The sequence below is a fragment of the Meleagris gallopavo genome, chromosome 3, assembly GCF_905368555.1.
Source record: "Meleagris gallopavo chromosome 3, MGAL_WU_HG_1.1, whole genome shotgun sequence".
NCBI lineage: Eukaryota > Metazoa > Chordata > Aves > Galliformes > Phasianidae > Meleagris > Meleagris gallopavo.
In genome coordinates this window covers 39,924,830-40,155,052 of record NC_139406.1, presented here as the reverse complement: position 1 = coordinate 40,155,052, position 230,223 = coordinate 39,924,830, and the positions used below count along the sequence as shown (strand labels likewise).

Here is a 230,223-nt window from a genome sequence, read left to right as displayed (position 1 = left end):
GTATCTGAATATCTCCTAGGCCCGTGTATGCACACAACAGTGAATTTCTGAAAAGAACTGGTAAAATATAGACTCTTCTTTAAAGTAAATAATTCCACCTAGCATTTGTCATTTAGCTTTTAAAATATTCTAAGTGTTTGTTTCCATGGGTTCTTTTTTGAAGCTTTTCTTATTCAGTCCAGACAGAATATTTTAAGTGTTTGTAAAACTCTGCTCTTCTGATTTGTGCTATAAATTATGTAAAGCAACAAATTTTCTTTAATTTTGTTTTGTACTGCTCAAGGTACTCTGTATTTCATTTAACAAAATTATTTAAAGAGAAACAACAGCACGTTACATACATCTTCCCAGAGACTTATGGGAAAGACATAGAACTTACATAAGCCTCCTCTAATGAGTTACAATGTATGCAAAATATTTTTACTACTTGTTTGTATTTTATTTTTGAAAGGCTTCTATCTACCTAATTTTCATGTGTTGGCTTCTGCTGAATCTTGATTTCTGCAAAAATGATCGCAGTTAAACTATGCACACATACAAAATGCAGTAACTGTCAAAAGTTTTGCATTGTTACAAAGGACAATCCAGATGCCAAAGCAATGGAACATACTCTACTGAGGTAGCATCAGCCAAACTTAGCTGGCAGATGGCTTCACATTTGCTTCTCCTGCTGTTCCTTTTACTGCCATATTCTCTGTTTCTTTCCTTGATACAACTTTGTTCTTAAAAACTAGCTACCATCCATTTAACCGTTCTGTTCTATGCAAAATTTTAATTACATTTTAATAAATGCATGAAATAAAAGAGTAATTAAAGAAAAAAAAATCTGTCTCTCTATACTATAGGAATTACAGTTAACTCACCTGTGAACCAAATATGTGTATATTATCAAACTCTAAACTCAGAAGTTGTGTTGATTTTTTAAAAACAGGACTCATGCATGTGTTGTAGTTCACACACCATCTCATGGAAACTTTATATCTGAGAAACAAAAATCAAATTCTAAAATGAAGAAGAAGAAAATTATAAACTTCAAAGTTTTCATACAACTGCAATTAAAATAATCATCTTTTTCCCTTTTCAAGAACATTCTCATTTATAGCAAGGAGTAAAATTTCTAAACCAATTGATTTACTTTTGTCCAGCATTTTAGAGTGAAACTATACATACCTGATACTTCCATTACTAATGTTCCTGAGCTCATACTTTGCCACTTACAATGAAAAGTGAAAAAACACGGGTTTGGATTTCACAACTAAAATTTCATAATCAATTTATCCCATGGTAGGAGTGGCTAAGGCAGACCCAGTGATGGAACAAATCCATATATAGATTAAATGATTCTGAGTCTACCTCAATCTTCAAACAGCTAAACACTAGGATTTGCAAATATTATTAACCAAAAGTCACTGTATGATGCTTAACAATACAACAAGATGGTAGAGTCATGTGCTCTACCATCTGTGCCACTCCTGCTAGCAGAGGTTTTGCATCTTTGAAAACCTGTAAGGAGAATGTCATGAATTACAGATGGCTTTTCTAAACATTCTATTTTAATTTTATCTTTATTCTCTAAAAAATAATAATAATAAAAAAAAAATTATATGACCTAGATTATCATGAACCTAAAATGGTGCATCTTATCTACATCCATAAGCCAGCAGTGTGCCCTTGTAGCCAAGAAAACCACTGGTATCCTGCAGTGCATCAAGAAGACTGTGGCCAGCAGGATGAGGGACATTATCCTCTCCCTCTAGTCAGCCCTGGTGAGGCCATATCTGGAAGACAGTGTCCAGTTCTAGAACTTCTAGAACTCTTAGAGAGAACACTGGAGGGCTACTAAGATGATGAAGGAACTGAAGCATCGCTCATATAATGAACAAAGAGAAGAGAAGGCTCTGGGTGGATCTGATCCATGTGTATAAGTATCTGAAGAGAGGGTGTCAAGAGGATGGGGCCAGGCTCTTTTCAGTGGTACCCTAAAATAAGAAAAGAAGCAATGGTCACAAACTGGAAGACAGGAGGTTCCAATTGAACGTGAAGGTGACAGAACACTGGAGCAAGTTGCCCAGAAAGTTGTGGAGTCTTCTTCCTTGGGGCTATTCAAAAGCCATCTGGACATAATCAGGGGTATTGTACTCCAGAGGACACTGCTTGAGCAGGGAGGTTGGACCTGGCATCCCTTCCCATCTCAGCCTTTCTGTGATTCTGTGGTTCCCTAATTCTCAGTCTGTCAGCAAAATCATAGCACGATACAAAGGAAAGGTAAGATAGCTATATGTAGCAAATGGTGTCCTCAAATTGGAATGTTAAAATGTAAAAAATATAAATAAATGAAGCCTTTCAGAAGCATAGAGATACAGCATGTGAAAAAAGTAAGCAATTGGCATCCTCTTTTAAAACAGAGAGCTTGAAAGAGCAGATTGCACTATCATAAGGGCCACATCACAAAAAGTGAGAAAATAAAGTAAAATTCAGGGGAGAATTTGGCACACAAATGGGAAAAGCAAGTGAGAAAGCTCTCCAGAGTTGAGAAAAGTTGTTGCCGTGATAATGGTATGACTTGGATTCACTACAACAGTTGTCAAATATGTGCTGATTCACTTTAGCTCATGAAGTGCTTGAAAAGGGCCTGGTAAAGTGGATTATACTACTGGCACAAGAACTTGAGAAAAGCAGTCTGAATTACGTACTTAGATAAATAAACACAATGTGGTCATTTGCCAAGGCCGGTACCAGCTTGTTATGTTAGCTCAATGCATTTGTAACATAGACTTCTGGTCATCCTCAGAATTTTGACTTTTCAGTATAGCACGTGAGTTCTGGGGCCTGAAAAGTTGAGAGGCATTGAGAGTTTTGTCATTTATTTTATAAATTTTTTAATATAAAATTATATTTTGTTATTATTTTATAAATATAAAATATTTATTTTTATAAATTGTTTTGTCAATATTTTATAAAATGGTGACTATTCTGCCAAGGCTTCTGCTAGTATCGTTCTTGTAAATAGCTGACACAAAACGTGTAATTTCAAAACACAGAAAAAAACACCAACTGCAGTAAATAAAATGGTTCATCCCGCAGAAGGCTTTTTCAGTGTTTTTCCATTTCAGTGGGAAATGAATTCAATGACTATACTAAAGAAGAAAAAAAACATGAATGAGAAAGCATAATAAGTCCTAAGAACACTGGGTTGGCTGCAAACATTTCTATGCTTTTATAAGACTCTACAGTCTTTATGTCATTAGATAGGTGCTACATATAAAATAATGTTTCTATATTACTCGACACATTATTATAATGTTGGCTGTAATTTGCTTTCAAATGCACTTGTAATGCTGGTGAGGAAGCCTGGACTCCTACAAACTGCTATTTGACAGATTTTCAAATAATACCATGTTATAACAGAGTATTTGTATGCGTAGGCTAAAGTTGCTGTCCAAATTTGTTTTGGAAGACTGAAGAAAAACTCTGGACGTCACGCCTGAAGTAAATTGACAGTGAATGCCAGCGACACAGTCAGAAGAACATTATTAGCCTCATCCACTAGCTAGGACAGCCACTACTTCTTGGCAAGGAATACCAACCTTGCACTGTAAGAGACTTTCTTGAAGAGCAAAACGGACACAATCAACCTGAAACAAAGCTCTCTCACTCATGGGAGAAATTGACTATCAGAAGGAGGATGAATGGTCCTTGTGCAGAGTTGAACAGCTGCTGGAGCTGGCTGATGTGATGAAGGCTGAGTTCCAGGAAAACCCTCTGGGACACAGATTTCACAAAAAAAAAAAAAAAAAAAAAAAAAGAACAGGGCATGGGCACATTTCTGAGGCCTAAATCCCATTTGTTCCTTCCAGAGGTCCTGCAGGTTTCCAGCTTCACAACAATGTGAAGGTTAATGAAGAAGGTCACTGCTGAATGATACAGAGGGAGGTAGCTCTGCAAAAGAAGGTGAACCAGAAGCTCAGTGACACAGCATGGCCAGCAGAACAAAAGCCTCTCTTGAGGAGGCACTTTACGAAGCTTCCCACAGCTCCTTCTCACATACTGGGTGCCTTCATGACTGTCTCTGATTCAAGGTTACAGCTGCAGCATCTCTGAGATCTTGAGCATAGGAAGGAAACCTCCTTTGGTGATGGTAGGGAGGCTGCACAGGGAGCTCACAGAAAAAAATGTAACAGACAATCAGGACAGTTAGAATCTGTTGATGTACACAGACTCATGTACACTTATTCCCATAGATATCCCTTAGCCTGACTCTCAGCTTAAGCTTTTTCCTAAAGTACACAAAATAGACAGTATGACAAAAGATCAAATGCTCCTACTTCAGGTTCTATATCAAACATAACAGTAATATAACCAATAGTACTGAACAAAAGTTCAAAACAAAAACATTTGCTTTTCATACTACATTATGTAGTCATCAGAGTCAGAAATTCTACTTTGAAGGATCTATTAAGATTTCTACAATTCACAGTATCATAAAACCATCACGTCATTTATGCTAACTGATACATTTATCTCCCATTCATAGCTATAGTTTTTCACCAAAATATCCCATTCATATCAAATGTACAGAAATCTCAATACAGTAAATACTAGGGCTATCTTTCTTTGAAATACTAAACATTGAATAAACCATTGAGCAGATGTTCTCATTTGTTCCACGGTACTTTACTAGTCTAAAGCTACATGGGGATAGAAATTAGTTGATTAAGGCAGCTGTGAGTCTCCCAGCAACAGAGGGATCATAACACAGAGAACAATGCATCTATCTCCTCCTTACAACAGATGCATGGGTGATACTGCAACTATAACAGAGACTGTAAGCACTGCCATCAAGCTAGCTGCTGAATGATCCCTTGCAGAAGCTGCCAGCTGGGATGAACTACAGCAACTAAAACCTAAAATATCCTAATAACACTGCAGATGTGCTGTAAGAATTGGAGGATTTCAATTTTTTGGTCCTAATTAAATATTTTCAGAATAAAAACAACATTCAGTATTTCTCAGATTTTTTTTTTCTTATCTGTAACAATTTGAAAACAAAAACAGTGTATATTTTAATGCATTTGGACAATCGTTTAATTAGTATTATTATTATTTTTGCTGAGAATGGCATGAAGGAAGGGAGGAAGGGAAGGGAAGGGAAGGGAAAGGAAGGGAAGGGAAGGAAGGGAAGGGAAGGAGGGAAGGGAAGGGAAGGGAAGGAGGTAAATGGGCATTATAGATGAAAGGGTGACATCATATCGCCTAACCTAAGCATCCAAGTTAATATAAGCCAATTTGCAGCAAAAAGTTCCTGCCTGGTGCCAAGGGCAGTGTCCCCACCCCATTGTACTATAACGACAGTAGAGATATGAATAAACATCTGTCTTGGTGTCTTACCTACTCCTTTTGCAATCTCAACCACTCATTTCCTTTCTTTACACATAGCAGCATTTGTCAGCATGCCAAGATAGAACTTAGAGAAGGGCTGTGGAAGCAAGTCTGATCAGTACTTTCCTCAGAGGAAAAAGAAATTTAAAGGAGCAAAATTATTGTAAGGAGAGCTAGAGATTTCCTGTTAAAAGCGGTGTGTTTGTAAACTGACATTTAGAAGATCTGTCAAATACAGAATGCAGTGAATCTGCTTGATCTCAGCATACTTTGCTAACCTTGTGTTAAAATCAGATTTATACTTTTTTTGTTAATGGGTAAACTGCATGACTAAATGCTGTGTATTTACTAGTTGGAGTCACTTCCTAGTGTTAGCATATATACTTAAATGAAACCAATTTATAGTACCATAAAAGAGACAAATACAAATTGCATGTGGCTCCTGCAAAATGCAGTACTTAAACCTCCGTTCTCCTGTGCCACAAGGCAGAGACCATTTCCAGATCTCCCAGGTGTGTCCCTACACCCTCCAGCAACTTTGTTAGCAGCCCTCTGCTGCCAGTCTCTCAGTCTGCACTGCCTAGTCCCTCTCTAGCAAATACCATTTAACCTAACAAAACACTTCTTGCATATCGTCAGGGAATGTGAAACATTTATTATTTTAAGTATGTGCTTTAAACATGTCATTTTTTCACTGTTTTCCTTCTCCATCCCAGTCATTCCTGCTGTCATGTCATTCTGTCTCCTCTCTTTCCTGGACCTTTAAGTTTCATTGCTCTCCCATCACCCTCTCTCCATGTTCTGCGAAGCCTCTTTGCTTGGAAGTAGTGTAAGTAGCTGCTTTCCCTCTTTTGTAGCTCAATAACAGTTACGCCAATCTCTGTCCATTTTCACAAGGTATGCTGGGATTAATAATTATTTGTTGCCATTCCACCATATTACTCTGTCTCTGATTTTATGGAAAAAGGTAAACTTTGACTGGAATATAAAAATTACAGTATTGCATACTTTTTTAGGTGTATCAATTCTATTTTAGTCCATTAACTCCAAAATATGTTTTTACACAACTTAATGTCTGTGCAAAATATTCTATGGAAGTGTGCCTTAAAGTCTATATTATTCTTAGGCTGAAATTAATTGTAAACCAAGGATGAACAAGGTAAATGTGGAGACAATTTTTATAGGATTGAACATAGATTTTGCCTACATAAATGGAGAGACAAAATTGAGGCGGTAGGTTGCTTGTCACTCTTTCCTTTCCTCCATAATTCCACCTTCACCTTCTGCACATTACACTCAAAACAGGAGATGCAGCTGTTGCTAATCATCTGTTTGATGACTCAGATCAGCTACCAGTCTCTTCTCACTGGTATTTATATTCCAACTTGATTTATGACATGTCCATAAAATGGAAATACAGCTTGTACCTACCAATGTCTATGAACTTGCCTGAGATAGGAATGTTGACTTCAGTACTGTCTTGCTCTTAGGGCAGGGAGGGAATTTTGGCACAGCTTTTGTTCTGGGTTGTCAGGGAGTTCCCAGTGGTTTAGTTACCAGATCACTGCACACAATGCTTTCTTGACATAATTGCATAAATTTAATCTATTCCAAAATATAAATCTTTGTTTTGTTGTTGCTGGCTTTGTTTTCCTTTGTTTTGTTTTTCCCAGTTTTACAGCAAAATGGTGCGTATAAGAAGTACTGACTTCAGATTTTTTTTCTTCAAAAGCAGCTAGAGTAAGCAATTAATCCTGACAAGTGTTGTACAGGTTAAGTGGTTTGTGTGACTCAGGAATTACTGTGAGTGACAGACTCTTAACATGCTGAAATCATCTTCCCTTACTGGAGTGTGAGTTCAAGGCATGGCATATGCAGTGTTTCCAGCTGGTGAATGCATATCTTTGTAGGATTTCTCAACGGTATGCTGACTGGACACAGCATGATCTAGTCTTCTGTGTGAAGAACTGATAGGGAAATATCATATCTATTCAAGCAACCGCAAACAATTGCTTCTATAACTGCAGGCAGAGGGGAAGAACCTAGAAAGTATTCATGGAAATATATCTTTCATAATATACTATTTTAACACACTGTGAAGCTAACAATGAATCCAAGTACAAAGAGATGCCCAGCTGATTACAGGCAGAGACCTTAGTGAATGCACAATAGTGAATGCAATACTCAGCAGTGCATGATCATTACATGATACATACTCATTCACAGTATCTAGTGTGCATCTACTCTAGAATTATGGATCAGAGATATGCCTTTAAAACTAACATCTCAAATTTCAGTTATGAACTTTGATTTACTTTGCCAAGTGATATTGGTACACATGAACAATTATTTTGGGTGAAATGACCTGGAAGACTGTCTCCATGAACTGACACGTTCTCTTGAACTGCATATTCTTGGAATAATTGTTTCTCTGTGTGAATTTTTCTTCTTTACATATTCTCTTCTATTCAGTTTCACTGTCTGGTTACACAGACAATTTTTGGAGCCAAGGGGAAAGGTAGTGGGCAGAAAGAAATATCTATATAGACTGTATTCAGTAAAGCTTCTTCAGTACTGAATGAGATGAGTGTACTCCTTAGAAGGCTGCTTCTATGTCCTACTATACTAGTAGAGGCCTACTTTGAACATGAAGAATGCAAAGCATGGACTCTTCTATACTTAAAATAATCAGAATTGCATGAACGAGTTTCAGTAGAATGTCTCATTTTATGATAAATTTTAAACTTACTGTTATGTGTAGTTTCCATTTCTCACAATTAAGTAGTATTTTTTCCAGTAATGGATGACTGCACTTTTTATCAGCAGAAGAAGAACCCTGTAAAAGTTCAAAGATGGACACAGATATGCCTAGATTAAGGTTTCAAATGACATAGCCTTTCACAAAAATATCATTTCTTAAATATTTTGAAGATTGTATGATTAAAGATTGCTTTTACTGTGATCTTTTTCCTTTATTTAAAACAAATTATTTCAAATATTATCTAAGTGACTCATTCTCACTCAAATAAATATTTGCAAATGCTTTCTGCTCTCAGTTGCCCTAAACATTTTATTAGAGAAAGCATTCGGTTTATTCTGACTACCTCACTGCACATAGAAAATCTTAGAAGAACGTTCCAAGAATTTATATTCAACACAATAGAACAGTTATATACGTTTAAATTTATGTATTCATATTTACAATATTTTACATATTTACAGTGTCCTCTTTGATGGAGAGTTGGACTTTATCTTTCTTATTTAGTTTTATAAAGAGGTGTCTTACAACATTCAGCTGTAAGCCAAGAAAGTGGGTCTAACTAAGAGGAATGCTTAAGTAGATATTATGGTTGTAAACATACTTATTAGACTCTCCAAAACACGGAGCAGGAGCTAACAACCAAATGATCATGAATGGAAGGATTAACTAATTTCATAGGTAACCTGCAGGAAAAAAAATAAAAATAAAAAAGCTCTAATTTTGAATAATAGAAACATAAAATGCTTTGGGTTGGAAGGGACCATAAAGATCATCTAGTTCCAGCCCCTCTGCCATGAACATTTCCAGCCACTAAATCAGGCAGTAGATCAGGCTGTCCAGATCCCCATCCAACCTGGTCTCGAACATCTCCAGAGATGGGGCATTCTCTCGGCAGCCTGTTCCAGCACCTCACCACTCTCTCAATGAAAAATATCTTCCTAATATCTAATCTAAATCTCACTCTTTTAGTTTAAAATTGTTCCCTCATGTCAAATGAGAAGGTTTATTAAAGTTGCAGGTATTCTTAGACAACAAAAGAGATCAATTGCTTGCTAAACTTCAGGTTTGTGTGTCTTTTGACCAAATTCAATTCAAAAATAAATAATGGAGGATTACGGTGGGATCGTTTTAGTGACAACTGTGTTTGTGTAGCTGAATTCCTTTCCTTGTTTTTTTTTGCTGTTGTAGATTCTGACAAACTGTAGGAGTAGGTGTTGGCTATAACATTTAAATGGAGCAGTTTACACTGCAATTTCAGAACCAGTTTAATATGACATAAGCCATCTCAAGCATCAGAGAGACATCCCACCACTTCCTCATTCCTGGGTGCTTATTTCTCCACCCATAACTGCAGGCACATGCAGTCATATAGCTGTGCAACAAACCACCTCAAGGAAGTGATCTGAGATATATTCACCTAGGTGAAAAAAAAACCAGCAACCCACTTCAAACTTCCATCTGTTCAACTTCTCATTTTTTGAGAGGGGTTGGGGAGAGAAGGGGTTCTTTTGTTTTCTTTTTGACAGCACAAGAAAGCATTTTGGGCATGCAAAAAGCTTTCAAGAATTTGAAGTAGTATTGCTACCTTAAATGAATTCAAATTAATACCGAAGAATGACATAATCGCTCAGTTGATTCTGCATATTTCAAAGAGATATTATCTAAAATGAGTACAAAGGTGCTCAAAACAAAGAGAAAATAACATGGTTTAAAAAAAACCAATAACATTTGATTTTTTTAAAAAAGGTCATACAGACTATTTGCAATATGAAAGCAGTAAAATACATCACCTTATATATCTATAATAAATAAAGAAATAAATAAAAGCAGAGCAGCTGGGAATCTGTAAAGATTTATATAGATAAAAAGTTAATTAGCTGTGAGATTTTGCAATCCAACTTCTGTTTTCAGCATAAATGAGGAAACAGAATCAGGTATCTTCTGTCATAGGAACTTTTCTTTGCGTTTGTGTGTGTGTGTGTGTGTGTGTATGTTTTCTCTGGAATGAAGGTGAATTTCACAGTGAGTTTAAGCTGTTAAAGTGAGACGTTGACAAAAATGTGCAGAGCTGCACTCCAAGGGCTTAATACTGGAGGCATAGCAGTTCCATACTAATCTGATCTGATTTTAACTCACTAGACCTTACAGGCATATTTCTGGGCATGTCTCACTCCGACCATGTCTGGGCATTGTAAGCACTGGCTTGTGTGAAAACCAGGTCAAGATCTGCAAGCTAAGTGTTCTTCAGCACAATTGTTATTGAGGGTGTCTTCATCTTCTTATGAAGTGGAGGTGCAGTTTTCCTTTAAGGGAGAAGAGATTATGTTAGCTCTCTCAGTCCTCAGCCTATTGGTTAGCTCATCCTCACAGGAAATGGAAATATCCTCTTCCACGAGAATGATACTGCACTTCAACATGGATTGTTTTGTATAGCATAACTTCACCTCTTAATTTGAAATTCTGACACTGGACTGAAAGAGATGCATGAGCTATGAAGTAGCAATGAGGAAGTCTAAGTAATCAAATGTTTAGGGAATTATACAGGAACAGAGGAGCTCCACTGTTTTGTCTCCATCCTAAAACTTTTTTATACATTTTAGTAGGTACTAATATCAGGGTACAGGGTAAAATATAGAGATAGTGCTGAGGACACTGAGAACACAATGCTTCCTCCAATGTAGCCTTATACAGGCATGTCCAACCTGTGGCGTGCAGGCTGCACACGGCTCAGCATAGCTTGCAATGTGGCCCACTCCCTGCCATCATGCTGGCAGCTGGTGCGCACACATCACTCAGCAACAATCAAACATTAGTGCACTATAAACTCTATCTAGGCTGGAAACAGGACGAGAGTGAACAGCGCAGTGCTGATTCAGTGGAAATTATTTTTGCATTTGGATACAGTGGCTGAACACAGTCCTGTGAATAGCAAAAAACTGAATCTTCCCACGGATATCCCATTACATGTTTTTGCCATGTGACAAATGGCAGCAGGGGGGCAGTCTGACAAAATGGCATCTGACACAGAAGTGTGTATGAAGCAAAGATGTGTCACTGAATTCCTCTGTGTGGAAAAATTGCACCCGTTGACATTCATCAACGCTTGCTCGAATATTGATGGAGGACAAACTGTGGATGTGAGCACACTGAGACAGTGGGTGGTACGTTTCAGCAGTGGCAACAGCAACAGCGGGTTGACTGAGGAATCAAACCCTATAACCACAAAGTAGTTATAAAGCAGGTATGTTTTAATCAGTGCTGCGCAGACACCGAGTGCAAGGGGGATCGCTTCTCCTAACTTGCACACCGTCAGAAAAAATCATGCTACAGAAATAGGCCAAACTAAAACATAATCAATAGTTTTCCCAGAATTTGGATACGTATTCATTACACCCCTGAGAGTTCGTTAGCATGCAGACCCTTCCCTCTTGCGTGCACAGTGGGTCATGGGATGAAGATTTGTCGTCTTCCTTGTGAAGGCTTCTGACCTTTCTCCCTGTAAACTTCTGACCTTTCAGTGGGGCATCCCCCCAAACTCTTTTCTTCTTGCCCTGTGAACATCTAATCACCTCCCTGCCATATGTCCTCGGGCTATTCTCAAACTCTTATCTTTATGGCCTTTATCCCCCTCACTATCCCAGACCCAGTGTCTGCCATCCCTTATTTTCTAACAAGCTCTACATTTTTACTTCTATAAACTAGTTCTAACTATCCCCCTTCACCCCCCTTATTCTCAGTCACTGTGAAGCCTTTTTGCCTTTTTACTTTCACTTACGGGGTCCTTCTCACCTTTTAGGGTCATCTCCACTGTTGCAGGCTTTTATAGGCATGGCATGTAGGCTCCTATTCATTGCTGACAAAAATGCAGAGCTGAGGGTGGGGATTTGTTGCAAAATGATGTTTTGTAGCTGAGAATTTGCTCTTATCAAAGTGTTACTGTACTCGTATCTGCTGTAGTTTCCATGGAAACAAATAGGAGGCATTACTTTTGGAAATACCAACAAGTATATGGCCCATGACAATTCCTCTTCACTCAGTGAGGCCCAGGCAAACTAAAAGGTCAGACATCTGTGATTTACACAATAAAATCGTAGTGTATCTCAGGCAGTATCACATACATTCCCCCATAATTTGTTCTTCTAGTCAGTATTTCCTAATTTGGTGTACTGAGTTTGACAGGATAATCCTGAAACAAGTGATTTCCACAGTCCACTGGGAGGTAAACTGTATTACTGTTTAGTGTATTTGCTTCCATTTGAGGAATTAGAGCACTAAAATTCATTATTGATGCAGTCTGTCTCAGAAGTATCTGTCCTTATTTTAGCCAGTTTCTATAAATTATCAGTACTGTACAAGAAGGGGCCTAAATTACTAGATCATATTCAATAATAAGCATCATTATAGTAATAATAATAAAGGTAGTAATTAATTCATAGTTGAAAAGCTTAATCATTATTATAAATTTCTGGAGGGAAAAAAAACTCTTTAAGAAATCATGCCTCCGAAGAAAATAAATATTTTTCAACTAGAGTTGCTTGTTATGCAAGTATCGATCCCTTCAAGTTTAAATTAAGTTATTATATCTTTAGTCCATTCTTTCAAAACTTCTACTACACCTATTTTTAGTTTCAGGCACGTTGGCTTTCTCAGTATTTATTATAAGCAAGACTCTACTTGATATCTTTTTTTCACAGGCACATGCTAAAGTTGAAAACTTATTGGAGTTAGAAATGCTAACATCTTGTTAGCAACGCTCTATGTTATCCCAGTTTTCCAGGAATCTGTCAGTAATTAGTATATTTCTGTGTCAATAAATCATTTGTATTTTCATTCTGAAAGTAAATTCCAGCCCAGAGAGACTGTAATAAATACTTATTATGTACATGGTATATTGCTAATGACAAAGATGATACATTTCTAGAGAAAAAAAAAAAAAGATATATTGTGAAAGCCTTGCTGAAATGTAGGTAATGAATATTGCATTTTGAATACCACTCTTCAGGTGTTCAGACATTATTTTTAGGCTTTATACTCCCTTCATACACACTGGACTCATCCTCCATAGTTCCACAGATTTCTTTCTGCTTCACCAAGTCCAGCAAGACTTGGAACACTGACACCTGCACAAGCCATACCAAACTGTGGATTATTTGTGAAAGAAGGACATGTAACACGTTTTTTGGTGTCACACAATGTCAGGTCTGAAATAAAAACATCGACAAAGAAAAATTTGGCAAAATGCTCTCAAGGAGAAAACTGGAGGAATTAAAATTTTCAATTGAAGTCATTGTGCTTGTCAGAGTCTTGTGAGAGAGATGTGTTTGGAGACAGGGGTGACAGAACGGCAGCAGGGCAGAGATCTCACCAGCATAGGACTGCCCACGAGCAAGGGGAGCAGAGCAGGATTCAGAAGGGTAATGGGGATCACACATTGACAGGGATGACTGGGAAGGGGCTCATGGACAGAGGGTGGGCTGAGCTTAGACTGAGACATCAGCCTGCGTATTATGGTTAGGATGAGGAATAGGATTAGGAGGTTCAGGAGTACATGCCATGTAGCTCAGGTGATGCCAAGGATGAGAGCTGCAGAATGAGGAATGTGGTGGGAGGGTGAGTTGCATACAGGAATGTTACTACTGCTTCAGTTTTTAGACGTATAAATTATTAGATAGCATTTCCAGAGTAAAAGATCAGCTACCAAAGCAATTACAAAAGATCATACACCAAATATTACTGTATATACACTGTACAAGTTAAAATTTCTTAGAGGTTTAATAAGGAGAATTATTCACACAATCTTATACACAATTGCAACAAACTCCCAGTCTCACTGGTGGGCTAACAAGCTACAGGCACCATTTCCAGGAAGGATGAATCTTGCAGACTGTTAAATGGGAGGAGGGTGGAGGGAGGAGAAAGGCAGACTGGGAGGGTGCAGAAACTGCAGAGCTCTGCAGGTCTATGGAGCTGTGCTTTGGGAAGGGGGAGCACAAGGAGCAAAGAGGGGGGATAGGTAGAAAAGGGTAGAAAAGGGCAGATTACATGTGAGATGGGGCTGCTCTATGCACTTTTGTAGCTGAGCCTTTTCCCATCTTCCTATATTTTCTCATTAAATCTTTTCTGAACTCTCGGTGTATTCACTCTCTCCCGTATGTATGCTTGCTACGATGATTACGTGCCAGTGCTGCATGGGAGTGCGCCCAGGTACAAGAACTGCTCGTCTCAAGGACAGAGCTTCAGGTGAAGGTGGCAGGGAGCATCAGGGATTTAGAGGAGGATGTTGACTGGTGGAACTGTACTCCCCTCCCTGTCCACTTCACTCTCCCAGGTGCCTGCCTTTCTGCAACAGGTACAGGCTCTGGAACTTGTTAGACAGTCAAGTGATGGTGTGGATGAAGGTCCATCCAGGTTGGAGGGTTTGTCATTGTGGAGAGAAACTGTGTATGGCCAAAGCTGAATTAGAGTTGGGGCTGGCCTGTACTGTGGGAGACAACAAAAAGAGCATCTTTAAATATGATTGCAGCAAAAGGAGGGATGGAGATAACATTGGTCCATTACTTAATGAGGATGATCATCTCAAAAATAGGGACACAAACAAAGTAGTAATAGTCCAAGGTGGACCCCCAGCTGCTGCACAGAGCTGTCCTGGGCCAGAGTAGCTGAAGGTGACCACACCCCTGACATCATTTCATAAATATTGTATTGCAGTGTCTCAAAATTTTTTAAGACAAAAATAAATATCTTGTTATTGTCTTCAAACTTCCTTGAACTTCTGAGTTAGAAGAAACACTTTCTATTTTATTCTAGCAGAACAAAAGTATAATTTTTATGTTGCCATTTTTCTCTTTAGAAATTACTTAATCAAATTTTGTGCCCTAAAAATTCTCAATACAACGCGTTTTTATAGCAGATTATATGTATTTTAAACAAAACCAAATCTTTATGTTCTTCTAATCCAACATTATGAACCACTTACTAATGTTCTTTCTCTTTTCTCTACTAATGTCTGAGGCATTAAAAGAAAGAACTGTGGTTTAGAATTAAAATGTTCTTATTTCATTTCCTCTTTTATTGTTTAGATATAGCATTCACATCTTATTTACAAGGTTTTTATTGAGTCATGTGGTGAAGAGTAACATTATATCATGTAAGAGCCAGTCAAATAATTAAGCAGGTGCTGTATTTTAAATGCACCTTTCAGTCCAGATGAGAGATGAAAATAGTGCTTGCTGTCTTTCTGAAACATTAGTTTAGTTAAGTGCACTTAGCATAGATATATAAGACAGGTATCCTGATTTGTAATAGCAACTCAAATCCAAATAGTTTTTTTTCCTAGATCTCATTATCTTTTAATCAAACACAACACTGAGACAAATAATGAGGCAGTATTCAGAGCCCTCATTAAGGAAGAGTTCATTTTCTCGGAATAATATTAAGGATTTATTAGCTACAGCTTACACTTTAATAGTTTCTGACAAAACTATTGTGTTCACATAAAGGCTTGGCAAAAGCATTTTAGCATTTGCAATACAAATTAAGTTTGCCTCTTCAATTTTTCAATTAATACAAAGCAGTCTATTTGTGCTAAGTATAGACTGTCAAATTTGGGGTTATTCCTACTTGTGTCCTAAGATGGAGAGCAATATTTTATGTTACTTTCATTAGTACTATCAGCAGCATTGTTCTACTTCATTTAAATCATTTGAATTTGTTCTACTGAAACAACAAATAGCCAGGAGAAATAAAAGAAGTTAGATAATTGGCACTCCATATTACCAAGATACTTCTACTACATCAGCTTAAACACAGATTTCCAAGTAATTTAAAGTAATTATCCATAAAATTTTTCTGTGCTCTACATAGAGTTACCACAATAAGAGTGTATGTTCATCCTTTAACTGTGGCAGAAACAGGACCCTTGGAGATGAATGAACCTGATGACAATCTGTACATGACTGAGACTATTCTACACTGACTGAATGACTGTAGACTGCTACTGTGAGGGATTTTTATACATATTTAACAGTTTTCTACTGAATTTTACATTTTATGCAGATGGAGATACTTTTAGATGTAAAAACAATTTCATTCTGAAAGACAATACCCAACAGATATTTTTCACAATGCTTTTCCCATCCACTTTATAGAATTTAGTCAGCTAAGATTGGAAAGCTAAATATTACGTCTAAAGACGACTGAAAAGAGGTTCATTCTTACAAACTAAATCTTCTAGTAGACATCCTCTTCACAGAATCATGTACTAGGGGACCCAGAATTGGGCACAGTGCTCCAGCTGCGACCTCAACAATATTGAGTGGAAGATCTTCGTACTTTGACGAATGCAGCCAAGAATGCCATTAACATTCTTAGTGGGAAAGCCATGCTGCTTACACCTGTTCATGATGGTGTCAATTTTGCCATCTTCATAACAGGATAAGTGACAGTTTCGTCATTTCAGAGTTGCCATGGCTTATAAGGAAGATGTTCAATAGGTAAACCAATCCATAGTGAGAGATTTGGACAATCTCCCTTCTGTATCTTCAAATCTCCCTTCTGTATCTTCATTTGTATTATATGAATTTCTCAGTTATTTCATACTACAAGGTTGAATAAACAAAAACCTGATCTTTTTTCCTAAAAAAAAAAAAAAAAGTAAATTATATAAGCTCACTTCTCACCCTTCTCGGGAATGTGTTTTATGGGAATTATAGAAAAAATTTCACAACCAGTAACTACAGGAAGTGTTGAACAAGAAAGTCAGAGATTATGACTCTTTTTTTTTTTTTTTTTTTAAAGTATTTTTACATAATAAAGTAGTACCTAATGGCTAGGAGTTTCCCCCCTCAATCACACCCTACATCAAGAACATGATGCGACATTGAAATGGAGTGTGTTGCTGACCCAGATTAGGAATCAACAAGTGCTGGCAGCTAGCCAGAACAGTATGGATTCACCTGTCTAGAGAGAGACAAGAAGAAAACATTTAGCAAACCAGCATGCGTAACAAATCTACGCTATGGGGATTATGCATCTCTCTCAGAGGAAAAGTAGCATCCATTCTTTCGAGAATCAGCAGAACAAGGCTAAAATTTTCTTTTAAAGTACAATAGTCATGAAGCGTTTGGAACATCTCCATCAAGAAGCTGTTTCCTACTCAATTCTTTTCTTACTGAAGATGACTGTGTCCTTCATCCCTAGAAATGCTCTCCCAAGACAGACAGGCAGAAGTTTCCTGTCAGTCTGACTGTCCATTTTGTAAAGATGAAGAGAAAAAATAACACCCTTCTATTACAGCTGAAAAAAAAAAACCAAAAACAGGGAAAGTGAATCCTTTAACATGTTGATAAACCAATTGGTTGTGCATACAATTCCTAGAATTTGGGTGTCTTAGAACTGAGCTTGCACTTCACATTATAGGTAAATATTAAACAATAAATAAAATGCAAATAATAAAATCCACTTCAAAATTTTATGATTCTGCTTCTGTTATTCATATTCTGAACACAGCAGTGGATAGCTGGTTTCTGAGCCTTGATTTGGCTTAAAGACCACTATAGGATCAATCTAGACATCTTCAGATTTATAAAAAAATGGTAAAGATTCTTCAGAGTTTGGATCTTTCCAGGATTAAGCTGAATACATAAAAATCAGAATAGCTATTTTGGGCATTTAATGCCCAGTTTTTGCATTGTGTATTGGATAACCCTTCTGCATCTCATTCGTACTTTATCTATAGTATTTGAGTCAATTGTACCTAGTTTTATGAAGTTTCTCTATAAAGTTGTTATAGATCATAGCACAGTGAAGCCTGTTTATCATTCCTGCTGTACTGGGATTGTCCTTGGCAAATGGCCTCCATCAGTGATGCAGAAATGTGTGTGTTAGTATTCTGCTAATGTTCAGTTGGGACCCCTAATGACTCATGCTATTTTATAATCAACTGAGATCACCTAAAGGAAAGAAACAAGATCATTACAAAAACCTCAGCATTCTCTCTGTTATAATGTGTGTGCTCTGAAGGCAGAATTCCCTATTAGAGATTGAAATGTCTGCTGAAAGCTGCTGCAGTGATTTTGATGATGTTTGCATCTGAGCAGCTTCTACCTATTCTAATTGTTCCACCTCCATGGAAAAGGAATAAGGCCAAAAAAGGTCAAAATGAAATTAGAAGATAAGCAAAAATTAGAAGATGAAAAGGCTACATTTAGCTGAACCAGAATTATAGAGTATTTGTAGGTCAGGGTTAATATCCTCTGTCTGAGCTATAGACTCAGAGACTGCTGTGGATGATGGATTGGGTTTACTGGCGTATTTTAATATATCGAAGCAGCAAGAATTCATGGTAATATTTATCTCAAACATCAACATTTATATATTTCTAATTAGTCTAAAGTTAACATGAAATACTGTCATAACTTGAATAAAATTTTAGGATTTAATATTCAGAAAAAGTAATCAGAGAACACCAGAATCACAGAAGAGATTTTCTGAAAGGAAATGGTGCATAGTGATAACATTTCTTTACACAGTAAAGGTCTTCCTTTCTTTCCAGATAACTCCTAGCTTTCTAGATATTATTTAATCTTACTAATTTTTGTAAGTGATTCATACTTACAAGTGAATGTTCTTTATTCAAACCAAGTAGCCTTGGTAGAACACTTGTACTAAATATGCGTCTTAGGGACATGGGTAATTTAGGTATGTGATGGCTGGAAGTGAGTATATGCAAAAGTACAAATTGCTCAAAGAGCCAATGCAATCTACTGAGAGCCATCAAATCCAACTTTTCTCAAGGAAAGAGAACAGGAAAAAAAAAAAAAAAAAAAAAAGATTAGTTGAAAAGTTTGTTAGGTGTGGCTAGTTAGCATAACTCAAAGAAGTAGATAAAAAATCCAAATGAATGTGGTAGCAAACTATATTACTATAAAAAAGCAACAGAATTGCAATGAAGGTTTCAGCTATATACGTACACCGGATTTGATCCTTGGGTTTGGAACAGTTTTCAGTTCTGCATAGGTCTCCTTTGCACAACTTATTCCCATGTTAGTCACAGAACCAGATAATTATCCAATTCAAATTAGCATAAATGTGCATTTATAACATAACATAGCTTGCCATTTAAAACCAAAGAATTCAAAAGCTTTAAGAAGGAAGAATATGCAAAGATGTGGAAGTAATTCCTCCCATTTGAGACATCAAAAGAAGCAAAGAACTTGGATGCCTGTGAAGTGTTTCAGTAGGATTCCCTTCTAATATAAGGGAAAGTCTTCAAAGATTCATAGACTTTTCCTTATGAAAACATTTCTCCATATGCAATATAAAAATATAGAGCTTTGGAAATTCAAATATAATGGAAATGTACTGCAAATGACATGAAATTGCTGCTTAACAAAAAGAAAATTAAAAAACTTTCTTTTGCATTTTGAATATTCTCACATCTTTTCCTCATCAACATCTTTCATTCATACATTTTTATACACTTCATGGCATATATATTCTAAAAGATTTTGTTTGCTTTTAGTACTAAGCAAAATGAATATAGTGTTTCCCTAATTTAATCTTCTTGTCTGATACAATATGTCAAGTTTGATTTATGTCTATAACTAGTGCTCAGTAGGAAATTCGTTCATTGAGTTATAAATTTCAATATTTTTCTTGCAAGTAATGGAATATATAAAAATAAATCACATTTCACTCAGGCATTTTATGGTTTGTCACCAGCAAATGTCAAAAAAGGCAGAAACGTTAAGCATTTGAAGTTTGAAACAGTTAACTTACAGCTAAATCTTCATAACTTCTCATCTTAAAAAAGAAAGAATAAAAAGATTTGTAAAAGTCTAATGAACTGTTAGGATTGAAAACTGAAAATTATCAAACTCTAGATGTACAAGCCTACTATAATTTTGCACAAAAATAAATTCCAGTACTCCTTAAACAGAGATAAGGCAATTACAGTGATGTGTAGGAAATAGCATTTTTTCATCTACAATGGCCTAAAAACAAGTGAATAAATTTTGCTCAAGGATTTAAATAAAACATGTCTGAATTGAGTTTAAAATTAGAAATGTTTTCCTGAATATTTGAAAACTATTCTTACTGTATTCAATATCTGAGGATGGTAGCTATCATGCTTCCTGTTCGCTAGAGCTTTACCTACCAGATTGCATTGCAGAAGTTATTGGTATATAGTTTTTGGTATATTTTGTTTGTTTTTTTCTTTCCCTGAATCAAATGTAGCAGTGAAACTGACTTTCCTAGGAGACTAAAGCCTATTACTAACACACTGTAGATAATTTTCTAAGTATTAGAATCATTTTGAACTTTGAAGGATTTCTGTTATCTTCTGTGGCTCTAGTTATAGTGAACTTGCTATATTTTCAAAAACAATGTGGTTTGGCATATATGGCAAAAAGGATTGGGGAGTAAAGTTTATAAACATTAAAGACTCAAATGACATTGAAAGGTTGGGAATAAATCTTTGGAATTCCTGGCATGTGGATTCATGCTCCTTCTTATAAATAAGAAAAATAAGAATCGTAGAATCACAGAGTTGCTCAGGTTGGAAAAAGACCTTAAAGGTCATTGAAACATGACTAGGAAAACAGATGTGAAATGGTATTCCATAATGATGTAACTGCAAATTACTATCAGCGTGAAAAACCAAATTCTTTCACCTTGTTTTGTTCAGTTTGGCACTACTGTGGATGACAAGTTTTGCAAATCATGAAAGCAAAGGGAAAATCTAAAAGCTGAAAGCTTTACTGAATAAGGCTGTTTTCTTTTTCTTTTTCTTTTCTTTTTTTTCTTTTTGTTTGTTTGTTTTGTTTTTTTTCTCTAAATACCAGAATGAGTGTTTAAGGTAAAATAAGAATTTCTTTTAACTTTATTTTGTAGCCTTGATTTCGGACTTGACATGAAGAAAAAGGGACACAGAGTGGAAAGAAGATTTCACACTGAAGTTGATCTGGAGAAATTTTCCCCCAAGTCTGAAAAGATATAACTAGAAAACAACAACAAAACAAAAAGCAACCAAACACCAAGAAGACAATTACATTTTTTTTTCTTTCTAATTTCTATTTTTATTGTCAGGCAAATGTATTATCAGCAAATGAAATTGTGTAAAAAACAAGTCACAGGACTGTGACCACTGCACTACAGTTTCCAGGCAAAGACCTCTACCATACTCAGAATTATTAAGTAATTGACACAGCTAATACATTCATAGCTAGCATTTGACACCACGTCTGTTCAAAATTCCCATAGCTCAATCTCATCACAAAGCATAGGTGTGTGAACTACAGTGGTATTACTGAGATACTATTGCTACATTACTGAAAATTCTACAGCACCAGCAAAATTATTTTACCAGAAGAACCCACTAACGCTTGCTACTAAAAATAATGGAGCAATAGAGGAAAACAATGGAGGGATGGGAGATGTGTCAGCAAACCCAAAGGTCTTGTGAGGCACAGACAAAGGAAAGGTAAAATCTGGGGACAGTTCTTTTATGACAGTATGTTATTTTGATTCTAGAAAAAGTGGGAGAAGGTTAGCATTGAAATCATACCAATTAACCAAAGAAGTTCTAATACATTTTCTTTCATCTAATTGTTCATTTGGGAGGTCTGGATGTTGGAAAGAAAGGATGCCTTCTTCTCTAATTTCGGTCTGTCAACAAAAGTTCCCCAGCTGTATTGAATAATGAAAGCACAGGCTTGAAATTAGAGAATTTCCTGTGAGCTTAAATGCTGCAATATATAAGAGACAAATTTGAGATCTGCTGTGCAAAAAACAGCTGTGAAAGCCAGTAAATTGGCATTAGACATTCATTGAGCTTTTCTACTCTGGCCTTTCTTCCTGATATTGAACTAGTAATATATATAGAATAGTAATACCAGATCTATTATAATTGCCCTTTTTTTTCTTTTCTCGAGCACTTAGGTTGATTTGCTATAATTTAGTTGTTTCATTACCTCCACAGTTCTCATTACCTCAAAACTGAGGAAATTTGAGTGCATGCAGAACTGACCTCAGTCAAGACAATATCAGGACTGGAGGGCCAAGGGATGTTGGGCAGGTGGCTCTGCAACCATTGCTGTGATAGCAAAACTAAAGAAAGTGCATCTTATGCAGGGAGACAGATTTGCTAAGAGGGATGTAGCCTGGGGAGATCTGAGAAATACACAGTGCAGGAAATCAAGAAGAGAGAGTGAAAGCAGATCATTTATAAAAGAGCCTGACTGAGCAATCTAGTCCAATTACCTGCAGTGTGCTACTGTTGTCACTAAGGTTTCAGGGAGAGCACGTTCATTTGTCAGTTCTACCGGACCATATCTCAAGGCAAATGGACATTGCATCAAATGTGCCTCTTGGCTGTTGGCTAGCAACCTGCTTTCCAACACATCTCAACTGCATGGATTAATATTCGGAATTGTGCAGGCAGCTCTTCATCATCCTTTTTCTAACCTTTTGTCAAAGCATCTGTGTGCAGGCTATAGTTCACTTGCTTTGGTTCTTCCCTAACAGGTTGCTCTCAATTACAGATATTTGCGTTTGAAGTAAGAGAGAGTGTTCCTATTGGGGCTCCAAGGGGTATGGGCCCTGGAGCGGGTCAGAGCACTGCCAGTTGGGCGCGAGGTGGAACGCGGAAGGGTGGCATAGGCAGAGGGAGAGGTAGAGCAGGGCAGGGTATTGTAGGCTGAGCGGGACAAAGTGTTGAAGGATCGAGACAAGGAGCTATAGGGAGGGCCTGAGAGTGTGTTGTATGAGCCGCGGGAGAAGGGGATGTAGCTTGAGTGCCCCGTGAGATTCCATGTTGAGCGGGAAGTTGGAGGCCACACGGACAGGGAGCCTGAGCGGGTGGTGGTGGTAGTGGTGGTGTTACAGGAAGGTCCCCACTGAGGGCCACAGACAGAGCGAGAACCCGGCGTGCAAACAACCCGGGAGATGGAGTGAGAGGTAGGGTTGCAGAGGGAGCGGGCAGTGGCAGCTGCCAGAGGCTGAGGAGTTGGGGGGGATGTGTAACAGGTGGCCGATGAGTCTTCAGGACAAGGGGTTGGTGAGCTTGCAGAGCGGACTCCTGTAACTCCCACTGAGATGGAAGCAGGGGAGCACAGTGAGTGGGCTGCTGGGGGTCCCACAGGACGGGAGGCTGGGGAGCACAGTGAGTGGGCTGCTGGGGGTCCCACAGGGCGGGGGGCTGGGGAGCCTGCCAGGTGCAGCCCTGCAGGTGTAGAGCTACGTGGAGCACGGGGCGGTGGGGAAGCTGCAGGGCAAGGGGCTGGGGAGCACACAGCGTGGGCTACTGGGGTAGTCAGGGGCTGGGGTGGTAGGGTGGCCATAGAGCCACAGAGAGGCTGGGCAATGGGAGAGGGTGCAGAGCCACAAACAACATGAGAGAGGGAGGCAGCAGGCACTGTAATGGCTGCTGGCAGTGACATGGAACTGCTGACAGCATGGGCAACTGGAGAGCACACAGGGTGTGATGGCAGCTGGGTGGGAATCCCCTGGGTTGCTGTGGTAGGACTAGAGCCGGCCATGAAGTGGGTCAACAGGGCACTCACCGCATTGTTTGCTGGGACAGAGACAGAATAAGGCATGGCCCCCCCTCCGCCTCCAGGCTGGTGTGTAGGAGCAGACCCCGTCTCAAACACCACATGAGGCATAGGGGGGCCTGCAGGGTTGGATGTTGTGACAGGCATGGAGCTGTACACAGTTGGAGGCATCTGGGTACATGTAGCAGGAGGCACAGTCTCACATATAACACGAAAGCCAGGATCACATCCAGGGTCAAACATAGCATTGAAGTTTGGGTTGAAGCCTGGATTGCCGATGGAGTTGCATAAGGGATGGCCTGCAGGAAGGTACACAAAGTCGAACACAGGTGGTCCCCCAGGATTGCAGTTTGGGTTGCACACAGGGATACATATGTATTCACATGTGGAGTTGAGCCCAGGGTCCCCTGCAGGGGCCACCCCAGAGCTATTAACAGGCAGGGATCCATTCTCACAGACCGGCAGTGATCCATTCTGGTTCACAGGCAGGGAGCTGTTCTGCCCCACGTGGTTACACACTTCAGCCTTGGCACATCCTTTGCAGTAGGCAAACTTGTGGCATCCAAGGTTGGCTAGGAGCCGGTGGCTGCCCAGCCTGTATGGTGTGAACTCCACGATGGTCCGTGCCTGCTGATTGGAAGCCAGCGTTCCCAAACTGCACCAACAGAAGGGAAAGAATTAGGGTCCTAGAAAGGTCAGAGACCTGAAGTGCTTAAAGATAATCTCACATTATTAGCTCTGGTTTGCTATGACCAGTTTGCTCTTCTTGCCTTGCTCCCCAAAAATCTTTCTGATTAGAGCAGTAGCCATTTCCTTCTGTCTCAAAAAGGGATTGGTTACTTCTACCCATGGAAAACTCCCATAGTCAGTTCTGGAGTTGTAAGCGCATTCATGATACTCTCTGTGAATATGTAAGTTCCTTTAATTCTTCAAAAACATAGTATCCTTCTACCTCAAAGATGTATTTGCTTCTTCCCTTTTCCAGTCATCTAAACTGGATCAGGGAGCTCTGTGGCATTGAGTTCATTATCATTCACTGAGAAGAATTTCTAATTGCTTCCCCTTGAAACTAGTCACACTTCTGTCAGTTGTCCTTGTGATGAAGAAGAGCAATGCATATTAATGAACAGCTCCTCTTCCTAGGACGTTAGAGCATACTGGAAATTTGCAGTTTCCTGTGATTACTGTCTTGTGAGCTTAGAATGCACATTACTATTTTTCACTGTCTTTTTCTAATTGTTTACATATATGATACGAGTTCATGAATATTTAGAGGAGTTCTTTGTAAACTCAGTGGTAAAAAGGCTGGAGTACATAGCTAAAATTGCTTATGAAGAAAACAGTGCATTCTCCTTCAAATAGAAATTTTTAACTTGCACAGATTAAACTGTAGTTAAAATGAAGCAGCACTATATATTACTAACTCTAAATACTCCATTCATTTCAAGAGGAGAGAGTTTTCTAATGGAATCTCAAAGTAGTAAAGAGCATATAGTCCTGTTCAGGTCCTACACACAAAAAATGTAAGAACTGTCATCTTCCTCAAAAATCTGCTGATCTAGCAGACCTCAGTCAACTCTTAATATTACCCCTGTTTAAATAATTGATGATCTTACTCAATGGTCATTGGCTCTTTGAATAAACCGCAGCCTTCTAAAGTCATTATGCAGTTCTTCATATCTTCCTGGAGAGGATTGCAGAAGGAGATCTCTGCTGTACATGGTACTTTCAGCCTGGGATGGCTCAATAGCTAGTTAAAAGAAAAAAATATATATATAGATATAGATATATAGGTATATACATCCTAAAAAAAATTAGCATGAAGTTAAATAAATGAGAGCAAAAGCAGAGATTATTCCCCCTTCTTTCTCTAGGCTTCACTCTAAGTTACTATAAAATCACAATGATCCTGCTAAAAAAACAAAAGAACCAAGAAATTTCCAAATTTCTCTGCATTATATCTAGAAAGTGGACAATAAAAATTCCTAATAGTTCCTTAGATCACAAAGCTCGTAATTAAAGCTCTTTACCTTAACAATAACAGGTGGCCTGTTGATCACAATATCCCTGCTCACCATCAGAACTTCTCCACACTCTGGATCTGAGACAGCAACCACTTTCATAATGTTGTGATCATTGAGGTAAGGTCCATATTGACTATACGATATACACAGTGGAATTTTTTTCACTGCAGGAAAAGATTATTATTATTATTATTAATTTGTCTAATATTTGTACTTTTCTTACTCATAAAGTTTAACAATAACTATTTGACAATAGTTTAATTAAAAACTGAGTTGTCGCAGCATTTTTGAAATCAGACAAATTTTCCTGGCTTAGGATGATACACTGCTGCTTTCATCATATAGCTGCACTCTTTTTAATTATTATAACTATACTAGTGCAGTTACAAGGAAATGTTTATTTATTTAAATTTTGGAACTTTAATTCCAATGTAATTCTTAAAGCAGTGATTGCAATATAGGCAAATTAGAGGTTGATAAAGGAGAATATGAATATCAGGAACAACACTTCTTATAGTGATAAGTGATAAGTGATTGAGTAAAGGGGTCTTTCTTCGTTGTGAAAAAGAAGAGATAACTGTTGAAACAACTGCTTATGCTGTGACATGACTTTGCACTCCCCAGCATCCAATGTGTCTGGAAATAATCAATTCAGTGCTCAAATTGCATGTTTTACTCTGGCTAATATCTTCTGGACAAAGGAAATCTATAAATCATAGAATGCCTTGGGTTGGAATGGACCTCAAATATTGTCAAGATCCAAGTCCCTGCTTATGATAAACCTATTATAAACACAACAACTTCATTTTTGTGTTGAATATATAATCTAGATTTGAACTTAAAATTTTTTTAAATGATCATCAGTATCTTTAAACCTTGAGAAATTAGGCAAGGACTACAATTAGCCTGTTACTCTGTATGTAGTAGTGATTCACAATTGATTGCTCTAAGACAGTTTGCCTGTCAGTATTTAATAGCATATTAATTTCATTTTTACCAGCATTTAGAAGTCTCCACTAACCCTCAAAAGAAGCTATCTGTCTCCAGAAAAGAAGAGAGGACAGAAGAACAGTAGACAAATCCACCTTCTTACCTTCCCTTGGACCTAATGCAACAGTCACACTATCTTTCCAAAACTGATCCATTGGGCAACCATTGTATGTTATTATCTGTGCACACAAATTAAACTTCAGGTTTTTGGGTTCACTACGCAAATTTTCAAGCAACCATTGCAGTTGGACATCTTCACCATACATTGGGCAGTTAGCCATCTTCAGCCTTGTGTTAATACCACTATCACTCAAAAATGGGTTTTTCAGAGATGATAACTCTCTGTCTATATGAGAGTTGGAAGCATTGCAGTACCCTGGGTGAATTCTTCTGTAAGCTCGATAATAGGCTTCTTTGCTTTTCATAGAACCTGTTGACGGAGATATATGATAATGAGTCTACTGGAAGTCATATCTGCCTAAACAATAAATATAATTAAATTTATTCCTCTTCTTTCCTGAAACATAATGTAGTAGTCTGGCACAGAAAAAAATGCAACAGGAAATGGAACCACAAAATACAGTACTCTGAGTTCACAGAAGAATTGAAGGCCTCCGAAAGTAATGCCTCCTGTTTCATGATGTTAGCTCACAATGTCAGAGATTGATGTTGTGGTATGGAAGTAGAGGTTGAACCTTACCATCAGTATCCTGTTATATTTTGTTGCCATGGGACAAATGGCAGCTGAAGGGCAGTCCAACAAAATGGAATCTGACATGGAAGTGCGTATGAAGCAAAGCTGTGTCATTGAATTCCTCAATTTTGGAAAAAATGGCACCCGTTGACATTTAGTGTTTGTGGAGACCAAACAGTGGATATGTGTACAGTGAGGTGGTGGGGGCATGTTTCAACAGTGGCAGCAGCAGTACGAAGTTCCAACCACATTCCAGACAGCCATGCATATTTTTACAAGTATGGCATGCACAGTCTTGTTCATTAATGGTGAAAATGCATAGCTAATGGTGTTGAATGTGTTGAAAAGTAGAGTTCTGTAGCTGAGGACTTGCTCTCTCAAAAAGTGTTAGTGTGCTCTTTGTATCTATCTGTTGTAGTTTCCATGAAATTAAATAGAAGGCATTACTTTTGGAATGGCCTACATAAATATTTCAGAAAAAAAGTCATAAAATGTATTGTACTTTCATTCACTACATTTCAAAATGACAATATAAATTTTGAAATGCAAAACTCAAAGGTTATCTCTTTGTAAGTGCTACAGTAAGTATGAAATGCTACCATCTCCCTCAAACATGAAATACACCATTCCAATAAAGACATTGTCAAGTGTGGTTTCTTGCTCCTTTCTCATAAAAGAGAACTTGTGCTTTTACAATCATATCTGCTCTACATTCCTGTGAGCAATTTTGCTGGTTGAACTCTTCCCTACAATTGGAAAATGAAAATCAGTAATCCGTGGACCAAAAGTAATAACAGTAGGATACCGTTATACGTGAATTTAGCATGGGCGTAATTCCTGATAGAGGTAGTGCAAGAGGCAACAAGGAATAAATTAATCCTAATTTTAAAAGAATTTAAGTCTTTTAGATTATCTAAAATCCGCTAATATTCAAAACTAGAATACAGGTGAGACCAAAACATGTGCACAAGAACAATGGGATTAAAAGGAAGCAACTGCTATTTGTTTTGTTTTATTCATCTAAATATGTGTAGATATTGTATGAAGAGAAAGACATCTTCTGCTTTCTCAATATGTTAATAAATAAATAAATTTTTTTAGATAGCTCTAGTCACACAGTGCACAGTACAAATTTCATTGGTAATTTTGATTAGCATTATAAATATCCTCTAACTCCATCAATGACATTTCATCATACCTAGCTCATACTTGTAATTCCCAGTGATGTCTTCAAATTGCTCGCTGCCAACACTCTTGGTGATTAGTTGTTGTCCACATGGCCAAGTGTCACAGAAAACTTTTGTTTTTTTGGCATTGTTTTGAGAAAGCCATCCAGCATAGTTTGAGTTCAGCCGAGAAAACATGTAATGACCATCATAGTCCAAGTCCAGGTCTCCTTCTCTGATGCTTCGAACCCAAGTAGGGCCACTGCAAGCTGAGCCTAAGCCAGCAAATAATAATGTTATAACAGGATGTAACTTGAGTTGTACAGAAACTCAGAAACATAAGCCGATGAAAAGCTGACAATTATAGCAGTTATTTCAGTTACCTCTGCCTGTTTCCAAAGGTGTTGGATCCAGACACTGCCAATCACCACAGCATTGATTTAGATCTCTACGAGCCATCCAAGATTCATTCCAGCAGTGGTACCGCCTATAGAATGTAGGAACATAGGATTAAAATCATCGCTAGGGTCATTATTTTCAATGCTTTGTTATGGCGGAAAACCATATCAGAGAGAATCTTCTAAGCAAATTAATAGTTCTGCCTTAGCACTATTAATGACATCAGGGGGCAGGAGTTATTTGCTTTTCTTTATATACCTAAGAATGAAAATCTGTACCAAGAACCTGCAGATCTGCTTGCAAAACAAGTTTTTTATAGCCCTTTTCTTTTTTTCTTTTCTTTCTTCTTTTTATAATGTATCAGCACAGTTCTTTTGTTTAAATAGTCTATTTTCCTATTGTTTTCTACCTGATTCTTTAGAGAAAAAGCACATACTGTCCTAGTCTTTTTAATAGATTAACAAAGAACAAATCCTTAAGATTTAACTGCTACAATGGAATCCTCACTACTTTGGCATTTCGGTTTGATCTTATCTTTTTCAGATGGGAAAGGTCAAAAAAGAAAAAACCCATTGAAAGTTCTTACGGATGAAACTTAGATACAAGCAAAATTCTAGTGCAGTTAAAACTATGAACATGCAGGCCAAGGGTGAAAAGAAATACTGTTGAGCTGAATTATAATGTAGTTACATGAACATAAATCAAAACATTAACAAGAATGAAGCAATCCACAATAAGAAACCTCAGAAAGACAACTTAAATCTCAACTAAGTGATTGTGACTAACGATAGCAATTTCCATTTCATGATCTACTTTGTATTTTTACAGCTAAGAGAGATGGCTTCTTGTTTCAACTGAAAGTATAAGCAGGTAGTATCAATTCTCAGAAGCGTGCCTCTTCAGTAATTGTATGCTTTTGAAATGCATTAATAGGAAATGATCAGCTATGCTACATCAAAGAAATAGATACTCCGAACTGCTAGATTTATACTAGTCTTTCTATCATTTAGTTTTTGACAAAACCAAAGGAGCTTATTATTTATTTCTTACTTACCATAGCTTGTCCTTGCCACACAGGTTTTTTCCTGTACAGTCAAAAATTTCATTGATACCAAGAGGATTCTCATTTGAGCATGGAAAACAGAAGTTCGTGACAACACGGCTTGGAATTCCCAAACACCTCATCACTATAAGGAAAAAAGTCTTCATAAGTCATAAATAGTAATGTCCTTTACTTATTTTATAAATGATTCTCCCATATTCTACTTTGCCATCATATATGGCAATGTATATTAGGTAATATTTGATGTAGTGATTCTGTTTTCAAAACTTTTTTAAGTGACTGAAAAGTAATTTTAAAACAGCCTACTGGAAAGGAATGGCTCGTTACTCTTCCAGATTTATAAAACAAACAAACAAACAAAAAACAAAAACTGCTGTAAATTCAGAAATAATTTGAGATCCTGCATTAATAAAACACTAGTAAAAATGTCCATACCTATGACAGAGTGTACTGTTTATAGATTTGCTTGTAGAGCATCAGCCTAATTTTCTTCATTGCGGAAACAGGTTCAATAAGCAAATAGTGTCATGTTTTAATTTTTTTTTTCATCTTTATCGTATAGCTTACTGTTGCCTCCTCATTTGTAGCATAAAAAGACTGTAGCTTACTGCTTTTATGTTTTGTAGGAGGCAGTGATAGAGATCTTGTTCATAATTTGTGTTTTTAGTCATCCCTCAAGCCTCTTTGAAGGATAAATTTTTGCTTCCATGAAGCTGCATTTGCTCCATGTTTTAATAAAAGATGCAGTAGTGAGAGTTACTTTGCATAAGGGTCCAAGAAAAGATCTGATCTTCACAGCATATAGGAAAGCAGCAGGTTTATAATAAACACTATGAAGGCAGACTTTCCATATCAAAGGAAGATAAAATACTCAATTTCATTTCTAGTAAAACATTTATGAGTAATATGCTTGCGGTAGTTTTTGGGATCAGAGTTTTCTGATCCAGTTTTCTTTCTCCCACTTTGGATAGATAGGTAAAAGCAGGCTGAAATATACCTGTGCACATTACTGAAGCAAGAGACCCACAGTACCCGTATCTGACAGGTCTGCATCTACCGTTGTACCACTGCTGAAGAATAGGGACACTTCCATTCCAGGAAAATGGTTTTGTTCCCTTCAGGTAATCATTGTTTTCTGGAATCTTCATGATACTGTTAGTGGTATGGCTGCTTATCTAGAGAGAGAAAAGAAAAGAAGTCTTTTCAAGTACTGGACCATCTCTTCACACTCTAAGCATCTCACAGAAATATTGAAGATCAATGTTACAAGTTAATTTTTCCTGTGCATCTAAGCACAAAAAAAAAAAAAAAAAAAAAAAAAAAAGGATTTTCCTTGCTGTGTTAGATTATAGTGCAATTTATCTTTCTATTAAAAAATGCAGTGCGATCATATCTACTAAGAGGCCTTGCACTGCTAGTTCTTACCATGTGGTTTACCACCATGCTGACATGCACAGGGTCATTGCGCCAACAATGGTCTCGATCAGAACCATGATGATAACTTGCACCCATGTCTAAAATCTTTAAGCAGATGTCCAGAATCCCATCTTCAAACTGCCAAAAGAGAAGTTAAGATAGACATGATACTCTAACATACCTTTTCAGGTGTATTTCTGGTCAGTACTGCAGTTTTTGTCTTCTCCTCTCCACTATCATCTTCTAAAATCAAATCTTTGAAGGAATTTCAAATATAATCTCTTTTAAAAATCATACTAGTTTTGCTTATTTTTAATTAATGGAATCATTTTTCATTCACATGCACAATTTTGCCTACAGCAACAATGTGCACACAATATAGCATATATATCTGAAAAAATATAGATAACATTTCATTTGTACATATGTGGATGGCTGCTTCTGAACAAATCTTAAAAATGTACCTGTCCAAAGTGCCATGGTCTAGAGGTAATATGCTTATGAACTCCTTCATACAGTATGCCATGTTCGTTGAGAATATATTCTTCTCTTTGGGCCTGATTGTCCAGGTATACAGGGTCGTCTGGAAAAAATGCGAGGTCTATCAGATTATAGGTACTTCTTTAGCTCTTCTATATCTATTTCACTGGAAGTTCTTTCTTTTCCTATTTGTTTTAAACATATATTTTAAATCCTGCTAAATCCATTTTTATTTACTTCTTTATTTTCCCTTTATTAGGTCTCACTCTTCTGTGATACACCCAAAATTTACAGACTTGTACATTTTCTTCATACTAAGCAGTTCTAGGAGTAAAGCACTGTGCAATTAGAGTTGGGTATGTAATTCTGATCAAATCAATGGACAATATAAATATTTGCCATGTCATTATTTTGGCAAGGTTCTACAAATTCTGCAGTTTGTTGCCACTCAGACCGGACTTAAAGAATTTCATTCATATCTGTATTGTATTGTTGTGTGGTGATATCTCAGATTTCAGAGAATTACGGAGTAGGTGGGATTGCAAAGGATCTCTGGAAATTATCTGGACCAACTCTCTGCTTAACAAGGGACAGGTAGAGCTGGTTACCTAAAACTATGTCCAGATGGCTTTTGAATGTTTCCACGGAGGGAGACTTTACAACCTCTCTGGGCAACCTATGTCAATACTTCAGTAACCTGCACAGTAAAACGTGTTTCCTGGTGGAACTTCTTTAGTTTTAGTTTGTACACATTGCCTCTTTTCCTGCCAAGCTATTGTAAAAGTGGAGAAAACAAAATTATACTACATCTCTGCTGCCACTAAGAAGCTAAATCAAAACACTGGCTTGAGACAACTTTGAGCATTCAGGAGGAAAAAAAAAAAAAACAACAACACAGAAAAGTAAATTGCTCTCTGTTTCATATGCTTTCTGTGACTCTATCCTTTATTCACCACTTAAGTAATTCATATTTTCAGCATTTTCACTCAGCACTAGCATTTTTCTTAAAACTACCTCAATATCACAGAATTTCTCACCTGCACACCAAGGGTTAAAAAGGACATAAAAATCTCCAAGACATCGCTGGTATGTGTGACCACAAGAAGTGATTTGAATGTTGAGAATGTAACGGCCAAGACAGGCATTGGAGGGAGGAAACACACTGATGTTGATGCATTTTGGCTGATGAGTTTTGTAGGAAGCACTCCAGCAGGTTTGATCTAAACATCTACCCATTGGGAAGGTACATTTTGTCTCATTTGACTCACAGGGTCTGAGGCCTTTTCAGGAAAATAAAAACAACTTCAATCAGGGTAAACAAAGCACATGTAAAAGACAAATAATTTGTTTAGCAATCATTTACAATGCAAAACTCCCAAACATGGATTTCTTTTTCACTTGTCGCTTTCTTATAGAGTGAGAAAACTTTACACGGAAGCACTGCCAGAGCTAGAGGGCAGTTGGCTGTTCACATAGAAGGTGAATGAGAAGATAGTATTTATCACTGAAGACTATGGTAAATAGAACATAGCAGAAAACTACTGAGAAAACCTGCGTAGATTTTGGAAGTGACTACCTGTCTCCACAGTGAAAGTAGCCTGATCCACGGAGTCATCCCATTCCCGATTATGGAAACTTGCAAAGAAGTTGAAGGCTTGCCCTCTCCTTATTATCTGTCTGTCAGTTCCGAAGAAATGGGTGTTATGAATTTGGCAGTTGGAAGGACAGTTCAGGTCAACATCTCCAAGTTCAATGACTGCAAGATGGAGGAAGAAACATAAAGGAAAAAATGACAAGTGAGGTGATCTGATGATGACCTCATCACAGGATGAGGTTCAAGATTGCGTGAAACAGGAGATAAAGATGAAAGAGATAATAGCTTTGATAAAAACCAACCCCCCCCCCCCCAAAAAAAAAAAAACAAAACAGTAAAGAGTCTGTTCATATTGCAAAACTATATAATAAGATACACATTCATAAAAGTGTCCTTAGAAGTTCACTGCTTCTTTTGCTTGCAGGTAGAAACTTGTATAATGCTTTGATTTATAAAGCTGTGCTACAAGTTTCACTTCTTTTCTATAGCACCTATGCGCTTTATAAATAACTAATGTCAAAGGACACTTTTTGTATCTCTGCTCAAAAGATTGGTTTTGTATCGTAATAGTCTCACTAAATGACAATATCCCACCTTCTAAAATAGAATTTATATTATATTTCAACCACAGCTAAACAGCAAACTTTTTTTGCATGACATCAATTGAGAGTTGGCATTTATACAAATAATAAAATAATAAAGTGAATAAATGAAAATCAGAAATGCATGTGTTTGAAAGATTAAATGGCACTCCAAATAAATTATGAAAAAATATGAATAAATATCACCCCCAAGTTTCAAATAATATTGAATGAGCATGCATATGTATATGTATCTATCTATATTTCACTGAATCATAAGAAGTTTGGATACACTCATCTTATTACCCAAATCGAGACATCTTTGAGGAAATGAATGGAGAAGGAGATATTAGCAAATTATGGTTTTTAAAAATTACTGACAGCCTATCTCAAATGCTAAGATTGTCTTGACAAAAATCTTGTATCATCCATCCCAGGCATCCTGTCTAGATATCAGTCATTTCCTAGGGGTAATTATGATCTGGTGCCAGAAGGATGAGAGGCAACATTCATTTTTACTTATTTACATAGAACAAGTGATTTTCAAAAATGCTTCAGTCTAATTGGAGACAAGGGGAGCCAAAAATTCTCAGCAGTTTTGAAAATTTTGAGTTCAATGAACTACAAAGACTTGGATGCTATTTTAAATCTTAAAGGTAAAGTTTTGTCTGCTGAAGTTGCAGAACAACCAAACTAACTTCTCTAGGTAAATTGGCACTAAGTTGAACACTCATTTTTGCCACATGGAATCAAGGGTTTATTCACATACAAGAAGACTTAAGGCTAAGCCCATGGGACATGGATACTTCTAACACAATCCAGTGGGATTTATCAGCATCACATCCCGAAGTAAATCATAATTGAAATAAATTAGAGAAGGAAGGTCTGGTGGAGAAAAAAAACAATTTCTTTCCTTGAAACAAAATCATTAAATATTTCATTTATTGAAATATTGACTGAAATACTGACTTTGATACTGAATTGGTCACTTAGCTCTTCAGCAAAGATCAACAGAAAGAGCAACGTAGGCATTACCAAAGTGAAAGCACACACACTATTCAAACTAAATGAAAAAAAAAACAAACCACCCGCTCCAAAAAACCCCAAACAACAACAACAACAAAAAAAACACCCACAGGGAAACGGATTGCGTCATTGTGGTGCATAAGTGCATCATATCTGCTGAACAAGAAAGAGTAACAGAATCACTGAAAATCTTGTATTTTAATGAGAGTTGTCTCATTAGCAAAGTGTTCTGGATGAACAGAAAAGATTAGAACTGCTTACAGCACACATGACAAATTCCTGTGGTCATGAATGCTGACTGGAAGAACCTAATAGATCCTCACCTATCCTCCAGAGGATTTTATAAAATGAGACAACTACATTTCATTGAGTCATGAATCCAGCTAAACTGGAACATCAGGGAGCTGAAATATTACACGTTTCCCAAGGATGTTGTCTAAAGTCAGCCCACAGGTTACTTATCTGAGTTAATTATCACAAATGGATCACAAAGACAGCAAAGACAGCTCAGAGAAAATACTAAAGGCTAATCAGTTTCATATCTTGGTTAGGTTTTCGTTCTATGATAGAAAACCTACCCTTAGTACCAGTCATCCAGTACTCTCTATCAATTCACATTTGGCATTAATTCCAGAAACTGTACTTCAGGTAAACTTTGTGAAATAGTTGATCCTAGCACAAGATCAGTGGAAACTAGAACTTTGTATTTTATGCTGGAAGTAAAATATACCATTTTTCATCCTCAGAGATGGCTGTTTCACTAGTTTTTCTCCATAATTTTCCTTTTTTTTTTTTTTAAATAGATTTTCTATTTTAGGAAAAAGGGCTTTTTGTTTGTTTCTTTTTTTTCTTTTTTTTCTTCTTCTTTTCCCAGCAGTTGCTCTTTTTCTGAGTTCTCAAATAAAAAAGTCTAAACCATAGAAATATTTTCTTGGCTTGATTCCATAGCAGCAGTAGGTAACCTTTTATTATATACCCACACCTGACTATTTAATAATTTCCATTCTCAGTCCTGAGCCAAGTGATAGTAAAGTTTTGAAGCACTCACCTTCCATTTTCCTTCTACATGTACTGGTATGTGAAGCACAGCAGTGACAGAGGTACCTGCTCCTCAGCAAGAAGCACTGAAAAGTCCGTCTGATCTCCTCTGCGAACCAACCTAATTTCCTCTCAGTAACATTTATATTCACAACTAAAAGGCTGTCACACTTATTGCATCAACAAAATACCAGTTTACAAAGAGGCCCCACCCATGTGTCTACTGATGCTCATAAATGATTCATTTTCACTTCCAGCATTATTAGGGAGAGTCTTGTGGCTGAAGGAAAGGAGAGATCTTGGTACTTCACCTGTAGAATGGAACTCTCAACATGTCACAACTCGGACTGTCTCAAAAATATTTCAAGACCAGAGTGATTCTAAATACATTTCAGCACAAGCCGTAATTTTTAGCCATTCACAATTGCCATAAGTCTCAGCACTTAATGGCCAGACACCTTCATACACCCACAGGAAAACAGTGAAGAACATTGGGCTCAAGCTGAATTTAAACTCTCTTTATTAAACCTCTAGTGGACATTTTTATAAACAAAAAACACAGCTTCCAGAAAGTCTGGGTACTCTATTCTACCTCTAAGTGGAGATCACAGTATAATAAACGGTTGCAAACTTTTCAAGTGAACTGTAAAAGAAACAGAGGAACTGCATTAAATGTTTTTGAAATGGACATTAAAGTGTAATCTAAAAGCTACAAAATTTATTTATACTTTGTGCATATTTATGTGAAAGCACACAGACAGTTTCTCAGCTTGTTCCTTTACTCCTTCCTTCCCCAAAAGTTCTGAAAAGCATCTGAAGTTTTCCAAGAGCTTCTGTGAACAGAAAACATTTACATATTTTGATACAAAGTAAATTGTTTTATTTACATCCCAGACATATTTAATACAAGAATACAAAACAAGACTGTTCTTTCTGCTTACTCAGTGATGAGGACATCAGGAGAGATGGATTTAAATTTCCTCTACTAAAACAAGAATGAGCATTTGTAACAATTGTTTCTTATCCTTCTTATGTCTTTCACTCTGAAAATTAAATAGATGAGATACTACTAAAATCCCTCCCAATTAAGTTATGCTAATTTGGATTTAAAAAAAAAAAAAAAAAAAAAAAAAAGAACAATTAGTTGATAGGAAAATGACAGAATGACTGAAGTTTGATGATTTGGATAACTGCCTGGATTCTAGTCAGTTCCTTAAGAATGAAACAGCCTAACTTACCATGAAACAACTTAGTAAGCATAAATTAAGCTCACGGATAGTGAGATAATTTCATAGAAACTACAGCAAAGAATCTGTGAACTAGATTGTTCTGGACAGGAGTTGTTGAAATTATTATGATGGATTCATTAATAAGTGAATATAATAGTCAATGTTCTCATATTTGAGATGTGTAAATGCTTGGCTATTTCTTTGGCAGCTATGAAAATATATGAGAATTCTTAATATTTATTTCATTAATCATGAAAAAGTACATATCTCAAAACTGTTAAAATGATACCAAATGTCTTTTTCTTAATATTTGTCATTTGACAAAAGAACAACACTATTCCATAAGAAATTATTTAGTTATATTAGAACATGATATAGATGTAAACACATAATCAATTTTAAATCAACCTGTAAAATAGGAATAGAAGTTGTCCAGTCCCGCACTGAGGATCTACTTTAAAATATATAACTATACTATGGTCTATTTACCAGGAAAACTGATCCTGATGCATCTTTTCAGATGACAAAATGATAGTCCCATGCCTATAGGTAGAAAATGTCCAAAGCAGGTTACAGTTTCCAAAAATATATTAAAATCCCCTCAAATACCTCTAGTAGTTCAATTGCCTGCCTAAATTTTTTTTTGGTAAATGAAAGCCTGTGACAAATAAAAGAAAACAAATAAGCTTCACTAAGTTGTTGCACCTGTAGGTTCAAAGAGATTTAATTAAGAGTTTAAAACAATAAAACACTGAATCAGAAGCTGAACACTTTCTGTATGGACATGAGTCACTAACTGTAGTAAGTATGCTTGCTTGGATCCTTGAAGCTGCTTTGGTGCCTATCTGTCTCTGAAGAATTGCTGTACAGATACCCAGCCCAATATCAGTCTCCCAGATGTCCAGGCTTCTGCCTACCTGCACTTGCAAAGGCATCCAATTGCTACTGCCAGCTCACAGCTATCAAACTGGTTGGTCTTCTCACTCAAGTCTGAGTCCCAAGTGCCTAGAGTAAGAATCTTTAACAAGGTAAAAAATCATAGCATACTAGCCATCTAGGTGCTCTCAGTCTGTTTTTATCCCTCTTGCCTTCCAAACCTTGCATCAAATGAGTTGGAGTGAGATCACTGAGGCAACAGGGCCACTGACCTAAAGAAAGGGCTGCGGAAGACTGAACGCTAACAGGAAATAGTGATATGCATTACAGAAAGGTTTTGCCACCCATCTTATGGCCTCTCTAAATAGCTGATGTGCCCTAATTGCTGACTTCTCAGGGAGCTGAGTCTCCTTCCCAACAGAAACAGCTTCCCTCCCTGCCCAGCAGCAAGGAGCAATAAGCTAATGCCAACAGTCCATTAGTCCCAGGACGGTATGCTTTTTCTCTTTGCTTCCATGTCTTTCCCTTCATGCAAACTGTCCTCTCCACATCACTACAATTTCTTATTATACATCCAACAGCCTTCTGAAAAGCACAAAGAAGCCTGTAGGCTCAATGCAGGCCTGGAAATTCTACAGATTAATAGAACATTAATGAGGTTTTAGTCTAAATAGCTTAATTTCAGGAAGTGGCTATTAAATTTCTTTAAACATCTGGGCTCTGTACAAGTATCTATAAATTTATGGTTTTGAGAGGATTTCTTAATACATGGAGTAATTGCTACTTACCATAGAATGGTCTGTACTTGTCTTTTGTAATAGTTTCAAAAATATTTGACATGCATTATGGTAGAATGACATGCTGAGCATTGAAAAAGTCAAGTGGTGTGCCTGCTACGGCTCAGGAATCATCATTGCTTTCAATTACCGATTATGCCACTAGGAAAGAGCAAGAATTGAAGAAGAGGGCATTGCAATCACAGAAGGATCACCTGTGAACAGCATTGATGCAGTCTCACAGCATCATTAATATATTTGAACACAAGAGTGAAGTCACAGCAATCGAGTTTCTAAGACATTCTTTCAAGAAAAAGGAATACAAAATGACAGCTGAACAGGGGATAAAGGGAAGAATCAGAATACATGCAAAATGTGATTAAAGTGTTTTGGTGAAAGTGTCATCCAGTGGGATACTGAGGTAACTACAGTGGTTAAAAGATATTTTAGCTACTCAGCCTAGGGACATGTCAGTACACAGCCCTACAGTTCACTCTACTGCACTAGCCTTATAATTGTGTTCATTTGATTACCTTATTTATGTGTCCACCTAATTAATAATGGAGTTCACTTTAAACTTACACTTAATAAACTTACACTTTTTCAGAAATAAGTGACAGAAAAAAGTGTTACCTGTGAAGTAGGAATATTTGAAGAAGTAATTAACTGGCAACAGTATTTGCTGCCAAAACTTCGGGAATATTTGAGAAAGGGATTAGGGAGAAAAAAATTGTATGCCATAAGGTAACCCTAAAATAAGCATAAATTTGTTAGGAATTCACATAGAGTACATCTGATCTTTAGAAGCTTCATATTGCAAGGGCAGTAATCTGTCAAGAACATGAGTTCTATAACAGCACATACCCATAAGTTTCTTAAAAATCATGTATCAATTTGTGATGGGAATCCCTTTCATTAAAGAGTCTGAAAGCACTGGCTGCTACTCTGTTGAGTATGAACAAGTATTACAACACTCTATTTATAGATGAATAGGAGTAAGAAATGTTTCAAATGAAGCCCTATGTGAATCCGATGTGTTTTAAGATGCACGCAGCAGCATTGTCTTTCTAAAAGCTAAAGGAAATTAGTAGCATTAAATAATTATAGGTGGTTTCTGAAATAACAAAACCGCCAGTCCTCATGTGGAGAAACCAAGAACAAGGCAGCTCCCACCTGAGCTGGTTTGCAGGAATTCCTCACTATGAGAAAGACATCGAGACCCTGGAGCATGTCCAAAGAAAGGAATAAAAGCTGTGAAGGGTCTGGAAAACAAGTCTTATGAGGAGTGGCTAAGGGAACTGAAATTGATCAGTCTAGAGAAGAGGAGGCACAGGGGAGATGTTATTGTCCTCTACAACAACCTGAAAGGAGGTTGTGACGAGGTGGGGGTTGGCCTCTTCCCCAGGTAAAGGTGATAGAATGAGAGGGAATTGCCTCGAGTTTGTGACAGGGAAGGTTAAGGCTGTGTTTAGGGAAAATTTCAGAAAGAGTGGTGAGGCTCTGGAATAGGCTGCCTGGGGAAGTGGTGGAGTCATTATCCCTGGAGATGTTCAAGAAACGCGTAGATGTGGCATTGAGTGACATCATTTAGTGGGCAATATTGGTGATAGGTGGACAGCTGGACTAGATGATCATCACAGTCTTTTCCAGCCTGTATGATACTATGACCTGCCTTGCATTGTGTTGGAGATGTTTGCTCTCTTCCATCTTAGCCTTATCCTGGACTTATGTTGATTGTCAGCCAGTTCCTTTTCTTCATGTGATAGGATGTTTCTGCCCAGTATCCACAATGTTGTTGTGTAGCGCATGCATCTACAATGTTGAGTACATGCAGAACATAGAAAGGTCAAGCAATTAGAAGGTACATTTAATAAGAGGAAGAAACAACATCATTTGTGTTTAAGACATCATGTCATCATATTTAAAACAGAGCCAAGCTAAAATACCACTCTGAGTCATACCACAGACCTGATTTCTCTCCTTAACCTTCACTCTGTAGTACTTCCACAGTTGTTTTTGTTTTTGTTTTTTTTAATTGGTTCTTTTAATACATACTTTAATAACATTAGCAATGGTGACTGGTTTAACTTCATAGAAAAAACTGTGAACATTGCACAAACTTAAACAAGTTTCAACAGAAAGAAAAATTTAGTTCACCTATTAAAAAAATCATAAGCTAAAACTGGAATTTATAATTCAGTTATTTGTCAGGTTGAGTACACTGAGCACTGTAAGCTCACTATCAAATGAGTTTTTTCACAACTGTGTTAAAAAGGGAAGTGGAATAAGAGAGTAGTACTGCAAATTCCAAACCCAACTCACTGCACAGTAATTTTCCCACACAGAGAAACCTAAAAATCACAGGCCTGTGATTTTCTAATTGCCAAGCGATGAAGGAGATATGGATCTTTTACCTGGACAAGCAATGCTAAGTGGAAAAAGATTCAGTTTGAACAGTGCAAATGCAAAGAATGAAACAGAGAGGAACATTCACTGAATTGGATCATGGGAGGTTTTGTATTATCCTGGGGAACATAAGTTGGCTCCTATTCTGCTTCTTAATTTGTCTTCAAATTTTAATGAAATCTTCTTGCTGTATAAAAAATGCATTTTGTCCTGTAATGATTTTTCCTGGATTTTCCTTTAAAGTTTCTTTATGTAAGACCTAGAGCTCAGGATCCCAAAGCACAGGACAGAAGAAGAAGAAAAAAAAAAAAAAGAAAGAAAAAGGAAATATTTACAATAAAACGATCTTTCCTTTTCACTTGGAGACTGTCTAATTTTAAAAACAGAAGCGAGATATTCTGGCTCTAACAACCCGAGCTCAGTAACTGTCTTACATGGTATTTTCAGGATTTCTAGGATTTCCCATGAATTATTCATTGTGAGGTTTAAAAAAAGCAGTTCTTTTCTGTTTTATTTTAAGCACCTGAGAGTGAAAGAACCAAGAGTTAAAATTAACAGGAAGAAATTCTTAAAATTCTTTGTCCAATTTTAAATATCTATACAGTATATCTTTCACATTTACAAAATATGGTCTATATAGAAGATATGCAAACATATATAGAAGGTTTACAAAGGGTAAGGAAGACCCCATGGATAGGAGATGCAAACCCAAATTATTTTATTTTATATATATACATATATATATATACGTACATTTAAATCAGACACACTCTTTCTTCAAAGAGAAATATTACTCTTTTCTCGTAGGCTCCAGTACTACAAAGATATTTTTGGGGGACGGTGGGTGCTGCAAAGATAAAAATATATTTCAGATTGTTTGCAGCTAGTGATTTCTCTACTCATTCAGGAGATAATAGACAGAGTGTTTGGGTGGACGAACTAATTCATTTGCTGGTCTGTCACGCAGTGGTGTGGCTTTAATGACATTTGCATGAGCTTTCAGAGACTTCACAATGGTGGAGGATTAGGAACAGGTTTTAGTGAACTATGAAACTTCCTTTGCAGGAGTAGAAGTACAGAGCAAGGCATAGAATGAAAGGTGCTGGAGCAGGACATGGACTGGTTGAGGTGACGGCAGGCAAGGTGTAAGCCGAAGATAACTGCCGCGCTCAGATGATGGAACTGTCTTTGTGGATCGGTTTTGTACATGTAACAGGCTCCATTCCACTTTTTCTTTCTCATCCAGCACAAATTCTGTTCTTTTAATGTATTTTTGCCACTAGTTCATTACCATGTCGCAAGGAACTCTGCTCAAACACTAATGGCAGTGTTGGAAAGATGGTCAAAAACAATCCAGAGCCAGCTTACAGACAGTTGCTGTCTTCACTATATGTTTCCAGCTCCTGTAAAAAGCACATTGTACATACCTCAATATGAGAATTATACAGCAAATAATTCCAACTTCTTTACAAACACAGCTGTACAACCACAGGTATAAATGCCAACACTTTTGTTTGAAGGCTTCCATCTCCATTCACAGAGATTCCAGAGCCAAAAGGCTTTCTTTCCTTCAATAAACAAACAAGCAAATAAATAAAGTCTTGATTTTGTTTGAGATCTCTACCTTTTGGTAAGATGACCCTTGATGTGCTATTTAATACCTTAACACAGAGCACCTACTATTATCTGATTTTTAAGAAGATAGTTCCATACTATTTTATCTTTTCTCCAATCTGTTTTTATACACATTTCAGTTTATACCTATAAAGACTTACTAAGCAAAATAATCCTTGACATATTCTTTAAAAGCTATACGTGTTACTGTTTTCAGCATTTCATAAAAAGATACCATAACAAATGGAATTACCTTAGCTCAGCTTAGAATCAGAAGCAATATACATAGGAAAGCTGTAGTAGATGTAGTGCAAGTGTTTTGGCAAAGCACTGTTTAGTTACCCTTGGTTCAGCTTCAATTCATACTATCAAAGCATGTAGAAATTTGAAAAGCTGATAGTTGGTTTGGGGGTTTTGCATTTATTTATCAGGATGCAGTAGATAATGTCATTATGCTCACTAGAAGGAATTTTAGACTAAAGTAAGGTGCCTGCTTACAAAGGCCATGCTTTGATTTGTCTTGAAAATTGGCATAGGACTGTATCCTTTTATCCACAATCACCAGTGATTTGGATATGACTGTCTGAGTAGTTTCCCATTGCATTTACACAACTTTTTCACCTGAGTAAAAAATCGTAATACTGAATTGTTCATTTATGAAATTATATTCAGCAGAAAGTAAGAGAGATGGTCTGCTTTCCTATACTTTTATAGTTATTTTAATAAATTTCTAAGTGCACGTCTCCCAAATTTCAAATGTTACAGACAGATAAATTCAGCTCAAAGCTTTCATGCAAGCACTTTATCAGAACAGTGAAAAATACTTCAATAACGCAGTAAGAGAAAAAAAAAAAGTGGAATGACAACTTAATTGCATCATGAAAATAAGCATCTACACACCCATATTTCAAGCAGCACCTTCCAGTTTTTCTGGTCTAAATAGCACTGTACTTTAAGGACTCACAAAAATGCTTTGGGCTAGTTTTTTACATACAAGTGTGGATTCTCTACTTGTTAAAGTTACAGCAGCTATCGACTTGGTTTGCTGTCTTTTCAGCTAACCAGCTGTCTTCAGTAATATCTTTGTCTAATGTTCCTCTTTCAATATACTTTTTTTTTTTTTTAAACTTCAAGTTTCTCAGTTTCTGTAAAAGGAAAATAAATATTCATGAGATCCAACACAAATAATTTTGCTCTCCTTAGAAATCAGTAAGAATATCAAGTCTATTCTTTGCTGGTTTCTCATATAATGCGTTAGAGAACGCCATGCTAACATCTTTTACAATAATCCAAAATGAGTCCTTTTTTCATAAGAACACATCCAGCTGAGCTGTAATTACAGTGAAATGTGCTGTCATCTTTCCAAAGAATAGTAATTAAGGATATGAGCCTGGATGTCTTGTATGCTTATGGAAACATTTTTTCCTTTACAGCTAATGATCATCCAAAGAGAAAAATCATTAAAAGGAAAATGGCAAAGGGTGTGGATAGAGACTGTCATCAGCCTTGTACACCAGTTCCAAACTCAGTCTTCTTCCTTCTTAAGAGAAAACGTGAGGAAGAAAAAGTTAAATTTATTCATGCTTCTTTGGGGAAGAAAATGAATTCATCTAATTTATCTTGTATTTTATTATTGGTATTATCTAAGGACAAATCATTCATGTTCCTCTCCCTTTTTTGATTGAGAAAAACATCTCTGAATTAGACTGTCCTTTTCACATGGAGCAAATAGAGTCGAAGATTTCCTTCATAACAAAAGTAGCCATGTGTCATAATAATTTAAATCAACACCTAAGAGCCCTGGCATGTAAGTACCTATCTCTGGAACTAAAAATCATAACCAGCTTCCTTTTTCTCTAACCAGGTCATTTTTTAATACTTGTATGCTAGTGAGAACTAATTGCAAGAAGAATGAGAAAGATTCTCTGGCTTTTATCACTACTCCACTACACTGGAAAAGGAGACTACTGTTTAATTAAAATAAGAAAAGATATTTCCTTCTTTTTAAATATTTTGGCCAATTTTTATTTTATTATTATTATTATTTTTTAGAATGAATAGAGATGAGAAATCAGTTTAAAGTGATTCCTCTTACAAGCATTTGTTTTTCTTCCTGAAAGCAATAATATAGTTCTGGCTTTGCATTTGTTAACCAATACAGTGTAGGAAGAAAACCACAGGCAAGTTAAGACACAAAGCAACACATATTTCCATCAACCTCACCATGATGAAGCAGGTTCGTACGTATCACTGTACTGCTCACTTTGAAGAAATTCCAAAGGTGAGATGCCTGAAACTCATGATATAAGAACTCTAAAATTGATAGGACTCCACAGCAATATAATTTAAACAACAGCCCAGTAAAATTCTATAAAAAGATACAACACAAGATTAGAATAATAATGTGTCAAGGCATTATGCAAGATTTGTGAACACCTTATAGCTTGCATTAAGTTCTACAAGCAAGCTAATAACAGCTCACGGCTTAATCCCATAACAATAACCAGTTATATATTTTTTTAACTGTTTGATGTTTAGCAAAGAAAACTAATTACAAGGGTATTCTATTTTAGCTGTGTGCAGTAGCAAACACTTTATAAAAGCCTCATGCACAGAAAGGAGATGTGGTCCTCTGAGAGAGGTGCTAAATTTTTGCTATCTAAAATTCGTCATTTACCATGGTCAACAGAGCATTCCTGTAGAGCAGGTCCTACATTTACACAAAAATTCCATTTGCCTTTATCAGGACATCAAAGGGCTTCCAATCTCAAAAAACACTGGGGCAGATCTGGATTTGAGAACTGGTTTGTCACTATGACAGCATTTAAAAAATTATAATATACTTTATTTCTATGGACAAACACATCATATATTATATATGTTATACTAGGACAAATACATACTTTACCAGTCTTTTCCTATACTGAATGAATGTTAAACTCCCAGTGCCCTTTTCACTCCTTTGTGTATGTAACAAAGCTGCAATAGATTTTCCACACTGAAAAACAGATTTATTAAATCTTTTAATTAAGTAAACTCAACATATCCCTGAAATACTGCCTATATACCTTACTAAAATATGTTCTTTGCATAATTTTCCTGTATACTTTCAATCCCTAATTAACACTTCAGCAAAACCATAATGAAGTTATGCATCAGTCACTTGGTTTGGATTCTTGTAATCTGCCAAATGTTAGATAATGTGCCCTAGTGTTTATATATATATATATTTTTTTAATTATACCATGAAAAATCTGCATTTAAATCTGTATTCTGCTACTGTATTATCCTTTGAAAAAATATCTGTTATGACAACTTACCAACAAATTACAAAACACACAAAAGTTTGAATATTTCTGGCATGTTATGAACTTCATTTTCTGAAACACTCAGCTGACACTCTTTCAAATTTGTTTTCATAGATATATTCAGAAATTCTTGGAGTAATAAGACTTAAAATGACTACACAGAAGATAAAAATAGCATTCTTCCTCACCACACATTATTAACCTGAGTTTTCCTTCCTGCACTTTGGAAAAGAGAAATTTCAAGAGACTGAGCAGTCAATTTATTGATTATCAATATGCAATGCTAATTAGATTGTAAACTAGAATCTAAATTTAATCTCTCTTTCTCTTTTTTTCTTTTTAAATACAACGCTGAACTTAAATGTGAATCTAAACAACTAGAATAAAAATTCCCTTTTTAAAAAAGCTGTGATACAATAATAAGTCCTCATTATAATCAGAATAGAAAAAAATGTACCCTAGTAAGGTATATAGGGCACATTGTTGAACCTTGTGGACTTCCTTGTCCACTATGATTACTACACATTTAGATAGCAGAAGCTGAGAATGATCATAACACAGAAAATATTCAAGAAACCAACACAGAGATAAGCATTAAAAGAAAAAAATATAAATAAAACCTTTCAATATTTCAAACGCTTATGTTATCTTTCCAGTAGGTGTTATAAGTAAGTCATACACTGGTCATTACCCGACTGCTATATGTTTACTAACTTCAGCTAAGTAGAAAAATATTGAATCTAATAGTTATTTAAATATAGTTCACCTTGTTTTACTGCCTCCATTCAAAATAGATGGTTGAAGAGTATTCCAGTATGGAGACAAATAATGTGTTCATGGAAGGGCCACAATAGGAAAAGAAATGCATGAAGTTACAGGTAGTCAAACTCTCTGGAAGAAATAATGATTGGTTTGTGATTTCTTTTTTCTTTCTTCTTTTTTTTCTTTTTGTTTTGGAAATGGAATCTCTTCAACATACTGCAAGTCCACTTGGAATGCCAGAGCAGAAAAATTTTTAAGCAAAATTACCATTCAGGTAAGTATTACAGTCACTGCCTGTCTGCGGTAACATGTTATTTTGGGTTACTCAAGCAACCGCTCAGGATGATAATCAGAATATATTAGAAAATTTGTTAATAAAGATCATATTAATAAACTGCTGCAGACAACCTGGCTCTACAACTATTACATTGGATTAAACCTCTGTCAGTTAAACACAGCACACATCCAACTACAATAGAACTGTTTGCTCCATTGGAAAGGACCTTCAAAGATTATCTAGTCCCACTATCTGACCATGTCAGGGCTAGCCAAAAGTTAAAGCACATTATTGAGCACATTATCCAAAAGCCTGAACACTGACAGGCGTGGGGCAACAACTACCTCTCTAGGAAGCCCGTTCCAGTGTTTGATCATTCCTACTGCAAAGAATTTTTTTTTCCTAACATAATCTCTTTTGATTTGTAGGGCTGTTTTCTCTCAAATGTGTTTTAAAATTTTACACTGCATAGCCTAATTATTTTCAAATATAAAGCGTTGAAACCCACTTCTGAGTTTTACTAATCCGTAGCGAATGCTGTCACAAAACACTTTCTACCCCACTGAGTAGTGGGGCTCAAGAGGAGAATGTATTAGAACATTCACAAGGAGAAAGCATTAAAGGCAGAGACTTAAAAGCATTTTTTTGAAAATTCTTTTGAAAAACACTACGGTTTTTTTCCCATCAAATTATTTCTAAATCTGTAATTATATTTCAGAGACTTCCAGTGGACTTGCTCCAGAAGGATTGGATTAGGCTGTTAATTATTAAGAACTCACATTAACATACTGAGTTATACTCGAGACTTGGCGTTTACTAATATTACCATATTAACAGAGAAGCACTGCTGGAAAGTTAAGACTTGAAATCCTAATTAAATTCAATAGTCTGTTTTCCTAAGGAATGGTCCAGAGCTGTCTTAGTTGCTATTTAAAAATGTATAATGTTAACTTCAGAGATATTCTTTTAATTTTCTGTGGACCAGACCACCCATGGTATTTTCAATCTATTTGTCAGGGAATACAATTTACATTTTCCCTATTAATCCTCTTAATAATTGAGTCACATGCTAATGAAAACTTGAAACACACAGGAAATTGATAGTTACAATATTTTTCCCTTTTTATTCACCCGGGTGATTATTCTCCTTATCTCAGATAATTGAAAGAATGGATAATTAAACAATTTTCAAATATTGCCCTGATGAATTAATATATGAAACAAAAAAAGATATAAATATTGAAGAAGCATGTTATCATTGTTGCTTAATAACAAGACCTGCACAATCTGTAGTGTATATGAAATTTTATTTAATTGGCGATGAATTTATTTCTAAGTTATACATTGTCTAAAATCACACAGTGATAGTCACATAGTGATACATACACAGAGCCTATAAATTTATAAATTATTGTTTATTTAATTATTATTTACCATTACACAATGAGTTACTCTAAAACAGGGCTGAACAACCTGGCAACCATTGAGATCCAAAAGCAACAAAACATAAGTGCATTGTCCTAAAATTCTGTTTCTTACAGCTGTGTTTTAGAGGAAGAGGGTATTTTTCTTTAGCAATCTGTAGATCAGCTTCTGTTAAGTTTAAGTATTACCTTGGTCTTCCATATCTGGAGACCATGTTTCAAATATTTAAATGAACTACAGCTAATCAGACATCAGTCTTGGTCTTGAGGAACAGGTAAATACAATTTTCTTTCTGAGAGAACTGAGTTGTGGCACAGACTAAACTTCATTATTTTGTTTACATTAAATTAACCATTTAATCTCATTGCAGCAGACATACACACTAATTGGAAATTATGTGAACCAGCAGTCCTAATGTCTAAGTTTAAATTATCACAGCCAGACTAACTCCTATTTTGTGATGTTTAGGGCTTGAATTATACAAGAGAGATTTTGCAGAATCAATTTTTTTTGCTGTTCCATTTCTGTAGGTGAACAGAAATTTAGAAATTAGTTGGATAACACAATGCTATTGACAAACAAACAATTCCCCAAAATTTGTCTTGCAAGACATAGCAAACTTTGTAGAAAGCTTTGAGGAATCTGTAAGGATGTTATAGTTCTGCCCAAGTATAAAACATGAATTAATTGGAAGTTATTCTCATGAACATTACATAAGCATTGGCCACATGTAAAAGAGGCAAGAAGAGTTATTTCCATTATGAAAATTGCCTGCATAGCTATCAGTTGTACAGGCCCATTACTTTGTTTTTAGTTGATGTTTACTTCAGCACAACATGGGAAGGAGAAAGGTGTTTCAACAAATATACCTTGGATTGGAGTTCCAATTGTGGCATTCTGGATAGGTAAGAATATTATTTTATTTTCATTTTAAAATGGTTTTGCCAGGAGAGCAAGTATATGAACTTCAATAGTAACCACTGTTTGCCACAGACATTGTGCAGTTACATCAAAATGACTCACTTAGAGATTGCATTCATATCTACTTTCTCTTAAGAACAGATTATAAGGAAGAAATAAAAGCTCTCTGAAAGAAATCGGTGTTTTTTTCAGTCTGAAAAATGCATTCCTTGCATCAATATATGTATTTATATAATTTATGTATTTATAATTAACTTACTGGACATCAATTGCTGATCCAAAGATTAACTATGTGAACAACAGGAGTAGCACATCAGTTTGTATCCATGGTATTTTAATGATAAAGATTAATACTTGGTTAGGAGGAAGGAAGTAATTTGCACAGCATGTTTATCATCTGAGGTCAAAACAGAATTAATCAGCAGCTGCTTATCTGTATAGTCTGCACTGAAAGAGTCTTAAAGTCTTCATTAAATGCAGTAAAAATTCAAAAGAAGAATATTTTAAATTTATAGCTTTCTACATATAGAGCTAAAATTTGACAACTCCCCAAAGGCAAGGCTCAATGAAAAATATTTTACGTACTGCATGTAAATGCAGTAAAATAAGCTATGTGTAATAAGCCTTATCCTTATTTTAATAAAATGTCTCATTAATTCCATCTTCACCAATCCAAACTAATGCACAAACCTGTGTAAGGTACCAGAATACTGAGTACAATCATTCACTGATAGAGCAACATCATTATAAAGTGATGTGTCCTTAAAGGTCATGTAGTAGACCAAATGAAGATTGTTTCTTCATCATCTGATATTTTGTATGCATTTCTGACTGCTGATGTGTAGAGAAGGAAATAAAATCAAAACCTTAGAAAATGACAAAATTGTTAGACAGTACAATGCAAAAGAAAGAGAAAATGACAAGGAGTTACTGGAGCAGGTCCAGAGGAGGGCAATGAAAACTACCAGAGGGCTAGTGCACCTTCTTTACGCAGACAAGATGAGAAAGCTGGGGCTCTTCAGTCTGGAGAAGGCTTTGAGGAGACCTTATAGTGGCCTTCCAGTACCTGAAGGGGGCCTACAGGAAAGCTGAGGAGGGATATTTTATACTGAGAGGTAGCAACAGGATGAGGGGAAATGTCTTTAAACTGGAAGACAGTAGACTTAGACTAAATATTAGGGAGAAATTCTTTACTGTGAGGGTAGTGAGACACTGGAACAGATTGCCCAGTGAAGTTGTGAGTTCCCCTCCGTGGATGCATTTGAGACCAGGCTGGATGGGGCTTTGAGCAACCTGGTGTACTGGGAGGTGTCCCTGCCTATAGGATGGGATTGGAACTAGATGATCTTAAAGATCCTTCCAACCCAAACCATTCTATGATTCTGCGATTCTATGAAAATTAGAATAAAAAGAAGGGAAATCAACGAGGATAAATTAATAGACACAATAGGCAAATGAATAGTTGAAGGAAAGTGTTTTCACCCAAAACAACTGGCAGAGGCTGTCACTTAGTTCATCACCACATATCTCTGGCCACTGATGGATAATGGTATGTTTTGATTTTCTGTCAAGTTACTAGGAACATAATGTCTTTAGTATCCTATGCTTCTCTAAGGTTACAGCAACCACAATGTTCTGGTCTAACCTGGGAAAAGTACTTCCAAAGCAAAACATTGTAAATATTTCAGATCTTTATTTCACTCTTTTATGCACCAGTTCTTATACCTATCCACCTCACAAAGCTCTTAGATTTTCACTTAGAAAGTTTCACCAAAAACTGTTCTCTCTTTATGTATACGAGACCATTTCTCTTGCAAAAGTTCAAGTCTGAAAATTCTATTATTTTTATATTGCAACTCTTAGTTTTTAAGTTATTTGCATAGGTAGCCATGCACAAATGGGAAAGATTGCTGTGCCTAGCCTCAGACATTCAGCAGTCCATGGGCTTAAATGTGCTTGCAAAACTATAAAGCAGAACTTGTCTACAAATGTAAAACCCAATGAGTCATCCTGTCGCTATGACAGTGACTGCCCATGGTTACACCCTGCAAAGTGTGTCCTTCCCATTTAATGTTGTTCTACTCTGCGTAAGATGCATTCTGCTGAATATGGCAGGGCTCATATTTTTACGCTTCCATTTTAACCGTCCCCTGGCAAGCAGAGACATACTGTTGCAGCACTGAGAGGAACTGTGAAATACCAACTGTGAAATACCAAACTGCAAACTGCATAGTCCTTTCTGTAGAGACTCAGACTCAGCCAAATCACCTTTTTTTTTTTTTTTTTTTTTTGGATGGAGTAATCAAAGGATGAAATTAATACCTAAGTCAAGAAATCCAGTTTGTCATGAAAAATGCCTAAGGAGTTTCCCACTCTTTTAGCTGCTTCCAAATCCATGATGCTGTCTCATACCCTACCATGCTGTTGTATCCAAGCAGCTATACTCACCCGGATCGGTTCCTTTACCCATGTACAGCATGACATTTAGAGCAACTTGTATGGCCCTAATTTGAAAGGCAGCGTACAAAGGCAGGAGGACAGTAACTCCTGAGGCCAGCACTGTCATTAAAGTTGCTGTATAATGAAACTACAGCCTAAGTAACTTGCCTAAAACTGCACTCCAAGTCAAAAGAAAATGACCAGAAACTGAGCTTAATGCTTCATGGCATGTCTACACTCTAATTTAAGCGTGACAGGGCAAGTTTACTGCCCAAAGACAAGCCAGCATCTGTGATCATGAGCTCACTGTCCCCAAAGCAGAGTGACCTTGTCCTCACATCAGCTGAGCTTGTACAGGCCTGAACAACAGGCAGAAACATCATACAGGCTTTTGTGCCTGCACGTCTTCATAGCTCATATGTTCTTCTTCTCCTTATGATACATCATCACAGCAACACAATGATTACTGCAATGGTTTTTATTTTTTTAAAATATCAATTTCCTTACATCTTCAGTCATTACAATTGAAATCAGAAATTTAAATCAGTCATTAAAGCTACCCAGAGCAGCATATGGCCTACGTGTCAAAGATCAGGCTCCTGAAATCTCTGGCTCACTGTGCTCAATATCCAACACTTTCTGAAGACCACTGGGGCTACCAGTGCCCCTTTGGTGGAGGCTAAGGAAGTCCCTGCAGAAGCTCCAGGTTCTGAGGAATGACAAAGGACACAAATCAAGTGTTGGAGCCCAGGCTCACACAAAGGATCTGCACTGGGGCACTTCCTTCTGCCCTTTCACTATTAAGGAAACATTTCACTGTTTTTTTCCAACATAGTGCACAATATCCTGATACAGGTTCAGGCTTATAAACATTCTTCTAAGAAGACTAGCATGATGTAGTATTTGAATGTAGATGTTACAAGTTTTATTATTTTATTTCACCTGTTACTATCTCTTTCCCCGTCCCTGCAGTACCTTAATATGAGGAGTATTCTTACTTTCAATAATCAGTTAGCCCTCACTGGGAGCTTCATTCCCCTGAGCCTTGCTGCACATTTCTAGGCAATGTCACACCTTTTGAACATCACAGTTATAGATGTCAGTATGAAAAGTTTTCTCCATCTCACAATCACTATTTACAAAACTGAAAAAAGGCTCATAATTTGTTCCCTGGTATTATCTTAGGATTAAGCTGCAGACAATCATTTTCCATTAGGCAACAATTTGATTATTTTTCTATACATGGCTTGAGCGCAAAGCTAGACAAGCAAATGGAGATCTTATTCCTAGCACATATAAGCATTTACATTTCTGATAATAGTTGTATCAGCAAATTGTTTCTTCACTATCTAAAGCAAATGCACTGTTATGATCCATTGAATAAATACTGTTTCTGCACCAGGCTTGAATTCCAGGAGCTCACAGGAAACAAACTTAACACAGCTTCATTGAACATGTTGACAACCTTGATCTTGAAACCCAACTAAATTTTGACAAAGCATGATGCAAAGTGTAAATATATAACTATACTATACTCAGGCCAAGATGCGTATCCGCATTTAAAACCTATTTTAAAAATCTAGCATTACACTCAACCTGCTAAAAATCCTTTTATTTTAAAGCATAACAACATGATACAAGAAGATCTCAGCTACTTAAATATATATGTTTCAAACTGCAGCACAACTATCTGTCAGAGACATTCACCACAGAAAAACACTTGCTTACCTTTTGGAAAATAATTCCTCTTCTCCTTCAGCACCCATTGATAAGCTCATCATGCTACTTACTTCATGAAATAACACCCAGGACCAGGCACATTTTGAAAAGTTAATAACGCAACGTGCTGCCTTATCTCTAGCAATCTGTGACGCTTGGGATGTGATTAAAGTGTTTTGGGATTTCATAAATGAGGCAAAGAATTAAAATATATATATTTTTTTTGTTGTTGATTGTTTTAATACATACTTTTAAAAGGCTGAGGGAGAAAGGTGAGATATGAGTTACAGTATTGTTATCTCAAAGATTAACTCACACAATATATTTATCTTCACATAAATCACAGTTCTGCATGACAGCATAGCATAATTTATAGTTTTCAATACTGAAACTCAGACATAGATATTAATGGTAAATCTGCTGAAGGCAATTAGTCTCTTTTCACTAGCTCAGGTGAAACTAATGAATTGCCAGGGACTTGTCTGGATGAACACATATTTCTTCCAATTTCTACATAACCAAGGAATATTCCACAATGTAAATCTTGTAGTGATTACAAAGAAGAAAGCTAAAGTTACCTTAATGTCAGGATATTCAGATTCTCTTAGTCTTTTTGTATTATTCTATCTAAAAACTGCTGTCAGTCATTAAAAAAATGATTTAATGGTAAAAAATAAAAAATAAAAATTCTTTGGAGTAGTTCTGTCGATACTGAAGTCAGATTCCTTTCTTTATCCTAAGGTTTTAAGCCACTTCCACAGGTTATTTACTTATTTAAATGCTGAATCACTTAAGTCTTTAGTCTGTCAACAGTACATTGTCTGCTTTGGATTAGAAGTCAACATCAACTGTGCAAGTAACAAGAATAAAATTGCAGCAAGCTTTTAAGGTGAAAATGCATATCTCACATTATTGATTAAGTCCCTGATTCCTGAAATCATTCAGACTACAAGTTGCCAACTTTGCCAATATTTAATTATACTCTAATTCACCATTCTTTTAAATTAGAAGTGTAGCAACTTAACACAAAACAGAGGAGCTGTTTTTTTTTTATCTCAAAGAACACAAAGCTACAAATTATTGCGAATGACTTGCAGTGTGTGTTTCTGTGGACAAACAGCACAAACATCCCCTAATAATTGTGACTGAGTTGTAATGCTACCCCCTATGTCAAGCCAAATTGATCCAGCCAAAAGTTTACTTTGTAGATAAAAACAGAATGAAAATGCCAAAATTTGACTATGAAAAGTAAGCAGAGATATAAGATTTCTTTTTAAAAGACCTAAATGTTGATTAGCTAGGCAGACAATATATGTTGAATTTACCTCAGCTATATCAAAACAAGTTATGGATATGAGAATAAGTGGATCCTGCTCCATTCCCACTTCTCCTGTCCATGCTTTTTTATCCACTTCATAATCAGCCCTCAAAGTTCAATCTCTTAATGCACTATAAAACTGCCCACTGGTTTGGTCAGGACAATTATTAATCCAGCCAAAGATTATGTCAACTAGCAATAAAGACAGCTGCGTACCAGAAGTGATGCAGTGAAAGTGAAGTGGCACGCTCAGAAAGGAACATTGTATGTCAGTAAAATTTGCTGACAAGTCACACGCTAATTCCATGAAGTCACATTCTCTCTTCTTCTCTTATGAGAACCTATACATAAATCCAGTCAGAAAACATTATTCCTATCACTAATCATAATCTTTAAGGTTTACTCATCCCTCTTCAAAGGATCTTGAAAATATTTTAGGTTTTGTTCGTAAAAGACACAATCCTCCATTCAAAAAGGCTCTGTGTAAAATAGCTTTATTTATTCTACAACTGCAAACACTTCTATGCACCTTGGCTTATGAGCAGAATGAAGTCTGCTAGAAACAGAACCTTTCACATCAGCTGCTAAATGGTGCTCTATGTCAGAAAATCAAAATACAGGTTAGTATGAGTAATCCTTTAAAATGGTTACAATTTCAGAAACCAGAGGAAGATAATTGTTTTGGGAATACTTATGCCGCCTAGGCAGACTACAGAAACCTTTCAATTTAAGAGTTCAACAAAGCATTCAACACAAGACTGTCAAAACTGTCTCCACTGGTTATACCAATACAACATGCAGCAGTTTCAACGTGATTCAGTATATTCCAAGATGACAACAGAAAAGCAGAGAAGCAGAAAGCTGCTGCATTTCCTGAAAAGATTTGAGAACCAGAACCACTGACTCTCAGCACAGTACAACCTGAAACATCTGTAGTCTTGCTAGATATCAAGAAAGCTTTAGAGAAGCACATTTTGTTTCTGGACCCTTTTCAATAATGAGCTTTTGATTGTCACTAGATTGCTCCGCCCTTCCACCCATCCAAGCAGGGCTTCTACAAACGCGCTGACAAAAGAGAAATGGGTAAATTAATTCTGGACCAAAACAGAGCAAGATAAACCTTTTCCTTAAACATTTCATGAGAATGAAGCACTTCTGTGCAGTCTTTGACACAGTGGATCAATCAAAATATAGTCACACCATCCTTTAAGCACTGAGCACCACACCGTGGAAAGTTCCTGTTAAGACAGCTCAAAAACCAAAGCAGTAAGACAGTGCACATGGCCAAATGTCAACACTACTCAAAATTAAGTTCTTACAGAAGGAAAAGTATTATAGAACAATTTACCTCAAGTTGTCTTTGCTACAGTAACTGCTGTAGAAATTTGCAAGTATGCTAATGGAATGTGTTGGTATTTAAAATTCCTTTTTTCAGAAATGTATTTGTCTTACTCAGTGAGTATCCCAGCAGTATAAAGAAATGTTTCACTCCTAAAACTGGAAAACTTTTTAAAAATATTGAAGAGGCATCAGCTTTTTCAAAAGGTGCCATCTACAGTTCTGAACTGAGTTACTCAGGCTTAATACACGCTTACAACAAAAGCTGCAGGAAATGCTGCCTCCTACAGAACACACAGCACCTCAACACACCATAAATTAAACAAAGTAGACAAGTACTATTATGTGTTTTTATTATAGAAAAACAAAAGGCTTACACTTGAATTCAAAAAGCAGCATTATTTCATGAATTCAAAAGAGGTTATGACAGTGAAGTTGCTTTAAGAAACCTTGAGAGATTTGAGAAAAGAGAATAAAATGGCAGATTCTCATCTGACAACAATCTAAATTATTTGCATGACCACAGTAAGTTTCTGTAATTGCATATCACTTCCTACACTCAGTTTGCGATTCGTATGCTCTTCTTTTCCCTGTGCCTTGTTGAACATAGCTGAGAAAAGGATTTGGTGAAAAGAGCAGTACATTTCAAGCTTGATTTTCAATAGCTCAGTACACATCAGATTGATATTACAATTCAGAAGTGACTCAGGTACATTTTCTTCTTCAGCAGTTGAATGTTACAGTTGTATCAGAACCCAGTGTGAGGTGTTTCTTACACAGCATTTATCATTTTCAGCTTTGTATCACAGAAGATTTCTCAGCAAGATACAGGGCTAGTATTTGGTTGTAAACACAAAAAATAACCACAGAAATGAAGAGTCACAAATGAAGCAGTTCTTTGCGCAATGCAGCAGATTCATGGGGTTTCTTTTTACTTTTGTTGGTCAGGTTTTTGGCTGGTTTCTTAATTACACACTACAGACTGAAGGGTGGTCTTCCACTGATCAATCCACCTTTTAGTCAAAAGCTGCATGTCCCCAGTAAAAGCCAAAATTAAACACACAATTGATTTGTATTTGAAATCTCATGGCAACAGACAAATCAAGAAAACATCTTACTATATCAATAGTCCTACATTTTTATTACCACCACTGACTTATGTTGAATTCCAAAGGAACTTATAACCTTGTCCTTGAGTGATTATTGTTTTAAAATGCAACTCAACAGCTCTAAATTATATTAAAGACGACTAAATACATTTTTAAGCATCTCACTCTTCACATATATGCTAAAAATATACCTCAATGTATCCTGCATATTGAAAAAAACAAAACAGACATTAAGAAAGCAAGGTAACTTACTATTTACAACCAGCTCAAATATGATGCAAACATAATGAAAAAAAGGGAAAAAAAGCAATTCACAAAGGAAAAAGGAGAAAACAAAAAGCAAAAAAAAAAAAGCATTTCTGACACCTGTTATTCAGAATTATACAAACTCATCTTTTCTTCTTGTTCTGAAAGAAAAAAGGGTTGGCTAAAAATCAGGGTTTTTTTCTGAAAAATAATTCCTAACTTTAGACCGTGTTTGTTACACTGATAACAGTCATCTACTTATTGTATCCTGCATTGTAACATGAAAACAGTTGATACCAAGCTACTTAAACAGAAGAATCAAATTTTCTTCCTACAACAAAAGGGATGCAATTCATTCTCCATAGTTATGTTTTACGTTATCATCAGTTGCTCCAACACAAAACTTGACTATTTAAGTTTACCAATGTCTTAATTTAAAATGCCTTAACTTAGAGTTATAGCACAGTTATTTCTTATGTGATCTAGCTGCCTTACACAGAGGACTTCATCTGTATTATATTGTAATATTACTTTAAAAGAGGAAAAAAAAAAAAAACAACAAACAGCATGAATACCAAGATAAGGAACAACAGAAGATCTGTTTGTATGGTACTCTTCATAGCATCAGTGCCAAAGGCCTTGGAGATTTTAACCTTGGACACAAACTAGTCATTTTCACAGGACTGTATTAGAAGTGACTTTTATGACTAAACAGATAAAAATGCATTATACTGGTCAATCTGTATGAAAGTTAATATTACGCTTCGTTAACTCTCTAGGTAACAGTCTCAAACAATAATATCAACACCAACCACCTCAAAGACTTGTAACAATCTAAATTAAACATTGTAAACATGTTTACATCAGTCAAAAAGCTTGTCATGTGGGATTTTGGCAAAATAGAGTGCTTGTGTCATCATTTATCAAGTTGTACTATAGTTTCAGAAAACTTTTATTACAAATGATCATTTGTAATAAAAGTTCATGTAAGCATAAAACAATTTAACACGTAACCTTGTTTGAAAAGTTTTAAAATGTAGTTCTCCAATCATTTTTAGCTGCAAACATACTGTATATCGGAGATATTCTTGACTGCCAGTAATTACATTAGTACATAATAAAACAGTCCTCTGGTTTATAACAATTTACATTTAATTTGATAACAAAAAAATATTTTTTTCCAAAATAATGTGCAACAATACAACATGTGAGTTCCTGGAAAAACCGTAACATGTCTTTAACCATCAAGGTTCTGAAAGAATTTACAGATCTCTCGAATTTTCTTTGTATACAGCCTTAATTTTGAGTGTTCGGTTGGGCTGTATTATTATGAGTTCATCAGGTATACTAAGGTCAAATAACATTATCTCATTGTTCTAGGAACAAACAATAAAAAACCTCCGCAAAAGTACCTGCAAGTTCCTTCATATTCCTTTGATAATCATTAAAGACAATTGAGAGAGCATCCCAATTTCAGCTCTTTTTCCTGTCAATATCTGAGAAAAATTAAACACATGCAAGCCAAAACTACCATAACGCAGACACAAAAAGGTCCTTTCATGAAGATCATCAATAAATGACTACCTTCAATAAATAAGTCTATTTGGAAATTCTAGAGATTTTTTGTTCAACACATTAGTCTTTTTTCTTTTCTAGTAGGTCTTTCTGTTTAAGCTCTCCATCTGAAAGTTCTGCATATTTTCCGTTCTTTTCCTCCTCTTTCTCCTCCTCACTGCCATCATCTGTGAGCTCCCGATCGCTGTTTTCCTTTTTAACTGCCTCGTGTTCATCTACACCTCCATCTGTATCAGCTGTGCAGATTCCGTAACACATTATGCTGATGACACCCAGGGGTAACCCAAAGAGAAAGCATCCCAGAAGTGGCGAACTCTTGAACACTGACTGTTGGAACACAGATTTGAAGTAAAAAAACACTTCCACTGAACATACACAATTACTGCATTACTTATTACTCTGCATATTTATTTACTAAGATCTGAACTGAGTCAGTTTTCTTAAGAAGGGCAAAGCAGTCATTTTAGCCATTCCTACTGTAAGCTCGTTTAAAAAAAAAGTCTTAGGTTATTACTACAATAGGATGATTAATGTTAACATACTAGCTACAAATTTTATCCATTGTCTGAAGTTTGAGAAACCATTGTGCTAATAATATTAAAATAACATTTTAAAACAACCAGCTTAAACTCTCATTTGTGTCTCATTCTCAAAAATGAGTTTGAGTCATCATAAGGGATCTGGAGAAGCCACCTGTTATTAGACCTATTAAAGAGAAGCTTGAAAGACTTTATTGCACAAGAGGAAGGACTTCTGGTTTCAGAAACTGATGCATGAATGCTGCATGCTGACAGAAGTTTGGAAGCCACATAAAGAAACAAGCAAACGTGAATTCAAGTTCACAGCAAAGATTTTTTTGTTCGTGCATGACGAGCAGAAAAAAAAAATATGTATTTCTGCCCAACAAAATGCCGGTAAGTATGGCTAACTCCAGGAAGAATGACAAAATATTTGTTTTAAAACCACACCAAGTATAGTATTTAAATCTCTTTATGCCCTAAATAAGGGTTAAGAAAAACATTTTTAATTCTTTCTGTTCTATCCCTTAAAACGTACATCAGATATTAATACAGAATGGAAGTGAAAAAAATAAACTCTGTATGCTGAATATTTAGCACACTAGAAAATGTTATTAGAGACTTTCATCAAGAAGTTAATTAGGCTTAAACCTAATGCATATGTGTGAATGAGCATATATATGAACAGATTTATATAAAATATTTCTAAAATCTATAAAAACTTATGCATCCTGATTGTTAAGGTTACCATCTGTATGGAAATTGCTAGGTCATGATCTGAACTGATGACTGAGCACTAGGTGACAAGTCATGTCTAAGCCAGTGAGCTCAGGTGCAAGCAATGCATGTGAGCAACCAGAACTGGTGGACCCAGGGTCCTTACCCTCATTTATGGATTAGCAGCTGAGGGAGAAGCATCTCTATTCCGAAATGATGCTCTTGAGATGTCACCAGTCTCTAGAAAGGATGAGCATCCTTGTTCTAAATAGCTTTTTAAACTAAATCTTAACAAATACCTTCATAAGTGTGCTCCTGTCCTAGTAGAAGACATTATCATTGCCTTCCATTCCTCCACACTATCTAATTTACAAAATATAAAACTTACCACAACAGTAGACTTGGCATCATAGACTATTCTCTTGATTCGCTGCAGAACTCCGTCACCACCTTGTGCCTGAAATTTCAAATGGAATCATGTCAAAACTGCTGACACTTTTCAGTTATGATTCCAAAAGTTCATTCTTCAGACCTTGAAATCCCCTTGAAAGCCCCTTTAGAAGGAAATGAAAAGTAATTATTCTTGCATCTCACAATACCCAGGCACTCCAACTTTTCTAGCATGGACAAATATATCAATAGTCTCAAGAAAAGCTTTCCCACAGCTATTTTAAGCAAATGGCTAACAGTGAACTGGTACTCTTAAACACTTCTTACTATAGAGAAACATTAAGAAAAACTAACAATTGTCCCAGTGTAACCATTATAAAATTGAAGAGAACTTCTGAACCTTCTTTTCTAAGTTGATTGATATCTATTTATGGATAAAAACAGAAGCAGTTAGAAAAATCTAGAAAGTAACAGAAAGATACACAGGAGTAATGAAAAATAGTCTGATATTGCTGGCCACAAGCTATCTGCGTTACTACCTGAATTAGCAGAGTTTCCAACACACTAGATGAATCTGAAGCTAATTTGTGTGTTGAATAAGGCCAATCTTCACCTGCCTCATAATGCCAGAGAAATAAATAGGATGAGAATCTACATTTTGGAGAAAATCAATTGACCAGAATGTGATCCTGACCAAGTTCTCTTAAAGTGCAAATTACAGAGATGAAGGACTCAAAGAAGGTTACCAAGACCATACAGAATAACAAGGTGATTATTCCAACACCTTCAAAATAACGGAGGTAGGGATTGTCATGTTTCTCAGAAATTTTACTGTGGTTCGGAAACCTTACATTCTATTACTAGTTTATCATTGTACTTTAAAGACTGCCAATTTCTTGGGTCTGAACATATCTGCAGTAATGCCATTTTATGTCTACAGACATCATTTAGCTTCAATGAAGTCCCACTCTGTATTCGCTCCGTCATGTACATATAAAAGATGTGAATTCAAACAGGCTTTTAATCATTCTAGCTAAAATACTGTAAACAAAACATACAAAGACACAAGTGATAGTACAAGAAAAAACACACGGCATCACAAATCCATTACTCAAGTTAAAAACCAGACAAACTAATTTAATCTGTTATATTTAAACAAAACTAAACAGATGCTAATAAAAACATAATTTAGAACTTTCAAGTGCAATTAAAAGTATTAAAGAATTGAGAACTGAAGAAAAAAACACAACTAAAGGATTTATTTGGAATGTCCCTTGCCTTGTGTTCAGATACTTAGCCAGTAAAGTCATTGACAGCAAGCAAATCCACCCATATTGTGTTGTATATCAATCTGTCAGACTAAATAAACCACAGTATCCTTGTGACTGAAACAGTCTACAGCCTTACTTGTTATTACTATTCAGCATCTTAAAACTGTTGGCATAATGTGATGCGAGATTCAACTAATCCAGTAAGTATTCAATGTAAAGTGAACTGGACATAGGTGTCTTCCAGAAGGCAGCAGCATGATGTCAGCACTGCCTTCTTTCACTGAGAGGCCACCTTGCCCTGTGAGCACAAATGAGAGCCCTGATACAGTCTTTTCCTTATTCCATAACATAGCCTTTTGCTCAACTTACAGTCCACTGAGGGTAGAAGCAAACCTCAGCTTGCTTTGCTAACATGAAAAAAAAAAACAACAATTGTCCAAGCCATTAACTGTGGGTGAATTGATTAGGTTTGTTAAAAAGTCATTAAGAGCAGTTAGAGAAGAGCAAGCTTGTGTCTGAAATATGCAAAGGAAGCATACCACTACTCTGAATCAGAACATATCATTCATGAAGCTGCTAGATTTATTTAGTCGTTGCCCCCCCCCCCCCCCCAAAAAAAAAAAGCATAGAGCCAAATTACATTCACCAGAAAAAATTTAAAGGAAACTAGGAAGAGAATTAAAAGCTCTCAATTTATCAGTGACAACAGTAAAAGAAATATCAAGATAACTTAATAAGCTTTATACAATAAAACTACATTTGCTTGCTTTAGAGGGTTCTGCAGTCAGAAATCTGAGCAAAGGAAAATCCTGAACTCAGAATCATACATATATAGACGGTGTCCAAGATAAGACGACAGAAAAGAAGATAAAGCATATGACATGAGATTCAGAGCAACCTTTTTTTCCCTACTTCAACATCTTATAAACACCAACAATATATTTGAAGTCACTATGAAGACTTACTTCAGCCGTACCATCCAAGATATTGTTAATAAACTGAACCATATCTTCTGTGTTCTCAATGTGCCTATCTGGTAGAAAATACTGCTGATTGGAGGTATTCAAAACAACGATAGTAGGAATTGTCAAGTCACTGGAAACATAAAAAAGTTTAGATGTTAAAAAAAATAAATACTGTCTACATCATTGCAATTTAAATGACTTCTACATTATTTAATGACATTCTACATCATTAATCTTCTCCATGTGCACTGCAAATACCAGTTCCTTAAATAAAAGAAGGAAGAAGAAAGAGAATCACTGTAATAGTATAAGCTTGTTTCTCACTAATATTTTTTTTTCTCGTCTGTGTTAGTGAAGCTACTGAAACTTACTGTATTTTACATATCCATAGTGATTGCAAATTAAGTACCTTGTGACTTTCCTATTAGAGAGAGATCTCAGACAGTGGCCTTGCATTACAAATGCAGTAGTGGCACAACACACAGTGCACAAACACAAAACTATAAACCAAGAATTCAATCCCAGTTGATCAGCTCTAATCAATCAACCTTTGCCTATTAAGTTAAAAGAACACAGTATACTTTTTTTTTTTAAACATACCTTTTAGATAGAGCAAACAAGCTAGAGTTTTTAAACCATTACTACTCATTAGCTGATGTTCAAATGTATAATCACTACTAAGTAACACAACCAAAAAAATAGATTGGAAATCATCTCCAGAGATAATACAGTAAAATCTACTTTTCCAAGTAGTACTAAATTCAAACTCAGCTCAGGTTTAAGAAAAAACATATACTATACAAGCATATTTTTCAACAAACAAGATGATGCAAACTTCATTTTTCTATATTATCACTCTTGTCTAGCAGTGACTCACTCTATTTCTAATCCAAGTAATATTGATACTTCAGTCTTCACTGTGGCTATTATAATCCATAATCTCTGTAATCAATTGTATAAAAATACTTAGCATTTACTCAAGATTCTAATTTTCCTTCACATCAAAGAAATTATTGTACATTTTCTGACACAGTAATCTTTAATATTTATCCATGAAAATGCTAGGCTCCTAGAAAACTCTAGGATTTAAGGCTCAGACAATATTCCTAGAATTCAAGTTTAAAGCACGATGCACCTCAGAAAACATAAGATCTACTAGAGATAACAAAATAATTTCATCTTTCTGAATGTACTAAAAAAAAACCAAACAACAGCTTTGTCAACAGTGAAAGCTTGTAACAGGATTTTCTAAATAGTTTTCCCCTACACATTTTTATTCTCTATTTATTAGGAATAATTGAGTAATGTAAGTAAGGAATCAATCAAATCAAGTGCTTGATCACAACTTATCAACTTCTGCCAAAATATGTCACTCTGGACATACTCAAAATAAGTTTCACTATTTGGTTATGGAAAAGAAATTGATACTAAGCAGTGTAAACCACTTCCCACCCATAACGGAAAAATAAAGCACCAAAAACAGTGAAACATATTTAACAGTTAGGTAATTAAATTCTTGGAGTTGTCTGAAAAACAACCAAAAATTAAACTTGATATATAAAATTTATATGCTATCCTGGAATTTATAAAGTCACACGCTTAATTGGGTTATTACAGGAGCTGAGAAATAAAGATGTACAGACACCTTCAGTTGATGTTACAATGTTCTTCTATATCTCACCTTCTACAAATATGTATATGTATTATACTGAATATTTCAGTGAAATACATAATATACTGCTTTCTTCTTTTGTGCACACTTCTAAGTACTATCATTTTTTTTAAAACTCAACAGAAGCATTCTCTTCCATTGCTGAAGACAGAGATAAATGACACTAACTATTAGTGGAATTACATGGTCTATTATCAGATCTGGAGGCTGGTGACCCTGCCTGTGGCAGGGGCATTGGAACTTATTGATCCTTGGGGTCCCTTCCAACCCAAGCCATTCTATGATTCTACATCTAAGTCTGCAAGAGTATTTCTAATAGGGACAACTGGTAGAATTATTTTGTCCTTTGTCAAGAAAGGGTATTTGTTGTTATGCACATCTGGAAGAATAAAACATTCCGTAATAGATTTCTCCTGTTTCAAGTGGCTTTTTCTACCTGTTTTCACTTGCTGCCACCTAGTGGAAAATTGAAGGCCTGATAATATTATTTTACTCAAAATATTCAGGCAATCATGTAAACAGAAAATACTTCTCTTCAGTGTATTTTGCTGATTTCCAGTTATACTGGAAATGCATGTTTCATTTAGGAAATAAACTAAAAGTCTGCAAATAGTTCAACAGCAGCTTTTCATACACAACAAATGATAAATTTAGGCATTTTGTAGATTAAGTTAAATAATCCAACTGAACAGATCTAACAATTATTACCAGATCACTACTGCTGTAAACGACACTTGTTCTTCCCCTTCATTTTATTTGCCCCAGGGAATTCATCTACCTCCCTAGCTTCTGTGCACATCAATTCCAGTGCTCAGCAGAGTGTGCTGAGTTAAAATACAGTTAGGTCTCCTACCCTCCTAAACAGAAAAATGAAGCGAATTTATGCAGATAAACTGAAAAATCCACACAGGAAAGGAAATAATGAAAAGTGGAAGGTCTCATTATTTGGCAACCAGAAAGCACTGAATCAATAATCACACTATTTTACTCCAACTGATAGATGTTTTCAAATTACTTGTATTCAGGTACTAAACCAAATCTAGAGGCATTCCACAGAAATATTAACTAGTACTTCTGAAGTCCTCATGATTCTCCTAGAACTTTTAGTGGCACAGTTTTAAATTAGAGCATTTGCACATCTATCTTGTTTTCTTACTCTTGACCTTGTAGACATCTTGTGGCCTTAGATCTAGCACCCACAAGAGCTACAAGACCAGACAGATATAAGACAGACACTGTGGAAGATGGATACTGCAGACTACTGCAGATGCTCATGGTGTGTGCTTCAATCAACAAGAAAGGAACTCAGAATACTCCTTCAGTAGAAAGCTGGCATATTTATTCCTGTTGTGCCCTTCCTTCAGGCCAGACAAGAACAAGTCAACAGTAAACACAAAGCAACTGAACTCCCTAGTGACAGATCTTTGCAAAACAAAGAGAAACATTAAGCATTTTGTTAGGTTACTTATATATTTCAAAAGGTATTAAGTACATACCCCACAAGCAGATAGCATCTTTTACACATTTCATGCTGCTTGTCTACAGATACATGAATCTCTGCATTTCAACTCTACAAATCCATGGTGAAAACACAAATTCATTATGTCTGCTAAGTGATACTTCAATGCCAGCTTCTAAAATGGTAATAGATACCTGTCTCTGTTTTCAGGAACATCTCTTACACAATCACTGGCAAATACTGTACTTAATTCTTCAACTGCTTTTCAGAAATTAAGGGCACATAAAGCAAGATCGACTTCAACAAGCTTCAGTTTTGAAAATGCCCTAGTAAGAATAAAATATGCCTCTCCAGAAATAAAATAAAGAAAAAAAGCATGGCTAGAGATCATAAATTTTTAACAGGAAACATAAAACTTCTGATTTTGATAGCATCCTGTAAATTTAACAACAATAACAGAGAAGAAAACACAACGTACAGTTCTAATAGAGTACTTTATTAAGTAAACCTAAAAGATCAACTCTGTCAATCAGCACTACCAGTAAGACAAACCTCTAAAATTAAATTATGTAGCTTTAATTTAACAAATGATACTATATTTCTGAGGACAGTGTTTTTTGTTTTTTTTTTTTAATTCACAAAAGGCAGGAATTCTTCAGATGACTGTCTTAAGTTAAATACAATAGCAACAACTACAAGAGAAAAAAAGAATACTGAAATGCTGACACACTAGGGGGAAGGGATGCCATCCAGAGGGACCTGGACAAGCTTGAGAGGTGGGCCCAAGCCAACCTCATTAAGCTCAACAAGGCCAAGTGCAAGCTCCTGCATCTGGGTTGGGACAATCCTAAGCACAGATACATGCTGGGCACAGAATGGCTTAACAGCAGTCCTGAGGAGAAGGATTTGGGAGTGCTGACTGATAGAAGATACAACATGAGCCAACAATGCAGCACTTGCTGCCCAGAAGGCCAATGGCATCCTGGGTTGCATCAGAAGTGTGACCAGCAGGCCGAGCGAAGTGATTCTGCCACTCCACTCTGCTTTTGTGAGACATCACCTGAAGTACAGCGTCCAGTTCTGGAGCCTCCAACACAAGGACTTGGAGTTGTTGGAGCAGATCCAGAAGAGGGCCACAACATTGATCAGAGGACTAGAGCATGTGCCCTATGAGGGACAGGCTGAGAGAGCTGGGGCTCTTCAGACTGGAGAAGGCTCTGAGGAGACCTTATAGCAGGCTTCCAGTACCTGAAGGGGGCCTACAGGAAAGCTGGGGAGGGACTTCTTAGAAGACCAGGAAGAGATTAAACTGGAAGAGAGTAGATTTAGACTAGATATCAAGAAGAAATTCTTAACTATTCAGGTTGTGAGATACTAGAACAAGTTGCCCAGTGAGGTTGTGGATGCTCCCACCCTGAAAGCATTGAAGGCCAGGCTGAATGGGCCTTTGAGCAACCTGGTGTAGTGAGAGGTGTCCCTGCATATAGCAGGGGGATAAGTACTAGATGATCTTAAAGGTCTCTTCCAACCCAAACCATTCTATGATTCTATGAAATATGTACTTACTCCATTAATAAGCTATTGATGTAATCATTTCCATCCATATGGCCGAACTGGAAATCCCTGTAAGAAATGCAATGAAAAACATTATTAAAAAACAAACAAAAAAAGGAGTAGAGTCTCAGCATTAAAATAAGTTTGTCCTAAATATTTTTCTTGTAACTGAAGTACACAATCAGCATTATAATGCAAAAAAAAAAAAAAAGCAATGCTGCAGCACAATCAGCTATGCAAAACACACTCAGTTAATGAAACAGTCAACTTATGTCAGTGTATGGTTAAAAAAAATACTATACCATTTCTCAAGTAGAAAAAAGAAAAGTAACTGCTGCCTTAGAAAGGTTAATGCAGAAGTCCATTTAATCTATTGTAGAAATGTGTGCACACCTGTGAAAGTGATCCCGATAATCTCTTGCAACTTCCTGAATAATAGATTTCAGTCTGCAGAGGGAAAAAAAAAGCAAAAAACAATCTGTCAATCCAAGATATACTTTGTCTAAATTTAAACATTTAGATTTCCCCAATAAGTAGCAAATAGCATCCCATAAGCAATAATATTTGCCTACTCAATCAACAAGACACCAATTTGTTCATCTTCCTTGATTTTAAAGGTCGAAAGGCTATCTAGCATACAGTGTCAATACGAGAAAAGGACTGCTTTGCTTCTTCTATTATCATCTGAAATTGAAGAAAATCCAAAGATGACTCATCAAAACAGTATACACACTACTTGGACAATATTTTCTTAGCTTACATATACAATCATATATGTAACAAAAAAGTCTTGTCCTTTCAGTCTCTAGCAAATTCTGACTCACATTAAGAAAGGGTATTTTCAACTAAGTTCTGCACCCAATTAGTAGCTATGCATCACTAAGTTCATTTTAATGCAGCTGACCTGAAGAACAGCCTTTTGTTTGAAATCAATTTATCTCAAAATCATCTGAACTTAAGTACTCTCTTCCATGCTAGAAAAGTGAGGGTATTTGAGCTCCCAAAATTTTAAGAAGGTGACACAATAGCTTAAAGAACTATGCAGTCACTGTTCATGTGATCTAATTGAAAGTCTCCTTTTAAAACTGTATGGACTTAAACAGGGCTATAAACAAAGTCATAATGACATCACAATCTAGAGAATGTAATATTAAGTTAAAACTTTTCATTTAGTCTAAAATTTCTGAATTTTTAAGAAATTTCCAGAAAGTGTCAAGATTTTATAAGTCAATGAATTAGTTTTCCACAATACTACCACATTTCTCCATGTCATCAGTACTCAACTCTGTACCTGGTATGTTCCACTGAAGAGTTTTTGTCATCAATGACTGCAATAGCCACAAGTTTTCCTAAAAAAAGGAATACAGTACTTGAAGCCATTTAAAAATAAATTGCATTTTCAGACAGAATATATGCCAATATCTGGAAATTTTTTTAACAACACTTCAGTAAATACCTTTTTAAAATATAACATTACTTTCACAAACATGTGAGAACCCAGGCATTCTGTATCTTCAGAACCTCAAAGAAACAATGCAGCATCGAGTATAAATTTGTTTTTAAATAGGAGGTAGATTATAAGTTATCCTGACCTGGAAAAAGAAATCAACACAGTATATCCATGGCTTCTTAAATATACATACTCTAAAAGAATACTGAAGTTACTTGGATGTTTGTCTTCATTTGTCTTCCAAGAAATTTCACCAAACACAAAAGTATTCTGGGACAGGTCCATTTCAGTAGACGTTCATCTCCCTACCTCACCATATCTACTCTAAAGATACTTGAGTAGCTATTATCCGAGAAACTTATATAACATACTTACCTGAATAAGTTCATCCATATCTGACATTTCAAAATCTGTTTATAAAATTCTGATGGTTTTTCAAGAATTTATGATTTTGGAAAACCTAAATCATTGTTCAATTAAAAGCCTTGCTTAGTTTTTGTGAATACTACAAAATTAGACACACTTTATGCTGTTAATAAGAGTCTAGCGCAGGCTTTGGATGAAGGACATATAAAACGTCTCCTGTTTTTGAAGTAGGTTGGATATCATCACTCTTAATTTTCAGATCAAGTAAAATTTTGTTTGTTTGTTTTGTTTCGTAAGAAGTATCCTTTCTTACTCCTCTTAGCTTTTTCTTAATGTTTAAGTTTAATTTTAGAGATGAATGTTCAAACATAGCAGCATCTCACCTGTATCTCCAAGTTCGTACAATGTAAAACCATCTACAGTAAGATAACCTTGAAATCTTTCTCGATTTATCCAGGATGACAAATCACCATCTTCATACTCTAAAAATACAAAAAATGCTGAAAGTTATATAACATTGTGTGAAAGAGAAAATGCCACTTTTTTCCCCCCCATTTTTTTGGGGGGGCAACATGAGGAAACAGAATTACTAACATGTCAAGCAGTACCTCGCTCTCATTCCTGAAACATTAGTATATATTTTGAACAGTAAAAGTCATCTATCAGAAATGAAAATTCTCGTTCATTGTATCTGGATTTCCCCAAAGCTTATGTTACCTTGCTGAAGAGGTGTCACATTTTCTTCTACTTGCTGATTTGAACAGTGAGTGAAGGAGAATATTTAAGTGCTTTGGTGCAGGCAAAACAATACTAATGGAAGCTGCATCTCAGTGATTAACACAAAGTAAACTTCCTTAACCTCAACATTAGTACTGATAAAGACAATTCCTCCAATGACGTATTTTATTCCGTAAGTAATACGGAATAAACTTTTCTCCATGCTGTCATGAAAGAGCTGTTATTTATCACAAAATTATTGGTGCACTTCCCACTCCTCCATCTTGCCTTGAAATAAGTAACCCCACCAGCTCTAGTTTCTCCACATTTGCTTTCAGAATCTTCTTTTAAAGTAATGTACACTTTTACTTACCATCATACACAAAGTAAGTTCCATCTTTGAATACGACAACAGCAGGTAGTTCAGGCAAGGTCAGATACTAAAAGAAAGGTATCCTTCAGTTAATCCATAAAAAATCGGAAGCTTTTTTTAAACAAACATCTCTGAAGTGTGGAAAAATACTCCACAGGGAAAATATTCAAGTACATTTAAACACATTTCTGCCTACATTTTTAAAAATAAGCATTCCATCTTCTGCAATATTAACAAGTAAGAAAACATAAACCTATTCTCAACAGGTAAGCCTCATAAAATATAAACCAAACAGCATTTTTAACATGTATCTAAAGTACCATCAGAAAGTTTTACTAAAATTTAACATGAACTTTAAATAGGTCATAACTTGAGAGTATCATCAAGCTTGCACTATTCTGTTTTCAATTTGTGCTGTTGTCAGCATACCTGCCATACAGAAACTTTTACTGAATGGACAGTCAATAATACAGAAGACTTAAAGAGTATTATATTGATAACATGCCCCTCTAAATCAGGGCCATTTTCTGTGTTCAAGCTGACGGAAATACAGACAATCCAGCAGACAAGCCTGCAAACACCCCTCATATGAACATACAGAACAATGAACACATACATCACCATCCTGACCATGCTATTAGCATTAATTTGGTCAGCAACATACTCAAAAATATACAAGGTATAAAAATCTTGTAAAGATAAAGTTAACAATCACAGTCAATTCAATAAAACGCAACAAAAAGCACTGCATCTACTCCTTTCTGTTAGCTATCATTCTAAGTTAAAATTTTAGAATTTAGAATTGTAGAATAGAACCTGTGATTAATAAAAGACGACCATATTTTTAGTCCTGATGATGAAGATGATGTTGAATCATTTCTCTAATTTATTTATGGTTTGGGGAAACGTAAGAACAGTATAATGAGTACTTCTCCAAGTAACATGCCTTCTGTAATCATTCGGTGTTATCTCAGAAAGAAATGCAAAATCAGTAGCTTTCTAATGTAACAGTTCATACACATGATCAAGAAGATGATGAATTCTAGATAATGCTTTATTCTCTTATTCACCACAAGCATAGCTTAGCATTTTTAAAGATCAAATCAGCCGATGTCCACCTCATGGCTTACAACATACACCTAAAGCTTGAAACAAGATTAGTTAAGACGACAAAACAAAGCTGAACAGTTAATATCACATCTCATCATGACAAGCCTCATTACAAGTAGCAACTAGTCACTTTGTAACATTTTTGCTATTCTGGAAAGAAACAGTGTACAGTCACTACTTCAGTTACAATGATGTAACATTTGTGGCAAATTACATTCCGTAGAAAGAACAATTCACTGCTTACATCATAAAAGGAGTTCCAATCTTTTACATTCTTGGTCAGTAGCAGCTAAACTGTAAACCAATATTCATATGGAAATAATTTTTGATAAAAGGCTCCTGGAAATCTAACAATATCCTATCATAATGAAGTCAATTCTACTTCTCATCATTTTTGAATATGTAGATATCTAAAAAAAATAAGTATATATACTAGTTCTCACACTGCTAATCCTAAACGAACTTCAAGGTCATATTGTTGTCAGACACAGCAGCCTCAGCTCCTATTTGGAGATAACTAGAAATGAAAAGGGCTACTGATCACAGAACATCAGGGATTGGAAGGCACCCTGAAAGACCATCTAGTCCAATCCCCTTGCCAGAGCAGGAACATCTAGATCAGGTCACACAGGAATGCAGCCAGACAGGTTTTGAATGTCTCTAGAGAAGGGGACTCCACAACCTCTCTGGGCAGCCATGTTCCAGTGTTCTGTCACCCTCACTATAAAGAAGTTTTTTTTTCATATTTATGTGGAACCTCCTGTGTCCCAGCTTGCACCCATTGGCCCTTGTTCTATCACTGAATGTCAGTAAGGAGAGCCTGGCTCCATCCTCATTACATTTACCCTTTACATATTTATAAACATTAATGAGGTCATCCTCAGTCTCCTCCAAACTAAGAGACCCAGCTCCTTCTGCCTTTCCTCGTAAGAAGATGTCACTTCAACAGTTAAGCAACAGTAGTTAGAAACTTTTCATCTTTTCGATTAAATGCAAATGACTTTCTATCATATAACATCTCTCCCACACCCAAGAGAGAGTACAGCAGGATTCTGCATTTTATCAACATGATTTAATCGGTTTATTAATATTACTGAGCAAGTCATTTTGTTAACACAAAGCATGTAGACTCAAAAATTTTACAGTGAAGTTACTCGAAACCTATTCAGACAGGTGTAGTGCAGGAATCCATCCACCAAAACAACAAAAAAACATTTTTATGGACATAGGAACTGAACAGCTTACCTCAGGGAGCATATCTTCTGAGGCAGAAAAAAAGTATGTATAAACAATTAGTTCTGAAGCAACTTCAATGTATTTTTCCTGCAAAAATACAAACAATTTTTTTTTTTTTTAATGGTTCAGCCTCTAGGATGCTTTAAAGTTCTGCAACATACCTTATCTTCAAAAGATTCATCAGGAAATAGGGTTAGGATACAAGATTATAAAATCACTTCCAGACTTTGAACTTTCTAGAAGTTATTTTACAGTACGTCTGTGGAGAGTCAAAAGAAATAACTTTTTAAATAAATTTAATCTAGTTTCAAACCTTTAAAGGAGATTCCCCACCAACATATACAAAAAATACACGATGCCTCTTTCGCACATGCTCAAACATATGCTGGCTAGGAAGTGGCCTGATAAGAGGTCTGGAAAAAAAAGAAAGAAGATAAAGAAAAACCTTAGTTTCTGCAATCTGCCAAATCACAAGTAGAAATCCCCAAGAAAATGCCATACAGGTAGTTTTGTTTCCGAAATTCCTCAATCCAAATTTATCCAGTTTTTCAATTTTCTATCAGAAAAAGAAAATAAAAATCCTGTTTCTCAAAATAAACTATATTCCCTAAATAATACACTTACATTTTAGATTAGCATCTTAGAACAAAATGTTGCTATAATGTTAGTATCCAAGCCACTTACCAGCTGTACAATCATTTGAGAGAAAAATTTCTGAATTGAAGTACAGCAGGTAGATGATGTGGTTTCAGAAATATTCTTTAAAAATTTTAGTAAGCTATTCACTAACACTCCTACAGTACAGAATTATAATACTAATTATATGAAATTGTTGATACGTCTATATGAATATCACTTAATTGTATCTAAGGATGAAAGGAAGAAGCATCACTTCTTTTCTACTCAAAGATTTGGAGGCCATGGGCCACCAGAAGGAAAGAAGATATTACGAACACCAGAAAATGTTCTGTAGAAATAATTTCCTCACGTTGCTAACTGCCACAGTTTTGCTGATGCACAAGCATATATTTTACAGATTAAGGAAACTTGAAGTATTAAACAGATTCTGTCTTCGTAACGATGTCCATATATTAATCCACATTTATGTCAGTATTTTTGTCTATAGCTACTATGAATTTCATTTGTCAACAGTTTCCACAACTTTGAAAAGCCCTAGATCTTGCATGATAAAGAATTACAAGTGCGACTAGTCGATTCCTATTTGTCTTCTCCATGTCACTCACCACCAAGCTCACAGGCAACCACATGCGAACTGCGTATATAATTTTTAAAGTCAAAGTATTTTTATTATCATTTTTTAACCAGTTGCATTTTTGGCCCAGCGCAAAATACTATGGAAATATTAAGTCAGAAGCAGTCTCAAAGAAATGTATACTTACCCTGCTACTCTATTAGCGAATTCAATTATATCATCTTTGGTCCTAGGTCCTCTATAGTTGTATGCCAAGTCACCTTTTAAGCTGGATAAATGGGAAAGGCAAGAAAAAACAACAAGGAGGAAAGAATTAGCTCACATTAAGAAGCCACAGATTCTGAAGAATAAAATTAAAATCAACTAAGTTTTATCCACATATGCAGAATTACTCAAACTTTTACTAGTCACTTGTTAGCAAACGATAATCAAAATTATTTTTAAAACAGTCATCAACAAGCAATTAGCAAAAACAGAAAAAAATCAGTAACGCAATACAGTGTAGTTATGGAGCAAAAACCTATTTATACAGTATCTAATAATAACATCTAAAAACAATTACCATTTTGTAATGTTTTTCTTTTCTAGTGTGCAGCAATCATAAATACAGAAGTTGCTAGGAATATTTGCTTATAGACTCAAAACAGCTAAAACAAATCCAATATGTCTTTTTTCTACTTTTTAGTAATTAAGTACCAAATGATTTGCAAAACTTTCTAAATGTATGCATTAAAGATTCCATAAATTGCTTGTCAATTTATTGTACCTTCCCAACACACGTGTATTTCATTAAGGTTTACTACATCGTAACAGGTTTCCTTTGAATCCGACTAAGTTTAAGAAGCCCATGCAAATAAAGTAATCATAAAACAGCTTTCTATGCCTCTATATGCCAATAAATTTATTATCCCTAACAATTAATATGCTCAATATTTGAATCATTTTTGAGAAATGCAATTTAAAAATTTAATATATATACTGAATCTTATACTTAAACAAGTATAAGCTGTGAACAACCCCTATATAACCAGTTAAAAGCGATCAACATTACTATTTAATATGACTTTGTATTGGACTATGTGCTATATACCTTAAGAGTGAGTATGTATGATACCATTACAGCTTGGATTTTTTTTTTTCTTTCCTTAAATAAATGTTAACCTCCATAAATTTTTCAGTTAGCGATGCAAGAACAAAAGCTACACATGCATCCATTGTCAAACAACTCCTCTCACACTTTAACCTAAACAGTAACCCAATAACCATTGCTGTCATTCACATAAGATTTTCAGGAAAATCACTGAAGAGAAGGGCAACTGAAAATAAGAAAGCAAAATTAATAGCTTAGAGAAGTCAATGAAAGACTTAGGTATGTAGTTACCGCCTGGATCACTCTTAAGACTTTAGATCAGTTGGTACATGAAATTCCTTTCTGTATTTCATATAAATGCATACACACACTTTTAAAGTTGCATATAAAACAGCAGTGAAATGAATTCCAAAATTACTACACTTTTTTTTTTTTTTAAACAATTCAGATAATGTTTTCTGTTTGCTTTGTTGTTTTCTAAAATGGAAAACTGCCTTCTGCACTTATCAAATAAATGTTGGGAAAGATCAAGTTCAAAATAATTCAGTGAGAAACATCAACTTACAGCTTAATTGTTGGATAGCCTCGCACTCCGAATTCAGATGCAATACCTGAAATATATGCATTAATGCCAAACTGAACCAAGTCTTGTTCACTCACCCACCTTAAGGTTTAAGTAGTTTCCTATTCAAGGCACATAAATAAATGCAGAGGCTCCTGAATTAGATGCCAAAAGTAAAATGGCATGAAAATCCTCTAAATATAAACGTTCGGCCAATTTTCACTACAAGGTATTATGCATTTAATGTGAATCATACATAGAACCAGCTGGAAATATTTGAGGTAAGAATTAAGCATCACGGACGTAGGGTCTGTAAACATCCATCCCACCCTGCCTCACATTTGCTCAAAAGGTTGTATCTTGATATTTGGAACATCCTTCACAGTTGTGAATGTAGCAACTGACACCTTAACAATACCTTCAATTCAGTGTTTTCCAGAAGTTAAAATAAATACTCCTTAAAGAAAAGAAGAAAAATCTAGAATAAGTCTAAACTTTTGATAATGTCTCTGCAGTCCCCTGACAGGGTGGGGAAGAAAAGAAGAGCTAAAAATGCACCAAAACATTTTAATACATGAACATTCTTAAGCTACCAACCACATGCCACAGTAGCACATGTAGGAGGACTGAGTGCAAGGCTCTGAATAAAAGCTTAGAATGTATGACTCTAAAATTGTCTGTTGAGGTCAACATGAGTTATACAGAGCTGTCAGTAAAACTAGCAGCTCACTTACTAGCATCTTGCTCAGAGCAGACTGATCTAAGAAACACGTGGTCTACGCTCACTTCATTTTGATCCTTTCCTCTTATATTTATTTTATTAAAAACTAGAATCCATTAAGACGTGTATTAATATGTTCAATCACAAGGACTATCACTAGACAGTTTATTTCTTCTCGCAGAACTCTATAGTGCATTCAAGGAAACTGCAGAATAGGCAGGTTGTTTTTCTGTTTTGTTTTTAAAAACATCCCATCCATGGAGATTACTGAAATCCTCTCAAGTGATTTATCTACAGGACCAGTGTCACTTGTTGATACAAAGAACACTGTACAGGCAAATAGCAGCAATTATGCTAGCACTAAGTGCAATTTATTTCTGCTTTGATCACATTCAGTGGACTTTAAGGCAAACTTGCACAAAAATTCAACTGATACACCAGGTAAGTTCTGCTAGTATAACCACTGCATTTATTAGATGCTTTATATAGTTTCTATCAAAACATTCTGATGGCAAGCTACCAAAAATTGACTTCTCATGTTGCTTCATGTTCTTATTAGAAACACAAAACCTCCATATTCTTTTCTGCCACATATATGTACCCCACTGATATATTAAGTATGAAGAAACTCAATTATTACCGAAGAAACTCTGTTTAAAACGTTGTGCAAATATAACAGTCCTGAATACTTGGTTTTAATTGCACATAGGTATCACGTGGACCCTCCTGTTCCCTATGCCTTCCCTTAGAGATTTAAGCAAAATGTCAATAGACAAGCACACTAAAACTTAGAAAATCGTATTAAAAGGCAAAAAGTCTCTCATGTCTACCAAAACCACTTCTCTGAACACCTCAAATTTTGTATGTTTCTATTCCTGAAAACAGTCTAGGGTCAGTACATATGAAAGGTATCGTCAAAAATGAAAGCATTAATATAGCTCAAACTGGTTCTTCAAGAACACATTTAGAGAAATATGGGGAGAAATTGGCTCAACATTAACATAATGACTTCAGTGATTTCAGTTGGTTTTTGGTTTAACGTTTCAAGGAGTAATTACCTAAAAAGAATAACAGCAAGAACACAAACACTTGTCCAACAGTAATACAGGGAACATAAAATGTGGTTAAATTGGATATTGTCAAGAGAAGCACTACTCAGAAAACACTTGTATAAAGGTATTCTAAGAAGCATATCAAAAGGGTACATGTTAAAAGCTTTCACCTTCCATTTGCTAAGAGAACCACAACCAGCAGTAAGTACAATAAAAAAGTACATACAGCATGTTGTCACTTTGAAAAACAAAAATCAGGATATTGTTTCCCAGCAACTGGTTTTACATGAATTTCTTACAGAACAATAGAATGACTAATGAAAACAAGGTAAAAACAGCTTCTGTTTTGAAGCCATTAGGAAATTATCTCCAATCAAACCGTACTTACTAGAGAAGGAAGTTGCATCCATCTTCCCAACTCTTACTGGAGAGCCCATGTTTTTCATTTCTATACCCACTTCATTCCACACAGGCTCTAATTTCTTGCAGTGGCCACACCACGGTGCATAAAACTGAGAAGATGCAAATACATTGAATTAAAAGTCAGATACATTAGTAAGGTTTATTTCCCAACTTTGTCCTTCTTCAAGTTATATGAAAATAAACCCGACAGTTACTTACAAAGATGGAGTGATAAACTGAGCTTTTAAGATTTGGTACTAATTTAATATGAAAGCAGGAGTTATAAAAGAATGTACTCAGTTGTAGCACTATTATACCTTTTTTACCCCCCCAACAGACTGTATAGCAACATATTAAAAAACCTCTTGAAGTACTTTCATTAGTTTTTTGTTTGTTTTTTTTTTTTGAAAGTGAAGACACATAATCAATCTATCCAGGAATATAAATTTAAATTGCAAAAATATATATATTATTCTTTGAAAAGGAAATTGTGTATATATGTATATATACACACACATGCACACATACTTCTAAAGCTGTTCTCTGGATCTCAGTTTTTCAAGAAACTACTTTTATACAAAAAGTCTAAAATTAATTCCATTTTTGTCAAGGTCAGAAATGTGAAACTTCATTTTATCTTCCTGCGTATCTTGCTATAATGCCTCAGTAAAATTAACAGAGAAGATTCTAATGTTTTAGAAACATGATCATGTTGCAAGCTGACAAAGTTAGATTAATAACATGTAGGAAGATAAAATCCATCTTGAATCTACATTTATGGTTTTCCCTACTGAAAAGTACCACATTTCTTTCCAAGTACATTGGAAAGAATGGACCTTTTCATATATTCGATGCTAAACATCTAGCAAAAAGTAGTTGATAGAACTGTAAAAAATCCTGCATGCAAGTTACAACCTCTTCATTGTAAGTTTTAGATAATCTGCTTTCCGTTTTTAACAGCTGTAAAATATAGGTTGAACATTGTCTCTATTCAGTATTCAGTCTGAATTGTGGTTCATCCTGAACAATGGAGAACAATTGCTTATGCATCCTGTCGAAAGAACTAGTCATATAACTTCTCTGCAACACATACAAATGTGTACAAATGTTTTTCCAAACGATGAAGCAGACTACAGACCACAACAATGTACATTTTGTGTTTTGAGTTCCACTAGCTCATGTGAAATAATGGACAACTCTTCCATTTTTCCTTCTATACTCACATCTACAAGCCAAATATCATCTTTACGGTTTTCTTTAAACCTAGGAGGGAAAAAAAATAAAATTAATATATCTGTAAAAGTCTATAATTAGATTAAAAAACTACAGATACTAGATTGCTGTTTTGTTTCTTTTTTTGGAGGAGAGAAGGTGGAGGGACAAAGTTATTTTTCATCAAATAATCCCAGCTCATGATACCACATGCACCATCTTTATCAATTATACTTCTATAACCATTTGCCAAAGCCAAAATAACCAACAATAAACAGCAAAAGCACACAGAACATAGAAAGCATATCAAAATTCCACAAATCTATTTGATTGTGATATGTAATTCAAGTGGGAAAAGTATTCTCCAGGTATTATACTAAACATTGCACGTTGATAACTGTTCAGAATACATAGTAGTCATCTCCCTACAGCACTGGTTTACACTGTTAATACTAGCTTTACTGAATGTACACTGACTAAATTAACCTTATGTTAACATGCAAGGCAATTTTTGTTCAACTTCCTTCAAAGTTCTACCTCTGTCCTTCATCTGCTCTACTAAAGGGGGATCTGTTCAGCTTTTTACACAAGTTACACAAAGCAAAAACTTACTGAAAGACAGCTAATTTGAAAATAAAATATTAGAAGTCGTGGTACTATTAAATACTTCTAAAGTTAGAGCAGTGACATCCCTATGAACTGATTACCTTTAACTTGTCATGAAAAGCATAAAAATACAGAAATAAAATAGAACATGCTGTTTAAAAATATACTGGTACCTCTTGAAAAGTTATTTATATACTTTAACACAAATTGTCACTACAACAAAATCATGGAAATCATCTTATTACTTACCTGTTCTTATGCTGAAAATTAAATAAACCCCAACCTTCACGTAAGGTTGTTTCTTTTAATAAAGATACGAGTTTTCATAAAAGCGACTACATTTGGGAGAAATTAAAGCTGAATGTTTTAAACTTTTAACTGCAGAATTTCAGTTAATTGAACCCTCAGAAAAAGTATGGTTAGTGACTAACATAACTAACAACTTCAGGAAAACAGTTTTTAAGTCATAATTGCTTGAATATACCACCTCACAAAAAACATGCAGAGCTAGTGAAAGAACTACAGGGAGCCTAGCATCTCATGAGAACACTAATGAAGCTCTAGCTAAATTCCCACTACAAATAATTAGTCATGATGCAAGAAGTAGAAAGCAGCTACTGAATCATCAGATACTGGGCTGCATTTGTATGAGGGCTGCACCAAAAGTAATGCCTCCTATTTTATTACATTGGTCTACAACATCAGAGGCAAGTGTTGGTGATACAACAGCAGAGAAGGCTGAACCTTTTCATCAACGTTCCGTTACATTTCGATGCTGTGTAACAGACAGTAACTGTGTAACAGACAGCCAGAGAGGCGTCTGACATGGAAGTATGTATGAATCAAAGGTGTGGAACTGAATTTCTCCATGTGGAAAAAATGGCATTCTGATATTCATTAACGCTTGCTGAACGTTAGTGGAGACCAAACAGTGGATTTGAGCATGGTGAGGTGCTGAGTGGTGCATTTCAGCAGTGATTATAACACAGTTAAAGGAAGCTATGTTTTGGATGGCCATGCACAGTGTACAATAAATACATGTACAGAGGTTAGGCTAAGTAGGATTATCATGGTGAAAAGATAATAAATGGAAAATGCTCACCAGTGTTGTAGGCTTGCAATAAACTCCATGAGGAGCGATCTCCAAAAAGAGATCCTTCCTCAGTGGCAGTCAGCACTTAAATGGGATCTAGGAGAGGTGGAGCCTGGCTCCACCGCTCCTGATAGCACAGGTGAATTGCCTTCACCTGTGCTCCCATGGCTGACTCATTGTTTTGCCTCAGGTGGTCAATCAGAGGTTCAAGCCATGATCAACAGTTCCCGCACGGCTACCCTGAAATGAAGAACATCTCTATCAATTCATCTATACAAATCAACTAACAGTTGTGATTATGTTGAAAAACTGTTTTGTAGCTGAGAATTTGCTTCATCAAACAGTCTTAGCTGTTTGATTTTTGTATCTGCTGTAATTTCCGTGGAAATAAATAGTAGGAATTATTTTTGGAGCAACGCACATATTTAGAATATCACCTTTGTTTTGTAAAACAAGAACTTATAATGAGTTTTTCTCCACCCTGTCACATGACTGCATTCCAAGGAATGGCACTTTAATAGGAGATTACACAGAACATTAAAACACTTGGGAAGGTAAGCTGAAATCTTACATGATGGCATACAACAAGAAAAAGAATGACAGAAAGGAAATATCTGAAGACTGTGTATTTCAATTGAATTTTATAATTTTGACAGCACATTCAATGGGCCTAACATATTGTAAGAGAAACTTTATTACCATTAAAACTGTAGCATAAATTGTACAACTCATTTTAACTAAATAGATGCCTCAACTCTAACCTTAACGTTACTTAAACAAGTTTGAGTTCAGACAATTATGTTTTGTTAATGATTAAACTATTAGACTTTATTAAAGAAGCTAACCACACAGCTGGAGAAAAACGGAGGTATCTGTACAAACAGGTATTTCAGCATTTTCTTGAAGGTGCTGTTCCTAGTTCCTGTAAACACATTTCCAAAAGTAAAATGCCAGCACTTTTTGTTAACTGCCCTGTCCTCTTCTGTCCGTAGACACAGGCACAGTCACATTGGTGGAAAGATGATATAGGAATCCCATCTCCTTAAGTAAAATGATTTGTCTCCAAAACGTATAACCTCTCAACATTTTACACTCTGCAATCAAGTACTACCTCAACCGCCATTTAATACACATACCCATTGAATTATTTACTGTAAAAAGTAATCAGCATGAAATCAAACTAAAGATGAAGGACTCGATTCCAAAGGACTTAAAGCAGAAGCTTTAAGCTTTTTAAGCTTCCACTTAAAGTGGAAGCTGCTGCTTCCACTCCTCCCTCTCCCTTCTCAATCTCCTTACACCATTTCCAATCCTGGGCTGAGCTCCTACAGCATCCTTACAGATAGAAAAAATACTTAATTTTGAGTTAGGTTACAGACCTGTTACATTATCACATTGGAACAACTGCAAATACTGTAAGATGAGCAACTGATCTGACGTAGGCACTAGTTAAAGTCAGAAGAAACTGACAGAAACCATCACTCTTAGTTTGTATGCATTCAATGGCCCAGTCAGGTGATGCTGACTAACTCATATCTCCGTTAGTTATTCCCTGCTACTTGCTTTCTTCTGTCCTAAAAACCTGGGAAAGGGACTTGCACCTTGTGCTAATAGGCACTGTTTGCAACTGCAAAAATAAAATAAAATAAAAATTAAAATCAGCAATTAGCAAAACAAATTTTCATTATCAGCAAGAACTCCATAACATTTATGGAGTAAAGTGGGAAACTAGAAGCTTTCATCAGTCACTGCTCCCAACCTTTTTTTCTTATTATTTTTCTCACTGTTTGCCAAGCAGCTAAAAAGAAAAATTGTCCTAAACAAGTCACAACTTAATTCCTATTTCCAACTGCAAATACAGAAACTTGTATAGTTACATAGCTGAAAAAGCAAAGCATTCTAAAACTGGATTTTCAGTTATCAGCTATTCCACAAAAGTTACATGACTACAGAACTATTCTTCACTCCAAACAACAATTACATTTAAACTTATACCTGCAGAAACATGATATGGGAACATGATGTGGATGCATAGATGCACATTATTTTATTCCCGCAAACTCTTTATCTTCAGCCTCTGAAAATGAGGCATGAATCACAAACCAGCTTTGAAAATCAACTCCAAGCAGTTACTGTGCTTCAGCTGTTCTTTAACAACACTTTAAACACAATGTAAAGATGCTGAGGTAACTCTCTGATACCCTTTCAATACATTCCCATTTCCTACCCAATTACTTCACTACACTCATTTGACCCTATGATTAACTGTTCCTGATTATTAGCAGTATGTTAAAAAAAAAAAAAGTAGCTTTCTGACTCCTCAACTGCATGAAGGAAGCCATCATGCACTGAACCCTAATAAACACACAATCTGTGACTAACTTAAATTGATCATGAAACAGCTATCTAATACATTCTCTTCCTCCTAGTCTTCTCAGGAAGTATTTTCTATACTTCCTATTTCAATTCTAATAATTGTGCTGCCTTATAGTAGTTTAGATCAACTTGTGGATCTAACAAAAAAAAGTTACATCCACTTGTAGAAAGTCAGTTTTTAGAGAGAACCATACGCAGAATCATTAAGGTTGGAAAAGACCTCTAAGATAGACTAGTCCAACCATCAGCCCATCCCCACCATGCCCACTAACCATGTCCCTCAGTGCCACATCCACATGTTTCTTGAACATCTCCAGGGACAGTGACTCCACCACCTCTGAGTACACTGCCACAGAACTACCCCAGTAAGGCAGGTAAAGGTAGTACATAACTAAGTTTAGGGCAGGACTATGCGTTTCAACACCACCACAGAACTAAGGCTAAACTTGCTGTAAAAGCATATTTTTGCCCAGGATCATAAGCAGCACTCCACAAACCAGTCGTGAACCAGTCCAGCAAGCCTGCCTTACTCCTCTTCCCTTTCTGGCAATGCATCAATGTGCTTTCTTTCCCAACTTGTTGCAGTTACGCAGCAGAGGAAAACGAAGAATTTAGTTGAACACAACCAGCTTTAACTCGGGGTAGCTATTAGCCCACCAATGTCTTTATTCCACCAAAAAAGAGAAAGAAGAATAAAGTCTGAGAACACTTTTGAAAACAGCTCCTCTGAAAACAGCTCAAAACGAAACCACAGAAATAAAACACTCCCCAGCACCTAATAAATATAAGCCCCAGAATTTCTATCGTTCCTTCTAAGAGGAGGTTACTTTTCCTGAGTAATAACGTTCTGGACAGCCTTACAATGCACAGAGCTGCTGGCCTGGGAACCACCTCCCCCCTTCCCTTGTCCTGACACAAAAAACAGTGTGATTTTTAATTAACACTGCAAGTCACACTCAATACTTACGATTCATCCAGATCCTCCACAAAAGCCGCCTCTGATGCCAACGCCAGCGCAACCACTGCTGGGTGAGGAGAACCGTGAGTGACCCCCGGCCGGACTGGGGGGTGCCCGCTCAGAGTCCTTCGCGCGACCCGGGTTCCTCTCCCAGCCCTCACTTCCCCTCACCCCCACCGCAGCTCCCCGTGCCTGCACCGCTCCCCGCCGCCTCCTCACGCCGCCGCACTGCCTGCTGCCCCCCGGCCCTTCTCCCGCCCCAGGGCCTGCCGCTCTCCCCCGGTCCCCGCACCGGGCGCATCCCGCACGGCTGTTACCTGCCGCACACAGACACCGCCGCCACCCACCCAGCGCTGCCATGTTGACAGGAGACCGGGCACGGCCGGAAGGGGAAACGGCGCGGCGCCGTGCCGACCTTCTCTCACTGCGCATGGGCGGGCAGCGCGGCGTGGTGTCTGCAGTAGGGGCAACGGCAGCCTGGGGTGGCTGATGTCTGCATCTCTGTATCTTTCAGGGCACTGGGGAGCCGCCGTTGGGAGGCGAAAGAAGAGGGAATCCTGACATTCTGGCATGATGCCTGGGTGCAACTTGGTGTGCGCCCGCTGCCTCGGTAGAGCTCGTTCCTACGTTTCCCGAGGAAGCCCCCGCGTTCCAGTAGCTCCTATGGAACACAAAGGGCTGGGGCTCTTCCCGGTCTTGTAGGTTTCCAGGTTTATGCCTTCAGTCGCAGATGAAAGCTTCTGCTGTTTGTGAGGATGTTCACTGCCTAGCTGGACAGGACTCAGCCTTCTGAACAAACCTGGCACCATGATGTCCCAGCGGCCTCCAGGTGCTCTGACGGAGTAAAAAACAATGTTCCTGCTCCTTGAAATGTGAATTTCAACATATCTGTACCATCCAGAGGTCTTTGATGGGTAGAATCCCATACTCTACCACTTACTGTTACGTCAGCAACCCTCCATCACGTTTATGAAAAACACAGGCTCATTCTAATATCAGTTTTATCGTTGTCCTCTTTTCCCATCCTCTGCTTGGCTTGCTGTCAGTGCAGATTTGCAGATCCTGGAAAAGCAAGTAATCCAGCTAAGAAACCTCTTTGGGGAAAAAATAAATAAACAAACAAACAAATAAATAAATTTGAAAGCAAATTTTTCATCTGGAAATGTTTTGCCTTACTTAGAAGCATATTGGGGCATTACTATATCCAAACACCTGCAGGTTTATAGGACAGCCAGCCTCTTCTTAGTGGTTCCCAGTGCCAGCACAAGAGCCATTGGTACAAACTGGAGCACAGGAGGTTCCCTATGAACAGCAGGAAGCTCTGGGTGGCCCTGCTGCAGTGGGGCTGGGACTGGGAGATCCAGAGGGCCCTGCCTGCCTCAGTCATGCTAGGATTCTGATATCTGTTCCTTTTCAGTTTTGTCTTTCTCCTCCATACTGGAATTACTTCCCTAATCTGTACAAGCAAATGTTTGAGGTTTTGAGGAGGAGAAGGATAGATTGTTTCCAGTGAGAATTCAGTTCCTCTGACTTTAGTCTTCAAGCCACTTTATCTAGTGGAGAGATCTACAAGCAAGGGACAAACATTCCAGTTGCCTCACTTCTGGGCTTCTGTGTGTGTCAGCCAGATATGTACAGAAATACGTGTACTCCCTCACTAGCCTAAAAACAAACTGGGTATTCAGTATCTGTATTTCATCTAATGATTTTTGTGTTTAGCATATTGGACTTATCAAATGATCTGCAGAATTGTTCAGCCCTTTGGTTAGGCCAGTTTCTGGGTCACTGGTTTATTGGCAGAGAAATAGGTCAAGACCTGAGAACATATGTCGCAGCTCACATTAAAATTCAGGTTATCTGACTCTGGCCTGTAATAGACTTATCTTTTTCTTACTGAGTTTGTCTGAAAAATTATGCAGCATTATGCACCTTAATAAGACTGTTTCATATTTTATTTTTATGAAGGTAGTGGGACAACTAATAAGTTGCTAACATCCATAATGAATAAACTGAGAATTATTCACAGAATACGTAGAACTTCTGTTTCACAGCATTTCACTTTTTGTATGCTGGCATTAGCTAAGCACTGACAGCATATGCCTGACCAGATGAGAACTGACATCTATCTTGATCCTAATCTAGCTGCTGTCTAGACTGAGACAATGAAAACATTTTATCTCACCAATCCTTTAGCAAAAAAAAAAAAAAAAAAAAAAAAAAAAAACAATCCATACAGGAGAAAATGGGACTAGCCAGATAACTTTAATTTGGTATAATCCTATTATCTTATTCAGACAGTTCACAGTTTCACTGAGAAAAACACTGTGTATAGTTTGATATAGTGTTGATGAAAACTACTTGCACATCCTTAAATTCTATTTGTCATTTTTGAAGTTTATGCTCTCTGCAAGTAACAGAATATCATTTCTCTGACTTTTGCATTTGAGAGCTAAATTTTGTTTTAGGCGATCAGCTATGCGTTCTAGAACTACATTGTTTTAAGATTTAAGGAGTCACTATATTTTCTTCTTTGTAACTGAATTTATTACACCCCCAAACACAACGCTGCACTGTATCTACTTACGCAATCTATAGTGCAGGTTTGTTCCCTAAAATGTGTTATGCATATTAAAGGTCTTGCACTAAAGACAAGTGACAAAGCATCATGGGAAAAGCATGCAAAATGTAAAAGAAATAGGATAATGATAGGTGTTTTCTAGAGAAAATTCAAGGTTTTCTTCTGTTTATTATATCTACTGTGAACATTTCATTAAAAAAAAAAAAAGATAGGGTTAATAAATTACTGTTCGTATTTTACTTAACTCACTGAAACTCAGTGTAAGAAAGACAACTAGACAAGAAAAGGAATGACTTAGAAAATGAACTGAGCAGGAGGGATGAAAAAAAAAAAAGAAGCAGCAGCAGCAGCAGCAAAAAGCACAGAGAATACTGTTGGGAGATCAGCAATCCATGAAGCACTGGAAATTAAAGATACATGTTCACAAACAAGGTTTCAAAAGCTCCAACTCTGTGGGAAGATTTAATAGTCCTCCTGGATACTTCTTTTTTGAATCTAATCGGTAGGTTCAACAAAGGCAAGATAAAGTTTTCTGCTTGGCCTAATAAAGCTTGCTTTGTCAGAGATTTTCAGCCGCTGTACACTTTAGACTGGGCAGGTTGTCCAAACTTGCTCTGGGTAACTTTGTTTATTTCTTCCATGAGAGAAATAAGTTTCACTGATATGTAGTATCTTGCCATAATAACTGTATCTATGATAGTGGGTTTGTACCACTTCAACTCCGGCTTTAGTCTGTTTCAAAAAAGTAGCTGAATCACTAATACGGTTATCGTTAATCTGAATTCATTTCAAAGTAATTATTATTTTGCAGTGAAATAATTTATTGCATAACATGAAGAACAGACAACTACAGATGTTCATTTTCTTGAATGCTTGTCATGAATACATTTGTAAACTGCAATGTGAAGTAGAATCTGAATTAAAATCTTGATTTTGATGGCATTAATAAACACGGTTGACGCTACCAACAGGATTTAACCTGTATTAATATTTCACTTTTCTACATGGCTTTAGTTTTCATAACTGTTTAAATTGTTCATTAATTTTTTGTTTAACTCTTTGTATCTAGTAGGTTTAGGGAGAATATTTTTAACATTACATTTTTACATTCTTGTTATTATAGAGACCTCTGGTGGTCTTTGAGTATATTTACAAAAATAACTTTTTTTTCCCTGCCTTTATCATTTATAGTGAAATCTTTAAGAAAAAACAACAATAACAACAAAAAAAGCCTTCAAAGTGATTTATGCATCATTAACAATTGTTATACTTCAGCTGAGTGGTTTTCACACCTGAATTTCAGTTTTGCTTAATGCATTGCTTTTTCTACTTCTTGCAATAGTGATTTGATATTGTTTGAAGCTCCAAAAAATAATTCATCAAAAAAAAAGTTTATAGTTTGCACTTCTAGAGCTACAGTGAGCTGTCTTAAGAAAGATTTGTGTTTACTTTTATTATACTTTTATTTTTACTCCCTGCTGTCTGCCAGAAAACTTGCCTATCACCCTGGCTATACAAATAAAACAGGTTTGTGGTGTTTGTACAGATGCACAATAAAGGAAAAAGAAGTTACTGAGTACTGCTTTCTCCCCAGCTTAATCACATCATTTTCTAGATTGAGGGGAAAGAACAAGAAAATCAAATATATTTGAACTCCTGTTGGCTAACACAGTCAATGGTATAATTTAAGTCAAAACATATTAGGAATGGTGCAGTCAGATAAATTTAGGATTATTCTAGGTGTTGTACAAGATGCTGCCTGGCAAATAAGAGCCTTGTAGTCTGGGTTAGTACATTGGCAAATAGCCAATGAAACAAAGTTATTTGTGAATTAATAAGGACCTGGTTCAGAATAATTAAAGATTACTTGTATGTCTTAATGATCTTTGCATATTATCTGGAAAATTGTTTTTGTTGTTGTTGTTGGTTTTTTTTTTCCTTTTTTCAATAATAGAGAAAAACAGTTGCAGCCAAAGAAATAATGCTTTTGGAATTTACACTAATTCATTTGGTAAGTTCTTTACCTAAATATAATTGTGCAGACTCCATGTTCTGAGAGTGAGTTTGCATTATTGTCACTCACTAGGGGAATGATTCCCAATGGCACAGAGTAAATGTCATGCATATATTCCATACTCTCTGAACCTGCATTAGTTAACCTAGTTAAACTAGAATAGACTTACCTATTAGGTTGTGTCAGTTAAAAAGTTTCATTATTTCTTAGCACCATAATTAAAATGTTATATTTTCTATTTTAGACTTTTTAATTGTCAGTAGATTACATTAATAGTTATTAAAGCAGTCGTTCCTTATCGATTAACAATGTTACACAGCTTTTTTCTATCATCCTGATGACTACTTATTTGGATAGTCTCATGAAGGTGATAATAATACTACTCAAAATCAGTCTGACAAACAAAAATACCCAGGAACAATCAAGTATCTCTATGTTTAATTCTAGTATACAAATGTAACCACGATGCAGGGCATGAAACAGAGGGTTCTTTTTTCCACCCAGTAACAACAGACTCAACCTACACCTTCATCATTGCAGTTGAATGTTCATGCTCTGATATCTGCAGGATTTTGGAGAAGATCCAGTTGTTAAGGAATGCTGTAAATGACCATCACCTCCACCACCTCTGGGCACAGAAGTCCTTCCTTCCTGTCTGCTGGAGCCCCACTTTGTGTCCCCATACTGCCACAGATTTCTGTTCTGAGCTGATAGATGGGGCTGCTCCTCACCTATTTGCATGTTCAGCCAGCAGCAAAACTGTGTCCCAGAGACACACACACAGATGAGCAAAAATACACTACTATCACACACACAGATTTTTAAGAAAGAATCTAATTAGAAGATGAAACAGACTGCAGAAATCAGGTGCAGGGCTTGGTCAGATACAGGTACTGTTTGGCCACATTTTATAAATGAGTGGTCCCATTCTACCCTTGCTTTGTTCCTACACATTCACTCCTCAAAAGCATTCCTTCAAAAGTTTTGCATAGTCTTACAGCCTACCCAAATCCCTATGCTCCTCGTTTCCCACTTGTTACCAGATAAAAGTATAGTTTAGCACTCTCTAAAACTATACCTGCAGTTTCTTGATGGTCCGTTATATGAGAATTGTTGAGTCATGGCCTGAACCACTGATTTGATCACCTGGGGAAAGGTCTGGGTCAGCCCTGGGAGCACAGGTGAAGGCAATTCAGCTATGTGACCAGAACAGGTGGAGCCTGGCTGTACCTCTCTTAGACCTCATTTAAGGGCTGACTACCCCTCTGGAAGGATTTCTGGTTGGAGATCTGTCCCTTGTGGAGTTTTTCTCTGTGAGGCTAGATTGTCTGAGGCAGGTGAGTATTCTTTCTCTGTTTCTCCCTTTTGCTGTTTCACTTTTGTGTCACTTTTGTACTGCACTATTTTTTTCCAGCTGTAACATCCATCAGTTAGCAACTGGAGTCTTCTAGTCCTTGTCATTATTCTTTATTTGTTACTGTGTTTGTGCCTCAGTTTGTTACTTCTCCCTTTATTCATTATCCCCTTTTGTATTGAAAAAGTAGTTAATCAAATGACCAAAACGAAGTAGGCACACTTCCCTCCACATACCATTACACCAGTCTTTCTCATCAAGTCTATTACTACACAGCCTGGTGGTATCATCCTGCACTCCTTTTACTCCAACATACAAATCCTCCACAAATATCCAAGATAAAAACAAACAGGCAAGGAGTCTACCTTTCCCTGCCCAAGTCTTAGCAAGAGGCCCCATGTATTTCTGCAGCCATAACCCTGCTGAGCTGCAGTTTGTTTAGGAGCTTTCTTCAGGCTAAAGTCTCTGATGTGCTGAAGTAGTTTCACCAATAAACACTGAGTCACTGCTGCTACTGAGCACAGGCATGCTTTTGTCAGTCTTTCTGTGTCAACTGCTGTGGCTCTTGGCTGCTTCTGTTAGCAGTATCCTATATCTGCAAGTATCAATCTTAAGTCACATTGGAGCGATCATTAGGTCAATAAACAAATAGACTAAATGCAATGCACTGCAGACTATATAAAAATTCCAGTCTGTATGTTCTAGGAACCAGGAACAAATCAGGATAGGATTACCGTAGCTAGTTCCATCAAGGGACCAAGAATTCCCTCTGGGCAAAAATCATGTTCTAACCAGTTGACGCATGGTGGGTAATACATTAACAATCCCGTAGTGTTGAGATACAGCCTGAGGAATGCTCTGTCTAGACATGGTGTAGACTAACCTGGTTTCTACATCATAAAATTCTCACAATCTCCTAATGCATTTTCCCATTTTGGAGATGAGGAAACTGACATAAAAAATAGAAAATAACCTATCAGCACAGCAACTTTATAAGAAAGTCCTGTAAAAATAAATAAATGTTAATAGGCAAGACTAGCACTGTTTCTAACAAGTTGCCACTCAGCTAAGTGTTTGGACATACAGTTCATTGGGGGGAAAAAAATATATATATGCAAGTGAGGTGATGGAGTTCTACTTGAAAGGGAGAAATCTTCAAAGTGGTGGGAAATATCTTGTCTCTTGTGATAAGTATACCACCTTGAAAACTTACATTTTTGCAATGTGAGAACTGCTCTTCCTATTTTAAATTATTGCTTATTGCTCCTGCTCTGTAATAAGAACATTTTGTGTGTGAAGAGTCAAGTTAACAATAATTTTGTAGAATTTACATCTGAATAAATTATTTATGCTTGTGAAATTAAGCAGACTGCTTTAGCAGCTAAGTAGCTAGCAAGATTTTCTAATTACTAAGCTATTAAAACTATATGCACTATGAGGGAATAGTGCAACGTTCCTAGTTTTCATTCTTAATTAGTTTGCCTCAAATATATTTGAGCCAATTTTGAATTTTTACATGTCCAAATTAATTCTCTTAGTCATTAGTAAGCAAATCTATATAAATCTCAAAGCTACTGATATAAAACAGTATTTCGTAAACACATATTTCTGCAATATGAAGTTAACATACTATCTCAGATATGGGTAAAAACTTAATTGACCTCTGTAATTTTAGTATCTATAGATTTTGATTTGTTGTAATGATGCTGACATTCTTGCTTCTTCAAGGGCCTGTTGACAAAGAGGATGCTTTTTTCCCACTTTTTTTTTTTTTTGTGAAATAGCTTCTAAATTATGGGTAATAGCCAACATCTGTAGACATCTCCTTGGGGAGCTCACAGGATGCAAGTAGATTGTGAGGTGCTAATATAGTTACCAGTCTGCTGTGATTTAAAAAAAAAAAAAAAAAAAAAAAGTACTGAACTAAAGAAAAACAACTTCTTTGGTAGCTAACTACTTTGATTTCAGTATTGTATCCCTATCTGTGTACTGTCTGCAAAAGGAAAGTTGTCGTCTTTGAATGAGCTGCTGTATCTTGTACAGAATTTTCGTTACATTCATAATCTTTCATGCAGGACATAAAAGCTTTGATGTCTTTCCATAGTTGCAATGGGCAGCTAAAGTGAATCTTAGCAGGATCTCCATCAACCACTTGAGCTAGACAAGAGGGAAGCCCAATCCAGTCCATCTGCAGCTTTGTGAGGACAGGGCCCAATGGCTTCTGACTGTTATGGGGACCCAGGTTTGGGTAGGTGAGGAGAACAAGATGGGCAGGGCTGTGAGAGCCTCAGGGCCACAACAGTTCCAAAGAGCTCTAGACTTATAGGCATAAATACATGCATAGTAACTTCAACCAGACCTCAGTATGTCTAGAGGTCCAGGTTTGATCATGCCTACCATTTCTTTGATATATGCCACAATGTAATTTCTGGACTAAAAAAAAATAAACTTAACCCCATGTAACATACAAATCAAGACCAATAACTTCTTAAACCCTGAATTCTTTGTCATAGACAGTTTGTTTCTTCTTACTTCCTAGTAATATCATTGATTAATCACTCAAATTCTGTTTCGATACCCAGAAGAAAAAAAAAAAAAAGTGAATTAATGTGAGCCTTTTCCCCAGGTGCTCTATCAGTAGTTCAGGCTGTGACTCAGCAGTTCCCACATGAATTTATTTAAAGAATTATCCTAGCAGAAGAAAAACAAAGAAAATAGCCAAGACTGGAGTGATCCCACACAGAGAGTGGTCCTGACCCTAGACAATGTTATCCTCTTCTGGATTACTGTTGAGTTTCCTGAGATACAGAAGATTAACTGCAGAGGTTACACCCCCTTGTGATAACTTTACTTTTTTTTTATTATTTTTCTGGAACTTTGCCACTTACCTTACATGATTAAAGAATATTAAGATTAATTGTTTTTATTACTATTATTTCATTATGATGTAAACGTAAGAAGATTTATTTTAATGATATAAGCATTTGTGTTCCTCAAGTGTAGAGATTACTTCAAAAAAACAGACTGCATCAGCTCTGTGATAAAGATAAGGCTGAAGAGTACAAATTTGATTGTTCTGTTTGAATTGAAGGATGTAACAGAAGTCATACAGGTCTTTCTGAGTATTTTAAACATCCAAGTGAACATAACAGTATAATTAATTTTCTTTTAGAGACAGAAATTTTCTCCCAGTAGTCATTTAGTGCTGGGCTATGATGACCTTTGCTCTACCATAACTTTTTTTTTTTTTGTAATCTCCCATTTTCCTGAGGCTAGAGTCTTAGAATTGAAGTTAATGTTTTCCCACAGCTCACAATTAAGATTTATTTTTCTTTAATATCATCTAAAATTATTAATATATAAATTTTTTTGAGACACAGTTACATATACGCATATTCAGCACATGCCAGATAAGAGGTTTAGTAGCAATTAGACATAATTCTGGGATTCCAAACTCATTCATTTATAGAAGTAACATTACAGAAGAGTTCTGTAAGTTCTATCCTGAAATTCCAGCATTTCAAAAGACCGTGTTCATTTTGCCAGGAGAATACCTTCAGAAGGTAAAATATTGTATAGACAATTCTATATATGTAAACAAAATATTATTGTTGCACATAAGTAGTGCACAGAAATAACACATAGCTGGACACTGGGCTAAGGCTATTTTTCTCAGCCTCTGTAGAAAACAACCCTGTTGGTAGATGCTTTGTTGAAGTTAGTTCTGTGATACTCTCTCTGGAATAGAGGCCAGCATCTTTGTAACCAACAGCTTAATTTATTCCTTAGCTTCCCAGCATCCCACTGATTTTCACAGAACTCTCTGACCTTCTGGGCTTTGAAGTTGCAAAAAAAAATAAAAATAAAAAAAAGTTTCTGCTGGCTTATGAATCAGTCTGTCAACATCTTGGGACTGTAAATTACAGTATACTTACTACAGTTTGCTTGAATTGGCAGAAACTACTTGTAGATATGTCAGCATCCTGTGATTATTAGCAGGAGCAGTATGAGATATCTGGTAAAAATATTTTTTTAATGTTGTTCTTAGCCTGTTCTGTTTCTTGTAGTGTTTGGGAAGTTATTCTACTTTTATTGATTTGAAAACGTTATGGTAGGCAGTCAGTCTTGATTAAATTTTAAAACAAACATACAACAACAAACAAAATGCTCGTAGCATTTTTATTAAACTCTCTCAAATTTATTTGCTTGTTTTGGCACTGTCTTTTTCTTCTACATCTAAGAATTGTTTCCACACTTTTTTAAAAAAAGATTCTAATCTAACAGAGACTAGGAGTCTGAATTCCATATCATCTATGTCACTGACTTCCTGCGCTACTTACATTGTATGCGTTTACTTCATCTGCAAAGACCCGTAAAATATACAAGGGCTGTTCCTAATTTGTGATGTTTGTCCATGTTGTCAGAGGTGGATGCTGGTGGTATAGCAATAGAAATTGAATCTTCCCATCAATATTCTGTTCCATTTTGTTGCCCTGTAACAAATGGTAGTGGAGGGGCAAACTGACAAAATCACATCTGTCCTAAGAGTGTATATGAAGCAAAGGTGTGGAATTGAAATCCTCCACATTGAAAAATTGGAGTCCATTGATATTCACTGCTGCTTGCTGAACTTTTATGGAGACCAAACAATGAATGTAAGCACAGTGAGATGATGGGTGGCATGTTTTAGCGATGGTGACAGCAACGAGAAAGATAAGCCACATTCTGGACAGCCATGTATATTTTCACAGGCATAGCATGCAGGCTCTTGTTCATTGCTTGTGAAAATGCATAGCTGATGGTGGTGAGTATGTTGAAAGGTGGTGTTTTATAGCTAAGGAGTTCTTCTATCAAATAGTGTTATTGTGTTCTCTGTATCTGTTTCCATTGAAATAAACAGGAGGCATTACTGTCAGTGGGATCTAGATGTAATTATCATAAGGATTAAGGTGTTAAACTTCAGATACTATTAAAAAGGAACATGTGAGAAGCTGATACATTTTTTTTGTTACTCATTTATCTGAGATAATAATACTCGCTTCATATCACTACTTATAAAACATAATTCAGAATAATTTTTGTATTTGTAAAAAAATGTCTTTATAAAAAGTTGTAACAATTAACATCATAATACTTAATGAATTAAGGAAAATGTGAGAGGAAGGCTCCCAGGGTCTGGAGTAGTAATTAAAAGGCAGAACTTAATATCCTGCTCTACCAGAGACTGAAAAGTCACAGCCAATGTGTTTAATGTCATAGTTCCAAGGAAGGAAAATAATGTGCTAACATAAATCTGCAAGAATTTAGATATTCTGAGGAACGTATGTTTCTGGAGATGTGCAGGAGTTTCTTAGCCAGATTTAATCAAATTGTTTCTGTCATTCCTTGCTTATTTATGTGTACTTTTATTAGCTGCTTACACTGAAAACATTAGTGCCAGTAATTGAGAATTAGTTTCTGTGGATTCTTCAGTGTCACTAGATGAATATGCAATTTCTAAAAACTTCAGCTATCCTGGAACAATCCACTTTAATTTAATAGAATACCTAGGTAGGAATTTTCAGTAAAATGCTGTGCACTGAAAATACACATCAACAGAACTGCTGGTGCAAAAGTATTGTTTTAAATTAGATTTTTATTCATGTAAAGAAAAGAGGGGGAGAGGGTTAAATTCTAAGTAATTGGACTTTTTTAAAATGAATAAAATCTATTTTTCAGTCACTAATTTTGACATGTGAGATGACTAAATAAAGATATTAAGTGTTTGCATTTCATCCTTTCAAAATATTTTTTTTTTGGCTTTTTTTTTTTTTTTTTTTTACAGTTGACTATTAGAACTTCCTGGATAACTAATATATTTTAGTCTAAATTCCCACAAATTTTCACTAGCTTTGCCATGGATGCAGCAACCATTTTAGAAACAGTACATACACCTTCCTCTTCCTTGAGCAGAGAAGCTGTAGCAGGGTGAGCAATATTGAGAAGTAGGAAGAGATTATTTGTTGGGTGATCAGCTAGGAGCAGCAAGCTCCTGGATTAGGAGAGAGAGACAATCTGAGTCCTCTAATCTCCATCAGTCAGCTGGGGAAGAGCCAAACGCCTCCAAAGCAGTGGAAAGGTTTCACATTTTTAAGTCAGCTCTTTTTCTTTTGAGTCCCAGGGCTGTTAACTGTTGCTGTTTCAATGGTTACACTCCATCTGTTTTCACTTTCCTTATCAATCCTCATTTTCATTCTCTTACTTTCTCACATCTCAACAAGTATTTTCCCAGCAAGCTAGAGCCAAGGTCAGCTGGAGGGGCTATGAGACTCTCAGATGGCCAAATCCTACCACAGGAACATACGGTGATGAATGAGAAGCTACCAAAAGAGAAGTACTAGTAGAGAAGCCAAGAAAATAGTGAAACAGAGACATGGGAAAAATGGGTAGAAGATCACACCATGAATGGTTTATGATGCTAAACGAAATTGTGTGAATAGCCTTGAATTCCATGTCTCTGTATGGGGGTACAATATGGCAAAATGATGAAAGATAACCATCAAATGTATAAAAGGTATTGTTGGTATCAAATTACCAAGATTATTTGAGGATATCAGAGACAATTATTTCTTTTTGAATTCTTATATGTAATTAATTTTACTTCTAAAACGTCTGTGTTTTATATTGATTTCTTTAAAACATTCAATTGACTGAAGGAGAAAGAAAAAAAAAATTTTTAGATGATGCTCTGAGGCACTGCAAACCATTCCCATCCTTGCCTTCCTCCACCAGACCCAGCAAGGCTGTAGCAGGTCTGGGCTATGACATTCCCCCCTAGAAGCCTTACTGGGCCCAGCCATGGTCTCCTCCTGCCCATCCTCAGCCTGGCCCTGAGCTCAGGCTACCCTGCTGCACCACTCATCTGCTCTGCTCCTGGCCGGGTTGGAAGGAGTTGGCCTGGCTAATTTACTTATTCTTCATTTGATTTTTCATCTTATTTTGGCAGTACAACAGATCTATGTGATCACACAGAGTGTTGACTTTAGATACTATAGTCTGACTCACAGTGCAAAAAGAACATTATGTTCCATGGAGCAGTATTTGTTACTGATTATTCAGTCTTGTGAGCATCATTATGGATAAGTAATTTATTAACTAATTTCACTGTTTATCTATATTTCTTTGTTACCCTTCATTTGATACAAGTTATTCTTAAGCACACCTGCCTTTAGTATGCATCCTTCCAACTTCATTAGCTCCAATTAGAATAACCTATTGGGAAGGACCTTAAATCACAAAAGCTTTGATATACGAGTTGATTTGGTCTTCTATCACACAGAGTTACAAGGAGTACAGTTGACAAAGGATATTTTTCTGAATGCCTAGAAAAAATACAGGAAAAATTACTGACGTACCTTGAAAGAATACACCCAGAATGTACCACATAAAAGTGCAAGAAAGAATACAGCATATTATGCTAATACATATCAGATGGGCAGCAGTTAAGCGGATGGGGCCACTTTTCAACAGTGCCTAGTGACAGAACAAGAGGCAATGGGTACAAACTAGAATATAGGAAGTTCCATATGAACACAAGAAAAAGAAATATCTATGCAAAGAGGGTGACAGAGCACTGAAACAAGCTGCCCAGAGAGGCTGTGGAGTCTCCTTCTCTGGAGATATTCATGGCCCACCTGAACACTTTCCTGTGTAACCTACTGCACAGAACCTGCTTTAGCAAGGGGGTTGGACTAGTTCGGACACATCCAACCCATAACCTGTAGGCCATAAACAGCTTGGCCCAGCCCATTCTGCTGCCACCTCCTGACCAACACCATCATGACAGCTGTTCTGCCCCACTGTGATGCCTGACCCAGCCCTGGATGCACACCCATCACTCACAACCAAACACTGGTGTGCGATAGGCAATATATGGGCTGAATCCAGGATACGGGAAGGATGCACCACAATGCTAACTCAAGTTACGGCAAATAATGCTATGTATTTTGATACACTGGCTAAGTAGAGTCCAGTGAACAACAAAAAATATGCAGCTACATCTTCCATTTTGATGAAGGAATCTTGTGAACAAGTTTCAAGATTTCTGAAGTAGTCTATTTTTTTTGTATATTTCGAGCTCCATTTTCAGTTGACATAAGTATGTTGCCTGCGAATTTTAAAAAAGACCTTGTAGAGTTACAAGCAGACACTCAACTCAGCCACCTCCCAGGTTAAACCACAACATCAAATCAAAGAAAAGTCTTATTATGCCTCTTTACCAGACTTTTATAAGTTCTATCTTACCTGAGAAAAATATCCTTCACAATTATGCCTTATTCATGTCATCACTTTTTGGCAGTATGTACATTTGTGAACAACTATTTTCAAGGATGAAGCACAGGAAGAGTAATATTTCACCAGCAACCTCTGTCAAACACCTTTAGAACTCAATGAGAATTCCAACCTCTGCCATCAAACCATTAGTTTCACAAAAACAAGGTTACATATGCTACTAGTTTGTGTTTATTGTTTTTTTTTTAATGTTTATAATAAAAATATTAAAAATGAAGATAAGTTTTGTTACTTATATAGATTAATTATATTCAATATTTTATTAAGGTTGCTCCAAAAGTAATGCCTCCTGTTTTATTATGTTGGCCTACAGTATCAGAAGCAGATGCTGTGAGACGAAAGTACAGGCTGAATCTTCCCTATGATATCTGATTATCTTTTACTGCCAGACGGAAGGAGAAAGATAGTCTGACAAAATGATGCATGACATGAAAGTTTATCTGAAGCGAAGGTATGTCACTGAATTCCTCTGTTAAAAAATGGTCCTGATTAGTAATCATCAACACTTGCTGAAAATTTATGGAGCCTAAATTGTGGGCATGAGTGCAGTAAGACAATGTTTCAGTAGTGGTAACAGCAAGTCAAGTCTATTGGTATATATTTGGTGGCCGTTTTCCTCCCATCACAAAAGATTTTAAATTTGACTACGCTTTCTTGTCATCTTGTGATCAAGGTAGCCACTAATTGTCATTTCACCCACAAAAAGTTCTCTGTTTACAAGAAAGAGATCTGGGACAGTACTTTGTGGCATGCAAGTTGCATGCTTCATTGTGCCCAAACCATTCTTCAGCCATTTAGTACTCCAGGCAGAAGAAAATTCTGCCCTATTTATACTGGCCAAGTGAACAGATAGCAATGTAGAACAAGATGTCTCACTGGCAGAGCTCAGAGGATTACAAACAGCAGTACAGGATCTAATAGGAGACATACAGCTAGTAGTGCTCTCCAAGGGTTAGTTTTGTATCCAATTTTGCTCAACAGATAAATCAAGGACCTGGAAAGAAGAAAAATAAAAAACACCATCAGCAAAGTTACTGATGATACAAACGTGAGAAACCAACAAAAAAAGACCCAATCAAGAATAACACCCATCCTCCCCCAAGACTATACCTAGAAGAAAACATTCTAACATGTATGAGTGTTTTTTCAGCCCACTGCTTGTATGGTAGGTTATCAATTGGCCTCAGCTGTTGAACCAAGTGCACTCAGTTTGAGATAGGCTTGTTATTAATCATCCTTAATTAGAAGAACTTTTATAAGCACAGTGTTTTTCTAGCTAGTGACAGAAAACTCTGTATAAGGGTTCTTAGAGGGCAGATGATGAGGTATGTGGGCATTTTACTATGGAGATTTTTTTTTTTACTATGGTAGTTTAAGTTTTTAATCAGTGAAACTAATTTAATATTGTCACTGAATCTTTTTATTATGATAAATAGTTGTTACGATAGGTTATATGATGCATAAAAATATCTAACAGTTTGTCACGGCTTTATGATTTTTGTATTCCACATCATAGCATCATGCAGCGTACTCAGGATTAAAGAGTTAATGCTGCAGTTCCATGGAATGTCCGGTCACTGTTTCATAAGAGAATGAACAAGCTACAACCCCCAGGAGACCTCATTTTTTTCCATTTCCATTTTCCATTTGGAGGGAAAGACAAAACTGACTGCGAATCATGAGACTGGCTTTTTTGCTCCCTATTTTCCCTACTCATCTTGCCTACAGCATTAGGGTAAGGATTTCAGTTTTGGAAAATCTCCCATTTTATTTATTAGCTTCAATTATATTGTATTATCTCACATTTCACTATTAGATTTAGTAAATGTTTTTCCTTAGCATGTTGCTACTATTTTCCTCCTAGGCCCATTTCCTTACCTTTTCACTTTTCCAGGGCATGTGTCCATGGGTCCCTTTGCTCCCTTGGTCCCAGAACCAGGCCAAGCCAGGCCAAACCTTGACACAGGTTTAAATAAATAAATAAATAACTTAAACTTCCTTTTTGACTTTCACTCCTTTCATTACTTTCTTGGAGCATGGAGAGAGAGAAGAAAAAAGTAATTGAGTCCTAAGGTGTTATTTTAAAATTACTGCAATTAATTTATTTCAATTTTTTTTCAAGATTGTTATTTAGAGAATTTCAAACTTGTGTTAGAAGCTTATATTCGATTAATTCTTGGCTAATGCAGTCATAAGGATGCTAACCCTAACTGAATTCTAACAAGTGAAGGCAGATCACCTTCTTAGATACTAGGCAAGCCTTTTTTCTTTTTGGTCTGTTTTTAAATAAGCTGAACAACTCAGCTCTTAAGGCCCCTAGAAGATTTAAACCTTACTAATGGGACAGACCAGTGGTCCCACCTATCTGAAAAAAAAAAAACGACAACAACAACAAAAAAAAAAACAACAGAAATATATCCCACAAAACAATAATTTAAGAATGCAGAAGTTATTAAATTAGTTTACTGGTGGTTTCACTTTCTAATTCTGATATCAGAATTTGCTTGCATATTTTTTTTCTCATTGCAAAACTGTTTTTGAAGAATATTTTTAATTCACAACATCATATTTTTAAGCAATTGCTGAAGTTCAATTGCTGTAGATAATTTATGGAAGAAGCCTGGTGGGAGAAGAAGTGGACTTCTTTAGGCTTAGAAAGTGATAGTTCTCAACTCTAGCAATGACTTTCCTTAAGCAAAGAGAGGAGATTTTGCATAAAAAGTGGAGAAGTTTTGCTCAAGAATACTTTTTTTGAGTGGACACTTGCACAGCAAGTAAAAATATGTATTTTTAGAATACAAATGAATGTGCTTTTATAAATGTAAAAGGAACCTTACTTGACATGTTTACATTAATTTTTTTGTTTCCCCTAGTACATTTATGTTATTCTCACTTTTAACTATCCCAATAATTAAGGGATATATAATTTGACATATATAATAGGTCAAAAATATTTTAGATTTTAGAAAATTACCCTTATAGCTTCTCACATTTTTGTCTTAGTTATAGTAACTAGAAGTTGATACATAACAGCTTTTATTCCGCTGCTTTCTTACATTACTGTCTTTGTTTTGTTCTGAAGAAATCTGTGCGATCAACTTGGATCAAGTTAAATGGTACAGAATGTAGGTGTATGTTTGGCTTAATGGTGATAGGGGCCTGGGTGTTGGAAAATACATCTTTCCATTTCTGCCATGCATGTTAGCATGACAAAATGCTAATAATAGAAAAAGAATAAGATTAAGCAAAGTAATTTATTGATAGAAAATTTATTCGGAGTAATTGTACTGAGAAGTTTGCTACTGAAGAACATGAAGTTGAAATGTAAAAGTGTTGAGAGAGTAAATATTTTTGTTATACACTTCAGTCTTTCCTATGCTTTTGAAAATGACAAAAGCACACGTTAAGCCCAAAATGCAAGTAGTAAGAAATGTCTTTTTTTGGTAAAAAGATCAGAAAACCAACATAGCTGTAGATGTATGCTCATTAATATGGAAAATACCGGACTCAATATACTCATTCATGTCTCCAGTTGTCTTTTTTTCCCAGTGAATGTAACTATGCAAAGTAAAATTCTGTATTAGTAATACTAGTAACTTTCCTGGAGGTGAATGTAGATATCGGGTTAACACAACTGCAGTCAATTCAGTATGTGTTAACCTTTTGGGCAGTTGTATGCAGTTAGAATGGATCAATTTACCACGGGGCTTCTCTTTAGTGAAGGATTATGCTAGTGATTTTTTTAAAAAATTTCTTCAGAATTATCTTAGACGGAAGAGACTTGCAATGATCTTAACCCTCGGTTTTGCAGTGGGTGTTTATCACTTCAGACTGCTTCTGGCAGTTAAATAGATAGAGTTGAGTTTGAGACTACATGTAAAGAAACAAATAGATTGGACAAAGTACTTTAATGAGAGAGCATTTTAAAACTATAGTAAATGTTGTTGTCTTTAGACTAATGTCAACCCTTTTTTTTCCCCACAACCAACTATTGGACATAGAATGGTATAATATTTGCAGATTATTTGTAATAGTTGAGTATATTCACATAAGCTGTTCCTTCTACAGTAATTGAAGAGTGATTTTTCACTACAATTTAATTCAAGACATTTTCCTGACACTCTGCCCAGACCAAGTTATTTTTTATGCTTCTCCGTAATTTTGGGAGTAGTTTGCATATCACTTCATGGCAGAGTCTCATTATCATTCTGTATGTGATAGTCTTAGATGATTAATAATATTTGCTTTGAAACTGTGGTGATTTTTTTGCAACCATGTCAGGTTGAAAAAAAAGGAAAAAAAAAAATCACCAAACAATAGAGCAAAAGCTTGCAAGTATAGGAGATCTTTCTGTAGTTTTAATTGGTCTGCTAACTGAGAAAAAGTTGTAAACTAAAACTTGTTATTGAATTATCCAGAAGTATATTTTTGATAATACTTAATGGTACAGTAAGATGAAATGATTGTATTCCTGTAGTTACTGTGTATTAAAAATGAGAAATAGTTGATCACTTCCAAAACAACAGCAAACAAAAACCACACTGTGATTTGAATTTTACTTTTGATTTAATCTTGAGTAGACTTAACTGATTTAAAGTCATTAAAAGAGCGTGACACGAGGTCTTAAATACATTCATACTTTTTATGTCCTCTTTAATTGTTGTAAGCCTATAAGTACTGCTAAGAAACTTTCACCATCTGAATGCAGCCAGTGTTCATCTTGTTTTTGGACTACAAGAAAAAATCAGAAACACATACTTGTTTGTGTATTTTTTATAATCTGCTGGTTTAAAGATATAATTATGAGAGTTCCTTTACTGAAATGGGTAGAGATGAAATCCAGATCATCTGAAACCTAAATGAAAATACTCTTTTTATTAGTAACATAACACTTTCAATATTGCCAAATTTTGTAACTCAAAATGTTGGAGGCACAAATTGTTCCCATCAGTGAGAATGGTAATGCCAAAGTGATACTGTTATGTTTTATATCCTCTAAAAAAATATATAAATAAAATTTTTAAACTCAGTAATTGTATTCACAACGCTTGAAGATCTTGCGGAGGTCACTGCTGCTGTTTGACTATTGAGTATATACAGTAATGCTTTCTAGTGAAAACTATTTTATAGGTAATTTATGAAGTTTTATTTAATATGGGGAAAAAAAATGGAATTAATCTGTACTTGAGGACTGGATGGGTGATGTTATTAGAGAATATTCCAGTGGGATATGAGATGTGGCTGCAGGAAGAGCGATTGAAGATACAATAAGACAATAGTTACTTTAACTTTTTTAATTCGATACAGGTTTTAAACTTTTTTATATTCATAGGAATATCTAGTTTTCCCCACTTTTTTTTTAACTGAGTGCCCTTCATCTGCAGTCAGTGCAGTAGAGTTTTTGCATCACAGGTGCCGTATTATGCCTGTGTTGTTGATGGTAGTGGGAGGATAGGTATGTTCATTTCTTCAAAATAAATGTACTGTCAGAGAATGCACTTAAGTCAAGAGTTTTGCAGCTATAGCTGCGACTCTTGATGAAAAGACTGCTTTATTCTTCTTAATAGATGCTGAAATATTAATAGGGGAGTAGACTTATGTTCCTTAAAGCTGTGTGTAAGGAACTCTGGCTTCTCAGTCTGAAATCCTGGCAAAGAATATAATGAGATTTTTGAAACTGAGAATATTAAGCTTTTCAAAGCTATGGCAAATATAATGTAAGCTATGTGAAATTATATCAGTTTAATACCTCCAGGACCTGCCATGTAGTTGGCCTGTAGTATCAGTTTCAGAACACCAGTGGCATCATGCATTGTTACATGTCAACTGCAAAAAATTTGCTTATTTGAAGAAACGCTTCTTACCTTTTGTATTAATACAACAACCCTCAACTTTTAATGTGAATTATTTCATTTTTCAGAAATGCGCTTTTAATTTTTTCAATTTTTCCTTGCTGTGTTCTTATACAGTGATAATCTAACTTAGAAATTTGCATAATGTCTGATTAATTACATAGTTAATTATGAAAATACATGTGCTAACTAGATGATAGTCATCCAGAGGGAAATACCATCAGTTATTTAAATCTCAGGAGATCTGTATAGGACTGAGGGAGAGCATAAGAATCCACAAAGTATGGTAAAGTCTTGTGCATGTGCTTAATTACTGGGATTAGAACAATTAATTTTAGCTTGTGAATAATATTTAGGAGGCAGGGATCATAGCATTCAGTTCTGAAAGATATGAAGGAATAAATATTGAAGAAAGCAATATTTAGCAAAAGACAATATGGCATAATAATTTGTTGGATAAATGACTTCATAAAAGAAAAACATTTTGATTTTAGTTTTGATAAAGCCTGGCCAATGGGAGTCATTTTCAAGTTAGTATGGAGTGGCCTTAAGGTTGTAAATAATACTGTTGGCCAAATCCCAATACTGTGCGGATGAGAAAAGGATGCAGGAAATTCTGTTGTTTATGCATGTCTCTGTAACACTGCGAAGCAAGAGGAGCCTAGAAAATCCAGAGGGTAAGGGGTCTTAAGCTTGTGGACTTAATAATTAATTCTTGTATTTCTCTTTTGGGTTACTACCATGCTGATAGAGGAGAGGAAAACAATCCGAAATACTCAGTAAAAAGTATTGAAGGTCAGAAAACAGTCTTTGAAAACCAGCTAAATTAGATTTAGCTTTCTCTTCTTTCTTTTTACTAACACCAAGTAATATTAATTCTAACACTCTTTTAAACATAGCTTTTTGCTTTTTTCCCCCAAATATAGGATACTTGCTTACCATAACAAGGTGCATTTTTAAATTTTCAAAGTGGCAGTTTTTACTAAATGCTTTTCTTATTTTTAATTTAGCAGTTTGTACAAATATGGAAAGTATACTTTAATATTGAAAGTCTTTTTAAAATCACTCGAATATATCTGGAATAGAGTAAGCTGGTAAATCTTTAGAAGTTTTTAATCACTGATGTTTTAAAAGTTAGTGTCATGAGAACTATTTGCAGCTGTTCATATTGCATGTAATTGTTAGGAAGTGGTGTTCTCAGTATTTCTCTTTTCTAATGAATATAATCCTCATTTCCGTCAGAAAATATTGAATAGGCATAAGAAAAAAGAGTGGGAAATAAGTGTTCTTAGCTAAATGACATTATAACAATTCAATGAAGTGTGATTTTTTTTTTTTTTTTTTTTTAGTATTACAATTTGCTGATTCTGGACAAAGATGTTTAGTTTGTCATTTGAAAGGCTGCATCTCAGACGATGCGAGAATGAATGGATCATCTATCACTACTGAGAACCAAGAGCCAAATTTCAAAAGTAATTCTGATGAGTTAAGTGTATATAGCAGATAGGATTAACAGGCCTCATACTGAATATACAGTTAATTTTGTGCTGTTTCTTAAAACCATTTTGTAAAGCAGTCTTTAGTATAAATAATCTTACTGCTATAAGCCTAACTCTTCTAGATTATTTATATTAAAAAAAATTACATTTCTGAAGTTTTTTGAATGTACTTGTTTACAAAATATAGTGAAGATAAAATGATTTCCACAGGATGATATTATCATTAATTGAAATAGGCATATCTCTCCATATTTTTAAATATTCCAGATAATTCTGCAAATACTGGAGAAAAATTAACGTCTGTCACTTTCATCTGTGTGTGTAGTATGGTTTGAACTAAGGCCATTCTTTCACATTAAATATTGACTTCAGGTAGACCTGAGATATAAATTCACCAGAAAATGAATACTGTAAAGTAGCTGGTAAGGGCAAACTGAAAGTACTGTCAATGAATTCGGCAACAAGGAGTGTGGATCTTGGAATCATTTAAACCATACAAATTTATTATTCTGCTGGTTGACTAATCTGTTGGCTGAAGAGACTAGCAATTGTGATCCACATTAATAACTCCATACTAATAATTATTTCTTTAGTATCTGCAAAACATAAGAAATTTTCATGCTCCAAAGTACAGTGAATAAAAAACTTGTCTTCTGCCACTTTTACAAAATAAATTTTTTTAAACACTTTTCCTCTGAATTTTCATTGATGAGTATGTATGGGGATTAAGGGCAACTTTTATGATAAACTACGAGTGCAGATTTTAATTCATCTTGCTGTATTTGTATAGCCTAAAATTATTATAACAATGAAGTATATATTTTGAATTTAGCGTTGCTTTTACTTTCTTTTTAAAATATACATTGCAAGTCACTACAGTGGTGCACTTGAATGAAGTATTTAGCAGCATTCCAAGGGAAACACAAACCTTACATTATTGTTCAGGCTTAATTAACTATATAAATGAATATGTGCTTTGAAGTGTATAGTGCAATTTTTCAGTGTTTTGTTTATTTTCATCCAATTGCAAACAAACCCTCCTGAACACTCTGATGTCAAGAAAAAGATTAGTGTGCTGCGAGTACAGGCTTTTCTGGTTGCTTAGTCCTTCTGACAATCACTAAAAGTTTGTCTGTATTTAAAATACAAATTTAAAAAGTGCTGCACAAGCATGAACTTTCTGTTCCAAGGATCCATGTTTGTGCAACACAGGGCACAACACGAGGGCTACTTCGGAGAGGAACGTGAGATTTGTCTCCTCTAGGAGGAAGAATCTTCTTTGCCCGTGAACTATTTACATAGATGTGAAAGCTGATGTTACTTATGTCATCATTACTGGGGGTCTGATTATTCAGTACTATTCACTCCCATAAGTGTAATCGATTTCTTAAGTAGGTGTCGGTAGATCTAAAGGTAATTAGTTTTGTATGGTGGAGTTTTAAGTGAAAACTGCATCTGGAAGCAGCTGTTCTAAGGAAAGTACCTTGGAAAGCAGAGATAAGTACTTTATTTGCATTTATATTAAATTATGTTGTAGCAAAATGCAGAAAACAAACTTGGATAACACTGAAATTGAAATCATCAATTTTATTTTGTTTTGTTTTCCTAGCAGAGACTGATTTGTAGTTCATGTGCCTATATGGAGTCTCTCTGTAATTGCCTGTTCCTTGCTGTTGTTCTTCACTTTCTTTCTCAGCTTTGAATCTTCTGCTTTAACTCAATGAGTTACAATTGTAATTGCAAACTAAACATTAATCTCATTTATTTGCAAGGGCTGCTTTAATGTTAAAGTTATTCCTACATTTTCTAAATAGATCTTTATTGCAGTTACAGTAATTTTGGGTGAGCTTGTATATAGTAAAGACAGCATGCAAATTAGTTTCTAAACAACACTTCTATTGTTATTATAGTCCATTCCTTTTGTACAAACCTTTTTGGAGGGCTTGGGCTCAGTCTTCAATTTTCCAAGTTGTTTAAAAAAACATTTTCCTGTGACTTTTTTTCACGAGGTATTAACAGGATTGTGCAAGTCAATTTGTTCCTTATTTTACTGACATGACGTAGAGGTATATTAACATAGAAAATGAAATGCTATCTAGAAATTAATTTCCTGTTAAGGCATGATAGAAACCATATTCCATGTTCACTTGGAAAAGCAGGTTTCTGAGCTAAGTACACTTTTATTCCTCTTCCATGTTTAGTCTATGTGGTAATATATCATTGGCTGATTTATTGTGAAAATGATCCTCCCTGAATAGCCTGATTTTCTGGACTCATGCTGCTTCTAGGTCTGATTTACATTAGGTTAAATGAGAGAAGTTTCATGCCAAATCCCATATTTAATGTCAATCACATTACTGGAGGAATACCAGGGAAGAAGTGCCCAGAAAGCTCTTATTGTTTTTGCTTTAATGCTTTTTAACCTATTTTCAGTTTACTTGAATTTTTCTCCATAACTTTTTATAGGTATGATTTTTGGCAAAATCATGGTAACTTCTTTTCTGTCTGGAATAAAATATTCAAAAGAAATTTTGTAGAGGAGCCGTGCTCAGTAGTTACTGTGTATGCAGTTAATTTTTACCTCTTTTGGTGGTGCCTACCTCTGTGGGCAGTGGGAGGATAAATAGATTCATGCTTCTCTATGAATCTGTGACCAGTACCATATACTATGTGGTACTTCATGTTGCTCTTGTAACAGTGGAACTATGGCTTTTGAAATGATATATATTCTCTTAAGTACATTACCTTCATATTAGTGGAGTTAGAATCATCATAAAATAATGTGACAGCATTAAATACTACCAACCCTTAAACTACTGAAAGACAAAAGATTATTAGTGTAAATATGCTACAATGGTTAAAGAAAACTGAGACAAATTACATATAAGTGTCCAAGAAATAATCCCCTTAAAGAAAAATTTTTAAAGACCTAATGGTTTCTAAAACTATTCTGACAAAACCGAGTGCATCTCTGTATAGCAGAATTCTGTTAATTCTTATCCAACTGAATTGGAGTAGTTGAGCAAGCTAACAAGCCAAAGGAATAGGCTCTGACCCAGAGAAAACAAAATATTCTTGAGCATTCTTATGTGGGTGGGAAATTCACCAGTTTCCAAAGTGACACTGAGTAGTGTTTTGAAAAAAATTATTTTGTATCTTAACTGTTGGAATGTTTTATCTGAAAAAATGTGTCAGATGTCTGTGATTAATTTTGTACTTCTTCAGTATTATGAAATTGCTTTTGAAAGTAGGTCATGTTTTTAGTACAAAAAGATCATGAATTATTACAAGTATAACATAACTATTTGTTATATCAGAGTATACTTCTCAGGTATTAAGAGTTTTTTTAAAAAGCAGGATTTAAAACAATTTTTTTTTTTTTAGGACATTTAGTGCTTTACATCCTCACACTGGAAACAAAAATATCCACTCAGTGTTTTGTTACAAGGGAGGGGGAAAAAAGCCTATAGATGGAAATGGACCTATCCAGTTTAAAATCACTTTTTAACTCAGTAATATATAATGTGTAAAGAGATCTAATATAAACTTTAAAAATTAAACTTGTGATAGTTTTTATTCATATAATGAAACATTTGCGTATGTTTAAGTGACCTTATACTGTATATGACTTTTTCGGTAAAGTGCTGCTCAAGTCTTTTCTTTGTTTGCCTTTTTCAACTTTGTTTTACATCATAGAATCATAGAATGGCATGGGTTGTAAGAGACCCCTGTCGTGCACAGAATTAGATGTGGCTGTCCAGGGTTTATCCAATAAGTTGCATCTGAAAACTGGCTCAATCCAACCTGGCCTTGAGCACCTCCAGGTATGGGGTGTATTCAAAGTTTCTCTGGGCAACCTGTTTCAGTGCCTCACCATCCTTTTGAAACTGAAAGTAGCCGACTGACCTGATTTATAGGACAATCTGAGGAAAATGAGTAAATTAGATCTTCTCTTAAGCTCTCAGAGCTGTTTTGGGAGTAGGTGAGCATCTTAGATTCTGGCTGTACCCAATCACAAACTACAGAAGCTCTCACAAAATCAAGAAGATAAATTTAGCATTTTAAGATGAGTAGAAAAAATGTTATATTGTATATTGCTGAGGTTACTAATGGCTGAGAAAGGAAACCAATTATTGAAAACTGAACCACAACACTATGGTCTTCAGTTTGAATAACTTATCAAAAACTTTTTTAAAGTTTACTTGAAGATATTTGTTTCAGTTACCTTAGATTCATTTATAGGCTTCCTGAATTAAAATGAACATCTGAAGGAGATTTTTAGCTTTTTCTCCTTTGATTTTTACTTAGTTGACTTCAGTGTCTGCAAGTTTTAAAAAGATATGTAGAACAGATGATGAATATCATGCCCAAAGGCAGATCTAGCCTTGCGGAATGTCTTGGATGCGTACTTCTGTATGTTTCAGAAGCCTTCTACATTTCTTTGTGGGAGAGAAGGAGCTTTCCCTCAAAAGTTCAGGGAAAATCCACAAAAGGTGATCAGTATTGCATCAAACGGCTATTCAAATTAACCTATGGTTTCAGACAGCTTAACTCATCACAAGATCCTGATTATTATCAGCACAATAATAACCAAAGAAATTTTAATTGTACAGCAGCAAATCTTCATCTCTTCAGTTATCCTTGCAAAAGGGAGAAATCTCCCTAGGTGACAGAGTAATCAATCAAACTTGGAAGATGGGAAGCAAGTCTAGTCTAATCAAATGGAAGAATTTTGAATAAGAAATAGGTATGAGTCCAGATGAACTAACCTCTAAAATGTTTTTTTCTGATGTAACCACAATTGATGTAACAATGGTTGTTCTGTCTATCCTGCCATAACTCTTGTCAAATAGAGTTTGCTGTTAAATGGTAGCGAGCCACAGTGATACTTTTATGAAATAAAAACTTTTATTCTGTTCATGCATCTGTTGATGTCATAGCAGTAAAAACTCTTACTGTAGAAAGATGTAAGAGATGTCTATTCAGAAGCAGGAAATCATATGAAGTTTGCTAGACTGATCATTAACAAAAATCACTTTCCATTTTCAAAGTAAAACTTAAACTGTTCTGAACTCACACAATTACAGTTGACTAATAAAGAATAGGTGCCTGTACATGGAATGAATGAGATTAGGTTAGAATTAAGATGACTTGGCTACTTGTATAGTCCATAAATTTACACTGTTTTGTAAACCTCTTTATAAGTTGGTTACTCTGATTATATCTAAAACACTGATTGTTCATTCATATCCTAATTACCTAGGAGTTGAATTTGCCTTTTTTAATCATTTGTATTCTGATAAAAAAATCACAGTCAATAATAACTTCAGTGGTGAACCAGCTAATCAAACTCGTCACAGAAACTACAAATAGCTGATATATGGGGTAAGGCTTGTCTTGGATTCTGTCTAATACTAGATTTTGATTGAGTCCAGGAAACTGTAGTGGTGTTCTATTTTCCTTACATAATCTTGTTAAACATTTTCTTTCCAAGTGTAGTTACTGAGAAATTAGTATCAGTACTACAGACTCAAGTGTATAGAAGATGGTTAAAATGTTATGAAGATTTGTAATCAAACAAAACATTCATGTGGGGAGAAAAAAAATACTGTAAATGATTTAAGTACTTCTGAGTTTTTTTCTGGGCTAGTAGTGGTAGTAAATGACAACATCTCTGTACACATATTGTCTGTATTTAACACTAAGGATTTGAACATAACTTCAAAGACATAAAGAAATATAAGCTTGCCTCTGTAAAAGAATTTGGAAGATATTGGAAGGATATGTAACGACTTATGTTAACCAATAGACTTAAATCACACTGAGTATATAACACTGGCTCACATCCTGAAGAAGTCTACAAACTGCTTAAACTGAAAGTGGCAGCCAAAAAGGAAAAAGAGTAGGATTTGTTTAGTCTTTAGCTTTATTATAATCTGTGACTACTTTCCAAGTTTTTTTATGAATCTGTATGTGCATGGTATGTATATCACCTTATAGTAAGATATATTCCTGCATTTAAAAAGACATAAAAATAGTGAAATATCATTTTTACAGTAAAATTTATTCATTCCTGCGGAAAAATAATAAAAGAGAGCAGCAGGTAGCAGAGAAGTGAAAACTTTTTCTTTTCTTCCTTTTTAGCTGTGGAAGCCTCATCCCTGGAAGTGTTCAAGGCCAGGCTGGATGGGCTTTGGCAACCTGATCTAGTGATCCCTGCCAATGGGAGGGGATGATCTTAAAGGTCCTCCTTCTGACCCCATGATTCTATGATCCTTTTACAAAGAGAACAGCAGTGATTCATTCTGAACAGGAACATCTGAGAAAACAGTTGACAACAGTAATATGAGTAAAATAATTATTTTGAGGGGAATATCTCTGCCCCCATCCAAGTTATGAATGTTTCTGGGTGCTATGAAAACCTGTGTGAATTTCTCTGATATCTAATAATCTTTCTGAGTGCATGTAGCATCTTTTCTCTTCAAAGAGATACTTAGTTAACTTTCTACCCAGCTTATTTGCTTTAGAATAGTTTTAGGAACTAATTTATTGATTAAAAGCTTATTCCATATGCCAAATGTGTTGAAGATTTTTCAACTGATTTGAAAATACATAGGCATGAAAGAAGGCAGTTATACATAGTGCTGTTTGTGATTTGGTTTTCATTCTGCAAGCACATTTCACGAGCTCATACTGAGTTTTTCACCAACCAGTAGCCTTAAGTCCTTCTCTGTAGGATTATTTTCTCATCACTGTACTAATACTCATCATCCAGTCTCTTTGGGATTACCTCAACTCAGATGCAGGACTTCACCTTGTTGAATTGTGTGCTGTTTGCCTCTTGAGTTTGTCAAAATACCTCTGGATGTCACCCTTTCTCTCCAGTGCTGATTGCACCACCCTGCTTGGTCTCTTTTGCAAACTTACTGAGGGTGCACTCAGTCCCGCTATCCATATCACTGACCAAGATGTTTAGTAGTATGTATGTATATTAACCCCTTAGGAACACTACTCATCTTTACTTAGTCCCCTACACCAATTCTCAAAGAATCTGTGTGCATCCCTGAGAATAATTAGTCATGGGTCACAGATACTTCCTTAGAAAGGAAGAGAAATATCTCAAAATGAAAAAGTAGTCTTTCAGATTTGGATCTGAACAGTTTTCTATGCCTCAACCTGAAGAACAACTAAGTTTTTTGAAATGCAATGTAACTGTTCTTATTTTCAAATAATAGTTCCTTATTTTGTATTTATTTTTTAAAGCTTAACTCCTCTTCAACATTACTGTTCTATGATTACTTAACTAATTAAATCTCTCTGATTTTGCATATTCCATTGTTGTTTGCTGCTTGACTCTAATGTAGCCAAATAGTGCAATACAAAACCAAAGTATGTCATCACATTTATAGTTTTAAATTTTAACTGGCTTGTGAGGAGCAACTATTCATTTCTTTGAGTTTCTATTGCATTCTGCATGTGTACTTTAAGAACTTTTTTCTTCATTTGCCAGCGTTTTGATTCCTTGATTTCTTGGAAAGAAGGAGCAAATAGGCTTGCAGTAATAGAAATGGAAAAGTTACACAATTGAACATATGTTGTCAATGTGCAGTCAAGGTTTATATCTCAGCATGTTATAAAATGCATTTGTGTACTTGATGTGTGGGTGAATGTGTAGGCCCTTACAGAAGCTATATAAATGTTATCTCAAAAATATCAACTCTTATCCAGTTGGAGACCTGGGGAGTGTGGCTGGCTTAAATCCATCAGTGACAACTCCTGCATGCTTTGTGGTGATTTTTTTGCTTGTCTGTTTTACATTTGAAATGCAAGAAAAATAAGTAAAAAAAAAAAAAAAAAGCATACTTTACTGCACTTGAATAATTAAATAAAGATAACCTGGCAGGTTGTTTTTTTTTTTTTTTTTGCTTGTTTGTTTTTAAACAATCAGTCTGGATTTATCTTTTAATCACTGCAGCCTGAAAATCACTTAAATAGGAAAAAAGTTCAGGAAAGGTTTTTTCCATAATGTCATAGAGTTATCTAAATCAATGTCTGTGATGGGGGCAGCAGGCCTGGAGGCTCTCTGGCTCGGAAAGGGGAAAAGGGGGAGGGTGGGGAGATGAGAGCTGGGCCTAAAGATAGAACAGTAGTAATGATCTGAGGGAGGAAGGTTAATTGGAATGCAAGATAACACAATATAATGCAATATAATTGGAATTGAGGCTCAAAAATCAAATAAGATGAGAGAGGGAGTGTCTGAAACCAAAGGCCTTACTTTGAATTGAAGGTGAAATGACTGGGGAGAACATGCACACTGCCAGCCAGTGAGAGAGAGTGAGAGTCCTGTGACTTGCAGGTCTTGTCTTCCACTCTGAATGCAAAGTCCTCTGGGGTAGGTACTTATCTTCTGAGAACCAGGTATCCAGAATGTTATCAGTCCATGGAACTGGAGTATTAACTCTAATTCCCTGTGCTTTACGTGATGTTATGATGTGGGATACTGATAAGAAAAATCATAAAACCTTGACGCATACATCACCAAACTCTTACAGAAATACAATGTTTCTGTAAGAAATAAAAAATAAATCCATTTTTCTTTAATTGTATGAGAAAATTCTGTTGCAAATATGATGGAATAGCAATTTATCATTATAATTAAAGTTATTACAATATTTTATTAACGACAATATAAAAAATGCTCTATTCTGTACATGATCTGCTGCTTCATTTTAAAAGTTCACAAATCACATTGGTTAGAACAAAGTTTTAGGGCATGAGTATGTTTCCAAAGAATCATAGTCAAGCTATTCATATATTCTTCCTATTAACAGTTATTTGGTTAACATCATAAAATGAGCATTTTTTTTTTTATAAACAAAGAAAATAATTGTAGGAGCTGTGGATGTCAAAAATGTGGATTTACTGTGTTTTGTGGCAATAATGAAAAAATACTGGTTCTAAGATTAGTGATTTCATAACATGGTCTCCTCAATTTACATGCTGTTTTGCACATCATTTGGTTGAAAGATGTGTATTCAGAGAAATTTCAAATTCTTCATGTTGGTTTCTTCTAATTTCCTGGCTGTTATGACAGTGTTGCTGAAAGTGGCAGAAGAGGGACATTCATAGCTCCTCAGAGAGTGATGAGGTTGGAGAGGACCACTAGAGAACAAATCCATTTATCCTTTGTGTGAATAGTACACAAATTGCTGATAATAATAGAATGGAATTCTCTTCCGAAGTCAGCAAAATTTTGTTTCTTATGATGAATGCTGAAATATCAGGTAGCAATGTACTTAATGTTATTTTATAGTGTAAAATGCTTATTGCTGCATACTGGTCATTGATTGATTTTCCTTTGGTTTCTGTATAATTCTGTCTACTTTCTGACTAAATCAGAAAACTATAATCTATTTCAGACAATTTCTGAATGAAAAATTCTCCTTTCACTTACTAAGCTCTCTGTGGTTTATTTCATTTCGGTCACTATCTTTAATGTGCTCAACTTTCTATTTTTCTGCGAAGATTAAATCTATACGTATATAATAGCATGTTTTCTGGGATGCTTTAGAAATAAATGCTCTGTCCCATCATTTTGTCATTATCAATGCAGAATTGGGATCTGACTCCTCTTTGAAAAGGTTTTGTGTTCTACTAATACTTGCTTACAATTTGTCATACTCCTTTGTAGTACTACAAATCTGTTGTTGCTTTTTTTTTTTTTTTTTGAAGTATTAGGATTTTTTGCTTTTTCATGTCAGAGGCAAAGATTTTTATAAGGAAATACAAGCACAAAAGTGATACTCAGTTTTCCAAAATTTTTTTGTTTTGCCAGGCCTAGGAAGTGCGTAAGATTTTGCTCATCATTTCTGTCTTTATTCCTTCCTTGCTGACAAGCCAAATATTTTGGGTTTATTTTTTATCAAACAAACCTCTGAGATTTAATTATGAACTTCAGAAATGTTGCAGTTAAGTTTTTGATCTTACATTGTCTCTACCGCTTCAAAAGCTGAGACTGATCCTTGGTAGTAGAAGAGAGATGAAATTGCATAGACTTTATTTTTCATGTCAGGACATGAATGAATTGTGGTTGTGATTTCAATTTGATTCCAAAAACATACTTAACAAACTTGAATTTCTGAAGTGATGCAGTGAGAAAAACTTTTTCTTTCATACGGCTTACAAATTTCATAATCAAACAAAAGGACAAAAGAAATGAAAAGCAGCAAAACCACTAAGATATTTCTCTTCGTGAAATTAGAAACATAACTGTATATGATTTTTGCAGCTTAATTGTCTTTAGTTAACAAAATGAGTAGTAGCTATGGGAATTTTTAAATAAGTGAGAGATGCATCAAATATTTTATATTAAGAAATGTGGTTACATAAGTGTAAAAAGGAAAAAAATGATCAGATAATTTATGACAGGAAATAATTTGCATTGCTTGTGTCTTTATTTCAGGACACTTTTTGGCTGATTTTTAGTTTTGACACATGTAAGGAATATAATGTTTGGAGACAACATCAACTGCTTAAAAATATAACAATATTAAACCATATGGTATATTTTATAGCTATGGAAAAAAAAAAAATAAACACAATAATCCTTGGCTATGCATTCAGAAGTATTGAAACCACCTTTAATTTTCAGTACTAAAATAACAATTTTCTTAATTTGCTCAGAGAGACCATGATCAGACCCAGATTGTGGAAATATGACGATGTGTGTATAGTGTCACTGTCCATTGAAATCACTCATTTAAAGGACAAATACACCCTGTAAAATGTACTTTAATTTATTTGCTCATTACCTACTAAAAAAAAACCCAAACACCCACCCAAAACCAAAGAAACATCAAATAAAGACTCAATCTTCATACAGACTAGTCTAACACATCAGTTCGTAAATTCATTACTTCATGAATTCTGTAGCTAAAAAGTTGTCTAATTTCCAGTGAGTGCACCTATGAGCAAAATACTTTCTGAGACGGTGTCAGGGCTCACTCTTCTGCTGCTGCTACAGTTTGGGTGTTGAAAGAAGCTCAAAATCCTCAGCAATACAGTTGTGATTCCAAAGCTTTTTGAGTATGTTGACCTATTAGTACTTTTCAGGTTGGAATTTAAATTATACCATATCAGTAAGTTCAGGGGCAGTGCCTTTACAAAGATACAAGAGAGAGTAGCTACAGGGCTTGGCTGGCTGTGGGAAAAGATAGCTGCAGGTGGCCTTTACCTCCCTGTCTGCTGTGCCATCTGTACGTGTTATGCTTGCCCAGATGGCTCTAATCCCAAGTGCTAGCATGAGCTGTATGCTCAGCAGGATTTCAGGTGTGAAGTTTGGTACATACAGATAGTTAGGGCCAATTTTGAGGTGGTGATGAACTTTGACAGGTGTGGCAATTTGGAAGTTGTGAATAGAATAGAGTCTGTTTTGAATAGAATCTGTTTTGTCAGAGGATGCCACTGTACATCTCTTTGCATCCTGTTGAAACAAATCATCTGTCCATTGTGCCCTAGCCATTCCTGTAACAAATTACCTGTTCTGTCTTAGGATTTTGTGCAGAATGACCAACTGCCTGATTTCTCTTTGCCTCAGGTTTTGTGGGCTTTTTGTGAGTAGGTACACATTCTTAGATTAAATTACATCATCAATAAATTTTTGGTCTGTATTAATTCCCAGACCATCTCTGTTGTTTACTTGTTACTTTTTTTCACCCTATTTTCTAGCCACAGGATCAAAGAATCCTACATGGAGTATAAGTCTGCATAGGCATTTATAGCTCAGTGCTTCGAAGTCATTTCCATACCTCGAAGCTCTGCTTTGCCAGCTGGGCCAAACCACCAGCTCCTGCTGCGTAGGCTTCCCTATGGTCTGTACGAGTATGGCTGCAGCTTTACCTCACGCTAATTTCCCACTCACTGTGTACTCCCATCTGTGACCCACACTTCTGCCAGCAGAGAAGAGCAGATGAGAGGATTCAATTGATATTCTAACCTATGCCATGTTCTCATTATTTATCCCACTGTTTGTTACCTGTTGATGTCCATACAAAGCCCACAGCTGCACAAGGTTTTCTGTCCTATGGTAGCAGTTTTCCAGTTAGAATCATTTTTAAAATAAACTAACTCAAACCACCCAGAAGTCAAGGAAAACAAACAAAAAGCAATGCATTTCCAGCTATGACAGATTTTTACAAAACTTTCTTTTTTCCCCATGGAAATGATATGTATATTTTATATAAATTCAAACAGTTTTTCATCTCCAGGAGTAAGCGAAATTTACTTTTCATTTTGTTTTTCTTGTTTTAGAAGCAGCTGCAGCAATATCATGTAAATTTCTGACATTCCTGTATCACTTACAAAAGAAGATAAGCAATTTGGACTTTTTTTCTATTGCATTTACAGCTTATACAAAAGAAAATTAACTGGTTTCTTCTGAAGCAGATATTTTCTGTAAAGATATAGAATCCCTTTTAGGAAATATTTGGAGACATGTAACTAAAGATTAAGCTATGCAATTAGAAAAAGGGTGCTAATACATTATCAAGTTGATGGTCTAGCAGCTGAACTCATGGAAAACTTCAGTTCAGTGAGCAGGTATTAACACAAGTGTAATACTTTTTTTCAGTTCCAGTGATTTTTGTCTTGTGTGTCATGAGGAGTTAAAACATTTCCCTTTGCCCATAATAATATCTTGGAACAATAAATCAAGAGCTATTCTTTTTCATTGCTATTGTTTATGATCATTAAGTAAATAAGCAAAGTTGCAATATAATGAAATGTTTTGTTTGCAAGTGTCTGTAACTTTTTCCTTCTTATATCAATCAGATCTCTTTTATGCTACCTTCACCCCTCTCAAACAATACAATGAATATTGCTTCCTATTCTTTCAGCATACTTTAGATTTCTCAGTTAAGGAAGATTACTTTAAGAGGGATTCTGTGTTACTACTTGTCCCTGAATTATTAAACAGGTGGAACTGCCAGAAGGTTTCACTGGAAAGAAAACCCCCACTTTCATTTACTTTTCTAACTTTGTTTTATCTTTACATCTACTTATCTTCTATTAAGTAAATTAAGCTCATTGAGTTCTACATGCTGAGCTAGCTAGTCTGCTGCTGCAAACTCAAGCTGGTAACTTTCAAACTTGCTGCGGAAAGTTGCTTTTTTTCCCCCTCAGTTTTCAGTGTTGACTTATATCTCATGTTTAGAGATCTCTGTAATAATAATAATACAAATCTTCTTTATCTGTGTTCTACTTAAAAATATGCTCTTTTCATCCAAGATAAGTTTAAGTTAGAAGTTTTTGGAGCAGTCAGAACCCTGGGGAAGTATAATGTATGTTTATGTATAATGGAAGTGACATCAGTAGTAGTTTGATGAAGCAAGTGTCTATCTGCAATACATCAGCAACATCAACCCTACTATCACTAAGAAATGATGAACAAAGAAGTTTTCTGTACCTAAACTGTATCCTAAATGTTTAGGAATCAACTAATAAAGAGTTAATAAATGCTGTCAGATTTTCTAGGTTTCTCACTGTTTTATTTATTTAGGTGGATCTTTTTGGCTTCGGAAATGAATTCATAAATAGGTCTTAGATATATGCTAAGAATCTTTTATTTGGGGAAGTGTTTTGTATATTCCTTATCTTTATATAGCTAAGATACTGTCCTATGTCCTATAGTGTTAAAATTCCATGTAATTTGATTACCTTAACTGAAAAGCACATAGGGAAGTTAAGACATGTGTGAACATCTTCTATTCCTCATCACCTCAGACAAACTCAGTGCTAATATTTTCTGGAGAGAGAATCATTACTTTTAATTTTAATTAATTAAATTACGTTTAATTTTTTGGAAGCTTAGGTGCAGAGTCAGAATCAACAATCCAGGATGAAAAATACAGGTATAGTTCAGTATTTCAAAAAATTGTTGAAGGCCAGGAGTCTACAAGGCTACTGTAGTTAAACTGCAAGTCTACTTCAAAAATTACCAGCTTTAAGTTGGACTGGTAAGATTGATTTTATTGGCAGTGTCCCTGTCAACACTGTGGAGAGTGAACAAGAATTCATAGGTAGTGGATAAGACCACTTGTTTGATCATAAATTTGTGGTTTAAATTGCTTTAAAACCAATGATGAAACCACAGCAATGTGGTTTTTCTTCTGATTCATCAAGATTCTGTCTCTAAAGCTTCAACCAAATATAAATATTTCCATCCATATTTCTCCAATTTTTAAGATTTGTAAACTATACACAGTATGTTTCATCTTCTAGTGAATGTGCAAAGCTACTAGCAAAATCCACTAAAAAACCCTGCTGGTTATGAGCACCGTAATAAGTGTCTGCAGATATGTACTGCTTTGAGGCAGAAACTAAGGCATTGCTACAAACCAAAAATTAAAGTAGCAAACTGCAGCAAGATTTTAATATTTAATTACATTGGCTCTAACAGGCCTTATTCAAATTCATATGTTGGGGCATCTATGCAAAGTTTATTCAAATGCAATTTCTGAATGCACAGATGGTGCTTTGGCAATGGATGTGATGCAGCTATGTAGTGCTGTGTGGGGTAGTGATTCTACACCAGGCAGTGATAATGAAGGGAGCTGGATTCTATTTCCATCCTTTCCCTTCTCTGGTACCCCTACTTACCTACAACTGTTCTTCAGAAACATCTAAGTAATGGTGAATAAATGTCCTAGAAAGCACTGAAAAGTTGAAAGCAGCTGAAAAGCAGCAGCTTAAAATTGAGAAACTGGAAGCAGGAAGTGTGAAAACTTCTATTCAGTTGAAATGAAGCATAAATAATGCTTTAACTATCTACTCTTCAGTGTTTTGTTTACTGCACTGGTTTTCTACATTTCAAATACAGGCGTTAACCCCAATCACTATGATGTATAAACATGCCTTTTTAAAGAAAGATGCTGGAACATTTGAAAAAAAATATTTTTTTATCAACTTAGTCTTCTATTGGAATAGCGAGGTTTTGTTTTGTTATGTTTTGATAGCCAAGGGAAAAATGAAAAGCAAATATAAGTGATGACATTCTCCATATCACAATTTTCTCAATATTGGACTGAGAAAGCAATTTTTGAGGTGCTGATTTTTGTCTAAGCGAATGAATAATAGTGGATAAATAATGAAAAAGGATGCAGCAACATTTAGTAGCAGCCATATAATCACTATGTAGGTAATATGCTATATAGTAGGATAGTATTACCCTATCAAAAATAATATGAATATATACTTTCTGGGTATTTTGTGGAATGTAGACAATAAAACCCACTGTGAAATTGCTTGACATTCTTCTCATGTGAAAAGAGAAAAATCAAAGGTGAATTTGTATTTTGTATTCATTTATATAGGTAAATTTAACTTACCATTTTGCCTAGCATGAGGTTCCATCATTTGAGTAAGAAGGCAAATGAATTATATTTCCTTTGGTATCAGTACTTGGTCAAGTAACAAATACACCTGTCTATGCTGTACTCACGTCTAAAATGTCAAACGCTATTATTCATAAGATAGATATATCATTATTTTAAGAGTAATATAAACTGTTGCTTGAGATTATTTGATTGGATATCGATTAATTCATAGTTTTATTGAAAGAAGCTAAATTATTCTTTGTCTTTTTTAGGGGTGATAGCAGATTATGAGTCAAAACATGGACATTGGATCCGTTCAGCATTTAATGGAAGATACGCAGATTTTTAGGACCCAAGCAAGACAGCCTAATAAGTTAGATGGAATTTGCCAAACAGATGACAATCTGTGTAATTCAAATTTTCCATCTCAAAATTTCTACCCATATTCACCTCTTTATACACACATGCATATGAATTACGGCAGTGACTTGGAAATTTTTGAAGCAGTAAGAATTCGAGAACTAGAAGAAGTCAAAGCCAGAGCTGCCCAAATGGAGAAAACCATGCGCTGGTGGTCAGATTGTACTGCTAATTGGAGGGAGAAATGGAGCAAAGTTAGAGCAGAAAGAAATAAAGCCCGAGAAGAAGTCAGACAATTGAAAATAAAATTGGACAGTGTTGCAAAAGAACTGAGTATGCTTAAAAAGATAAACCAGGATTTAGTAACTGAGAAAGAAAGTTTAGAAAATGTAACTGCTTGGAAAACAGAATATTTCAGTTCCTCGGAAATATCTCATATAAAAAAAGACGTAAACCAGTTAACATTTTTGGAACAAGAACCTGTGAAAGAACTGAACAAAACCAACAGAATTCCTTGGGCAGAAGACTCAAACAAGGTAAAGAATGGGGATTTCTTTTAGTTCATGAAAAAGGAGGAGTTATGTATTTAGAAATGAGATTTTACAAGGATTTTCACTAAAATATAACGTGATCTGATACATTATAAAAACAATTATTTTGATTTTCACCCATGTTATAATCCTAATATAGAGAAATACAGAAAACAATTCAGATCCCTTAGCTATGGCTAAACCTATAAGTGAAAGGCTGTTATCTGCAATAACTTAATGCTCTGACTATCTTTCACATTAGAAGTTATCAGGTTATCTCTGAAATCTCCATGTTTTGCATACTGCTATCTCAAAAAAGCAGTATAGACTCCTGATATCTAAAATAAAATTTAGTTCTCACTACTTGCAATATCTGAAATGAGGAAAGAGGTGAGGTGAATTCTTCTGCAATGTGGCAATTTTTTCATTTGGCAAATAGAGCAATTAAAATCTCAAAAGAATTCCTAATACAGATGTATTTTTTTTCTAAATATTTTTAGTTTTGCTTATGTTTTACACGCAAGATCTTTCTCCTCAAAATAGACAATATAGCACATTTTGTTTCTGACTGGGACCCAACTAGAATGTTATGCACATAACTGGTCCTTACACAAAACTTGTTAAAGTCCATCATTTCTTTCAACATGACTTACATTAGAACTCTAAGGGTTCTTATGTGGAATTTCTCAGTATTTTATCTGTACATATAAGTTGCTTTCCTGGTTTTAATAATTCCAAGATTCTGTCTTGACCATAGTTGTAGCCAATTAGTGACAACTGGAACCTATTTGTTTAGTAGAGAAACCTTAGAAATATTTTGGTTATGAAAACTCTCACATGTTCACAGTATGAGATACCACAAAGCAGTGATCACTCCATCAGAATGACATTTTTTGCATTAGAGAACATTCTAATTGTAACTCATTGCAATTATACAAGATATTATTAATTCTTTTTTTCCCCCTACAGGGTTTAAATGTTTAGAAGAGCCTTGGTAGCAGGCAGAAGTCATATTTAAACTCTTCCTTTATCTATGTTTTTCTCAAATACCATGTTTATCTCTTTTCTCAGGATGTGGAGTTAATCAAACAGCCCTTAAGAAGCAGTCAGAATAAAAAAATGACTCCAAAGCATCTTGATGCCTTTCCCAGTGGATTTACCAGTATTTATTTCGAGGAACCTAAAAAAGGTCTGCACAACGCAGCTCAGACATCAGAGAATGATTTAATGCATGCTTCTGTTCTGCATTTGCATTTGGCTGAGTTACAGAAAATCTTAACAAAAGAAAGAGAGTAAGTACAAAATATAACCTCCTTGGAGAAATCTTCATTAGAAATAAGTTTTTAAAGAAACTTTCTAATGTAAATATAGTGAAGTTTTGCATTTATAGCTCGCATGTTCTCCTAGGTATTTCTAAGCTCTAATTCAGAAAATACATATTTTTTAATGGTTTTGGAAATTGGTAATCACATATATTGTGTTTCACAGTAATGTGTATGTTTCGTTTCCTTTGGCTTGTTTACCATTAGCATGAAAAAGTACTCTGTAATAAAACTGTTAAGAATATACAGTTAACTAAAAAATTTGTACTTACCAGAAATTTGATACCAATTGACATCTAAGCTGTGTTATACTCAAGTATTGGAGCACTGTAGCATTATAAGAAATTTTCATAGGTTCTTTCAAATTTTTGCTAGTACATGGTGACTGGAGAATAATGAAGGCCATTTTTGAATTACACCAAAATTTCTTTGCAAACATGTGGTATGTGCTATACGTGCAGTGTGTGAGATAGTAGACTTCAGTTTAACGTGACTGTAGCTTCAAAACTGGTTAAAGTTACTTAGAAGGAGTAGAGAATGCCTCTTCTCTTGCAAATACTGTCAAGTTTCAGTTCAAAGAGTATGTAATAGATTGTGACAAATCTTTCCTGTCACTTTCTTTCTTTTTACAATTTCCCTGTAGATAATTCAAGTCTGAAGTATATTAAAATTTTAAAAAAGCATTTATTTTAAATTCTTAGAACATACTGACTATGTTGTTACCTGGAGTAGGAAGCTGTAGAAAACATCCATTCTTTTTTTGAATATTGCAGCAAATTACCAAAACTATGCTCTATCTTACTAAAAAAGATTCCGTTTTTTGTTGAAGCCAAAAAATCCAAGTGCTTAAATTTTTATGATATTTCATGAGAGTTAAGAGGCTGATACTTCATATATCTACTCTCCTCTGGTTGAAATCTTTAGGGTTCTACGTATTTTACTTGTTCAACAGAGATCATAGTATGCAGAAATTTCCTTTTAAAAAGGAGATAATCATTCAACATTTTTAAATCAAATCTCTTATTTGATGAAAATTTAATAAATCCCCATTTTACCTTCATTTTTGTGTTTGTTCATGTGCTTTTCCAGACAGTTTGTAACTGTATTTCAGGATGCCAGATTTTGATACTTATCCCTAGGTATATACTGACTGTTCTTCATTATGGTGTATATTAATAAATTTACTGGGGCATGATAAAAACTGGTGTATGTTTCTATCATGCAACATACAGCAATTCCAACCTCAGGCAGTAACTGGTCATGGAGCAGCAATTTTCACATAATGGTAGGCATTTGCATACAACTTCTTCTTTAGGTCTCTTTTTGCAACATTTCCTGTATAAAGGAGCTTCTGTAAGCAAAATATATACAGCTGAGACATATGAAGCAATTATGTTTGGCTATGCACACAATAGATACCTATGAACAGTATTACCAGACAAGAACTAACATAATCCCTGGTCTCTTGAGTCACCCTGTGAGTCTTTGTTGGGCAGACTATCATCCACCAGTTCAGGCAGGCTTAGTCTCTGCTTCTCATGGGAATAGGCTTATTTTGATGACTTGACATCTTCAGATTCCCATTTTTTTCTCTTTGAGTTTTATACTTGTTCACATCAGTATTTTTGCTCCTGGATTCTGGATCTGCTAATAATCACTATCTCAACAATCTCATCTGTTTGCATAGCTCTAGCTTAAGTAGTTTCTCACAGCTTCTTCCTGACAATTTAGAAATTTTCTCAGTAAACTTCAGCCAAGGATACAGCTGTGCTACATCAAAAGCAAACTTGGGTTACAGACAACTTGAACCCCTAGGCCAAAGGTTACTTTGGCAGCCAGTGTGATCTTGCTCATTCTGTGCAGGACCTCTCAGCAGATCTTTTTGGCTTATTTTCAGTACTCGAGAGTTGTAGCTAGATTTTTTCCAAACTGAAACCAGCACATGTAGAGCTAGCGTTTGGACATGCCCCTACTTAAATGGCTAACCTCTCCCTAAGTGATTTAGGTGGTTCTGGATCAAGAGTATTCAGTTTAGTTGTAAAAAAAAGAGGCAACAAGAAGACACTTTTCATGCAAGTAAATTGCTTCAATTACGCAGCTAACACTGATTCCAGGCCTTGAGGCAGACCACTCAATGATAACTCTGGTGTCTCTGCACAAGCCCACCAAGTACTGTGTGAACATGCCCCAGAGGCAAAGCTTGTCACATATCCTTTTGCTGATTTCCTTATGCTGTGGAAGAAAGACTTTAAATCAAATATTCTCAGAATGTAGATAAAGTCAATGTGGAAATAATACCTTTTGTCAAAAGGTTAACAAATTATTTTTGTCCCAGAAGAGAAAATAACTACTGTGACATACAACAGTATCTTATGTTGCTAGTTGAATTTTCAATTTTACATTTTCAATATTTTTATCTTTTCTGATATGTTCATGTTTCATCCCTGCAGTATCATAAAACTTATGTAAAATTGTCATCTCCCAACATAATGATACTTCTGCAGTTTTACTGCTTTTCAGATTTCAGATTTATTCAGGGTCCTGACTTTATATGCTTTATTCCTACACTGATGTTTATAGCCAGTTGAATAACCAGGGATTATAAACTATGACCTGTTTTTATTAAAAAATGGTACCAATATAAATTGGAAGTTTTTACTTGTAATTAAGAGTACTTTTTTTCTTTCATTATTCTTGTGGGCCAATTCTATTTTGTTAGACTATTGCAAAATCACATACACATATTACACAAATATGAAATGAAATTATGAAGGCAAGGATATAAATTATGAAAAATTCATTGTTATCTTTGGACTTTGGCTGACAGTCTTTGCTGTGGACACAAAAATGAAATTTTTAATGAGTCTCAAAGACAGGAACATCTGTAGAGCTTCATATTTCTTTAATTATATCCTGAATTGCTGATAATACTGTGTTTTGAAAAGAGGTAAAAGCTAAAACCAAACTTCAGTGTTTCAATAGGAACCATCATTCCTTCTTTGTGAACTATTTTTTCTAGCAGTTTTCCAGAATATAGTAATGAGCATATTACTCAAATAACATTCCAAAGCAGAATCCTTAGAGTTGTCATTTTAGTGAGGAGTAGTATCTCTGAGATAAATAGTCTACATTTCAAAACGTTTTTATCTCATTCTTTCCCATATATGTATAATCTTTTCCCTGTACTCAAATAAAGTGAACCAATATCTATCCTCTGAGGATTTTTGCTATCTTACATATACCGTGACCAAAATCACTAACTGATGTTCATTTCCAAATTTTATTAAGTTTAGGACAAGAATTTGAATTCTGTACTGGAATTGTCTGTTCTCTTTAGCCATTATTTTTTACAGATCTCTTAGAATAATTATGAAGTTATAGTATATGTTTAAAATAATTTAAAAATATGCAGTTGAAAAAGGCAGTAAAATATAACTGAAGCTTTGGACAAAAGGTAAATGTCGTTTTTTTCTTTTTCCATCCTCAAAAGAAAAAGTAATGCTGATTTTTAAAACCTTTTCAGAATGAATGTATTTCTGGAAAAAGAAGTGGAAAAGACAGAAAATGAATTAGCTCTTTGGAAGTGGAAATATGAAGAACTAAAACAATCTAAACTGGAAAGACTGAACCAGGTATGTTAGCAATATTTATCACGTGGAATAAGAAACAAAACTGAGGCTTCTACTTTACTCTTTTAACTAAGAATAAAATTATACTTAGGCTTTACGAAAATAATAAGTAAATATCCATGTTTGTTTGAAAATTGCTTTCACAACAGAACTGAAGGATAATTCAAGTTGGAAGATACCTCAGGTCCAATTGCTGCTCAAATCGGCAGTCTGGCCCACTAGTAGACTACTCGTGGTGAAAAAGGTTCTGGGTTCTGACAGTGCCCAGTCAGAACATCTCTTGCTCTAGTATATGATTATTTTCTGTTCTCCTAGTTTGCACCACTGTGAAGAATCTGGCTTTGTCTTTTTGATAATCCCCTCATAAGTATTGGGGCACTGCTATTAAATACCACTGAAGCCATCTCTTCACCATTCACTTTTCAACAGTCTACATCCAGACATGGAGCCAGTGACTACCACTCTCTGGACTTGATCTGCAGCCTGTTCTTCATTTGTTGAACGGTCCACCCATCAAATCCATATCTTTCCAGTTTGGAGAGAAAGATGTAAGGTACTCTGTCAAAGGCCTTACTGAAGTCCAGATAGATGACATCACTGGCTCTTCTCTTGTCCATTGATGCAGTGACACTATCATAAATGGCCACTAGGTTGGTCAAACAGGATTTGACCTCGGTGAAGCCATGCTGGTTTTTCTGTATCACCTCCCTGGCTTCCATGAACCTTAGTATAGCTTCTAGAGAGATCTGCTCCATGATCTTCCCCAACACGGAGGTGAGACTGACAGGTCGGTGGTTCCCAGGATCATCTTTTTTACCTTTTTTAAAAATGGGTGTGATGTTTCTTTTTTTTTCCAGTCACCAGGGATTTCACCTGATTGCCATGACTTTTCAAATATAGGGAGTGGCTTGGCAACCACATCAGCCCCTTAGGACTCTGAGATGCATCTCAGCAGGATCCATAGACTTGTAAATGTGCAGGTTCCTCAGGTAGTCACAAATCTGATCTTCGCTTACAGTGGGAGGGTCGTTAGTTCGACAGTCCCCTCCTACCAAACCAAACATTTGAGGGCTGTGTGGTTATCAGGAAAAACAGACAAAAAATGTAAGTACCTCACCCTTCTCCTGGACTTTCCTTTTCTGATTGAGGTACCTGTAGAAGCCTTTCTTGTTCTTTTTGGGATCCATATCCAAGTTCAATTCAAGCTGGGCCTTGGCTTTCCAAGATGTAGTAGTCTACATGTTAGTAAAGCAGAGCTGACAATTTGTGCAGCACTATTTGAGTGCCACTTCTGGTTTAACATCAAGCACTTTGTGTTACTCCAGGATCAGGGCTGCTACTGGGACGGGTGGCTCCAGTGGAGAATTAGATGCCTGTTCCAATAACGCAGACCAGGCCCAGAATGTAGGTCCTAGAAGGTGATGGCCGTCAGCAGCGTTTCATTCCACAGTTTGCACAGGAGTGCATGAAGGAGCTGGAAACATGCTGCAGGAACATCCTTAAGGACAAAAAAGTCTCAACAACATAGAGGAGGAGCAGCCAAAGGCTGCAATCTTTTATAGGGTAAATGCAGAGATCCATGCTGCTGAAGGTGGGAAACTGTCACCTCCTGAAAGTGGAGGATGGCTCTTTTTCCACCTCCACATCTGCTATTGTAGAATAGGTTCAAAAATCTGGTAGCAAAAAAGGAGAAGAAAGCCAAAACTGAGCAGAAATCAGAGCCAGCTTTATCCTGAACAATGCATTAACACCAGGAGAAAACAGCAAGAGGCAGAAGCAGCAAGGGGGACAATCTATTCTGTAGGGACAAAAGCCCCTATGTATCTCAATTTTCATTTTGAGGGATATGTTGCTTGCTGTGGACTTTGATCTAGAACATTGCAGAGAGACTGCCAAGGCCTGTCCAGACCTTAGACCAGTGTTCCCAGCTGCTCATCTGCATGGGTAGAATTGGTACAGAAGTGCACGCATCCTGGTGATCAAATGAGAAAGAGATGTATTTAGTTACAGAACTTGAATATTGTTAGAGCAATTAAAATACTGGGCCAAGTTTGTAGAACTGAAGTACTATAAAGGACAGACGGCTCTTCAGGAAAAAGAGGGAAGAGGAGGCCTGAGGGGATGGAAGTTGCCCACAGATCTAAAAGCAACCTAAATCTTTTGAGCTCTTCTGTGTGATGGGACTAATAGCTCATGACTCAGTACCAGAGGAGAGATCAGTAAGAATGAGATTTTGATGGGAGATCACCTGATGAGTTAGAGATTATAGTCTTTAAAGAACTCATGTCTCTGAATTTCAGAATCTGGTTCTCACAGGGGACTGACTGTATAGCTGCTGGAAAGGCATCATGGTTGGATGCAAAGCAATCTAATTCTGGAGGATTTCAGGAATTATTGCTCCGTGTAGGCATTAAATGGACCAACTAGTGGTGATGCATAGCTAAATCTGCTGTTAAGTGTTATGAAAGAAACTATTTGAAGATGTGTTTGTGAATAATATCCTTGTCTATATTGACTGAAATTTATGAGTTTGTGGACCTGAAGGAAGTGAGAAAGGCAAATAGTAAGAAAATACCCTGAACTTAAGGCAAACAAAGTTTGCTTAATCGGGGAACTGGTGCATGGAATCCCACGGGAGGGAGCTCTGATTAGTGAAGGAGTTCATTAAAGCTGGCAGGTCTCAAAGGGCAGCATCTTCAAAGTGTAAAAGAGATCTGTTATAATATACAGGTAGATTGGTCAGCATAGCAGAGAACTCAAAGTGTAATTTTGATGCCAAAAAACTATACCTTTATATAGGAGATCAGACTACAATTGAGAAATATAGAAATATTCACTGGACCTACTTGGAGGTGTTCCTTGAAGTCATGGAACAGTTCCATCTGAACATGAGAAAAAACTTTGCTGCGAGAGTCACAAAGCACTGGAATTGGTTGCCCAGAGAACTTGTGGAATCTCCTTCTGTGAGATATTCAAAACGTACCTGAATGCTTTTCTTTGTAACCTACTGATGATCTTCATAAATCCCTTCCAAGTTTAATGAGTAGAAGACAAATAAATATTGTTGTTGCATCTTTCAGGATTTAGCTTTCATAAAAATTAGTTAAGGACCTCTTACATCCAACAAAACTCAATTTGCATATGTATATAGGCATATAGAATTATTGATACAAAATTATTTTTGTTATATAAATTTAACATATCCAATTTGGAAAACTATTGGAAAATTAACTTTCTTTTCACATTTTAGGAAAGATTCTGATTAATTTATTACATTCCAATTAAATTAGTTTAGATCCAATTAGTTTATTAAATTACAAGATAGCACATAAAAAAAATGTAGCTTCTTTCACAGATGAGTATCCATAGCAAGAAAAGAACATCTTTGTGTCGTATTTGAGTTCCTTCAGATTTTAGTTCTTTGTTTGTTCATGAAGTAGAATTTTAGCTTATTATACTTATATAACAGAGGAAGTCCGTATTTAATTAATAGTTTTGTTTAAGAAATGCAGTCTTCATGTTTTACAGCATTGTCATCAGGAATAGAACAATAAGGATTAGAAACATCCTGTGAGGAGGCTGGAAATCAATAGTTTCCAATTTTATTTATGTGCATGCGTACATATACGTGTGTGTTGCTGCTTTTTAAATGAAAGACATGCTGAATTGCTTTAATTGTTAACAGAAGGTGATATTTTGAGCATTCTGTTTGTATTCTGAGATTTATACATTTACTTTTTAAATTACAGAAAGGCATTGGATATATTAATCCGGCAAATGTGAATGAAATTACTTATATTTGATATTGTTGCTTTTTTTAATTTTTCATTTATTGAAATATACAAGTCTTGTGTGTTGGGAATACGCATGTGAATGCCACAGATGAGAAGTGGTTGCTAGAGTCCCATATAAAGTTCTTGGCATTAAGTGATTCAAAAGGAAAATAAAGGAAAATGCAGATATATATTAAACATGGAATCTCTTTCATATATACACTTATGATATTAAATCACAAAGAAGTTTCATAGAATCATAGAATCACAAGATTGGAAATGACGTATAAGATCACCTAGTCCAACCGTCTTCTCATTACCATTGCTACCATGAGCTACTAAACCATATCTCGCAGCTCCTCATCCAAACGCCTCTTAAACACTGCCAGGGATGGCGACTCCACCACCTCCCTGGGCAGGCCATTCCAGAGCCTGACCACTCTCTGAGAGGAAAATTTTTTCCTCATGTCTAGTTTCTAGATTAACATTTATCATTACATCAGGATTACTTCTATGTCCTTGACTAAGAATTTTTGGTTTCAGAGTGAAGCATAAATTATTTCCTTTTGTAGATCACCTGACAGCTGCACTGGGTATGTGAAAAAATATTCTTTTAGATTCTCACTGTCAGTGCCACAGCTAACTGAACTATTTTTTTTAACAATGTCTAGCTCTACTTGCTTTTTGGAAAACTGTGAGATTCTATGCAATGTTAGAAACTTCATACCTGCCATGAAATGAGTATTAGTGCTCCAAGTAATTAATTACGTTCTGTTAAAAAATGAATATTCACTTTTTTTTTTAATGGATGCATTCTGCATCAACGTAAAATTTTCTTGAGTTCACTACAAAGAATAGGGAATTTATGTTTGACTACAGCATTGAACTTGGCCTGTTTGTCTTCATAAATTAGATTATTTTAACAGCAGCAACATGAAGTTGAATTTAGTGTTGAGATCATTCCTTTTTTTCTGTTTTAAAAGGTATACTCTGCCACTGAATACTGAAATAAGATTTACACTGAGTATTTTATTATTCAAATCTTCATTAATGTTTGGCAGCATAGTTTCTTTACTAGCAAGCAGTTAACTATGGGCTTTTTACAGCACAGAACTTTGTCAGTTCCTATGACAGTTACTCCAAAAGTAGTGCCTCCTATTTTATGATTTTGTCCCACAGTGTCAGATTTGGATGTTGGTGGCATGGAAGTAGAGGTTGAACCTTTCTGACAATATTCCATTACATTTTGATGCCATGCGAAAGGTAGCAGCAAAGGTGTGGTCTGACACATTTATGTCTGACATGGAAGTGCGTATGAAGCGAAATGTGTAACTAAATTCTTCCATACAGAAAAATTTGCATCTGTTTATATTCATCCATGCTTGCTAAACACTTATGGAGACCAAATCATGGATGTGAGCATGGTGAGGCGGTGGGTATTGGATTTTGGCAGTAAAGGCAACAACAGTGTTTCACCTCCGCTGGTGGACAGATTTATTATGATCATGGCATGCAGGCTCTTGTTCATTACTGGCAAAAATGCATAGCTAATGGTGGTGAAAAATAGCGTTTTGTACATTCAGAACAGTACAGTTCTATACATTAGAAACAGTGAAGTTTCTAGCTGTGAATGTTCATAGCCATCCCTGGAAATTTGCTATATGGTTTTGTTAGGTAAAACTTAGTTTTTATGTCAGTCAACTGACTTACAATATGAAAGACATAAACAGTGTAGGTAAGCCTGATTTTTGAGCTCTTTCTAAGACAGTATAAATCCTTGGTGTGCTGCCCAGATGTTTTCAAATCCTGAGTTATATTTAGCAAGACTATAAGTTTTTAGAGTTTTTATCTTGTAACATGCACTATAAACTGTTATTGTTTACACATATTGCAAATCTTCCTTAACATTTTTTAGCTCCCTTTGTCGTTTCTGAAGTATATGCATTTCAGATGGTTTAAAAGGTAAACAAGGCGGACTGTTTACAAAACAATCCATCATTATACTTTCAAGAATGAAAGCATGCATGTACTGCTATATTCCACTGGTGTGCACTGTAGACTTACAAATGCCACTATAGGCAGTGAGTTCTGTGTTCAGAAACATTTACTGCTAGATGAAGTGCAGAATGTACTCTTACTCTAGATTATTGAGTCTGTTGTTAATTTGAGGGAAATTTAAAGCCTGTTTTTTGAGATATGAAAAAAAAAAATTACTCTGATACTTAAAGATATTAGAACATGATCATAAAAAAAATACCCGTTGATGAAAAAGAATATAACCTGAATTAGTATTTTGAATCTTTAGGCAGAGGTACGGGGTGGAAATCCCGTTGTTTTACCATTGTTCCTTCACTTTTTGCACAGAGTTGAAGATGTCAACAGTGTTGTTGCTTTTATACTAGAGCCGAAGAAATATTGACACTTTTTAAGAAACGTGTTTTAAGAAAAGTGCTTTCTATTCTCAATATGCAAATGTTTTACACTTCTACTTTTTTTAAAGAGAACTGTAACAATAACTCTCACTGTTCTTTCCCAGGTGGAAGAAATTCCACTGGACCAAATGAGGTTTCCGGAGAAATCAAGCCTTCTGCATCTTACTCTAGACATTTAAATGCTATTTAAAATGGCATAGCATTTTGGAACAGCTAATTCTGGTTAAAATGAGCTTCTTTAATTATTTCCACATTTTTTCAGAAATCTTTATCCTGAAATTTCCTTATAGTGAAGAAACTGAAGAGCTACTTCTCTATACTTGCTGTTTTCAGTCACTTAGTAAACAATGAAGAAGAAACAGCATTTCTCTGATAATCTTAAAATAAATTTAGATATGTGTAGTATCTCTTCTATCTCTTATTTTTGCCTGACCCCCAGGATTCATTCTGCTTGTCAGCTGGGTCCTGCAGAAAACATCGTAATTATTGAATATAAAACAATATGTCAAATGACTATGCTAGCTACCATGAACTGTTCTGTTCAGTTCTCATCTAAGATGAACAGAAATATTGCTTATGATGCATGGCTATTATAGGAGTAAAATGATGGCCCAAGAATGAAATTTCTGATGGATTTATATTCTACAGAATAACCAGTAGTCTGTTCGAATAACTAAAGGGGTCTATACGAAGTTTGATATCAGAATTCTCAAGGCAAAATTTTAAAATATCTTTAGGAATTTTTCTGAAAGCAGTGTCTGAGTTATTTTTTATCTCAAATGACTGTATGGGGTGGAAACAATGCATTTAATTTCCCTGTGGTAAGATAAAGTTAGTTTTGAAGTTGACCTAGAATTTGGAGTGTTCCTTACTGGGCTCTATTTTTCATTTGTTGGCAATACTAGGGTGGCTTTCAAAGAAATAGGATGATGCACACATCTGACTGGCATTTTGATAATAGTAGAGAAAAAATGACTTCAAATACGTGCATTTCTTTCTCTTAATAATATTGTAGGTAGTGAGGGGTGGTAGTGTAGGGGTGTGGTTAGTAGGTCAAGAGGGTTCTCCTCTCCCTCTATTCTGCCCTGGTAAGACCACATCTGGAATATTGTGTCTAGTTCTGGGCCCTCATTTCAAGAAGGACAAGGAACTGCTTGAGAGAGTCCAGAGCAGAGCCATAAAAAATTATTATGGGAGTGGAGCATCTCCCATAGACGAGGCTGATGGGGCTGGGTCTGTTTAGTTTGGAGAAGAGGAGACTGAGGAGTGGCCTCATTAATGTTTATAATAAATATGTAAAGGGTGACTGTCATGAGGACAGAGCCAGACTCTTCTTAGTGACATCCAATGATAGGACAAAGGGCAATGGGTGCAAGCTGGAATACAGGAGGTTCCACATAAATATGAGAAAAAACTTCTTTATAGTGAGGGTGACAGAACACTGGAACATGGCTGCCCAGAGAGGTTGTGGGGTCCTCTTCTCTAGAGACATTCAAAACCTGTCTGGCTGCATTCCTGTGTGACCTGATCTAGATGTTCCTGCTCTGGCAGGGGGATTTGGACTAGATGGTCTTTCAGGGTCCCTTCCAGTCCCTGATATTCTGTGATTCTGTGAAATTACTTTTACTGACATGCCTATTTGTTTTGTATATGTAGGTGTTGTTTGTTTGTTTGTTTGTTTATGTTCTATATACTAATTATTATTACTAAAAAAAACAATGCAGTAATGAACTGCTGAAGATTAATCAATGTGTGAAGGTAAGATGTCAACTACATTGAGCTAGTTTTTATTTTTAGAGATCTACAATTACAGCATACATTCCTATTCCCAACTCCACTTAGCTATTAATCTGAAAAGTCAGCAGTATTTATCAATTGTAGGAAAATGATGTTGTATAATTTCTGATTTAAAATAACTTTGTAGAGTGCTTTGACTTTTGTCATCATTTTTATGTCTTCTTGGTATAATTTATTAACAGGTACACTGAAAATGTAAACTGAAACAGTTTTGTGTTTTCCTGTCTACCAGTTAACATTCCTGTTGCATGTTTTATAATGCAGGGCTAATTGCTTTTAAACTGGGTTGAACAGTGTTCTTCTGATCTGCAGCACATTGCACTGATACAGCCCAGGAAATTTATGTATACGTTTGGCTCAGTATAACAATGTAACGTCAGGATGGAAGATCAGCTTAGAAAGCAGTTGGAAAAAGGGAGGTGTTGTTTCAGTGACCTTTTATGTGGCCAATGAAATTTTCAGAGTGAGAGAGGGAGGTATTGCATAGTTTACTGTTTTCAGGTAATTTTCTACATGCCTACATTCCACTTCCTGTGGCAAATCACCTTTTTTATTATTATTATTAAAAATTATCTTCTTGCTTTTATAGTTAGAACATTAGAATGGTCCATGAATTTATTAAAAAATAAATAATGATTAATACACAGAAATAGATTAGAACTTGAAACAAAGGCAGGCTGCAGTCTGATATAATCTGGAATACAGTTAAGTTTGTGTGCTGTTTCTCTGTAAAAACCCTTATGTTTTTAATTATCTTTGGTAAATTATAGGTAAATTTTCAGTGTTCTGAGGATTGAGACTAATGATATAATCATTCAAACTTTTGCAGAGAAAAGAAGCTTGTTTATGCAACCAGAACACCCTGTATAAGTATTTCTATACATGAGCATGTAAACTGTCAAGTCTGTTCTTCATCTTGATAGTGGGAAAGATTTGTATTAGTCAATCTCAACTTTCTAAGAGGGTAGTCTGTGTTCCTCCTTATTTTAGGGAGAAGATTTCACCATTAGATTTGGAGAGGGGAAAAAAAACACTTCCTCCTTTCATCCTCTTTCCCCTGGTAACAGCAATAGGAACAGTAACTTCTGATCATTAAAAATGTTAAACTGGAAAATTTCAGCTTGCACTTCTAACACCAGATGAAAAGGAAAATAAGCAGAGTTTAATAAAATATTTCATGTAATAAAAAAATGTTCTCAGTGTAGCCCTGTTATATTTTCTTTAGAAATTTAAACCAAAATATCTATATTGAACATTTAAGCACACTGGGGAGTTAGTGCACAGGGTTTTTGATTTATTTATTTTTTTAAATAAAGCTAAAATGTCACTGAGGCAAGTTAAAGGATGAAAGTACTTGTTTTACTTCAGATTTTTTGGTTCAGAATGCTACAAAGCAGATGCGCAATTGAGATTTAAAATTAAATTAGGAGAAGTAATTGCTGTAATCCCTATGCCTAAAACAATCTTTGCCATTTAGTTAGATTTTAACACAGTTTGCTCAATCTATTACTGCCATTGCCCCCACTGTGTTCTGTCACAATCCAATCAACTGCAAGAAAAGCATGATACTGTTTGCAAAGAAAGCAAGCAACAAAACATGTTTGTGTCTGAATGTCAGGAGTTCTACCTTGCCTTTGCTTAGTAGTGGAACACAACAAATTAAAGTATGATTTTTCTTTAATTAAATTAATTTCAGATAATTTTTGTGGACCAGTGGATTGCTAATATTGGAGATTTACTTGTGTACTCCCTTAATTAATGTTCCACCTCTTCATAAATAGTAGAAAAAGCAATCATGCATATGTTATCGCATCAAAATTTTGATTCTACATATGACTGATGGATTGTCAAGCTTTGAATGTTTTGGTTGCATCCTTTATGAATTTCAAGCTATATTCTCCAAGGGATTAGCTGAAATGTGAATTCCTTTCTTGAGTGAGATTACAGATCAATTTAAAATTATCTAAATGGCTGCTTTTAGATTACTTGTATTCTTTTTTTGGTACATTTAGATTATTCTTAGTTGAAGCTATAATTATTATATTCTGCTTTAGGCAAAAAATGAAATGTAGTTTTAGAATTAAGTCATTAACGCTATCTCAGATATCAATGCATGAAGTAGTATAGCAAATGACCATGTTATAAATGCCATTTTTATATGAGATCATGCTTACTGTGCTTATCTAATCATTGATATTTTGCTAAGAAGAACAAAAATTAAAGTGATTATTTGAAGAATGTTCATTACTAAAGATTCTACAAAAAGATGCTGTAGATGTCCCATAAATCTGTAGGAGTCTAGATTCAGTCTCCAATTACAGGAAGCACTTGAATCTGAGATTTTTTAGTCATTATTCAAAAAATATCCTTCATGTCAAAAGATGTTAAAGAACGGCTAATATGAAACTTACGAGTGCAGATTTACTGAATTCTGTTGGAAATATTTTATATTCATACATCTGTGAAAGTATTGTCTTGAGTGTAAGTATTGTCTTGAGTGTGTACACTTTTCTTCCCTTGGGAACCGAGACTTCAACTTTGATTTCTGCTGTCATGAGCTGCTCTGAGGATCAGCATCTTCAGATTTGTGTGCATGCTCAAAGTGGAATTAGAAGTGTATGGCTTTTGAACAATTTAAAGGAGTTGGAAAACCTTTAGAAGTGGCTAGTATGAATCATAGAATCATAGAGTTGCTTGGGTTGGAAAAGACCTTAAAGATCATTGAGACCAACCACGACCTAACCATATTACCCTAACTCAAACAATCCTCTGCTAAATCATGTCCCTGATTTAACAATGGATTTTAAACACGTCTGGGGATGGTGACACAACCACCTCCCTGGGGAGCCTATTCCAGTGCTTAATAACCCATTCCTTAGAGAAGTTTTTCCTAATATCCAACCTAAATTTACCCTGATGCAAATTAATGCCATTTCCCCTCGTCCTGTCACCAAAAAGTCAACATTGGATAAGCTGAAAGACCTTGCAGGCTTCCTGCTGCCTTTGCCTACTTTCCTTTTTGTTTCTGGCTTCCTACACTCTTCCACTTCCCAGTTTTTAGGTTTTCCTGCACCTCCAATCTCCCCTTGAGGTCTCAGGGAAGATCTGGTCCATTTCTTTCTCATCCTCTCTAATGCTGTGCAGTCTGGTATCCTCTTCTCTAAAGCTCCTCCAAATGGAAGCACAGCCCCTCAATGATTGCTCACATCCTGCAGCCTCTGAGAATGTATGCCCCAGTGAGAGGACCCAAGGACTCCTTACAGCCTGAGACTTGTAGAACTGCATCCTCCTTCTGAAGCTCTGTTGGGGTCTGAGAGTTTGATAGTAAAGGGACAGTTGGTCCTGCAGCTGTCCAGAGATTCCTCAGATGATCACTGACCAAGTGCCCAGTAACCGGAGGAGATACTTGGCTGAATCCTTTCAACTTCAGTCACGAACATTTACTTACTAAATGCACTCACTACTTCAGTCAGCATCAATATTAATGATAAAATTTAGGAAAAGTTCTTCCTCAAATATTTTATTTTGATGTATGCAAATATATGGTCTGCTACATTTTGACAGCAAATATGTATGTAATCTGAGAGCTCTCCAACCAGGAATGGTGATTAAATATTGAAATATTTATAGTAACAAATATGAAACAGAACTGCACCAAGAGTGAACGCTGAGATAAGGCTGATATTGTATTTTGTTTTGCAAAGTGTATGGAAATGGTTATGTTTAAATTTATTTTTTATTAGTTTTGCTAATTAAATTTTTATTTAGAAAGAAGTTACATTAGTTTTCATAGCAATAAAGTGTTCCTTCTTAGAGACATGTGGCCTAGGATTCAGTTTTGTGACTTCTCTCAACTGTAATATACCTTTTTGACAGGAAAAATGTCAAGTGTTCTTGGGAAATACTGGGAATATATGAGGTTTGCATCTTAAACTACAGATTTTTGAAAGTGTAGAAGTTTTGTTCCAAAACAGAAAAAAAGTGCATGGTTCATTTCACATTTGCATTAGTAACCTGGATGATCAAGACATATGGATGTGTTTCATTTCCTTATCAACTTTATTATTTTTATTCCCATATGAAAAATTTTCATTTTTTTTTGAGCATTTACCCTATGCTCAAAATAAGATAAAGCACAGTAAAAAATAGCACATTATGTTTTGATTGTTTTGTTACTGATTCCAAAAGTTTAGAGAGGTCAAAGTAGTAGTTATTCTGAAGTTTTTCAGATAATTGGTTGACTGTAGATTTTTGACAGACATAATAGATAATTCTCTCTGATACTCAGTGAAAAAAAAAAAAGTAAAAAGAAAAAAAAAAAATGTTCTTTTGAATGCACAGTAGATTGTCCTGAAATCAGCAGGATGATTTTTAACATCTTCACATGAATTCTTTGCTATCCACCAGATACATTATGATCAACACAGACAATATACTTGAGAAGTGAATGTAGCAAACGGTATCCAAATAATCCTATCTTTTGTGTCCTTTATGTTAATGCATCTTACTGCAGACTGCAAAAGCTGCATTAAGGATTATGTAAGGTGAATACAGTTTCTAGTTTTTTTTTTATGATTGTGTTTATTTAACATAATATATAGTCAATATAAATTGGTATTTAAAAAAAACTATAAAAACAATGACAAATCAACATGGATGGAAAGATCTATGAGGTGAAGAGCAATTCCCCCATCTAACTCCAAGCATTTTCATTTCTCAAGTGTATTCATACTTCTCTGAATGTTATTCCATGATTGTTGTAAAGTTTCAGCCTATATATTTTTATGCCTCTATGAACATCATATATTTCTGCAAAAAATCACTCTTTCGGTAAGTTAGCTATATACCCAAAAGTATTTTCTCTGTAAGTAGATGGGAAGGATGAAAATAAGTGCCAATAAATCAGCAACTTTTCTTTAATGTTAACATAGTGTCAAAATAGTGTAATAATATCAGATTTCTGCAGACTTAAACATTTGAGTAGTACTGGAAGAAATATTTGATTACTAAACATACTGGGGCTCAGATAAATGTGTTGTTATGAATATAAAAATTCATTAAAAGTTCAGTTTGTTGCAGGTCTTGCTGCCTCAAGATATTGTCAGACACGATAACATTTCTCATTTATCCATATAGTTTCTGATGGACTAACTAGGGTTCTTGGCAGATTTGCTTACAATAAGAAATAAAGCAGAGTAATTTTTTTTTCCTATACTACATATCGAGGGACTTGTCAAATAAAAAGGGAAATAACATTTGTCTTACCTTTCCTGTGGTAGGGGGCTATTCATTCTAGTAGTATTTGATTACTTTTTTTAAGATGACAAGCAAAAAAGTTATATAAACAGACTCACATACTGTAAATATTCATTAAAAAACTGCCTGAAGTTACACTGTGAGTAATGATTTTTCTTGCCGTTGCACCTGTGCACAGTAGTGCTGAGCTTGTAAGCAGGTGTGAATCCTTTCAGAATCAGGAGCCTTTGCAGTTGCCACCAAGCTCTTATGGTCTTCCAGGAGCAGCAATCTCAAAAGAAATAAAATGCACCAAAATAGTTGTATTGCAGGACAAAGTAAAGTTAAAATATTTTCTATCCATTTGGACAGGAGCATCTTCCTCATGTGAAGTCTGTCTTCTTACATGTTTCTGAAGGAAAGGTATGCAGTGGAATGGCACTGTAGTCATCTAAGGAAAAATAGAAAAATATTAATAGAAAAAATTCTATTAGTAGAAAATTAGGAGGTAGAATTTGTTGATATTAGAATCCACATTCTGAAACAGCTTTTGTCAGTTGAAAAAATGTTTCTAATAACCTCTATATGTATTACTTAACAAGAATTTTCTAAAAGCATTCTTGAGCAAAAATATTTATTATAAATGGAAGAGTCAGTACACAAGGCATTTTTAATAGATAAGAGTTCAGGTCTTTTTTAATTATTAGCTTTTCAGACTAGTTCCTATCTTCAAATAAAACATGAAAGCTCTACTGTGGGAGGGATTTGCTAGGAAACAGCTGTGTTCAGAAACTCCACAACTATGCTATAGAACAAAAGTTTTGCCATGCTTTGCTGGTATGAAGTCGTCTATTAAAGTGACTGCATGTATCCTATATTGTAAACACATCCCAAAATATATACTAATCAAGAAATAATTAGTTATATAAAAGCAAAGAAGAAATAATGTAGATAGTTCTATTTGCGTAGTCTGTATGTAATTTAGAAACAAAATAGTTTTGAGCTCCCATATAAGCTGAATGCCAGTATTAATGTACATAGCAAAAGATAGTAGAATAGTACTGTATCACTGCTACCATGCTCAGAGGAATCTTTTTTCTTAAATCAAATAAATAGATCATCAAATATAATGTGTTTAAGTTCTTGAATCTTCTTGAATTGGAGTTGTTTTAGCAACTGGAATTTTTTGATAAATTTCCTTCAAATAGCATTTTATCTTATAAAAATACCTGTGTGGTTTTTTTTTTTTTATTTTGTTTCTAATTCAGATTTGTTTTTTCCTTTGCTTCATAATTTTTAATGTGGGAAGATGACTATGCTGATAGCAGTATACCTGCAAAAAATAAGAATTTCCCTCCAGAAAATTAAATTGAAAATAATTCCCATACAGAATAATTCTGTTCTGTTTAGGAAGAAATATGTTGTTACCACAGATTAGAAGTGGTATTACTCTAGTGAATTTCTAATAAAGAATGCAATTCAGCATATAGAACACAGAATTGAATCAAGTGGTGTGGAGTTCCGAGAAATGAGGAAGAGCTGCTTGCTGTTGCTGGAAGATGTGAAGCTAGGAAAGGTTGTGAATACTAAAATGGGAAGTAAAACTTCACGTGTTAACAGATAACGAATGTTCAGTGACAGAAGTATTTCACAGGTGATTTTAGGAAGGCAGTTTTCAATGCTACCATATTCTTATCAACATGCCCACATAAATTTAGATTTTGATTAGTTATCTCACTTCAATTTTTTTTTTTTAATTTAGACTTCAGAATTCAATTGTAAATTAAAATACATGAAAATAGGAAATTACAACTAAAAGGCAATTTTTTTAATTTTTTTTTCCTTTTCACATTTTCAGAATGTGAAATTCTGCCAAGATAGGGCAAAAGTTATGGGGATCTTGTTAGAGAACTGCTAGGGTTCAGCAAGGGCAGGCTGCTCTGTGAGTGAGTGCACAAGGGGCACAATGCCACAGGACCTAAGAAGAGCAGAGCCAGAGCCATCTCTGGGGCTGCTGCCAAGCCAGCCACCAGCATGGTTATCACCAGAGAAGTCCACAGGGATTAGGTAAGCTCATAGCTAAGGCAGGAAGACACATGAGGAGAGAAGATTTGGGATTACCAAGTTCTGACAGCAGATACTGTCCAGATATTTGAGTGATACTACAAGCAATTTCTTTTTATTAAACAGTAATTCATGTTTCTTTGAGTCACAGGTCTATAGATCATATTTGTCTTGCCTATAGATTATAAGTATGAAGGCAGATAGTATTAGAAGTTGATGTTTCAGTCTGGATGAGTAAGGCTTAGACTTTAAATAAATAAATGAAAATGTCCTGTTGTTAGCCAGTTCTGTTGGGAAAAAGATCTTGCATGTAATGTGGAGTATCTTGTGAGAAAATGTTTGGTCTCTTTTTTTGTTCAGATGTCTGGAGAATATTTGTGAGAAAATGCTATTATTAAAAAGCACCATAGAGAATTTCTTGTTGAACCAACATTTTCTGTTTCTGATCTCACTGTGAGTCCATACCAGATATAATCAAAACCATAGCTCCCAGCCATAATGCTTGTCTTCTGTCCATTTTTGTTTTAAATATTGTCTTTTGACAGCCCGAAGCACCTAAAATACCTTCCTTGCTTTTCCAGTCTTACAGAAAATTAACAAAACCATGTGCTAAAAACAAACAAAAAAAGAAAAAAATACCCCAAAATACTGGGTTTCTTTTCAGACTTCCTGGAGAGATCTGTGTATGGACTTTTCCTGAGTTTTCCACTTTCCACTTGAAATCACATCCAAACTTTTATGTTTCTTCTTCCTCATCCTGTATTTGTTATCATTATACCCATTGAAATGGGTAGGCATCCCCCTCCATCCTACTCTATCCTCCTTGGAAGGAAGGAGAAAGATCTTTCTTCAGTGAAACTCTTTAAGCCTCAAGAACTCCTATGTTGCTTTAAACAAAAATATAGCTTTAAGAACTTTTTCTGTAATTTAACCATATTAGGAGGAGTTCCTGTTTCTGTCTTTTTTTTTTTTTTTTTTTTGGTCAGGATCTCTGTCCTTTATATTTAAAATACTTATTTTCCAAAGTTCTCTTTATTGAAATATAGATATCTGTGCATGTGTGTGTGTACACATATTCATACATATGTTATGTACAGATGCATATTCACTGAAATTTTATTCTGTAGTTTCAAAACAGCTGAAATTTCTTGAGCATTTGCCTTTCATTGTGTTTTCAGTACCATTTGGCTTAGCTTCCTTACTGAGAAAAGTTCCTCTAGATGCTCTCCCATCTTGCTTGGTCTCACAGTAACTGTCTTTGACTGTGCAGTGGAAAGGAAAGTGGGTCTGCACAAGCTGCTTGCACAGTGGATTAAGTGATTTTCAGTCTTTTGAAACAATGCAGCAAGGAGTAGATCATACAGTCCCAAAGTGTGTGGGGTGGTAGTAGTATTAAATTCAGTGAGGGGGATTAGGCCTCTTGGAAAACTTTCAGGAGTACAATTGTGAGACTGTGTACAGAGTTCATCAGCATATTGTTACTTGTTTTCTTCTGTTTTAGTGAAAAACTTACTTTCTGTAAAGGCTTATAATTGGAAAATGAAGTTGGTGAGTTTTTTCAGTTAAAGAACAAAGAACATCCCAAATCTTGTTTCTAGAAGGAATCAGATTCCTGAAGTTTTTTTGTTTGGTTTGGTTTTATTTTGTTTTACTTTATTTTAATGAGGATTTGTTCTCAAAAATCTGAGTTAACGTCTAATGCTGCTGTTAGTTATTGCATTTAATCTTTTCCAGAAGCTACAGCAGGAAGCTATAAAAAGATCCTTTTACAACATCTGAAAGTGGGCTGAGCAGACTTGAATGCATTCTAAAACATCATAACAATTCTGCAAGACTTTCAGAAAAAATGCTATGAGAGGGATCATGAAATACAAATTTTGCTTGTTCTTCCTAACATTACAGACCTGATCTTTTTCCTTAACTTTAGTCTCCTTAACCATCTTGAAAGAATGACATAAATGGTGGAGAAGCAACTTTCTAAAGATTTTTATTATGTGTTTTATATGCATGTACCTTAACCTCTTATTTAAAAATACAGCCTCTTCAGATTAGAAAAGCAGTAGTGTGATTCCTATCTATATTTCATCTTTGAAGCACAGTGTAATAGCAAGAGAACGTAACCTTATAATTTCTACTTTACTCTTGAAAAAGAAATCAATATATATCACTGAAACTTTTTTTTTTTCCCCCCAAATTTAAAAGCTGTAACATTATTGTACATTCACAGATTTTCTGAGGCTTTTGTAATGAACAAGCAATTGCTTTTTTTCTGGCCAATCATTAAGCTATTTAAAGTGTGCTTTATTTCCTAATGAAGTTAGGAGAGTAAAGCTAACTCATTGAACAAGAAGTTGAACTTGCATAGGGAATATTTCTCACACATTCAATACCAATACTTCTGCAATTATTAAAATTTTTTTGAAAATATGACGTGAGTAAAAAAGGAGAGATAAAATTGGATTCATGCATCTCACTGGAAAATTATTGAGTAGCAAATATTTTTATTTTGTATTTCATTTCTGCAAATATGGACTTCTATCTTTAATTGTACTTGTTATTCTGCAAGCCAGAAGTATCCTAATTAGAGGTTATCATGACCTGAGTAGGCCATTTATTAAAATATAATATAAACATTCAGAAAAAGTAATGTAAAATAATACTTTTTAAGTATCCACACAAATAAATGTGTGTATCGTTCCATACTTTAGAAAGATTAATCTGCAAAGACATTACCAAAAATACTTTACTCATTTTTCCTCAGAGTTAAAAAACAAAAACAAAAACAAAAAAACAAAAAACAAACAACAACAAAAAAAACCCACCTCCTTTCTTATCAGGAATATTTCAGTTTTCCACTTAACAAACCTACATGTATAATTTCAGACATAATAATTATTTGAATCAAGATAAAATATGTTAGAACTTTTGTGTAGAATGACAAGTTAGTTCAGGAACACCTGTGTTGTTGCATCCAAAATAACAAGGATATCAAAACTGTTTCCCGTAGTCTACATATATTACATTCACATAAATTTCTTCTGCCATTGTTTTAAATGCTAATATGTAAATACAGATTTTCAAAAAGCAAGTTTGAGTAAATGATTTCACTCTCTTCTTTGTTTCTGTTTGGGAAAATTATACTCGTGATTATTTCCAAATATTGTCAAAACATTTAGTTTTAGTGAACAATAAAGACCAATCTAGACTGTCTCTGAAATTTATTTTTCTAATTTTTCCTCTCTTAACACAAGGTGTTAGACACTTTGCTCAAAGGTTGAACCACCTGTTTACTCTTTTGTTATGAGTGACAGGAATGTTTGGGATGGTTTTGGGGAGTGGGTGGCAGGCTGCACCCTACATGAAGGAGTGCCAGGAGTAGAAGGTTGAGGCAGGCCTGGTACTGGCCAGGACCCAGTCCCACACTACCTGACTAAGGAAAGCTGAATGGGCCTGGTGTTGGGTCCATACCATTAAATAAGCCCACAGCAACTATGGCTGATGTAGGTCATGGGTCAAGGTTGGGGTGCAGCTCTGGATCAATGGGCCATGAAGACAGAAACAGGCATAGTGCAGGCAGGGACTGAAAGGGAAAGAGTTAATTTAAAAATAACATTGAAGTGTCAATAAACTTCCTCTGCTGAGTCTTCTTCCTGCTCTTTACAGTTTACATCAGCTAATTGGCCTTAGATGCTGCAAGCTGAACTCCTGGAGCTGTAAGTTGAATATGCTGTAACGCAGGGCTTGGGTCCTGAGTGGAATTAGGAATTCATGGTGAATGTGTCAGAGATAAATTCTCATGAGAAAGTTATCTTTTTAATTGAGACAGAGAAAAATCACATGTGATGACTGTGTGAAGATGATGGTCCAAGCTGAAATCTGAAAACTGAGATCTAACACTTTACATTTTTGCACTTTCTTTACTAAAGATGAATGAGAGAGCAAGTACTTTCTTGGAGAGCGTTATATGAAAAATACTGTTTGGAATAAGCATATAGTTTGGGAAAAATCTAGTGAACAACAAACCAATGATAACTACTGACACTCAGAAAATAAGCTAATATAATATTTAAGAAAATATGAGCTCCAATACTTTGCTCAGCAATTATTTATATTAAAATAAATGATACCGATCTTGTCTATAAAAGATATATAAACCAAATCATTTTGTGACTTTATTCTAGAGATCTTTATGTATCTAATATATTAAATGTAAAAAATTATCATTATAGACATGAGCTTGTAGACATCCTGGCTGCAATGAATTCAGATTTTACACACACACATAAGTAAATTTATCTTTGACATCACCTCTCAGCTAAGTAGTCATCTTGTGCTTACTTGCTTGACTGAAATTCAACCTTGGATGGCTTTGTGATTTCTCTCTACGTGAAGCCAGCCAAAAATGAATTGGTATTGATTAGCATCATCACTGTGAAAAGGTGAACTTTGAGGCTTAGAATTTGTGTCTTTTGGCAGATGTTTTGAAGAAACTCAGGTCTTGTGTTCCAAATCTTTCATGGGTACTTTAAAGACATTACACCTGAGCTTTTCTTTTTTTTTTAAACAAAAATACAGTATACGTGATTATAGTCTACTAACCAGTAGTTGAATACTATAAATTGGAATAATGTGAGGGAAAAATAATTTGATGGTAAATAGATCTATGTGATGTTTTATTTTCCAGTTACTGTATGCACATTTGTTGGATAGAATTTACGGATGTGTGCATCTAATGTTCTGTTTAGAGTTGGAGTTAACATCTTAGGCTCCTTCTGTCACTTGTGGGAAGATCACATGGAAAAAAACTTCAACCCCTGATTCCCTGTTTAATTTTATTGCAGATGCTTATCACATTCTAGAAAATTTATTTAGGTAGTACTAAAGACTGAGATAGCATAAATGTAGAACATGTAGGCTTTTCACTCTGTTGTATCTTTCTATACCACGATGGGAAAAAAAAAAATAAAATAAACAAACAAAACCAACAATAACCAAGTGACTAATTTTGTAGCTGTGTATACAAAGACAGTTCTGTGGCTGCTGAGTATTATAATGGTTTGAAAAGTCAAAATTAGTTCCCAGATAATCTCTTAGTTAGATGCAGAGTGTAAAAGGAATATGTTTCTTTTTTTCTTGCTACAGTACCTAATTTTAGACTAAAGGCCCATTTTAGTTTTAAGAACTCTTTTGGACCTCTCTCCAAGTACTAACATTAAGACTGACCAAGGTTTCAAGAGTGGTTGAGTGGCTTTTTGTTTGATTTTGTTTTGTTTTTTAAATGAGTAATCCACGATGAAAAGGAATAGTCTGAGGAAGTAACTTTTGTTGGTAGGGTGAAACGTCTTAAAAAATAATCCATTCAATTTATAACGTTTTGACAACTGACTCTTTAGTTGGCACCCATTCTCTGTATTTATGTGAATGGACTAAGAAATTGAATTTGGATTTGGATCTAATTAATTGCTAAATAAGTATTCTCTTGTAATTTCAGAGTTCTTTTGTCTTTAATTTCCCATTATTCTTTTGTTAATGAAGTGCCCATGCCCAAATTACATATATCTTTGGGTATTACAGATCTCATTTTCAAACAGAGAAGCTCGTGGTTGAGTTTTAATTTGTATGTGGAAACAGTGAATCATAAGCATTACTGTTTTTCTTTTACTCATTTTCATTATTGGTAAAGGACAGTTGTGGAGGAAAAAAAACCTCATTATTTTCTCTTTCTTCCTACATTGCTCTGTCTTTTTGGGAATCCAGTTTACCATATTTAGAATAGTAGCTGGAGATGTATCTGGAAAAATATAAATCACTTCACGTTTACTTCACGTTTTCCATCAAATATAGTTTTTGTCCTCACTAGAGAGATTTGAAAATATTTATTTATATTTTAATTTTATATTTCATTTTTAATACAATACATATATTTCAAAAGATCATTTGTCTTTTGACAATTCAAATATTTTCTTAAGAATCCTAGGAAACATTTCATGGATGGTTGACATGTTTCTTTCCATGCTCACTTTCATTTTGAATCATGCTACTAAATGAATATTATTTTTCAGGCCAATTTCAACTTTTTATTCTGGCATATCCTTTCCTGAATGCCTTTACTCATTGTTTAAGAAAATTCCAATGGCATGAAAAATACAATGAAATGATGTGAGAAATATTAAATTTTGTTACTCACTGTCAATGTCTGCTTTTGCTTAGGGAGAAATTTACTTAGACAAAATGCTGGAATATGCTATTCCATTCACTCTTTGTTATCTGGATGCTCTTCAACCTCTGTTAGAAAGCTATTTTACTTTTGAGAGAAAATGTGATTCAGTTTCTTTTGTGAATTTTTTCACATTTATAAGTTGTTTTCTCTTAATATGATTTTAATGGAGAGAAAGAGGAGCAGCTGACTCACAATCATTGCCCAAGGTGAAGAACAACAACAAAAAAAAATTGAATTGTAGAACTACAATTTCTACACTCCCTGGAGTAGGTTGCTATTATATTTAGACATACATCTAGCTACATGTGCACGCATAAACACATATACATCTCCTTATGTCCATACAGGTAAACTTATGTTTTAGTAGCTACATGGATTTTTGTGTGTGCACTGTATTTCCAGTTATGATACAAAATGAATATAGACTAAGCAGACTAAAGCAGGCCTTTAAGTATGCAAACATGATGATTTGATTGTATCATGTACTGTTCTTTTGCATGAGGACTTGTTAGCCTCACTGTATTGAGCTCTCTGTTGAAGATACAGAGATGGACCAAGACTGCCATTTAAATTGTTTGAACTGGCTGTTGTTGTTATCTAGAGACCTCTTAATACACTGTTCCTTTGAGGTTAGTTACAAGGCTGGATCTCCTTGTTTTAACTAATTTTAAAAAATGCAATACTTAATGTTAAAACCAGGCATAATTCAATTGTGAGTGAGCTAGTTAAATATTTTTGTTGTGGCTTGGTATTAAAAACACATTTAAAATCCTTAGTTTTATTGCTAAGAAAGTTTCCAATGTGGTTAATGGGACATGTATAGAACTAAATTCTTAGAGAACTGAAAAATTGCTTAGAAATAATGTGGGAAGAGACAAGTGCTTGTTTGTTTGTTTGTTTGTTTGTTTGTTTTTCACTAGTTAATCAAATTGTTACAGCTCTTTCTAAAGCTTTCTTAGCTTAAAATGAAGTGCCTTCCAATAGTCAGACTCCATACTTTTATCAAGTAGTTGATTTTAGTCTCTCAGAACTGAAAACTATGAAGTTATTTTTTTATTATTATTTTGTGTATGGACATTTTTCTTCTGTCCTTTTTTCACCTATGTTGAAAAAACTTGAATCTTTCATTTTCACAGTTTTTAGTCTAATTAAATCTGTGTCAGCAGTCTTATAAGTACTGTATAATGTACTTTTAAGTTCTTGCCAATAATAAATTTCTGATAAGTATGTGCTACAAATGCATTTTACAACAGCTGTTTGTTAGAAATTTGAGTAACGTTCTATAACCTCATGATATAGCTTCAATCTTCTTGTCTCTGAAGAACAAGTTATGAGATAATTGTTTCCTATTACTTAGTAACAAGGCTTTTTGTTGCTACTTTTAATTCCTCCTATACACGGATTAGTGAATTAAGAAAAATTGGTTATCCTACACTGAGGTAGCACTAGTGACCGTAAATGATCATGTTTCTTTCAAGAGTATTAATTGTGACCCCAAGAAAAAAAGTAGTGTGAAAAATTAAAATCCTTAGGGAATGTATTTATCAGGATATTTTTCCCTAGCACTGAAGATTTAATATAGAACTTCAGTGTAATGAATATTCGTTATATTCCTTCAAAGTAAAAACATACGAAACTGGAAATATGCTTGTATTTTATCTTTTGAAGAATTATAAAAGAGATGTTTGAGAATCTTATTCCAAAATCAATATAAATGTAAACCAAACATTTTTTCTTTTTAGTAGAGTTATTCCATAAACAAAAGGGAAACAGAAACAAATAAGATTTAGTTGCAAGTTTTAAAATTTTACCTATGCTTTAATTTTGTGTGTATATATATATATAAGTATATAAGTTAACTATAAGTTAAAATTATCCTTTTTTTTTTTTTTTTTTTTTGTCTTTTGAAGCTCTTGATTTTATTACTGTGGAAAGTTTATATCTTAAACTTATTCTAAGATGATCACCTTGCTTTGAGATGAGGCTGCTAACTTCATCCTATAAAAACAGATTTTATCATACTTCTCTTTCTTTTCTTCTTTTGGTCATTCTTCCACTCTGCCCCCAAATCCTTCCTAGCTGGAAAGATGGCAGTTTGAGAATACTTCTGAATGGGGAAGGAGAGAGAGACCTGATGCGGAAAAGCAAAGTTTGGAAGAAGAGAGAAGCGGGTTGAAGTTGCAAGTGAAAGAAATTCAGGAACTTCTGGAGATGAAAAATAAAGCAGTACCAATTAAATTGACTTGTAATCATCAAAATGATCATCAGAATGCACAAAGTAAGCTGCCAGTTAAAAATAAGGTACGTACATTGCTATGTTTCATTACTTTGGGAGCATTCCCATGTAGAATTGCTATTTCATACTGACAAATGACAAAATATGTCCATAAAACAAGGGCTGTACAGGAGAGAATATCTCTGTTTGTGCATCTCAAACCTGGGCAAGGAAACACAGTGAATTTCTGTGGGGTACAGAAACAGAAAGAAAAATCTCTTCATTCTTAAAAAGAACCAGTGGAATTGACAAGTTAGACAAGAAAACTTTGGAGTGAAAATAATGATTAAGAGGAATTGAAGAAATTGAGTAAATTTTGGTAGATACAGGATCCTGATGAAGATCAAAGCAAAAAAGTTGTGAGGCAAATTGTTTCTCAGTCTTTCTGAATATTTAATCTCTTCTTAGGAAAGAGAAAATAAGTAATTTATCTTGGTAAAGATTTGAAGGAAGGTGTTCTGTACCTGTAGTCTGCTTTTAAATGTAACTGATTTTTGTGCATTTCTGTGATGGCTCAGGAGCAGCAAGTTGCACTTAACCTAATAGAATATCTTCTTATATAACGAACATCTGCTTTTAATTTTCCTTTAGTGGTATTTATTGTATCAAGTCATATCATATCACATGAAAATTTTTGTGATTTCTTTTTAATGCAAGTAATTTGATTTTTTGAGTTTGGATATATGACCAGAAAGGGGTATATCTGCTTCAGCATGTTACTGTGTTTCAAATATATTTTAGTTTGACATTTTGTTCTTTTACTTTTTTAAAAAATGTTGGTTTTGTAAGAATATTAGACATCTGTGATATTTCTTACTATTACTATCATGACTCTGTTGGTGACTACTTTGCATCATTTGTCAAAGTCAAAAGGCGAATATGGTGTGCAGGCATCTTTCTTATCATAAAAATGAATGTCCGTGCAATGTTTACCTATTCATAGCAGATCACGTCAGAATAAGATTGTCTTCAAAACAACTGATTATCAGTTTCAATAAGAAAATTAAAAATGACAATTCACTGGCAACTGAAAATATGTAAATCATCATCTGGTAGCTTGTTAACAGTTATCATCCAAAGAATAGGATGACAAATGATTCATTTGTAGCTGTTTGTGTTCCACAAGAATCACAGAACAGCACCATCAATAACCTGAAAGAATGTCTGGCTGCTAATCCAAAAGCGTTTTTTTTCTTGGATGGTAGTTTGGGTTCAAATAAAATCATATCTTATATGGAGCACTAGAAGAGCATATAAGGATTTTTGTAAGACATGGATGATGGTTAGATGTTTATGGATGATTATAGATTTACATATCAAGTAGACAAAAGGGATGTGGGTAACATGTCACGGAATTAACTGCAGAATAAAATGCAGTTACCTTATACTCCTGCTTTTCCAAAACCTGCATTTGGAAGATGATATGTGAGATTCATTCTAGTTGTTTAGATCAGCATATGGGGTTGTTAATTGGTGTGTGGCTGATTCTCAGTTTGAGAGGTTATAAGTAACCAGTAACAACTTTTTTCCTTTGTTAACAGTTTAAGGAATATTAGGCATGGTATCAAAATACAGAAGGGAAGTTCTAATGTTCTTGTGTAAAAGATCTCATGTTGACAATTATCTTAATATTTAAACATCTATAGAATTTATGCAATCTCTTGCACTCGTGCAAATTCAATTTCTGAGCAAAAAAAAAAATTATTATTACCATATCTTGTACAAAATGTGAAGATTTTGCATTATTCTTAGGAGGTAATATGTTGATTGAAAATGTTTCCATGTGCAGTTTTTCAAAGGTTAACTCCTGTCCAACAAGATGAGTAGAATTGATGAAACAGTTGAGATCAGACATTGTTACTATCTAGTTTTATCGATTGCACATCTTGGAATGGAGAAAAACATTTAAATTAATAACTGTATGATTTGACAAATAGCATAGGAATAAATATTAAGTGGGTCTAACTGGTTCATCTAGGAAGAGATAAAATGAAGAAGAAGAGTTTTTTGATTGCATAGATCAATACTCAAAACATGGCCTTTATAGAAAGAGATTTTCTATTTCAGCTGTGAATATCACCCTTAGAAAAACTTATACATTAACTTGGGAGAATAAAAATAGTGTTCTATTGTTGTTGTAGTAGTGTTGTACTGTCTCTAAATATTATGGCCAATAGGTGGTCATTAAACATTTTATTCACTATATATGTTTTGTAGCTGACTACTATAGGACCCAAGTACAGAACAGAAAACTGTATTCATAGACTATTTGTTGTTGCTGTTTTATTTAGTTTCAAATTTTAATATTATAAGACTATAATTTTGTTGCATAAATTTAAAATGGGATTATGGCCAGCATGTATTTTTATGAAGCTATTTTAGACTAACATTATTTAGCAAGATTTCTTTTAAATCATCAGCCTTTCAGGCTTGTTTTTTCAAAGGTAGGGAGCACTCCGTTTTTTCTATAAATACTTTGAAAAACAAAGATGGTATGTCTATAGTGGATTTACACAGCAGGTTTTGGTAGCAGAGTGTTGCATGGCTTATCTGTGAAATGAGGCCGGGCTGCCCTCTACTGGATACAGCCGATTTCTGCCCACTCCGAAGGACCTGCTACAGTGCGTGGCTGGGGCCAGCAGTCAGGTTGGGAGAAAATCTGGCAGGGGCCCTTGTTTCCACCAACCCAACGTCAGAGATTTGTGAGTCCACTTCACAGACAAGATTTCATTTTTGTGGTAGTATCCTGAATGAGACTATAATTTCTGCAATGGCGTCAAGGAGCCACAGGAGCAGGTGAAACCCAGGTTTTGCACGTTTTTCTGCATGAGCCTCAGCACTGCACTCAATGCTGCAGACTGCTTAAGGAGAGAGTGGATGTAGTACTTAGGCATGTGTTTTAGTGGGCAATATTGGTGGTGGGTGGAGAACTGGACTGGACGATTTTAGAGGTATTTTCCAACCTTAATGATTCTATGATTACCATCTTCTGCTGTGCTGATTTACTAATGTGAATACAGCCAGATACAAAAATGTATGCAAATTGCTACCTTGTCAGCAGCATTCAGAGGTCTGTGTCTGCATAGCCCTTGTCTTAATGCATATGATCGCCAAAAGCATTCAAGGAGGCACCTCAGTACACAGATGGAATTTTTAGTTTGCCTAGGAGAAGTTTGAGTAGTAAGGGCTTCAGATAATTGCTGTATGTTTCATTCCTGGTTCTACATCACAGATCTCTTGGGCTAAATTTTTAATATAGTTTTAACTCTGTCAGAAAATAATACTTGAAAGAGCATTATAGTACTATTGTTAAACACTTTGATACTTCACTGAGCACTGTTCATCCAATGGAGAATTATCTTTGTTTCATTGCAGACCTCTGGGATGGTTATTCTGATGGTTAAGCAGCAATGGTTGCACAATTTGCTCCCTTAGCAGATTTTTCAAATGCAATATGTTTTGTCAGAATTACCACTTGGGATACAGTTGTTTTATATGATTTTTTTTTCCTAATTACACTTCTGGTGAAATGCCTCATACTTGAATAAAATGGCTGCTTTGAAGTAACAGTCTTTGAGATTTGTTTGTTGACAAATTCCTTTTCAAGAGGAAAAAAAGGGGGCTAATTCAGGAATTCAACATTCAGTAAAATTTTGGACATCATTTGTCAGCACTGGAAAAATAAAAAGATTGTTATCCTGTGTTACACTTGAAAATATGTACTTATAGTTCTGAAATGTGGGTTGTGTATTTGTTTCCAGCTTTGGAAATCTCAGTTCTTTGAACAGCCAGCAGTAGATGTTTGAATTACCTTATGCTTTGTTTTTATGTGTTTCACTTTCCTCATTGCTTTCAAGGCAGCTGTCTTGGGTTATTATTTTCACAGAGGAGACCTGGCTCTCAGTTCTCTCTGAAACTGCCTTTCTAAATCTTTTAGCTAAGTTTATGTAGAAGATACTTCTCAGTGCTAAACCTCATGAGATTTCTTGTTTCTTATTCATCTCTGTGTATAGAAAAAACAATGTAATCAGAAGCATTCTAATTTAGATCTGATGCTTGCCTTTTTGTGCTCATCCAAGTAGAGTTGCAGTTGTTTCATCCATGTAATTCTGATTGAACTGTTTATTAAGAGAATTATCATTTCATTATAGTATTTTCTAGTGTTTTTCAATCTATATATTTCTAAATTAATCAGAGATTAAGAACCGCATTAAAATTATATTGTGCCAAAGAAATAATAATAATAGGTAAATATATTATTTATGTTTAAAGTTATTTTGTCAAGGGATGGTTAAAAAAAAATGTTTTTTGTATACTTTGGAGATGAGTAGAACTCACATGGCATAAATACTGAATTATAAAGCTGAACACTGCTTGTCTCACCCAGTCATGTCCCATATGCTTTGCTTTGCTCAGTTTATGGATGTTGAAGTCACAGTTTCAAAGAATTGTTGACGAAGAAAAATAAGAGTTGATATACTAGAAGTAATCAAAGTTGCATCTCAGTCTTGTTTTTTGTTTGTTTTGTTTTGTTTTTAAGATAGCTTGTCCAGAATTCTATTTAATATTTGGTGAAGGCAAAGGCTGTTCCTTAAAAGGCAAATAAAATCCTACATCTGAGCTTAATAATGAAGAAACATTGTGGAATATATATATATTAAGTGAAGAATATTTAGAATTGTTAATCTCTATGTTTAAATAATGTTGAAAAGTAGATAAATTAGGAAAAAAAATGACATTCTTAATCCGTTATTGCCATATAATATATATATTTCATCATTATTTTCCCTTTTCATCCTATTTTCCCTACATTCAGAAATATCAAGAAATCAGTTAGCCCTTACACATGGAAATTAACACTGATTTATCCAGTTTCTAATTGGGATATTTGGAATAATTATTGTATTTCTTTCAGTTGGTATTACACATATTTTCTCATTTATTGATTTATTCAATTTTCATTTCACAACTTGTGTAGTGGAAATTCTGAGTCATGGCTTGAACCAGTGATTGAGCATCTGGTGGGAGGGCAGAGTCAACCCAGGGGAGCTCAGGTGCATGTAGTGCCCCTGAGTGACTGGAAGGGGTGGAGCCAGGATCCACTCCTTCCCAGACTTCATTTAAGGGCTTGCAATGGAGGTGAGAGATTGTCCTGGAGATCCCTGTGTACCTGAGGCCTTCTAAGGGTGAGTAGGTTCTTTCCTTTGTTTCTGCATCTATAGCTGGTGCATTTGAACATATCCTCGCTTGCTGTAGCCTAAGACTTCTATGCTGTTATTGCTGTGCTTTCCATCACGTTGCAACTTGTTTCTCTGCTTTTTTTCAGACAGGTAACATTTTGTTACTTACTGAAATCATTCTTCTCAACAATGCCATCTATTATTATATTATCAAATATGTATTTTAAATGAGCAGCAACCATGTTGAAAGGAAAATTCATTTCTTTAGTACAGAATTGCATTCGCTATTGTGAATATAATCTGTTTGAGCAGAGTTGTAACAATCTTTCTGAGAGGTTTTTAGAAAATAATTTGGTTATCTGCCAATGTAGTGTGCGAGATATCTTTGAAACTCAGAAGGTGATTATAGAGATTGTTTATGTATATGTTGCTTGTAAATGCTTAAGGTGTGGCTTTAAATATTTGGACTTCTGAATGTCTCATGTTGTGATACTGTAGTTTTGGTATCAGTGTCAAATGTCTTCCATAGTATGTCAGAGTGCTATCTGTTTTGTAAGAAAAGAAGAACTAGAGCTGACCACGTTACCAAAGGCAGGAGAAATAGCAACCTTACTTAATTCTGTAGCCTATAGGAAATATAGGTTAGGCAATGGTGGACAAGGTCAGCTGAAAATGAAGATCACAAGTTCCTAGTGACTTTCCAGACTACTAATCCAGTTAGCACAGCTGAGGCCCAAATTAATTGCTGATTTGGCCCAGTACAGGCATGGCTGTACTCATAGCATAGCAGGTGTGGCTGGAGCTCAGGCACAGTCTATCTATGGGGGCCTCAGCATAAAAGCTCCAAAGAGAAGGAGATGCAGTTGTTGATTAGGATTTCCATCAGAGCTTTAGGGAAGAGCTTTGCTTGGCGTCCTTCCCAAGAGAAGAGCAGGGGCAGGCCCTCAGGTACGCTGTCTTTTACATTGATTCTGAGCCCAGGTAGCAAAGCTTCAGGGAGTGTGCCCTTAAAGGCTCCATATTCCATGCTCAGTAACAAATGATTATATCAGCAGTAGACCATGGCAAAGGGGCTACAAAGTGTTTGCACAGGGAGAGGTTCAGCATAGTCTAATCTAATTCATGGGACTACCAAGAAGATCCTTTTGTTTTCATGCTGATTAAATATGATATATTTTTAGTATTATTGTGACTGTTATTCAAATAAATTCATTGTTTATCATTTTTTATGTTTTGTTGAAGGTCAACAATGGAAATTGCTGACCTTCAAATGGAAATGACTGCAGCAGGCTCTAGTATAGTTGAGCAGAAATACGGTTTTGCCAAGTCTAATGGCCTAGAACTGATTAAGTTTAAATTGGTTACTCTACATTCACACTCCTGTGGTTTTATGATTACTAGGTGTAACGGTGTCCGCAGTTTTGAATTATCTTAGTCATTTACCTTTCATCATGTATACAGAAGCCACATACTATGATTGAAAATAGTGCTTTTTCACAAGAAATTAAATTTACAACTGAGTGTGAGTGAATGCTTTTGGCAGTTTTCTGTCCTTGTCTTCATTGGTGTAAAATGACATCAATTTACATGAAGAATATTGTTATTAAAATCTATGAGATCATTATATTCATGCCTAAGTGAGAGTCTGCCTTTTAAAAATCCCTCTAACTTCAGAAGAAAGACGCTGACGCTTTGTTTCAAACACTTAAGTCTTCCTACATGAAAACTTTAATAAAGATAACCTTAAGTAGTGAGTCTCTTGTTTACAAAGCACATGGAAATAAAGGGAGTAATGACAAGATGAAGTGATCTAACAAAGAGGAGTCTGGCTGCATTACAGAAGTATGGTTTGGAAAATTGCCTCATAGTACTGACTGTTGTGGTAACAGATATTATAAAATGAAGATTAGAAAGGGATTGGAAACAGTTCTGTTTCAAAATGCAGTGTGTATTATAAAGAATATAAAATCAAAAGGAATAATGAAGCTTTAGGGATTGAAATAAGGGACAATAAATGGATTACCAAAGTAACTACTTCAAGAAAAAAATTGCGTGATTAAGAGGTTTTGAAAGTAGCTGTGTATGAGAGACTGCTCAGTTAGTAAAGTACTCGAGGCAAAACAGTAGAATCATGTTGTTGGTCTCCTTGTTGAAACACTTGTGCAACTGCAGATTCAGCCTGTATTCACTAGTGTTTTTCAATGCTCAGGTATGAAAAATACATTCTTGCATTCTGTGTTGCAGCGTTCTGTGATCAAAGTTAAATCAGTAGAAATGCAGGGAATATTTTCTGCTTTGTTGAAGAAATTTGCTTTTTAACTGTCACCTCTTGGCAAATGAAGTTTCATTGTTCTGATAAATGAAAAGGCTCAATTGTTTATATTCAAACCCAACATTGCATTTAAAATTTATTTAGATCATACCTTTTACATATGAGGTGAGGTTTTAAAACTAATTATTTTATCTATATGTAAACATGAGGCATGAAAAAATGAGGTTAGAAAAATTGCTTGAAATAGTCAATTTTCAAGGGTACTTTTATCTCCCTCAGGAAACAAATGTAAAATATTTAAGAGATTTTAATATTAATAGCTAATTTAATTAAATTAATATTTAATTTCTATATTAATATCTAAGTTTATCTTATGCTACGGAAAGGTGTGTGGTAACACTTTTGCATTAGTACATGGACTGTAAAGACTACTTGAAAATGTGTGGTTATCTTTGAATATATTTCTTATTTTTCTTATAAGTAGTTGGTACATCTAAAGATTTCTTAATGTATCATAGTGTGTATATGTATCGCATGGAAGTTCTGTTTGGTAGATACAAGAGTAATTTTTACAATTTAAATCAGAATTTGTATTTTGGGGTTATCATGTGTATCTTACCTTTTAGAAACTGGATGTTCATTAAAAAGGCATTAAACATATGAGACAGCACTTTTTTTTTTTCCTGTGTATAACAATTGCTTATATAAAAGCTATTGTAGACTCTGATTTTATTAATAATGCTGTTTTGTTTGTTGGGGTGCATTCTTGTCAGTGATTTACATAAAACCATGATAATTTTAAAATTTTAGAAAATATGTACTCCATAAATCCAAACTTTCCAGTAAAATATACTATAAATAGAGCAAGAATATATTTTCCTGTAATAAATTGGTGTCCTGGTGTAAATAGCATGCCAACGTTTAGTTCTTGGTGAGAGATGGGAGTGCTCTTAGGACTGGGCTGTGGTCAGGAGCTACTGCCTTTACAGCAGAAGTTGCGGAGCCAGAGCATGTGCCTGAATTAGGCTGAGGGGTTATTTCTTAGCATGTGACATACAGAAGGTCATAAAGCTGTGGGCAGTCACCTGGGACTGATTGTTGTTTGAGGGTTGCCTTGTGTCCATTGGCAGGGGTGAGTCTTCACGTTGGTGATTGGGTGCCATGTTGGTGCTATATGTCAAATGGCAAAAAATTGCATTGCAGCTGTATATATTCTTTATTATTATTATTTCCATTTGTCTTTTGTCTTAGTTTTTTCAACCCATGAGTTGTATTTCATTTCTATTTCCCTCCCTTGTTCCACCTGCAGGGTAAGTGAGCAAAGAGCTGTGTGGTGCTGAGTTGCTGCTGGGTTAAAACCACAACACCTGAGAAATGGGAAATTGAACTGATATCTAGGCTGTGATAAAGCTGCTTTGTTTGGGAATGTATTCCAAGCCACAAAAAGATTTGTTATGAAAATAGTTTCTAGCTAGTGTGTTGAAAATGTACATTGTATTTCAGTTTTTTAAGTTCTATTTTTTTTATTTTATTTGACTGTTGAATTATTCCTAAACAGGAAGTCAAAAAAATAACTGAATAGTTTTTCTGATTAAAGATGAATCATGAGAAGTACAAAGCTTTTGAATTTTGCTTAACCTCAAATATTTAATGAGTGACACATAAGGTCATCTATAAAATATAGCCCTGTTACATACCTTATGAAGAGTTTACAACCTCTACATCTGAGCCTGAAAACATGCTTTGTAATCACTGGGAGTCACTGGAAGAGTGTGAATCATCTAGTTCCAGAGCTCAAGTACAAGTTGATTTTTAATCTTAAAATTTCATGCAGTTAAACAGCATAATAAATCACTCATAAGAAAAAAATGCTTATTTTGGCAGGTTCTCTTTATGGCTTTTGAAATAAAAAAATAAAAAAATAAATCCAAACATATACTATGTCATTCCTTATTCTACATGGTGTATGTTTCTTTCAATATGAGAATTATTATGAAATCTTATATTCAATATCTGAAAAAGGAGCCTTCTTTGTATATAACCTGGTGGACATAATTATAAGGCTTTGTTTTTCTCAGCAGTTCTATTGGTCTGAAGAATTTTTCACCCTTTAGTGGTGTTTGTTTAGTTTGGTCCTAGAGAAATAGTAACTGTATTATACAATTAGGCAAACTGATATTTAGAAATGTCACTCAGGATACAGTGGCATTTCCTAATATATCCTGTGGTTAATATTACCTATTGCTCAGAAATGTTTAGCTGAACTTATGTGATCATACAGTCTTTCTTATTTGGAGGCTTTATTTTTCAAATTACATTAAATCATTGGACTTGCAGATCTATCTTTATAGAAACTCATGAATTATTTCATATTATGTGTTACTGAAAGATATTGAGATGATAGATGTTCTGTAAATAGTCTCTAGAGAAAGAAATGCTGATCTATCAGTATTGACATCATTGTGTGCACTATGATTATACTTCATTTCAAACAAAAAATTTGGCAGCATTCTCTACTTAAAGCATAAGAAACTTAATAAATTATCTTGCTCAAAGATCACATATCTTAAAATGTGTATTGAACAATACTTTGTTTTTTAGAGTAGTCTATGGATTAGATAGCAACCTGCTGTCTTGTATGATCTGAAATAACCACCGGTTGTTGATGCAAACACATTAACCAGCATCCTACATGCACAAATCAGCTTGTTACAGATAAGTGAAAGATGTGGCTTATTATTCACTCCTATGTTGAGTTTTGTTGTTTGTGCATTCTTTGTTTTCATTTTTGTCCATTATGGTCTTAATTGCATTATCATATTAACATATTTTTAGGCCAGTTTTTACAGTAATATTGGTGTCAGTCTAGCATAGTTAGGTCTTTGTATTGTAAGAGCTTTGATCTCCTCTGATTACATGTATGTTAGAAATTAATAGGAAACAAGGTTAATGCTTAACTTATTTATGAAATTGTTAAAACAGAAGACAAAAAGTACTACAACTGAATGTAAGTATTCAGTAGATTACTTTTTGCGCTTGAAGTAACTCCTGTCTGAAAATGTCTGTGCCTATTTTATTTATTTTATTTTTTATTTTTTTTTATTTATTATTTTTAGCTTAAAAAGCTAATAGTTTCATACCTTTGTTTAGGAACCTACTGCTTATATTATGATTCATTCATTATAATTCTGTTTAATTTTAGGAAGATGTGAAGTAATCTGTCCCATATACTATAAGACTGAAACTTACAAATGTGGCTTTTAAACTTTTTATACTATAGCAGTAGTTGCAAGAAACAAATAAGAGATCAGAGCCATTAGTATGACAGGAAATCGTTGTGTGGAAGTAAAAAGTTTGATAAAAAATTCCTACTGAGTAAGGAAGGCATGGGGTTGTTTTTTTTTTTTTTTTTTAGTCTGGGAAAGAAGGAATAGCTGCTATTAGAAAAATAGACGGAAGTGGTGATAAAATAAATGTGCTAACCAGAAACTTTACAAAGTAGTGCTCTGTTTCTGTATGCATCCTTCAGAAGAGAAGTACTGTAAGACTTCGAATTCTAAACTTCTTTTACTTTGTCAGTGTATTGCATCCTCTTGCTCTTTTACCCTAGCCTGCTGTCAAACTAGGTATAATTCTGTTGACAACACAGCAAAAGTTGACAGGAAAATTTTTCTGCCTTAGAATACTCCTCAAATTGCTCTAGAGAGCTGACAGAAGTGCCTTGCAGGTTTCATAAGATATATATTAGACAACTTCTAAGGTAATCTGAGGGAAGAATAATCCTTCATACATTTTTTTTTTCAAGATCTGAAATAGCATAGTGGGGTATTATCTAAAGCCTTCTTGCAAGATATGCTCTAAAGACTGCTTATTGTTAATTCTTTCCATCACAGTGCACAAACTAAACAGCTTTTACAAAAGTATCAGTCAGGCAGGATTCAATTTTATCTGTTTATCTTTTGAGCCTAATGCTTGTGGGGTTACCGCAAAGACTGCGCGCACGCACACGCACACACCAACCAAAAACCAACCTAAAAAAAAAGCATCACAAAACAAACAAACAACCATACTGCCAATGTTACCACAGTACTTTAACATGGACAGCACTCAATTTACAAACAGTGAAATACTGTGAAATTGATTAGACAGAATAGATAAATTAGAATGTGTGAATAAACTAATACACTGTTCTAATACAGTGTGCTAGTTTGTATTTACAGTAACTGTGGTATCTTACTAACTTGTCTAGAAACCAACTCAGAAGGGTGTTTTTAACTTTGCAAGTGTGTTCAGTGTGCAACAGCTATGTGAAATTGCTGAAATGAACCAGACTAAAATATGCATTAATTCATAGGGAAGTATGAGGCAGAATGACTTAAGACAGAATAACCCTAATTATATGAAGTGGCAAAATGAATGCTTTTGTTAGTGTGACATATCTTAAGCTAGATACTATCTCAAGACTGCATAATTCCATTAAACATGCAAGCAAAAAATGTTTTATGCTAAGGTACTCATTTGTTCAGAGAATTTTGGATATGTCTCCTCTCTCCTGATAGCTGTGAGCTGTATTCAAGTAGAATTCAAAGCTCTTTATTACAGATGTTAGGGAGCTTTCTTGTTCAGGGTGCGAGTCTTGAGTGGAGTACAAAATTTAATAATTGAAATCTGATGTCAGTCATGCAGATCAACTTCACAAGACCTGTTAATTTATCTTTTCTTAATATTGATAGAATTTAAAGAATGAACAGAATAGAAGAAACTAGACAATGTATACAACGCATATTGATGCAATTATGGAAAATTGTTATTTCTAATTATCTGCTTCTAATAGTCAAGCTTTTGAACAATATTTTGCTTATCATCTGGAGGTACACCAGGAGTTCCAAATTATTCAGACTCTCATAATGTATAGTGACAGTAGCAAAGTAATGAAATCTATGAAAAAGTACCCTGTGTAAGTGTAACTGCACAGTAGTGTGGGTGTCTAGCTATCATTTCACTCCCGTATTTGATAGAGGTAAAATATCTATTTTAATGATTCAAATCTATGAGACTTCTGGTAATGTTGTAATGTGGTAGTAACAGGAGAAGTCTTGTGGTTTGGAAAAGTTGTAAAGATGGAGTCCACAATGCAAGTTACATTGAGCTTCTAGATTAATTCTTACTTAGATTTTTTCCTATTCTCCTAAGATAAATTTGTCTTTTTGTAATAATTTTGAAATACTTTAATCACTCCAGCATACCTAGAGATCCACTTTTTCAAGATAATTCCTTCTTTGTTCCTATAGCTCAATCTTAACTGCAATGTCAGCATTTAACTTTTTAAGACAGCTTCTTCTGAGAGCATAATAAAGGATAGTTAAAAAAAAAAAAACTATAATGCTATTACTGTTTCTCTTACAGTATTTTAGAATGTTCTTCACAATCTTTTTATCTTTGCATGTATGCATTTATCATGCAATGTATTTTTTTCTGTAGTCTCAAGTGCTTGTTCGCATCTCATAATAAGTCAAATGGATTAAAGCAGAAAATATCTGATGAGGTCTACTGTATCTGTCATTTTGTCAAATTATTAGCTTAATTATTAGAATATTCATCTAATGGAAGAAAATGATTTTTCTTTCTTTCATACCTTAAAGGGGTTTTCTTGTTAAAACTAGTAAGGACATTCATTTTCAAGCATCATTTGTTGAGTTACAGCAATAAATGTTGAATAAGCATTTTTTAGCTTATCTTTTTTTTTCTCATCTGTTTACAGAGATTCAAAGGAGTGGAAGGAATGCTACTGCTGATGGTTTTTCTTTTGCTTTTTAATTTGAATTCTGTCAATAAGTAGGATGTGTCTAGATAATATTTGGTGGTGTAGGATTGAAGAAGTTAGAGAACTGTCCTGTTAGAGGGTAAGAAATCCAAGAAATTTTCTAGGATGCTGATTAATTTTGTTTTGTTGTAACAGTGACGTAGATACTACAGAAAAATTAACAAATTAAATGCTGCTGCTGAATGTTTTTCAGTGAAAAGTAACTGATGTTCTGTTAAAGATTTGGACTTCACTATGAGCGAGTGATACTTCATTGGTCATATTTTGAGCATAATGAAATCTGAACTTGTGCCTATTTTAATATCTTTCTGATTGATGACTGTTTTGGAGTGGTAGTTAATTCAGAACAGAACAAAAAAAGAAAAGAGGGAAAAGGATTTTTTTTTTTGAGGTCTTGAACTGAAGAGGTTCATATGCTGCTGATATTGAGAAAGCTCATCCACACTTTAGATTATGCTATAATAATATTTAACTTAGGACAGTAAATGCAGCACTATTAGTGTCTCAATATACAAAACTACTGATTAATGATATTTTAGTAGTAGTCAGAATAACATCTTCGCATGAAGTTCTTTGAATCTTCTTTATATGACATATTTATCGTCTTGCCTGTACTTTGAGCATTACATTTAAAATGTATACAAGATTAAAAAAAAAAAAAGAGTAATGTGTTCTCAGCTTTATTTTAGAAACTGATGGCTTTACTTAGGTATTCTGGGAGGCAAGAATTGCACAACAATATCAGTTTTAAACTAACTCATTCTCTTTCTAGGGTAAAAAAAAAAATAACCTTTTATTTAACATGTCTAATCATGCTTTGTATCTCCAATTTATCACTCAACACAATGGACAGTTTTATGTTGAGGAATAAATCTAGTTGTCTGTAATGGAAGAATAGGATGCTGGAAGATGAATAGAGTGATTTCCTTTCTGAGAGGCTCCATTTACTTGGAACTGCTGGTTTCTGTTTAACCATCTATAAACTCACGCTGCATGCTATCTAAAGAGAAGCTGCTTAAAGCAAGAACTTACCATGAAAACTGCACTGCTGTTATCTTTCATACTCTGCAAGCGGAATTTATTTTTCATTTTACTTCTGTAGAGGCCTGTGCTTGTTTAGCGAAAGTCAAACATAACATCAGGATGATTTTAGCTTGAATTCAGTTCCCATGTATTATAATCTTAGTCCAAGTTCCATAATGGTACATTTCACTGTATCTCAGACAAAACAATCTTATGAAGAAGATTACCCATAACAAGCACTGTGTGTCAAATGTCATTCACTGGCAGTCATTAATAAGGTGGTCATTCAGAAAAGTAATGCTGAGTTAATTCTTAACAATATGCGAATTCTACTTGAATTTTTCTGTAAAAGTTTGTTGAATGGCCCAAAGGATCAACAGAGACTGCTCTATCTCAAGTACGTCATTCAGCAGAAATTCATTTATCATTATGACTCAGATTCTGGTAGTTGGATATTTTATAAAATTGGCTACAATATTAAGTTAACTTTTTCCAGAACATATATGTGAACACAAAGGGCCTAAGGGTTACAATTAGAAGATTAAAAATTTAGATAACTGCTGCTTAGAACTTGATCTTAATCAGTAAAAACTAATATTTAGTCTAATACTAGAGCTAATTTATTCTATTAGCTGATTGGCATTAAATAATTTGCAAGATTTCCTTTATCTATAGTATAGTGCCGGAATATAAGGTAAATTCCACACCAGTAAGGCTCATCTTTGAGATTGTTTAGTCCTCTGTTCTTTAGGGGACCTAATTTTGATTTACATTTATACAATCTGGCAACTATAGCTAAGAAATTGCAAGGAGAGGACTACGGATGCAACAAGAATAAAAGCAAAATCATACATATACCTTGCTTTACTATTGATATACTGTGAGTAACTGCAACAAACTATGCAGATCTCTGCCAGGTAGTAATTTTTCAAGTACTAAACATCTGCTTATGTAGGTAATTTCAGTCATTGCTGCAGTCCCTCTCAGTTTTCTTTCTGAGTGTGGCTGTAAAAAGGCAAAGAAAAATAGGGTAAAAGATCACAGAATATTTTGGTGTAACTGCTATATATTTGTGTATCTTTTTGTTCCACTAAAGTAAATAAGGAAGAAATCAGGGAAAGTACTTGCATTTTGAGAACTTTAGTGATAACCTAGCATCATTATGTTTTCCACATTTATTTGAATTTCAGCATAGTTTATTTCAATAGGGGACTCCTAGAATAAGAGTTCCTGCGTATCCAATAATTCTGTGTTTTTGTTTTTTACTTAAACAGTAGAAATCGTCTTGAATAACTTTGTAACAAGTTATCAGAGATTCTCCTGCTGTAAGGTTCTCACTATAAGAATAAGGTTCCGAAGTTACTACGTTCTGCTTTCTATCTAGATGTTTCTTAGCTAGCCTCCGCTGATTTCTCTTAAGCTTCCACTTAGCTGCTCTCCTAAACAGAGAGGCTTTTTTTTTTTAAATTTGGATTCTTAACTAAATTTTATCTGTAAAGATCTTTATTTCCATAACTTTTATTAAAAAAATAATTTAAATAGTGAGTTACAAACATTTGAAGTATGGAATAGGCTATAAATCTGTGGGTTTAAATTTACAAAAGCTGTACTGAATTCACTAGGACTCTGTGTATTGATCATGCTGACGATATCATAACTTTGATAAAATGACAATGATTACTATTTAAACAGGAGGAAATGAAGCTGAAAAATAAAATGGCCCTTTGGACCAGAATGAGGAGATGAATTCTTAAAACTTTTTTACTTCCTAGTTCTTTCCTTATTTCATATAAGATGTTAAAGATGAAAGGTAAAAATGAATGTAACGATCTGTGAACATCGGTGATGTATTGTTCATATTGACAAATATTCTACAGCTAAGCACAGCTACTAAAATTGGAGAATGGGAAGAACATAAAAAGAAATATGGAGAGCATAAAGACATCACCTACCTGCAGTATTTAACTCAGAGGAAATTTCTTCTCTGCTGGGACTGTCCAATACCCGAACCAGAAAGTTATCACTGGATTACAGGAATTTCCTGGATTGCTTACAGCTTGCCATGTTTTTTTCCCACCAAATAACTGTGTAATTGAAACCCCTATCACGCTGAGAGTCTGATAATATGATGCTTCTTGTAGCTGAAGTGAGAAGCCTTGTAGCTTTTTCTCTATCAAATAGTGTTGTTATCCTCTTTGTAGCTGTTGTTGTTTCCATGGAAATAAATAGGAAGCATTACTTTTGGAGTGGCCTTTGTAATGTATCAAGATTCTGTTGGCAACAGATAGCAATAGAATACCAACAGTTCCTTAATGTTTGTTGGTTAGCTGGGAAAACAATCAAGCATGACATGTTGCTGATACAACTGGGGACTGTAGAAGTAGTTGTTAACTTCAAAAGGGTTGTGCTTTCTGTTTACATGTCTAAAAAGTAACAGTGTTTTTTCATGCATTTGGTTATCAGTTCTCTTCATTGGGAAAGCAAGGGTTAAAAAAAGAGAATGATAAAGTGTGGATTGTTGAGAGTTCAGTCTCTGACTGTGGAAATGTTAATGTTTATATCCCACTTTTTCTACTAGTTCATATATTGTTCCATGTGGTAAGAGTCACTTGGCAGAAGCTCAACAGAATATAATAACAGAATCTTATGTGAAAAGAAATGAAAGTGAGATGATGTCATGGTTCTTGTGACTGAGATTTGTAAAAAGAGTACAACTCTTGTACTCTTGTAAAAAGGGAGTACAACTACTAAGTAGTATTTCAGGCAAAAAGATTGCTGAGTTTCTCAATCACTGCTGACTGCTAATCAGTTTGTTGAGTGATTATAAAATGTTTTGATCTACAACGACTTAGCAGTTTGAGTCCTACCTAAATGACGCTTTCTGATAAGGAAACGCATTGCTCTTTCACATATAAGCTCTTAGTTCCTTCTTTAAAATAGTGTTTCAATTTTTTTCTTTAGTGTTTTACAATTCCCTCTGGTTTTGTCTCTCTAACTTTGTCATCTTCATAATATTGTAATTTTTTTTAATTCATAAAGATAGGAGGACAGAGTGAAAGATGCCAGATGATAATTATACTTTTAGAAATCTTTAGAAGATCTTCCTCTTTAACATTTTGACTTACTGTTTTTCTGTGTGACAGGGTTGTGGTGACAAAAAACACCTCTGTGGGTGGGTGATCTCATCTTCTCTGCTAGGTAGGAAAGTCACCTTTCTTAGAGAATCAAGGAGAACAAAAGCTGTTAAAATTAGAAAACTTTTGTGATTTTTCTGTAAGATTAAATGCAAAATAGTATATTTGTGTTTATGTTGCTTAGAAAATTATGGATGTGTGTGTGCATAATGATTACATTATCATAATGCTAATTAAGTATGGCAACTTCCAGGATAAAAGATGCGAGTGTATCCAACATGCTCATAATTCAGTGGTATCCCACTGAAATCTGTACTCCATATTTCAGTGCAGCTCTTCAGACACAGAGTGATGCATGTGTACAGTCAATTCAAATTCAGTAGAGCAGAAGCATCATTCCTCATTGCCTCAGTAATCCTTTTGTAAGATTTATCTAACAGTCAGATAAGATCATACAAAAGTTTAACTTGTTTGGTCTGGGGGAAAAAATGCTGGTGCATCAAAATGTCAAGGTAACTGATAACACTAAGCTTTCACTTTCCAAAGCAGATTTATTGTCGAAAACCTTTGTGAAGAAGTCAGGAATGATTTTAACACAACTTTGGTCGGAGTCCCATCTTAAAAACTGTACGTCATCTGTACTTTTGTGAAGTGAAATAAAACTGAAAAATTAATATTCCTCAGCAATTTTATTTATGCAAAAGTTAAATTTGCTTCATTTTTTTATTTTAAGGAAATGTTTAAACAAATTAAGACACGCAAATTAGATAATTCTATGAAGGGACTTGAGTTTTGAACTAAGAAAATAAGTTTATAATTTGTTTACTTGACTGTATTCTCCAGTAAAATGTTAAGGATTACTGTTGTAGGCAATTTGTAGAACTATTATTTCAGAATTGATTTTGTTATGGATTGATTGTACTTAAGAAACTCAGTGCTCTAGCTCAGGTCACAAGGAAATTACTGTGTGTTGTATTCATGCATGACGGGAGAAAGCAGTCTTCCATTTGTATTTGTTAGTGGTTTTATGATTGTTGTTGTTGTCATTGTTTTCCCTGGGTGTTTTTTTTTTTTTCTGAATCTAACTAGAATTTCCAAGCACCATGAAGATTTTGTTAGAACTAAAAAAAAAAAAAGCATGCAGAAAACTATATCAACTCCTTATTTGTGTATGGACATCTCTAAGAATGGAACAAGTAATACAAAACCTTTCTTGAAAAGTGCAAGGTGTGAAGAAAGCTGAATTGGTTACTCTGCCATCTAACAGCACAGCCATTCTTTGGAATAGCTGCTTTTGCTCATAGGTAGGAGCAGTGCTGGTGTTTCCCAGTTTATTAGGAAACCACTCTAAGCAGTGCTAAAATGTTGGTTGGAACTGCAGAGCAGTAGATTAGCTTCCAAATAGGGAACTACAATCTGAGTCTGCTAGGAGGAGTAACATCTCACTTCAGCAGGATTTATTGCAGCTTCAAGATGAAAATGTTTCTTTTTTTTTCTTTTCTAAAAAAGGGTGTGTTGGTCTTGATCAAGGCATTGTCCTAATGATTAATAGACCTGTTTTGTATGTTCAGTTTTGTACAGGCTTAGAAGATAGGTAGTACTTATCTGCTTCGGAGTTCTCATCAATCAAAGTGGACCATACTTTTCTATATTGTTAGTTTAAATATAAGCAGAAATTTTTGCTTATAAGGCCTCTAGGGAATGTGGGTCCATAGTACCAGAGAGAAATTTAAGATTCTAATATCCAATGCATGGTTAAAATGCTAATACTTTTTCACTGTATTGCAACCACTGCCAAATAATTGGCCACTCTTTTGTCTGATCTTTAAGAAATTTCACCCACAGGACATGTGAGTAGCTTTACATGCAGATGAACTCTGTAGCTGGATTTTAGTTATGTATCATTTGTACATGTAATTATATGAAAGCTGTTACTTTTAAAGCTGCATGTTATTGAAAAATTAAATTAACTGTAAAAATGTATGAAGACCTAGTTGGCCATGGATGTGTAGTTAATAAACATTAAGAAAGCATCTGTAGTGAACATGTAGGTTCATAAGAGATAAATTAAAAAAATCTCTTCACTGCATGATGAATTGTGTCCCCTTCTGTGTATTATCAAGTACTTACAATTTTCTGTTTTTCATAATGACATTTTTACTTAGCTTGAATGTCTTGAGGAAAAACCCAGGTGATCCAGAAGCAGAGAAGTGTTTAATGAATAAGCTCTTTAATTATATTCTCGTTCTGCTATATGATTTAGATTATAAAATTGCTGAAGAGTAAGTAATTGAATAGCAATTTAAGTGTGAATTTATTAAATCTGTTAGATTTACAAAGTAATTTGAGATAAATTACTGCTATATTGGGCATACCAAGTATATAAAAATTTAAAATAGATGCTTGTAAGTGTAGCATAGTTTCTAATGGGAATTTGTCTTGGTTATAATAGTTACAGTGATTGATTTCACATGTCTTACAAAGCTTATTCAGTAAGTTTCTCTTATCCTAATAGCACTTTAGAGGAAGACCTTTAATTTGAGACTGCTGTGAAATCTCTAGATGTACTAAAAGATTTCATAAACTGATGAAAATCTATAGAAGGAATTCAAATATTGTGGTGCTTCACTTCTAAAGCAAACAATATTCATTCTACTGAGTTGATAAAGCTAGTAATTTCTCTATGCTTTGAGCATCTATGTACATTGTTAATTTTCTCTCTAATGTACTGTGCAATATTTTAAATTATACTTCAGAAAACTAAAGCAAAATGAATTTGTGAAATTTGAGTTTATGTACTGTAAGAAGACAAATAGAAGGAGACAAAATGGCTATGAGTACTTAAATGACCAATAACTAATAAGCTGAAGAAATTAACTATTACCATGATATTTTATATGCACCATATTGGAATGTGAGAGAAGTTGGTATCAAAAGCCTTAAATGTTGAGAATGAGGTGTTACTGCCTATTTGTTTGCTATCTCTCCTATCTCCCAAATAATGGAAGATGTCTGTTCAAAGTTTTACTAGTGTACTAAAATAAGACACAATACATGAGTTGATTCTCATGTAGTGAATGCAGGACTGTATAGTTTTTTTTGTCCCTCTGGTTTTGCATCAGTCTCCTATCTCCCACAAAATACCTGTGATCCTTCAGATCACATTTCCTATCCCATGAAATTATTTCAGTGCTTGCTCTCTGGAAATGTGCAAGATTTTGAAATGTAGCTTTGTTCTTAAAGATTTTCTCTCTACTTCCAAATGTCTGTTTACTGCAGTTTTAATTAATAGATGTCATTATTATGTTACTACTTCTTCCTTTATTATCATTGTACAACTCTTTTTTTTTTTTTTTTTTCCTGATTCTTCAGTGTGTGCAAAGTTGTTGTGGCTACATATTATTCTTAACATCAGAATAATTTTGGAGAGCAAAATTAAGGTTATTTGCTGGAGAATGCGTATATATTCTGTTGATTAATATGATGGATCATTAAGATAAAAACAGGCTAAATGAATGTGTTTGAGATTAGTAGAGAGATTGTTTAAATAACTGAAAATAGGGTTTGAAAAAAAGTAGTAAACCTGAAATAATATTCTGGAGTTGTGCAGCTAACTTTGTCCAAGGTGGATCATCTCAGAATGTTAGTACTGGAAAATAGACTCAATATCTGTGTTACAATTATAAGAAAAGTATTTGTAGACTATCGCTATCTGTATCACCTGGTGTACTTATTTCTAAGCCTTCTTTGGTTATTACCAGCAGCCATTTGTGGGAATAAAGTAATAAAACTTTTGGTCCTAAAATATTGCTATTCAGTGAATGTGGAAATATCCTGAAAATACAGTGTAAGTTACGAAGCATTGGAGAAGGTAATGAAAAAAATAAACTTGAACTGGCTTTCTTTATTTGGATTCTGAATGTGTAATGCCAAAGAAAAGTTAGAGAACGTGAAATTGTTGTAAGTCTGAAGTCTACACTATGTCTAATTGGCTGTTGCAACCATCACTAAAATGGTGATACTTTGGTACAGATATTTATGTATGCATGTGTGTAACAGTGGTGGACAGAGTAACAGCATCAGGTATTGTAACTTCTGTGAAGCATAGTAATGGCTAACTCTCTTGCCAGGCTGAGGCATCAATAGGCAAAACTGTCTCTCTGCTGTCCACAGTCCACATATTCCGCTATCACGTAAATTATTTGATATATCATGTCCAATTCTACACCATCTCCTGGACCTGACCTTACTAATAAGTTAGCATCAAGCTTCATGCATCACCTTGTCTGCTCTTGCATACTGCACACGCTCCAGTCACTGACCATTTGTGATTACTTCAATTGAGGCATTGCATAGCTCATTGAGCAGTTATTTACTAAAGCATACGAGACCTTTAAATGTCCTTGTTTCTATTCTTTTTATGAGGAAAGAACACACAACGTGTAGGAATCAGCCAAAGAACACTGATGGTATAAGTAAAAACCATTGCAGATTATTGGCCTAAGGAATCTACTCTAAGCATTCAGAAAAATAGGTTATGTGAAATAAACCAGTAAGTTTAGAGTAATTTTCTTTTTTACTCTTTTGAGTCATTGTGTGTAAAGTAAATAACTTAGTGGGAGAACTTCCTAGAAAACAAGTAATAGAAGCCATCAGAAAAGTAAAAATTTATGAACTGACAAGAGATTGGAGTGCAGTGAAGGCTTGTCGACTTCATTCTTTTTCTTTAAAATCTTTTTTCTTTTTCTTCATTTTCACTTTCTCTTCATCAAAGTCTGGCAATATTGTAATTCAGGAAGTAGAAAATTTCAATGAGATATCCATTACTTTTTCCACGTGTTAGAAATGTTTTCATGAAGTGTGACCAAAAGCAGTAAGTAATCTTGTAAAGCTAATACATTTTAGGTGTGAGCTCTTAGTTTTGGCAGATAATGTGAATTCTAGGGCTGGTAGATTATGGAGTCAAGCAGACATTCTTGTGAGACATAATATCTTCTGTATACAAAAAATGTTTAAAAGCAGGCCTTTAAATTAATGTCACCATGGTGGTACACTTGAATCCAGGCAGGAGTCAGTGTTAGTGTGGTAGTGTTAATACAACAATAACAACTATGTCTCTCTTCAGTTTAGTCTAGTAAATCAATTCCAGCAATAAAGATATAGTACAGAGGATGACAAAGGTGACTACATTTCCCTTCTACTGACTACATCATTCATCTCAGATCTTACTGAGTGCTAGGCCACAGCTTATGTGGTGACAGGATACCTTGGGAAAATGTGAGGAAATAATACTAGCATGCTGTGGTTTAAAAATAAAATAAAAATTCGTCAGCAGAACCATTTTAAGAAATGAACTTATTTCTCCCTTGTTTCTCATGGTCTTACTTCTCCCAGAGGTTACCTCATTTCCTGGAGTCTCTAAGGTATGGAATACAGGGGATAAAATGAAAACAATAATAAAAAACCCCCCTGCACTTATAGTTAGTTGCCCCTAAAACATGCTGTATTGATGAGCTTCATTCTGTATAATTAGCAGTGTATTCCTTACACTGATGGTGTAAGGAAGTGTTCAAACTTGATTAGTTAAACTAGTAAAAGCTAAGTCTGAAGAAACTTAATCCAGCTGTGTCTGTCAAAAGAGAAGATAAATTCTGGAGTACTGACTCACAATGATTTTGATACCTTTTGTTTGAATAGAATCCTCTTTTTATAGTTGTAGAAAAGTTTAATGGATTTATAAGACGTGTAGAACTATCCATCCTGACAAAAAAATGATGTTCTCAACAATTTTTTATTCAACAATTTTTTATTTTAAAATCCACATTGAATGTGATTTTCCTAGTCTTAAAAGTTATTTTTTTCTCTGAACACTGAAAGATGAAGTACTGATGGTGAAATACTCTTAAATCCAAGAAGAATTTTGGCAGTAAGAATTTGCCAGAGTTTGTATTTTATTTTAGAGAGTTTGAACTATCATAGTTATCTTGAGTTCTGCGTGACTAGATTCCAGGAAGGCATGTTTAGAAGATGTATACTTAAAAGCAGCAGTTCTTTAAGCCTGAATGTCATTAGAGAATTCGTGGAGAATATATTACATTCTGAATAGGGAGTTGAGACAATACTCGCAAGATGTAAGCTTGTAAATTGTAAGAGCTGAACTGAAAGTTTCTGTTGTAAAAACAGAACTGATACTTAGGGGGAAAAAAAAAAACTACCTGGATATAATGTAGCAGCTGAGCTACTTACGAGATTTTTATCTTCCTTGCACTATAGCTAAAATGGTTTCAGATCCTCAACTCAATGGCTAGTACAGCTTCACATTGCATTTGTATTACCTGACTTTAGAAGCTAAGTACATGGAAAAATGAAAGGAAAATTGCTTTGCTGTGTTCCTCTTGTGATCCTACATGTCACTCAGATTAATGTGAAACTGAGTATAACATAAAAGAATAGAAAACGATGAAGCTAATATCATAAAGTTGAGAGTGAGCACAGAATATGTGCTGTTGGCTTAACACGCGTGAAGCATGTGAAGTTTTGGGAGGATTCACAACATGTAAAGTTTAAATGGGATGATACGAGAAAATACTGTAAGCAAGTGGTCCTTAAAAATTTTCTAAGACAATACTCAAGGAAACTTGGAAAATACTGTGTGAGCTTTACATTCTTTCAAAATAAAGAATGGGAAATCAATTTGAAAGGACACAGATCAAGAACAAATGTGAAGTTAAACATAAAACTGAGCACGGGAGAATTACTATAAATGGTTACAAGAACAAGGGGAAAAAAAAAATAGCAAATACTTGTGTAGAGTTTGTAATATTTATACTTCCTGAACATCTTTACTAAGAAAGAAAATAACAAGAACGCAGATGTCTATAACAAACCCTTTAAAACAAAGCTTGTGTAATATGAATGTTCTCACTGACAAATGCAGTGGACTGAGAGCTAAGACCTATTCCCATTTCTCTCTTTCTGAAGATAATAAATATGTTTATACATATTAAAAAAAAACAAACAAACACCTGGAGAACCATCTTAAGCCACTTAATGAGTTTTACAAGAGTTTTCAAGAACTGAAACTTAGATTAATTATCTATAAAACTTTGATACATTTGTGCTCTACCTTTAAATGTAAGTAAGCAGATAAAATGTTAATCATTCCATTTAAGGAAAAAAAAAAGTCATCACTCACCAAAACCTTTATCAGTTTTCACTGATTATCTCCCTTGGCTTGTGATGCTGACACTTCTGGAATTTTTGCTGTAGGCTTTCTAAAATTAGATGATGGAAAATTACAGTTGTCATTTTTTTTTTTTTGATACAAACAAATTGATTCTGTGGTAATGGTGGGAGAGAGTTCAACTTAAAAACTATTTTTGCTTCAAGATATATTTTAAAAAAATCATCATGAATGTCCCTGTACTCTCTTAATTTAGTTCTGGTAGTCTTGGCTCAAGCTAGAGCATGATAACACTGAGCCAAAACCATCAGACATACTTCAGTACTCTGAGTAATAAATTACTTCTTTCTTCTTGCCTGTGAGTGATGTCTAACCAATTTTCAAATGAACAGCTTCATTAATAGAGTTAGTAAATTCAGCACTTGAATCAACTTGTTTACGTGGAAGAATAGCTGTTCCAGTACATGTAATAGGGGTATTAAGCTCAGCTGGATTGTTATAAGGCTATCAGCACAATGCAGTCAAGCAGGACATAGTTCTGAAAGTGTGGTTCTACTATAATTGTTGAACAGAGCATTATTATTCTCCTGAAAATAGGCTTTCCCTTAAAAATGGCATAACTATGGTGGGACACACATTTGCAGCTGTAACTATGTGACTAATGGAGCACCATGATCAAGTTAGTCAAAAAGCGATATTTTTTTCTCTTTCCCTTCTGTATTGTACTTAAGTTCTGAATCACACTCTGTAAACTAACTATAAAATGAAATAAAATCTGGGGGCAGAGGGGTGGAATGTGAAGTGGTGGTATAAATTGAGGTTGATTCCAAACACCTGCCACTTCATAGGGTCACCATGAAATGGGTTTGATTGGAATGGGCCTTAAAGGTCAAACCGCCTTTCAGGGGCAGGGTTTCCACTCACCAGCTTAGTTGCCCAGGGTCCCATCCAATCTGTCCTTGATCACCTACAGGGATGGAGCATCCACAGCTTCTCTGAGCAGCCTGTGCCACTGCCTCACCACTTTCTGAATGAAAAATTTCCCCCTCATATCTAACTTAAATATTCCCCTTTTAGTTGAAAAAAAACATTCCCCCCTTTGCCTGTCACTATCAGACCATGTTAAAACTGTCTCCCTCCTGTTTATAAGCTCCCTTTAGGTATGGCAAGGTATCATAGAGGACAACTCCCTCACCTCTGGGGGTAATTATGAAGTTTTCCCCTGCTGCTGCCTAAAGTGACAGTGTTCCCTGGATCTTCTCTGTCACTCAGAAGTACATCCTCTTCCCTAACAAACCTAATTTAAAGCTCTACTGATCGCTTCAGGCAGCTTGCTTTCCTGAACATTTTCTTCCCTCCTTATTGATTGCATCCCATTCACTGTCAGTATGTTTAGTCTCTTAAAGGCGTATTCAAGATCATAGTACCCCAAGCATGATGCCATTTATGCAGCCAGTCATTCAACTGATCCATTCTCCTTCTAACAGAGTCCTGGTTTACAAGTAGGAAGATCAAGGAGAGCACATGTGTTTGTAATCACTTCAATGCTTCTGGAGGGAAATAAAGTTTCCTTGTTTCAGCCTCCTTGACCCAACTTGCAGAAGCAGTTAGTAGTCTTCTGGCTTTATTAAAACTGATAGCCTCTTTTTTATTGTCTAAGCTGTGGGACCCCAACAGGCAGCAAACCTCTCTAGAGAGATTATCTAGTCAGCAGATAATCTCAGTGAGGAGTTCCTTAGTAGTGAGGCTACTAACTCCTTCACGCTGTTTCGGTGGCACTGGAACTGACTTGGGTCATTGGTTGAATTAACTCAGTGTGGTTGCCCCTTCCCAGGTCTCAACTTTTATGTGCATCCATTCCTCTTTGTAACCATAGAACCCTGTATCTGATGTCCAGCGGTGCTTTGAGGGTAAGGAGGAAATTACTCCTTTTGCTCCAAGCAGAGATGACTCTACAGTTTCCATCTTGTATGTTTCTGTGGTCTGTCTCATCAAGATTGGAAGCTAGCTCAGCTTCTTCCCCTTGCAAGAGTTTATGACAAGGCTGTCAGTCTCCCTATGTCACTCTGTAGTACTGTGCATCTATGACACTTCCCTTTGCCCTCAGGCCCTTGGAGGGCTTCCAGATTCTGGATTTCCCCACAACCAAAAGGGCAAAACCAAGGGAAAGAGCAGTTATATCTAGTTGGCAGTCCAAAAGGAAGGTGAGAAGGAAATGGTTACAACCATCTGCTCCAACTTGGGCAGGAGGAATCCATCAATTATGAAATTATGGGATCGTTCTTGATGGTGTATTAATTTTGTGAGTGTTTGTATCTGAAACAAGCCTATATATGCTATGACAGGATGATCTTCACAAAGAAATAATTTGAGAAAAGAGTGAATTAGATGATAGAGACTTACTTGTAGGTCACATATTATTCAGGAATCTCATTGATGGGTTTTATACTATGGTTAGCTGAAGAGTGGAGTACTCAGTTTTGTGCTTTCAGCCATTTCCTTTCAAATGCTTTTCACAGCTCCTTGTACTTACACAAGCGTCAATCATTAAAACTGATTTGTTATTTTTCATTTTGAAGATTAGCAATTTGTCTTGGTGTTTTTTTTATTTTTTAGTTTTTTCACTTGAAATTTTCAGGAGAAAGGCTGTTAGCCTTTCGCTGAAAAGCGGAGTGAAACTTTCAACAGCATGACTGTTTCCTTTTCTGGCTGCATTTGGCTGGCTTTGATCTAAATTCTGCCCCTTACTGTTATATCTCCTCTCCCCCCCCCAGGGCACACTGCTCATTCATATTCAGTGAGCTGTCAACCAGAATGCCCATATCCCTTTCTGTGGTGCCACCTTTCAGCATCTCAGTGCACCCTCAGCGATTTGCAGATGACACCAAACTATGTGGTGAAGTCAACATGCCCAAAAGATAAGATGCCATCTAGAGAGACCCAGACAGGCTTGAGCAGTTGGTCCGGATGAACCTCATGAGGTTCAGCAAAGCTAAGTGTAAGGTCTTGAATCTAGGTCATGGCAACCCCCCACTGCCAGTACAAACTGGGAGAGGTAAGGATTGAGCACAATACTGCTGAAAATTTGGAAGTACTTGTGGATGGCAAGTTGGATATAAGCCAGCAGTGTGCCCTCACAGCTCCAAAAGCCAACCATATCCTGGGCTGCATTTAAAAAAAAAAAAAAAAAAAAGTGTGGCCAGCAGAATGAGGGAGGTGATCCTACCCATCTACTCTGTGCTAGTGAGATGTCACCTAGAGTACTGCTTGCAGGTGTGCAATCCTCAGTACGGGATAGATGTGCTCTGGCTGGAGCGCATCCAGAGAAAGAATGAGCTAATGAATGGAACACCTCCTACAAGCTGAGGCAGAGAGTTCAGGCTATTCAACCTGGAGAGAAGGCGGCTGCAGGGAGGCTGAAGAGTGGCCTTTTAATATTTGGAGTGGAGCTGTAAAATAAATAAATAAATAAAAAGACAGGCTGTTTAGCAGAGTCTGTTGTGACAGGACAAAAAGGGAAATAGTTTCAAATTAAAAGAGGGGAGATTTGGATTGGATATATAGAATAAATTCTTTTTACAGTAAGGGCAATGAGACACTGGAACAAGTTGCCGAGAGGTGGTGGAAGTCCTGACCCTGTAGACATTCAAGGTCAGGCTGGACCAAGCTCTGAGCAACTTTATATGTCAGTAGGTGGCTCTGCTCACTGCAGGAGGAGAGTTGGACTAGGTGACCTTTAAGGTTCCCTTCCAACTCAAATTGTTCTGTGATTCTATGATCATGGTCTATATATAGATCCAGGATTGCCCCATCTGAGGTATAGAATCCAGCACTTGCTCTTATTAAACCTCATGTGGTTGATGATTGCCTAGCCTCTAATTTGTCAAGATCTCTTTGAAAGGCTTCTCTATTCTTGAAGGAGTCAATAGCTTCTCCCAAATTAAAATACAAGCTGTTTCAGATGGGATATCTGGTTATCCTACACACTTCCCAGTATGGTGGGTTGTGTTCTAAGCCATTTGTGTGGTAAGACTGTTCAGAAGATTATTGTTTGTGTGGTTTTGTTTTTGTTTTTTGTGTGTGTGTGTGTGTTTGGGGGGGGGAAGGGAGCTTGTATGTGTGGTGGTGTTTTTTTTTTTTAAGAGAATTGTCTGTTTAAGGGTAGTGTATCAAATGTTCTGATAAGTACGCAATTTCCTCTTTAAAAGAGGTACAGGTCTAAGGTCCTGACTATTTGCAGTGATTAAGTCCAGTGACTCAAACAGGTATTGTACCAAACTCTTCGCTTTGGTTGTAGTGAGATTGTACAATTTGAACAGATGACAGAATTTGCCTTGTGTTACTCCAGCCTTGTTCCGAATTATATGATTGCCTTCTGTATAATTGTATTTCCCCTCTGTTTTCAGTTCAGCTCAATATTCATTATTTCCTTACCTTTCTATGCAGCCTTTATATTTAAGGAGTCTGTAATTCTGTTGTATGGCTTGTTTGGATAATACTTTTCTTGAGTTAAAACTGTTTTTATCTATAGCAATGTATCATACTCATTCATATAATACTAAGAATCAGTTTGAACACAACAGAAAAAAACAGTGCAGTCTCGAGGATCTTAGAGTACCAACTTTTTGGTTTCTGCCAATTTATACTTTTAGAATTCTTCATACCTTATTAACATTAACATCATTCCTCATTGTAAATTGTGGAGTAGCACCCTACCAAAGGTCCAAGTTTAACTTCTGCATTTAGTTGATGCGATCAACATCTGTATCATTCTACATGGGATTTCACAGAGATATTGAAAGAGACTACATACCATCTCTTGCAGATGAAGAGTCATTGTAGTAAGGAGTCGAGCTATATGCAGCATATTCATTGAACCCTTTTATCTGAAACTGCTCAGAAATTCAAAACATAAATTCAGGGATTTCAGAGATCATGATTAGAAAAGATACGTATATTTACCCTTCTTACTTAGTCCACTTTTAAAGAGCTTTATTCTCTTGACTCCTTTACTGGGACTAAACCATCTACCTGGGGCATGTTTTGTTGTTTCTTATGGACTGTGCTAAGATGGCTCATTTTTCTGTATTTTACTCACAATAAACCTTCCAGATCTTCGCAGATAAGGTAATGTTATTCCAGCGTGAATACAGCTCACGGGAAATGATGCATGCTTTGAAGGAAACAAGCTATTTGGTGTATTTTCCACTCCCTGTGTACGCTATGTGTATATGTTTCTCTTTTACAGTGAAAACTAATAAAGAGGGAAGTGATCGACTTCTCCTTCCACGACTATGTTAATAGCTGACACTAGTTATTATTAGTAGCATTCATTCAGACTTAGTCAGACAGATGAATCACCCTGCTAATTCTTGGAAAGTAATTTGAGAAATGAAGAAGGCATTTATGATGTTTTAAGTTGAAGTTTTGTCTATTACGTATAAATGTGAAATGTGAGGGCTTCAAAGTGGTTACCCTTGGTTGAATTTGTGCTGTATCCAGTATGAGCTCGTAAATTTTGTACCATACTGATATGACAAAAATTGTTGTGAATGGTTTTTACAGGCAAATATTCTTTTTTTGTTTTAAATCTAGGTTGCCCCTGCTTACTGTATTTGTTTCCCCTTTAAATGAACTATTTTCATTTTTCTCAAAAATTACTAAATATTCCAAACTCTCTCCCATTCAGAAGCTTCCTTGTTACTTTATTTTGATTCTAGAAAACAAAAACTATTATTTTCTCTTTATTACCATCACTGAACATCTTCTGATTTTTTGTTTGTTTGTTTGTTTTTGGTTTTTTTTTTCAGTCTCTTGTAAAAAAAAAAAAAACTGCTGTTTTTGTAATGTTACTAGCATGCCTGTCACTCTTGTTTCTGGCAAGTACTGATGATAAACCTTGTTAAGACTTGGTTTTCACATGAAAATGTTGTTGTGAACTAGTCCACAACTCATTAAGAGAAAGTCACTAATACTTCTGTGCAGAAATGACACATACAGTTAACACATAATCAACCTCTATACTTCCTTCCTCCTAACCTCAATTTCCATGCACATATTCAAGTTTGGACCAGATGTAAAAATGAGAGTTCTCTTCACTTGGAAATGAAGCCTGATAAAACTGCAATATCTTGTAAAGGACTTAAAGAATTCTGTGTGCTTTCTGCTTGTAGGCAGAAAAATTTCAAAGATCTGCAACAAGGAAATGATGTTCATTTTTTGTATTCTACATGGACCTAAAAGCTAATACTCCTTATCCTGAATTATGTACGTTGAACACAACAGGAAGTTTTGCTTCCCATCCATTTTTACATACCCTGTTAAGTTCAGTTCTTGTATATTTTTGTCTTGCTTTTTATAATTGAGTACAATTTCACAAATAATTTGAATAGCAATCCTTAGATTTCTACTAGGTGTTATGTCTTTTCCTTATTTCCAAATAGTGGGGAAAAAAAAGCCTGTTTTATCTCATTCTGACTATGCTCAAACAGCTTCAATTAATTCTATTTAGGAAGTATGTAACTTGCAACACCTGCTGCCAAAGAGGCTAAGCTCACTCAAAGAGGATAAAGAAATGTATTAGTTAATGCACTCTCAACTGATGATCTAACATTATCGTAGGGGTTTTTTTTACCTTTTTTTGTTTGTTTGGTTTGGTTTGGTTTGGTTTTGGTCCATAATGCCTAGCTTATATATGAATTTTTGGTTTCTTTTTCAATTCATCTTTAAGATCAGTTCCTATGATTCAGTGCAGCAACCAAGCTGACAGGATATCACTGTGGATATTGTTACGAAAGCTGATACTACTATCATCTGACAGGAGTCAGCTACCAATATAGGAAAATATAGCAAGTTTGCGTTATGCCTTTTCTATGTTCCATATTTTCTTGTACTGGGAGCCCCAGACCTGGATTCTAGATGAGACTTCACAAAGGCAGAATAGAGGGGGACAACCATCTTCCTCTCCCTACTGGCAGCCTCTGTTATATGTAGTCCAGTATATACTATACTGCAAGAGCGTACTGTTGGCTCATGCCCAGCTGTTTGTCCACTAGCATCCTCAAGTCCTCTGCAGGACGGCTCTCAAGGAGTTCTTCTCCCAGCCTGTATGCATATTTAGGATTGCCCCAACCCAAGAGCAACACCTTGCACTTGCCCTTGTTGAAACCTTATTTGATTCATGTGGGCCCATTTTTCAAGCCTGTTCAGGTCCCTTTTCATGGTTTTCCTCCCCTCAATTGTAATAACTGCACCATTCGGTTCAGTTTCAAAAAAAAAATTTGCTGAGGGCATACTCGGTCCCACTGTGTCATTGATTAAGATGTTAAAGAGTGCTGGTCTACTGGTCTAAAGACATACCCCAGGGGGACAGCGCTTGTGACCAAAATCCACCTGGACATGAAGTTACTGACAACAAGCTACTGGCTGTGATCATCCAAGCAATTATTTTCCCACCGGATAGTCCACTCTTCACATCCATCTTTTCAATTTAGAGATAAAGGGTGTGAGACCCTGTCAAAGGCACTGAAGAAATCCAGTAGCCAAAATTAGCTAGTCTTCTGTTGTCTCCTGCTGTCACTCCTTCTTTGAGTTTTTGGAGGTGTAGAAAACATTAATAAAATGTGAGAAGGCTGGAGTATTAACAGTATGTAGTAATCTAGGGAAGATCTTGTTGTATTTCATTAGTCTCCAGTTTAAAATCAGTGCAAAATTAATTAAAATACATAACCAGAAGACTCTGCCCAACTCTCTTGAAGCTGTTCAGTCTTGATCTCAAGGTGCTTTTTCTCTTTGAACAACAAATTTGTCTGTCTGTTTACCCATGGCTTTCTTTCTGTACAGATAAAGACAATGTTATTTTGGAGCACACTAGTTACGTTCTGATGAAGTTAAAAAGAAAGATAGCTTTGTGAAAGAGGAGCATAGGTTATCTATTAGCATGTGATAATTTGATGTACATGCTTCACAGGGAGATTGGAAACAACAAGATTTCAGATCTGTAGTTTTACAGTTAAATGGATGTTGTATAGCAGTTTCTAACAGCATGTAAGAGCTGATAACATTATAGAACAACCTATGTGCTGACATTTGCTGCTTGTTCTGAGGCAGTCAAGTATTAACTATTCTTATGCAAAAGAAAAAAGAGAGATGAGGGAATCTGGGGACTGGAATTAGAATCCAAGCTGAATTCAGACATAGATAATCTACTTGTACTTTCAGAGAAGTACAGATTAAAGGCAAAAAGATGTGATCAAATCATTATCTTTGGAGATATGTCAAATCCTATTTTTTGTGCCATTATTCAAACTGTCAATTAAATTTTGAAATGAAACCTAGAGAAATAAATATCTAAACACATCAGTGTTGAGATGTAGTATTATAGAAAATGGATGTCTGTTACTAGTCGTAGTGGCATCCCTTGGAAATGCTCTTAAATTATCTTGGACAAAAATGACATATTGTTAACCATTGTGAAATAACGCAGAATATGAAACACTGTATTCTTTTGCTACTTTGATTTAGAATTTAATCAGAATTTTTAAAGAGTATCGTGATGCTCATTGCATGAATCAGAACTGTTTCTGAGCCTTAATATCAATTGTGTCATTAAAAGCTTTAAAAGTTATTCAGTGTTACCATTATGGATATGAATATACATGAACATACTCTGAATTATTTTCGGAAATAGAAATGTAGGCTTTTGACTCCATGGTCTATGCCTTTTAGAAACTTAATTGCTAGTATATGTTTGCTTCTCCTTTTGAGACTGTTCTCTTTTCTTGAGAGCAAAAATACGTGCCTCTGTCCATCAACTCTTCCTTTAAACGTACACAAAGCCACGGGACATCAGAATGAGCTCAAAATTGGAACATTTTTCATGAAGCCTTTGCAGAAGTTCTGTTCATGCATCAGTTGCTTATTTGTCAAAAACAGAAAAAAAAAAAAAAAAATCATATGCAGCATGTTTCTAAGCCATCTCTGTTTGTATTGCTTTTCCATACTAGTGACTTGTAACTAACTGACAGTGGCACACAAACTGGAGAAATACACTAAGAAATGTCCTTGTTTCTGATTAGAGTATGTAATGTCTTGTTCATAAAGCATCACATAACTTTTTATGGAAGAATTTCACAGTAGCTGTGAAAATTATAGTTGTGTGTATCCCAAATATGGACTACAATATGCATGAAATAAAATCAGAATAAATTTTATTCAAGGTATGCAAAGTAGAATACTACTCTTTGTATTTAAACATTTTAAAAGTAACAGATAAGCACATGCAGAGAACAGCTTCAAAAATTATTTTTTGTTATTTGCATTTATTGCATTATAACCTCAAACTAGAAAGGAGTATTTAAAAATCTGGGTTTTTGTTTGTTTGTTTGTTTGTTTTTCCAGCCTGATGGTTTGCCGCATTAGATTCTAAAGCTACAACAGTGCCATTTTAAAGACTAGTTCCCTTAGATTATGTGAGTGCTACTACTCTGATTTACCGTTCTGATGATTAGATTAGCATTTGGGTATTGTAATTCTCTGGCACAGACTTTGCAGTAGAGCTTGGATCAAGCAGTTCTTCTCTGGACCTGTTTTTTCCCCCTCCATATTTTCATACAATCATAGAGTGGGTTGGGTTGGAAGAGACTCCAAGAATCATCAAGTTCAAACACTCCTGCTGAAGGAAGGGACAAAAATCTCCAGATCTGGTACCGGACCAGGTTGCCCAGAGCCCCATCCAACCTGGCCTTGAACACCTCTAGGGATGGGGCATCCACAACCTCTCTGGGCAGCCTGTGCCAGCACCTCACCACTCTCTCTTTGAAGAACTTCCCCTGACATCTAATCTAAACCTTCCTTCCTTGAGCTTAAAATGATTCCCCCCTGTCCTATCACTTTTCTCTGTTTTTTTTTTTTTTAATTTCTTGTCTTCATACTAAGAAGAGCTCCTCATTCTACACTTGATAATATCTTGAACAGCTGAGTTTTAAATTCAGCTGTAATTCCCATCATGAAAAGTTAAATCTTGAGTCTGCTCAAGTTGTATTACAAAGTATTTTACTTGAATGGAGTAGATCTTGTGCCATTGCTGTATGTGGGCCATTTAGAGATAACAGACAAAAAGAGTCAAACTTTTAACAAAATCATAGCATATCTTGCTTTTTATCTTGATTAGTATACTTACACAATGTAAGGATATAAACTGCTTATATGTGCAAATCTTCAACTAAACTAGCACATTTTAGGTATTTGTGCTCCTTCTAACTTATACTCTGGCTTTGTAGTATGGATTATCTTAGTGTTACTTATGTGAGGTGGACTTTGGTTAGCAAGGAGACCCACTGTGTTTGAATACCAAATTTTCCATGAGTTTAGGAAGAATAAATGTCGGCTCAATAATATTAGAAAACTATACAGGGGCTCAGTTTTTCTCTGTGGCTAAATTTGTATCTTCTTTTTTTACTGTAATTCTGCTCACCTGATTAAAAAATAATCTGTTTAAAATTTAGCTTTCTTTTTCACTGATAAAAGGTAGAAACCTTCCCTGTAACATAAATGAAGCTCTGTATTAATAATTTGTGGTGCTTTATAGTCTTACTAACTTTCCAAATAATTTTTGATTTACCAGGATGGACAATAACAATAGTTAACCTTTTTTTTTTTTTTTCTGTTAAATAAAGTAAAGTAAATCATAAATATATTATTTTTATCCTTCAGGAATCTGCTTTGTGATTCTGTTGTTCATATGACTTATCACAGCAAGGTCAGAGAGGAGGCTGTGTATCCCTCCGGGCATTTTATCTCATTTTAGAATGGAAACTGATAATAAATCATCTAGAGACACTTTTATGCCCATTTTCTCATTAAGGCACTGTTCTGCCAACTAGCCTATTTTTTAATAGCCAGCCATTTATATATATATTTTAAGCGTGTTCTAAAATATTTTTCTTCCTTGAGCTCAGGGTCAGAGTCCATGAAATGCACTTGCAATCACTGACTGGTATGCTGCTGCTTCATCTCGGAGATAACTGAACTTCAGGATAATTTACTGTTAGCATTTGATGTACTCTTACAGTAGTGTTGCTCCTGTATCTTTGCATATTTTAGTTTCAGCTTTTGAAGTTCTGCCCATACAACTGTTTGAATAGTGCTATGTTTAATGTGGACCATACAGAAGTGGTTCAGCTTCCCGTATTCTACAGACTTTTTATTCCTACTTATGTGTAATAAGTGTTGTTAATAAATTTTTTTTGTGTGTTTTTTTTTTTTTAATAAAGCTTTTCCAGCTTTATTGATGGAAATGGTTGGGAAGAGTGCATAAAGTAGATGACTTTATGTTAAGTTCTTTGCATCATGAATGAATTAAAATAAAAATCAGATTTAATCAAGCCTCATGAATAAATAATCAGGTTGTACATTAAATCTTAATTACTTTTTCTAAAATATAACAAAATGATTTGAAATCATAGTTGCAATGATGCAATACTTATATTAGCATTACTTAGACTACTCTTATTATTACTCTTCTTAATTTCTTTTATTATTTCATTTTCTTTTGTATTTCAGTGTTTACATATATATTTGTTAGCAGAATTGCTATCCAGCAAAACTAGCACCAGTACTGGTGCTTTCATCAATACATCTATCAAAAAGAATAAGGAAACCCAGAGACGTAACTTGATTTAGCTATCAAACATATGCATATACTTCTCCAGACAAAGATTGCTCATAACATACTGTCACGGTTTTGGTGTAGGTGGTTAGGAACAAAATTAGGGTCATACAACATTTCCACCACAGCTAATTCCCTCAAATACTGGATACCCTTTTCAAATGTATACCACTTTTTCATCACAGGCTTCAAGCCGTCTTTGAAGGGATACCCTTCCTTCATGTCTATTAACACTCATTCCCAGAGGGTGGCAGCCCCATCCAAACATCTACTAATCCCTCTGTCAATAGCTGGATCTCCGGTAATGCCTCCTAGTTGGCGAGTTTCATTACCATCTAGAGACAAGCTACTGGCCCCGCTGTCCCAACAGTGAAGCAACCAGGAAACAAGAGTTTTGATTGGGTGCCATGTAAATTCCTTTCTTGAGCCTTGGATTTCAGTCATCTTCAGAGGTGGATGAGAATTAATAGAGACTTCCTCTTCATCACTCTCTTCTGCATGTCTTAGTTTTTTCTTTTGCCCTTCCGGATGATGGTGGTTCTGAGGAGGGCCCCTCACCTGGATCATCCTCCACCTCCTCCTCCACTTCTTTTTTCCGTTCTAGAGGCGAGGACACTTGTTTCCATTTCTTGCCTTTCATAGGGGCAACTGATATTGTTACTGGTGTCTCCTGTGATTGATCAGATTTGATTTGGAGATTTTCCCCTTTGGCTAAAACTCAGCTCAGAAACTCTCTCTCCCCAGAATAGTATTATATAAGGTTCAGTAAGCAGAAGCCAAACGACAAGTAAGTTGTACCTCCTTAGATCTAAGCTGCACCGTCCCTGACTCGAATACTGGCTTAGTTTCTTGGAATCCCACAGGTGTTCAAGGGTGAAATTCCATGACATTGCAGGTCCCCAAGCTTCTAGGATTTTTCTTAAACCTCTCCATATTCCCTGCCAGTCAGCATTCTCTGGTTTTGGAGGAGACTCCTTCCACATACCAGGAATACATTCATGGAGATTGATAACATGCACAGGGGTATGCCCACAAACATGAACGTTAACTGAGTATTTGAAAAATGGGTGACAAACTGAGAACAAATCCTGGAAACTGGTCTGAACATCATGTTGTTTGTAAAACTAGCTATTCCATTTGGGTTGTAAGTGTCGAAATTCAGATCATACCACATTGCATATACGTACCATGCAGATGTCTCCATCAGTGCCCTTATTTGGTTATATATGAACACAATTCCACAACAAGAAATCATAACATTGATAGTTGGCTAATAAGTCGTGAGGAACATGATGGCTTTTAATCCCTTACATAGCGCCACCATGATAAAGAGTGGGTTCATCACTGATAGCTGCTAAAAAGGAGTTAATGAGTAAAAGTTGACGAGAGGAGGAAAAATACATAAATAAAAATAATGTTAAATAATAAAAAATAGTATTAATAAAATTAGTAAAAATAATAAAATTAATTAATTTTACTAAAACATTTACTTTACAGCTTAGAGTTCCATTACATGGAAAATACGGTTTAACTCAAGAACATACAAAAAAAACCCACAACAAAACAAAAATGGAGAGGGACTTGAACCTAGATCTTTTAAAACTTGAGTTCTAACCTCCAAAATAATTTAACTGCATGTTATGTATCCAACAGCTGACTTTCTGGGCCTACCTAAAAGTAGTATATATTTTCCAAACCTTGAAAGGTAATGAATGTTGCCAAGGTAATATTGCTCAAGGTAAGAAGTCTGAATCCAAAATACTTATGTATTTTATGGTATCCTTTTGTAAATTATAGATAACAGGGAAAAAAATCCTGTTCATTATAGAACTCTTCAGAATTAAAATTTTCTTCTGCAAGGATTTATTCTGATTTTCACAACTTTGTGGATTATCATACTTCTATTTATTAGCTTTTCCCAATTCACATGTATTTCCTATTTTTAGTGGTTCTTTATAATGACAACCCAATTGATATAAAAGGATAATATTGAGTTATACAGTGTTTTCAGTGTACTTTAGATTGCTATTTCATTCCAAGGATAAAAAGTGATTATACCTTGGAAAACATTATTTCTTTGCACTGTGTTACTGCATTTAATTTATCAATGTTTTGGGTTTTTGTTTGTTCTGTTGTGGATTTTTTCATTCCTCATTTCTAGTGGAGATTTCTGCTTTAGAATTATTACTTGCATTTTTTATTGCATTCTATTTTTATGACATTCTTCATATAGTATTAAATGCTGTATTCTTAATTGCTAAGAGAGCTTCAGATCATGCTGTTGTAGCTTTCCAATCTCAAGTTTTGGAGATCATTTTATGTAGATCTACTTATTGTATATAGAGCCAATGTTTCTTTGCCCTTTATGGCATAACAATTTGAATATAAAGTAATGTAAGTTCATACTGTTCCTACTTTCGCATTTCAGACTTCCAAGTTCAATATTTGTTCTGTACAATACAGATTGATTATCCATATTTTCTGCTTTTCTTTGGGCAAGAAAGCAGTGTTTCCAAAAACTGGATTTTAGTCTCATTGTTCAAACACATCAATTCAGTATTTCACTGATAAATTACTTTTGCTTTTGTCTCTCTTATGTGTGTGAGGTGTTTCTAAGTGCTTTGAGCGCCATGTCTATTTCCACTATAATGCTTTATGAATGTAGAAATTTTAATTGCACATCACTTTGCTAAAACCCTGTATTTTGCTATTGATGTTTTCTTTTTCTGGAGATACTATTTCATCACATGTTCAAAATTCTATTGGGCTTTAATAATAAACTAATTGGATCCAAAGTACTTCCAAACAACCTAGAACCAAAAGTTTGTTTTAGGATCATGGTTCAACAGTAATCTAGTACATGAGGATGTAAATGATACCAATTTATTTCTTCTCAGCCTTTTACCTTGGCTTTGTTCTCGAATGTATGCATGTTCTCCTTTCAGAAACCATACGTGTGAGCATGTATTTGTTCTCATCTTTTGATAGTGAGAAGAAAACTGACTCCTTCATTTTATTTATATATCCATATTTTTCAATGGTATTTCTTTTCTGTATCTTCATGGTAGTAAAAAATTGTTCTTTATGGTAGAAAAGGTAACATGAAATACTGTCTGCACTGAAGTTAACTTCTTTTTTTCTTGCAGATAAATCTGTAAAATAATAGAATTTGATGACTTTTTATTCTTCTTATTTTTATTTTCCAGTGTTTCCAGTGTTTCCCAGACTCCTTCCTTGTTGGACTGGGATTGCTGGAAAGAGGACACAATGAGTTGTTCAGGCTTTATTCATCAGAAGATTACAGTGCTCTCTGATTCTCTTTGCAAAGGGAGTTCTATGCCTGTGGTAGAAGTTAGGGTGCTGTCTGTCTACATCACTCTTTCTTTGTTTTCACTCTCAGAAATGGTAAAAGAAGACAAGAACTGTTAGTAAACATATAAAATAATTGGATTTATAGAAGACAACTTTGTTAACAGAATTCTCAAAAGGCCAATCAACTGTTCAGAATTTTCATAAGAGGATGAGAACTAACGAGTGATTCTAAACTTAGTTTTGAGGAGAAAAAAAAAGGCAAATTTTTGTTAATGCTAGTTATCTTTGGAAATCTAAATCCATTCTCTTTCAGAAATTAATAAACAAGATAAATGAAGATCTGAATCTAATGTAAGTTTAAGATAATCAAATTATGTTTTCATGATTGTTCAAACTAATTTAATTTTTTCATTGTTTCAGCCTCGATCTATGACAACATTTAAAATGAAATCTGTAGTGGTAAATAAGCTCAAATGACTTATCATCAAAATGTCTTCCTTTAATATCAGTCCAAGCTTTTTACTTATTTGGGGGTGGTGAGTGACTGGCACAGGCTTCCCAAAGAAGTTGTGAATGCCCTGTCTCTGGAGGTGTTCAAGTTCAGGTTGGATGGAGCACTAGGCAGCTGATCTGGTGGGTGGAGAGTCTTTCCTTGGTGCTGAGATAGCAGGTACTGTACTACAGCTAAGATTTTATGAGAATTCTGAAAGGGAAAGACCAATAACTAAGTTTATTTCTGGTTTAAGCAAACATGACATTGTATTAGTCAAAGTGATGAACTTTTATCTTAGCTGAGGATCTGCCTTAAATCTTACAATCCAGTCTCGAACTGTGGCATTTTCTTATTTTTTTTTCATTTTTTCTGTGTTTTTTCAGCTACTTATTTCATCATTTAATGTTTTATTTATTTATATAAATAACTTTGGTATATGTTTTTTTCTCACTGGAATTTGCTATGACAACAATTAATGGAAAATATTAAAAGAATCATAGTCAGGCCTCAGGGTCCAGTGCTATAAAAGGTTAGGGTGCTACTTTAAGTGAAAGGGTGTTTCCATTATTTCTACAGTTTATGATAATAAAAGTTCTCTTTTGTATATGAGATCCTGAAACTGATACCTCATTCCATAAAATGGGATTAGGTTTAATACAGTTTCCTTTGTACTCAGGGTGGTGAAGGAAGATGTGTGTCTCCAAGACTGAGTAAAGGAGCAGGATGAATATGTCTGAACTTGAGCTGAAGCTGCAAACACACTGTCATTGTGTAGACTTTCCTATGGTCAAAATAGTTTCTTATCTTATGTCAAATTTGTCTATAAGCAGAAAAGCACGGGGGGGAAGAAAAAGAAAAAAAAAGGAAACAAAACAAACAACAAACACAACATACAGCAAATCATCCTGGAGTTATATTCTGAACAAAACAATTACCTTGCAGTCAAAATATACAGACCTCATTTCTGTAACTGTCCAAATTGTAGATGCTTACAGTATCTTTTTTTTTCCTGTGAAACAAGACTAAATGTTTCATCTGCAAAATGATTACATTGTTTTCATGAGTAAACATATTTACCATTCCATTTTAATGAAGTTGCCATTCATTAGTAGCCCTCATTAAAAATCAGTATGACGAACTGTAACTGAGATGTCTAAAATGCTAAGCTAAATGGCTTAATACTCGTTTTTTTCAGTAGTACAGATTTTTTTGAAATGGGAATTGAATAATGATATCAGACTCATTTAATACTTAGTTACATTTTTGTGCTAATAGTGTTTTTCATCAAGGTATACTAAAGTAGCATATATTAGAAAAGAAACACTAAAAGCAGGAAACACTGAAAACATCCTTCTCTTGTCCATTTTGCCTTTCACACTATTATAAACATGGAAGAAGGTTGTTTTTTTATTTTATTATTATTATTCTTTTGTAACAATTCAAATAATTATTCAAATTTTACAAATTTACAATGTAAAACAGTATGTCCTATGATTTTTCCCTTTTCTTCTTTAAATGTTTTTTTTTTTAATGATGAGAAAGATGGGGTTTTTTTGTTTGTTTTTTGTTTTTTTTTAAGAGTAAATATCTCTGGTTTATATTTTTAATGCACCTTGTAAACAAAGGAATGGGCTGGACAGTTTCAGATGTTGAGACTTAGGAGGATGGGGAATGTTCTTTAATGACTTCTCTTTCTCTAGTGTGAGAACAGCAAAGACTCAAGGCAATGAGAATTTATCTGGGTTGGAGCTGGACTGGAACCCCTTTGTTCCATCAGCGCCCTAGTCTTGGCTAAAGAAAATAAATAAGAAGAGTATCAGTGGTAGTTTGATCACTAGTAATTATTTATTTTCTTAAATATCAATGTTTATCAAATAAATAGATTAATGAAAATATAGTTGGCTTTAGTATTTGTACCTTCTGTTAATTATCTTACTGTACCTTAAATGAAGAACTGTAGACCAAGCATACATAGCTTATTGAGGAGTACGTGTCATTTGGCATACAAGTGCTGGAGACTTTGTATACTAGAGGGAATACCAGTAATAGGAGAGATTATTTGGATTAGACATGTGCAAGAAAGCAGCAGACTTTGGGAATAGGAAAGTAAACAGGGAACTGTATTTTTACAAGAATTTTGAAATAGTACCTAGTGCTGTTCTAGTCTTAAACATTTTAAATTGAGAAGATTAATAAAGTTATAATAATATCTCAAAGATAAGCACTTTCAGTTGTTTTTTAAAGTTTGCTTTTTTTTTTACAGTTTTTTCTGATTAGTGTTCCCTTTGTAAACTAAAAACCTTGACAAATATCAATTCAAAACTATTGAATTCCAAAGATAAATTACCTTACTAGTTGAAAAAGTAATTGTATTTTCTATCTGTCAAATTATATCTTTCAATCAGTACTGTATCTTGTTGCACTTAAAATCAAACTTCTATTCACACATAGGTTCTTACAGGCTGTGGCCACTTCAGCCTCTCATTTGATAACCTAAAAAGGATTTCTGTTCCCCAGTTCTTTCCAAACACTCCAGCTACATTCTTGGTTCTTCCACTTGTCCTGTTTTGTTTTCATCATAGCTGTGATCTTATACCATGGAGAGAACATTACAGTGGTTGCCATTTTCAAAAATTAAAATTCTATTTTTCTTATCTGAGTTTCATTTTATGTATCCAAAGATTGTATTAGGCCTTTCAATCATGATATCAGTTTGGGAATTCAGTTAAGATAATTATCCCTCAGTTTTGTTATGAGTTTTTGGCAGATCTGCAACTTCCCAAATACCATCTATCATATTACACATTTATTATGAGCCATTTTTTACCTATTTAAAATTCTTTGATTTCATGAAGTTTAATGGACGTGGAGGTACTGGAGCAGGTCCAGAGAAGGGCAACAAGGCTAGTGAAGGGCTTGGAAAATCAGCTCTATGAGGAGAGGCTGAGGGAGCTGGGGCTGTTTAGTCTGGGGAAGAGGCGGCTGAGAGGAGACCTTATTACTCTCTTCCAGTACCTGAAAGGTGCTTACAGTGAGAGCGGGGTAGGTCTATTCTCACTGGTGACAGGTGACAAGACGAGGGGAAATGGCCTCAAGTTGCGCCAAGGTAAGTTTAGGTTGGACGTTAGGAAACACTTCTTTACAGAAAGGGTGGTTAAACATTGGAATAGGCTCCCCAGGGAGGTGGTTGAATCACCATTCCTGGATGTGCTTAAGAGCCGTTTGGATGTGGTGCTCAGAGATATGATTTAGCAGAGGGTTGGGTACTATGGTTAGGCTGCATTTGGACTTGATCCTTGAGGTCCCTTCCAACCTGAGTAATTCTATGATTCTATGAATTGTATTGAAATACTTAGTTAATTCTGTATCGAATAGTCTCAGTTTCCTTCCATTACTGTTAACTAATTAATATTAAATCTCAAGACTTTACAAACCTAGTTTTATGGCAAACCTGTTTCGCAAATACAAATGGTTTTTAAATCCAAGTGAAGAGGAAACGTTTTGCATGTTATGTCTTAGTTTGCTTATTATATAAACATTCCTGTTTTTCTTTGTCCTATTATTTTCCTTGCTGAAAATACAGAATACAGAAACTAATGAAAACAAAAAGGCAAACTAAACGAAAAAATGCAGAAGAGATGAATACTATTAAAGAATACTATATTGAGGAGGATCTTGTCAGAAATTTTCTAGCAAACTTCACATGGGCACTGATGGGATTCTCCCTTGAATGCTGAGGGAGCTGGCAGAAGTGACTGCCAAGCTGCTCTCTATTATCTTTGAGAGGTCATGGAGAATAGGAGAGACAACTGAGGACTGGAGGATAGTCAGCATCACTCCAGTCTTCAGAAAGGGCAAGAAGGAGGACCTAGGAAACTACAGGACAGTCAGCCTCACCTCCTTCCATAATAAGGTGTTGGAGCTGCTTATTCTGGAGGTCATCTCCAAGCAAGTGGAAGAAAAGGTTATGAGGAGTAGTCAATATGGATTCACCAAGGGGAATAATGCTTTACCACCCTGGTAGCTTTCTGTGATGTTATGAACTGGGTAGATGAGGAAGAGTAGCAGATGTTGTGTATCTTGACTTCAGCAATGCTTTCGACACTGTCTCCTATAACATCCTTTTAGGTAAGCTTAAGAAGCATGGAGTAGATGAGTGGACTGAGAACTCTGTGGTTGGCAGACCTCAGAGGATGGTGATCAGAGGCACAATCTAGTTGAAGGCCTGTAGCTAGTGGTGTTCCCCAGTGGTTGGTACTGGGTCTGCTCTTGTTCAGCATCTGCCTCAGTTACTTCAATGAAGAGATAGAATGCACCCTCAGCAAGTTTGCTGATGATACAAAGCTGGGAGGAGTGGCTGAAATGCCAGAAGGCTGTGCTGCCATTCAGCAAGTCCTGCGTAGACTGGAGAATTGGGCAGAGAGGAACCTTATGAGGTTCAATGAGATCAAAGGCAGAGAGGTCTTTATGTAGAAATAACAGGTTAGGGGCTGACTTGCTAGAGAGGAGCTCTGCAGAGAAGGACCTAGGTGTGCTTATGGACAGCAGGCTGGCCATGAACCAGCAGTGTGCCCTTGTGGCCAAGAAGACCAATGATATCCTGGGGTACATTAAAATGTGCATGTCCAGTAGATCCAAGGGAGTTTCTACTCCGCCTCTGCTCTGCCTTGATGAGGCCACATCTGGAGTTCAATTCTGGGCTTCCTAGTTCAAGAAAGATAGGAAACTAGAGAGAACCCAGTAGAGGGCAACAAAGATTCTTAAGGAACTGGAGCATCTCCCGCATGAGGAAAGGCTGAGACTTGGGACTGCTCAGCCTGGGGAAGTCTGGACACAAACAGGAACATAGGAAGTTCTATCTGAACTGATTTATTTTGAGGGGGATAGAGCCTTGGAACAGGCTAGCCAGAGAGCCTATGGAGCCTCCTTCACTGGAGATATTCAAAACCTGCCTGGACACTTTCCTATGTAACCTGCTATAGGGAACCTGTTTTAGCAGAGAGCTGGAATAGATGATCTCCAGAGGTCCCCTCCTACCCATATGATCCTGCGATTCTATGATTGTATTACTAATCAGTAGTTTTTTAATTTAACAGAAAGGTTAACGATAAAACAAAAGATGAGGAGAAATGAATATGAATACTAAGCTGTTAAATATCAATGTGTTATCATGAGGTGGTTTTTTGTTTTTTTTTTTCTTGTCCTGGCTTTTTAAAAATGAAGAACTGCAAATGTAAGTGATAAGAAAGGATAATAGCAATATTTTCATGGAAGCTTAAAATTAATTTTACTGAAGTGCTGATCTTTCCTAATTCTAGACAATTTTCATCAGAGTAGAAGATTGATCTAGTATCCACTGTAAGATTTGTTTTTGAAAAATAATAAGATGAAAAATGTCCACTTAATATTTGAACTGCTAATTTAAGTAAATTCTGTCGGTTTTATAAAACTGGAGCCACATACTTACATCAGTATTCAATGAGCATGCATAACTTATGAGTAAAAATGTTATTTCTGCTAAGGATTCTTAATAAACCATAAAGGGTATATTGGAAAAATAATGGATGTCCACTTATATTATAATGGAAAAATATGAGAAAATTAAAGGCATCTAATGATCTTTTATGGGAAGAAATCAAATTTAAAATTATTTTCAAGAAGAAAAGCTAATATTTTGCTGATAAGCCATAATTTTCTGCTTAATAATTATTTTTTTTTAAGGAGCAGTCGTATATTATTAAAATGACTAATTAATTCACAGTTCTTCTGTGCTAATAGTGAAGGAAGAACACTAATTGAATATTGATAGTAGAGTTTTTTGTAAGAGAAAAAAATTAAATAGTAATTTATGTCCCCCATATTCATTTGCAGCAATTTAAATGCAAATGTACCATACAAAAAATAAAAAAAAATAAAAAAAAAATTAAAGACTCATCTACTCATGGAAGAAATGCATGTATTCTGGTAAAGTATAAAGGGCATTTTTTAATCCTAGAACCAGACTGAGAAAACTAAGAAGCTAATGAGGAAATGTCATTTGTTTAAATAGATGTTGAAATCCTGTACTTCTGAAGTCACTGAGTTCAGCAGGGCCAGATTTGTTCAGCAGTGTTAACTTCCTTGAAGTAAGAATTCAAAAGAATTAATATCCAAAAATGCAATATCCTGAATCTTAGTCTTTGTAACTATGGAAAAATCTACTTGTCTTCCTGGAGAAGAGCAGGAGTTACAGATTTTTTTGTTGAGAAAGCACTCATTCTGTACCTAGTGAACAATACATCATGCAGTGGTCCTATACATAGAACCTAAAGTTATGTCATGAAACTTGGCCTGATGGAAAGTTTTCTTAGAAAGAACCTGGAATAAAACAGAAAATAAAGGCTAAATTGGGGATTTTTGTAAGTCAGATTTGAGTTGGGATTTTTTTGTTTGTTTTTACCATGACTGGTCAAAAATTGCTTCAGCTTGTGTGCATGCCCATATGAATGTGTAGTCAAATAAGTGTTCACACAAGAAAGGAAGGTCAGACAGTTCTTCAAGGCATACATAAATAATGAATTTGAACTATTCTATATATTGTTTCCCACAACCAATATTAGTATTCAGAACAGTCCTGATCTTTTGCAAAGACCTAACATCCAGATTTTACATCTAGCTAGATATTTCAACACTGCTATCATATTCATAGCTTGGTAACCTTTCTTTCCTTCGGCATTTCTAATTTATAACACAGGCTGTCATCTAAATAATTCAGATTGGTTGTTTGCACTTGGAAAGTGGAGAAACCTGAAAGAATATGAAAAGAAAACCTACGTTTTTTTTTTCTAGTAATTATAATTCCAGAAGGAGGAAGGGAAAAACTGATACCAAAATGGCATTTGTACATATTAAGCAGATTTGGTGCCATATAGCATAATAACATGAGATTTAATTCTACAGTGTTTTAGTTGTATCACTGCATAAAATACAAACAGATAGTTTCTCTAAGATGGAAATCTTGGGATGCATTATCATCAGAAAAAAAAGAAAATACAAAGAAGTATTGGCTATACCATTTTTCAGATGGTATTGTAGATTTCTATTAAGCAATTTTCTAATTTCTATTAGGTTCCAATTTATTTTATCTAACACTCTCCTGAAATCACTGTCTTTCTCTTTGGTATTTATCTCTTCTCTAGTTGAAATAAATCATTTCATGTCATGTTTTATTTCGCTTGTTCTTATTACCTTCTAATTAGAATAGCCACCAGTGTGAAAACTTTGGTTTCTCTATATGAATTGAAACAAGTGTTAATGAAGGGACTTTCAGCTTGAATTTTTAATGGTAACTGTTATAACCAGTTTCTTCAGAATGGTACATTTTACTGTAAGAATTAATCGCCAAAAGTGCTGAGAAGTTATTCATGTTAAAATCTGAATAAAAATACTTAGGAGTGCAGAAAGCAAGAGATCTTTCTCACTGAATTGTACCCCAAGGCTAGAAGTAGTTTATCAGTTAATTAGTAGCATGGATTTTTGAGGTACAGGAGTCTGGTGACAGAACAAAAAAAAAATGTATACTGTGCCAGCCTCATCAGTGAATGATTGTGTTGTCACTTTAAGTTTTGCTTTTTTTAACAGCAGGTTATCTTCAAATCTTTACTTTAGCCATTATGAAAGTAATACTGAAGAGACTTGCATGAGATCCAAACAAACAGAAATAGATTACATACGGAGATACTCTCTACACAGGACAAGGCCTTTAAAAATAACTGAATGGGAGATACGTCAACCATTTTTCCTCTTTTCTTTTGATTAATTCATAGGCAAAAGACAATTCATCCCTTGAGCTTTTGTTTTCAGAGTTTTTGATAGCAAAAATGAGTTGAATATTTTCCATCCTCTCAGCAGTAGGAAATTAGGTGATGAATATATTTTATTTTAATAGCTTTAAGACACTGATCATTTCTGTTTCAGACAAAACAGCCCCATTTCACTCAGTCACTTCTCAAAGTATTGTTTTCTAGTCCCTTCACCAGTTTTGTTGCTTTTCTCTGTACACCTTCCAGCAACTCTGCAACTCTTTCCTTTACTGATGAGGCCCAAAACTGAACATGGTTCTTGACATGTCATCTCATCAATGCCAAGCATAAAAGGACAGTCACTTCCCTTGTCTAGCTGGCCATACTATGGCTGATGCAGACCAGGCTGCCGTTGGCCTTCTTGGCCACGTGGGCATGCTGCTGGCTCATTGTCAACTGGCTGTTGACCAGCAGCCCCAGGACTTTTTCTGACAAGCAACCTTCCAGCCACTCTTCTCAAAGTCTATTTTATTGCATAAGTTTGACTCGAGCGCAGCACCTGGCAGTTAGCCTTGGTGAATGACATAGTATGGGATTTGGCCTACCAATTCAGCCTCTCCAGATCCCTCTGCAGAGCCTTTCTACCTTCAAACAGATCACCACTCTGGTTGTTGATTCTGAGAGCAAAGACTAGAAGTTCTTAGTAACAAATCTTGTTATAGCAGGATGACATCTTTCAACACATCTTTATGCAACTCTGAAATAAGATATGATTTGAGATTAAATCATACTTGAGTAGGAACTATATATAGCATACATTAACCTTGTCATAGTTTTTATCCTGCTTCAAAAGAAGAGATCTTCAACACTGACAGCACTGGCAGTGAAGGTGACATTCAGGGATTTTGTTTTGTGGGATTGCTTGTTTGTTTTACATTAGAGATATTTAGAAATCTCGCCAGAACATAGCAATGATTTTCCTAGTAGTGATGAGAAATTCCCATCTGTAATATGTAGGCCACAGTTTGAACACACTGAAAAACTCCATTTGAAAAGGTATATTTTTAGGTGTGACAAGTCAAATGTTTAGCTCTGTTAAACAGTGGTAATGTGTTGACTTACTAAAGACTCTCAGATGAACAGTAGGTAATATTACAGGCTTGCAAAATCAGCTATTACTCTTGAGTTTTCAGTCAGCATTGTCTCGGATGCTCATGTCTGTCCACTATACAAGCTCTAGAATTATGTGATTTTATGTGCTGGAGTCAAAGTCTAAGCACTGCAAAGTATGTATATATCATAAGCTGTCATGGTTTCATGATTTTTGGTTATCAGTATTCCACATCATAACATCATGTAATGCAGTGGGGGTTTGACTGCTGATGCTCAAGTTCCGGGTGCCTGTCCGGAGGAGAAGAAGAGCTACATTTCCCCAGGGGGCTTTGCAGTCAGCGAGGAGATATAACTCCCGGCAAGGTCACCTGATGTTCTCTTCTTTGCCTGCGCTGCTTCGCTTGCGCTTCTCCGTCTGCGCTTCTCTGCCTGCACTTCTTCATCGGCTCAACTGGACTGCACTTCTCATTTCAGCATTGTGATGAGGCCGATCCACCTTCCAAATGCACATCCTCTCGCTCTCCCTATATTCTGCTGATACTATATTTAGTAAATTAGTTTGTTTCACCTCAGATTATTGCCGCTGTTTTCAATTATTTTGGGGTCCCCTATTTTCCTTTTCTGGGGGTGCGGATCCGCGGATCCCTCCGCCCTTCTAGTCACGGAACCGGACCGAACCAGCCCGTAAACCGTTGACATAAAGTTACATACATAAAGTCACTTTACTCGGGTTTTTGTTTGTTTGTTTTCTTTTGTCTATTTTAATTAAATGTTTGATGAATGGAAATGTAGTGCTCAGGCAATTCTTAAAAATTAATACAAGCTGCAAATGCTTGAAGTAAACAATGATTAAAAAGTATGACTCAAACCTGTAGTTGCTGTGCTGGCTTTTTTGTGATTTACAAATATCAACCAAACACAAAATTATGTGCATCATGTAGCAAAGCACTGCATAATTACTGTCAGAAGTGACACTACTCAGCCTGCAGAGTGAGAAGGCTGGGCTTTGGGATTTCTTTTTTTTCTTCCTGAACTATAATAGCTGTGTTTACGTATTTAACTGCCAGACAGTCTGATTAAATTATTGACATTGCATCCTTCGGAGTTAAATGTTTTTGGAAAGGCTAGGGAGCTGGCTTTATTTTATGTTAGTATTTTTAGGTTTTCATATAGCACCATGAGGAAAAAAAGTCATTACTCTTCTTAGTTCTGATGTTTACTGAGGTATACTTGCATTACATCAAGGAAATAGAATTCTCTATTTGTTGCACTCTTTTATCTTTAAAAAACAGAAAAGTCTACACTATAGGCTGCTTGACTATTCTGCTGTTGCCTTTCCCTAGTGATGTCTTATGTTCCCCCAAAAGTGTCTAATGACTTATTTTAATTTTTAATCTAATGTGATTTAATAGTGATAAGTTCTTGGCAAAAAAATAAATCTTGTGGAAATCACTTTTAAGATAAGTCACTGGGAAAAAAAAGTCAGGCTTTATTTGAGCATATAGAAATATTTAAAGAATCTGTGGAGAAGTTAATCATATTTAGTCTTAAAAATATTTTGATTAAATTTAATTATAGCACACACACAAAAATATGATTTGGTGTTATAAAAATAATCACAGATACTCTACTAGTATCTACTAGTGCAGTAAAGCACCATCTAAGCTTAATTACAGAATAAGATAGTTAAAGAGGTTGGCATATGACTTGCCAATTTGATTAATAAAGGTTGTAATAATAAACAAATATAGGGTTCCCATAAAATATTTGCTATGTTTCAAGATACATTAAAATCCATTTTGACTGATATAAAATAACTGAGAAAGAGTAGAACATGAGAGATTTTGGATTTTTGATAAATCAATTTCTGGCTGAACTCGTCATCTTAATAGTGGCTACAGCTACTAGATATTTATTTTCCTGCATAAATAATAAATGAATAATATTTAAAACGGGCTGATTTATCCTGTGTCTGTTTTTCATATAAAGCATAGGTGTATTTAGGTAGCAACTAGTGGAAAAACTATAGCACATCCAAGTATTTTAAAATAATTTTACAAACTCATGCTGTCTCAAGATCAGGAGACAGTCACAGTGTTGTTGCTGGAAGTACGTATTTCTTTGCTGCTCAACAATTGATTTAAGAAAACAATCAATAGTCTGAAATATGAGAGCAAATTACAGTTGATATCTCAGTGGTACAAAAATCTCGGTGACATTGCTTATGTTAGATTTTGAAATAGCTGTCAAAAGGTATTCTGTGAAACCTTAAAAAATCAACATAAAACATCAAGCATTTTCTAAAACCAATACATCCTCTGTGTCTCTGTATGGATAACATTCAGTTGTGGATAAGCAGTGTGCTGAACATAGGAACTGACAACCTATAACAATTAGATTTGTGATCATAAAGTGTAGATAATCACAAAACTAACATTCATCAATGATGCTGTCATGCCTAAACTATCTTGACGTAAACCAAGTGGACAGGCTGGAATGGGAATCTTAACTTAGATGGTCACCTTGTTATATCAATTTTTTCTCAGTTTACTGCAATGAGATTTCCTTTAAACAGATCCTCCCAACTACCAGAAAGGTGTACTCTGTTATTAAGCTACAGTTCTACATCTAATATGGCATGGAAAGAAAATGTACCAAAATATACTTTAGATGCTTTCCTAAACTGTATTCATGTTTTCACTTCATATTTTTTTGTAACATATCTGCTTATTTATCTTTTTTTTTTTTTTTAATGTTAATAGTGAGAGGAGTAACCTCTTGCCAGAATTTATATTTTTTCTATGTAATTTGAATAAGACATATGTCTTAGTTAAGGGACAATTGAGAGTATGTTATTAGTTAGAGATTACAAGTCATCCTGTTTTTTCTAAGTAAATAGCATACTCTAGGCTCTGAAGTTTGATTTCTTGGAAAAATTATTCTAAGTCAAAACTTCTAGAAACTTTTATCTTAAGAAAGCTAAATAAAAAAGGAAAATAATCCAAATGATGTCATAATCATATGTGTTTTATCTGTTCATGTCTTGCCCCTTGTAATTCTGCATGAGATCTGGAAATATCTCAGGGGCTAATGAAGGGCAAAATATTCTGGCAGGAACGTGCCAGTATGACAAGTACTCCTTATTTTTACTTTAGAATTAAAGTGCCATTTCTATTTCTTGCCTGCAGTATTTTCCGTATCACTGTTGACTACTCTTGATTATCCTAGATTGTCTAACTGAAATGAGATATTTATTTATGTGTTGGCTCAGAACCTCCAGCAGTGTTTTGCTTCTGTGAAATTGGCATTAATACTGCCCATTGGCTTTGATAATTAAATTGTACACCTGTTCAAAAAAAAGCACCAGATTGTTAATGATTCTTGGCCATCATGCTTGCAGTAGTTATCCAACAATATTTCTCTTCAAATTATTAGAACATTTTTGTATGTCTCTAATTGTGACATGAATTAATCTAAGTGTTCTGTGACAATATATTGGTAAAACCTTAATTATCTATATTTTATATGAATAATGCTATAGCTGAAGTGGGAAAGTGTTGCACAGCATATCATTCTTACTAAGGGTTTCTTCAATTAATCAACTCCTAATAAGATGTAATTTATTTCAGTTGTTTCTAGAAATATATAACAGGTCTATACATAACTAAATTATAGTAAGCTAAGGAATTCTAGTAAACTGAAATCTGAAATGTTTTCTCTGAGAATAATAATTTGTATTATTTAAAATTTCTTGTTTCTGAATATCTATAAGAAAAATACTAAAAACAGGGAATAATAAAAAATAAATAATTTTATTAAAAAATATTACTTGTTTCCCTTTTTTTCCATAATGAATATGATCATATTTTTTCACTGTTAACGTGCTGAAGCTTAGAGTTCAATCCTTTCTTCTACATATTACTTTACTACGTTTTATTACATAATTTACGAGCTTTGTGCTTTGTGACTCTACCTGGTCAAGAGTTTATTGCAAAAATTAATTGTTGAAAGAGTCAACAAGCACAAAAATGAGCAAAGAATATGGTAAATTAAAGTCTTTCCTTACACTCATTCTCTGACTTTATTAGTATTTTGATCCATGCACATGTAAAGAGACTGGAGGGGTCAGAAAGCAGAATAATTCGACATTTTCCGAGTATCATACATAATGTCCTCTGCTGTCTATTCTGCCACTGCACATTTCAGTTTTTTACACAGTTCAATCTTGGTTTCCCAAGAATAGTTCAAAGCTTTTTTTTTTTTTTTTTTTTTTTTAAATGCTAGCTCCTGAATTCCAGAATTAACTCCTAGTTCTTTTAAACAGAATCCTGAACAGCTAACTTATGACTTAATTTCTTGCGGTGTAAACAATTTTAAGAGTATGAACTGTTTTGTTGTTTGTAGCATTTCATCCTGCTGCATTCTGCCTCAGATCACTAGGCCTCCCAGGCCTGGAAGCAAAGGTGCAACAGCATGTAAACATGTCTTTTCTGTTCCAAAGAGCCATCTGTGTGGTACTCTAGAGTTGGTTACTGCATCTGGCAGCAGACTACTACTGACAGCAGTAATCCCATTTCTGGGATATGCCTTATACTCACCTTGCAGAGCTGGAATCTGCAGTGGGATGAGCATTGCATTCAGCTCTTACATCTTTATTATATATTCTAATAGTTTCTGCTCAGACTGCACATGTATTATCTGGCTGAAGGGAAATTAATGAAACAGCTCATGGAAAACACAATTGCCTTTCTCTGCGTTCTCCACTCTTTTTGAATGCACCTCTTGGTTCCAGACAGCACCAGTGTGTCTTACTGCATTCTCCATTCATTAGTCCCTGATTTTTAACTCCTGCCATCATTCAGTTTGCCTTGTACAAGCTTCAGATAAATATTTATCTCTATATATGTACACATAATGTTCAAAGGATGGAATGATTAGACTGTATTCATATTTGTAAATTTAGAGTGTAAACGGCCCAGTATAACTACCTCAGGCATCTCTCTATCACTATCATGTCTCCAGAAGTCAATGTTTTAAAGAAAGGCTCCTCTGGTGTAATGCTGTACCTGTCTAAGCTGCTTTCTGTTTTGAATCTGTGGCTCACTGCAATTGAAATAAAAATGCCACATAATCTGGGGAGAAGATACAAATATTGTATAGAGACATAAAGGTAGAATTGCAGGGTGTGGAGTGGCAATCCTGTTAGTTGAATAGCAAGTAGCTTGCTTCAGGAATGTATTTCAGATGTATTTCCATTTTTATGGTAATATGATCAAGAAAGAAAGAAGACCTGTACTGGATATGAGCTGCTTCCTGTTACACTGTACACTGATGTCTATATGCTGCACGTAGATATTTCTGTATCCCTTGTTACTCTCTCTACTATATCCACATGGCCATAATGTCTGCATTCTACTTTGTTCCATGTATTTGATATATCTTGAACTGTGTTGTGAAGCCCCTGAACCTTTACCAAATCTTTCCTCTACTTAGATTGTTCTATTTTACCTAGAAACGTATCTAATGCTCCTTCTCCCAAGAATCCCTGCTGGGTATACTATACCGTGACATACATGTCCTTCAAGTAATCCTATCTATGAAATGTGTGATGTACATTTGGATACCATATCTGTCAGCTTTCCAACATGTTAATTTAATATTCTTCTGCTTATTGTCTTCATATTTAAAAAAAAGACAGACAAATAGTCTTCCCACAGGAGTGTGCCTTGCCCATAACATATGAATTCGTAGGCCATCCAGGCCAGTCTCTGTCACAGAAGTTAGCCAAATTTATAGGCATGTGACTGACAAAGAGTTTTAATAATTACTCTTAGTATTGGATACAGGTACAATGACTGCTATAAGGATAAACTGTTCTTTAAGCAAATTGATATTAAAATAATCTTTTAATGTATGCAGGCAAACTTCTAAAAGTTCTCTATGAGCTGTTCAGTCATTTTAGGCCACTGGAGCAGAGCTTTTCAACGTTTATGGGTACTGATGTCCACAGGGGATTTGTTGTGCAATTCCCATTGTTATCAGGAGGTTGTTTTCTATCTACTAAACACAGAAATAAAACTATACTCATTGCACAGCTGTATTTTTCATTAATCTCAGAAAACTGTGGGTTTCTTAATAGCTTCCGTGACCTCCTCTGGCTTAAAGTCTAAAGTGATATACAGGAGCTAAAATCTTGGCATTCTTCCCATGTAACCTGCAGGGGAGAAGACATGAAGCTATGACATCCTTTGCACTGTGTAATAAAACACAGTTATATGGCCAATGATGAAATCAGAAGGGGAAATCAGAAGGGAGAGAATGAGGCAATGATAATGACAAAGTTGATTCATCATTGAAAAACTGATTATGAGCCAGCAGTACATGCTTGCAGTCATGACCTCCAAACATATCCTGGGCTGCATCAAAGAAGGGGTGGCCAGCAGGTCAGGGGAGGTGATAATTAGCCTTTACTCTGCACTCCTGAGATCCCACCTGCAGCACTGCATTCAGCTCTGGAAAGAGAGATATGGAGCTGTTGGAGTGGGTCCAGAGGAGGGCCACAAAGATGATCAGAGGGCAGAAGCATTTATGCCACAAAGAAAGGCTGAGAAATTTGGGATTGTTTATGTAGAGAAGGATCAGGGAATGCTCTTCCAGTACTTAAAGGTGGGCTTAAGGAAAGATGGGGAGTGACACCTAATGAGGGAAAGTACAAGGGATAATGATATTGCACTAAAAGAGGATAGATTTAGATTAAAAAGAAATTCTTTACCATGAAGGTGCTGAGGCACTGGCACAGGCTGCCCGGAGAAGCTGTGGATGTTCCATACCTGGTTGAATGGGGCTCTGGGCAGCCTGCTCTAGTAGGAGCTGTATTTGCCCATGGTATAGATGATCTTTAAGGTCTTTTCCAATCCCAACCATTCTTTAATTCTGTGAGTTACTGATTTCAAAGGTAGTAAGTTGATCTTGAAAGAGGATGCCCACTGTTTTCTTACTGAACAATTTCTAAAAGCAATACATATTCTGAAATATAATCTTTCCCAAAACACACCTGTATTTTATACTGTGTTATAACAAACATTTCAGTACTGCAGTAGTTCATTTGAGGATTTTTTGGTACAGTTGAGTTTGGTTTCCAACTTTTCAGTCTTGCCTAATGTCTGTACCTACACTGGATGAATAGCTAATAATAAAGCAATTAAAAAGATCATGTGAGTCAAGAGTTGGAAGTCCAAAGCAGATGAGCCTAAAAGTGATGCATATAGAAGCCCTGTAATACTGATGTTTCAACTAGCAGTTTAACTCTTATTCCACTTTACCAGAACTCTAATATTGTCAATATGTATAGGAGGAAGAGTTGTGCAAATGCTGTGGGAGAAAAAGAATTGTTTCATTTTCCCTTTTCCCTATCTGGTTGCAGTATTGCTACTGTAGTACTTTAAATTGACAAAATTTATGGTGTAGTTATCCTTTTAATCTCTTAAACTACTGAACAAACTATAGTAATCTCAGCAGAGGCAAGCAAATAAATCTGAATGTATGTGAGTCTTTCATCTGGAAAAATTTATCTATTTTTTTTTCTCTGCTACTTTAAAGTTTATTATGCAATTACAGAATTTTATTTGAAAAGCACCAGCATTTAAATTTCAGAATAGCAACACCACTATGCAGAAAAGCATTGCCAGCTCTGTGTGCTGCCTTATGCACTCTGAATTCACTTCCATATATTAGTAACAGGCTAATGGGTTGCAGTAAAACAGCATTGCCTAAGAAACAAATTCCATTATTGAGGACTTAATTAAGATTCTTAATAGTATTTGGTCAAATTAAGCTCATTACTGATGAAGGATCTGGCATATAAATCCTTATAAATTGTTGATTATAGAACATGGCCCATGCAGTAAGTACTAAGTCAACTACAACAGAACCACAACACTTTACATTTATTAAATTCATTTTAGAGCTCTGATATTATTAACAATGAGTTATTTGTAATTGTAACTTATATATATGTTCTGCTATACACTGACAGAAAAAATTGTAGTATTAGGGTCAGTGGAGTCCATTCCCACTAGTAATTCTATAACCTTCCATCTCTTTCTTAGACTTATTTGCTTGGACTGGATGTACACGTACCAGTATAAAGCCCAACACTGGAAGAGAAAGCACATGCTAGCAGAGATAAGATACTATGCCTGTGCTGTAGCCCTCTGTGCGGGCAAGTTAATTGTATATACATTGCTCGTACTTGCTGAAACGAGCAATTAAAAAAGAAAATTAAAAGGAGCTAAGAGTTACTTTAGGTACTGGAAGAACACTTATAGGTCTTCCTGGAGTTTTCTCTTCTCAAGGCTGAACTGTTCCAGCTCCCTTGGCCTCTCACTATGGGAGAGGTGCCCCAGCCCTTCAAATTTGGCGGGATCATTATCATGGCTCTCCAAGATCTATGCACACTGTTAGTCAGATAAAACATCAAAGTCTTTTAAATTGAAAGCGTTCTATTTTACAACATTACAGTGCTTATATTTTTAGAAAATCTGATGCATCATAAACAGAACAAATTGTGGGATTAGTACTTTGTCTAATAAGATGTAAGATTGTCACTTACTTTCCTCCAAAACTGATTTTGTGCTTGATATTACATTCAGACCCTGCAATGACTCTTCAAAAGATGTCTATGCTAATTAAACCTGCATGTTTTTAGGGGAATGATTTCCCACACCCCGTGGATAGTATCAGTCATTTAACAAATTTATGTAGGCAGAAAGTTGATTGGGAATAATCTACTGCATAATAAGCTGTGTTTAGCCTTAATCTTGGAATTAAGAGCTTTAGATGTCATTTCCAAATGTTTTGTACAGACCGACTACTTACACAAATGTACAATCTCTTTTCAGCCTTCCTACTGCATTTGAAAGCATAACCTTTAGCATCAACATTTCCTTACATCTGAAATATACTTCCAGGTGATTGGATCCTGCACACTATAATCTCAGCATCTGTTGTTTATAACATAGATTGGATATGATAAAAATGATAGAAACTCAATAAAAAGTATTGTATGCTTGCATACACAAGTATTATATCTAAAACAGTATTAGATATGTTACTATTTTAATTCTATACTCATTTGATCCTTTACTGAATAGACATGTTAATAATGGAATAGTTGTGCTGTTCTTTGACATTTCTTTGGGTAGTTCTAACTGCTGTTTTTAATCCAGATACTTCAACAATTCTAGTCTACTTCTATTATTCATGGTTGCTATGTTGGAATTGACAGCAGCTATCACATAAATTAAAACTGAAGCAAACTATAGCATTCCAAATAACAAAAAATAATAATTTAGAGGTATTATGAGCTTCATCTCTGGATATAAATGTTTTGCTTCTCAGACTGTTTTCTAAGTTCTTTAAAATAATAGAATTATAGAATCATAGAATGGCCTGGATTGAAAAGGACCACAATGATCAACTAGTTTCAACCCCCTCTGCTATGTGCAGAGTCGCCAACCACCAGACCAGGCTGCTCAGAGCCACATCCAACCTGGCCTTGAATGCCTCTAGGGATGGGGCATCCACAGTCTCCTTGGATAACTTGTTCCAGTGGAACTGTTCCAGTGAAACAACATGTCACATCTCTGAGAATAAAGTTTTAAATTACTTCATAAAGCATCTAAGAATGTGGCTGTGTGACCTCACTACAGTGAGCTAATATTTTGTAATTCCCCTGTTAATAAACAAATAACTAACTAACTAACTAACTAAATAAATAAATAAATAAATAAATAAATAAATAAATAGTGAAGTGTGTGACTGATAAATTCTAAGGTATCATGCACAGCATTGTTCACTCTTCTACAACTTCTGCTGGACATTCCTAAAAATTTTTAGCTGGCATTTTCTGCAAGCTTCCTTTTCTTTCCACAGTCTGCCATTTTCTTACAAATGTACTTTTTCAGCTTGCCCTAATATCTACCAGCTTGCCATATTGATAGGAAGGTTTGTTTGTTTGTCTGTTTTCCTTTGCTAAACTCTAAGAGTATGTAAAGTCTGTATGTTCTTGCTGAAGATTTCCAAATATGGTGAGAAAAACAGTACCAGCGCAAAGAACTCTTTACTCTTTAGTATGACTAGCTATGTGGGCCACTGAGGCTGCAAGCAACATCAATTGCTAACTAGAGAGAACAACATTATTACCTAATGTGTTAGGTAATAATAATGATAAAAGTTTGCGATAAGTTGAATGGAGGAATTATTGTCAGTACAGACATTACTGTAACTGCTGAGTGACAATATGTCGTAAACAGAGGGTGTGTTTGGCTTTTTCACTCATTTTTCCTCTGCTTTTTTTTTTTTCTTTTTTTCTTTTTTTTCTTTTTTTTTTTTTTTTTTTTTGCTTGGGATGGGAAGAAAAAAGGATTATTCTCACAGTTTTTTTTCAGTGTAGGAGAGCTTGTGGACAATCTTCAATTGCCCCTAATTCTAGCAGTATGGCTCTAGCTTGAAGAATGGACCAAGACACACAGCGCAGAGCAGAAAATACTGAAGGTGAAATTTAGCATTTGCTAATAAGGTCCCAACTTTCAGGCTGTATGAAAAATCAGTTGTTTAAATACTTATGGAGAAGGAGAGGGCAACAGTCTTGATCTTATTTATTGAACACTTACCTTCCCTAATAGACATGAAACATTGCCATTCAGTCAACATTTAGATATTAATTTCTCTGAGGTTTGTTTGTTGTTTTTTTTTTTTTTTTTTTGTCACAGTCTTTCTTTACTAGATAAAAACCATCAATGAGTATTTGCTCAGATTTCTTTAGACATATATGCACAAAAGAAAATTAAAAAAACTTATTTAAAATTGTTTAATAGGTTAGTTCACCTGCATCATTAAGTGATAAATACATAGAACAATTTTTGAAATAGTCACAGAATCACAGAATCACAGAATTGTAGGGGTTGGAAGGGACCTCTAGAGATCATCGAGACCAACCCCCCATTTGAACAGATCTTTCTGGTAAGAATACACAGATTCTGCAATTCTGGGAATCACAAAAAGATGAAGGTTTCAGTGCCTTCAAACTAAATTCTTGAGATAAGAAGCCCAAAAGATATGAAATCTGATTAGTGTGTTTTCTGCAGTATTATATGTGAAATGCATGCAAAAACAGGGCTTAAAAATACTAAATTGGAACTTCAGAAAAGTTGCTAATGGTTTGTGTTTGAAGGTTTATGTCAAAGTTGTCTGCTGAAAAAAAGATTATTTCCCCTCAGCAGAAGTGTAAAGTATTGCATGTAATACAGCTGCCACTACAGAACAGATAATAAGTAGCCTGAAAAGATGTTTAATTTAAATATATTTTATTTCTTACTGGATATATTTATGGATTTATCGCAGAGGAGGTGACAAATTTAAAGAGCTGTGAATCGGTAGATTTTGGGAAGTGATTCACATGGTGGGAATTGATTGATTCCCACTTGTAGCACTTTCTTTCATCTACAGATTAAAATATTTGTATTTTTGACCTACTATGTTGGCAGCAAGGAATCACAAGGATACTGTTTCAATGAACGTGAGAGATTACGTTATGATGTGTAAAATGAGAGTAGGAAGAGAACACTGAGACTTACATAAGTTTTTCAAAGAGAATATCTTGTGATTTCATATGCAAAGGATACACAGCATCCTAGCTGTATTTGCTTCTACAAAATAAATGAACATTATGCATATTGTTTCTCTACAGTTTAAGAATCAGTCTTCCAGAGTATTTAAATTCATAATTGCATAAATTGTATTTTCTTTATCCTTGATGCTCTACATTGAATCTGTTTTCAAAATTGGAATAAACAGTGACATCTAGAAATTAAATATGGAAAGAAAATTGTTAGACATTGCATCCTGCGTCTCTGTATGAAGTTTTCAATGGTTTCTTTGAGCTTTAGATGTTGATAAGCTGTCCAAGTTAGTGATTTTACTTCAGCAGAGAAGCTTCTGATTTAGCTATACAATTAGCCTAGTCTAGTTTTATTTTATTGATACTGATAACATAGTGATGTCCACAGCATTACACACAATGCTTCTTATGAACTGTTACAAAATATTACTCTGAAAATTAACCTGAACTAGTGGGTGATTATGTTAAATATAGGATTCAACAAAATCAGAGCATCACCATAATGGTTCTTAAAATGCATCATTGATCTTTCTTGAAATTGTTTTGTCATCAAAGACAAATAACATTTTTAGTATGATTTATAGAATAATTAGCTTAGTAATTTAGCTGCCGGATGTTTTTCTGCAAAGAGAAAATATTGTAAGCTTAAAATGTAACTTTAAAAACAATTTTTTTAAAGATCCACACTGTTTGCAAATTGATTATAAAAGAAATCATTTCTAATTACAGCTTTTCTTAATATATCAGAGTAAGTGGGTGACCTTATACTGAGCATTTTTAATGTATCATGGCTCAGATTAGTTAATTGTCTCCAGTAGGTATTTTAAAACATTTTCTCTGTACTCATCTATGTATTTTCCACTTCTTAAAGATCCTCAACAGATAATTTATCATGTCAATTTCTGTGTCAGTAGTTCTGTTCTTTATTCCTGAGAGCTTTAATTAAAACTTTTAGATGTACTCATCACTTCTCAGCACACATTTCAGCTACATTTTATTCCTGAGACTAGAAGAAAGACTATCTTATAGATTTTAGATAAGTATGTGAAGCATATATATGAAATATTTTCTTTTAACAGTATTTCCAAACAGTTAAGAATTGCATTATTGTATGCACCTTTTTTAAGGTGGTAACTTGGTTATCCATTACCTCCACACTTGAAAGCTTTCTACTGTTATGTGCACATACTGACATAAGGGAGGGGGGAAAAAAAAAACTATGTTACTCTTTTTTTTTTTTAAGAGAAGCTTTTGAAAAGCTTTTAAAATTGATTTGATCTTTTTACCCACTTTGGAGGCACATTTAAAGGCAACAGCTAACAGAAGACATGGAAGATTTTTGAAGCTTCATACAGATCTCTACTGAACACTATTACCAATCAACATTCTAGTACTTCTCACGGAATACAATCTGAGAAAACACATCAGCTATTTTCCCATTACTACTGTAGTTGTAGTAAAATTACTTTTCAGTAAAATGCCTATGTTTGTGATTATTGTGGAATATGGGGAAACCAGGTGAGCAGTATTTTGGTTTTGAAGAAATACATTTTTTTCAAAATGTAAGCTGGATTATTTCCTTGATGCACAGTAATACATTTTTCATGATGTTTCATTTTCTGAAATGATATTTCATTTATGAAATTAATTTTTAAATTTTGGTGTATACTTGTATTGCATTATATTGCATTCTAGTTTTAAAAAGACAAATTGGAATTATTCAGAAACATTAAAAATCTTGCATTTGGGAGCTAGGGAAAAAATTGTTACTTCTATCCAGAATTGAACACTCCGAAAGTTTGTCATTTGCAGCAAAGTTCACAAACTCAGAATAATTATAAAATTATAATTAATTGATACAGCTGCAGAAAAAAAAAAATTACAATAGAGAAGTAAGAATGTAGCAAGTAATATGAAAATGTACTAATTAGAAAGTGAGGTATGATCAACTGCTGAGATTTACAAGCAATAATGCATTTTGCAGAAGGTCCTGGGAACCTGTCATTTGAATGATTAATTAAATTCATAATATCTAGATCTACTTTCACACTCTAGTGTCTTGGCCCCTTTTAAAGAGGAAATTTGCAGCCAAAGCTGTATTTGTAAGATTTGAAAAATTAGATGTTCTAATGTGAAGATGGGAAAAGTTAGAGCTGGAGAAGCAATCCTGCAAATTTTGTGCCAAATTAGATGTGTTGTGTTAAAATAGATCACATATAGCAAAGGTGAAAGAGAATTTTGATTCATCCAATTTTACCTATTTTAATAAGCTTTCTTGGACTCCAGTGCTACTTTAATGGATTTAAATTCTTAAATTCTTCACTGAGAAATAGGGAGATTTTGAGATTTTGTTAGGCCAGCTTTCATGTCAAAAATAAAATATAATGTATGATAATTGTCTGAATGACTTAAATTAATCAAATTAATATTGCAATAAAATTTAATGGTGAAGATAGCTCTGTATGTTTCAAAGGTGAAACTGTACTTCAGCTTCATCCTTGAAGTCGTAATTATGCACATCTGTTACAGAGGTAAATTGCAATCTGAAATATAAAAGACTAAAGTCTGTGCTCATTCCTCTTGAACTTTGAGACATTAGTACTGATTTTCTGTGAAACAGAAACTCATGCTTATTAGTCTGGACATTTCTTTCCCATTAGCAAGGCTTTATGCTTTAAATCTATATAGGAACATGCACACATGTGTGGCAGTATCTTTTACATGTTTTCCAGGAAAACATTTATAATGATCATGTGGATTATGTACCTTCTATAAAATCCTGTAAAATTTCCTAAAATCTATATTAATTACCATACAGACAATTTTTCAACCTGCTTCTGTATTTTCTGTAATTTCTGATTCCAGTATAATGATGATATTTCTAAAACACTTGCTGTGAATTTTCAGGAAATAAAGGGAATAAATTATGCCTGATTTAACAATATCAAAAAATGCTGGATTCTATTTCTGTTCACAGAAGTGTTTCACCACATGTTAGTCCAATAATCTACTAATGTTTGATGCCAGAAAGAGAAATATAACATCATTTTTTTTTTTTTTTTGGTATTGCAACAATGTCCATGAGTAGTAGGGGCTTCAGTATGTCTTAAAAGTAGTCTGACATATTTCATCTTTGGAAGCTGTGAAAGATGGAGAGATATGAAATAGCAAATAATTGGAAAGTGATAGTCAGAAAGAGAATATCAACAGCAATAAAACTTACCTACCCAGAAGAGAAAGAGAAAATACTGAGGGCAAAACACATAAAATTAAACTTCAACGGCATATAATTTGAACATCTTAGATACAAATGCAGTTTTTTATGTTTATGGATAAATACTAAAACCACAGTTGGATATGCTTCAGCTTCTGAATGTGTCAAATTTATCATAGAGTCATAGAATCATAGAATCACTCAGGTTGGAAAAGACCTTAAATGTCATCGAGTCCAACCATGTCCTAACCATACTACCTAACTCTAACAACCCTCCACTAAATCATATTCCTGTGCACCACATCCAAAGGGTCTTTAAACACATCCAGGGATGGTGATGACTCAACCATCTCCCTGGGGAGCCTATTCTAATGCTTAACAATCCTTTCTGTAAAGAAGTTTTTCCTGATATCCAACCTAAACTTACCCTGGCACAACTGAAGGCCATTTCCCCTCATCCTGTCAGCACTGAGAAGAGACCAACCCCGCTCTCACTGTAAGAACCTTTCAGATATTGAAAGACAGCAATAAGGTCTCCCCTCAGCCTACTTTTCTCAGACTAAACAGACCCAGTTCCTTCAGTCTTTCCCCGTAGGGCATATTCTTCAAGCCCTTCACAAGCCTTGTTGCCCTTGTTTGGAGCTGCTCCAGCACCTCAATGTCCTTTCTGTACTGAGGTGTCCAAAACTGAACACAGTACTCGAGGTGAGGCCTCACCAGTGCTGAGTACAGGGGCAAGATTACTTCCTTAGTCCTGCTCACCACTCCATTCTTGATACAAGCCAGGATGCCATTGGCCTTCTTGGCCACCTGGACACACTGCTGGCTCATATTCTGCTGCCTGTCCATCATTACACCAAGGTTCCTTTCCATCAGTCAGTTTTCCAGCCACTCCTCCCCAAGCCTGTAGGGTGCCTGATGTTGTTGTGACTAAAATGCAGGACCCAACACTTAGGCGTATTGAAACTCATACAGTTTACCTTGGCCAATTGATCCAGTCTATCCAGGTCCCTCTGTAGTGCCTTTCTTCCCTCAGGCAGATCAACACTGCCTCCCAACTTGGTGTCATCTGCAAACTTACTGTGTGCACTCAATCCCCTCATCAAGATCATTAATAAAGATGTTAAATAGAAGCAGCCCCAGTACCGAGCCCCGGGGGACACTGCTCGCCAACTGGATTTAACTCCATTGACCACAACTCTTTGGGCCTAGCCATCCAGCCGTTTCACGCAGTGGAGCGTATGTCCATCCAAACCATGGGCAGCCAGCTTCTCCATGAGAATGTTGTGGAGGACAGTGTCAAAGGCTTTACTGAAGTCCAGGTAGACCACACTGACAGCCTTATGGATAAGTAGCTTTTGAAAGAGAGAATTAAAAAATCTTGGACTCTACTTGAGAGAAGAGCTGAGACAAATATGAATGACATTTGCAGAATCATGAAGTCAGTGGATTAGCTAAGTGTGACACAGCTGTTGACCTGATATGAAAACTAGATGGCACTGAAGTCAGAAGGAGAGCACAAATAATAAAGGCAAAAAATAGGTGCAGCTCTATGTGCAACATTTTGCACAGAGATGGCCAGATGCTTTGCTGAGAAGTACGTCACGGTTCTCAACAATGGTGATGATAACGCATAGGGCACACTCGTGCACCCATTGAAGCCACCACATTGACACAGCCAATGTACTAACCCAGAAAGAGATCCTAAGGTAGCTGCAGCTCTACAGAAACATCTGGAGACTCTCAGTGAGGTCAGCAAGGGGGAAGATGTCTCCTCATGCTCCTTCCCTCTTTTTTTGCATGTTGGTAGTGAAACTGCATTGCTTAGCAAAGGAGCTGTGCAGACTGCCCAGAATCATAAGTGATGAAGAAGAAATTCACTGGATCTTCCCCATGCCTGTACCTTAAAAACTTAAACTTCCAACTGTACTGAAAGAGGGGCATGCAGAGTCTGTGCTTACCAAGTTAAGAAGTGGAGTCCCTCGTCATGGTAAAGGCTGAAAGACAGTGACTTGATGACACCAGGTGGCTTCAGCTCTATCTGGTCACATTGGCAAGTAGAGGACATGGGACGATGTGAACAGCAAAGACCTGAAATCAACAAAACAGTGCAGGAGGCCCACCTGAAACAAATCAGTAGTGCTGATGTGACAACATTAAAGGGAAAAACTCTAATTCCTTTTCTGAGAAAGCTGTGCTGCATGACCATATGAAGTGTCTGTACACCAGTATACATAGCACAGGAAATGAACAAGGAATTTGATCTGTGTGTGTGGCTGCTGGGCTGTGATCTCATTGAGATACTGGAGATATGGTCGGATGGCTCACATGACTGGAACTCTGCAATGGCTGGATACGGTCTCTTTAGAAAGAATGGGCCAGGGAAGTAAGGAGAGAGAGTTAGGCTTTATGTGAGAAAACAGTGGGAATGTGGGAAGCTCTAACTGGGGATAGATGATGAGTCATCTGAGAGGTTATGGATGATAACAAAAATGGTGAAGTAACTGAAGCATCTCTGCATCTCTCCAGTGAGGAAAGGCTGAAAAACCTTGCTTTGCTTCATGTGAAGAGAAGAATTCTCATGGAAGACTTTATCAATGTATCTGAATTCTTGAAGGGAAAGTGTGAAGAGGAGGGGGATGGGCTTTTCGCAGTGCAGCCCAATGACAAGTCTCCCAGTACAATAGTACAAGAAAGACGTGATCATACTGCAGGAAGTCTAGCAAAGGGCCTTGAAAATGATTGTAGGTTTCATTTGTGTGAATTTGCTTTAAGAGATTACTCAGGAAGAGCATATTGACTGGTTCCAAAATGTGCTGTCTGAAATGCTGAACAACAGGTCAATAAAAGCATCCTAAAAGTACTAAGCAGGGATTTATTTTCAAACATTCCTGATACAATTGGTCTGGATGCTGAAGAACTACCAGAAAAACAGCCAGCTTATGTCCTAGCATTGTCGCAATAATATTAGACTTTTCAATCGAGTTTGCAGATACTAACTTAACTGGTCCTGAATTTTGTTGCAAATTAGATAAATTATGGATATGATTGAGATGTGGAAGCATCTTTTCTTACTGAAAAAATGTCATTCTTTTTTAAAAACAGACACCTTTATTTGTCTTCTTTTCATTTTTCCAGTATGAAACCAAAACTACAAATGATATCTGCTAAATATCAATTTGGTCAGCTAACTCTTTGGTAGATAAAACATTGGTGTCATTGGCTTTTTCTATCTTACTGTCATTTAGGAATCACTGCTTTTCCCTGCTTTTTGCATGTTTAAGGTAATTGTCCTAAAAACACTTGGAGTATTTTATCAGACATGGTAGGTCGTAAGATAACAGAATGTTCAACATCAGCAGATCACCATTTGCTTATTTTCAAGTCAGTTCCCACATGCTTTCAGCAGCCAAAGCCTTACAAACCATGGAGATAGAGATTTGTGCTTTGTGATATTTGAAAACTGAGGTTTGAACTTTCTATTAGATAATTTTCTAGCTGCATGATATCTTTAACAGTTTTTGAGATAGCAGCATATATCATGCTGGAATTTGAAGCTGGGAGGAGTAAAAGGGGACAGAATAAGTGCTTGCCATGAACATGTGCACATTCTATCTCTCAACCTTACAAGTTTAAAAATAACTGCTTCTGCTGCTGCAGAGCTTGTAATCACAGTACTGCAGTGATGCACGCTGTTTGTTTCTACTACAGACAGTTCAAGAGATATCAGACTGTAATACTATCAAAAATGAAAAGTGTGTTTTGGGCAATGGTTCAAGGCAGGACATGGTGTATTGCAGAACTCTCTAGTGCCTCCCAGAGCTCTCATATACTTTTCATTCTCTGGCTATAAAGCAATTTATACTAGTGTCTTTAGAAAGTATTGCATGGAGGAAGTACAACATTTGATGATATCGCATTGAAAATAGTTTTTTCAGGAATTAAATAGTTTGTTAAGCATACTTTTTTTTTTCCCCTATTTTGAGAAGAACTTCATTTTCTGTTTAAGTATTAATGTAATGTTATCAAAGTAAAAAAAAAAAAAAAAATACTACATAAAGAAATGGCTTGGTATGGTTCTGAAGATACTCCACAGTAGGTGGAGTCAAATTTCAAGATAAATTTAGGCAGAGAATATAAGGTGGATAAGGGGGGAAAAAAAAGAAAAAAAAGTTAATATCAGCTACAGAGTTGAATACTTCTTCTACCTGAAAGCAGTAAAGAAGTAATGAAGATGCATATTGAACAACTGTTAAAAGTTAAGAATTCTGAAAGGGTAAATGGAACTAAATTGTAGCTAGCAAGCATGTAATTACTGGGATGAAAGATGATCATGATTTTCATTGGTCTGAAGATTATGTAGTTGAAAATAATACTGGAGAATGTGAATTAATGTATATAAGAAGAATGGAAAAAGAAGTTTTGCCAAGTGTACTTTCTTATCCTTTTTTTTTTTTTTAATAGCTATTAAGAAGAAGGAAAAAAGAAAGAAAGAAAAGAAGAAAAAAAGTCTTTCATGTAAATTATACTTCACAGAGGAAAATTGTGTATAGATTATTAATACTATATTCTCTGTAGGACTAGAAAAGCCAAAAGCCATTTTGTCAAGAAACATTAGAGCACATTACACAAATAAGTCTCATGCTACCTATCTATAAGTCTCATATCTACTCAAAACATCTACTTTTCCAAAGTAGCCTTTAGTTTTTTTTTTAACAAGGAGTTTTTTTAGCTAAAGGTTCATGGCTTTTTTTGTGTTAATCTGGCCATATGAAAAAATAAAACAAAACAGATTGCACTATAAGTTGATAAATATTCAATATTTCTGACATCTTTTTTTTCCAATTTTTACTTTTAATGGCATTTAAATTTTGAATGCCTATGATATGAATGTCAATCACAATGATTTTCAGAGAACAATGTCAGAAAGGATTTTTATTTAGCTTTACAGTATGTGTAACAATAAAAAAAGAAGCTTAAGTATGCTTTGTATTCAAATATGAGGACATTTTTAGATCTGTTATTGTAATATGCAAGAAATTGTATATTTATTGGTACAACTATATGAGACATAAATAGAGATGGATATGGTGAAATCACATTGTAAGATGTTGTGAAAAATGTACTTTTTTCTGCATTCTTCCCTTTTAAACAAGATTATATGTATATTTTGGTTAATTCAAGAAGGTTTAGGTTATTCAAAAATCAAAGTCAGAAAAGTCACAAGTTTACTGTCAGTTCTCTAAAATCTGAAATTATTTCTTGTTTCCTTTTCTGAGAAGAGAGTGGATGGATCTCTTCTTCTTTCAAGTAGTTGAAGCATTTTCCTCAGAAAAAAAATTATTTTTTTTTCTGATGAATGCATGCCACAGCCTTGGCATAATCAGGTTCTAAAATATACAATTGAAGAATGTAGCTACTATGCAAAGTCAACCGAGCAAAAAAAATGTGATTATCTGAGAATTAAGGAAAAATTGCTTAAGCTGCTTAAGCTAAATCAGGCATTTTAAAAGGTCATTTTTTTTATTATTATTATTATTTGCTAGAAGAGTATATCTATTATCACTGTGAGAGTGATTCTTCCTTTGGAAAACCTCACCATCTGAATTTACGAATAACAGTTTTAAGGAGTCCTTATGTCCACTGCATAATGCTCTTCTCTGCCTTTCTTAAATGACTTGCCAGATGGCAGGAACTACTCAGTCTCCTGAAATCTTACTTTCAGGTTCTGATCTGTGTAGCTACATTGACACAGTTGCAAATTGCTGTTTCCCATTTGCAGTAGTGCAATTTTGCTGGAAAAAATATGTATTTTGTCTTGTTTCAATTTTCAAGAGAAAATATTACAAGTAGTTAGGAAGTTTTTAAGTAGCTGTTCTAATGTATAATACACAGAAACAAACGAGGGAAGTTCATACTCAGAAGAATTTTGAAAGTTAGGAGGCAATATACTTATATGCCAAAACAAATTCTCATAATAAAAATAAAATTACAAAAATCCTATTTTGTGCATGATTTTCAAGGAGGAAAAATAATTGAAAAAGAATAGAAAAATGCGTACTGGTGAGGCCACACCTCAGTACTGTGTTCAGTTTTGGGTCCCTCACTGCAAGAAAGACATCATGCCCTGGAACAAGTCCAGAAAAGGGCAAAAAACTGCTGAGGAGTCTAGAGTACAAGTCTTATGAGGAGTGGCTGAGGGAGCTGGGATTGTTCAGTCTGGAGAAGAGGAGGTTCAGGAAAGACTGGAATAGGGTCCCCAGGGAGATGGTTGAGTCACCATCCCTGAATGTGTGTAAAAACTGTTTGGATGGGATGCTTGCGGACATGATTTAGGAGAGGGTTGTTAGATTTAGGGTAGTATGATTAGATTGTGGTTTGACTTGATGATCTTTAGGGTCTTTTCCAACCTTCTATCCTACCCTACCCTACCCTACCCTACCCTACCCTATCCTACCTTACCCTACCTACCTACCTACCCTATCCTACCCTATCCTACCTATCCTACCCTACCCTATCCTACCTACCTATCCTATCCTATCCTATCCTATCCTATCCTATCCTATCCTATCCTATCCTATCCTATCCTATCCTATCCTATCCCATCCTATCCTATCGTATCCCATCCCATCCCATCCCATCCCATCCCATTCTAATTGCTCTATATAACTATCTGAAGAGAGGTTGTGGCAAGCTGGGGGGTAGGCCTCTTCTCTCGTGTAACTGTGATAGGACTAGAGGGAATGGCCTCAAGTTGTGCCAGGGGAGATTCAGGTTGGATGTTAGGAAAAAACTTATTCTCCAAAAGAGTGATCCAAAAGGGAGGCACTGGATTGGGCTGCCCAGGGAGGTGGTGGTGTCGCTGACCCTGGAGGCGTTCAAGTAATGTTTAGACATGATGAGGGACATGGTTTGGTGAGAACTATTAGTGATAGGTGAATGGTTGGACTGGATGATCTTGAAGGTCTTTTCCAACCTTGGTGATTCTGTGATTCATAATCCTACTGTCATGGGTGAGAAATGCTACAAGGCATGCAGAATTTGTAAACACTACAGAAAGAAACAATATATCTCAAATGATCTTCATTTTATTTATGACAATTTTGATGTTCCTTTATTGTTTTCAGAATTTTCAATATAAATATCCATAAAGGACAAAAGGCTTTCAGGCATCTTGATTTCCCTCTTTTCTCCACACATATAGGTGGAAAAAAATTTTCAGTTTTTATTTCTGGTTGCATTTTATTACTGCTACATTAGTCAGTTACTATTTTTTCTCTAGTCCACACTTCTGAGATATACCCCTATTTTCCTTGGGAATCTTCACTAACTAACGCCAACAACAACTTTGTAGTGCTTCACTGCAGCACCATTACAGCAAATTCTGTGAGGACATAATTAGTAATAATTTTAGTATGATGTGTAGCTACCTTAAAATTATTTCTCTATCTCTACCAGTTAAATAAATTTTGGGAAAAGTCATACTTCTTAATACTTTTATACAGATACATTAAAAATTTATTAATTTTAAGCAGTTTTAAGCAGTTTTAATTTTAATTTTAAAATATTCTGTAGAGAAATACATGCACAAACTATATTAATTGAACTCTAAATTAGTGATGCTGAACAACAAAAGGAAGAAAACGCACAGTGAAGCAGGAAATATGCCATATGTTATTGCATACCTGAGCACAATAGGGCCACTATCTTAATAACTTTCTTAATGTTCCTGTTGTAGTGGATATTGGTGGACATATGGTATGCTGCCTGTTTTATAAGCCTGAGCATTTCCATGATTCTGTTAGCTGACTTTGATAGCACCTTCTATTTTTCTACTGTTGAGAAAAAGACTTTAAAATGTTTTATCTCAGAAGACATACATTTTATTTTGATCCTTTTTTTCCTACCACAATAGCATATTCATCTTATTGTTAGGCTTTTCCACAATTTTAATTCCTTGTAGGCAATAATTTTGAACACAGAACTGTAGTCTTTCCATGTACCAAGGGCTTTTGACTCACTCTCCTCTGGCCTTATAAACTGTTCACACAACTGCAGAGCTGACCATGCTTTGTGTGGGCACAGGTGCAGTTTGATGCTTCTGCCTGCCTCAGGGAGCACCAGCACACTGGAGCAGTGGTTTGTACTTCACCTGGCTCCATTTACACCATGTGAGTGAGAAATGCAAGAGAGGAACTTCTTGCTTCATCCTTTCTGGGGTGCCAGGTGTTGTCAAGGCCAGCTGGTGCAGCTACCAGTGGGAAAGGTTTCCTTATTTTTCTTCATAAAAAATATTGATTTCATTTTTTTAATCTATTCTGACTTCTAAGTTGTTGTTTGTTTTTTTGCTTTCTTTAATTGGATTTATCCAAGTCTGCAGCAAACCACCTGCAAGATTGAATACTTTGCTCTGTTTAGACAGAGTTGTGAATAATAGCTAAGTGAGATAAAAAATATTACAGAAACTTTCCTGCTAATTAGAAATATTAATTGAATAAATATTTGTATAAAATATCATTAGGATTTCTCTTCCTCACTCTTACTGATGTTTCTGAAAATGTATCCTTCACATGCAATGTAAATTTTGCTATGTCTGCAGTCAGTGTTTGGATGAACTGCAAAGTAACATTTCCTCCTCCCTTCTTTCTCTAAAGACAGGTTTTCCTTTATCCTTTGTCTCTGTTGTCTTGTTGTTTGTGGTGTTTTTTCCCCCTTTAAGGTAACTTTGATATCAAAGTATGCCATCAGCTACCAACCTGCTGCTGAACTGTTAGCTTCTCAGCTTTCTTCACACAACACAGCTTGGTTTGATTCTGTTGAAAATAGATAGGAAATTAAAACAAGAGAAAAGTATAAACTGGGAAAGTCTCTGACATCTATGGTGAATCTTCTACCCAGAAACCACATGTAAATTGAATAACACTCAAAATCATTACCCAGACAGAAACTTTACAAAATTCACAAGGTATCAGTCATTTAATATAAATGTAATATTCTAGAAATGTATGTTGCTGTGCAGAATTTTTTTTTTTTTTTGAAATGCTAAATTTAAACACAGAATAATGAGTTGTTCTTGAATGTAGTAGCAATCCTCCCTCTCCCTCCTTCACTGTTTCCTTCCAATGTTTTTATATGACTCTGGGATTCTTTGAGTAAAATATTGGAGTACAACGTTAGATCTTTTTTTTTTTTTAACCCTACATGTAGGTAATATAAATAACTGTCAGGAAATATGACAGTGTTCACAATTCCAACACTATGACATCTTTAAAAACATAACAGAAGGCAGATGTATAATAACAACTCATAGTTCACGAGCCTTGTATCTCTCTGTGATTAGAAAAATTGAATGAGAAACTCCAGACATCCTAGTAATAATTGTGATAGATATATGAAAAGAACATTTCACCCTGGTTTTAGGAGGCTTCTTGCATTAGCCTGTTAACATGGATAGCTTTCCATACTGATTTTGTGCCTGTGCTTTTCTATAAGAAGTTAAGGAGTGCAAACCTGCCTTAGGTGACTCCATATACATTCATAGCCTTAGTATACTTATTTTTTAATGTTGAGGTAGGAAAATTTAAAGCTCTAACCATTTTATCTTGTGGTGTAAAATCTGGTAGAATTAATTTTTCTTAAACATATTTATTATTATTTCCTACTTACATATGAGCTCTAGAATTTAGTATGCTGGCAATAACAGTAATAGAAATACAAGTTTATGCTTTGATAATTGTGTTGCTACTGTTTTGACCTCATTGCAGCATCTCTCTACAGGAGTAGACCATGTTTTGGAGCACATAGTTACACAACTCCTAGGCCTTTCATTACTATTGTCACATATAATGCAAATAATACATGTATTGAAGGTACAATAGCAGATAACTACTTGGAGGAATTATGTCATGTAAACAGAGTAGAATAACTGAATCAAATCCTTCTGACATATGCGTGATATACTCCACTTATGTTTTGTCAAGTGTGCATAGGCTTGAGAACTGCTTAAAACCCATCCGTAAATGAGTGGAATTTCTTATATGTTAGCTTGTCAATAGGCATTCTAAAGTGTTGTGCTTCGCTACAGATTGGGACTTATTTTAAATAAAATTATCTACATGCTAGTGAGTTCTGGCAAGCATATCTTCTTTTGCATAAACATTCGGAAATACCAATCTATGTACTCATGGACTGTCTTGATTAGTAGCTCACGATATGCATACTGTATCAATTTTATTAGGAAATAGAAGTTAGAATGAAACTCTCTTTCTGTTTTACAGGTGGTAAACAGTAGATAAACAGTACACGCAGAAGCACTAGACCGAGTGTTTCTAATTTAACAAAGAAATACTTACAAATAAGTAACATGATTTCCTTAAAAATGTAGTATGTGTTCCTAGGGGAACAATATAAGCCAATACTTACTCACTATGGTTAATATATTTTAGATATATTTTGTTTCTTTAATTTAAAACTCTTCAGTTGCTAGCTTTAGTGATGTTAGATTATATTAAAATATTGTAGATTAGCAAAACGAATAGAAAACTAGGGAACAATAAACGACACTGCACTAATATATTCACAAGTACTTTTAATAATAAGGAGTATTTAATAACACTTATCTAGAATTTTTAATAAAGTTATTATTGGACATTATGAAATTAAAGTAATTGAAAGGAACACTGCTTCAAAGAAATTGTTTTAAAAAAATCCTGTGGAACTCACTCATGACAGCTAAGTTTCTGATCAGCCTAGTCTTGTGTATCCAGTAGGGTGAAGAATCTCCAGCTTATTGACTCTTACTGATGTAGGGCTTAGCAATTAGTCTGTATCTGTAAAGATTAGTGACATGTTCATCACTAGACAGTAGCATCATGTTTACAGTGCCATTGTAAACAATCACATTGCAAAAATAGCTCTGATTTTTTTAATACATTAATACAAAGCATTTGTACAAGCTTGATACTAAGCTTGCTTAACCTAGAGTAATTTTTACATATGATGCTGTTTTTTTTAGAAAAAAAATAATAATTACCTAACATGTTTTCTAAGCAAATGACATATTGTTAGATGTTTATGTGTAGTAGCATGACTGACCCATTCTCACTGACAGGGACTGAGTTACAGCTGCAGAGAAATTCCTAGAATAAAGACCAATCACATGGGTTGTGAATTCCCTTTTCTGAAAACCTGATCAAGTTACGTAAGAAAAGCACAAAAAAAAAAAAAAAAAAAAAGAAACCATAGGAATTGCACTGTGGTTTGTGATAGAATTTCAGTGGAAGTGCAGAGATTATATGGACAGAATCTGAGATGTATACCTTTAAATTTAAAACACAGGAAATTTTCAATTAATTACAGATGAGATAAAAACTACAAGGGCCACTCTGAAAGTAAAGCCTTCTATTTTATTCTGTTGGCTTGCGACATCAGAGGTATGTGTTGGTGGTATGGCAATAGAGGTTGAACCTTCCAGCCAGTTCTCCTTACGTTTTGTTGCAGTGACTGATGGCAGCAGAGGAGCAGTCTGACAAATTGGTGTCTGACATGGAAGTGCGTACAGAGGAAAATGTGTAATTGAATTCCTCCATGTGGAAAAATGTCACCCATTGACATTCATTGATTCTTGATGCTTTATGGAGACCAAACAGGGACTATGAGCACAGTGAGGCAGTGGGTAATTCAGCAGTGGTAGCAGCAAAGTGAAAACAAGCCATGTTGAGTTGGCCTATGTGAGTGACCATGTTGAGTGACCTATGTAGTAATAAAAAGAAACAATTTAGGTCTGCTAGAATTTATTTGCTCTTATTTGCAGTCTTCTTGGATCGGTTTGTAGTGTAACTGCTTTGTGTAATGTTTGAGCTTGTAAATCTTGATAAATCTCTTGTTCTGTTCAGAACTATTGAATATCCTTTACTGTGCTCTGATAGTTGACAGATGATTTTGGTGCCCAACTTGAATGAATATTCTTGTTCTGATACAAGTTGTTACTGAGAACGTGGTCTATCAAAAGAAGATTTATAAAAACTGATATATTTTTAGTATAGCCATATTTTAATAATGAATTTTATAACGGTCATGTTTTTGTAAATAACCTCTCCCCTCTGCTTTTAGTGTAATGTGAGGCCTTTGCCATGGACTAGTGGGTAGAATTCAGTTAAATGAGAGGTTGAAAATATCTTTGATCTTTTGGACTGTTTTCTACATTCCTTTCTTCCAATAAAACACACACACACACACACACACACACACACACACACACACACAAAAAAAAAAACCACCAGCAACTCAGGAATCAGATGTAACTGCAGTAAATGTATATTGAATATCAATAACACTGCAGTTCAGAACTGTCAATCAATAAATAATAGCTTGAGTCATCATAAGGGAAGCAAGCAAGTGTAGCCTGCTTCTCCCTGTGAAAGACAATTCCAAGTAATTGCTCTAAAAACTTGTTCTTTTTTTTCTTTTTTTTTTTTAATTGAAGAATCAATTGAAAAATATCCAGGCAGTACTAAAAGTTAACAATTCTGTAAGATTGCATCTCACCTAAATTCTACAGGTCTCCCCCAGAAATGTTTTCTTAAATATAATCTGCTATTGTTTTAAGTTTGAAATGGCTTTTCCACCTAGTGCTCTCATCATTTTTTTTTCTTAAAAACAATTTCATTTCAGATTAAAGAGACAGAAGAAAATGAGCTCAGAATCTGGGACCAGGCAAAGTTCCTTGTATGTTGTTGGAGATTCCACCAAGACAGTGAATGAAGACATGAGACATTACCTGCTGCAACACGGCTAACAGGAAATAAAGGGACAAAATACTTAAAGACTTCAAAAGACTTATGGGGAAATTAAATAGTGGAAGTACATGCAACATACATCGAAACACTTCATGCATTTTTTCTATGTATTTGGCATTTTCAGTAAGGACCATAGAAATGTGTCGTTGTTCACCAATTTAGAATATTTTGCAGTTTTTTCTTCCTTCTCATTTGTCTTAATCGCCATCTTCTAAAGCAAAAGATGAATTCTAACTGATGTAGCCCATAGTTTAATTTTTGGGGAAAAAAATGTACAATTTACATGGCAAAGGAGAGAGTTTCGTAGTTGGTTCTGTGAAGACAGTGAGTCTGGAATGGAAATCAGTGCTTTTTGCCTTGTCTCTTTTTTTTTTTTTTTTTTTTTTTTTTTTTTCATACAGCAATGGGAAATAACTATTTCTCAGTTTCACTAGTTCTGTCAGAGTAGTATGTTGTCGTTAAACCTAATATTTCTCCCCGTACTAATATACTGCAAACTCCTTCTAAATCTGCTTTATTGTTCTTGTAGTTGTTTTTTCTTGTTTTTTTTTTTCATTGAATTCGAGTAGGACCATAGAAAAAGGAATAATTATTTCCATAATTGGTATCTTTGCTGTGGAAACTGATGTGAATACAGTGTGTCTCATTTAAAAATTGATTAGATTTAAGTGGGGATTTGTAAAATTCCTGAATTAAAAACATGAAAGGTTAACAATTACATAAGAATCATGTTTTGCCCAGGAATTTGTGAGCTGCTGGAGTTAGAGCAACTCCATGACATCCCATAGTGTAACATAACTGTACTGAAAATGTTAGTGTGGACCATAGCAATTGAATGGGCATAATTATTGATTTTTAAATGCTGTAACAGCCAAATGTACTTCTATGATTACACTGAAATGCCTGAAAATATAGTAATGTCAGAAAACCACTTACTGATGAAAGTTTTTATCTAACTTCTACAGACAAACAGTTTTTGTTATTTCTGACAAGCCATTGGAAATAAGGGTCTTTTAGAGATAAAACTCTAGGGTTTCAGCAATTTAGCAAAATTTCTTTAAGCCTACAGTACTATCTATGGCTGAAAGTCAAGTCAAAAAATTCCATGAGTTACTGAGGAAACTAGGATTTTATCCTTCCCTCTGTATCTGTAAACATGAAAGAAAAACAAATCATGTTTAATTGATGCTGGAGAACATCATCGTGGTAACAGCCTGCCTAACTAATAAGGATATTGATGGAAATCAGCAGCTAGTTAAATAGCTAGGAGCTACTTTCTGCTGATATGACTTGCACTTCTGTATAAACCTTTAGTACATGTTTGTCCTTCACTTTACTGTATTATAATACACAGTTGGTGTGATATACCTGGCTATTGCAGTGCTCATGGTTGCAGTAAATAGATCATTGGACCTATTCTAGAACGTGTATTTCAGAATAATAATGCAGTATGTTTTCTTTCTCATGAAGAAACACTTGGTATCCCACATGATTCTTTGTAATCACCTTATTGACCATAGGTTACTTTCAAGTGCCTTCTTTTTAATAGTGGTGCTTAAGTTTTATTGCAAGAGTGTAATAATCAGACAAATCACTTTAGTTTTTTATAATTTCTCCTTGTTCCCTGAGAAGATTCAGCTGAATCTGTATCTATTAAATGCAGAAAATATTTGTTTCAGCAACTACTTACACAGAGAACTTCAGAGGTGTCTGTGAAGAAGCATACCTGTAAATTAGTCACTTGAAATAAATCCAAGAGATAATAATACATAATTGCCCTCCCTGCAGTTGAGAATGGAGGAGAATGTTGATTTATGACCTTTTTGTCGTAATACTAGAATATCTCCTGATCCTAAATATACATCTATGATATTTGCTCTGTATTGCTATTCCCATCCATTCACCTTCACATTCCCCTGGTGAGCAGAGAAGGCACATATTTGTGCAGAAGGAGGGACTGGCTCAAAGTCAGTAAGTATAAAATTTGAAAAAATTATCAGGAAAACTTACTCTAAATCTGTTTCCAAACTGTTGAGTCATCCTCAATCTCTCAGATGTAATGATTGGTGCCTAAAACAGTGGAATGCTTCTAGAAAAAAAAAAAAAAAAACAAAAAACAAACAAAAAAAAAACAAATAAATACATAAATAAAATCGTATTGTTATTCTCCTTAAGAGATGATACTGTGTACATTGCATGTCAATTAGTTTAACAAACAAATAATAAATATAGAAAGACCTACAGATAACTTTCGCAGCTGGTAAATTCTGTTCATCTTAGTTAAAGAAACAAATGTTTATATTATTTCATATTGGTACAAGAACATT

At 35.3% G+C, this 230,223-nt stretch overlaps 3 protein-coding genes and 1 pseudogene across 5 annotated transcripts; 1 reads left to right on the top strand and 3 right to left on the bottom strand.

The window, feature by feature from the left end:
- Positions 1 to 22,468: 22,468 nt before the first annotated feature.
- Positions 22,469 to 53,964, bottom strand: LOC146544669 (protein-glutamine gamma-glutamyltransferase 5-like). Its single transcript, XM_085219914.1, has 13 exons — positions 53,927 to 53,964; positions 33,503 to 33,732; positions 32,964 to 33,206; positions 31,911 to 32,029; positions 31,456 to 31,584; positions 31,028 to 31,205; positions 30,022 to 30,154; positions 28,952 to 29,055; positions 28,601 to 28,843; positions 26,812 to 27,138; positions 25,725 to 25,882; positions 25,311 to 25,444; positions 22,469 to 24,349 (listed from the first exon to the last, which is right to left on the bottom strand). The coding sequence occupies exons 1-13, from the start codon at positions 53,962 to 53,964 to the stop codon at positions 22,678 to 22,680; spliced, it is 3,708 nt and encodes a 1,235-aa protein (XP_085076040.1). The 3' UTR covers positions 22,469 to 22,677.
- Positions 53,965 to 56,909: 2,945 nt separating this feature from the next.
- TMX3 (thioredoxin related transmembrane protein 3) lies at positions 56,910 to 85,033 on the bottom strand. Of its 2 annotated transcripts, none has more exons than XM_085220707.1 (16): positions 84,904 to 85,033; positions 84,596 to 84,653; positions 79,565 to 79,604; positions 78,328 to 78,451; positions 76,170 to 76,215; positions 74,702 to 74,782; positions 73,615 to 73,714; positions 73,311 to 73,388; positions 70,956 to 71,022; positions 70,249 to 70,347; positions 69,341 to 69,398; positions 68,443 to 68,496; positions 68,062 to 68,118; positions 63,365 to 63,494; positions 61,127 to 61,195; positions 56,910 to 59,830 (listed from the first exon to the last, which is right to left on the bottom strand). In XM_085220707.1, exons 1-16 carry the CDS (start codon positions 85,016 to 85,018, stop codon positions 59,564 to 59,566), a joined length of 1,443 nt encoding a protein of 480 aa, XP_085076833.1. In that variant the 5' UTR covers positions 85,019 to 85,033; the 3' UTR covers positions 56,910 to 59,563. The 2 variants fall into 2 exon arrangements, with proteins under 2 accessions (XP_085076833.1, XP_085076834.1); XM_085220708.1 differs by having other exon boundaries at positions 84,596 to 84,650.
- Positions 85,034 to 100,459: 15,426 nt separating this feature from the next.
- On the top strand, positions 100,460 to 229,313 carry CCDC102B (coiled-coil domain containing 102B). 2 transcript variants are annotated; one of them, XM_085220710.1, is made up of 6 exons: positions 100,460 to 100,598; positions 121,858 to 122,481; positions 123,547 to 123,767; positions 127,321 to 127,429; positions 151,027 to 151,248; positions 227,772 to 229,313. In XM_085220710.1, exons 2-6 carry the CDS (start codon positions 121,873 to 121,875, stop codon positions 227,859 to 227,861), a joined length of 1,251 nt encoding a protein of 416 aa, XP_085076836.1. In that variant the 5' UTR covers positions 100,460 to 100,598; positions 121,858 to 121,872; the 3' UTR covers positions 227,862 to 229,313. The 2 variants fall into 2 exon arrangements, with proteins under 2 accessions (XP_085076836.1, XP_085076835.1); XM_085220709.1 differs by lacking the exon at positions 100,460 to 100,598 and adding an exon at positions 105,285 to 105,392.
- Positions 188,230 to 189,128, bottom strand: LOC146544668 (uncharacterized; annotated as a pseudogene).
- Positions 229,314 to 230,223: the final 910 nt, after the last annotated feature.

Coding starts and splice junctions, on each gene's coding strand:
- LOC146544669 (XM_085219914.1), bottom strand. CDS start 53,964: ATGGGTGCTGAAGGAGAAGAGGAATTATTTTCCAAAAG. Junction 32,030..32,963: donor TTTTAACCCTTGGTGTGCAG/GTGAGAAATTCT, acceptor CATTTTTTCCAG/ACGACCCTGTATACCTGGAC. Junction 31,206..31,455: donor GCATGGTGGTAAACCACATG/GTAAGAACTAGC, acceptor TTCTCTCTCTAG/ATAAGCAGCCATACCACTAA.
- TMX3 (XM_085220707.1), bottom strand. CDS start 85,018: ATGCGCAGTGAGAGAAGGTCGGCACGGCGCCGCGCCGTTTCCCCTTCC. Junction 79,605..84,595: donor GTGGAGGATCTGGATGAATC/GTAAGTATTGAG, acceptor TTTCCCTCCTAG/GTTTAAAGAAAACCGTAAAG. Junction 74,783..76,169: donor GGCTATCCAACAATTAAGCT/GTAAGTTGATGT, acceptor CCATTTATCCAG/CTTAAAAGGTGACTTGGCAT.
- CCDC102B (XM_085220710.1), top strand. CDS start 121,873: ATGAGTCAAAACATGGACATTGGATCCGTTCAGCATTTAATGGAAGAT. Junction 122,482..123,546: donor GGGCAGAAGACTCAAACAAG/GTAAAGAATGGG, acceptor CTCTTTTCTCAG/GATGTGGAGTTAATCAAACA. Junction 127,430..151,026: donor AACTGGAAAGACTGAACCAG/GTATGTTAGCAA, acceptor AATCCTTCCTAG/CTGGAAAGATGGCAGTTTGA.